This window comes from Plecotus auritus, assembly GCF_963455305.1.
Source record: "Plecotus auritus genome assembly, chromosome: 9".
Classification (NCBI taxonomy): domain Eukaryota; kingdom Metazoa; phylum Chordata; class Mammalia; order Chiroptera; family Vespertilionidae; genus Plecotus; species Plecotus auritus.
The window spans coordinates 5,641,489-5,874,026 of record NC_137783.1 but is presented as its reverse complement, the minus strand read 5'-3'; the positions used below and the strand labels follow the sequence as shown (position 1 = coordinate 5,874,026).

Here is a 232,538-nt window from a genome sequence, read left to right as displayed (position 1 = left end):
TGAGAAGGCATGGTCTGCAATCCAGGAAGAGAGAGCCCTCACCTGAAACCAAACTCTGTGGGAACTTGACCTTTGACTTCTGGCCTCCAGAACACTGCGAGATACATTTCTGCTGTTTAGGCGGCCCAGCCTGTGGTATTATGGCTGCTGGAGCTGACAAATACCGCATCTCTTGTTCTACTTTCTTACAAAGTCAGCACATGCCAAGGATACCCTGAGTAGAAACCAAATGTAGGGGCATCGAGAACGCCTGGAACCTGTTTCCTAAGTAGTAGCGTTGCCACCTCCCCTCCCCTCGGGCTGTTTTCTCCCTCACACCCTAGCATTCCCTGGCCAGAAACATGCACACCTGCGCATGCATGTCTGCACACGCACTGACTCGGTTACTCTGAGACTGCACCTAAATAGCCTGACGTCTTCCTGCCGAGTCGGCAGGCCCACCAGCACCTGACAGCTACTCCGCACCTCCTCTGCCCTGCCACGGCCTCCTGGGTCTTGTCCTCAGCTCGCACCCATGCTGCAGTGTCTCGGATCCTATAAGATCCTCCTTTGCCCTACACCCCTCTCTTCTCTCCCTTTGTTGTAAACTTCCTCCTAAAAGTCAACCCGTCTTTGTCCAGCAGGCCACCTCCAGGCTCTCAAACCCACACCCCACTGAAGCCATCCTCACAGTTATCACTGGCCCTTGATTCAGCCCCCCCCCCCATTTCCACACCCAATCTCCCCTGACTTTCAGTATGGCTGACACACCTGACTCCCTGCAGGAAATGGGGTCTGCCCTGGAGAGCATGCCATTTGCACCCTTGGTCTTCCCCCTCACTGCCCACCCCACTCAGTCTCTTTTTCTGGCTCCTGCTGGCGCCCCACCCCAAGTCCTGGGTCCCTAGGTGATCCTGGTTCCTCCTTTCTTATGCGCACTTCTCACTGGCCAGCTTCGTTGGGCCCTCCCCTGAGACTTTCCCTGGGCGCCTGCCTGGCAGCTCCCCTGGGAAGGGCATGTCAAACCCAGCAGGCAGGAGCAGGTTCCAGATCCGCCCCCTTCCTCCCATACACCCACTAGCTGTCGGTGGGAGCTGTGCCCAGCTCAGGGCCATGGGCCTCTCAAATGCCCTTCCCCCATCAGACTTCCGTGCCCACCACTGCATCCCATAAGCTCCCCTCACATCCCCCATCTCACTATGGAAACACGGGCAGCCTGAGAGCTGGGCCTCTGTAGTCTGATGGAGCCCCCCACGAAGAGACACTCCACATGCATCACATGAACCAGTGACACATGTGACCATCACCATGCCTGGGCTGGAGCTACCTGACTTTCAGAGAGATGTTGAGCGCCGACATCGCCCATGTTAAAAGCCACGTTCACACAGTCCTGGGTAAGGTGGCTTCCTTGTCCAGTATGCCCTCTTCACCTTTGGGATGTTGCCCCGTGTTGGTGTATTACCTTTGCCAAAATAATAACAATAATAGGTTTTGCAAAGCCCTGCTTACCCGGCTGCAGGCGAGGCCTGCCCCCGCTGGCATCTGGACCCAACCCCTCAGTGTGGGAGGGCAGCGGAGGGGAGGTGGAGGCAGCCAGAGCTGTGACACGGATTCCTCGGAAGGAGCCAGCCAGCTCCAGCCCAGCCTGCTCAGCCAGTACTCTCTGGGCTCCCAGGAGGGAGATTGGCCCAAGTCTTTCATTAAACAACAATATGCTGTAAATTGTTTTTAAAGGGACCGCACGTCATTGCTTAGTTTAAGATAGTGACCAATTGCCCTGGCCAGTGTTTCTCAGTGGTTGGAGAGTCGGCCTACATACCAAAGGGTCTCAGGTGTGATTCCCAGTCAGGGGCACATACCTGGGTTGCAGGTTCCTTCCCTGGTCCCCGCTTAGTATTAGGTTATCACTTTGCAGGACCCAACCATGTGTGAGGTGCTTCACAGCAGTCATTCCTAGTCCTCACAGCAGTCGTAGGAGGTATGTGTGTTTTATAGATAAGAAAACCGAGGCTTCAGGATTTAAAAGCTGGCCGACTTTCCACAGCCAGTAGGTACACAGCCAAGAGAGAACCCAGCCAGACTCCAAGCCCGCTGGTTTTCAACAGCACCGTACAGCTTAAACTTCCATCCATGCAGTCATTCATTTACTCATTCATTCATTCTCGAGGAGCCTCTCTGGGCTGTGCACTGTTCTGAACACCAGGGGGGATGGTAAGTGTCCTCAGGAAGCTGAGATTCCAGCAAGAGAACAGGCAAGAAACGCGTGAGGGTCACCGAAACCGGTTTGGCTCAGTGGATAGAGCGTTGGCCTGCAGACTGAAGGGTCCCGGGTTCGATTCTGGTCAAGGGCATGTACCTTGGTTGTGGGCACATCCCTAGTGGGAGGTGTGCAGGAGGCAGCTGATCGATGTCTCTCTCTCATTGATGTTTCTAGCTCTCTATCCCTCTTCCTTCCTCTCTGTAAAATATCAATAAAATATATTTTTTAAAAAAAAGAAACGCGTGAGGGTCACTCTGATGAGGTGGCATTGCGCCCACTTACTGGGCATCCTATCTAATAAAAGAGTAATATGCAAATTGACCATCACTCCAACACACAAGATGGCTGCCCCCATTTGGTCTAAGATGGTTGTCCCCATGTAGACACAATATGGCTGCCACAAGATGGCCAGCAGGGGAGGGCAGTTGGGAGGGACCAGGTCTGCAGGGGAGGGCAGTTGTGGGCAATCAGGCCAGCAGGGCAGGGCAGTTGGGAGGGACCAGGCCTGCAAGGGAGGGTGGTTGGGGGTGATCAAGCCCACAGGGGAGGGCAGTTAGGGGTGACCAGGCCAGCAGAGGAGGGAAGTTGGGGGCAACCGGGCCTGCAGGGAAGGATAGTTGGGGGAGACCAGGCCTGCAGGGGAGGGCAGTGAGGGGTGACCAGGCCTGTGGGGGCGGGCAGTTAGGGGCAAACAGGCTGGCAGGGGAGCAGTTAGGCATCAATCAGGCTGGCAGGGGAGTGGTTAGGGGGTGATCAGGCTGGCAGGCAGAAGCGGTTAGGGGCAATCAGGAAGGCAGGCGAGCAGTTGGGAGCCAGCAGTCCTGGATTGTGAGAGGGATGTCCAACTGCCCGTTTAGGTAGGATCGGGCCTAAACGGGCAGTTGGACACCCCTCGAGGGGTCCCAGATTGGAGAGGATGCAAGCTGGGCTGAGGGACACCCCCCCATGCACGAATTTCGTGCACCGGGCCTCTAGTTTCCTTATAAAAGTCACGTGCTCATCAGAGAACGTTTGAAAACCAGAGGGCAGCACACAGAGCGGGACAAGGAGGAGCAGCCACACATTGTGCCTCCCCACACAAACCACGCCGTGACTATTCTGATGGTACGCCTGTCCAGTGTTGGGCCCTTATACTCAGTCCGCGCTGGGCCCTCTGATCACGTGCTGTCCCCTTCCTGGAAACCTAGCATCATTATGCGAGCGTGTTCTGGAACAACTGAAGACGCTCCCGAAGTGGTCGAATGCCCGGGTAGCAGCCACCCGACAGCTACATTCGCATTCACCTCGCGGGTGACACCCTGGCGCTGTAACTTAGGATGCTCCCAACTTTGCATGAGCAGGTCGATTGATTCAGAAAAGGCATTTGACAAAAATTTAACATCCTTTTTTGTGATTCAAAAAAGACAACACAAACCTCTCCGAAAACTGAAAATAAAGGGAACTTCCTGAATCGGATAACGGGCACCGTGACAGCTTCCCAGCTCACATCACGTTCGGTGCTGACAGACAAAGCGCTCACTCACGAGTCTAGTCGGCACTGAACTGAAAGGTCTGTCTGTACAATCAAGTAAGAAAAAGAAATGAAAGGCATGCAGCTTGGAAAGAAAGAACCAGAACAGCCTTTGGTTTCAAGCAACATGATCATCTGCATAGGAAATCCTAAGGCATCTGCCCGGCTGGTGTGGCTCAGTGGTTGAGGGTTGACCTATGAGTCAGGAGGTCACAGTTGGATTCCCGGTCAGGGCACATGCCCAGGTTGTGGGCTCGATCCTCAGTGTGGGGTGTGCAGGAGGCAGCTGATCGATAAGTCTCTCTCATCATTGATGTTTCTATTTTTCTTTCTCCCTTCCTCTCTGAAATCAATTAAAAAAACCTTTTTAAAAAAGAAAATCCTAAGTAATCTACAGAAAATGCTACTAAATAAGTGAATTTAGCAAGGTCAGGGGATACGGATCAATGTTCAAAGATTAATTATATTGCTATGTATCAAAAATGAACCTTGGACAAAAACATTAAATCATTTCCACTTACTACAGCATAGAAATGAAACTGTGTAGGAATACATGTAACAAATAGGTATAAGACATCTGCAATAAAGACTACAAAACAAGATGGATTGACATTTAAAAGAGCTAAAGAAACGGAGAGGGACATCATGTTGGTGCTCAGTCCACAAGACTCCCACTCTGCTCTCACGGGCCCTCCGAGCTCCTCCCTTTGGGTTGGTCCTTAATCAGCTCCTATAGTTAATCAGCTCCTATAGTTAATCAGATCCATATAGCCCACACAGCCCATAATTATACCCTTTAGGTTTGAGGGCCCCGTCAGGTGGGGCCTCGAACCCTGGACTCCTCTGCCACTTGCACTGTCAGCTTTCCCAATCCTGCCATCCACTGGCTGTGCAGTTAATCAGAGTGATTTCTGGATTCTCTCCGTGACATCTTGGTTGCCTCTGCAATCCGGTGTGTTGTGGGAGCACGTGGGCCTGTCTTTGGGGTGAAGCAATGAACTCCTCTCCGGCAGAAACAGACTGTTGGCAGGGCCCAATTTATTTACATGCAATTATGCAGGCAGGAACTGGTGCATGCCCTGGGATTCAGGTGAGCAGGGGCTGTTCACGGGACACCTGCTGGGGTGACACCCTCTGCTCAGGGACACGTCCCAGCCAGGGGCAAACCCTTCATGTCCAAAGGGCAAGTAGGTTCCAGAATCACTGAGTCCCCAAAAATAACGAAGACAAAGTCAGGAAAGTCCCAGGCGGGAAATCTGTCTCTGAGTTGGCCACGCCCTTTCCAGCTGCCAAAGCTCCCCGTCTCGTGGGCTCGCTCGGAGGGAAAGCGAGAACGCCGCGATTTTCTCCTGATGCCCACAGTGGAAGTGCCAACTCTTGCTCCAACAACCAGCGCTGCTCGTGTTGGCAATCAACCGCCCACGTTTTTCAAGGCTTCTCAACTCAGCTGTAATTTCTATTTTGCAACTTGGTATTAATGAAATCAGCTTTTATAACGATTCATCTCCATCGTCCATTGTTCAAATCTTTGAGACCTCAAACATATCCTGGCATTATTTTTAAAGAAACAAACAAGCCCACAAGTATCTAGGCCCTTGATCAACAGCAGTGTGTGACACGCGGGTCTTTGCTCCCAGGCCACTGTGGAGCGGGTTTGCTTGTTGGTGGGAACCAAACTGGAAGTGCATGTGACACACACAGGGACTCGGTGGCAGTGAGAGGAGTGAACTCAGAATAAATGATCTCACTAAGTTGCAATGGTTCAATGAGAAGATACCCTTCTATGACATTTTTACATTCTTTTGAGCAGTGGCCCGTTCAAAATTAAATCTCACTACTTGGTATATACATTACATATTTCTCTCTATTAGAATTCGTTTTTCAGTGATTTGTTTTGAGCAACTAACTACGGTTTGCTTTGGTGGGCCCACGCTAATCATGTACTGTCAGCGCGTGGTTTCCTTTGTTTTAAGGAAAGTGGTAGAAAGGATGGCGCGTTGCGGTCACTGGATGCTGATGGCCAGTACTCCGAGGGCTGGAAAGAAGCCGGTGGCCCTGGGCTGAGTTTCAGACTTGGCTTTGGCAGTTGAGGGTCGGTTTCTCTGTCCGCTGAGAGCAGTTTCAGCCACCGCTCGGGGGAGGGGAGGCAGACACTGAGAGCAGGATGCTTCCCTGAGACTTTCCACGTGGGAACTGCAAGGAGGGTGACGGAAAGCCACCAGAGAGGAACAGGAAGGCACTGTGTCGTCACGGGTGCGAGGCATGGGCTGGCTGGCTGGGGGAGCGGAGGCACGGCCGGCCTTCCCCCAAGACCAGGAACACCACTTCCATTAGCTGAAAGCAAGCACCAGGGAGCAGGGAGGGCATGAGAGCAGCGGGGAGCTGGTGGCCCCGGCCAGTCACAAGTGGCAGCGGCACTCAGTCTGGTGTCAAGGAGCAAGAGTCACTCACAGCCACGAGCAGAAGCCTTTGCCTGGGGGCAGGGGACTTGGCAGCACACCGGCTCAGCCACGCCCTGCCGGCTCTGATGGATCCTGGGAAGTTCATGCTCATGCAGGACACCTGGCTCTTTCCTCTGTATTTATCTCATCATGTTCTTGGTGGATGGTACCAGTCCGAAAATGTGTCCTGTGTTCAGGCTAAGGTAACTCTGACTATATTTTGAAACTAGCTTTTCTGAGGAAAAGAAGAAAGAGAATGAGAGAAATGAAGAAAGAGAAAGAGAAAAAGGGAAAGAAAAGAAAAGGAGAGAGAGGGGGGAAAGAAAAGAAAGTAAAGAAAAGGGGGGGGGGAGAGGGAAGAAGAACTGGTGATTGCTATGACCTCTGAGATGGTATTTCATACATTTGAGGGCAATTATGAAATTACTACTTGAGCTCCATATACTTGTGGCCAAATGTCATGCTGGCTTCATCCCAGATGTGGGTTATCCTTTTAGATGGAGACACTGGGTCTTACCTTTATTACAAAGGCAAGGTGTTTTAAAACGGCTTTCTGTTTAAAATATTTACTTATTTCTAGCTGGTAATACCTTATTGAAACAGGTTCATTCCTAAAAACAGGAATGTCTCAGGCATAATTCTAATTGAGACCTTCCTCACACCAGCTAGTTTAACTCAGCATTGGTTCACGACTAAGGAAAAGTCAAGTCTAATAAGAAATATCCATAAAAAAACAATTATTTCATTCCTCTTATAGGTATTTATGTGGGTTTTTTTTTTTTTTTTTTTTTTTGTCTCTTCAATGAACCAGAAATATATTGTTAGTCCTATTAAGAGTATTCTGACATTATACGAAGCATTCTTTCATTTGGTAGGAAGTTTTGATTATCCTTTCAATTATAAAGTTAAAACGTGTTAATATCAAAGACAGACCTTTTTATGAATGCAAGAATTCTTCTGTGTATTCAGTGCAATTGCCTTTTTAAAAAATCTCACTCACACTTCTTAAATTATTATTGGGTATTTTAATCTTTTGTACTGTCATTAGGATCATCTACTATCACATATTTAAACTAGTGTGGTTTGTGAATAGAAATGCTACTAATCTACATGTATATTTAACATTTGAAAGCTACTACTTCTAGTTTTCTCCATCTAATGACTTATCAGACATTCTCTTGGATTTTTCAGGCGGGCAATCACATGAACAGGTTTGAGATGGCAATTTTAATGCTATTTAAAGCTAAATTAAGATATGCCAGAGAATGGAAAATAATGACAGTTTTTTTCCTAACCACAAATAGATTTAATTAACTACTATTTGAAGTACAAATCAAGTAAAATATTTACTTCACAACATGACCTGTCATAATTTTTAATTGACATATTTTCAGGAATAAACCATTTCAAGCAAATTTTTATTGATTTGAGAGAGGAAGGGAGAGGGAGAGAGAGATAGAAACATCAACGATGAACGAGAATCATTGATTGGCTGCCTCCTGCATGCCCCACACTGGGGACCAAGGCCACAACCCGGGCATGTGCCCTGACTAGGAACAGAACCTCGACCTCCTGGTTCATAGGTCGATGCTCAACCACTGAGCCAGGCCAGCCGGGCTCAAGCAATTCTTTAAGGGAAAAAGCCCACCGGCAGTCCTGCAGCGTGTGAGGAAGGCTGCAGGAGCCGGCACCTCACTTGCACCATTTCCCCTAGCTTTTGCTTTGCTTGAATCACCCAGTGTCCTTCGGCCGACGCTGACGTAGGCTGGCAGGCGTAAATTGCCCAAAACTTAGCAGCAGAATTGCAGATGGCACAATTTCTCACTCAGCAGCTAGTAGCCTCACCCTTCAGCCTTAAAACGAGTCTAGGATCCGTTTAGTGGGAACAGTTGTGTTAATGAAAAGATTCATGTAAAACTCAAAACCTGCTTAGGAACTGCAGCGTCTGCCTTTTCCAGCCAAAACCCAGGAAACAAACCAGGCACGAGGCCCTGACCTTTCAGGGGAGATATGGAACCAGCACCCCTGAGCCCCATCTAGCACTTTCTCAACTCACCGCCTTGCTTGTCAAGGACGCAGGAGAGGAGGCCACAGCACCACGATGCTAGCCAGATGGGGAGAGCAAACAGTTGGATGTGGAGGGCGGTTTCCCATCTGTGAAGGGGGCATCATAGTGGCTTGGGCCCCCAGGACTGTTCTGAGGACAGTGGTTCCTGGTGGGGCCCTGGTGTGTCCTAGGTGCAGTCCCAGGCTGCGTTCTGCTCTGATAAAAAGGTTGAGAGAGAATCCACAGAGAGAGCAGGGAGGGAGCACTGGAGCTCAGGAAAATGAGGTCCCTGCAAGGGCCTCCGTGTGGTTGGCCCCATCACCACTGAATGGGTTGCAAAAGACCAGAGCTGGATAGAGAAGGGAGGGTCCCAGAATCCCCCTGGCAGACAGAGGGCCTCAGCCTCCTGCCTCCAGCTGTGGGGGGTGAGGAGGAGAGGGAGGCCAGGCCCAGGACCCGGGACCCTATGAGCCATGAGCCTGCAGAAGCTCAGCCATCCTGGCAAGACTCTCAGCCCCTAGTAGTGGATGGCATGAGGGCATCTGGTCAGGCCTGTACAGACCCCAGGTGCCCCCAGGCCCCCAGCTGGCCTTGGGTCTGACCTATTCCTCCTGCTCTAAACTGGACCTTGGCTGTCACTTGCTCCCAGGCGGGCTGGGGAGTCAGGCTCCTTGGCATCTAGGGGCTGCTTGTGACCAGCTCAGTTAGGGGCTGGTTCTCTCCATTATCCTGAGGGACCACCTCACCTGTCGCCTGCACCTGCAGAGCCCAGGGGCCCTCTTCCAGGGCTGGTCAGGTTGGGGTGTGTCCTAAGGGGCACCCTGGACTCTGCTGGGCTCCCTTCTGAACCCTCTAACCCAGGACACTGCCCTCAGGAAAGTGAGCCCTGGGGGTGGAGAGGGACATGGGAGGCACCCAGGGGTAGCCTGACTCTGTGGACTGATGGGAAGACCTGCTGCCCTCCCCTTTGGGGTTCTGGAGGCATGGTACCTCATGCCGCCCCCCACCCTCCGAGGCTGGGTGGCTTCCAGGCCTTTCCCAAGCCACTGCACCTCTCAGCCTCAGTTTCCCCATCTGTGAAGTGGGCCACCATAGTGGATTGGGCCCCCAGGACTGTTCTGAGGACAGCCGGTTCCCGGTGGGGCCCCCGGTGTGAGCTGGGTGCAATCCCAGGCTGAGTTGTACTGTTGTGGTAAAAAGGTTGAGAGAGAAACGGTCAATGCACAGAGAGACCTCAGCGTCTTCATGCTGCGTTCTCCCAGGCACACGGAAAAGAAAGTAACTTGATGGAACCAGCCCAGCATTGACTTGACTTTCAAAATATAAGCATCGTGACGCATTACATAAAAGCCATGCTTTCTGGCTGAGCTGCCCTCCTCCCAGCGCCCGGGCTGATGGTGCAGAGCCAACCGCTTCTGACCTCGGAGAAGCAAACCAGAAGGCCCCGCTCCAGGCTATTTTAGGCACGGACTTAAAAAGTAAAAACAGCTGTAAAGTGAAAAGTTTTAGGAACATGCCATTTCTTGGAGTGATGGAATGGAGAAGCTGGCCATCGGGCCAAGCAGCCGGAATCCTCGGCCGGCAGAACCCACACCCAGGCCTCAGGCAGCTAGTCAGTCTGGCCGGGTATGTACAGGCTGAGTAGGGGTGTCCAGCAGGGCCCCCCCCCCCCGCCATGGGCCTGGGACTCGGAGAGGTGAGGACAGCCCTGTCCTGGTCATCCTAGTCTGCCTGCCCACGTGGTCCCATCTTCCCCCATGACCACCTCTAGGGCCCAGGCCTCGTGGGGACCCGGACACCCTCTCATTCCTCTGCCACCAAACTGCCTGCCTGGAGGTGTCTGGCAGTGGCGAGGACGAAGTGAAATTACCCCACCACAGGCGGAACGTGCCCTGGCTCTCAATCACCCCCACCCAGGCTGCTGATCCAAAGGGTTACCCCGAGGGGTTTATGTCTGAAGACTGAGCTGGGTCCCTCAGAAGGCCACCCCTGATGACAGCCCTTCAATTAGACAGGCTTCTTTCAGCTCCTGCTGACAAGCAGGGCAGGGTGTGGGCCCTTTTATGAGCACCCTGAAAGCTGCCTCTATCTCCCCGTCCCAGGCTCCAGCATGAGGGGAGGGGACTACCCAGGGCCAGGCAGCCATGAAGGGTCCCACACCTGCCTGCCCTCCCACCTGGCCAACAGCTCAGGACCTGCTGTTGCTGCTGGGTTGGGCCCATTCTTATCCCCTCAGCCCCAGGCGGGGAAGGGGCCAGCAGAGGGGTCATGAACTCAGCACCCACCTCACGGTCTGCATCCTGAGCCCCCCCCCCCCCCCCGCCGGGTCTGCAGGGTCCCCAGGCTAGACACCTAGACATAGACCAAGGTCTCTGCCGCCCCCCCTCCCCCGGAGACCTTGGCAAGTGTCCTTAAAACACTACATCACAGGACCCTCCTGACACTGTGTCCACAGCTGGGTCCCCCGGAATGCCAGCCTGATGACAGCCCTTCAGTAAGACTGAGGCTTCTTTCAGCTCCTGCTGACAAGCAGGGCAGGGTGTTCGCAATGCCGAGGGTCCCTCTCTGGTTTCCGAAGGGCTCCTTCAGGTGCAGGACCAAACAGTCGCACTGGACTGGGCTCACTGAGCAGGCAGGGTCCTCGATGGCTCCTCCACCAGCTGGTCACTTGCTCCCAGGCTGGGGACCTTCCTTTCCACCTTAGGCACCAGTTTCCTCCAGTTTGGGCCTGACTATTGGCCTGTGGCCTCCCATGGGGAGTGGACCCTTTGTCAGAGTCCCAACCTCCCCCAACCAGAGCACCCACAGAGTCCTAAATGTCATCTGCTCCAGAGACACAGTGGCCACTGCTGGGTGGACGGCTTCCTGGTCCATCACCTCCTGGCACGTACAGGGCAAGTGGGACGTTAGCACGTGGCTGCCACATGCACGTGGCGTCAGCGGCATGCCACGTCATGGCAGCTCAGAACCCTGGATGGACTTGTTCTTGGCAATGACCGACTGGTGTCCCAGCCCCTCTGATCTGCCACATCATGTCTGTGTGTTCCCCGGGTGTTTTGGGCTCACCCTTCCTGGGGCCTCAGAGCGCACACCTTTATTGGGGTCTGGCTCCGGAAGAGCTGCATCTGGGGGCCACTTGCTCCTTCTCTGAGGACCATCCGAGGTCCATGACGTCATGGGAATGGCTGGAATGGCTCCGGATGACCCAGAGAGGTGCTAGCCTGTGGTTGTTTTCCCCACAGATAGGCGTGGGTGCTTGGAGACCCCTGCACCCTGATGCAGCTCCAGCTCCTGCAGGCCCTGTGGCTGTGCTTTTTCTCCTTGGGTAACAAAAATGACCTGTGGGGAGAGGGTGCAGGGCTGGCTTCCTGGGTGTGGCCTGGGCAATTGCACCGGACACCATGCTCAGAGGCGCCCGTGCTTATCTTGAAATTTCTTAATCATTTTTGAACGAGAGGCCACGTTTCCATTTCGCACCCATGTGGCAGGTTCTCCAGGGGACACTGATGTGCGGGCCAGGAGCACCCGTAGGCACCGTGGGAAGCAGCGGAAGAAGAGGGCATGGTGGGAGGAAGTCAGGCAGAGGGACTCCAGCCCCGGGGCCCCTGGAGGGAGGGATCTGCTTAAGTGATCAGGTTGGGCGCCGACAGCCCCTCCGCCCCGGCCAAGTTCCTTGTTCTTCCTGGGGCTTGGAGAGGGGGGTGCCCCGGAGGAGGGGCTCTGTCCCAGCCTAATAATAACTCCGGTCCCAGCCGCTGGCTATTTTTAGAGTCCCTAACCCAGCACCCACGTGACTCAGCAGGGCCCAGAGCTGGGATGAGAAAGTTGTAGGACAGATGGCTGACATCCAAGCTCCGGAAGCCTGGGCCCAGGGGCAGGGACAGGCCAGGCCAGTGGAGCCCTCCCGCCTTGGGCCTCTGGCCGCCGGCATCCTGGGACAGGGCAGCCTGGGCTCTCTGCCCGCCCAGCTCGCTGCTCGGGGCTCCGCCCCCAAGCCGAGCATGGAAAATCTGATGTCAGAATTCCAGCGTCCACAAAGAATGTGGCCTGACCTTCACCTCCCTGAGCTGCATGGAGGTCCAAGGGGGCTGGCTCAGGTCTCCCCCTCCCTGCAAGCTTCCAGGCCTCCTGAGGGCCATCTCCCTTCTCCCTTCCCCAGGCCCCAATGCAGCCCTGACCCCACTGGTCCTGACAGTCCCTGCCTGGCACTATGAGCCTGAAGATGCCACGCAGTGAGTCCCGGGCGAGTCCTGCCCCCAGCAACCTGTTTGGTGTGTGCAGCCTCCAGGCCATTAATTCCTGGCAGGGTTTCTGGAGCAGGTCGTCAGGGCTTCGGGGTGGGTGGAGGGGTGGGTGGAGCAGGGAGGTGGAGCCCTGTCCCCGATCCCTGTCCCTGGCCGCCTGGGCAGTGAGGAGGGCCCGGATCCCCTCCACTTCCAGGAAGGGGCGGGACGGGCAGTGGATCAGCAAGAGAGCTGTGTACAGGCATGTGTTGCTGTGTGTACATGTGCGTGTGAATGAGGTTGTGTATGCCTGTGCGTGTGTATGGGCATACACACATACATGCACACGTGTTCTGTGATATCCTGGATCATGTGTGTTCACACATGTGCACATGTGTGTGTGCGTGCACACATGCATATGTGGGAGCTTTGGCCCCTTGGGAGTAAACTGCTGTCTTTAGCATTTTCTCAAGTGGAAGCATCCTGAGCCATGTCCCCTCTCCCTACCAGGCACCTTCCTGCCCAGTGGAAGGTTCGGATGGGCCTCCAGCCGGGTCCTGAATGTCCCCAGCTCTCCGTGTGGTTGGAGCTGAGAGGGCAGGAGGAAGACAGCCAGCCAGGCCGGCCCCCAGCAGGCTCGGTGGCTCCGTGGGGAGGGGCATTGGGAGTCCTCCGGAAGCCAGGGGACCCTGCAGTGAGTGGAGACTGACGTGAGTACCTGGAGCTGGGGGTATGGGTGGACTTGGGGAGCAGTCCAAGACCCCAGGATGCTGCTGGAAGGGCCCTGGCCCCCCTTTCCTGGCAGGTCCCCGTGACTGTGGGCAGCCGTCGCCGGGCAAACACGAGAAGCAGACGCAGAAGAGCGAAGCTGCCTGGAGTGCCCTGCCTCCCACACGTCGCACCCCAGTCTGTCGCTGCCCTTCCTCCTCCCCAGCACCCCCCACCAAGTGTGAGTCATTCGGAGAAGCAGCTCGGCGGCGGGGTGCTAACCTTGGATCCACGGCCTCCGGGGTGTCCCTTGCTTGTTTTGTCAGCTTCAAGTGTTAGGATGCTGTTATATTTAGGGAAGAAATTGCTTCCTAAAGATGGATAATAACAGTAAATTATACCTTGTTGATCCTGCACCGTTTTTTCATCCTCAAAACTGAATGTTATGAAGTAGGGAAAATAAAGTGATTTATAAAAGCCATTTTCTAGAATGGAAAGCATTATGCTGTTTTCCATTAACTTCAAAATCACTTAGAAAAAAGGTTTCCATTTAAAATACCTGGCTGGCTGCGCCTGTTCCAGACTTTTCCTTAAACCTCCCACTAAACACCCTTCATGACAGAGAAAATCTTTAAGACAGAGAAACTCTTCAAGACAGAGAAACTCAAAATCCACCACACCTGGGAAGCTGGGCTCACACTCCTCCGCGGGGACCCGGCAGGAATGTCCGCCAGCTGCCAGCCTGGCAGGAATGGATGGGAATTCGATGGCAGCCCCTCTGCTGTCCCTCCACAGCCGAGGGACCTGCCACCCAGGAAGGAGGGGGCCACCTGCCAGCCTTCTCTCTGCTTCCTGGGCGTCGATGCCATCATAAACCCGAGTGGCCCTCTCGGCCATGGGGGCCGCTTTCCGAGGCAGCGGTGCTGTTTCCGAGGGCCCCCTCAAGGCAACATCCCGACCTGCCTGGGGCCAGGAACTTGGTGAGGCCTGAGCGGGAGCGGGGCTTCGTGATGTCTTCCCTGGCCCTTCTGGCCCTGCTCGGCCGTGCACCTGCGAGGCTGCGGGCTCCTGGCGCGGCCTGGGCAGGTGCTCCGGGTGCAGTGGGCCTGCGGTGGTCCCTGGCTGCTCCTGGACCAGTCGCTTCATAGGAACCTCAATGCCTGGGTCCAGCCCCCAGGGCCTGGGGTGTGGCCCGGGTGTGGCCTGGACATCAGGACTTTTAAATCTCCTCCAGGAGTCATCCCACCTGGCCCAGACTGACCCGCGCTGGGCACCTGCTGTGGGAGCATCACGTGTCCCTGGGCCTGGCAAGGACCCTCGCGGGGGCTGGCAGAAATGCTGCAGGAGGCCAGCAGCCCCTGTGCCCTCCGCCCTGGCGTCCGGCTGACAGACAGACAGCCCTGAGTACCGGAAAGCGCTGCTATTACTGGGGCTGCTTTCTGGAAACTTCCCTGTGACTGAGGAATGTGGGGCCAGTGACATTCCTGCCAGAAAAATCGGTAGCCTCGGAACTCTCCTCGATGCCTTTTTAATTTTTAAACAGTGAAGGAATAACCCTGCCCCAACCCCACCCCGTTTAGAGCCGGGGTCCCGATACCCAGAGCCACTCACTCAGATCGAAAGGCTTGTAGAATCATTACCCTTAATACGTGACCTTTTAAGTCAATTACCAGGGAGAAATCTAAAAAAAGATTCCCTTTGTCGTTGACTCATCTTGGCCTAAATATCGTGGGAAGTTTCCATGACTCCTCACATCTGACACACCGAGTGTCCATGACTCGCGCTGACATGGAGACGTGGACACCGGGAGAAGGGACACCAGCCGAGGCTGCGCCCCAGTGAGACCAGAGCTCAGCCTGTGTCCACGTGTAGCCACGGCCCTTCTCAAGGACACGGTCAGGCCGGGGTGGCTGGCGAGGACGCGAGGGGTGGGGAACAGGCTCCCCGTGAACACGTGGTCCTGACGTGGGATCCTGCCTGGGTTCATGGCGGCCTTGAGAAATGTCTCCTGAGAAAACGCTCTTTTTAAAAATATATATATTTTGATTCTTGACTTCAGAGAGGAAGGGAGAGGGACAGAGAGATAGAAACATCCATGATGAGAGAGCATCATTCATCAGCTGCCTCCTGCACATCCCACACGGTGATCGAGTCCACAAACCCAGGCAAGTGCCCTGACCTGGAATTGAACGGTGATCTCCTGCTTCATAGGTCGACGCTCAACCACTGAACCTCAGCAGCCAGGAGAGAAACGCTCTTTCTGTTTTTAAAAGCAGCTTTCTTGAGATATAGTTCACATACCCTACAATTCGCCCATTTCAAGTGGACGACTCGGTCTGGGTTCACAAATACGTGCAACCCCCTCCACAGTCAACTTTGGGAGGTTTTCGTCACTTGAGAAAGGAACCCCTAGCTCTGCCCTTGCCCACTATGCCCTCCTCCACCCAGTGACCACGAATCCACTCTGTCTTTCCGAGCCACCCCTGCCGGGCATGTCCCAGGATCGGAAACAGTCACACAACGTGCAGTTGGACACGCTCTTTGACTTTCTCTCTGGACATGGCTGGCCCCTGTCCACCCAGCTGACTTCCACTCAGAGTCTGCCTCTGATGCCACATGGTGTCAGGACCCCGGCTCAGGGGGTGGGGGCATGCGGGGTTATTCCTTCACTGTTTAAAAATTAAAAAGGCATCGAGAATAATTCCGAGGCTTCCGATGGTTCTGCCAGACAGCGGGCACAGGGCGAGGTGGCTCACCCTACTTTAGTCGGTCCCTGTTCTGCCAGGCCCTGGCCTGGCCTTGGTGTGTGTGTTGGGGGGCCGGGGGGAGGGAGGTGTGGTCGGGGGTGGAGGAGGCTCATGTTCTCAAGGATGCACATGGTGTGGTCCGTGCAGGCTCTCCACTCCTGCAGAGGGACCAAGCTGGCGGCTCTCTCTCGTGTGACCCACAATGTCCGTGGCTGAGCCAGCTCTCTAGTGACCAGGGTGGCCTGCCCAGCGCACTGACAGTGACCGAGTAGAAAATGGACCGAATGCAGGCCCTGGGTGCATGCATGGCTCATAACCACCCCGGGTTGCTCCACTCAGTGTCCTGACCCCTGAGCCACCAGCCTGTGGGCCATCAGCCATGGAGGAGAGACCCTGGATGGGATGCAGCCTCTGGTTTGTGCTGCTTGACTGACAGCCTGCCTCCCGCCACTCTGTCTCTGACATATCCATCTTCCAGGGCTGTGGGCTTTCGATCCTTCCAAGTCCATTGAAGAAGCCAAACCAACCTGTTGGCCCTGCTTCAGGGCATGCCCCCAGCCCGCCACTGCAGGGCGTGTCCCCACTGCAGGGCCTGTCCCCACTGCAGGGCCTGTCCCCACTCGCAGGGCCACTGCACCAGGGACAGGCTGGCGGGGGGTGGGTGACCCCCTCCCTGCCTGGTTGGTGGTGCTGAGCCCACCAAGCATGTGGGGTCCACTCAAGCCTCTGAGGACGGGGGTGGAGGGGTGGGGGGTCCCTGTGCTTGGGGCTTTGGCACGGTGGCCCCTCTGGGCTGGGGTGGAGCTCTCAGGAGGCTTGCCCCCCTTCCCCTGCCCTCTCTTTGGGTCAAAGCAGAGGCTGTCACTTGGATGAAACAACCTTTGGCCCAGCTGGAGCTGTTCATTTCAGGTCTAGAGCCAGCTTCAATGTCCCTGTTCTTTCCTGTGAAGCCTTTCTCAGAATTTCTATGAGGAAGGATTTAAAACCAGCTGTCAGAGAGCCACCGCGAGCCACGACCCAGTTCCTGCCAGAGAGGAGCAGGCGGCCCATTGGGCGGCTGGCCGGCCTCAAGCCAGCCCCACCAGTCTGCCCCCCAGGGTTCCCGAGCTTCCCTCCAGCCCCACCCGTCTGCCCCCCAGGGTTCCCGAGCTTCCCTCCAGCCCCACCCGTCTGCCCCTCAGGGTTCCCGAGCTTCCCTCCGGGACCTTCAGCCTCCAGAGCTGCCGCACTTCCTCGCATGGGCTCCTGGCTTCTCACTGCCTGCTTCCGGCCTGGCCACACAGCTGCCGGGCGTCTTCAGGATTTACAGGTTTGGTTCCAGGAAAATTTCCAGGGTTTTGCTCCCTGAATGGCCACACGTCAGCTCGCTCCCCAAGGTGTCTTGGCGCCGTCTGAGCCCCCAGTCACCCTATGGAGGCAAGACTCTGGGCTCCCCACCACCACTGGGCGGGACGCCCCAGTTGCAACCAAGACATGACCAAGAACATGCCTTCCCGCCCCCCTTCCCCCATGCACAGAGCATCGTTGGGCCGCCACGGAATGGGGAGCCGACAGACACATGCCCACCCTGGGGGGTCGGGGTCCCCAGGGGCAGAGGCATGACACGTGGTATAGAGGAGCAGCGGCGATAAATGCCGAGGCCGTGAGGGTGCTGGACACTCAGGAGGGTGATGTGACCCCGCTGGGGGTCCAGGTGGCCTTTTTGAAGAAGCAACATTTGAGGGGTGACCCGAGAGTGACGAGTCCGCACTGGCGTGGCCGGTCCTCTTTTCCCGGCCTCTGATGGACATGGTCAGTCTCCTGGCCCACAAACCCCGAGAAGTGGCTTCCTTTAGCACCCCCCTTTGAAGGCAACTGCCTGAGGTGAGCAGGGGTGTGGGGAGGGACGCCTCAGTTGTCCAGCTCGGCTCAGGCCACTGGACGCTGGACCCAGGAGGGTACCTGTCAGTTTACTGAGCTGCGCCCACTGCCCCCTGCTGCGTGCCAGGCCCGGAGTGCCGGGGGAGGAGGGGAGGCCGAGACCCCGGGAACCTGGAGCCGCGGAGGTGGGGGGGGCGGGCAGAGTGGAGAGCAGGCAGGGGTGAAGCGGGCTGGCTGATGGGGTCTGGAGTAGCTTGCCGCTCGGAGCCTGGGTTTTCCCGAAGGCCTGAGGACACTGGGACCACATGGTCGGAGGCATGTGCTATGGGCAGGAAGGGCAGGGTGGGATTGCGGGTGGGGCCTGTTAGAGCTCAGGGCAGTGTGGACTGAGACCCTGGGCAGGTGGAGAGAGGGAATAAGGAGCAGGTCGCTGCCAGCATGAGGGTGGGCATTGAGGACTCTCCTTCCTGGCTCAGGTGTCTGGGGGCTGAGGCGTGGGGTAAGGGGCTCCCAGCACCACCAGCTCCTCAGGGGCTGTGAGTGATGACCACCCCAGTCTGCTCTTGGGGCTCTGAGCAGGGCCAGTGGGAGGGCCCATGGGTGGGTGACGGGAGGACTCAGACAGCAGCCCCCACACCCCTCCCGGTGGCTGAGGATTGAAGCTGCCGTGAAGGCTGTCGAGTGCCATGTGGGGGCCTGGCTTTCCGACACGCGGTCGAGCCAGGCGGCTGACAGACGCAAAGGTCGCCGCTGATTATACCTCTCCACCGAAATGCCACACGGGCCCCCCTCCTGCCGCTGTAAATGGCTTATCGATCGCAGTGGGAGCTCCAGGAACGTTGCAGAGATGCCCTCCCTCTGGGAGGTCAGACCCCGACAATGTTAACAGTTTTATATGTACAAATACCTTCAATACATTAACAGCCAAGTGAAAAACAGGAAAAAATATTTGCAACAGATTTCCAAACTATTTAAAAAGACAAAAGTTCCAGTGGGAAAAGGGCAAAGATAGGCTAAAACCATGTAAATAAAAGAAAGCGACTGTCTGAAGTGAAATGCTCAGCTTCTCTGGTCATCAGAGAAAGCAAACAAACACTAGATGTCGTTTATCTCAGACCCACTGCCCAGCCTCCCGCCTCCCTCCCTCAGGCCGCAGTGGGGCACCTCTTAGTCCAGACTGTGCCCTGGGACTGTCCTCTCAGAATCAAAAGGACCCTTGTCACATTTTCCTGAACCAATTTGCAGTGTTCTCTGGGGGCCAGCTTGGCAGCCCAGCCGGCGCAGGTAGGACTGAGAGTTAAACCACAAAACTCAGATGCCCCCCAGCCCCACCCGCAGCCCCTGCTGGTCCCGTTCCCCCACCTGCTGGCCCCATACTCCCTTCCGCCCTTGCCTCTGTGGTCTGCAGGCCCCCCTCCCCCCGACATCCCACGTTTGCTGCCCCTGCTGCCCCCCTCTGCTCCTGCCTCAGGCCTTTGCATGTGCTTTGTGGTCTGCAGCACCCCCCTCACCGACATCCCATGTTTGCTGCCCCTGCTGCCCCCCTCTGCTCCTGCCTCAGGCCTTTGCTCGTGCTTTGCACTCTGCCCAGAACAGGCTCTCACATCCTCCTGCCGCCTCCTTTGAACAATCAGGTCTTAGTCAAAGGTCCCCTCTTCGCTGGGCCCTGCTCCGGTGCCAGCAGCCAGCGTGCGTGGGTGGACTCCTGTCCCCGGCACTCTCGGCCACACTCCTTTCGTCCCTGTCATGCCCGATCTCCCCTGTTCACAGGGCAGGAGCATCAGGTGGCGGGGACTCTGTCTGCTCCCAGGGCAGGCACAGACCTAGCAACAAGGAGTCCTGGGGACACAGCTAAGCGGTCACCATGGTCCCTGTGGCTCTGGACGCATGAGGGACGTGGCATCCAGTTCGCAGATGCTCTGCAGGGCTGATGAACAGCTCTGTCCCTGAGGAAGGCAGGGCCCACTGTGTGCAGGGGAAGCAGACGCGGGGGGCCCTCTGAGTTTCCATGGAGCAGACACTTAGCAAAGGGAACTGTGTGCAGGGCGGGAGGAGGGGCTGGCACTGCCCAGGACAGGGCCTGGCATGGCTCCTCCTGGACGAGCGGCCATAAACACCTTCTGCACAGAGGTGTCCGATTGCCCATGGCTGGGGGCCAAGTGCTCGGCTCTGCCAGGACGTCCCAGGCTGTGACGTGGTTTGCTGACAGCCCCACCTGCCCAGCCACACCCAGCTGCTGCCCAGGAAGCAGGAGGAGGTACCAGCAGGAGCAGCGTGAGGGTCAGCAGACACATGGAGTCCGGCCCCGGGCCCAGAGAGTCCCAGGGTACAGTTCTCTAGATGCCTGCCTTTCTCGCCTCCCTCCTCCCCTTCTCGCCTCCCTCCCTCCTTTCTGGTTCAGCACTGGCCACAAAGAACCTCAGCGTCCTAACCTGGATGGGGTAGAAGGGGGACGTGACCCCCCATGCAGGGCTGGCCAACTCTCAGCCCCCTCCCAGCGGAGGCTCTGTCCCCTCGCTACACCTGTGTCTGGGCCTCGGTCCTGCCCTCCGTCGCTGTCCAGGCATCCCTGCTCCTCCCCCCCCCCCCCCGAGGCCCTCCCAGGGGGTGCTCCCTCTTCTCCCAATCCTGGGGATCCAGACCTCAGCCTGGCTGCCCCCGGGCTGGACCCTCAGGGAAGGGCGCTTCGCCCAGCAAAACCCCTCCCTCCCTTTGGATAAGCCACTGGGATGGTGTGGGCATGTCGGGTCACCTGTGCCCAGGAGGGGCTGTTACCCCATATGAAGACTTGAGGGGCCACCCCGCCCTCCCTGCCCTTCCTCCTGCCTTCCAGCCAGGACGCTGCTTGGGATGGAGCCCCCACCTCTCAGAGCTGTGCCCGTGTGGACTGGGGGCTGGGGCCTGCGTGGCTGCCGCTGGGAGCCGTGCTAATGAGGTTGGGTAATGCCGCCTTTCCCTCCGGGCAGCATTCTGGGCCTTCGGATTTAATTGCAAGTGTATTTCCAGAAGCAGAATCTGGGGCACTGTGATGACAGTGGGTCTGTAGGGAGGGCTGGGCTGTGGGGAGGGGGCCAGGGTCCCTGCCTCTTGACTGCCAGCCTGCTTCTCCAAACCTGGCCCCTGGGCTGCAGTTCTGCGAGGGAACAGGGCCAGCTCAGGCCGGATGCTCCGAGGCTGATGGGTGGGGCAGGTGCACAGACCCCCCACGTGGAAAGCTTGCCTCTCCCAGAGTCACCTCCCAGACCCAGGAGGCAGCTGCCCCTCCTCCCCTCCCGGTCAGCCATCATTCTTCTGGATTGTTCTTTCATTAAGCCAATTACTGGGTGCTGGGGTGACCGTCTTGTCTGCATGGGCCCATGGCCTGCAGTTGAAAGCCTCCCTGTCAGGCTGTCCCCTGCCACATGCCCTGTCACTGTCTGCAGGAGCCCCCAGCTCAGAGGTTGACAGGACACGACCTGGGCCAGTGGTGGCTAAGCGGGGGAGAGTCTCCCTTTGCCCAGGTCCAGGGTGTAGCAGCTCTGTGTCTCCTCCCAGCCGTGACGTCCCAGCTGCAGCCGGGGGCTGACCGGAGGGGTCCAGGAGCTGTCCAAGTTGTGGGAAGGACTGGTCACACGTGTGGGCAGCCACACGGTGAAACTTAACTGTTCATCTCCGGGAGCAACCAATGTTGGGGGACCGGCGGCCTCCCCGCCGAGGCTGATGGCTTCCTGGGTAGCTCAGTTGCTGCTCCTGCAGGCCCACAGGGAGAGTGACCCCCTTTCATGGGGGACCCACTCCAGGTAGACCCAACTCCCCGGCTTTTCCCAGCACGGGGTGGGAGGCAGCCACACTGGGCACCTGGGGAGACCGCTGCCTCTTGGATTTCCAGCCAGAACAGGGTGGGACCTTTTGGGGGTGTCTCCGCCACCCGGGGAAGGTCCTGGAAGGAGGCCAAGCCCCTGACAGCTGGGCCGAGCCCGTGGGCTCCCAGAGAGCGGAGCTGCTAGGTTCATGGCGACACGCTTCCCTTCCTGACTGGTCAGAGGCCTCCCGAGGCCTGGAGGAGGGTGCAGGGCAGGGCTTTCAGGATGCCCATCGGGGGCCCGCACACCCTTGTGCCCCAGCCGGGCGGCCACCGGTGACTTCTTTAGAAAGGATTGATATTTATTCTTTCAAAACCGGCACGCAAGCAACACTGCGGAAAGACCACAGCTCTGACCTCTGCTCACGCAGCGGCCGCTGAGCGGTTTGCACTTCGAGTTAGTCTTGGGGGAACCCTAATCCGTCGGTGTCGGGCACTTCAGAGGACCCTGGCATGGAGCCCAAGAGGGACGCGGAGACCCAGGCCCCAGGCAAGGGCTGGCGAGGGTCGAATCAGGCACACGGAGCAGAACGTGTGGCAAGTGCAAGCCGGGCAGGGCTGGCCAGCCAGGAAGCTCAGCGTGGAGCACGACCTCTGGCCCGGCCAGGTGACCTCTGACCCTGGTGGCGGCACCAGCCCAGCTCAGCCTGTGGGCAGCCTGTCCAGGTGTGCCCGCCCTGGCTGGGTCGATGCCTACCCTGCCTCTGACCTGGCGTGGTGGTGCCAGGATGTTGTCACATCTCACAGGAAAGAATCAAGGCCCAGAGGTCAGTCCCGAGCCCCCAGCTCCTGGCCAACAAGGGCTGAGTCCCAGGCCTGAGTCAGAGCCCTCCTCCAGCCGTGCCGCTGGGCAGGGCCTGGCTTGGCCTGCAGGGCATTCTGGAAGCTTCAGGGTTGGGCAGCTGGCTCCCAGGAAACTCGCCAGAGAAGGAAACCAGACGGGCTTGCTCAGAGCCAGGCCCACGCTGCCTTTCCCGCAAGGGGGCCAGTGTGGGCACCGCTCTCAGAGAAGCAAGAGCCACCATCCCGCTTCCGGGAGTCCTGGCGCCCTGGGCGGGCCTGGGCGGGCCCCCACTGAGAGCCCCTCCCCTCTCCTGTCTCTCCTGCCCTCTGGGGGACAAACCCCAGGCTCACGGACAGGGATTCGGACACAGCATGGGCATGTCTGAAGCAGCGAGGCCCACAGGCCAGGAGCTGGCAGATTCGGGGCCCTTTCTCCTGCTGGGGGGTGGGCCTTCTCTGAGAGCTGTCTGCACCCCGCGGGCAGAGCAGAGGCAGGGAGGCCCTCTGCAATGCGTGAGGGGAAGGGCCTTCCCTGGGCCACCAGGAGGCTCAGGCTCTCCTCAGGCCCCTCCCAGAACCTGGGCCAGCGCCAGGCTTGGACAGAAAAGGGTTTTCTCTGCGGCCAGAAAACATGAGGAGCTGGCCGAGCGCACGGCAGCCCTTCCAGGGAGTGTGGGCGGGCTGGGCGGCCTCCACGCAGGCGCCTCGTCACCCTGCCAGGGTATACACGTGCAGGGGCGCTGTCTTTGCATGAGGGCATCCAACGAGGGGTCTGCTGCCTGGGTCTGACCCACCAAGCCCGAGGGCCCCGGTTTGAGAGCTGCAGGTGGCTCAGAGTCAAGGCCCTGATGGCAGACTTGAGCCAGCGCTGTCACGTAGGACTGGTGACCTGGGGAGTGACTCAGCCCTCTTGGCCTCAGTCTTCCCATCTGTGACCTGGGTGCAATAAAAGTCCCTGCCGGGAGCTTGGCAACCCAGACTCGGCCCTGTGCGTGCCTCCTGGGGATGGGGCACGGGTGCTGGCGATTCTCTGGATCAGCCCTGTACCCCCCGCTTACTTCTTGGGGTGACAGCTGGGTTTGCATTTCCTACCCTGACCACTGGCCACCTCCCTCTTTCCATGGCGGCTCACTGACCACCTGCTCGTGTCTGGGCCAAGCCTTGGGGCTGAGGAGGCCCCTGCCCTCGGGGAGTCCAGAGTCCAGCGGAGGAGAGACCCAGAGGATACAAAGCAGGGCAGTGAGGAAGGCCTGTCTGTTTCGGGGGTGCAGGGAAGGGTGTCCCTGAGGAGGCACATCCACCTGGGCTTCGTGCTGGGCCCTGGCCATGCTGCACACGGTCCTTCTCGGGGTCCCCGCCTGCGAGCGGGTCAGATCCTGAGGTCCGAGCGTCTAGATAGGCCTCTGAGTGCTCTGCCCGCGCTGGCTGGTCCAGCTGCAGCTCTGCCTGTCCCCACCTCCCTTTGCCCTTATGAGGAGGTTCAGAGTAGCCCTAAGCCATGAAAGAGAGGCCCCCACCCCATCTGGGGGTCCTGTTCCCACTCAGCTCCAGTTAGGCACTCTGGGGGCTGCCTCGGATCAGCGTGATGCCCCCCCCGTCGCACCACCACCCCTCAGCCACCACCCTCCCACCCCCTGCAGGCAGGCTCGCCTCCCTCAGACATTTCTGGAAGCTGCTAAGGTCTGTGGGGAGGATAATGGAGGGAAGGGGGGAGGAAGGGGGCAGACGACAGCATGATGCCCCCACCACCACCATGTGGACACCAGCGTCTGGCGGGCTCAAGGGATCAGGAATGTGGGCCTGCCTGGCCTTTCACAGTGGCCAGGGCCGCCCATCAGCAGCCTTCCGGAACCTCGTTCCAGGAGGGGCCTCGGGGCTGCAGAGGCAGGCTGCTTCCTGTCAGGTCGCTCCCATAAACAGCCTTCCTCCGGTGGCCTCATGGGGAGGGCTGCAGGCCGCTGGACAGCATGTCACCAGGGGACCAGGCCTAGATGGAGGCAGCCTTCCCACACCCCTGCCCTGCCTTCCCTCCCCATCTCACACACACACACACACACACACAGCCCTGCCTTCCCTGGCTGAAGGCACCCCCTCCCCCCGGCAGTCTGTCCCACAAACCCCCACCGTCATTTCCCACGGCGGCCAGGCCCGCGAAGCTGCAGACCTGCTCGGGCTGGGATGTGACTGGCTCCCGGGCCCTGTGATTCCCCATCCCTCTGTCTAATTTAGAAACGACTAATGAGTCAGCTCCCCCAGAGAAGCTCTGCCACCTGCCCCGGTTTCAGGCTGTCTCCCGTCCCTCGAGGAGAAGCCGAGGTGACCTGGTTTACTCACCACCCGAGGCAGGTGAGGGGCAGCTGGTCGTGGGACTAGGATGGTGACTGCGCAGGCGGCCCATGGGGTGCCCACAGGGGCCTGGCCCTGCCCTCCCTCCCAGCTGCGCCTCTTCTTTCCCCGGTTCACCAGGGATGGGAGGTGACACACAGACTCTGCCTGGACAAGGAAGTGGCTCTGAGAGGTCCCTCCCAGACCCCCCCTCTGCGGTGCCCTCAGGGCAGCATGGATAGAGAGAGGCCTGGGCCCAGCGGGAAGGGGAGGGAGAGGTCCAGAGGGCTGCGGGGAGGAGGTGAGGCCTGAGCTGGAGAGCATGGGGGCGGGGCTGGAGGAGACACAGGGTCTCAGAGGAGAGTGGCAAGGGGCAGGCAGGGACTGGCTGGTGCTGGCCAGCGAGGGCTCTGGCAGCGACCCTCCTGCCGCCAGGGTCCACTCCCGGTGGGCCCCAGGTTCCAAGGATGTGGATAGGTCGGGACTTGTCCCAGCCCGGCTCCGCCACAAACTCTGGTCAGGTGCAGGCAGGAGAGAAAGGGGTGCTGCCCACACCTATGCCAGTGTGACAGCCCTCTCAGATCCGGTGGGGGTGCCCGGGGTCACCATGTCTGCTCTGTCCACCTCTGCGCACCGGCAAGGCCAGGCCAGACCATCGCTCCCCACACGGGCCCTGCCGCAGGCCCGTCTGACGGCCGGTGGCAGACGCAGACAGCGCCCTGGACCAGCCCCACGGTTGGGTAACCTGCGGCGTAATGGTTTTCCTGAGCCACAGGGCAAACAATCCTTCTGCTCTGTCCCTCACCACGCAGCCGCCAAAGCCTTTGAACCGGCTCCAAACCTACCCTGGCGCCAAAACCGCTGAGCCTGGGACTTCTGCGACGTGGCACCCTGTCCCTGGTCCCCCCTGGGCCGGCCTCACTTCTCAGGGAAGGCCCTGCTGTTGGGGGTGGGGAGGGGCTGAGGAGAAGGGGGCCTGGGAGGGGAGGGGGCAGCAGGGGGAAGAAGAGGGAAGAGAGGAGGCAGAGAGGCAGCTGAGGGGCTGAGTGGGGCTGCAGCCCTACTGGGTGCTCACTGAACTCCCCCTAAGAATGTTCTCACCTGCAAGCAGGTTTGACCCAAATCTTCTTCCCCGGGCCTGCCACCCACCCACCTCACCCCCTGGAGGTGTGATGGCCCCACTGAGGACCCAGGCGCTGCGGGAGGCGGGGCTAACTCTGAGTCCCTGTGACTGGCCCCCATATGCCTTTGGTGAGGAGGGCAGAGACCCCTCGGGGAAGGGAAATAAGGCCTCCAAGCTGTCCACTCCCAGCCCCAGGACCTGTGAGCATATGACTACATGACTAAAGTGAAGTAAGCTCATAAGAGGAATGAGGTTGAAACCAGCCAGTTTTAAGATGGTCTAGGTCAGTGGTCGGCAAACTGCAGCTCACGAGCCACATGCGGCTCACAAGCCGTGGTTTGCCGCTCTGTTGACTAATGAGTTTGCCGGCCACTGACCTAGACTCTCGATTCCAATAATTACAGGCTGTTGTTGTTCCTTGTGATTAAGCCCCTATCCCAGTGGTCGGCAAACTCATTAGTCAACAGAGCGGCAAACCGTGGCTCGCGAGCCACAGTTTGCCGACCACTGCCCTGGAGCCTCTGAAGAAGCTAGCCCCCACCCCCACACACACCTGGGTTAGCCCCAGAGACTGTGGGGCCTCTGACCTCCAGGACTGCAAGAAGCTGAACTGTATTTTTGGAGCCACTAAGCTGTGGTCATTTGTTAGAGTGGCCACAGGAAACTCCGAACACCCTTCCCTGAAGCATGACCCCAGTCCCTGAGCCCACGGTCTCAGCATCTGTGGTCACAGGTGTGGCCAGCACAGCCCCTGGTCCCCGGAGCCCCACCCTCCTGGCCTGTCGAACATCAAACCGTCAGCCTGCGAGGCCTCAGACACCATGTGACCAGGCCTCGCCTTATAGGAGGGGGACTGTCTGCAGTCATGGTCACATGGGGAGCCCTGCTGGGGACAGAGAAACAGAGCGACCGACACCCCTCCCACCCCTGCACTGGGGCCCATTCTGAGTTCAGAGCTGAGAGCCCAGGTCAGGAGGACAAGCCCCCCACTCAGTGTGGAAAGGGCTGATGGTGGGGACCATGATGATGATGATGATGAAGAAGAAGAAGATGGTGATGTGACCATGACAATGGCAGCTCACCTGGACGGGCCATGTGCTGACTTGTCCTCGCAGCCTTCCTGTGAACGGCGTGCTGGTGGCCTAAGCATGCAGAGTTGGGCCCTGAAACGGAGGTACAACCTAAGGAACTCGAGTGATTGGGGAAGACAAACAAACTGCCCTTTGCCAGCGGAAGCCCCCCAGGGGCCTGTCTCTGGGCAGGACACTTGCTTTCTTCTTTACACTCCAGCCTTCTGCAGCAGCACCTCGGGGCTGTGGCCAGGCGGTCTTTGGGATTCCTCGGTGCTGTGGGTTCTGGGGCATTTGTGGGCGGTGTGAGGAAGGCCAGGGTCAGGTGGGGTTCATGGTGTCACCGGAGGTGCTGTGCTGGGTGCCTTCCTGTGCATGGAGGGAGCCCTCTGCTGGTGGAGGTGGGAACTGCAGCAGACTTGGTAGGACAGACCCCCTCTTCCCTGGCCTGCACCAAGTGACCCACTGGAGTTGGGGGAGGATGGCAGGGGGGTGCTGTCTGCCAGGGCCCCCCTCCAGTGCCATTCCTGGGAAGTGAGCAGGATTGGAGCCACATTCCCATCCACCCACCAGGCGCCGAGACCACCACAATGGCCCTTTTCAGAGTTGGTGATGGGTGGGGGTCCCTGGGCTGAGGTTAAGGGTGGACAGAGTCGGTCTCCGTGCTATATGAGGTGAGGAGTTTTTAGCGCTTCTAATAATAGATGGGCCCACAGTGCCCGCTGCAGAGGCCTCCCGTGACTCCCCACTGCCGGAGCAGGCGAGGTATTTTCAGTGCGCGCTTGACGTCTGAGCGTGGCTCAACCGTGGGCCCTTGTGAGTTCACCAGGCCCCAGGCAGGGTGGAACATGCCTACCTGTGGCCCGCGGGCATTTCCTGCTGGACTCGGCTGGGGTGGGGCTCTAACCGGAAGCCCATGGGCTCCTGGGCCCCACGGCTCCCCCAGTGGCAGGCAGGAGGAAGGCGCCCTGACTGAGCTTCCTAGACACACACAGGTGGCCTGGGTTAGAGGCTGCCTCCGAGCTCCCCAGACACCACCTGCAGCGCTGTCTGTAAACACAGCCACATCTGGAGGCCGCCTGGGCCCTCTCCTCCCTGAGGTCCCACACGCCCCTCTGCTGCCCAGCTGGCAAGGGTGCTTTCTGAGGACATGGAAAGAACCCGGCAGAGGGGCCTGGGGCGGGTGAGGGGCGGCACCTCCTGGCCAGGGGCCTCCCTGGCCCACCCCACTTCCAGCTTTGGGGAGGCCGTGTCAGGGATGCCCTGTGTGCTGGGGGTGGGGGGGGCTCAGGCTGTGGCAGGGAAGTGTGTCCCAACGGGAGATGTGCCTGGCTGGGGAACCCAGGTGTCACCTCAGGACTAGCTGCTCAGCGCACCTCTAGCATCAGTGTGGGGAGAGAGCTCCACCTGAGAACTGGAGAGGTTGGGGGTCCCCTGACAGGCCCCACAGGACAGGCCACATTATCAGAGCTCTGAGACCGGGACACGCTGAGAAGGCCGAATCATTCCGCATGTCTGCCAGGGCCCGGGAGGCTGAGCCGGCCCAGCGAGGCCACGGTGAAGAGGCCTGAGTGGGACCCAGGCACAGAGGCCACGCTGGCGTCCTTGCTGCATCTCAGCTCCTTCCATAGTGTTCCTCATCCCTCCCCGGCCCTGGGTTGCACGGGACACCCCGTCTGAAGGTGAATGAGCCCTGGCAGTGAGCCTCGGGGACGCCCTGGGATGGAGCATGCTCACGTTCTTGCTCTGATGGGGTCCTCTGGAAACCAGGGTGATGGCCGACGACTCAGACTGTGCACTACCTTGAGGTGGCCCAAGGCCATGGCAGCCGCTGGGTGAGCCACAGTCTGGGGTCCTTGGGCTCCACCTCCAGGGCTTCCCAGGAAAGCTGGGAATAAGCATGTCCACAGCGCTGGGCCTCAGCCACGCCGCCCCAGCTTGGTGTGTGCCGAGGCCTGGGGCAGGGCCGGCCCCTCAGACTGAGCCAAGGAGCACCCCTCCCGATGGGGTAAGGTCTCCGCAGGGAAGAAGCGACTTGAGCTCCCCCAACCTCCCAGCCCACCCGCACTCTAAAGACCCTCCCCGGACTCTCCGGGGGTGCAGCCTGGCCAGGGGCTGGAGGGAGCCATGATCCCACTTCATCGGCCAGGACCCTGGGCACCCAGCAGCCCTCACCAAGCACACACTCGCCTTTGCGAACCCGATCTTCTTAGCAGGACTGGTTCCTGAGGACCTCCATCCGACGGCCCTGCTGTCAGTGGCAGGGACTTCTCAAAAGACCACCAACCGCCCGGTGAAAGACACCCTCAGCTTCTAGGACTCTCTCCCCTGGACGCCCTGCCTGTTCTTTCCAGCTGCCCTGTCCGAGGTGTCCAGATCCATGCCGCCTCCTGCACAGAAGGACGCTCCTTCAGCCAAGCCTCAGGTCTCAGTGAACTCCAACTTGCCTCCCCTCCAAGCCCCGGGAGCCCAGTCCTTCCCAACTCGGGTGCACAGGCCCGCTCTGTCCCCTGACGCCAGTGAGGGCATGCTGGGGAGCCAGCATTCCGCACCAGAACTTCCCTGAGTCGGGGACCCCATCCCAGGCTCTGGAGGCCAGCTGTGGCCACTGTGCCCTCAGGCCAGGGGACCTCAGGCCAGAGGCAGTAGAGGGAACAGGAGATGTCACAGGGGGCTCAGCCACCAGCCTCTTGTCCCAGCCCGCCGTGTGGAGGGCCTGGCATTTGTCTCGAAACGCTCACCCTGGTCCCTGCCTGGCCTTCCCCACCTGGAGGGCCTCCAACTCCAACTCTGGTTGCTCAGACCCCAAAACAGGCCTGTCCTTTGCCTCCCACACAGCCTGCCCTGCGCTACTTCCCTGGCCTTGATTTAGCAAATGTTTGTGCAGATACATGGATGCTATTCAGTTTTTAAACCCTTACTTAGGACAAGGTAATTGTGTCTGTGTCCCTGGGAAACTCTGGACCTGTCGTATAAGTCCTACCTGGGCCTGTAGACCTTCCCCTGGGGCCCCACCCTGTCAGGTGGCACCGTGGTGACCCTTCAAAGGCATACTTGGGGGCGGGGGATGGGGGGTGCGGATCTGTCTACTTGCCCCAGCCAGAGGCCCTGCCCTCAGAAGTCCCTGTGCGGTTTATGGCTGGGTCTCGCTTACTTGTCCCTAAAGGGGTATAGTGTGAGAGCAGGGACCCAGGTGGCCTTTGCGATGCACACGGGGCTCTGTTGTCTGCAGGACCTGGTACAGCTGGACTGTCCACACACTCTAGGAGGGGCTCATATGCTCCCTGGGTTCAGAAGGGGAAACTGAGGCAAGGGGCCGTACATCATCACTCGGCCCAGGACTAGCTGCTCAGAAGTGGCACAGTGGAGTCTCCCTGGGACCCTCTGGCTCCTGCGCTCCAGGAGGACCATCCACAGGTGGCCCTTGAGCTCTGGGCAGCCACGCCTTGGGGGCCCCAGTCCTGGGGGTGCTGGAAACAGTAAGGGTCTTAGATCAAGCCCAGCCTCCAGAGCAGAGGCCCTGACAAGGCCCCAAGGATGGAGGGTCAGGCCTCAGTCTTGGGGACCAAGCCTAATGGGGCCAGGGAGCTGGTAGAGTGCCTGCAGGGGACTGTGAAAGGTGTGGACCTGGGGACAGCGTGGGTGCCCTGGGGGCAGCATGGGCATGGGTGCAACACGGGTGCCTGGGGGCAGCATGTGCCTGAGAGGCTGTAGCTTGGCTGTGTCTGTCTTCTGCAATGCAGCCAGCAGAGGGCGCCCACACCCCTCCCTGGCTGTGTGAACCACCCAGAGACTGCAGGGCCAGGTGCTGAGGGCTGGGCGGGCAGCAGAGGGCGCCAGAGTGGGCTGGCCTGTCCCGTGCTCTTTCAGCCAGGCTCTGGTGATGGCTCCTAACCTCTTCCAGGGACCAGGCGCTCTGGTGACCACTCTGAGGGCCACCAGGACACTGCTGCTGTCTGGAGAGCCTTCAGGCCCACCTCTCGATGCTGACCCTCTAGGCTCATGGGTTTCTGCCAATGGCTGTAACTCACCATGCCCCCCATGCTGTGACACCAACTCCATGGGGTCCCAGCACACCCTGGGGCAAGACTGGAGCCCTATTTTTCGCAGGCCCCCCCTCCCCTCCTTCTCACACCCCATCCCTGCACCGGCCTTGAGCGAAGCACGCGTCCAGCCCTCCACTGGGCACTGGAGGTCCCTCAGGACCGTCTCCAGGAACAATGTTCCTTCTAGAGGCATTGTGAGCTCCTTTCCCTGGCCTTGTAGGGGCTGGCAGGCAGGTGAGGGGCTCAGAAGTAGGGGTGGGCCTAGGCCCAGGTCCAGGTCCAGTGGCCAATGAGCCCCAAGGCTGGCCTCAGCTGGACATGCTCAGCTCTGCCTCCTGGGCCCTGGCGGCCAGTCAACCTCACAGCCACAGGGGAGGGGGCCGAGGAGGTTCAGGGAAAACGTGGGTAGGGGACGGAAGAGCAGTGGGTCTGCACTCCAGATCCAGGGTGACATGGGGTAACTATCTCAGTGGCACCAGGGTGACCAGCCCTGGTCCCCACTGTCCCTTCACCAAAGACCTTGCCTGGACATCCACAGGATGGCCAAAGTGCCACTCTTGTGGGGGCCACCCCTTCCTGCCCATCAGAATGGGGGCCTCCCTTCACGTGGCCCCTAACGGTCAGAGCCTTCCCCCTGTCCAGGGTCCCCTGGTGGGGGTGGGGGTGCCTCTGGGTACAGGGAGGGACCCGAGGAAGGTACAGGCCATGCCCTCCCCAACGACCCCAGCCAGGTCATGGGGGAGAAGCTGGGCATCGTTTACCCACATCACAGACCTCGGGACACCAAGGTGGACATTGGTTGGGACGGGACAACTGAGGAACAGCCTATGGGGAAGGTCCCTGCGTCAGGTGAGACTCTCCTCCTTGCCTCCTGAACACACCTGCCCCTGCCCCAGCACCCTCCTGGCACCTGGGCAAGGCCAGCCTGCGGCCCACTCACCTGGCTGGGTCAGTACAACTCACACATGATGCTTCGTGGGCAGCACCAAAAATAATGCATTTAGAAAGACTAGTTTAGGGGCTGAGGCACAGCCCAGCTTAGAGAGGATTCGCGCTGTGGGGCTGACAGCCCTCCTGGTCCACGTGTTACACTACAAGTGTGGGGTGTGTCCCATGGTGGAGTCTGTGCCCCGGGCTGCAGTCCCAGCACCCCCACCTTCGCCCTGGCTGATCCCACCTGTCCTCGCCTGCACCCATTTCGCCCCACATCTGGGTCTTCATAGGATTTGGAGCCTCATGGTGCTGCCCCGTCCTGTGTGGGACAGGTCCTCCAGGTAACACTGGGCAGGCGCCCCCCTCACAGGCGCCCACCCGCTCTGCCTTTGGGGGCCTCCCGTGTGCTCTGCGGGACAAGGGAACTCCTGGAGGGCAAGCGGAAGGTTCCCTGGCCGCCATCCCGTCCCTGTGCTCATCTTCATTTCTCCCCAGCTGGAAACTTCGCTTTGTGTTTTCATTGTTCTGTAGTGGGAAGCTTTAATAACAAATACTCCATTTCATTAAAATGTATACTGTTTTTATTTCATTTATTTTTTAAATACATTTTTTATGGATTTCAGAGAGGAAGGGAGAGGGAGAGAGAGATAGAAACATCAATGATGAGAGAGAATCATGGATCTGCTGCCCCCTGCACACCCCGTACCAGGGACTGAGCCCACAGCCCAGGACTGTGCCCTGACCGGGAATTTAACCGTGATCTCCTGGTTTATAGGTCAATGCTCAACCACTATCCCACACCGGCAGGGCAAAATGTATAATTTATGTTTAAAACTGGCAGCGCAAGACAAAGCCACAGTCCCCCAGAAGAGCTCAGGGCTGCGGGGGCCTCTGGGGCAGGGCGGGCGGGCGGGGCCGGCAGAGGGCGCCCCTGCAGGAGCTGGACCTGGGATACCGGCCTGATTCTGCTTCTCAGCAGTTCTTCTTCCTTCCTGTGGTCAAACAGCTCCCACTTCCCAGCACTGAACTTGGCTCTGTGCGCGTCCCTATGGCCAGGGATGCCCTGCCACTCGGCGGGGCTGGCCGCGGCTGGTGCTCGCAGGCTCTCCCTGTGTCTGAGCAGAGGGCTGCACTGTGCTGTATTTTAATTAGGGAATCTGACAGGCAATATGTTTCCTGCCTCTGCTGCGGTGGCCACTAGCCTTCCAGACACAGGGGACAGCTCTTCGGCTCCTGGCCTCCCCAGGGGCTGCAGTCCTGACAGGAGGCCCCTGTGAGTTGCCTGTGAGGAGGGTCCAGGCTGGGGAACACCTCCCTCGGGTCCCAGCCACCAGCCTCCCCCAGCTCCTAGCTGCCCCTCCCCGAGCCCAGAACACCTTGGGGCTTCCCCAGGGCAGGGGCAGGGGCAGACTCTCATCTCCGCATTCCTGAACCCTAAGATCCATCTGTTAGCACAGGCCAGCCAGGGACAGGGCCCCACAGAACCGGCTTTTCCAGCCGCCCCACATCACCGGCCTCGCCCAGGGGTGCGGGGTGAGGGTGGAGGGGGAGGGGGAAGAAGGTGGGGCCCCCAAGGAGAAGAGGTTTCTCCTAGTTGAGGTTCTTGCCTGAGTGTGTAAGGGCCGGAGCCTCAGAATAGGCGCCGGTTACCCTGGTGCCCTGGGTCCCAGATGGTCCGGGAGGAGGGCGTGGGGAGGAGGGAGGACACAGACCACAGGCTCTGTCTCCCCCTGTGCTCCCGCCATGTGCTCCCCAGCTCACAGTAGGCACACTCACTCACTCACTGCATGACCACACACACCCCCTCCCTCTTCCCCACTCCTGCTCCCCACCCACCCAGGCCCTGCCAGCCTCCTCCCTCCCACCCCAGGAGGTAGGGGCCCAGCTCAGTTTCCTCAGCACCCTCTGGGTCCCCCCTGCTGTCCGAGGGCCCCTCGCCCACAGCACTGCCAGACAGCACTCTGCAGACAGGGACCCCCACTGCCCAGTGCCTCGGGCCCCAGGCCAGCTGGCACGCCCAGGAACTGGGCTAACCCGCTGCTCCAAACCCCAAATCCCAAGGAGGAAGGCCTCTCCTCAGCTTCCCTAACAGGACAGGGCTCTGGGTGGTGGGGGCCCCTGTGACTCTCCCCAGGACCTCACCCCACCCACTTGTCCCCTCCCCAGATGCTCCTCAGCCCGTCCTCCCACAGGGGCCTCCCTGCCTGCTGGCTCCTGTGACCACGACTGGCCAGCGCCCAGGACCTGGGAGAGCCGCAGAGGCCTGGCTCATGAAGGCTCTAGCCGCCAGCGTGGGTCCTCCCCTGAACTCAGGCCCCTCCTCCCCTCCTCCCCTCCCCCTGCCTCGGCACGCCCTCCTCCCCCTCCTTCCCCTCCCCTGCCCCCCAGCTCCTCCCTGCACTTCCTCTGCACCCCTCCAGTCTGCCTGTCTCTCTCCCCTGTGAGTCAGCAGGGAGCTCAGGCCACCCCAGCCTGCCAGTCGGGGCCCTCCCCAGGCCTCCTGATTTCCAGAAGGCTCTACATCCCAGGTTTCTCAGCATTTGGCCAAGTGTGGGGCCCTGCCCGCTGCCACCCCCGACCCCTACCCCCCCCCCCCCAGCCAGCCTCCTTCCTGGGGAGGGGGTCAGGACCAAGAAGCCAGAGAGCTGCCCCTGGGGGTCCCACCTCCCCCTGCCTGCCTTGCCCCCAGGCTGACCAGGACCCCGACTTGTGAGTCCATTCCAGTGGGGGCTGGGTGGCAGGAAGGGTGGCAGTGAGAGGAGGTGGGCCCTGCTGAGAGTCCCAGGGCCTTGCCCCTGTGGAACGGAGGGAACGCACGGCTGCCTGGAGCTGTGGGCTGTCTATCCCCTGGAGGCCTGGCCGGGCGGACCAGTCACAGCAGCTTATCTAGGATCTCCACCGGGGGGCCTTTCGGGGGAAGCTGGGACCCTCTGGCCACACCTCCCAGGGCCCATCCTCAGGACTGCCACACCCCACCCTGGGCCCCCCTGGCGGCTCAGTCCGCTCCGGTCCAGCGGCACAGCCTCCCTGCCCCCAGGCCTGCAGAAGCGAGGACCCCTCCCCCACCGCTTGGCCACCAGGCCCAGCTGCCTCCCTCTCTCTCCCCAGGTGGAGGCTCTGCTAGTGAAGTCACCACCTTCCTTATTCATTCTCGTCAGCGTGGGGTTGCCATCTTGTTTGTCTTTATCCAAGGTTACTTAAAGGAGAAAACACGCTTATTTAAAACGTTAACTGTGAGTTCTGCAAGCTGGAGTTCTTTTATTTGCCTCCAAGGCAGACATATTCCCATCAGCAAAGACGTAAGCCTGGACATGGGACCCCACGTGCCTCTCTCTCCAGGACTGACTCGTCCACAGGCTGCCCCTGGCTCCACAGGGAGGGAGGGAGGGAGGGAGGGAGGGAGGGAGGGCTAGGCTTGGGGGTGCTCATTGCCTCCCAGGTTCCCAGGCAAAGTGAGGCTGTGCCTGCCTTGGGCTACCTAGCTCCCCAGGAGAGACAACAGGCTCCACCAAGCAATGCCGGCCCCTCGGCCGGGGCCCCAAGAGGTAGGCAGGCTGGGGGTTGCTGAGCCTCCATGGATGGTCCCAGGACTGGAAAGGGCATGCGCTGAGGATGAGTCTGTCCTTGATGCCTCAGGGAAGCCGGGCACCCCCACGACCCTGCTGGGTCCAGACCCCACCGGAGCCTGTGGCCTCGCCAGAAGCAGGGGCCGGGGGAGGGGCCCCCAGAGCTCCGGGGTCTCCCAGCCGAGCCCTGCACACCCACAGACCACAGAGCAGGTTGGTCCAGGATCCGAGCAGGCCCAGGGGGCAGGTCGCTCCGGTCTCTCCTCGCTGGGTCTCAAGCTTCCCGGCCGTGAGGGGCACCTTATGCCGCCCAGTAGTTTACACACAGGTGGAGGGGAGGTGGAGGAGGGGCCGCTGGGGTCTCCAGTGCAACCGGCACCCCCACCCAGCCACAGTTCAGCCGGTGACCCCGCCGTGACCCAGAGCACTTCATCTCCCAGATCTGCAGGACAAAAGCCAGGAAACGTTTGGATGGGAGCCCGCTCCTCCTCAGCCAGGGGGCCGGGCGTGGTCCCCCACGGGTCACCGAGGCAGTGCTTCACCCGGGTAGGCTGGACAGGGACAGGGAGCCTCACCGGAAGCTGAGGGCAGCGGGCTTCCAGGACACCCCAAGTGGAGGCAGCCTCCACGTCCCGCTGGGAGCCCACTGCGGCCTCACCCTCTGGCCCAGGGCTGCAGGCTGGCCCACCGTTGTTGGCTGTCGGCAGTTTGCAGGAAGGCTCAGGGCCGCTGCCAGGGGTGGGCGGGGAGTGGGGAGCCAGCCTTGCCCACTGACTGACACTGTAGGATTGGTGCTGGGAGGCGAGACCGCCCATGCTAAACTCCCAGGCATGAGGAGACACCCCCACCCCGCCCCCACAAAAACCCCTCACAGACACACGCCACTGGCACATCCCCCACTGCCACACAGGCACAGACAGCGACACACACCTTCCCCCGGGTGTCTCCTGCCCGCGCCAGCTACCGCCCCACCCCACCCCCCACACAGACAGGCTGCTGGCAGCTGGCTGGGGTTTCCTAGGAAACGCCTTCACCATCCTGGCATTGGAGCCTCAGGGGCCTCCGGCATGTGCCGGACAAGCCCCCAGAGCCCGCCTGGAGGGCACAGCCGGATGCAGAGGTGCCTGGTGCGCCTCAGGGGCCAGCCTCAGGGGACGGGACAGGTCAGCCGTGCCCCTTCCTGAGGTGCCTGCTGTCCTGGAGTCAGAGCTGAGAGAGGAGAGGACGAGGGCAGGGCCTGGAGGGCGAGAGAGGCCAGGCCATGCCCTGAAGGTGCAGAGGGAAGCCACGGTTCACGCCTTTCTGGACACTGGCTGCAGGGGTGAAGGCGAGTGCTCCGCCTCGGAGCGCCTGCAGGGCTCCATGCCTGCCACTGCACACTCCTGGCCTCCAGGTGGGCTGTGGGCCCGAGGTCCGAGCCAGTCTACCTTAATCACTCTCTATCGAAGTGCCAGAGAGCAGCGTCTGCAGCAAATTAACCCTCCGAGTCGCTGCCCCCGATGCCCGACATCGTGCTGGACCAAGCCATCTGGGCAGGGGGCTCAGGGCTGCAGAGGGACTTCTGCGTAGAATCCGTGTGGCCCTCTGAGCCTCCCTGCCCCTCGGTGAGATGGGCTGGCCTGGAGACCCTGTGTCCCACTTGGAGGAGGAACTCCGGGAGGGATTGCTGCGGACAGGGTGCCTGCTGTGAGCTGGGGGATCCAGGGGGCAGGGAGGGCATCTGTGGGCCTGGAGGAAGGAGGTCAGAATAAGTGGGGCAGAAAATGGGATGAGTGCACCAGGCCGGGAAGGGGGAGCCAGAGGCTGGGCACATCGCCTGTAGGGGGAGGGGTGTGGGGGGGAGGGAGAGGGTTCCCAGAGGGGCCTGGTCTGGGACAGCCGAGCCAGGCCCAGCCCACACGTGCTCTGCACATTTGTCGGGCACAGCACTGTGCACGCCGCACCAGGGCGCTTGAGGAGTCATGAGCTGCGCTGCCAGTGATGAGGAACATGCTGGCGACACCCTGGACACTGGGACCTGGCCGCTGGCAGCTCTGTCTGCGGCCTCGCCCAGCTCTCAGGGTCACAGGGAGTCACCGGAATGCCAGTCTGGTGCTGTTGTGCGGATGGGCATTAACCCCGCTCACCCGCTTCCTGCCGCTGAGAAGTGCGTTCACTGGCTGCCTGTGCTGTGGAGGGTTCCACAACACCTTTGGTTTGGGAATCCCACTTTCTACTCCTATGGGTACGCTCTTCTGATTCACCAGCTTTCGGCCTGTTTCCTAGAACGGGGGTCCCTACCCAGGGAGTCTGGGAACCTGCACAAGAAACAAGGGCCCCTTTCAGAGAGAAGCTGACCGCTCAGGGCCACGTGGCATTTCCTCCCGCGGGCAGCGCAGGTGGCACACCTCCTGTACCACCGGGGACTTCCCAGACTTCCACTCACCCCGCCTCCAACCACGGGAGTGGGGAGGAGCCCACCATCACCCCTTCACATATCTGCTTCGTGATACCTGGATAATTATTCCGAAATAACTGGTGTCCTTCGCAGCCCCCCGTGGCTTTGCTCACTTAGAACATCAGGGAGCCGGTGTCCGGGGGTGTCAGGGCAGTGAAGCTCAGCCTGCGATGCCGAGGTGGCGGAGACCTGTCATCGCGCATTTGTCGAAACCCACAGAACCGACGACGACAAGCAGGGGGCACCCGATGTAATCTATGGGCGCTAATTAGTGACAACACAGCAGCACGGGCTCACGGACAGCAGCGCACCACCACACAGTGCAGGGTGCACGGGGCACTGTCCACCAGGGAGGGGACCTCTGCGGCCTCCCAGCTCCCCTGCTCTAAAATAGAAAGCCTATTAATTTTTTAGAGTGTATTAATTATTTAAAAAATAGCCCCAGACTGCCACAGGGGCCCTGAAGGACTGCAGGACTTGGGGACAGTGGCCCCGGCTCAGGCCTCACTGCATGGGCGACGGGAGCGGGATGTGCTGGGCCTCTGCAGGCCACCCTACGATGGCCCTCTCAGCTGCTCCATGGGGTGGGGAGGGGCGGCCGGAGTCCTGGAGATGGGAGTGGGGCGGGGGGCGGGGAGGGTGGCAGGGAAGCAAGAGAGGCAGCAGGACCAGCGGCCTGCTCTTCGGACTGGCTGCCCTGTCAGTCAGAGGCACGAGGGCCTCACCCTCCGATTTCTGATCTGAGGTGAGAAGGCCAATCTTGGCATCAGGCAGGGCTAAAAATAAATCGGCCAGGGCTGCCAGGGCGCCTCCTCCGGCGGGCGGGGCGGGGAGGGAGGCCGGCCTTGGTGACAGCGTCACCGTCACCGAGCCAGGGCCCAGCCAGGCCACACAGGCTGGCATGCCTTCCCTCCCCCAAGCCTGTCCCAGGGAGGAGTCTTTCCCACGTGCCCTCGCCCCCAGGGAAGCACACCCACTTCCCACACCATTGTGCTGGGCCCTCTCTGGAGGGGTGGCTGGGTAGGGGAAGGGGCAGAGTGCCCATGGCACCATGGCACCCAGATGTCACCCAGGAAGGGGGCGCACCAGCCCAGGTATGGGGTCTCGCTCACCTCCCAGATCCCGGGATGAATGACGACCGCACAGCCAAGCAGGGTGTGAGCACCATGAAATCAAACTGACAGGAAAACATGATTAATTTGCTGCCTAAAGAAACAGTCACAACGCCTTACACACACACAAAGCGGCCTTCCCTTTTAATTAGAACTGCTGTCTGTCCCAGCACACCCAGGGGTGGGGATGGAGAACTGGCCAGCTCCAGCGGGAGCAGCCAAGACTCGGCTCCATCCAGCCCCTCAAACGGGCTGAGAGGGCTTCAGCGAGGGTAGCCCTGAGAGATGCACCCCATCCTGTGCACCTGAGCTGGGGTGACTGTGGGCACGGCGGAGGACCCAGGCCCAGAGCGGGAGGGCACCCAGCAGGACTAGACAGCATTGGGCCACCAGGGACTCGACAGCCAAGAGACCAGGAGCCTACAGGCCTGAGGGTCATTTCGGGGCCAGGCTTCAGCTGCTGGACCTCAGCTGGGCCTTAGGAGGGGGTGGCCTGGGGCAGGGCCTGAATGTGTCTCCTGCAGGGCCTCGCCCAGCCCTGGAGCTTGGGGTGATGATGCTGAATCCAAGCGCCCTGTACGGGTCTCTGTCCTTGCACCTGAGCTCGGGGGCCCCAGGCTGGGTGGTCAGGAGTAAAAGTGTCCAGGCCAGGGCTGCACGTGACTGACCATCTCCGGGAACCTGAGCTGAGGTCACTCCATTGAAGACGTGTTTCTCCAGGGGGCAATGCCCAGCTTACGAAGGACACCCTGTCTCTCTGCCTCATCCTTCCCCAGACCCAGGTGACACCTCTGGGCCAGCCACTTCTCCCCTCAAGGCGGGTACTGGCACTCGGAGGCCAGGCCACCTGCCCTCATCGGGGCCTTGGCTCTGCTGAGACCCCAAGGCCAGGGCAGAAAGGGGGCTCCCCAGGGAGGGGACCCAGAGGAAACAGGAGATGAGGGTCCCACTGGGAGAAGCCACAGCAGAACTGACCCATTTGCAGAGACGCTGCCCCACTGGGGACATCAGTGCCACCTAGAGGGCCCGAGGGAGCTGAGCCCACTGCCTCCAGGAGCAGCAGGCCTGGGAACAGGTGGCCGTCTCTTGGGGGGCAGACCTCAACATGGGCGGGGTCCCTTCCACAGGGCGGCCCAGCCCGGGGGACACAGGTGTCAGTGGACACAGAGCTCCCTCAATGCTCGAAAACACTGAACAAAGAAACAGCAAAACTCATTTTTTTTTCTTTCTTATTTCTTTTTGGTCTTTAAAGTGACAAAAGGGGGAAAGGAACACACTCTTACAAACAGCAGAGCGACATTTTGTCCTTTCTGCGGTCAAGTCTGTTATCAAAGTGACGGCCCTCATCGCCCCACATACGGGTACCTCCTGGCATCTCGGCGGTGGGGGCCCTGGAGCCTGTGCTGGGCGCCGGGTGGGACCCAAGCTCCGGGTGAGCGGGAAGGAGGAGGGTGGGTGTCCGCCCCTCTAGTGCACAGAGACCCTGCGAGGGCTGGAAGGACCCACACGTGCAATTGGTGTCCTGGAGCCTGCAGGGCGGCCCTGAGCTGACAGCCCTGCCCAGGAGGGGTGAGGCCGCGGGGTGGGTGGGGGGAAACGCAGGCGCGCGAGGGGGACCTGGACTCCCGCTGCTCCACAGCCAGAAAAGCGAACGTCGTCGGAGTCAGGAGAATACATTCAGCGCCAGGACCCGCGGCGCTCCTGCGGTTCTGTCCTTACAGCCAGACACACCTGCTCCTCTCAGGAAGCCCGGCGCCAGGCTGACCACCGCGGGCCTGGCCTGGTGCTGCACGCAGCCGGCCAGAAGGCACGCAGGGCCCCTCGGACGGAATGGGGGGCATGGAGGACACCCCCGAAGTCGGAAGCTCCAGAACGGCCATGCCCTCATCGTCGGTGACCTTGTGAGAAGCAGAAAGGGGCAGAGGTTACCAGGGGCCAAGTACTGGGTACAGGTCCCTTGGGGTCCAAGCACCAGGCCTGAGCGTCTACTGGGCATCTTCTCGGCCTCTCCCCAGCCCCCCTGCTCCCACGGGCCCTCACCATCTCAGAGTCCTGCCTCCCTGGGTGCCCTCAGCCGTCAGGCCACACAGTGCCTGCTGCTCCTGTCCTGGGCAAGGACCCGAGCCCCTCCCACTACCAGGGCCCCTAACTGTCCGAGGGAAGATGCAGGCTGCTGAGGCCTCGAGGGCCCGGACCTCAGGACTCGCCCTAAAGCCCGCAGCCCCCACCACACACACAGGGTGCTGAGGGGACGCTGCTGTTCTAGGTCCTTCCGGCTGCTCACGGCCGGGGTTTGGGGGAGCTAATGGCTGTGCACTTGGCCCGGGTTCATGGCTCAGAAGAACCCCAGTGCGTGACTGTCAGCGGGATTGTGGCCGGCATGTCCTATAGAATCACTCCCCCAAGTCAGGCCCCACCCTCCAGGCTCACCCTCCTGGCCTGGGGAAACTCCCCGGGTGGGGGAGGGGCACACCCGCAAATAGAAAATCCTTTTCCAGGGGACCGTGGGCTTCACCCAGCTTTTCACTGTGTCCCCACCTCCCATCTGACCACTGGCCTCTGGAAGGCCATCCCAGAGCGAGCAGACCTGGCCACAGGGACTACCCCTCCACTCCCCGCCCCCCACGTCCCCTCCTGAAAAGCAGCCTGGCCTTCGGAAAGGGAAAAGCATTCCCCACCCCCACTAGTCAGACGGTGGAGGAGGCATGGCAGGTCTGCAATGCCATGTGTGACCCAGGAGGTGCCTGGAGGGACAGAGAGGCAGGGGCCCAGGAAACAGGAAAGAGGGGGAGGGAGAGGCCAGGCAAGAGCAGCCTGGAGTCCACAGGGTCAGGCTCCAGGAACAGGAGGGGCCACCGATCCCGCTGCCCCGCCCCCCACCCCAGCAGGGGAGGAGTCTCCCGCCCACCCCTGACTGCCACTTCCCCAACACAAGAGGCAGAAGTGATCTGTGCAGGGCCCTGGCCCAGCCCCAAGATGAAGGCACCCGACTGTCCTGAGGCCCCCATGCAGGGCAGACGCCCATCCAGCCCGGTGGAGGGCCCTGGGTGTGAGTGAGAGAGGGTGACAGTGTGTGTGTGCCTGTCGGGGGCGGGATGGCCACTCTACCTGGCCTGTCCCAGTGCCCTGGCCAAGGCCTCAGGTCGGTGAGGAGCCAGGAGACAATCATGAAAGCCCGGCTGGTGTGGCTCAGCAGTGGAGCGTCATCAACCTCGGAACCAGGAGGTCACAGGTGGATTCCTGGTCAGGGCACATGCCAGGGTTGCGGACCCCATCCCCAGTGTGGGGCGTGCAGGAGGCAGCCCATGCATGATTCTCTCATCATTGATGTTTCTATCTCTCTCTCCCTCTCCCTTCCTCTCAGAAATCAATTAAAAGAAAAAGGATTATGAGAGATAACAAAGCAGCCTTAAGCCACTATGCTTTGGAGAAGTTTGTTCGCACGGTGATCACAGACTGAAACAAATACCTCACGTGTCTGCCGACATGAGAGTTCAATTTCTCTTAGAGGGCTGGGGACAAACAAGGGATAAAAACATAAAAACAGCCCTAGCCAGTTTGGCTCAGTGGATAGAGCGTCAGTCTGTGGACCAAAGGGTCCTGGGTTCAGTTCTGGTCAAGGGTATGTACCTTGGTTGCTGGCTCCTCCCCAGCCTAGACCCTGGTCAGGGCTTGTGTGGGAGGCAGCCAATTGACGTGTTTCTCTCACATCAGTGTTTCTGTCTTTCCCTCTCTCTTCCACTCTTCCTAAAAATCAATGGAAAAATATCCTCTGGTGAGGATTAAAACATATATATATATACATATACATATACATATATATATATATACATATATATACATATATATATATATATATACACACACACACACACAAACACATACATACACACTAATAAAAGAGAAAGATGCAAATTGACCTACCTTCGCGATGCCCACTAGCCAATCAGGAGTATGCAAATTAACCCAACAAAGATGGTGGGTTAATTTGCATACACAGGCACTGAGCGGCCGGGGGTGGGATGCTTGCGTCATCACCATGGCGACGACACAGGTGTTCCGCACTATCCCAGCCACTCCAGGCCTCTGGGCAGCGTGGGAAGGCGGAAAGGGGGCTCCGGGCCGGAGCAAAGGCAGTGCCAGCAGCCAGGGGAAGGAAGGCCCATTCTTGCACGAATCTTCGTGCATCAGGCCTCTAGTATATATTTTATATCTATATCTATATCTATATCTATATCTATATCTATATCTATATCTATACCTATATCTATATATATAAAAAGCAGCCACAGACTGAGGCCAGTCAGCTCTGCAGAGAACAGAGCTGAACAGAAGTAAAATATATTCATAATTACCCACATGGATAAGCTGCAATTTTTACTCTCACAGTGAATCTTGACGTAGCCAAACCTTATGCTTGTGTGCACGTGTGGCCAAGGAATACACGTTATAAGATTGCAAAAGTTTCAACTTCCACAGAAGAGTCTGTGAATAATGCCTAAATTGAAAAACCATGAAACAACGGACAGCAGAATAAGTGGATCCTTCGGGAACAAGGAGATAAATTCTCTCACCAGTTACTTTAAAATTTGAGCACATGTGACACTGATGCAAATAAGAATTAAGTGGAAAGAGATTCGTGAGAGAACATCTTGCCCTGCTGTGTGACGTGCAGTAGGAATCCAGGCCTTTCCCCTTCACATCTAATCAGCTCCAGGAGAGATGTGCAGAGAAACCCGAACAGCTTCCCACGCACTCAGCCGCGGCCCCAGGCTCTCCGGCACTGGCCCAGCACAGACGGGCCAGAACCCCAGGTCAGTCCCGTGTGCACCCCGCCCGCCCACCCATGCCTGGTCGGAGGCTCCAGGCACCACCCAGTGCCGAGGCAGGAGTGTAAGCCTAGAGCAGCCCTCCGTGGATGACCACCCAGGCCCCAAGTGGGGGCACACGGGAAGCCTGGGGGAGGAGGGACAAGGCACTAGGACAGGGTGGACAAGGGGGATGGCCCCTCCTTGAACTGTCACTGCCCATCCAGGCCCTAAGTCCACCATCTGGCTCCTGGGGCCCAGGATGACCTTGGGCTCGAGGCAGAGGGGCTGAGGACATTTCCTGCCAAGGTCAGTTGCTCTCAGCTCAGCCGACACGTACCCTCTCTCAGGCCTGGAGGGCAGATGTCTGTGATCCAGGGAAGGCCTGTCTCCAAAAGGCCTGAGGAGGGGATCCCATGAGGCCTGAGGCCTTGCAGGTCGGGGGCCCCACCTCAGCACTCACCCTGACAGCAGGCTGGCAACCTGGAGTGAGGTGCCCTGAGGTGCCCGGCCTCTGATAGCAACAGGTCTCCTTGCTCGCCTAGGCCCAACCACCCACTCTGCCCCAACCACACTCCTGAGCAGGGAGGGGGCTCGGTCCGGAGGCTGGAGCAAACATCGCCCCAACAGGCACCTGAGGGCAGGGTTTCTGCCTGACCCTGCATGGCAGCCCCTTCCTTGGCCAGGGGTCCAGGAGAAACTGCACTGGGTCTGGGAAGTGTGTTCTGGAAGAGAGACCCACCTGGGGGCACCTCAGGGCAGCGGATGAGGGTGATACCACTCCCCACGGATGCAGGGAACTGGATGGAGCCCCACCCATCCTCACCGCCACTGCCTCCACCCTAGGTGGACGAGGCCATGGCCATCACATCTGAGGACAGCAGGTTCCAAGTGACTAAAAGAAAGTCTGCGTGGGTCCTAACCTGTCACGCAAATTCATTCCTGCAAAACCATTTCCCCTCTGCCTTTTCATCTCTCAAATGGGAAAGCAGCTGTGAGAGCACAGTCTGGTCCCCCCAACAGGTGACAAACATCCAGGCAGGAGCCCAGCTGGGGACGACACCCACACTGGGCAGAGGTCTGGGCAGCCCCATCTCCGTGCATCCTCGTGCCGGATGGGGGATCCCCCCCAAACCTCCAGGATGGCCAGGAGCTGCATTTGTGATCTGGAGAGGAGGGGCCACTGGGCATCTGCACAGATCACAATGGGGTCACCGTCAGGGCTGCTGGCACAGGTGGCCCCCCCCCCACGGGAAGCTGCCACTGCCACTTGCCACCCACTTCCCATTGTTTTTTCAGGATCAAAGGCGACCAAGCTTGGCTGCATGAAACACACAGCCCGGGAGATCATTAAACTGCCAAGTCCCCCTCCATCAACAGGGCGGCCTTTGAAGATGTCGTTAAACATCCATCAGCAGAGACCCTCATGGGAAAAATACACATTGGCCAAATCAGCCCCTGGAAGAGGACAGCCTTGTCAGCCCCGCCCTCCCTGCCTGATGCAGCCGGCAGGGCGCTCTGGCGCGGCTGGGCCTCCCCGAGGACACAGTCTTCTTAGAAACCTAGAGACAAACCAGGAATTAGCCTGTGCTTTTCTCTTAACTGATGGGCCAGAAACGTCCCCCAGAATAGGATAGAAACTCTGCCCACTCACTTCCCTCCTACCTCCCTGGCCAGCCCAGGCACCCCGCCCCTTGTAATTACAGGAATTTCTGGGGGACCCTCTCTCTGGGAGAGAAAGTCCCTGTCCCTTGACCACAGCCAGCCTGGGCAGCCCCCGGGGTGCCCCTGCTATCCCTCCCACCCCGCCTGACCTGCAGATGGTGGAAAGGGCTGTGCTGGTGGCAGTTCAGAGAAAAGCTGTTTTTTCAGGGGCTCCCCAGGCCAGGAAGCAACCCAACTGCCCAGTGACACTTTCTCTTCCCCCCCACCCCCATCTGCAGGGGTCCCTCTGACCCCTCCATGACCATGGCCCCAAGGTTCTTCCTTCCCCGACAGTCGCCCTTACAAGGCTCAGTCCAGTCCTGGCAGGAGGCACCTCAACCCCTCATGTCCATGGAGATGGCACCACAACTAGCCTCCACCTGGGCCTGGGGAGCCACACACCTTACACAGCTCCCCACCACCCCCAGCCACCCCCAGGCTCCCAGCGGGGCCCTGCCTCCCATGCGCAGGGCCTGAGGCCCCGCCAGGCCGCCCCGCCCGCGTGTAGCGCTGACAGCCCCTTCCCCCTGTCTGTCCCTGTGGCCCAGCCCACCTCACAGGAGTAGTGCCCCCTCCAGGAGGGGCCCCATGGGCCAAGACCACCACCAGGGCACCCCCGAGGTGAAGCTGGCTGAGGCTGTGCTCCCCTCCCCCACGTCTCTAGCTGGGGCTGGTTGAGAAGATGGGGGTAACAGCAGGGGCTCCCCTGCCCCCACGAGGAGCCTGGGCTGCATGGACGTTGGGTGGGAAGGAGGGCGAGGCCAGCAGTGCACAGGGTCCTGGGATGGTGACCGGCCTGCTTCTCTCAATGCTTAAGACCAGAACTAACAAGGCCCGTTTCCCCAAACCACAGCGTTTCTGAAAGTGGTGACATCAGTGAGGTTTCTGAGCAAAGAAATGAGTAGCCGTGGTCCGAAGTGAGAACCACCAGGCCTCACTAGACAAGCAGAGCAAGGTGCTGGGGCCTGGCTCCCAGCTCCGCTGTCCTCAGGCAGAGGGTGTGTGCAGAGCCCCCAGGGAGCTGCCGAAGGCCCCCCAAACACAACCCTGGGAAATTGAAGGCACAGCCCCTCTCTCCACCCTGCAGAGGGTGGGGTGGCACTACACGGACTGAAATGAGCACAGGCTCAGGCCCGATTCACTGGTCGCCCTGGAAGGGGGTCGGGAACCAACTCAGACCCGCCCTGCCTTTCTGCAAGGCAGCATCTGAAGTTACGGGTAACCAGTGCCCCGCAGCACGGCTAAGCATGGCTGAGGCGGGCAACTTCAAAGAAGATGGGTCCCTAGCAGAGTGCTGCTGCCCCGTGGAAGGGTCCTGACCGAACGCGATGGCGCAGCACAGCACCGCTGACCGCCCCCCCTCCCCCCCCCGCAAGTGCCCTTGGACCTCTGACCCCATCGGGGGTGCAGACAGCAGCTGGGCCAGCGATGAGACTCTGAAGCAGGCAGTGGAGACCAGGAATCGATGAAGACCCCGGCAAAGCGTTCTTCTGTGAGGTCAGGCCCCTCAGCAGCAGGAAGGCCCTGGTGGGCAAGGTCAGCCCAAAGCCCCACCCCCTGGAACCTGGTCCCTAGGAGAGCAACTGCAAACATCCCGGGGAGACTAGCTGGGCGTTGCTGTGCCCCTGCCCCTGCTCCTGTGGCCCCCGCTGCACCCACCGGCCGCCCAGACCTCCCTGAGGCTGGCGGAGGCGGCAGGACGGTGTCGGGAGCCGCAGGTGGGATAGGGCCCGAGCCCCCGCAGCAGGCTCAGAATTACAGGCTTGGGTTTCCTTCTGGAACAAAATAATTACAACCTCCCAGAGGACCTGGGTTCCCTGGAAGCAATGTGGATGTCAGCTGGAATCCGTCTTCAGAAGCAGAAATACATTTGTATTCAGAGTTGGAAGAAAGGGGAGAGCTGGTTTTGGTCACGCCGCTCGAGGAGAAAACACGCCAAAAAAGTCAAAACCTGGAGACAGGAGCTAGGCGCTTCTGTCCTCGTCTGACCAGCAGCACCACATTCACACAGAATCTGTCACAGCCGGTCAGGAGGGACGGCCCCGCAGTAACACCGCCCGGTTCCCGGCTGATGGTTCTGATCTGTATCATCAATTCCCAGCAAAAACGGCCATTATGACGCCCGAGGACCCACATCTGGAGTGCACAGTCAACCTGCAGGGCCCCCGATCCTTCCGGAACAACGGGTCCCTCCCTCAGCACACAACCCGTCCACTTCACCACCACTGACCCCTCCCTGGGCCCAGACGGCTGTCTGTCGAAGAGGCTGGGGACTCTGAGCTGCGCCCCAGCCCCCGACGGAGCTGCGGAGTGGACGGCAGGGCGCAGTAGGTGTGTGTGTCCAGAGACATCAGGTCCAAACTGGAACCAGAATGCCACCTTCGGTGAAGGTGCTGCAGGTGTTAAAGACTCTGCGATGACCAGATTACTCAGGGGGCCTACAAATGCCGTCCCAGGGTCCTTATAGGAGAGAGTTTCAACCCTGCAGAGGAGGAGAGGCCAGGGATTGGGGTGACGTGGCCACCAGCCCAGGAACGCCTGGAGCCCCCCAGGAGCTAGAAGAATGCCGCCCCCCCCCCCCCCAAGCCTCTGCAGGAAGCATGGTCCAGCCGACACATTGATTTGGGGCTTCTGGCCTCCAGAACCATGAGAATTAATTTCTGCTGTTTCTAGACACCCAGCATGTGGTCACTTGTGACTGGCCACAGGAAGGTAAGACAGAGGATGAGGTTAGCCCCAAAGACACCTTTTGCCAGAGAAGTAGAAAATCCAGTGCTCAGAGCTGCCCACCTGAAGGCAGGCCAGGCAGGCTCTACTGTGAGAGCCCCAGAGAGTCCCCTGCCCGCCAGCAGCCCCGACGCTGGGGCAGGAAAGGAAGGAACTGGGCACTGGGTTCCATGGGAGGCTAGATGGCAGCCCTGCGGCCCGCCCAGCTCACACGGAACCTGTAAATTCCCCACTGGCCCGAGGAGCTGGGACCCTGGATGGCATTTCACCTGCCAGTTCAGGGAGGCACCAGGGCTCCCGGCCTTTGCCTCACCCATGGAAGCTCGCCTTCCCCAGGAAAAGGGGTTCCCAGTTTCCCTTTCAAGAGCTGGCCAGAGGGGCTGCCCCCACAAACAGCACTGCTGATGCTTCCAAACAAACTTCCCACCAGGAGGCCACTGTCCCCACGCAGAGAGGGAAACGGAGGCTCAGGGATGACAGCAAGTCAGCCACCTGGTGGGGACCTCCACTCACAGCCTAATCCTCAAACATGGGACCAAAGAGCCAATCCGGCAAAATCACTTTGTGCTTTGGGGCTAAAAGAACCCAGCAGACCAGGCTCCCAGAGCTGTGTTCACTGCTGGGGGGCACGGGCACGGGCACAGCCCCGCAATCCAGAGCCCAGAATGAGCCTCAGAAGAGGCCTGTTTGTGGGCACAGGCCCTCAGCAGGCAAACCTGCCCGGCAAGATTCTTCCTCCTGCTTCCTGACTAGCAGCCAGCCCTGAACCCACTGGGTGGCATTCTCCCAGCATGGGGGCTCCCTGAGCAGGGTCCCAGGGCCGAGAGCTGCACCTGGGCTGATGCTTTGTGGACTCACCGTCCCCTGTAACTGCTCACCACGACCTAGGACCTGAAGGTCACTCTAAGGACTGACCTACTCACCACTCCCTCAGTAACAGCTTGGGCTCACCTCCACGCCGGCCTCCAGGCCAGGCCAAAAGCAGGATGGACCTTGTGTGAGCAAAGGGGTGGGTCAGGGGTGACAAAGAGCACAGAGACAGACAAGATCCTGGGGATGGTCCCCAAGCCAACAGGATGTGGACACAGCCCAGGGATCCCCGCTGAGCCAAGCCACAGCAGGAAGAGTCCTAGGAAGCTGACCTGCAACCTTCCTCCTCAGTCAAGCCTGCCACCCTCCCCATGGGGAGCTCTCACATGAGACCTTCACTGGCTCAGTGTTGCCAGGCTGAGGCCATGCCCACACCCAACAGGAAGGCCCAGAACTGGCGGGAGATGTGCCTGGTTCGGGAGAGGAGAGGTTTGTGCCCAAGCTCCTGAGAGCAATTCAGGGTGGTAATCAGGCCTGATGCAAGAAGCAGGGGGGGAGACAGTGTGGGGACGAGTCCCTCAACATGGCTTCTACCCTGGATCCCCGCTGCACGAGGTGCAGCAGTGAGGTTTGCCAGGTGCCCCACAAACTCCTCCCCCAGCCATACGTTCGCTGGCCCGGCTGAGGCCTGATGGCTCATCACCTGGGAAACTGTGGCATAGACAGGTGGGTGAGCAGGCAGGCCAGGCCAGACAAGGTCATCTGAAGGTCACGAAGACGGAGGAAGAAGTAGAGGACTCCTCTTGTCCTCAGCAGTGCCAGTGGCCCCTGGACACACCCCATCACCCAGGCACCAGCTGGTGGAAGCCATCAGATGGGGACACGCCCAGCATCTCAGGGCCCAAGGGTGGCTCATGGCAGGTGGCCTCAGCCCCTTGGCCATGCATGTCCCGATACCCCACGTGATGACCACAGACATGCCATTGGTGATGCCTCCAACCCCACATGGTGACAGTCCCCAGCTCTAAAGTGCGTGGCCAGAGAGCCTGAAGGGAGAGACGGAGGGTGAGAGCCCACCTGGGGACAGGCCCCGGAGCCATTCCAGAAGCCTGAAGCACCCGGCCACCTGCAGACGGAGGAGAGTCTACCCTGGCACCAGGTGGAGGGGTGGGGCTACATCTGAGGGTAGGCAGCTCGATGACCTTGCTCCTTCCTGCCAAGTGGAGACCCCAGAATGGCACCTGACCTGCGTGGGAGCAGGAGGGAACAGGAAGGCGTGTTCCCTCCGAAAGGTGACAGAAGAGGAACCCCTCCCTGCACTCCCCCAATCAGTCAAAACCATCACCTTAAAAAAATGCACCCCGTTCTGCCAAAGGCTGGCAGAGGAAGGAACCCCTTTATGAGCATTTTGAAAAATAGTCACAAAACACCAATGAGCTCCGTTCTTTGAACAAGCCGCTGCCGGCCGTCTTCTGGGCTCTGCAAAGCTGGGAGACATGGCCAGCATGCAGGCAGGACGGCTTTCCAGACGGCCCCCCTCGGAGCAGTGAGGCAGATGGGGAGGAGACCTCCCCGCCCCCTGCAGGGCCCAGAGCAGAGGGACAGCAACTCAGATGCAAGCTGGGGATGGCCAGGAAGGAGGCCGCCCTCCGCGCACACACTCACCTGGTCAGGGAGCCCCAGTCATGTTTCAAACTGGGTTAAGAGCTCCCTGATCTCCGGGGCCACGTGTCGCGCGGCATTGGCGGCCTCTGTTATAGCTTTCCGATACATCCCCTTCTTCTTACGGTTAAATCTCAGTTTGAAAAATTCAGAGAAAGGGGAGAGTTTGGAAATGGACAAGAATGATGTCGTTGGAGAACCAAACCACGAGACTTTCGCTTCTTGCCAAGAGGGCTCCCCGTCCTCCTTCTGGCTAAGATTGATGTCAAGGACACGTGCTGGCCACCAAGGAAAACCATGAATCTTACCCCACACGATGTCCCCCACGGCCACGGTCCTTCCATCCTCGGTAACGCACTTGGAGATGCTCTGCGTGTGCAGCCTGACTGTCAGGGGCGGAACCGTCTGCCCCGCACGCTTGGACGTGGACGGCACAGACACCCCATCGCCAGAGGAAAGGTCACATGTGTCTGGCGACGTGACTTCTGAGCTGGACGATTTGGACTCGTCCAGGCTGTCGCTGCTCCACAGCGACTCCCGGGCATAGTCTGTTCTGCTCCCAGGGCAGCTGGCGAGAAAGGCCAGGCTATCACGCCCATGTTTACCCTGGGGACACATCTTGAAGTCATCGTCCTCCCCAGAACTTCCTGAAGACAGGTCCGCCAGGGCACCGTGGGCAGAGCCAGAGGCAGGGTGGGCAGGTGAGCTGGCCTGGGCACCTTGCCCACGGCCGTTGAGCTCCTCCACCAGCTCAGCCCTATAGACAGGCTCCTGCTCACCAGCGCCCAGGCGGTGGGGCTTCAGGCGGATCTTGGGGGGCGGCAGGTCGGCACTGGGGGGCACGGGCCGTGTCAGCTTAAGCTTCGGAATGGAGGCGGAGGGCCCGTCAGGTGGCCTGTCCCGAGCCACCTCGGGGTCCGGGGCACCCTGCAGGGCCTGCGGGGGGCAGAAGGGCTCCAGGGAGCCGTGCACGCGGGACGGGATCTCCACCACCTCGCCCTTGCCCTGAGGTGTGCTGTAGGAGATCTTGATGGCCGGGCTCCGTGGGACCCGAGCCTGGTCCTCCTCCCGCCTCTCCCTCTTGCTTCTCCTGGTGGTGGCTGAGGCCGCGGTGTCACCCCCGCCATCGGGGTCCTCGTGTTTGCGGAGCTCCCTGTCTGGGTCGGAGCCACTGCCCAGTCTCCTGCGAGGCCGGGGGGTGGCCGGGGGCACGGGGCCAGCCTCCGGGGGGCTCAGGGTGCTCTTGCACTTCTCACAGAGGACCCGCCGTGGCCGCAGGCAGATGGGGCTCAGGGCCAGCCGGCCAGGGTCACGGTTGCGGGACAGGCGTCTTTTTGTCCTCTTGATTGTCCGGGGGGGCGGCTGTGGCACCCACTGCTGGTAGGTGTTCCTCAGCCAGAGTGGGGGCGGGAAGGGGGCGCCTTCAAAATATGGCGGGAAGGGGGGCAGGCTTCCAGCGGGCAGCGGCGGCACCAGGGGCGGGGGCGGCTCAGGGCAGGAAGGCGGCGGGGGGCCTGTTCCCAGCTGCATTGCCTCTGGGTCCCCCTCTGTGGCAGCTGGGTCCTGGCAGCCATTGACAGGGGTGTCCTCGGCCTGGGGCAGTGGAGTGGATGGGGGCAGGCCGAAGAGGCCGGACCTGGCAGGGGGAGACAGAAAGAACAATCAGGATGGTGATGGGCCCCCCGCCTCACCCCCAGGCTCTGCAGGATTGGGTGCTCACACCTTCACCTGGGACTCCCACCAGTGTGCTGGGGGCCCTCTGCCTCCCGGATGAAGGTGTGAGCTCATGAAGTCACGAGACTAGCATCAAGGCCACTGAATGCCCACATCTCAGTTCCTGGCAACAAGGGGCAATGTGGGATCAAAGCTGGAGATCCCCAGGACCCAGTGCCCGAGGATCTGGGACGTAGCCGGGGCCAGCCTGCGGGGGGCCAGCGTCAGAGCCAGTGGCTCCTTGCTCACAGCCCTCGACTGCTCCCTCTTCTCGCAGGGGGAAGATCCCCAGTCCCAGGGCTCAGCACAGCCATAGGACACTATGATGAGTGTCTGGGGGTGTTGGCCGTAGCTACAGCCTCTGAGGACAGGAGTCAGCCACCAAGCCAGAGCCCTGGACCTGGGAGTGACCCACTCCATCCTGAATGCTGAGGGGCCCAACTGTTTCCAATGCCCTCAGATGAGGGTATCATCCATGCTACCCTTGCCCACAACCATCTGGAAGGACCCCTCCGGCCTGGCACCCGCAGGCCCTTCCATCAGGGTCCCCAGCTCCAGCACAGGAAGCAGCCAGAACCAACAAGGTCACATGACCTGGGAAAGTGGACCCGAGAAGGCAGGAGGCTCACCTCCTACGAGGACCCTCAGCTGAGGCTCCCCGGCAGGGCCAGCCGGGCCTGCTATCTCCCCAGGAGCACTGAGCCAGGCACCTTGAGTAGCTTCAGGGGTTTGCTGTTGAAAGCGGAGTTGTTGGGGGGGGGGCAGTGTGCCTTCTAGAGCACAGGGTCACCCCCAGGCCGGACTGTTCCACCATTCTGGAGGCCTGAGTGCTGTGATGGTCAGGAGTCACATCTGATTCAGAGCTATTTATGGTGCAGCCTGGATACACCTACATTGTTGCAAACAGTGACAAGCAAGCCCCAATAGTCCACACCTCCCTTCCCCGCGAACACACATCACTTTGAAACAAATGTGACTTAAAGGCTGCTTTAGCTAAAAGCTGTTATTGTTAAGCACAAAAATAGACTTTTAGCCAAGTTATAAGTAACCCGGTTTGGAATGTGGCATCTTTACCTTCCGTTCCGAATTTAAGCAGAGAGAAGGAAAGACAAATGACCTTGCTGCTTCCCAATCTACAGATGTTCTCCATTGACTGGTCTCCCAAATCTAGGGGTGCTAAGAGGGGCTGACCATGCATGACGTCACCATCTCCTGCATGTCGGATGGCTCACCCGACCCTCAGACGGGGACATGAACAGGCCAGGAGCAAGGTGCAGGCTACGCCAGAAACATAGAACTCGGAGCCATGACAAGGCCGCGTGAAGCAGGCCAAGTGCGTGACCCCGGGGCTGTCCCCTCCCCCATGGTCCTTACTGTCACAATGCTGAGGACATGAACTTGGAGGACACGTCTGCCCTCTGAACACTGCCCAGTTTGTGTCTAATTCAAGACTACTGCTAAAGCCTGGGAATCAAAACACACTTTTAATTTTCTTATTTTTCCTGTCAATCCAGGGGGTCCATAGTCTGGGGGATCCACAGACCAGGGGTCCACCACATACCTCTGAATTGGAGGGTTGTTCCCAAGGCCTCCCCCAAAGCCCACTTCCTGCCCCCCTTTTACAGGCATTCGGACCATGATCTGGGGTCCGACACCCTCCTCTTCATCGGCATCCTCACTATGCCACTCTCCCAGGCTCCTGTGCTGTCACCCCACTCAGACCCAGCCCACACCCCCTCCTTGGCCTCCACTTCCTACCTGCCCCCAACCCCTTGGCCTGTACCCCACACCATCTGCCTGCGCTGGAGCAGAGCCCTCCTCGGCAGGACCCATGCACAGACTGCGCCCTGGGCCAGCCAGCTCAGGGTGCGAGGCTCCTGGGTGACCTCTCTCCACATACAGACTGCGGAGTGGGGTGTAGGGCAAGTGGCCTCATCTCTCAAGTCCCCACAGCTTCAGTCCAGGGAGGTTTTTGCTGGCCCTTTTCGGTATATGCCCCTCAGGGGGGACCTTGCATGTTTAGGATAGACACAGGGCCCTTGGCCAGAGCCCTCAGTGTGGGCCCCTGGGTGGGCTAGTCTGCACCCACCAGGCGCAGGCCAGAGTGGCAGCCGAACCCTCCCTGCCTGGCTCACCAAATTGGGAAGCAGCTTCCGTGAATGGTGCCCAGGGCCAGGGAACAGATGTGCCCCTGCCCTCCCTGGTGAGTGCGCCCCTCAGCCCAGAGCTGTGGCCGGGGGGTCGGGGGGCGCCTTCCAGACAGCAGTGCAGCCCTGTGGAAGGGCCCCGCTGCCGACAGGGAAGGCCCCGTGACTCTGGCATGACAAGCAGCCATACTTCCTTCCCGGAGCTGCTGCCCTGCCCAGGCCACACCCACCACTGCCTGGTGGGTAAACAGCGGCCGGCCGGTGGGGCAGGATGGCTCAGTCCCTGGCTGCGGATCCCAGAGTGGGTGCCCCGGGCTGCTGGGCTCCAGCTCCCAAACCCTTTCAATAGCCCCATGAGGTGCACGTCTTCACCGCCACCCTCGTTTATGGACAGGGGAGTGAGGCTCAGAGAGGCGAGAGCCAGGCGGGCCTGTGCTCACAGCCCAGCTCTGCTGCCTCCAGGCCCCTCTCTCCCGAAGGACCTCAGCAGCCTGGCCCCAGAAGGAAGACCTTTACTGCACCCTGGGGCACCAGGCATGGCACCACTGTGGGTTAGGGCTCACCCACAGGGCCCGGCCCTTCCCACAGGGCTGTGCCCACACTGTCCTGTGCCCAGGACAGAGGCTCTGGCCAGGCCGGCAGTGCCCCACAGGGAATAGATACCAGGCCTGCTGTAGCATGGGGGCCTCTGGGTCCCCCTCTGTTCAGGAAATCGGGAAAACAGGTTGCGGGGGAAGTCACAGTCTGGACACCAGAGTAGCCCCTTGTCCTGGGCCACACAGGGGAGCCCCTCCCCCAGGGTCACCAGGGACAGCCATAGGACCAGGTGGTCACAGCTGGCCCCAGAGTCCTGGACTAAAAGGTTTAATAACCATCAGCATCATTTCAAGAAAATTCAGCTGACTACATCCTCTCTAAGCCCGAGGACTCCCCCAGCAGCACGAGGCTAGGCCCCAGTCCACACCCCTTGCCACCTGCTGGCATAAGCTCCGGAGATCAGGTCCCCTTGAGTGGCACCTGCCCGTTGGCTGTAGGTCATGCCACCCTATGACACACGGGACACCTCACTCTCCGTCCATCTAGCTCCCCAGGGCAGGGAGGGTGCACGCAGTGTGCTCTGGACCAGGTATCCGTCCAGTGAATTGTCTCGGGAGCAGCCAGCAGTGGCCAAGTCTCCATTGTGGACAGTGGGTGTGCCCAGCATGGAGTGGGTGCTTTCCTGCCCAGAGACTGTTGGCTGGTTGAGCCTCCAGAAGCCTGGGTCCCAACCCCCTAGGGTGGAGTATGGGTCACAAAGGCCTGAACCCCAACCTTCCCAGCAGAGGGCCCAAGAGTCTTGCATGGTAATGGCTCCCTGGGGAAGTTTGAGCAACACCAGCTTGGAGGTCAAGGCTGGAGGCTCTGGGCTGGCCAGGCCGGGCAAGCAGCTGGTCCTCAAACCCATGGTCTGTGAGACCATCCCTTCACCGCTGTGAGCCTCTGCTGTCCTTGGGCCACCCCACTTGAGATCCTCAACTAGAGGTGTACTCCCAAACCACCCATAAAATGCCCACAGCACCCTGCACCCAGCCTGGAGAGTCGGAGCAGGGCAGGTCTGGGCCCCCTGCATCATGACGGTGCCTGCGGAGACGCGGGGAGGACCATTCTCGGTAGTCTGCCTGGGACAGCCCACTTCCTGGCACACAGCAGGTGCACAATGAATGTATGTGAACCCATGAGCTGGCGGGCTCTCTGAGCCACTGGGGCTCTTGGTTAAAATCACACAGCAGCTGGGCAGCAAGTTTCAAACTCAGATGGACGATGGACAGGTGGAGGCGCTCCGCACGCGGCCCACCTCTGCACCTGCTGAGACTCGCCTGGACTGCCCGCTACGCTCCCCTCTGCCAACCTTCAGGGAAGAGAACCAACCTCCCAGGGCCCTACGGGAGGGACCCACCTCCCAAACGCCAACCATTAACACTGGCTGCTGGGCCCCCCTACAGGAGGGAGACCAGGAATTTGTGGGAATGGCCCCATCCCAGGGGATGGCCCCATTCCAGCAGACACTTGGGTTAGCTACTGCACAGGGCCCCCAGGTCTGCACGGGAACCCAGGAAGCTGCCAATACATGGCAGTAGTGAGGGATGCATGCTCATCAGTGCTCACACCCAGCCCTGCCACCGTCACATCCTGACACGGAGAAGGAACTGGCACCAGGGAAGTCAGGTGGGTGCTGTGGACGCTGAGGCCCAAGGTCAGACCCCCACTGTCTGAATCACCCAGGCCAGGGTGTCAGCTGCCTCTGGACCCTGCCCGACAGGAGGCTGTAAACATGAGCGTGCAATCATAATATTACGGGCAGAGAAGTGGAATCAGGTGAACCAGGGAGCTAGCAGAGGAGGCCAGGGTGGGCAGGAGGCAGAGCAGTGGCACTGGTCTAGGACCAAGCCTCGGAGGGCGGAAGGGCCAGGAGGTCAGGTTCACCTTCAGATCCTCCACAAGGACAGGGCGGGGCAGGGGGCAACACAGTCAGAAAGAGTCCCCGCTGAGCAGAGCTGTGTCCACTGAGGCCCAGCTCCTGGTTCTGTGGGCAGCTCTGGTTACAGCCCAACGTGGCTGCAGGAGGGTTGACGCCCACATGTCCTACAGCTGCCAGATCCCAGCAGGGCCTGCTTCCTTCCCAGAGTCAGTGGGGAAGGGGGTGGGGAAGTGTGGATCTACAACCCAAGTTAGCCACAGGCCTCAGGGAGGGTGCCTGCCGCCTCTGCAGACATCCCCAGCTATGAGTCAGGGGGGCCCCCAGAGCCTTCCGTATCCAGTCAGGGAGCCCAGATAATGGGGTGGGGGAACCTTTGCTTCAAGTGCCCCTCTCCAAGGAGGCAAGGCCGTGCAGCCCTGCACAGACCCAGGAGCAGGGACGGGTCCAGGCCTGCAGGCCTGCCCGAGGGAGGAAGTGGTGGCCATCCGTGGCAGGGGACGCCCCAGGGCACAGGCTTGGCAGCTTGCAGGTGGCTAGGCTGCAAGCCCCCAAGTGTCACTTGGTTCCACTGAGCTCTCCGTGGTAGCCAACTCCGAGCAAGACAATAGTCACCGGGAGGCCTTATGTTAAGTCATGTGACTCGTGCATAAATGGCTTCTGGCACATCTAATGAGAGATAATGCCAGCAGGGTGACTGTGGAAGAGTGACGGTCACATCCACCCCACGGGAACAAAACCCGGCTCCACCCAGGGGAAAGTCTGGCATCTGCGAGGACAGCGGCTCCTCGACCCACACTCAAAATAAGGCCCAGCAGGAGTGCCCAGACCTCAGTGCCGGGTGCATGCCTCATCACTTATCTGCCGACAGCTCACCACCATGTGACACTGTATCCAGGAGACTCCCGCAGCAGGAGGCCCTGCAGCACACAGGTGCGCGTCTCCGCAAGGACCTGCCCCAGGCCTGCGGGGGACCCTGCTCCGGAGAAACCGTATCTTCAACTGGTACCTTCCCTCCTGCACCGCAGGGGGCTCCCCTCCCCACCCCCATGGTGTTTTCGAATGCCACCCCTGGACCTGAATGCTGGTCACCCATCTAAACCTCAGCCTCAGTCGCTCTGAGGAGCCTCGGGCGCTGTGACATCACAGGGCAGCACCAGTTGTGAGTAACTGACAGGGCAAGTCCTGCGCATCTGAACCCACTCCCCCCACCCCCAACGGATGACAATTCCCAAAACAGCTGAATTCAACAGTGCGTCTAACAAAGAAAAGTGCGTTAATTATGGCAGGCGCACGGAGTTCCGGCCCGGGCGCGGGGACTCAGCTCCACGCCCCACGCCCCACGCCCAGGCCCCACCCGCCCCCGGCCCGAAAAGTAGCAAGGACTTTGAGAGCCACTTTCGCCCCTGAGTGACAGCGGCCCGAAGCCCGGGCTGGAGAAACCGAAAGCAGGCGCCAGCGCTGCCCTGGACCCGGGTCCGGCTCTGGGCGGAGGGTGGGGAGTCTCGAGGGAATTCCTGGGGTGTCCAGGGCCCGCGCCCCCCGCCGCGCTCACTTTTTCGTGCAGTCCAGCAGGATCCCGGCGAAGCGGCGCTGACCGCAGCTCACAGTGACCAGCAGCGCGCCATTGACGACCTGCTCCACCCGCACGGGCAGCCGGCAGCCGGCGCGCGGCTCCATGCTCCCGCGTCCCGGCCGCCCCGCCTGCCCGCCGCCGCCGCCGCCGGGTCAGCCCGCGCGTGACGCCGCCGGCCGCCTGACGTCACAAAGCCCCGCTCGGCCGGCCACCGCGCGCGGGCCGGGGGCGCGGAGGGCGCGCGGGACACCCACCGGCGCCCCTGTCCCGGAACCCGGCTCCTACAGACGCACGCGGGGCCGAGCTGCCTCCGGAGCTGGGTGGGCGTGAAGACGCACTGCGCAGCTCCCGGGATGGGGCAGGGTTTGCGCCCGGCCCCTGGGTACGCTGGCCGCGAGCGTCCGACGAAAGGGTCCGGGAGCTGGAGCCGAGGGGCGGCGGGGGACGTTCCCCGGCCCTGCTCCAGGGCCCCTCCCCCACCCCTGCCCGGGGCCTTCCGGGGCACCTCCCCTCCCGACCCAGGTCTCCTCCTCTCCTTTCCGCCCCCCAATCCCTGTTCTCCGGTCCCCCGCCTCCGGGTCTGGCGCCCAGTGGCCACCCTGCACTGCGGGGAGGAAGTCCCGGCGGAGCGAGCAGGAAGCCGGTCGGGCGGGCCAAGAAGACGCGGGGCGCCGAAGGGACACCAGCAGGAGCGCCGCAGCGGCCGTCTCTCCCTGGCTCCACGGGGCATTTGGCGACTCCCGCGCCCTAGGCACCCTCCTGGGTTACGACGGGATGTGCCCCGGGCTCTGGGTTCCCTGTGCGCCCGGGGTGGCCCGCACCAGGTTAAGGGAGGGTGATCCAGTCTGCAAGTCTCAGTCGCGACCCTGCCGCCTGGATCGCCCGGAAACTGGGTTCCGTGCTACTCCACCGCGGCCGGAGAGGCCGGAGGGCCACGCGGCCAGTTCACAGTATGAAGGAACATTGCGAGGGAGAAAGGGGCTTCCCAGCGCGCGCAACCTGCCGGCTATGGGGAGTGGGGAGGTGGAGGCGCGGAGCGCACACCGGACCCCTAACTGCGTCCTGCTCCCGCGCGCCTTCCGCCCAGTGAAAGCTCTCGACTTGACCGAGCACTGGCGCTCGGAGCCCAGCCTGTTGCAGTGACCTTGCCCGGAACCCGGCCCGCCCCCTAAGCTGGGCTTGCTGAGCCTGACTGGGCAGCGGAGACTGGCCGGCAGCCGGTTGTCCTGACGACCCGGACGCCGCCCGCCGCCCGCCGCCAGACCCCGCCCCTCCAAGCCCCGCACCAGGCCCCTCCCAGCCCCGCCCTGCGTCATGGCCGCCACCCCTGGCGCCTCCTTGGACCCTAGGGCCACCTGGCTCTGCTCGTGCTCGCCCTCAGGCGACCGTGGGGCGCAGAGCTGTCCTCGAGGAGCCCGGGGCGGAGCCACGGAAGGCGACGGGGACCTCGCAGTGCATCAACGCCCCCAATTGTTCAGGGTTGGAGAATGAGGCCCAAAGAGCATCAGCCCAGCCCTAGGAGAGGTCCTAGCGCCGGTGTGGGAGGAGAGCAGAGGGGCTCAGGTATCTGAGTCCGCCACCTCTCCGTGGTCAGCCAACCCCTCCCTGTGACAGCTCAGCCCCCGGAGGGGCATGACTGCTATCTGCACCCACAGGCCTTTGCAGTCCCCCCTCCCACCTGGGTGGAGCTGACATTGGAGCAAAGAGGCCAGGGAACAGGGACCCCTGCTGGCACTGGAAAGGGAGACTGGCCAGAGGCTGGCCACCAGCTCAGCATAGGTACCCAAGGGCCTCCAGGTGCCTGCTGCACACTGCCCTTCCTGGACACTGGGGGCAGACAGCCCCGTGGACCAGGGAGCCAGGGTTTGAGTCAGCCCCGGGCTGGTGGGGATATCACCGGTAGGGGTGTGATCACCGGTAGGGGTGTGTCAGTGTGTGCACAGGGGAGCTGTGTGTGGATGGGGGTGGGGTGTCAGGAAAGAGTGCCCGGGAGGGGTGATGCTTGAGCAAGCAGACGTCCACCCAGAGGGAGAAGGGGCCCCACATGACAGGCTGGGCAGCTAGACACGGGGCTAAAATGGGGGATGCACAGAAGGGGACCCTCTGAATGGTACCCAGTGTTGTGAGGAATGGGGCTTCCTGGGTAACTCCCAGGTGTTCATGGAGGAGGTAGGTGCAACAGATACATTTGAAGACAGGCTGGAGGGGAGCCTGATGGGACAGTGGGTAAGTGTTGGCGGACACAGAGCTGAGAAGGGGGAGGGCAAGTGAGAAGGGTGCCCCGCCTCAGCCCCATTTGTGTTGTGTACTTTTTAAGTGAACTTGGAAGCCATTTTACAAACCTGTCTCTACAAGGTAGAAACTTTAAAAGGGACAACAGGTAGACTTGAAGTTTAAAGGTGGCTGTTTGGGGCCCCACCTGGCAGACCCGCCCACCCACCTGCTCCCTACTAGCTCCCCACCCTACTCTTGTTTCAAGAAGGGGGTAGGAGCTTCCAGAGCCCCTGATGAAAGTGCTGGTGTTTTTTGCAGGAACCTGGTCAGCTCAGGGGTCCTGACCCACATATGCCCCTTCCTTTCTGACCCAGTACTCCCTCCTCTAGTGTCCCCCCTCAAGGGCCAGCCCTGTGCATGGCGGTGAGTGACAGTGTGCTGGTCCCTGGAAAGAACATTCCCAGAACCTAGAGCCATGGGTGGCTGCCCATTGGGACTACGGAGGGGCTGCAGAGTGACCCCAGGCTGCGGGGAAACAAGGCCAGGAGCCTCTCCCCAGGCCTTTGGACTTCGCTCCTAAAGCCTTTACACCCTGCTGTGGGCTCCATAGCCACCGTCAGGCCTACCTAGCACCTGGCCCTGGGCCTGGCCAGCCCCAAGCACTGGTTAGATGGGCAGGGTGGTGGCATGGAGGGGGACAGACGACCACCCAGAACCACCCCTGGTGCTGCGTTGGGTGACCATGAGCTAGCAGGAGGGGCAGCAGGCGTGCTTTAGGCAGGGGGTGACCTGTGTCCACCTCCCCTCAGGGTCCTGGTCTCTGTGCTGGTCCGTGGAGGGGCTCCAGGACTCACGGCACAGGAGCCTGGCCTCACTGGCCCTGACCCCTCTAGTATTTCAGGAAACCTTCTCCAAGTCCCAGCTCTTGTGGCCCACCTCCTCGCCCCTGCATCCACAGGAGAGCCTGCTGAGCCCTGTCCAGCACTGACCTTTCAACTGGTACATAATTATGCCTTTGTTCTCTCTCATTCTGTCTCACCTACGAGATGAGACTCATGGGAACTTCCCATGGCTAGAATGAAAGCTGCCAGTCACCTGGCCAGGTGGCTGGTGTCTTCCACCCCCATAGCCCCCTCCCTCACATACCTGGGCCTGTTCCCACTTCCTCTTACTGGAGCTCGCCTGGGCTGGCCCAGTGGGCAGGCCATTTGCAGCCCAACCAGGTGCTTCTGAGATGGAACCAAAGCTGCCTGGTCCAAGGGCCAGAGCCATGGGTCAGAGACCATGGATCTACCCAGAGCCAGTACCCAGAGGCCACAGGTATGAGGGCCAAGATGGGCCCTATTGCTTGGACCCAGGCCATCTCACAGCAGGTCTCATGCTGGGAGGGAGAGGACAAGATGAGGCCCTTGAGAACTAGGGCTTGATTAGCATCCATTACCATCTGTTAGCACCCATCCTAGGCCCAGGGCAGAGTGGGATGCATGAGCCAACCAGGCTTCTCTCCCAGACATCACCATCACCACCATCACCACCACCACCACCACCCTCATCACCACCACCATCACCACCACCACCACCATCACCATCATCACCATCACATCACCATCACCACCACCACCATCACCACCACCACCACCACCCTCATCACCACCACCATCACCACCACCACCATCACCACCACCATCACCACCACCACCACCATCACCACCATCACCATCACATCACCATCACCACCACCACCATCACCACCACCACCACCACCCTCATCACCACCACCATCACCACCACCACCACCACCACCACCATCACCATCACATCACCATCACCACCACCACCATCACCACCACCACCACCACCCTCATCACCACCACCATCACCATCACCACCACCACCACCATCACCACCACCACCACCACATCACCATCACCACCACCACCACCACCATCATCATCACCATCACATCACCATCACCACCACCACCATCACCACCACCATTACCATCATCATCACATCACCACCACCACCATCACCACCACCATCACCATCATCATCATATCACCATCACCACCACCAACATTACCATCATCATCACATCATCATCACCACCACCACCACCATCATCACCACCAACATTACCATCATCATCACATCACCATCACCACCACCATCACAGTTCTCCCCTGTAGCTGGTCCAGCAATGGAATCCTCAGACTTGGGGCCATGGTCAGGGCTGGGCTGCGGCGGCAAATGTGCCACATCCCTGTGCAGCACCGCCCCACCGGTATTTCACCTGGGCCCGTGGAATTGCTCAAAGGCCCTGGTAGGTGGCGGTACCTCCTGGAAAGCTTTCCCACCCACCCCATAACGGGTGCCTTTCTGAGTCCCGTGAGTGGGGCGGTGCTCTGCAGTGGCCCTGAATCCCCATCAGGCCCAGATCCAAGAGTCCTGTGTTTGCAGGCATCTGAGCAAGAACATTTTTAGGGTGGGGCATCTCTTTCCCAAATAATTGCTTTAGTTTCAAAACAGTTGATCTGTGGTCCTTATTCTGAGCCAGCTGGCTGCTGCTTAAGTCTCTTCTCTGGGACTAGGAACCCAATTGCAGAGCACCCCAAGCTGTGGCGGGCCATTGAGAAATCCTGGGGGCAGAGTATATTTGTGACACTCCCCTCTAAAAGCTCCTAGGTCTGTCCAGGTCCTCATCTGATCTGGTCTGCAGTCAGCACTGTCCTAGTGTGGGCGAGAGGAGAAATCTCCCCACGTCGATTGAAACTGCTTGGCCAGAAACTGAGCTCTCTCCTCAGAGTCAAAGACAGAGAACCCACAGAGTCTGGGCATGTGGGCCAGGACGCCCGCCCCTGCCCTGCATGGCCTTGGCAGCAGTGGTGTGCCCCAGGCGCCACCTGCAGGAGAATGTGGGTCACAGCACTGAGGCTGAGGGAATGGTGCTGCACTCCTTTACCGCCTAAGCCTGAGGAAGGTCTGGAAGCTTCCATCCTGCACTTTCAGAGCCAGGAGCTCCCTGCAGAGGGACCACGTGGAAGGGCATGTGGGGGAGCCCTCAAGCCCCCTAAGTGGCCTGTCACTTAGCATGGGTAACCGAGGGAGGTGGGGGGAACACTGAAGTCCTTGTCTGTGCACAGGAGGGGAAAGGAGGGGTTGGGAGGCTGGAGGAGTTGACATTTATACCTGTCTGATTAGGAGAAAAGGTAAAGGGACTGTCACTACTAATAGGATGAAAAATACGCAAAACTTGAGGCCAACACGACGAAAATGGAATCACCGCAACTTGAACCAACCAGCAAAACAAACCCACAAATCTGGAGTAAAATCAGGCATGTGTGCCACCACGGGCGCTACCACTGAGTGTTTCTCCAGCTTTTCCTTTTCAATCATCTAACAGTGACTTTTATCTGTACTGTTTCTAGGATTCTTGGAGCAAAGTGATTTTTAAAATAAGTGACTTGACTGGAGCTGGACTCCTGGGAGGGACAGGTGGGGAGCCCCAGAGAGCAGGGGCCGAGGAAGTCCTCCCGCTGAGCTGGGCCCAGGCCTCCTTCCCCAATGCAGTGAGCTCAGAGCAAAACCCTGGGGCAGACGGAATCGATTAGCCTGCGGGAGAGAACACAGCGGCTGATCGGAGGGGAGGCCTGGGCAGCCTTGGGGGGCGGGGGGGGGGAGGAGGGAGGCAGGGGTGTGCCCTGCTCGATTTCAATCTCCTGCAGGGTGAGGGGTCTGCCACCTGGAAGGGTGAAGGTCAAAGGAGACCCCTGCTGGCGGGAGGAGGGCCTCGGGCAGTGGCTTCTACCTGGCAGGATGGGGTGAGCCGGTCCCCCCCACCCCCCCACTCCCCACCCATGGAAATAACCACCTTTGTTACCGTCGCTAGAAATGAAAGCGCTGTGGCTGGTTTAGAGTACTCTTTGCTTTTAATGCAGCTGAAACCTTTCACAGCCTCACAAAAAGCAACTCGGATCCAAAGCAATAGGCTGCCTGCACAGCGAGCCGAGGGGGATGCCGACCCTGAGACCCCAGCGTGCGAGGGCACGGAGGAAGACAGCCCCCGCCGAGCCCACTCCCGGCTGGCGGCGTTCCCGTCACCGCACATAAGACGCTGTCATTAGTATTTGCAGTCATTTTCAGATGCTTAGTATTTCGTGTTGGAAAACATATTCTGAGGCTGTAATGCCGGCAGGCACAGTGGATGGCTCCCAGGGAGGGCCGGGCCCCCGTGGCTCTTGCTCAGTTTCATGACTCCGTCCAGCAGCTTTCTGGCCTTTAGGGGAGGGAGGGGGACAAAGTTAGCCAGGTGGCAGGATGGGGTCAGCCTGTCTCTGTTCAGACACACTGTCCCGTGCAGGGGCAGATGCTGTCCCTTGGGCCCCGGAGCCAGGTCCCCAGAGGCCCCGGTGTCCACACGCAGCTGTCTACGTAACTGCCAATCAAGGAAGGGACAAGGGAGGATCCACTCTCCTGCTCACGTCACCACAGCTGGCACTGTCCCAACTGCGATCCCACCTGAGACTCACACCTGCCCCGGGAGGTGGGGCCGAGACTCAGACATGGGAACAGGACCCAGCATGCTGAGGTGGAGGGAATCCCTGGGCCTGGAACGAGGTGTGGGCTCTCCTCCAAACGCCCTGTCCCCTGCCCATCCGTTGGGCCAGAAGGAGGTGCCCACAGCCCCTCGCCCTGGCCGGCCTGGCCTGATCAGGGCTGGCTGGACCCCACCCATGCACGAATTCATGCACCGGGCCTCTAGTTTTTAAGAAAACCATTTGTTTTCAAATAAAGCCGACAAATACTTACCACCTCCAGGTCCTCTGTGGCCTTCCTCACCTCCTTGAACGGTGCCATGCCTTGAAACGTTTTCCTCCGCTCCTGCATTTGCCGGATGTGCTGCCGCAGCTTCCCCTCCAGGCCCTGCTCCTGGAAGGCCCTGCAGAGCCCAGGCCCGGCCTCAGACTGGGAGAAGGAGCCTTCCTTCCCCTCCAGACCAAAGCAGAGCCTGGGGCTTGCACCCCCCGCCCCCGTGAGGGTGAGGCAGTGAAGGGGATGATGAGCCACCAGAGGCCACCCGCCCCTCCCTCCCGGCGCCAGCTCATAGCCAGGCCTGGGCGACTCTCCCCACCCTTCCCCTCGGCTCCAAGCTGCTGGGACACACACTGTATTTTAAAACCTTCAAGTTAAGATGTTGCACTTTTAGGGCCCTGCACATCATGCCACGTGACAAAGAGCGTGTCTGTTTTCACGTCAGATCCATGGTTGTAATAAATCCTCAATCAGAGAAACATTGAACTAAATGAGGACTTTAAACGTATTTGCTCTGTCAGCATCCGGGCTTTGGGTTCACACCCTTTGATTTCTAACAAAGAAGCACAGAGAGGCAGAAAGAGGCCTGAGACTCTAGTGGGAGGCACGGACTGCTGTGGGGAGGCGCAGTGGGGGCCGAGAAGGCACGCCAGCGAAGGGAGAACATGGGGACCTAAAGAAATGCTGGGGCGCAGCTGCTGCTCCGAGAGGGGAGGGGTCCCTAAGGATGTGCGGACACTGGGAGGGAGATGACAAGCCCAGCGGTCCCTGAGGGTGGGACCCATCCTTCCTGCTGTCGGTGCTACCTGAGCCCCCAGATGCCTGGACCTCTGCCCATGAGATGCTGGTGGGAACCAAGACCGACCTCTGAACCGGGGGTGGGAGGGAGCATCAGCCCCCAGAACCAACCTCGGCTCGTTACTTGCTTGTGGTGACTTCTCTTTGAGCTGTCCCCCTTTCCCAGGCGGAGTCGCTGGCTTTTTCTCATCGTGGATCAGATCTGTGGCAAAGGGAAGCTTGGGTGCCTCCTAGGGAAACAAGGTGTTCTCAGGAGCCCACGGAGACTGCTGTGGGCACAGACAGTCGTCCACGGAGGCCGATCAGTGGCCGTCAGAGAACAGCGGTCCCTGCACTGCGGTCACCACCGGGCCTCGGCCGCCGGCTGGACGTGCTGCTGGCCGGGGTGAAGGGCCGGGCACAGAGCAGGGTGACAGGCGCTGGATATGCACGTGGCCGTGCTTTTAAATCACTAGGTTTCAAACGGGAACGTAACTGACAGAGAGTCCGAAAGCCTGTGCTGTCGGTGACCTGTTGGAGCTCCCCTGCCCCGGCCCTGCTGCACACCTGCCCGTGCTCTGTCCCGGGCAGGCGGGCGTCCCGAAACGCCCCTGGGATGTGGCCCTGCGCCATCGCTGGCTTCAGCGGACAACATGCTGGATTCGGTGTGTGTTTGTTTTTTCGCTAATAGCGCTGTCCCGTCGCCCACTCCCCACTGGAGCAGGTCCACGGTGGAGTGGGTGTGAGTACTTGGAGCGGGGAGGGACACGTGGGGAGTCGCATTCTCTCTCCAGCTTTCCTGTCCCTCAAAGTTTGCCTGTCCGATGGCCGCCCCGCTGTGAGGTGGACAGCAGACAGGGCGCCTTCCCCCAGAATGGGGGCGCAGAGGCAACCTTGCCCTGTGGGGTGCCAACAGGGGACACGCCTCAAACAAAAGAACTGAAGGAACATTGTGCCAAGTTCAAATGTGCACGTGCCTGACCGCTCACGGGAGATAAGCAAGCCAGCACGTCCAGGCCGCGGCTGCCCTGTCCATCAGACCCCAAATGCGACCTGGGAGCCGGCGGCCCCAGCCTTGAAAACGGAGGGCCTGAGGCCACTCAACCACCACTTCTTGGCTTCTAAGGTGACTGACCTCCCTGGAGCTGAGGGGACCACAGACACGGAGACCCAGCAAGACACCTGTGGGCACACTCGACTCCCGACGGTGCAGAGCGCAGACCGCAGGTTCACTGAGGGCCAGCCCAGCCCCACCCCCTGCGCTGGGGCCTGCGGGCCTCAGTCTTCACCTGTGAAAGGGGGATGTTTGCAGCACCCGCGCATCCCAGGCCTGAACAGGAGGAGCACAGGGCACTCAACCGTGCAAGCGGCTGGCAGCGGCTGGCAGCGCCCGACGGCCGCTCTCCTGTCTCACCGCAGCCCCACCTCCCGCCAGCACCGCCTACCAGCGTCCGTCTTGGAGGCCGGAGTTTGCCGAGTTCCCTCTTCCTCTTCCTCATCGTCTGGGCTTGCTCTCGCCACTCCAGCAGGACCCTTCTGTCTCTGGAGGAAAGGCACCATCGTATCAGTAGGTCCTGGTGAAGCGCAGCTGCACAACTTACAAGGACTCTCCTGTCATTTTTAAAGCTCCGCACGAAAGCCCTTCACTTCCAGTCCATCCGTCCAGAGGGCAGACACTGGCCTGACCGGCACAGCACTGGGGGCGGCTTCTGAAATGCTCCCCGGGCAGAGCTGGGCACAGCCGAACTGTCCCAGGGGCAAGCCAGGCCCTCCTCAAGCCCCTGCCAGGTGAAGCATCAGAAGGCCAGGCCGGGGCTGTGGCATCGAGGCCTGCAGGCGCTCACGGTCACCGTAAGATGTGAGAGAGCCGCTGATGAGTCAGCTTCCTCTCAGACACGCGAGTTCCACGTTAGAGAGTGAGCGCGTGTTTTCCCAGTGCCCTCCCCGTGACGGGGCCATGCCCTTGCCAGGCTTCGGCAGGACGGGCTCCACACGGCAAGGGGTTGCCCGCGGCACCCTGGCCCTGCAGTCACACCCGAGGGGAGTCACTGCCCACAGCTCAGAGACGGCTGGGCTGTGCCTCTGGCTTTGGAGATGGGGCGGGACCCATGGGAAGCCTCGCCTGGCCCAGGTCTCCATCTGCCCTTGTGAACTACTTCCTGGGTCTCCCATAGCTTCCGGTGGTCAGCACACCTCCCCAGACCCCTCCTCCCCCAAATCTGGCCTCTGGTCTCCCCTCTCAGCAGATGGCCCCCTGGCCTCTTGCCCCTGCCTGTGTCATGGGCTCTTCCGTCCTCATGGCTCCCCAGGCTCCGCCCACTGCCCCTGTGAGGTCCCGCACGGTGCTTGGTGCTGCCTCGGGATTCAGGTGGCGGTGGGACCAGGTACCTCCTTCCCAGGCTCCCCTGGGGCGTGGTGCTGGTCCTCCTGGCAGCCGTGCCTTCCTGTCAGAGCCTGGGAAGGGCCAGGTGCCCCCCTCTGCACCCCTGCAGAGGCCTCCCCACTAGATCGCCTCCTGCCCCTGCCTGGTGGTTCCCTTGCCCCCAGCTGAGCCCCACTCCCTGGTCCTCCACTCGGCAGTCCTGTGTGGAGCTGTGACTTTGTGACCTCAGGTGCTACCTACCCTCCCAGAAGGTGGGGGTCCATCCTCGTCTCCACCACTTCTCGGGGAACTGGATGGAAGGGACCCCTCCTTGAGAGGCACCGGGTAAAGTCCTTAGGAGCCTCATGTCCTAAGACAACCAGGTCCGCCAGGAGTCTAAGCCACAGGACAGGCCTCCTGCCCTGTCCCCAAGGGGGCCACAGAACGAGCCTCAGGGTTCCAGGCAGAGAAACCAAGAAGAGAGCTTGCATTTGCCCTTGGTGCTTGAGACCTGCCTCTCACAGAGCGTGCAGGGTCCCGGGCACCCGAGTGCTGGTGCCCCCGTGCCACTTCCCTGCCCTGTGCATCGCCATCACGGGCAGAACAAGAGGGGACAGTGGCTGGGGGAGGGAGGGACTCACATGGAAACAAGGGGGCAGAAGAGCTTCCCCAAGGAGTCTAAGGGAGGTGCCGAGGCTGGACTGCAGTTTTAGGAAGTAGAATCGGGGACCAGGCGAAGCGGGGCAGGGGAGGTGGGACCCACCTAGATGCAGAGCAGGGAGGTGCCAGGGGCAGCACAGTGTGTGGGGGCAGGCGCCCTCGGTGGTCAGGAGCAGCCTGTGACATTGGCTCTAGAAGGCTCCTCTCGCGGGGACACAGATGGCCTTGCTCTGCCCGCCAAGCCGCCATGCTCAGTCCTCACCTGGCCCGGAGGTGGACGGCAGGCGGCCCCACCCCTGTAGCCTGGACTCCAGCCAAGGGACACTTTGGGGCACTCTAGGAGGTGGCTGTCCACAGCTGTGGCTGATGACCAGCGTGATCCCAGGAGCAGCCCAGACCACACCCCAAGTCTGAGCTTCTCTGTCATCCCTGCACCAGGGGACAGCCCCGGGGCAGGGACCTCATGTGCCCTGACCAGTTCTGAGGGTCCACTATCGCCCACCTTTCACTGAAGGAAAAGAAACCGACTAGACAGTAGGCCTGGTGGCGGGAGGACAATCGTGCACCCTCAGAACTGGGTCCATGAAAAGTCCGCATCCACCAGGGCCAGAGAGAAGACACACTCACGGGATGGGTTCAGGAGGGTTTATTCATACAGGGCTACTCGCGGGGGAGGGCAGGCAGGTCCCGGGGCAGTGCGGGGACAGTGGGGCTAGCCGCCCAGGCTCTGGCTCCGGGACGAGGGAAGGCGTGGCTGCCGGGTGGAACCCAGGAGTGAGAAGCATGGGGTGGGCCTCTGTGGGGGCCTGGCCAGGCCCAGGTGGCATTCACAGGGAGCGGCAGGTGGAATAAGGTACTGCCCTCCCACTCCCCCTTCTCTCCGACCTCCTCGCTGGGACCCCCCCAGTGACCAAATCCAACCAGGGGGTGAGGGGGTCCCTGGGTGCTGTGGATGAGGCCCATGCTGGCCGGCTCCCAGGGCCCAGAGCACGGGGAAGGCGGGCGGTCAGCAGAGCTGGAGAGAGGGCACGGTGAGCACAGGGGTGGCTGGGGCAGCAGCAGACCCGCGAGGCAAAGGTGAGAGTGAACGGACAAGCTTGTTACTTTTAAATATCGTTCTTTAGAAAAGACCTGTCAGCCAGGTAAGTGACAGGAGAGGAGGGCAGATTAAGGAAGAATAAGAAATTGGAGGTAAGTATAAGAAAGAGGGCAGGCGGCTTGAGGAGGCGGGTGGGGACGGACGTGCAGGGAGAACCTGCCTGGAGACGGCCTGCACTCGGGAAGCAGCACCCGGCTTCCAAACGGGGAGGAACAGCCCGTTCATCAGGAGTGGCCCCCAGGCCCGCCCGGACCCCACGGAGCCCAGCCTCACCTCCTGCGCTGCTCCATCAGCGCCTGCTTCTCCCGCAGCTCCCTGAAGGCCGAGGCCCGCCTCTCCTCCAGCTGCTCTGCTCCTGTCGCCGTCCCTGGCCCCGCCGGGTGCGCTAACGCCAGGCCGGGCAGGGCGTACTTGAAGGAGGGTGGCTTCCTCCTGGAATTACACAAGGTTTTAGCCAACTACCTAACAACACCTTGCGATGAACACACACCTGGAAGATGCGGTAGAAAACACACAACGTAAGAGCAGGGCTTCGGGGCCAGCTGCACCCTGGGCCTGCGTGGAAGGTGCTGCCCTCCACTCCCACCCCCTCAAGCCACCAGGTCACCCCCGGGCTATGGGCTCTGAACCGGCCTCCTCTGAGCAACCTGGATGTGAATGGAAGGAGGGAGGCGGAGGTTTCTAAACAGCAGGCTTGGAGCCGTCCTGCCTGCGAGTGGGTGACTCAGGACTGAGACAGTTGCGAGGTGAGTCCAGGCCGGGCTGCCGCGGAGCCTACACTATGTGCTTCCCACACCTCCGCGGCTGCCATCGGTTAGTAACACTTCAACCGTTTTTATTCTGAAAATGTTCAGCCCTACAGGACAGGTGGAAGGCTAGTGCAATGAACAGCAACACCTTCCCTGGAGACTGAAGATTTTCAGTGTTTTCAATATGCCAACCCCAGCCTTCTCACACACCGTACAGAGACGCACACACAACACACATCACACACACAATGCATGCACATCACACAGCATGCATACACAACACACATCACACATACCCATATAACACATCACATATAACACACATTACATATCTCACGCACATGCAACACACACCATACACCATGAATACACAACACCTATCATGCACATGCAATTCACACACAATACACAGATGAGCACATACCATGCACAGACACACCACACACACACCAGACATGTAACACACACATACACACACACACTCAAACACATAGGATTTGGGCTTTTCTCTTGTGTAACCACCTACGTGGAGCCCATGTAGGGGTGACTTTAACCCAAAGCCAGGCTGGTACTGCTGCCTAACTAGTGAAGGCAGTGCACACACACACATCCCTCATGTTTTAGAAGATAGTTGCAAAGTAGTTTTTCAACTTGGAAAAGACCTGACGACACCCCTTGGCTTAGGAGTCGTACCTGAGGGCGTGTCTGGGGTTGGGGCGCGCTTCGTCCCGGCTGCGCAGCACGGCCCGGAGGTTCGGAGGCAGCTCCATGGCGAGGAGCTGGTTTTGCAGAACCTCCGCCTGCTCCTTCTCCACGATCTCCTGCCGCAGCTTCCAGAAGCGCCTGATCTCCTCCTCACTCGGCCAGTCCTCCCAGGAATCGGCCGATTTCCTGAGATCACTCAGGTCCAGTTTTTCAACAGGCGGGAACCGGTCCTCCATTTCTTTCAACCTGGTCCCCTTTGGCCCCTGAGAATTAGCGGTGTCTCCCTTGGGTGCACATTCTCCGGGTAAGGCCAGCAGGGGATATGGCAGCTGATTTAGGCTCATCGCTAGTAAAATAAAATCCCGACTCAGGTGACTGCGCTGCAGCCCTAGGCCGAGCCTCAAGCGGAGCCCAGGCAGCTCCCTCCGCCCAGGCTCTCACAGTCCCTGCAAACCCATGTAAGTGAAGCTGCTTCCTATGCACATCCTTTGGTGTCTTAATTTCTAATCAACTTTAAGCCCATGTGCCTGCTGCTTTTGTCTGGCGATGCTTTTGTTGACTTTCAGACACTCTGATCTCTAGCTCTAGGTGAATTATCTGGGAGCAAACTGGCCTGAAATGTATTCATCCTCTGACTCTGCAGGGTCCCGCATGAGCCGTTGGAGCCACGGTGTCCCACAGACCCGTGTCGCCTGGCTGCGTGAGGCCTCCATTCCCATGGGCACAGACACTCAGACAGGCTGGGGTTTTCTCTTGTGTAACCACATCCTTCCCAGGCATGTAGACTCACATTTTAAACAGCTCTGACCACTGTAAGCTACTTCCTGTAAGAAGTGAATTCATCTTCAGCTTTTCAAGTCTAATCTTGTTAGCTATTTTATATATATGCTAGAGGCCCAGTGCACGGATTCGTGCACGGGTGGGGTCCCTCAGCGTGGCCTGCGGCCTTTCTCAATCCAGGACCCCTCGGGGGATGTAGCAGTGCCGATCTGATAGGCGGCCAGGGAAGAGCCCCAGCCGGGGCGGGCGCAGCTCCAGTCGTGAGCCCGGCTTCTGGCTGAGCGGCGCTCCTCCTGTGGGAGCACACTGACCACCAGGGGGCAGCTTCTGCATTGAGCGTCTGCCCCCTGGTGGTCAGTGCATGTCATAGTGACCAGTCACCAGTTGTTCAGTTGTAAAGGTTGCTTAGGCTTTTATAGATAGATATAGATATAGATATAGATATAGATATAGATATAGATATAGATATAGATATAGATATAGATATAGATATAGATATAGATATAGATATATAGATATAGATATAGATGATATAGATATAGGGATAGACATAGAGATAGATATAGAGATAGACATAGAGATAGAGACATAGACATAGACATAGATATAGATATATACTAGAGAGAGAAGAGAGAGGGATAAAGAGATAGAAACATTGATGAGACAGGAACATCATCCATCAGCTGCATCCTGCTCGCCCCACACTGGGGATCAAGCCTGCAACCTGGGCCTGTGCCCTGCCTGGGAATCAAACCGGTGACTTCTTGGTTCCTGGGTCGATGCTCAACCGCTGGGCCACACAGGCTGGGTTCTACCTTTTTTTCTTGTCGATTACGTGTCTATTGTATTAAACAGGTACAGACTTCAATGTGAAAACACAAAAACTGCAATGGGGTTGCAGGGTAATAATGAGGACGATGACCCTAAATATTCATTGCTTATGAAAGCATAAAATTCTAGTATTTTGCAAGATCAATGTTTTGCAACTTTTTTCTCTAAGAAAAAGCCGTTCTCTAAACACAACATCCAGGAGGAGAGCTCAGAATGTGAAACAGGTAGAGCCTTTGCTGTCAAGCACTGTTATTACAGCGTGTGCCCCGCACAACTGCATGGGTCTCCGGTGGGACCCGGTGGGCAGCTGAGTGAGATGCGCTGGTGCCACACAGGACATGACACACACATGCATAGGAGAGCACACTCCCAATGCTATATGCTCCTGACCACTACATACATGGGGTTGGTGTTTTTAAAGAAAAGTGGTTTAGCTCTAGCCAGTTTCTCAGTGGTTAGAGCGTCGGCCTATGGACTGAAGGGTCCTGGGTTCGATTCTGGTCCAGGACATGTACCTTGGTTGCAGGCTCAATCCCTGGGTCCTGGTCAGGGTGTGTGCAGGAGGCAACCAATCGATGTGTCTCTCTCACATCAGTGTTTCTCTCTGTCTCTCCCTCTCCCTTCCTCTCTCAACAATTCTCCTCAGGTGAGGAAAAGAAAAAAGAGAGAGGGGGAGAGGGAGAGGGAGAGGGAGAGGGAGAGGGAGAGGGAGAGGGAGAGGGAGAGGGAGAGGGAGAGGGAGAGGGAGAGGGAGAGGGAGAGGGAGAGGGAGAGGGAGAGGGAGCGGAAGAAAGAAAAGGAAGAAAGAAAGAAAGAAAGAAAGAAAGAAAGAAAGAAAGAAAGAAAGAAAGAGAAAGAAAGTCTACAGAATGGGCAATCGTTGTCTAATGGACCGAGCAATTCCTGAAATAGTTACGTGAGGTGCTTGGGGTGAGGACTGTTTCGTTACGTTCATCCCAGTGAACTTTTTTTTTTTTTTTTTTTTTATATATTTTATTGATTTTTCACAGAGAGGAAGGGAGAGAGATAGAGAGTTCGAAACATCGATGAGAGAGAAACATCGATCAGCTGCCTCCTGCACACCTCCCACTGGGGATGTGCCCGCAACCAAGGTACATGCCCTTGACCGGAATCGAACCTGGGACCTTTCAGTCCGCAGGCTGACGCTCTATCCACTGAGCCAAACCGGTTTCGGCCATCCCAGTGAACTTTTACCCAAACCCGCTCCCGACAGGCTCCATCGTGGGCACTGAGGATGCAAGCCCGTGAGCACGGAGCCAGGGAAAGACGGGGCTCTGCTGTCAGCAAGGAGACCGTGTGTGAAGCAGGTGCTGGGAGCGTCCAGCGGGGACACGTGAGGCTCCCGTGTTCCTGGGGACATGATTAAAGAGAGGAGGTGCCCTGGGCCCAGATTTCAAAAAGCACTCGCTTCTGTTTTGAGGCAGTTTGTCCTAATAATTGTCCCACGAACCTTGAGAAGCTGGGTCTCGGCGGGAGGGGAGCTTGGTGGCAGAGCCTTGCAGGAACCTCAGGATGGCGGCCGGGCCCTTCTGCACTATGACCTGAGGCGGGAACTCCAGAGGGCAGTGCCGCAGGTTCAGCGCTCTCAGCGTCGTCACGTTCCCTGGCGGAGAGGAAGAACCATCAGCATGTTACACACACTCCTGTGCAATGGAGACAGGAGATGACAGTTACTTCCGCACATTAGGAAAAAGAGAACCTGTTGAGAATTCTGGGTAAAATTATATGACAGATGTCTGAGATTTGTTTTAAAAAAAAATAACACAAAACCCTGCAGGGGGGATGGATTTCATACATTAAGACCAGTCTAATTATAAAATTAAATAAACCAAGTAAAATAAAATAAACAGAAGCAGCAACAGCAGCCCTCTAGTAAAAATCACCAAAAGCTGCCATAATATCCAAAATGCCTATCTTCAACAATACCAAAAACTACAAGGCATGCGAAGAAAAGCAAAATGTGGCTTGTACTCAGGAAACAAGCAGCCAAGAGAAAGGGTCTCTGAGCAGGCTCCGATGCTGGCGTTAACATACAAAAACATCAAAGCAGTTGTTATAAGCATGTTCAAAGAAATGAAAAAAACATACTTAAATACTTCAAGGAAAGTATAGTAACACGTCTCAACAAATACAGAATGTCAATAAAAATAGAATTGTTAAATAACCAAATAGCAGTTTTAGACTTAAAAATTACAAAGACTGAAATTAAAAATTCACTAGCCTCAAAATGACAAAAGCATATACAAGATGACAAAAGAAACAAGTCAACGTAAAGATGGATAATAAGTGTGCAGGCTGAGGTCCGAGAGAAAAAAGATTAAAACAACAACAACAGAACTCAAGAGACCCATGGAACATCAAGAATGCTAACATACATGTAACAACCATCATAGGAGGAGCAAAAGAGAGGGTTAGAAAAAAGTCTGAGCAAACCATGGCCAACGTAACTCTAATTTGATGATAAACATTAATCTATATGTCGAAGAAGCTTAACAAATCCCAAGTAATATAAACTACAAGGATTCACACTGAGAAACATCACAAACTACTGAAAGACAAAGAAATAATCTTGAAAACAGCCAGAGAAAGACAACTCCGCACCTACAAGGGAACAGCAACAATAAGATCAAGAGCGGACTTCCTGGGGAAAGCAGTGGTGGCCTGAGCACAGGGGAGCAGATGTCCTCAGTGCTGTCAATCAAGGGCTCTGGGTCTGGCAAACTCTCCTTCAAAAATGCAGATGAAGATATTCCAAAACTGATGCAGGTAGAAATATATCATCTGAATCAATCTATAACAATTAAGAAAATGAATTAGTAATTTAAAATCCGCCCCCCCCCCACACACACATGCACATACAATCTCAAGTCTAGTTGCAAATCACTGAACTGAATGGATGAGTTTAACAGCAGATTAGACTAACCAGAAGACCTAGAACTCAAGGCAGGTCAATCCTATATAATAAAAGGCGAATATGCAAATTGTCCCCTTGACCAGGAGTTTGAACCAGGGGGCGGGGCCGGCCAACCGCCCACATCCCCTCCCCCCGGCCAGCCCGGCCCTATTGGCCCCAATCAGGGCAGGCGAGCCAGACCCCACCTGTGCACAAATTCGTGCACCGAGCCTCTAGTGAAAAACAATAGAAAATGGAACACAGAGAGAAAAAAAGAATGGGGGGAGTATTCAAGGCACGTGGGACAGAATCAAAATCTAAACCTGTGTAACTGGAGTCTCAGGAAGAGCGGAAATGATAATGAGAAAGAAGCAACATTCCAGTTAAAAGGCAGAGACCATCAGACTGGACAGAAGAGTGACACCCAACCACACCTGCCTACAGCTGACAACGCAGAGGCTGAAGTCAAAGCTGGGAAGGCGCACGCACGCACGCGGATGGTGGCCAGCAGGAGGCTGAAGTCGAGTGCCGATGAGCACGGGAACACGCATGTGAAAACCACAGGGCTAGCACTCCACACAAACCAGAGCACCAAAAGGAACAAGAGAATGTAAAAATCCTCAATTTTTGTTCAACCAGTAACATCGTATCAAAATATAAAGCAGCAGAAGATGATGGATCTGAAAGGAAAGGTTCCCTCGCTCCTCACACTAGGCTGCGAGTCACTCTTTAGGTGTGGAAATCACGCAGGAGCGCTGACCGCTCTGGGGAGCCCGAGGACAGAGGCGGAGGGGCGTGAACAGCGCGCGGGCCTCCCCTCGGGGCCACGCCTGACGTCCACTGCAGGTTGCAGCAACCTCACTAGCCTGCATTTTAAAACCACCTTCTATGGGTTGTGTGAGTACTTACCCAGCTGCACAGGTAACACTTTGATAGGATTTCTTTCTAAAAGCAAAGTTTTCAAATACCTTTAAAACAAAACAGAACATACGTCATTTAAAAAGCAGAAAGTCGAGGAACCATCCCTAAATGATACCGCGTTTCTTCATTTGTCTTCTCTTTAAGGCGGCAATGCCGCAGACCCACAGCGTGACCACAGGCCCGGTCAACTGTCCCAGCATCGGGGCCGAGCGCTCGCCCGGCACCGCTGACCTCGGGGCCAGGCAATGCCTGGCTGGGGGACTGTCCTGTGCCGGCAGGGTGTTTATAGCAGCATCTAGGCCTGTCCCCACAAGATGCCAGTAAACCACCCCCTACCCCGTGACAGCCACAAAACCTGCAGACATTGCCGGTTGTGCGCGGAGGGGGGCAAATTCTCCTGGCTGAGAACCAGTGTGCGGGCGGTGGGTGCCCCGTGACACATGCCCCACACGGGGGTGCCTGAGGTGTGTGGTGATGCACCCCAGCGTTTCCAGGTGCTCTGGGCAAATGTTTTCCACGGTCAAGAGCGTCGGGAGACTCGTGTTGGGCGGCGTGTCTGCCCTGCTTAGGGAGGTGATTCACACGCTCGTGGCCGGAGAAGCCCCAAAGCAAAGACACCTGGTTTCGGGGCATTTTCTCCCCGTAGTTGACACCTGTTCGCATGACTTGTAAAATTTAGCACAAAAGGGACCACAGGAGCTGACAATTTTCTATTTACCTTCCGGGGAGCGTTGTTACTTGGGCCGCTTTGGGTAGTAGCCCCTTTGTATCTGCTGACACGCAGCAGCCACTGGGACAGCATCTGGGGCTTCCGGAGATGCCGCGACAGAACTGCCGCGGCAAAGGGCCCTCACCTCCCAACACCAGGGACATTCTTGTTGTTGGTTGGTTTGGGGATATACAACCTGGCGGCCACCGACTGACCTGAAAGGGTATCAGGCCTGTTTCCACCCTATATAATAACACATTGAAATATTCGGTGCACACTTTAAATGACACCCCGTGCTGATCCATCATTTCCTTTCACAGACTTCCCCCTGGACATAGGCGTCTATGGGAACCGAGCCGCTCATAGGGGCACCTGGGCTGAGGCCACTCCTCACGCATCCGCTCTGGCCGCGAGCTCACGCCGCCGACCCTGAAGGGGCACGTTCGTTCTGGGTTGTTTTCACTAGGCTGTGTGGGAAGTTTAAGGCTTTCAATAGGCGCACAATCACTTAAAAGTTATAATGAGCGTGTTTCAGGTCTTCCGCAGGCCACTCTGATTTTAATGATGTAGTGGGTTACACATCACACGCACAATTATGTCTTAAACAACAGTAAGCAGCTGGCTTTGACTGGAAAAGCAAAGATTCTGACATTTGAGAACTGTGTGCTTATTTTAGAAGAATAGTGTTTAGGGGAAAGCACTTCATTTTTACCTTTTGAGTAGCAATTACTCTCCGCAAAATTTATGGACAAAAAGCACTAGATTATCCTAAACACAGAAGAGGACCGTGTGAAGAACAGCGCCTCCCCAGGCCGCCTCGGAGGACTGGGGAGGCCACTCGGGTCAGCTGTAAGGGGGGAGGAGGAAGCAGCCAAGACAGCACTCAGCCCCGGCACACAGCCAGCTGCAGACCAGGCTCGGCAATGCACCTGCCTGGCCGGCTCTATGCAGCCAGGGACGTGACTCCCCGCAGGTGATCTGCTCCACAGACCCCCTGACCCCAGGGGCTCCAGGAAGAGGGGTCCTGGCTCTGCCCCCATCCTGATGGAGATGCCAGCTCATCATGACATTCGCTGCTTCCTCGAGGAGCCTGCGAAGGCACCAAGGATCGGAGACATTTTCTCTTACTCTTACAGGTGACAGAATACTCACTTGTGTTTTTTTTAATCCTCACCTAAGGATATTTTCCCATTGATTTTTTTAGAAAGAGGAAGAGAGAGGGAAAGACAGAGAGAAATATCGATGTGAGAGAAACACATCAATTGGTTGCCTCCAGGGCCCAGGCCGGGGAGGAGCCTGCAACCCAGGTACTTGTCCTTGACCAGAATCGAACCTGGGACCCTTTGGTCCACAGGCTGATGCTCTATCCACTGAGCCAAACCGGCTAGGGCAATACTCACTTCTTAAAAACTGCTTTTAAAAATGGTGAGCAACAGCCGAAACCGGTTTGGCTCAGTGGATAGAGTGTCAGCCTGCGGACTGAAGAGTCCTGGGTTCGATTCCGGTCAAGGGCATGTACCTTGGTTGCAGGCACATCCCCAGTGGGAGGTGTGCAGGAGGCAGCTGATCGATGTTTCTCTCTCATCGATGTTTCTGGCTCTCTATCCCTCTCCCTTCCTCTCTGTGAAAAATCAATAAAATATATTTTAAAAAAAAGAAAAAAAAGACAGATCTTAAATTAAATAAATAAATAAATAAAAAATGGTGAGCAATAGCCGGGCGAGTGAAGGGCCCGCTGCAGGCCTGTGCCCCGCTGTTCCAGTGGCCGCCTGGCTTCTGCGCAGTTACTCGTGTCAGAACTGGGGGTGGCCCTCGCACACCTCTCTTCCTCCCACGCCCACATGCAGCCTGAGCCCCACCAGCTCCGGAGCCCGGCGCAGCTCTGCAGGGTCCAGCCTTGCCCGGGCACCGCCTCGTGCATGCACCGCTGCAGGGGCCTCTTAGGTGGCCTCACTGCTGCCACTCCCGCCCCTCCGTACAGTGATCTGAAAGCCAAGTCACATTCCACCCCAATCCACTCAAACCCTCTTTCAAAACGAAATCCAAAACAGCAGCTGTGGCCTACAAGCTTGGCCGGCCACGCTGGCCTCCCTGCGTCCCTCACGTCTCCAAGCACATGCCCGCCCCAGGGCCTTTGCGTGTGCTTCCTCTGCCCAGGTGCGCTGACGCCGAAGGAGGGCCTGAAGTGCTTCTCAGAAGGTTCCAAGGAGTAGGAAGCACTGGGGGGAGGATTGGGTACGGGAGGCAAAGGGGCCAGGAGGGGAGGGGACCTCCTGGTGAGCACGGCTCCCGGATGCTGAGGATGCCAGCTGACGGCCAGCTGCTGGGGAGGGCCCAGGTGAGGAACAGAGGGACACCTGGCACTTGTCCTGAAAGTGGGGGTGCTGGGAATCTCTGGAGTCAGAGCAGGAGAGCACACATTCACTCCTCCAAAATGGGAAGGATTCCTCGTTGTTCGCCAGGAACCAGCACTGACACACATGGTTGTCTTTCCGACCCTTTGGGCGGCTTCACACGACGAGTCAGAGACGGACCCAGACATTACAAACCCCACACGGCCGGTCCAACAAAGGCACTGGCCCCCTCGCCTACTAAGCGTCCTGGGTTACAACAGTCACGTGAATTTGTACACGCGGCCTTCGCACCTCCTGGCCAGCCTCAAAAATACTGTGAAACGATTCTATTCTGAAGTCAAAATTCAACCAGGAGGCGCTGAGCCGCAGCAGAGCAGGCTCTCGGGCATGCTAAAGGGAGGGGGGCTCCGAGGCGGGAGCAGGAGCGCGACTTGCCTGTGAGAGCCAATCCCGGAGGGAAGCGCCTGAATCCGGTTGTGCCGCAGGTCCAGCCAGGTGAGGTGGGGCAGCAGCTGAAAGAAGTCCCGCGGGATTGCGCAGAGCTCATTTCTCTGAAGATGCAATTGCTTCCCAGGAAAGAAGAGACCACGTTTGGTCAACCCACTGAATTTTAAAACGCGATACAGCCTACAAGCGTTTCCGATGAGCTAGTAGCCACCGCCATCACACACATCAGGTTAGAAGGGAAATCGTACCCTTGTACCTTACGTTTAAACAGAAGACACGAGCCGAAACCGGTGTGGCTCAGTGGATAGAGCGTCGGCCTGCGGACTGAAAGGTCCCAGGTTCGATTCCGGTCAAGGGCATGTACCTTGGTTGCGGGCACATCCCCAGTGGGGGGTATGCAGGAGGCAGCTGATCAATGTTTCTCTCTCATCGATGTTTCTAGCTCTCTACCCCTCTCCCTTCCTCTCTGTAAAATATCAATAAAATATATTAAAAAATAAATAAATAAACAGAAGACACGAGACTCAACATGAGAATCGTCAGGACCCGTGCGCCACTGTGGGCGCTGGGAGCGTGTCCTGACCTGAAGACACCCCCATGAGCACAGGCCACCTCTGAAACACCCTTTAACACCACACTCACTCCCAGCGTTTATATCCCTCTTCTCCCACCTGGGCCCACAGCAACTCTGCCCAGTGCGGGAACGGCCCCGTCTGGGCCCAGGGACGCAGCCAAAGGAAATAACGGAAGGACACACACGCTGAGCGGTCTGCTGTGGGTTAACTGTGACCAGCAGCCACACAAGAACAACCGCAGAGCCATCACTGCAGGATTCCCAGTGAAATCAAGTCACCATCATAAGCAGGCACTAGCACGGGAGGCAGGGACAAAGTGCAGAGCACGGGACCTATTAGCTGTGTGACTTGGAACACGTTCCCAAACCTCTCTGTGCTCCGGAGTGCTCACCTGTAACACAGGTCACGTGGCCCACCTCCCAGGGCACACTAGGTGGGCAGGGCTTGGCACACAGCAGTGCCAGGTCAGCCTCGGCCATTGTGACTATGTTGCTGGGCTCCGATGGAACCTTATTCTGGAAGTCACAGGTGATGACACAAGCTAGATCACAAGCAGGCAGGGACTCACCTGGCGAAGGCACTAGGCATACGGTAACATCAGCATGCAACGTCAGCAAAGCGTGGGTGAGCAAGGTTTGCCCTGTTTCAATGTTGACTGGGTTTTTAGGGCTTCTGTGCTTTAAATAAGAGACCGAGACCCAGCTGGCATGGCTCAGTGGTGGAGCGTCGACCCATGAACCAGAAGGTCCCAGTTCGATTCCAGGTCAGGGCACAGGCCCAGGTTATGGGCTCAGTCCCCAGTGTGGGGCATGCAGGAGGCAGCCGATCAATGATTCTCTCTCATCGTTGATGTTTCTATCTCTCTCTCCCTTCCTCTCCGAAATCAATAATACAAATATATAAAATTAGGGACCGAAGGTGCTTTCAGTAGTGGTGTCTAACACAAGCTTTTTGGTGCCCGAGACTTTCTTGAGGAGACAGGACATCAGAATTAGCCCTACGAGGTATTCCCATCGGCTGGTCCCCATGAGCTTCTCATTTGTCTTGAACAGCACACGAAGCCCCAGGTTAACCCTCCTCTCTCTCATTCTAGAATTTCTCTCCTTTAGAGAAGCCGACAAGTAAAAGTCTGGGGTGAGCTGTTCGTTTATGTCTACACGGTCCGTGCACAATACCCCGAGACACGCCCCACTTACTGTAAGGGTGGGAATTTTAAGGATGTCTCCTAAATGTTGAAGACCACTTTGACTCAAGTCTAGAATTGGTGAGGAAGAAAGCATGGCCCCCGGGACACTCTTAGGAATGTCTTTGGCGGGGGCGGCAGGCGGGTTCCCAGCCGGAGCAGCGTCGCTCTCCAGGTCAGCAGTCCCAGGGCCGGTTCCCTCCATCTGTCAGCTGGGAGGAAGCAGTCCTCGGGGCCACCGCTCATCCTCCTGGGTCACCTGGAGCGGGAGGGGACACACCACAATGAGGCACAAGGCCACGTTCCCAGGCGGGACGGGCTAGCGGCCTGGCAGACCTGCGGTGATTTCACCTGCTTACAAAACACTCGCTTTTAATAAGCAATATCATCAGCTTGAATTTAAAATTTAAAATAAATCCCTGGGGTGCAAGAAGGTTCAGATGAAAACGTTCTGCCCCTTACTCTGAACCATGGAGTTCTGAGATACAACTTTCAACTCCAAAACACAGAACAGAAATGGCTATTTCCGGAAGGAACGTTCCAAAGTCTGTAAACCAATGTGTTCCTTCCATAAAATGGGGTGAAGGAACTGCCCCTCCACACCCTCCCAACCCCACCCCCCATCCCTGCCACTGGGCCTTTCTCTGGTTAGTCCTGGTCTGCGTAGGCCTTCAACCTCCTATAAACCTCCCAACAGGGAAAATGTCTGAAAACCAGAGCGAAACACCAGGACCTAACAATGAGCAGGTGGGCTCCAGGTGCCCAGCGCGCCTGCCTCGGTTTCCCCATCAGGCCTGATGGTCCACGCTTGGGGGCGCAGCCTGTACTGGGCACCGCCTTCCATCAGCTGCCCGCCCACCCTCGGGCCCCAGGAGCTCAGAGCTCCCCTCACTCGCACACAGCGCTCATTGCTCCCCGCTCCCTGCGGTGTTCCTCTCGCTCACACACACACCCCTTCTTTCCCTACCTCACCTGGGCACCCCTTCCCCCTCCCTGCGGCGCCCCCCTCCCGCCTCACCTGTGGCGGTCCCCCCACTAACAGGCTGGCGCGCCGAGAGCGCAGGGAGGTGCACCCCAACAATGGAGGCTGCCAGGCACACGCGGTCGCCATGGAGACACGGGCCGCTAGAGGAGGGGCGGGACCCCGCAGGCGCCAAGCCTCGAGGAGGGTGGGTGCGCGTGCGCGCAGGGCAGGGGCCGGCAGCAGCGCTCCTTCGGGTCCCCAGCGCTGGCCGGCCGGCCGCCCGCGACCTCCTCTGCCAGGCGGTCCGTGACACCGACACCCAGAGGGAGGTTGCTGGGCTTCCTGACACCGGGACGCTGTACCAGAGCCAGAGGCATGGTGCGCGAAGGGCACGACCGCGAGGTGGCAGGAGCGAGCTGGGCTTGAGGGCATGGCCCCTGAGGACAGCCGCCTAAACCCGCGGGAAAGGTCGCCTTTCAGGCCCACTGCCCTGCGTCCAGAACTCGAAAGCCCGCCTGTGGTAGACCCGGGTCCTCTAGGGTCACAGGGGGCCACACGACACCTGGCCTGCAGCTCCATCCATGGGTCCAGGGCGTGGTAGGCAGGGGAAGTTGGAGGTAAACTGAGGACGGGTGGCTTGCTGCAAGCTGGACGCCCTGAGCTCTAGCCAGAACCCCACGGTGGATGGGCCACGGGTGCCCTGCAGAAGTGGCACCATTCCTCCTGAACAAGGGGCACCATTCCTCACCCAGCGCAGGCCTCACCCAGGAGTTGGAGAAGCTGAAAGCTGCTCTCCGCCTCGCACCCATGAGGACCGTGAGCAGCTCTGAGTAATGCCGTGAGATGCAGAGCACCGTGCCAGGCAGACCACCAACGTCCATGGCTCATCTCTAAAAAGCCAGGAGGTGGGGTCATCACCCCGATTTTACAGGGGAGATAGAGGAGCAGAGAGGTCACCTGGCCCTGACCTTCTGGTACAAAGACGTTAAGGCTGCTACCTCATGGCTGCCCTCCACCCCCCAATCTCACACAAAATGCCTCCTGTGGCTCAATGAGGAGAGCTGGGGAAGGTGTGTTCCCCCAATCACAGGCCGCCTCACCTTTCAGTAATTTCTAAAAAGCAGAGCACATTCTCTCATTGAAGAGGAAGCAGCAGAGAGAGATGAAGCAGCTTCTTAAGAAACCTCACCTGCAAAGATGGCAAATATCTGCTACACAAAGCAAAGTCAAATATAGTAAATGCTTAATTTTCAGTGTCAAATTAAAGGCTTTCAGACACAAGCTCTTGCTCAAACAGATCATTATTTTCAGGACAATGTCTGACGGATTTTCTTTTTTTTTAAATATATTTTATTGATTTTTTACAGAGAGAAAGGGAGAGGCACAGAGAGTCAGAAACATCGATGAGAGAGAAACATCGATCAGCTGCCTCCTGCACACCCCCGACTGGGGATGTGCCCGCAACCAAGGTACATGCCCTTGACCGGAATCGAACCTGGGACATTTCAGTCCACAGGCCGATGCTGTATCCACTGAGCCAAACCGGTTTCGGCTGTCCGATGGATTTTCATCATCTTGATATTCACATGTAATAGGGTAAAAACCACATATCTTAACACTAGTGTACCTGTTTCCAATTGCTGTTACAACAAGTCACCAAAAACTTCTCACATGCGCCTACCTGGTTTGGTTCAGTGGACAGAGCACCAGCCCTCAGACTGAGGGGTCCTAGGTTTGATTCCGGTCAAGGGCACATACCTTGGTTGTAGGCTCCATCCCAGCCCTGGTTGGGGTGTGTGCTGAAGGCAACCAACTGATGTGTCTCTCTCACATCGATGTTTTTCTCCCTTTCACTCTCTCTAAGAATCAATGGGGAAAATATCCTCGGGTGAGGATGAACAACAACAACAAACTTCCCGCTTGCAACAAACACATTTCTCATCTCGCCATTGGGGAGGCCAGATGGCATCCTGACCTGGTCTCCCTGAGCCAGGTCAAGGTGTGGCGATGTATCAGGGCACCCGGTCAAAGATGTCCACAGCAGCCTCTCTCTCTTCAGCAAGAACTGGGCCGCATGTCAGAGGCCAGGACAAGAGAAAGCCCTGAAATGGACAGACAGTAGCTGCTCACAACCACAAGGATGAATCTTAGAAAGCGGAAGTCTCAGGAGACCTCACACAGCACAAACGTTTTTCATATGAACAAAATTGAGCGCTAAGTTGCAAGTGTGATGAGAAAAATCAAGGGATGGCTTGGCCCATAATCCAGGCTGCGGGCAGGTAAGAGACAAAGAGCATGTGGTAAGTGTTGTGGGCTACACGTGTCCCCCCAGATTCATACGAAGGCTTAACCCCCTCAGAATGTGACCCTCTCTGGAGATAGGGTCTTTACATGAGGTCACACGGGTGGCCCTAATTCAGTAGGACTGGTATTCTATCAGAAGAGGACACCGGGACACAGACACACACAGAGGGACCCCCGTGTGAGGACACAGAGAGTGACAGTCATCGGCACGTCAAGGAGAGAGGCCGCAGGAGAAACCACCTGGCCAGCACCTTGACCTCAGCCTTCCGGCCTCCAGAACTGAGAGAAATAAACGCCTGTTGTTCAAGCACCCCCATTGGTGGTATTTGTCACAGCAGCCCCAGGGAACGAACAGTGGGTGGGAGGACAGGTGGTCCCTCAATCCAGCCTGGGGGAGGCAGGTGCAGGTGCACAGGTAGGGTCAGAGGGTGGGTGCTGGTGAGGTAGGTGGCTGCTTATCGGTGTTACATTTGTCCACTCAGAACATTTACATTTTATATCTGTCACTTGGTGTGCATCGTTACAAGGCAAAGGAGGAGTTCATCTATGAGGGGCAGCACCAGGCATGTGTTGCCCATCTACTGGGGGTCGGAGGCTCCTCACCCCTGCTCCGGTCAGTCCTGGGTCTGGCTGAGTTGTTTATGGGCGTCAAACAGTGTCATTCCCAAGCTTATGGCAATGAGCTCAGCGGTGACTTGCCTCACAGGCCTGCTTCACTCCTCTGTGACATGGGGTGCCATGAGAAGGATGTTGTCACACGGCTGCGAGCTCTGAGTAATGCCGTGAGATGCAGAGCACCGTGCCAGGCAGAGCACCAACGTCCATGGCTCATCTCTATAAAGCCAGCAGGTGGGGTCATCACCCCGATTTTACAGGGGAGACAGAGCAGCAGGGAGGTCACAGCGGCCTGAGACAGCCGCTGGATCTATGGAGGGTCCCCAGGGTGGCTCCGAGTCTCTGGTCACCTGCCTCCTTCCATGCACATCTGACGGGAGCACAAGAAACTGGGGATCCGCCCCCTAAAACAAGACTCTGAAGTAGAGAAACCAGTTCGCCACGGGGATCTTTGTGGAGAACCAGCAGGTTCACAATCTGATGAGAACTGCCCCCTGGCCTGGTACCAACCGGCATGGAGAGGAGGCCTCCAGTCTGTCAGAGAGGCTGCACGAGGTCACCTTGTCTCCATCCCTGCCAGGCCCGCTGAGCCAGCCTCTGGACTCCAGGCCCAGCACCTTTTCCCTGGTGTCAGCTGCCTGTGGGGTGGGGTGCAAGTCCATCTGAGGCCCAGGGCTGGCTGGTTCCTGCAGAGACCCACACCCCTAACCTTGCAAGCCTGGCCGTGCCGCCTCTCCTGGGGAGGTTATGGTGGCAAGTGTGTTGCAGAGTTGCCTTAGCTTCATGGCTTCACAGATAAATCAGGGAGATAGGAAGATGATAAGCCTATTTTTAAAAGAGGATTGAGGACAGCTACAGAAAGCAAGAAGATGCAGAAAATTGGATTGGCCCTGCTTTCTGGAGAATTTGTATAGAAATGCCTCAGAAGTAAGGGCCGGGGAAAGGACCCCTCCCTCCCCCAGTCTCTCCTGCCCACATGGCCTTTGTCCTTGACCAGCCACTGGGCAGATGTCAAGGTTGAACTTTAATGAGAGGCAGCACTGGGTGCTTCTGAGAGGGTAGCAACTGGGGAGGATGGGCTTCTCTGTGTCACAGAAACTGGGAGGGGGCAGAGATGGGCCTGGCCCTCTGAGGTCTGGCTGGCAGAGGTGGCTGGCCCCAGACTCAGAGGTAAGTGTGGGCTGGCAATGGCCACCTCGCCTGCCTGCTCCAGAGCGACATTCTCCCTGGAAAGGTAAAATTATCCTATATAATAAAAGGCTAATATGCAAATTGACCAAATAGTGGAATGACCAGTCACTATGATGTGCACTGACCACCAGGGGGCAGATGCTCAATGCAGGAGCTGCCCCCTGGTGGTCAGTGCACTCCCACAGGGGGAGTGCCGCTCAGCCAGGAGCAGGGCTCACAGCTGGTGAGTGCAGTGGTGGTGGTGGGAGGCCTGCTCCCTTCTTAGGCCTATAGGGAGCAGGCCTAAGCCATCAGTCGGACATCCCCCAAGGGCTCCAGACTGCGAGAGGGCACAGGCCGGGCTGAGGGACCCCCTTCCCCAGTGCAGAAATTTTGCGCACCAGGCCTCTAGTGAAATATAAAGATCGCCAAGTCCCACGATCCTACATGTGTGTGTACTGGCTCATTGCTGGTCTCTTGTCATTGAAACAAGACAGATAAGGTTCCTGATCAGTGTGGGCACCCAGGGGCACTCAGGGACACTGTTGGCCTCAACAGCCCCTCTCCATTCACAGTTGGCCCCCATCTACCCTTAGAGCATCACAGTTGTTTCCAGGGGTGCAAACCTGGTCTGCTCTCAGCTGAGCCACTCCTAACCTGTTCTCTGTCCCCTGCCCACAGGTTGCACCCTATTTCACACTGTCCTGGTTCCCGCCATCCAATCCTTAAGCAACCCTGGACCTGCCCTGGGCCAGCTATAGTCAGAGTTGTGCCCTTTGCCCGCAGGCTGGCTCTCAGGCCCATCGGCTCTGCTCGTTCCTCTTCTTTCCTACTGGAGCCTGCAAAGGGACCCCAGATCTTAGGGCCCAAGGTTTGGGGAGCTGCTCAGTTTCTTTGGAGGAGATTCTATTTCCTGACTGGGGGCAGGTGCCTGGTTTGGCCTTTGGGGCTCTCAGTCAGTGTGCAAATGTCCCCATCAGTCCCTGCAGGTCCCTTCGCTCTGTCTTCTGTTGGGCCTGGTGTCCCTGAGTCAGAAGCCCATGGTCCTTCTATCCAGAGAAGAACTGTCCAGCCCCAACTGCCCTGGGTGTGTGTGTGTGGCGGGGAGGGGCAACCCTGGGGCTCTACTGCTCTGTTCAGCTTTTCCAGCGCCCCCTCCCTGTGTTTAGGCCCCGTTTCCCTTGTAGACCTGCTATGTCCAAGGCCCTGGTCTCTCCAATAGTCACAGTAACTTTTCCGGCCAACCTCTTAATGCAGTAACATATTTTCCCACTAACGTCCCTTCTCTTGTTCCCTAAGGGGCAAGGTTATACTTTTTTATACCTTTTCTGCCCCGTTAGGGGGTCTTGGAGGGAGAGGAGACAGATGGGTGTGGCAGTCTGCCCTGGGGAATCGGAGGCTGCTGTGGGTTCCTGGGATTCTTTTTTTAAAAAAAATTTTTTTTATTAAGGTATTATATGTGTACATATCTTACCATTGTCCCCCCACCCCACTCCCATACATGTCCTTACCCCCCAATGTTTTGCATCCGTTGGTTACTCCTATTGGGTTCCTGGGATTCTGATGCTCACCTCCCTGCGCGTGTTCCTCCTTCAGAGCATTCCTGCCCGGACCGAGTGGGCGGGGTGAAATCTCACAATGGCTCCTCTGTGCAGGCGGGGCTGACTGCCTTCCATTCCCCCCACCACCCCCCCAAGGGGCAGTTCCAGGAGGGAGGCAAGGGCAGAGGCTGTGGGAGCTCAGGAGGCTGCGTCCAATCTGGGGGGCTGGGAACTGGTCTCCAAGCTCCTGAAATGTAACCAGAGACCCAGGCCAGCGCCTCGGCCAGGCCAGGGGACCCGCAGTAGGGGGTGGGTGGGCTTCCCTAGGTGGCTCACATGCGATTTCTCCCTTGTCTTTCATGTCCTCACTGGTGGGCAGGTGGTCCCTCAGTGATGTATGGCCAGCCAGCACTGGCCCCTAAAGTGTGGCCCAGAAATGACATGGGTCGCCTCTGCTCACATTTCTCTGGTCAAGCAGGTGGAGGAGCCACAGTGAACTTCAAAGGCGGGGCGGGAAGGAATGTAACTTTCCATACACTCACAAGGAGCCCTACTCTCGCAACCAGGGGTGAGGCCGAGCAGGTGAGGGGCAGCTAGGGCCGGGCAGCGCCCCGAGTGGCTGAAGGATGTGCCTGGAGGGAGAGGCAGCGCGAGCGGAGAGACCCTCAGGGCCTGGTGACCATGCATCCGCAAGTGGGGCGTAGGCTCTCACGGGGGGGGGGGGCGGGGGGGGCAGAAGGCCCTCCGTCACGGGTAGGAAGGAATGGCCGCTCTGTGGCCTGGCTGGAAGGCAGAACTTAAGGAGACAAAGGCTTCCTAAAGTCAAAGTCAAGCAGCCCACAACAAAACCCGGTTCTTCGGTGACAAAGTGTTAGGCCAGGGCGACAGGGGATCTCACCTTGCTGTGTGATTAGGGCGGAGGCACACAGCGTCAAACCGCGCCCCTCGCCCCTCGCCCCCCCCCCCCCCCAATACGCGGCAAAGGCTGTGGAAAGACCAGCGCTCAGCGCTCAGGCCCCTGTCCCACATGGGTAGAGCCAGGGGACCCTGGCGACTCAGGCACACGATCCCCCGGGGGGTCCTGGGGCGCGAAGCAGCGCCAAGAGCTCTGGTTCAGCACTGAGGCCCTGGCACCTGCGTTGGGAAGCGGACCAGAGACCCAGCCAAGGGGACCCCAAGAGCGCGGGTGCACGTGCTCAGTGCCGAAGCCACCCCCGGGCACGCACGAATGCGTGTTCGAGCCTGTCGCCTGGGGAGGGGCTCCTGCACCAGCCCGGCCGCCGCCCCTCCCCCGTCCAGCTCCCCATCCCTCCCGGGGCGCAGTCTCGCGAGCCACCTGCAACCCCGGGGTGGGATCCGCATCCGGTGCAGCACCGCCGGGCTGCCAATCCCGAACGCGACCCGGCCTCGGTTCCAACGTAGCCGTTTCCCAGCGCCCCATCCCGGGCCCGGCGCGTCCTTGAGAAGCGCAGAGCCGCAGGCTGATGCGTAAGGTTCCCCAGTCCCAGTGGCGGCAATCCTGAGACGGCTTTGTTCACGGAGGCAGCGGGGGTGGGGAAGCTCCGCGGGACCTCAACGGGCGGAGCTGTCCCCGCCCACGACTCCATCCTTTGGAGGCCTCCAGGCTACTCCGAGGGGGACGTGGCCTTTCCTCCCTCGCTATTGTCCTGGCCGTCCAGTCGGTGCCGCGGCACGCACTCCCGGCCCCCCGAAGTGATGGGCGGGTACAAGGCTCCGTGAGCCGTTCCGGCCCCAGTCCCGCCCCGTCTCCGCCCCTGCGCTCGGCTTCACCCGGGCTCCTTCCCGCCGGCCCCGCCCCGGCCCCGCCCCCGCCCCCGCGCGCTCTCAGTCGGCGGAACCGCACGGCCTCCAGGACCCGCCAGTGCCCAGGCTGGGGCGCGCTGTGGCTGCTGCCAGCCGCTCCCACTCCCGCTCCCAGCCCGGCGGGCGGGCCATGCCCCGGGCTCCAGCCGCGTCGCGCACCCAGGTCCGGCGATGAGGAGCGGCGCCGAGCGCAGGGGCAGCTGCGCCTCAGCGCCCCCCGGCTCGCCACCCCCGGGCCGCGCGCGCCCCGCCGGCCCCGACGCGCCCCTGGCCCTGCAGCCGCCCGCCGCTGGCCAGCCTCGAGCGCGGGACGCGGGCGATGCCCGCGCTCAGCCGCGCCCCCTGTTTGCGTGGAGCAAGTGGAAGAAGAGGATGAGCTCGTCCATGTCGGGGGCCCCGGCGCGGAGGCCCGTGTTTGACGACAAGGAGGACGGTGAGTTCGGCCTCACAGCGGAGACTCAGGCAGCTCTGGGGGCAGCGTGGGGACCCCACACGCCCTCGCAGGGGGGCCGTGGCAGTAGGATTTCCTCCCGTCCAGACACTGCGGCCACGGGATGGGAAGGCGTCCCAGGGCTGCTTGGTTTCCGAGGAACCTGGCGGGCTTTGCCTGCGGTGCCCACGCGTGTCCAGGGCCCCGCCTGCGTCCTCCATGTCCAGTGGCGATCGGGCGGCTCCGGGCTTAGGTACGACACGGCCCGTTGTACCAAGAGCTGCACGTTTTCGTTTTCCTGTTAGGGGCTGTGTGCGGCTCGGTTCATTACTCTCACCTGTGCTGTGCCCAGTGTGCAAGGGAGATGCGTCCCCCACAGGTGGCTGGGGTCCCCTGGCCCTCACTCTCCCTCTCTAGGGTGAAGGTACATGCCTCCCCCCGCCCCTGCATGCCCAGCCTTTGCACACAGATGTGCGGTGGAGAGACCTCCCTTTGGGAAACTGGTTTTCTCTCATGTCCTCCTGCAGGTAAAGCTGCCCACCCAGAATGCAGGTGTCTCTTGAGTGACCATAGGGAGATTGGTGCTGGTGGAAGGCAGGTGACAGGCAGCAGGCCATCCAGGCACACTTCCTGGGGTCCTGCTGAGCACCAGGAGCCTTTGACTTAGCACCTGCAGGGCAGGTGGCCGTGTGGTGTCCGCCTTTGGGGCACTGTGGCAATGCACAGGCAACCACACAGCCCTTTTCTACAGATGTCACACATTGAAATGGTACAGTGATGACACATATGATGTTTTCTGACATTTTCCTAAAATAGTTGAAATCTGCATTTTTTTTTTTTTTTTGTCATTTGTAGGCAGCCTGCAGATATGATGGGTCTTTTATAATTTTAGAGCACAGCTCAGCGTGACAGCCCAAGCTATTTATTTCTGATAAATAATTTAAGTCTGATAGGAAATTACAAGAGTCCGACCGCAGGTCAGTGTTGGCGAGTGTGCAGGCCTGTGCTGACCAGGGTCAGCCGGAGTGATGGGGAGCCTGCTCTTGTGCAGGGGTGGGGGCCGGGGCTGGTCTGGCCAGCAGGGGAGGGTCATGGTTGCCTGCACTCCCAGGACGGGCATCCAGGACCAGCCACACTGGCACAGTGTGTGATCTGGGACCTGCTTTCATTTGTTCTGAACTTGGGGACAGCAGCACTCACTGCTGTGGATGTTTTACGTTATATGTTTTTGTTTTTAGCATAAATATTCAAAATAAAGAAAGCCCGGGTGAACTAGAAACTAACCAGGAAGCAGATTTACGCCTAGCTTCCTCCTGCAGGCGGAGAACACGTCTGAGAAATGCATCCCTTTTCAGCATTTGCTGGCGTCAGCCAAGAGCTGGCCACGCTCTCGCGCCTTCGCACCATGCTCTCTGAGGCACAGGTAGAGAGGTTGATGTAGCAGAAAGCACGGCGCTGCCTTCCGCTTGTTAAGGTAGAATTTTTCCACGTGATGAGTGTGTTAAGTTTCAGAATTCATGGATCATTAAAAGGCAAAAAGAGCACAGAATCTCCTTATGATGCTCGCCATCTGATTGGGGAACTATTTAACACGTCCCCCCACCTCCTTATTTGCCCCTGAAAGGATGGCATAGGCACCAGCCCTCTGGGCTTGTGGGAGGTAACTGATGTTGGCTACAGATGCTTGCTTTTTAGGACATCGATCACCTGCTCATCCCTGGGCATGGTGGCCACATCTCCAAACCGAACACCTGAGACCAGGAGGCCACACCTGTCCCTGGGCGGACATCTGGGTGGGCAACCACTCGGTTCCACTTGTATTCCACGATTGCGTGTCACTCTCCGGGCTTCTACGGCTCAGGCGTCACATCTGTGTCTGCAGAGAGACCATGCAGATCACAGCATGAAGGCCATGGGTTTACTTGGATGGAAAGAATAGGGTTTGGAAAGGAGAAAGGACTGTCTTTCAGGGGGGGAGTTGTGCCCCCTGAATCCACCTCTTCTCCAGGTGAGGGTGTGAAGTTACCCATCCCCTCTAGGTAGCTCCCCTGGGGAGCGGACTTCAAGAGGCGACAGGGTGGTGCTGGTGACTCGCATTTACTGGGACTGCATGGTTGCTATGGCAATGTGAAACCTTCTGGTGACTTTTTTTGATTAAAACACCCAATTAGTATATCAAATTTAGTATGCAGAGAAAAAGAAAAAGGAAAATAAGAGGGCAATTTAACGAAGTGCCAGGTAAATGCCAACTAATGAACGTAGTCGTGATGTGAAAAATCTTCGATGTCCTCCACCCCCACCAGTCCTGTGGCGTCTAGCGCCACTGACCTTACCTGGCAGGGGTTGGGGCATGTCCAGGATTCTCTGAGCCTCTTCCTCACCCCAGAACCAAGGACCAACTTCTTCTCTCCCTTCAGCCCCCCTCCTCCCATTCTGCCCCTCTCTGACTTCCAGGTGTCCCCTGGGCTAGAGGGGGTTGCAGCACCTCCTGCTGAGCAGCTGGGGAGCCTGGGGGGCACCCGCCCTTCGCAGCAGTTTTGTGGCTTGTCTCACACCTAACATGGCATGATTGCTGGGAGGGAGTGACTGACCACTGAGGTTTGCCTTCGCCCAGAGAGACGGGAGTGAGAGAACCCTCACCGGCTGCACAGAGCTCAGCCCTGTGAGGGCAGGCGGGCAGGCAGGAGGGCTTTCTGGTTCTCAAGTCACCTTCCAAGAAATTAAAAACAGGACTTTGTGGGTTGTTGTTTTTTTAATTAGAGAAGTATTACAATGTGTACATGTGTAAGGATTTCACACTTCTCTGTTTTTCCCAAAATGGTCCTAAGTAGGAAAACCAAGACATCTGTAAGCCAGCTCCGAGAGAAGGTGTCAGCGTACATCTTCCAGCCTTTTTCCAGGAATGTCCTCACACACCCAGCTGTCCAGAAACACACTGTTTTTCCTTGATACAGAAATGGGCGTGTGCTCCATGTACGGTTTTGTCATCACCTGCCACTTACTTAGCAATACGTTTCGAACGTCGTATCGATCTGCAGCATCACTTGTTGGCTAAATTGATAACAGCAGTTCTCAGTCCTGGCTGTGACCTGGACTCCATGGGCCCCGCTCCCCAAAACTTGGGCTGAATTTGTTGGGTTAGGTGAGGGGGGAGTTCAGACATCAGCACATCTTTGAGCCCCTCCCCTGGTGATTTTGGTGGGCAGTCAGGGCTGTAATCACTGCTTTGTAGCTTTCCTCTCTGTAGACATAATGCTATTTACTTAATTACCTATTGTAGGGCATTTCCATCTTATAAACACCATAAACAACTTAACAGTGAACATGTCTGTATATTTGTCTTTGCACATTTGGCCTTATTTCCTTAGCATAAATTCCTAGGCATGACATTGCCACGTCAGAGGACCGTCCATGTAAAATGGTTTGATACACCTGTCCAGCTCCCTCCGTGAGCCAGCCGCTGTCCTAGGTGCTAGTTTACAGCGGTGACCAAATAGATGTGGCTGCTGCAAGTGCGGGGTAACTGGACAAAGGGGAAGCCAGGAGACCGACAATAGACAAGGAAACATGAATAAATTACTGACTGGAAGGAGGGGCTGGAGCAGAGAGAAAGGGGGGGGCAGGAAGGGAAACCAGTGTTTGCTCCTCGCTGCTCCCACGAAAACACTTTCCCCAAGTCCTCAACCACGGTGGGTGCTGGTGGTGTTTTCATTTTCCGACAATCTAAAAGGTAGAGGTTGCATTAATTCTTTGAGTTTCTTTGATTACCAGTGAGATTAATCACTTTTGCTTTTGTGTTTGGGGGTGTTGGTATTCTTTTCTGAGTTGCTGGCACCCACCCTGACCAGCACTTCCTGGTCAAACTGGTATGTTTGCTGCCCTGTTTCTTCTCACTGTTGCAAATACGCAGATGCTTCTCCGAACGTTTTATCATTTACTCGGTAAGATCGCTAGTTCTCTTTTTTGTGGGTTTTTTTGGTACGGATGTGTTTAATGTTCGTGTGGTCAGATCCATCAGCATCTTCGGTTCCGGCAGTTTCCCGCCCTGGTGTCGCGTTTCTGAAGCCGGTTCCCAGGCACAGGTAGACATCATTCAATTTGGAAGTCTCCACCTGCATTTTCTTCGCGTATGTCTGTGGTTTTACGTTTTCCCTCGCAAATTTCAGTTCAGACAAACATTCAACATAGAATGAGGATGTTTTTGTCCTGCGAGTCCTGCACTTTCCTAAGTTGAGCACATTTGGGCTGTTTCCAAAATGAAAATGAATTCCTCTTGTGTGTTGGTTGCTTGTTTTTGTTGACCTGTGAGTGGGATCCTTCCACCCATCGTGTTTCACCCCGGGTAGTGCTGGATGGAGCAACCCATTCCTTGAACAATCCTCGCCCTGGGTATGGCCACTGTGCCATAGTTCCTGAGTTGTTTTCTGGGGCTTTGTGGGTGATCAGTCATGTCACCTGTGGAGAATGACTCGCTGGCTACGTGCTGGTGCTTCCTTATTCTTGTTGCGCTGCCCAGAGCCCACGTGTGGCTGACCCCACAGTGCTCATGGGGCCGTGGTTCCCAGTGTCGGGCTAGCCCCAGCTTACTAAGTCTTTTTCCAGTAGGGAGTGAGTTTTAACAGGTGCCTTTTTCCTTCCCTCCTGACCCTGAAGAGAGGGACAGGAGGGAGGGTGGCTCTCCTTGTGTGCCAGGCTGTGGGTCTGTGACAGTTCGCCCTCCCCCACAACACAAGGGCCCCGGTGGCCAGAAGCCTGGTGGCTGCAGAGCCTGGGCTCCTATCAGTGGGAGAAACAGTGCAGGGGCCCCTGGGGTGGGGGTGGGGTTTGGGTTCCAGTTGGGGAGGAGGGCACATAGTCCAGCCCACCTTGCACGTTCACTCCTGGCTCCCCGTGGAGTACAGGGTGAGCGGGGGAACCTTTGGGAAGCCATGGAGTCTGGTGCGTTTCTCTCCCCGTGGCTGACGAGGCTGGTCTAGAGTGGACTTGGGACCTACTGTCATACTTCTTTATGTAACAAATGTCAGCTCTGCATGTCCATCCATCTGCTTCTACATTTTAAAATGCTAAAAATACACCAGTTTTCTTTAAAAAATGGAACCACCCAGCCTCCAGCGGAGAAGAGCTGCAAGAATGCCCTGGAGGTCATTCCTGTTCAGGCTTCTCTCTGAGGATGGAGCTCTGAGGTGGTCTGGGGAGGCAGAGCCACAGAGCAGCATTGCTCCTATGAAGCCAGGCCGGCTCCGAGCAGCTCCCCCAACCGCAGTGGGGCCCAGGGGTCGGGTCCGGACACTGCCTTCCCCAGCCGTCCCCAGTGCTGCTGGCCCATGGGCACACTGCAGGAGGGAGGGCTGAGCAGCTATGCAGCAGTGTAGTTGAGTGAGGGCAGAAGCCCACCGGGCCAGGTCCCCTTGTCACCGGCCCTGATGCATGACGGGCGTTGATAGGAGATTTTAAACTTTCTGCCAGTGGTCAGATTGGACCACAACATGGTGGCGGCGTGGTGTAACTCTTTTCGTTTGCTTTTTGTTTCGTTTTGCTCCTGGCTCTTTTCTCGGGCCTAGCCTGTTACCTGTGGAACCAACATGTAACTATAATGTTGTCTCCTGCATCTTCACCGAAGGCTGCACCCCGAACCTCTTCCTTTATTGTAAGCTGAGACTGGGCATCTTTCCTGGCTCCCTCGCCCCAGGCAGGTTGGCGGAAGGCTGTGTGGGCCATACTCCCTTGTGGTTCCCTATGGCTTTGTCCCAGAGCTGGTCTTCCCGCCGGAGACATGGGAGCTCCTGGGCTTGCTGTGGGGTCCTGATGGGGTGCTCTCTGCCACACCAGGCGGGACTCCCCTGGGGAGGCCCCAGGCCAGCTCTTTGGACCTCTCTGGAGCCTGTTGGTGTTTATGTTACAGGCCTGCGCTCTGTGGCTGTGGTCCCGGTTCCCTCGTTGGTAGGAAGCTCAGAGCCGGGGGCCTCCTTCCCGCCCAGGGAGTGGGCATACACAGGCCAGGTGCCCTGAAGGACATGCTGGGCTCCTCTCTGCTCCCCAAACACCAGTTGGTCCAGCGCGCTGAATGATTTTAATGATCGAAATTAGAGACAATTCGGGAGAAGCTGTAATTAATGAAATGATTGTTATTTTTAAAAACTGGGATGCCTGCTTCATCAAAAATGTTTTTCTCACTGTCCTAAAATTTATCATCTTAAAAATGAAGGCATCTGACCGAAGTCAGCATGGCTGAGGACAGAAGTAGACCAGGGGCTCACTGGGGCCTGGTCCGTCCAGCCGTGAGACGGGTCACTTCTCGTCCTCCATTCCCCTGAACATGACACGGGCGCCCATAGTTGGTCTCTGCGTACTGCCAGCCCGTGTTGATCGTGTGAAATCCCCACTTGATGTTATTTAAGTTCCGAAGCCGAGGAGATGGTGTGGGTGGGATTCAGTGTTGCCTCCAATTTATTAAAAATAGGAGCTGAGCACACAGTTTCTCACAGCAACTTAAAAGCTGACTTTAGAAAGGTCTCTTTGCCTTCAGGATTCACATCACGACTCTTCATGCTTGTGTGCACAAGGCGGGACTTGTTACAAAGGAAAGAAATGGCCGGCATGGCGGGGCGCTCGGGCCTGTGAAGTAGAACTTTACCTCTTTCTTGCACATCCCGGTGTGGGTGGGGAGGTCTGCTGTGGCGTTCAGTACCTTTGCTCTGGGCTCTCTGCCTCTCCCCGTGTCTCGCTGCCTGTATCTTCCTGTCAGCTTTCCATGTGTGACTCCGAGCCCATTCTCTCAGCACTGGGATCCTGGTGGCACCGGGATCCTGGTGGCATGGGGCAGGGGCATGGCACCACGCTTTTCAAACCTAGGGCTCGCTGTTAGTTACTTATTGCTGGTAATAAACTACCCCACAAGTCAGTGACTTCACAGTCATTTTCATGATTCTCATGATTCTCTGGGCTGGGAACTGGGACAGGGCCCAACGGGAACAGGTCTCTCTGCTCCATATGACATCTGCAGAGCCAGAACATCATGGCGGCTTCCTCAGTCACCCACCTGGTGCCTTACTCAGAGCTGGAGTGGCCCTGAGGCCTGGAGGCTGGGGAGGACCCACCAGGAAGTACGTCCCAAAGTGGCAGTTCCCGCTGTTGGCTGGTCCCTTAGTTACCTACCCAGCTTCACCAATTACCTCAGGACGTAGCGGCTTAAAACAGCCAACATCACCCCATGGTTTCTGTGTGTCGGTCATTGGGCGGGTCTGGCACAGGTCCCCCATGAGGTTGCAAGTCTGGATGTTGGCCGGGCTGCCGTCATCCGAAGGTCCGACTGGGGCTGGACGACCGACCCGCACCCAAGCCAGGTCCCTCACATGGCTCGCTGCTAGGCCTCAGTTCCTCACCATGGAGCCTCTCTGAGGGCTGCTTGTGTGACCTCCCAACGTGGCAGTGACCTCCCCATGATCCCGTGAGTGTCCAGACCCAGCCTCTGAGTCACACATTGTAACTGCCACCTTATTCTGGGTCAGAAACAAGTCACTATGCCCAGCCTACACGTAAAGGGAGGGAATTAGGCTCCACCCTTTGGTGGGGATGTCGAAGAACCTGTGGACATGGTTTAAGTGACCATAATGGTCCCCCGTAGTCACAGGGCTGCTGCCTGTCCACAGGTCTCTGCTGCGGGAAAGCAGGACTCCGGCGGAGGCATCCATCCGCCTGGGGCTGCCCTGGGGTCATGTCTGCATGGATTCTCCCTAAGTCTTTTCTTTTGGTTCTTTGTATTCTAAGTATCAGAGTCAACATGAGTTTCTAAAACCAAATTTTAGCTCCTCAGGCAGAAAGGATAATTTGTATAGTTGCCACATGACCAGGGGGCAGAGCGGGGCTGGTGGGGGACGGGGGGCGGGGGGGGGGGGAGGGGGGGGTGGCAGATCAAACAGAAGGAAGGGAGATGCAAGGAAAGCGGGGAGGGAAACCCCATGCTGAAGAAAGGGCCTGCCCCAGGCCCCACTGGTGACCAGCTCCTGTCCGGCTGCCGTGGCTCGAAGGCCGTGGCAGGTAAGCTGCAGTTGGCAGTTGGAACCCCGGGGTGGGCCCCCCTGTCAGGTCTGCAAGGTGCTGGGCAACAGGAGCTAAGACAGGAAGTGGGTGGGGCAGCGGTGGGCTGGCAGCTGCAGGACCACAGGTGCTGAGAAGGGACACCGCAGGGCACGCTTCTCCGCGGTGGCTCTTGCAGAGGATGCGTGTGACACTCAGAATTGGTCAGTGAATACATACAAAACGTATGTTACTTTACCGCCATCATTTGGAGCCCTCTGCCCTTTTCCCGGAGCCTCGGCAGTTAGAATGCGCATAAACACAGGCTTGGTGATGAAGAGCATCCCCCAAAGCTGGGCACGGTGCAGCCCCTGTGCTGGGCTCCTGGGGTAGAAGGAGAGAGAGAATTTGGGAGGGACACCATCTCCCGACCATTGCCTCTCCAACAAGGTGACGCCCACTCTCCTGTCCCAGGCTCCTCCTGGCCCCCCAGCTCCCTACCTTAGCCTTCTGGGTGGCCCTGCGGCTTCTTCCTAGGGTCACCGATGCTTATGGGAACTAGAGCGGGAGACAGCTAGCAAATCCTGCATCTGTGTGGCCGCTGGCCATCGCCCAGGCCCAGGAAGAGGCCCTTTCAGCAGCCCCGAGCACTGGGAGAGCTGTCTGAGGTACCGGCTCCGCCTGGGAGCACATCCGGCCAGCAGGCCCAGGTTCTGGCCTCCGGGGCTCACTAGTCCACCAGCTCCCGAGGGTGGGCGGGAGTGAGCCGGGCATTTGTGTCCCGTGGGGTTTGGGGGGGACATCGTGCAGGCATTCGGAAGCTTTTGACTGAGGGCACGCAGTGAATAAACAACACGTTTTATTTACCTGAGAAAGTCCTGCTTGACGCATGGCCCTGTTCCTCTCTCTCCGTGTGCAGCCAAACTCCTCGAAAGCACTTTCTCCTGCTGTTTCCGGTCCTTCCTTACGGGGGACAGGATTTGTCCCCGTGGACCCAAAGCTCTTGGGAGGTCCCTTCCACGTTGCTAAGTCTAATGCCCGGTTCTCAGCCCTCCTCCTCCTTGACCGGTGGCAGACTGGTCACTCTGGGCCCCCTCCTCGGTCCCCTATCTTCCCGTGGCCTCCTCTCCCAACTGACGCTGGAGCCCCTCGGGGCCCTTACTGCCACTTTCTCTTCTCACTACACTCATGCATGGGCGAGCTCAGGCTTCAAATACCATCCATATGCCAACGGCTCCCTAATTTGAATCTCCAGCCAGAGCCTGCCTCCCACATTCCAGACTTTTCTGTCCAGTCTCGGATTGGACACCGCCCCTCGTGTGTCTCATAGATGTTTCAAATCCAGCACATTCAACAGCAAGTTCTGATTCTAACCCCCACCCCAGCTGCTCTGGCCTGAGAGAGACCTAGGCCATCTGCCCACAGCTGTTGGCCAGAACAGTCACACACCCACCCCCTCCTCTGTCCCAGAGGCCAGAGGGGCCACCTGCCAAGCACACGGGCAACCTGGTGGTGCAATGGTTTGGTGAAAGCACTGATGACCACGTGTCCTTCAAGCCTACTTTAAAATTGTGCCTCCCGCCCGGCCAGAGTGGCTCAGTTAATTGAGCATCACCCTGTGCAATGAAAGGTTGCAGGTTCAATTCCGACTCAGGGCACATACTGGGTGTGGGTTTGATCCCCAGTTAGGGTGCATATGGGAGGCAACCGATCAAGGTTTCTCTCTCACATCCATGTTTCTCTCTCTCAGCATATCCTCCGGAGAGCATTAAAAAAAAAAAATAATAATAATAATAAATAAAAAAATAAATAAATAAAATTGCACCCCCCCCACCCTGGTCCCTGCTCCCCAGCCCAGCCTGCTATGCTTTTCCCAGTGGGGGCTCTGTTTTCAGGCAGTGGGACCTTGTCAGTGTGATGTGGGAAGGGGTGCCGTTTGGGGGGCTCTCCCACAGAAGGGCCAGCTTGGGGGAGACCAGTCAGCCAGACCTCAGATAGAGGGACCTCCCAGAGTCCTAACTCTCTTTCAAAAGAATCGGGGCCTTCAGGGCACAGTGCGAGTCTCGCCCCTTCCGCAGTGCTTTCTGTGGGGAGGCAAAGGCCTTGGCACGGGGGGACCAGGAACAGGGCCACCCCACCCCTATGGGCAGCAGGAGCCTGTGGCCATTTGGACGGTCAGACCCTGGCTTCCGTCTGTCCTTGCCGATTGTTCCACCTTCTCTGATGGGCGAGCTGTCTGTTCTGGGCTGTCAGAGTGGGGAGCACAGACTGGATACTCGGAGGGATAGGCCCACAGAGCTGGGCTTGAGGACAGTCAGGAGCAGTGGGGGGCGGGGGAGGCGGGGATGAGGGGGGTAGTGGCGGGGGGCACTGCCCAGGCTGTGGGAGGGAGACTCAGAGGCTGACTGCGTCTTCCTTTAGGCCAAATGTGATGGATGAGTCTCTGCAGCAGCAGGCGCCACTGTCCGGAAAGCCTTTCCCTGAATTAGGTTGGAAACTTGGTATGTGGGCTGGTTATGAAACACATGTCTGACGGGAGCCCAGGAGCTGGCTGATGAGCAGAGGGGTGCCTCGTGTCCAGGGCAGGTGCTGCCCAGAGCAATCACTGTGCGTGAGGCGGCTCTGGGACCTCAGCTGGGTGTGGCTCTGTCTGCAGGACCCCCTGCCCTTCCACACACTGAGCCGGGAGCGGGGGCTGGAGAATGGGGCAGGGGCCACCTCTGACCCAGGCTGGCTCAGCATCCTGACAGCTGGGCGGGCCGTTCCGTGCGGTGGGCTGGCTGTGCCCTGTCGAATGTTAGCAGCATCCCTGGCCTCTATCCACAGATGCCAGGGCACGCTTCTGTGTTTGTGACCATCGTGCCTCGGACATTGCCATACGGCCCCCACTGCTCTAACCTGCGAGAACAGCCACAGCAGGGAAGTGCCATCGAGGTGTGGCCGATGGACCTGGGGGATTCGGTGTTGATTCTGATCGTCTTCAGGAGTCCCCACCTCTGGCATCATGCCTCCTGGGCCAGAACGTCCCAGAGACAGATGGTCCAGTTGTGGCCTCAGCTTGCAGACAAGACCGAAGAGGCTCAGAGAGGCAATGCCTCACATGGGCCTCAGAGCCAGGCCAGGACCAGGCTTCCAGGGGCGGGCGGAGGCCTGTGACCTGCACAGCCTGGCCCCACTTGCCCGTTTTACCAACACCAGGGCACTTGGGGCGCTCCACGGCTGACACCCTAAGGCTATTGAGCTGTCTTGGGGATATGTGGGTCAACCTGAGTGTGTGTGTGAGCACAAGTGTGCGTGCATATGTGTGTGCGAGTACAAGTATGTGCAAACGTGTGTGAGTGTGGGGCACAAGTGTGTATGAAGATGTGTGCACGTGAGCACAGCATGTGCATGAATGTGTGCATATATGAGTGAATGTTGATGTGCATAGGTTGTGGGTGTACTTATGCACATGTATGAATGTGCGAGGGTGAGATTGTGCATGGATGTGTTTATGAGTGCATGTGTGCGTGTGAGTATGGGCGTGTATGTATTTGTGAGGGTATAAGATTGTGTTTGTGTGTAGCTGTGTGTGCACTCACTCACACACAAGTACAAACAAACAGCAGCCGAGACCTGGTCCTCAGTCCAGTGAGGGCCCCTGCTTGCACAGGAGTGCCCTGGGGCGTGCACACCACACCAGACTCCCACGGTGCTGCCCGGGTCGTCCACTCCGCATGGACTGCTTTGCCCGTGGAAGTGCCAAGAGCCGGGGTGGCGCCGACCGCTGCCCCTGATGTCGCTGCTCGCGTCTTTAAGGAGGAGCTGGAATCGTTGGGGCCCCTGCAAGGGAAGCCTTGGATCTTGAGAGAGGCCTGGTGTTTGAGGGGAGGCAAAGCCAACCATGGACCCCATATGTGAGCTCTGCCTCCTGCCCCCTTCTCTGTTGGGAGGACGGGGAGGTGGACTGCCCACTTCCTACTGCCAGCACCCGGCTCATTGGGGCGGGAGGTTAGGAACTGCCACCCTGTGCTCACGGGCGGACACGGAGCCATGTGGCTGTGTCCACCTGTCTGCAGGCAGCGTCTCCAGGGCCTGGTGGCAGGCGTGGTGAGAGCTGTGTGTCGGGGCTGGAGGTGAGATTTATGCAGCTTGCCTTATCACGCTCGTCACTTCCACTCCCAAGGGCAAGGGCCAGGGTGAGGGCGATGGGGGAGGCATCCTGTTCCCAGGGTGCCTGGCCTTGGAGAGCTGAGCCCTGCTCTCTCACTGGGTGACTCATCTTCAGGTCACGAGTGCGGTCCTGGAGTGAGAGCATCACGGGCTGAGAAAGTGGGGGGACAGTGTCACCCAGACCCAGGCAGTCCTGGCTTTGGACCCAGTGGCCTCTCAAGAAACTTTTACACCAACTCCAGTTCCTTTTAATTAAAGAAAACTGCAATGCCCCAGAGAAGACACGTTCGCTCATCTTCCGACGGAGTTAATTGAAAGGTTCAGAAAGTCTCCGTTAATTACCACTTACTCTCTGGCGATTTCCCCGGCTCCAAGTGCAGGACTCTCTGGATTTCAGCTCTTCGTGTTCGACAGTGAGCTCCCGCGGCAGAGGGAATCTTCCTCAGAACGACGCAGAGACACGAGGGCAAAGCCACGTTCTGCTCACCTCTGACTCCACACGGCCTTGCCCATACTACGCGCTCGATAAATGTTTGCTGGATCCAACTAAAGTGAATAGAAAGAGAATGGTCGAGCTGATGTGTGCGAGGGTGGGGCTCAAGGCCAGGAATAGAAATGGTCAATTTTGAAAATCCGTTTTATTGAAGCATAATTTACCTAAAAATAAAACCCTTTCGATGTAAGGATGTGATCCAGTGAGTTTTGATAGTCTGTGGACTATCGCTATCACCCCAGGAAGTCCCCTGCACCCCTTGTGGTGAGTCCAGCTGGGCGCTGGAGCCGGCCTGTAGCTGGGGGAGCCAGGTCTGCAGAGCCCTCATTCCCTCTCAGTTCTTAATGCTGACTTTGGAAAAGGAGTTTTAAATTGTGATGAAGTCCAGTTTTCATTGGTTTCTTCCTTACGGTTCATTCCTTTGGGGTCCTCTCTAGGAAATATTTGCCCAGGTCATGGTCACAAAGGTTTTCTCCTTTGTTTTCTTCTAGAATTTTTGTGGTCTTAGCTGTTACTTTTTGTTTATATTCCATTTCAGGTTGATGTTTGTGTTGATATGAAGTAAGGGTCCAGGTTCTCCTTTCTCTCATTCTCTCTCTTTCTCTCTGTCTTTCTCCCTGTCCCCTTCCTCCCTCCTCCTCCTCCTCCTCTTCTTCCTCCTCCTCCTCCTTCTCTTCCTCTTCCTCCTCCTCCTCCTCTTCCTCCTCCTCCTCCTCCTCTTCCTCCTCCTCCTCCTCCTCCTCCTCCTCCTCTTCCTCCTCCTCCTCCTCCTCCTCCTTCTCCTCCTCTTCCTCCTCCTCCTCCTCCTCTTCCTCCTCCTCCTCCTCGTCCTTCTCCTCCTCCTCCTCCTCCTGTGCGTGGGCATCAGTGTGATCCAGCCCCGCATCCTGAAATAACTGTCCTTCCCCATTGAAAGGCCATAACCGTGGGCCTTTTTCTGGCCGCCTCCAGTTTCATTGATCTATATGTCTGTCTTTACACCAGCCGCACACTGTGTTGAAGACCAGAGCTTTCTAGAAAGTCTTGAAAGCAGATGTGTTGGCCTCCAACGTGGTTTTCCTTTTCAGGTTGTCGTGACTGTTCCAGATGTGTTGCCTTTCCTGTATCCGTTAGCATCCGTCTGTCAGCTCCTAAGAGAAGCTGGCTGATCTAGATTGGGGCTGCACTGAGACTCCTGACCAATTCAGAGAGAACGGACCTCTGACGGTTGGAGTTCCCCAGCCCACGAACATTCCGTGTCATGACATGTATTCTGTCGTGGCATGAAGTCTGCCTTCATTTCTGTCAGCATTTGTTACGGTTGAGGCGTTGCACATTTTCATCTATCCCTGCATATTTCGTGTTTTTTAAATTAATTGTTACCTATTGACTATATCCTAAAACCTTGCTGAACTCACCTATTCCAGTATCTTATTGGTAGATTTCCCAGGGTTTTCTCTGTCACAGTCATGTCACTGCTGAGTAAAGACATTTTTCGTTCTTACCTTTTGCACGTTTACTGCGCCTTCTAGCATCTCCCGCACAATGGTGAGCAGACGTGGAAAAAGCAGACATCCTTGCCTTTTTCCTGGTCTCAGAGAGAGCGTTCAGGATTTCACAGGGAAGTATAACGCCTTCTCTTCCTCGTGTGCCGAGTTTCTTGTTCTTAAATCACTAATGGTTGTTGAAGTTTGTCAAATGCGTTTCCTGCGTCTGTGGGGGTGGTCACAAGCTTTTCCTCGTTTACTCAGCCAATGTGGTCAATTGCATCGATTGACTTCTGGACAGTGTGCCAACCTCGCATTGCTGAGTTCGGTTTCCTCCTACTTCACCCATGATCACACCTGCACTCGTTAGGGACACGGCTGTAGGTTTTCTGGTCTCATAACCTCCGGGTCTGGTGTTGGTATGGGGTCTCTGCTGGCCGCACAGCAGGGCTGGAGGGGGCTGCTTCGCCTCTGTTTTCTGAGAAAGCCTGGGTGAGGTGGGTGTTCTTTCTCCAGAACACGCTTGCTGGGATTCCCGAGGGAGGGCACTGGAGCCTGGAGTTTTTGTGGAAGATTCGAACACATATTCGGTTTCCTTAATAGATATGGGGGCTTCAGGGTTTCCAGTATTCTCATGTTACTGTTGGTTATTTGTCTTTACGGAATGGAATTTGTCCGTTTCATGGAAGTTGTTCAGTTGGTTGATACAACGGGGGTGTTTTCCTGGTAACGTTTGCAGGGAGGCCTCCCTTTTAGAGCAGTATTTTGTGTTTTCTCTCGTTTTCTTGTCTATGATGACAAGGAGAGGATGGTCCAGCTCTCTGGGTTAGTCTGTCTCTTCCTTTCCTTCTGTCTCGCTGCGCCTCCCACACCTTGCCTGCTCCCGGCTGCGCTCACATTGTTCATCTTTTTATGGCGATGAAATGTCCCTCTTTATCGCGGGGAATACTCCTTGCCTTAAGCTCCATTTGATATTCATTTGGCCACTTACCTTTCTTTCAGTTCGTATTTGCGGCATCTATTTGTTTTCACCACATCTGTATCTTTAAATGGGAAGTAGGTCTTTCATAAGTAGCCTATAGTTGAGTGTTGCTTTTTAAAGTCCAGCCTGAAAAAGGTCTGCTTTTTAATTGGATGGTTAATCCATGTACTTGAATGTGCATATTGATGTGTTTGAGTCTGCAATCTTGCTATTCTTTTTATTTCCCATCTGTTGTTTGTTTGTTTGTTTTTAGTTATTTTATGTATTGATTTGGGAGAGAGTAAAGAGAGACAGAGACGGAGAGATTTGTTGTTCCACTTATTTATGCATTTATTGGGTTGATTCTTATATGCGTCCTGTCTGGGAATGGAACCTGCAACCTTGGCATATCAGGATGATGCTCTAACCCAGTGGTCGGCAAACTCATTAGTCAACAGAGCCAAATATCAACAGGACAACGATGGAAATTTCTTTTCAGAGCCAAATTTTTTAAACTTAAACTTCTTCTAACGCCACTTCTTCAAAATAGACTCGCTCAGGCCGTGGTATTTTGTGAAAGAGCCACACTCAAGGGGCCAAAGAGCCGCATGTGGCTTGCGAGCCGCAGTTTGCCGACCACGGCTCTAACCAACTGAGCTACCCGGCCAGGGCGCCATCTGTTAATTGTTTATCATTAATCTCCCCACGTTCGAATGCGAGGGCTTGAGGGGCGGTCTTGCTAACGGTTCACCCCGCGCTGCAGGTCTGTGCTGTACACTGGACTCACCCCGTCTCTGGGACAGGTGGTCCGGCTGCAGCCCTCCCGCTGCTCCCTGCATGGGGATGGCTCTGCAGCCCCGGGGCTGCCCCTTCCGTGTTCTCCAGGTGAGCTGCTGCCTCCTGACCTGCTCCAGCCTGTTTTCTGGCAGCACCTGCCGGGGCCCTGCAGATCCTGCAGGATAGCAGGTGTGTGTGTCGGGGGGAGGGTCCTCAAGCCTGTCTGGTGGAAGTCTCTTTACTGCCGTGTCCCTGTGTCTGCAAGATGCCTCCCTTCAACTGGCCCGTGGAGGCTGAGCTGTGGACACCCCCAGGGCCTCAGCAGCAAGTCCTGGATTTCGGAGAATCTGTGACAGGGAGACCACATTCTGCAGCCACATGGGCAGGGGTGCTGTTCTGTCTCGGCTCCTCTGTCACCTCCGAGCCCCCTTGTCCATTGGCTGTGGTGGGGAAGGTGTGGGGCGGGGCGGGGCCTGGCAGACACAAGGAGCAGTCTGGGAGTGGGCTCCAGCAGAGCGTGGGGAGAGTGGGAGCCATCTGGGGCCGTGGGGAGGGGAGGTGGGCGGCAACAGCTGATGGTTTCACAGTCACCCCGTAGCAGAGCCAGACAGCCCCCTCAGCCTCATCCGTTCACTTCCTCACGCAGCGCCTCCACGAGAGCCCCACGGGTCCCCCTCTTCCCTCCCGTGGCCTCGGCTCTGCTGCAGGCACTGGCCCGCCCGGCTCCTCCAGCGTCTGGAACGACTGCCTGCTCCCATTCCCGCCCCCCCTGCCCCCGATCTGTGAACGCTGTGCCCTTGCCTGCCTCCTCTGCACCCACGGAGCACGGCGGCCCTTCTGGAGGCCAGGTCCTTCCCCGGGGCCCGGAGCCGGCCCGTCAGGACGCCCGCCGGCCCGCCCAGCAGAGCCCGTGCCCTGGGTGAATTCGTGTCCAGGCTGCTGGCTGCAGTTGGTCACAGAGGAAGCCCCCACCCCAGACGCCTGCGCCTGCTCAGTCTCTGCTGTGGAGTCTCAGCGACAGCCTGTTTTCTGGCAGCACCTGCTGTCGGTCTGCTCTGTCCCTTCGAGTTTCCCCTCTGGCTTACCTTTGTCCCTGAGGCCGCTGGCCCGCGGGTCACCCCGCCTGGGTGAAGGGAAGGCCTTCCCCGGGGCTGCGTCCATGGCTAGTCAATGAGCACGGAGCCCTCTGCTGAGACGACCAGGTACCGCCTATCCCAGAGGCCTGCCCCGCCCTGCCCCGCCCTGTGGCGCCCATCTGTGCTGCCCAGGCCTCACCCTTCCTCCCTGGCGGGGTGTCCGTGTTGGCAGTGGTCCCCTGTGGAGGAGCAGAGGACGTGGGGTCCCTGGGCCCAGCGAACCCAGCGCAGGGCCGGCCTCTTCAGATCTCAGCCCCGAGAGGAGTCACAGGGGCTGAAGACGACTCGCCCTCCTCCACTGGACGGGACCAGTGGGTGGTCACGTTGCCCATGCTGGGCCTTGTCCCAGGAGCACCGCTCCTTCCCTGCCCTCTGGTGGCAAATAGGACACTGGGGAAGCACTCCGCGGGCTCCGTGCCCAGAAGAGTGGCGGCTAGGGGCGGGACATGAACGGGTGGCCCCTGGTCCCTCAGGGGAGTGGTGATCAGGATGCTCTGTGCTGCCTTTTCCTGACAGTCGCTGACTTTGTTTCCTTTCGTGGGGACTTGACTGGCGAAGCCTGTGGCCATCAGTTCAATGAGCAGCACAGGCCGGCCGGCAGGTGCAGGCTGGGTAGCTGTCCCTCCTGGGAGGAAACTGCCAGGCAGCTGCTCAGAGAGGGGGGGACCGTGGGCTCTGTTTGGAGGCTGCGGGTCCTGGCGCCTGGGGGAGGTGACATGGGAGCCTTTCTGTCCGGGCTGGTGGCCTGGCTCTGCCTGGGGACACGTGGCCAGGGAGGGGATGGCATGCGTCTGCCTTTTTCTGGAGCTCCGGGGTGGGTGGTTCTGCAAAGCCCAGAGGAGCAGTGAACGTGGCGCCTCCAAGTGGTGCTCCCGGTATTTTGAGTGCAGCCTCAGCTCCTCCTGAGCCCGGCGGGCGCAGTGCTGCATGGTTAGCGCCTCCCCGCCGCCCACGTTGGCAGCACTGTGGGTGTGTGGACGGTGGCTGAGCAGAGCGTGGGCCCAGAGCATGGATCTCCCGTTCAGGGTTGGGGGAGGGGGTGCGGGTGGAGGCGGGAACAGACTTCTCCTGGAAACACGATTCCTCTTGGGCAGGGAGGATGCTCCATCCTCCAGCCCCTGCTCAGAGCTCAGACCACCTCCTGCCTCCCGGGGGCTGAAATACTCACGTAGGAGGAGCCCTGACATCTCAGTGTCTCCCTCGAGGTCTGGGGGTGTCTCTGCTCCCTGAGCCAGTTCTGAAGGGCTTCCAAGGGCCGACAAAAACCATCTCACCAGCTGCAAAGTGGGAACTTCCCGTCTGCAGCCGTCATCTTCCTAGAGCCACGTTCTCAAAGTGACATTTCTGTTTCCTAGACAGTGTTTCCAGGCCTTTCCAGGCTGAGCTCCAGGACCACGTCCTTGGGGGCGACATGAGGATATACATAGTTTTAAAGCCATTCATGCCCAGCCGGTGTGGCTCAGTGGTTGAGCATCAACCTATGAACTAGGAGGACACGGTTCGATTCTCAGTCAGGGCACAAGCCTGGGTTTCGGTCTCGATCCCCAATAGGGGGTGTGCAGGAGGCAGCTGATCCATGATTCTCTCTCATCACTGATGTTTCTATCTTTCTCTCCCACTTCCTTCCTCTCTGAAATCAATAAAAATATATTTAAAAAAACAAAAAAGCCATTCATGGTAAGCTGGAGAAACATTGGTCCAGGCCCATGAAGACAAGAGTTGGAAAATGGGTTTCTTTTACCCAGAGGAGGAGGTCTGGCAATGTAAATTAGGAGCCATGGGCTGTCTATGTTTAGATCTCATTTAACAGGCTTTTTTAAAATAGAAAAGAATAGAAAGTAAACAGAAGCTAACCCATCATCTCACACCCAGTAATCCCTGTTGGCATAAAAAAGGAATGGTGACAAGGTTCCAACGTTAGAACAGTCGGAGCAGCGGACAGTGGAATGTGAGGGCCCATCACACGTGTGTGTGTACCGTGTCTACACATGTGCTTCCCGTGCCGTCTCTTGTCTACACAACAGGGATCTCCATACACAAGTTATTCCTACTTTTACAAGAGCCTCTTTGGGGTATTTTCCTGTTGGCACATAAATCTCTCTGGTATTGAATGTCCACACAATAGTCCATCTTACAGCAGGAAGGGGGCGATGCGACCAGCCCCTCGTCCCGCTAACCTGGGTTGTCTTGGGACTGTTCGGATTTTGAATTACATATGGTGAGCGTCACCTCACGTTGATCTTGATGAATTTTGTGTGTGTATCGATTGTGGAGCTTCCCAGCAGCGGCACCATCGCCCTGCAGAGCAGTGCACCTGACCGCCGACAGCTGGTGCTGACACTCCCAGCGGGCTCGGCCTCACACCTGCCCGGCGCCTCCAGCACAGCGTGGAACAAGCCTTTCACTTTGCAGAGCCACACTGGTGTCTCCTTCTCACGGTGACTGGCAGCTGCACATGGGGAGGGAGGTGGCACAGTGTCACGTCTGATTTACTGTCTCCTGTGACCCGCCCCTGCCTTTTCTATGGAATTGGCTTGCTCGCTAACTTGTATAGGTTTCTTGCAATTAAAGGAAGTGCACCCTCATTTGTTATATTTATTGCAAATTACCTTTTCCCAGTTTGTAGTATTTTGATTTTTTAATTATTTTTTTTCTCTGTGCGAACGTTTTATGCTTTTTATAGGGTCCCATCTACCCTCTGACAGAATCCTTCCTTGGGGGCTTCTGGGGTTTGTTTCCAACTTGGAAAGGCCCCCCTTGTTCCAGAATTACAAATAAATCCACCGTCATCCATTTTTTAAGAACTCTCGTGGATTCATTGTATGTGTGAGAGGCCCAGGAGCCCGCAGGCCAGCGGGCCGCCCCATTCTCTGTGACCCCTCTGCCATCCAGCGGAGGCCGTGGGCGGGAAGCTGGGCTGGTTCTTCAAGCTCCGAGGCCTCCTCAGAAGAAGAAACCCGCTCAGGTCGCAGGAGAGGTCAGACCCCAACGTCCCCAAAGGCCCAGAGCCTGCCTGTGGCCCCAGCGAGCCCCCAGCCTGGCCTCCTCCCTGCACGGGGAATGGCGGGGCTGGCCTTGAGATCTGTGACTGCTGCTGTCTGTGCTCAAGCCTCTGGACGCAGGGTCAGCCCGGCTCCCTCCCCAGCGGCTTCGGGGAGAGCGGGCAGGCCCGGCCACCCTGTCCCTTCATCCCGTGGTTTTGTACCCTGGCCAAGGCGCTCCTCCTGAAAACCACAAACCTGGGCTCCCGCGGGAATGCAGACTTCGGGGCTGCTCAGGCCTCCTGACTTCTATTTTTAGAAACACGAAAGGGAACAGCAGTCTTAGGCTCCACCTCCAGATAAGGCCTCTCCTCAGTTCTATTCATTTTGGCCTAAAAGAGACCCACCCGTTTTCCAGGAGGACAGGTCAGCCTGCAGAGCTGCAGGAGGGAGCCGGCATCTCGGCTGTTACCCTGGAGACGGGCATGTTTGCTCTGCACTGTGGGGATGGGGCCCTGTCTGGGTCGCCCAGGAAACCAAGCCAAGGGTAGGAACACGGCATGCTTTGTGTGTGGCATCCTCAGAGAGCACGCAGAGCCCCATCGAACCTGCTCTGGCTGGAGGTCCCCGTCCCGTGCTGGGCAACACCCAGAGGGCTGAGTGCAGGATGGGGGGTGCCAACACAGGCCTACCCCCAAAGCCTCAGCTTCTTGGCACCTCATGGCTCTCCTTAAAGCTCTCCTTTTTAAATCCTTCCCTGAACATTTTTCCTGCTGTCTTTGTGCAGTTTCCTAGCGGTACCTCTGCCTCCCAGTCTTCTGTGAACTGGAAAAATCAGTGACCAGAGCATCATCCATCAGAGAAACTGTTCAGACCCGAGCGGAGGTCTGAGCGAGGCCTCGGGAGCTGGCCCGAGCTGCAGGGCGGTGTCCTGGCTCCAGTCCCTCCCAGCCTGCTTCCCACCCAGAGCGGGAGGCTGCAGTCCCAGAGAGGCGGGGGGCGACTGTTCCAAAGCTGGGCGTCCCTGCAAATGCTCTTTTCCTGCAGGAAGTCGAACGGCATTGGTTCCTTCCCCATAAGGTGCCGGCGAGGAGGGGAGACTGTGGTTGGGAGCTGGTGTGTCTCTCATGGAAGGCCTCGTTGGAGGGACTTCGGGGGGAAGGGACTGGACTGACGGAGCCCGAGAGGAGAGGCTGCAGGGAGTAGGTGACCCAGAGCCCAGCCATCCAGGGGGAGGCGCGGAGCTCACAACTGCGGGGCGCTGGCCACTGGCCTCACGGTCGGTCGTTGGGTGATGCCATGATATCTGACGGTTGAAGGAAATGTGTCTGAGGAATGGGAGGTGGAAATAGAGGAGGGACATGAGAATCTGCTGTGATTTTGGAGGGAAATCATGCCTGTCATGGGCTTTCACGGTGTTCGGATCCCCATCCACGGTCCCATCCTTTTCATTTGTTCATGGCACCAAGCCCAGACTCTGCGAAGCCAGGACAGGCCACGGCTCCCTCAAAGGGCAGGGAGCGAATCCCCTGTGCCCCTGGCCCCTTTCACACAAGCCCAGTTCACCTCCTCCTTCCCGCTGGGCACCCGGTTTTTCCTGTGGGCTCAGCATCCCACCCGCACCCCAAGGACTGTGTGAACGGATACGGCCCCCCCATGGAGGCCGGCATCGCCCAGCAGGCCTGTAGGTTGTGGACCTGCCCTGATGGCTGTCAGGCTGTTTAGTGACAACAGTTCTTAGGAGGGGAGGGGGCAGCTGTGAGGTGTCGGACTGGGTCCTGTTGTGTTAGGGGCTGGGCTCTCTGGGTTTGGGGGTCGTGGGCTGATTTCCTAGGGTCCCCGTCATGGCTGTCACCTCTGATTTCCTTCCTCTGAGGTGCAGCTGCCCCCTCCCCAAAGCTAGTGTCCGCAGAGACTCGGTGCTGGTCAGCGCTCCTGGACGGAATGGCAGCCTGGGGGCCGGTCCCAGCCTGCGGTGGCCCTGAGGGGACTGGGATGTCTCAGGGCCCTCCCTGCCCCAGTTTGCTTCTTCCCAGGTTTACTGGGCAGACAGGACAGTGCCTGAGCGGTGAGGACTGGGCGAGGCTCCGTGCAGCTGGAGGCAGGGACAGGCCGCTCTGTCGCCAGGCGCCATCAGGTTCCCAGGCCTTGGGCAGATGTCAGCGGAGGTGCGGCCTCCACAGCCTCGGAAGGGTTGGTCAGCGTGCACTTCCTGCAAAGCCAGCAGCTGGGCGCGATGTATTGATCTTTAAATATCGACTTTCCATTAAAAATATATGCAGATCTTTTCCAAGAAAAGGTCCGAAATGAAACCACACGCTCGCTGTGAGGCAGCATTTAAAATAGTGAGTTTTCCTAACGGCCCCGCCTGGCTTCTATTGACTCGAATGCAGGACGGGACTGGGGCAGCTGCCGTGAGTAGCACAGACTGCATCGGCTGTCAGCCGGTCCCCAGGCAGGCAGAGCCCCCACCACGGGCCAGCCCTCTGCCTGGGGCGCTGGGGCCACAGGAGTCATCCCCTCCCCCGAGTCCCAGCCTGGCAGCATCAGAGAACCCAGGGGTGGGCAGGCTCCTTTGGGCTGGGGGGCGGAGGGGAGAGGGCGCAGTGCCGGGTGATGGGGTCTCAGCCCACCAGGTCTCCCACCTCTGCTGTCCTCTGGCCTGTGGTGCCTGATGACCCCTCGGGCTTGGAGACTGATGCCACTCTCTGCAGGGACCCTGGTTCCAGCCTGAACATGCTCCCCATCTTGCAAACATTCGGACTCATCCCACGTTCTCAGCATCTCATAGTCTCGGCAGCTTAGTAACTGAGGCCCAGCGCCCAGTCAGGAATCTGCTGGGAGCGGGAAGCCCAGTCGGCCAGGGGCTGGTGGCGCAGGGGTGGGGCGGTGGGGCTTTCGATCTGCCCTTCACTCTTCACTCATCCGCTCCTCACTCGCTCACAAGCCTGCACTGGGTGTGGGGAGCAGGGGCACTTTGCTGCCCCCTCAGACATCACCGCAGTCACCCCAACGTGGATCTGCCAGGGACTCTCTCCGAGCCTGACCCTCAGAGCACCTTTCAGGACAAGCAGCGACTCTCCTGGTGGAGGCTGCGCTGCGGGGGAGGCCATGGTGGGCACAGGAAGTGTCCCATTGATTTGTCTGGAAGCCTTGGGAGGCGGAGCAGACAGTAGCTGATCTTGGTGAGGCTTCTGTGGATACATAGGACGTCAGTGATGGTGAACACTTGGGTGTGTGGGCCGGCAGCCCCACCTCTGCATGAGGAGACGAGGGGCACGCCCTGGTAGAGGGGCGCGGTGCCAGCTGGGGTCTGGTGCTCTTTATTGGTGAGCTGACACATGGGAGAGACACTGCACTCTCCTTAGCTCAGGAACGGCCTTCATGCCTTGGGGGATAAATCAGTCCGTCAGCCAGAGGCCCAGCAGCCAGCATATGCATGGAGGAGGTGGCGCGTAGCAGGGCAGTGGGGGTGATAAATGGTTGTGAGGCCCCATGCTCCCAGCCTCCACACGTTTTTCCCAAGCACCCTCCCTGCCCCCGCAGCAGCTTGCAGGACTGCCTGAGTGTCTCTCTCTCTCTCTCTCTCTCTCTCTCTCTCACACACACACACACACACGCACACACACACACACACACACACACACACACACACACACACACGGCTCAGTCAACAGCATCCAAAGGCCACATTTCTTCCCACAGCTCAGAAATTGCCAGGATCTCAGTGAAGTGCAAAGGCTGCAGGTGGGATGCGTCTGCCAGACCTGTGGCTGGGCAGTCAGTGCACCCACTCAAACAGACCGTGTGCAGGACTTCCGTGCCCCACCCCTGTGCGTGCACAACGCACACAGATAACAAGTGCACATGCACACGGCCAGAGAGCTGCACCCACGTGTACACAGAGGCGCAGGCACATGCATGCACAGAGAGCCGCACACACACGCACACACAGGCACGGGCACACATGCACACACATAGGCAGATAGCTGCTCCCACGTGTACACACAGGCCCGGGCACACACAGGTGTGATCTGAGGTACACCATTGGGCTCCAGAATAAAAGTGAATCCTGTGCTGTGTAAATTCTCCCATTCTGGTCTGGTTTTAGGGGACCTAAAAGGAGACCAGGGCCTGCACTCGGCACCCTGCTCCTAAAGGGGGTGCATGGCCCCCTTGCGTGGCTGATTTGCTCTGCACAAACTGAGCCCACGGTGCATTCATATTGACCAGAGAAGCCACGTGGGGGAGAAGGGGCCAGGGAAGGCTGGGGTGGGCTGGAAGGCCCGAACTTGTGACGTTCTGTGGGCACAGCTGCTGGGACGGGTGAGCAGAGATCAGCGATTCTGCATTCGCCCGGGCTGGTCCCCAGGCTGAGCACGGGCCGTGCAGAGTGGCTCAGGTCACTGTTGACGGAGCAGTCTCCGAATTAGCCCTCCCACGCGTGCTCCGCCGCTGGCTGGCCTCCCTGTGGCTGCTCCGAGCGGCAGGAACGGGGAGGGCCTTGGCACTGCTGCCTTCACCTCACCAGGCCTCGCTGCCCACTCGCCTCACAGTGATGAGTGGCAGAGACTCAGCTGTGGCTCCTCTCACCTCTTCCCACAGCTCCCCCACTCCTGGCCTCACCCCAGGCCCAGGCTGGCTGAAAGTCCCCCCCCCCCCGCCCTGCTCATAGGGTGTGATGCTCACGTGACACTCTCTTGGAGCCTTTCCAACCTGCTGAGCCCACTCGAACCCCTGTGCCCAGAAGCATGCCTGAGCCCACAGGGCTGTGCCCATGAGCCTTAATTCAGGGGGCGAGGGCGCTCTGCTCCCACCTGCAGCCCAGCTCTCTGGAGGCGCTGGGATTGCTGATGCCACCCCTCCTCCCCCCCCCCCCCCCCCCCCCGCCCCGGGAGCTGCCAGTTCTCCGGAGCCCACTCCCTCTCTCGCTTCCTGGCAGTCCATACCCTCGGGTGAATCCTGCCCTGTTGGATCCATGGCTGGGCTCCCCACATCGACCGGGAGGCACACACACACCCCAAAGGTGGGGCTCACATGAGCAGGGCTCCAGGCAGTGCTAAGGAGGAAGGGGCTCAGAGGCAGAGTGATGTTGGGTCAGGGCCGCTGAGAACAGCCTGGGGGGCGGTGAGCAGGAATGAGGTGGGTGGCACCCAGCAGTGGGGTCTGCAGAGGGAGGGCTGCCCACCTGCATGAAGACACAGAGACCTCCCAGAGACAGCCTGCCCATCATCCAGGGTGCTCTTCCCTGACCAGTCCCCTCCCTGCAACCCCACTTCGGGGTTTAGGGCTCAGCTGCTCCACAGGCCTGTTTCTCCCCCTGCCCGTCAAGGCGGCCCCCTCCACCCAGCTCCCAGTCCTCACTGCTCTCCAGTTCATCTGTGTGCCAGGGGCTGGGTCCAGGGCTGAGGCAGGGGGCGAAGCGGCTCTGTGGTCCTTGAGGTCTGTCCCTGTGGGAGGTGCTGGGGGGAGGCAGCCAGCGGGGGGCCTTGGACAGCAGGACCCCTCTGCCATCCTGCGCTGGGTGACACCCTGCCAGACCAGGAGGAGCTGGGCCTCAGGCTGCCGGAGATGCTGAGCTGACCTGGGCTGGTGCCTTCATCACTAATTTATGAACGTTTCTAGTGCCGCCTGTGGCGGTCATGGTGAAACACCGGAATACAATTCCGGCTGTTTTAGACCAGACAGGATCCGGGATGAACAGTGGTAGTCTGGGAAGTTGCCATTAAATGTGTTTTACGGGCTGAAGCTTTATTGTAAGCAGACGTGGGGGGGGGGGGGTGTCTCTCCCAAGTCCCACGGAGTCCAGCCTGGGATAGGAGGCACCCACACCTGCTGGCCCCAATGCATTCCTGGCATCAGAAGACAGGATTGCTCTGGAACCCAAACCCCAGAGGCCTCAGCTCTGCCTCTTGCCTGGTGCAGGTCTGGGCTGTGTCTGTTTCTCAAAAATGACAGGTGTTGGCCTTGCTCCTGCCCCCCGGGCCGGGCTGTGCTGGGAAGGGGCCGTGGTGTGAGGGCCGGCCTCAGGGCTGCCTGGGGGCCCATGGTTGGGGACACAGGTGAGCAAGCAGGCACGGGTGGGGTGGTGAGCGCTCTGTGGGCACAGGGTGGCCAGGAGGGGAGTGGGTGCAGAAGCGTCCCAGATGGAGGGAACAGCAGGGTCCTGCAGGGCAGGGTGCTGGCCGGGCTGCGATGCCAGCTAAGGACAGAGCCCCCTCCCAGGCTCCTTCCAGCTCAGGTGGCTGCTTGGACCGCCAAGAAGCTGTCCTTTACCTCACCAGGCTGAGCCAGGGCGCCAAGACCCCAGGAGGACTCGGGCACAGATGCCTGTCCATGCGGGCTGCTGCCCGCCCTGACTGGGTGGCAGGTACCTGGCTGGGTCCTCCCGGACCAGTGGGCAGCACACGTCATGCTCAGCCAGGCTCCCTTGGAGGCTGAGGAGTCTAAGGTCAGAGGCCAGAGCCAACACCCTCTTCCCCACTTTGACATTGGACCTTGCCCCAGGGAGGAGGAGAGGAGTCTCAAGACATCCTCAGGGGCCAAGGAACCCCTGGGTCAAGGTCCCTGAGAGGGGATTGAAGTTCAGGAGAACTCCATCCGCTCTTCTGCCTTGAGGGTCCTGAAGTCCTTTACCGAGCCTGTGCCGGACTCTCAGCTCAGTTTTCTCATCTGTAAAGTGGGCGCATTCACCCCTCACTGCATTGCTCTGAGAAGGAAAAGCGATAAGGACATGAGGACTCCTCCGAGGACAGGTGGTGAGCAGGTCAGGGCCCTGGCGTGTCTTTGAGGTGACCATCTGGTGACCTCCCCTCTGTGTGCAGGTGTCCAGTTGACACAGGTGGGCTGGCCTGTGCGCCCCAAGGAGGTGAAGTGGGCCTTGTGGGCCTCTGAGGAGCCCGGGCAGGACCGACCACAAGCTCTGCAGAGGGCAGGCCAGGGCCAGGCGCTGACTCTCTTCCAGAGTTTTCTGGGTCATCAGATGTGACTTGCCACATGTGATTTATTACAGCTTTCTCCCGGGGACAGAGGGGCTGGGTCTCCCGGGGATGCTCTGGGGGCTGGGCCTCTCCTAGGTGACGGGGGAGGCAGGCTGGGAGGGAAAGGTCGGGCGGGTTCGGGTCCAGCCGTGCCCAGGACTTGCCCCGTGGCAGTGGGCAGCTCACCTTCCACAGGCTCTTGCAGACTGTCTGGGGCCCCCACTTCCCAGGCTCTGAAGGCATTAAGACCTGGGGAGGGGGGTCAGCAGCAGGTGGCCCTCCAGGCCTGTCGGGGGAGCCCTCATTGTGTCACGGGTAACAGCAGCGGTGACTCACGACTCCGCAGCAGCTCTATTTTTACCCTCCCCGGCCTGTCTTCCCTCTTGCTTTCCTCGTTGGGGGCAACTTTTTGTCTGTTTTGAGAAAAGCCTGGCTTGTGAGGGGACCGCTCTCTGCTGCACCTCCCTGGGCCTCGAGCTGTCCCGAGCGCTGGCCGCTGAACTTCAAGTGGGATGCAGGGCCGAGGCAGGACAAGTCGTTGCTCTGTTTTTCGGGAAAAAGTGCTCAAACATTACCCACATTTCCCCTGGGTTTTGTGGTACCTGCAACAGCAGCGTTGCGTTGCTGGGCCGACCTTGACCCAGGGGGCCTGTCAACACCCTGCTTCGACCCTTCCCCTCTCCCTCCAGCCCACCTTTACCCTGAGCCTGAGATTTGTGGGACCCACAACACAGCCCATGTAGAGCGAGCGCCATGTGACAGGGCCAGGGCTCCGGTGTGACAACAGGGCTGTCCGCGGCACAGCCTCCAGGAACGGTCTGTGTTAGTCTCCCTGGGCCCGAGTCTGTGGGAGCCTGGGCCCCACTCTGGAAAGAGCTCCCCGGCTTCTCCTGGGGGCTGGCTCTTGGGCTGGGGTGACACACTCCAGAACATGGTTAGATGTCCCCTTGAGGGCTATGTCTGGGCTTTGGACTGAGCACTCAGACAAGTCGTGAGGAGGTGGCTCCAGGATCAGGGCGCTCAGTTCAGGGACCCAGAACCAGACAGCGGCCCTCAGAAGCACGTGGCCTGGGTCTGCGGGGCCGCGCAGTGTGGCAGCCCTGGGGAAAGAGAAGTAAAACGCATCCCTCGGCTGCCTCCACATGACCTATTTTCATAGCAATGCTGTGCTTCCAACTCTGTGAAATAAAAGCCTTCCCGGAAGAGTAAACGTTCCTGAACGGCTGGGTTGAAGTGTTCATCTGCCCCAGGAGGAGCTGTGCTGTGCCCACGAGGCCGTGCGGCAGAGGGTCCGTGGAGGCTGAGCACCGGCTGTGCCATCTCCCGGCAGGCAGGACACCCGGACACACAGACAGGCTTCCTGCTGCTCCGGCTCCTGGCAGAGACCCAGGAGTGTGTGTGGCGGGGAGACTGTTGGGTTCAATCACCGCTTCCTTTCACCTACCCTGCAATTTTGGAGGTGCACCTCCAGCATCACACAGCAGCACACGTCCGTCGCACGTAAGAATTCGGCAGCCTATCATGTCAGCCGCAGTGCAGGGACTCTGTCTCACAGCCTCATTTCTTTGCCCAGATGTCAGCTTCACAAATGACTCCCTGAGACCTTGTAAAAAGTAGCAACCCCCTCCTGGCACCGGGCGCGAGAGCCGTGTGCTGGCTTAGCGTCTGTGCCCACACTCGCGTGTCCCCTCCAGGAGTCCCCGCCCAGGGTCGCTGACAGGCCTCGCCTGTGGTTCCTGCAGCCTCCGACCTTGGCTCGCTCGCGCGCTGGGGCCCAGCCTCCCAAACAGACCTGTGGCCAGAGCCCTCTGTCAAACAGCCAAGGTCAGCCCCAAAAGGCCCAGGAGGAGCAGCCCCTTCCCTGACAGGTTTGGGCGCTGGAGGAAGTCAGGGTTCAGGGGGCTCCTGGTGCCCCCTGCAGGACAGCAGGGCCCAGTGAGGCCGTGGGCCTGTCCGGGATGGTGGAGGGTCAGAGGGCAAGAGGACAGAGGCCCCCAGGACACGGGGGGTGGGGAGTAAAGGGTTTGCTTGTGGGGCTTGGGGCTTAGACCCAAGGCTTTGCATTCATGGGAATGCTCACAATCTGAGGGGGTGGGGGGTAGAGACCTGGGTGGGAAGAGACCCGCAGGGTGGAGACCTGGGGACATAACCAGGTTGGCCTGGACCCTGGGCGGAGCCGGCTCCCTGTCTGGGGGGGCTGAGCGGTCCTGAAGGGGAGAAGCCTGTGCGGTTGAGGAACCCCGTCTCCTGTGTAAGGAGAAGGTGTCTGGTTCTGAACGGAATTGGGAGCCCTGAGAGTACATTTCAACCCCTGTCCACGCCACGGGGAAACCTCGTGGGCGTCTTGCTGTGATTTCCACAGACCCCTTTCTCCAGGAGGGGCCCACTGCCCAGAAAGTCGGCAGAAATAAGAACTCTTGTGGGCCGCCCCTCGGACAGGCGGTGTCCCAGTGATTAATCTTGGGGCTGGGCCAGGCTCCCCGCCAGCACATCCAGCGACCCCTCAGGGCAAACGCCCCCAGGAGACTCAGCAGGAGGGTTAGGCGTCCTGCCTCGGAGTCCCAGGACCTCCTATTTGTGGGTCTTTTTTGGTTGGGAGCAGCCTTCATGGGGGCCACTGGGCACAGAGGTTCATGCCATTCTGTCTGTAGGTGGGGCAGCCCAGCCTTGCCCCACAATGAGCTCTGGAAGAGGGGGCTCTATGGTCCCCCTGGGGCCCACCCCTCTGCCTTGGTTTGAGCCCTCCCCACTTTGCACAGGAGCCTGAGGTCAGCCTCCAGCCAACGCCACGATGACGCCCACGACTGACGGGCTGGGGCCGTCCAGCGGCTTGTGGTGGCACAGGGCCTTCTTTACCATGCACCTCACCTGGCATCGCTCTGTTTTTCCCACAGTGACCTTCGACCACTTCCAGATCCTGCGGGCCATCGGGAAGGGCAGCTTCGGCAAGGTAAGGCGGGGCCTGCGGAGGCCAGCTTGTTGGATGTGGAAGTTGTTGGAAAGTCTTGCTATAAGTAACACGGTGATGAACATCTTCGGAAGAAAGCCTCTTCGTTTCCCAGGATGCTTTCCTAGGCCAGGGGAGGGGAGTTTCACCAAAGGGCTGGATCCAGCAGGTTTGGCAAGAGACACTGATGCCCGTTGAGACATCCGGTCAGTTCCAGACCACCTGCCTTTGGGTGAGGCACCTGGGACCTCCAGTTCCAGAATCTTCCACTTCCCTTGGCTCCCGCTCCTTGAAGACCTGGAAACCGAAGGCTGTGGGGACCCTTAGAAATGGCTCTGGGTTATCTCTCCTTGTGAGGTCTCCCCATGACTCGAATGGGGGGCACAGCGCTGGCTGTGTAGCCCGTGACTTTGTGCATCAATCCTACTTCCGTTGGAGGCCTTTGTCTCTGATCTGATTGAATTTCCTTGGCCACGAGGGAGCCCAGCCCATTTCTCACAGTCCCCACCTCACCCTGATCCTCTCTACCAACCTATCGTGTGAGCAGAGCCAGGGTTGCTGATTGGCATTGCAGGGCAGCACTCCAGGGGACCCAAGAGGTGGGCGGGGACTGCCACCCTGGAAAGGTGGGGATTTAAGAACAGCTCCTCGTGCACAGGGGCTTCCTGGGTGCAGGGCTCTGGCTAAGGGGTCCTCTCCTTCTTTCTTCAACAACTTTCCAAGCCTTCTGCTGCTCTGAGCCCTGGGAAGGTGGCACTGGGGTTGAAGACGGTGACACCCCCTGCCCAGGTCATGGCTGGTGTGGGATGCAGGCATCCGCACAGGCCTGTAGGCCCCCTCCCTGCCGCGCTCTGGGCTGGGTCCTGCCTGCTCTCAGAAGGCGCCTGTGCACAGCACACGTGTCCCTCCAGAAACTTACATCCACTCACTTCAAAGGGGAGCCTGCAGGGGCCGGGATGGGAATCGGGCAGCGTGCTGACGCGCCCTGTGCCTCCAGGTGTGCATCGTGCAGAAGCGAGACACGGAGAAGATGTACGCCATGAAGTACATGAGCAAGCAGCAGTGCATCGAGCGGGACGAGGTCCGTAACGTGTTCCGGGAGCTGGAGATCCTGCAGGAGATCGAGCACATCTTCCTGGTGAACCTCTGGTGAGCCCGCCCCGCACCTCGGAGGAGACACCGCTGCTCCCCGCTCTCCTGACCCTGGGACCCCTGGCACCCCAGCCCCTCCTCACTCTCCCCAGCCACTCACACTCCCCGGCCCCAGGTGTCCACCGCACCTGCGTTCCTGAGGGTCTCCCCGCCTGCAGAAGCCTGGGCTTTCCCACAAAGGAGGCCTGTGACCCACAGAGTTTCTGGGGAAATGCTAGTGGGGGAGAGTTTGGGGGTCTGAGTTTCCTTCACAAAATGGGCCCCAAGACCAGCCCTAAGAGGTGGGGACCTGCAGCCCACAGCAGGTCACCCTCCTTCCTCCCTGGGAGTGCTCCTGAATCCCCCAATCACCTTCTCCTGGTGGGGGGGGGGGTTGTGCCCTCTAATTCACTCACAGGTGGGGTGTGGTTCCCCAGGACCCTGGGCATCTGGGTGCTCACAGGGCTGAAGAGGCGGGACACTGCTCCTGTGGAATGTGGGGGTTGCGGGGTGACCCCCAGCCATGCATGTGCCAGGGCCTCCCCTGTTGCCCACAGGTACTCCTTCCAGGACGAGGAGGACATGTTCATGGTGGTGGACCTGCTGCTGGGCGGGGACCTGCGCTACCACCTGCAGCAGAACGTCCAGTTCTCCGAGGACACCGTGAGGCTGTACATCTGCGAGATGGCGCTGGCCCTCGACTACCTGCGCAGTCAGCACATCATCCACAGGTGTGCGCACACCTGCCGGGACTGGGCAGGACTGGCCGCAGGGACACGCCACCTGCAGGGTGCCACCTGCCGGCAGAACCTGACAGCTCCTTCGTGCTCTGCCCCAAACTTGCCCACAGACCTGCCCCCAGGTGTGGCTCCAAGCCAGCCCCACAGCTGCATATCTGATGTCCACCTGGGGGCAGATCCTACCCCAGCAGCCCCAGCTGGGCCAGGCACACAGAGCCCTTGGATCCCGGGGTCCCCGGGGTCTGGCCACGTTGGGGCAGCCTTCACCTGGTGTGTTTAACTGCAGGATCCCATTTGGCCATCTGCCATATCCCTGGGGAATTCAAACGAATGTTAACAGTAGCTTAAAGCAGATGCAACTAGGGAGATAAAGCTGCAGTCACAGGACAAGAAAGAAAAAACTCACTATGTGGTTTATTATAAAGTCAAACGGCTGTGATTTTAGCATGTCTGCCCGGGGACCCTGTTATCTGGTCACCTTTGGGCCTGCGAAGGCCCCAGTCCACAGTCTGTGCAGCTCGGGACTCTGGGAGAGGGTGAGCCTGGGGAGTCGGGGCCCCCGGGGCCTGCTTCTGTCCTCTAGGGACTTCGGCTCCCTCTGCGTCCACTGCTGGGCTTCTCTCTGCTCTCTGTCCGGTCCAGAAGGTGGGGCTGGAGGCAGCCCCCCAGGAACCAGATGGCTGGTCTGCTCAGCTCTGTCTGAGTGTCACCAGGTGGGGAGGGGGCCTTAGGCCCTCAGTCTTCCCAGGGCCCATCTCAGGCCTCTTGGGCCTCTGCTGGCTGGACGCCCCTCGGGGGAGCCCCAAACCCTGCCAGGGTTACCGGGCAGGAGCAGGAAGGATGTCTCCCCGCTGTCTGCTCTTTCTGCAGAGACGTCAAGCCCGACAACATTCTGCTGGACGAGCAAGGTGAGTGGGGGCTTGAGGCCAGCGAGGGGTGAGTGCCCCTGCCCTCGGCGCATCTCCGGTCCTTTGGACAGCGGTGCTGTCCTCTCTCCTCGCAGGACACGCGCACCTGACCGACTTCAATATCGCCACCATCATAAAGGACGGGGAGAGGGCGACCGCACTTGCTGGGACCAAGCCGTACATGGGTGAGCAAGGCCCCGCACCCACCGGCATCACCGACTCCCATGTAGCCTGTGGTTGGTGGGCAGCTCACTTCTCTACAGTACAGAGCAGCCATGTACAGAACAGCATGTCTGACCCGTTCAGAAGACTAAGTGACACACGAGAGGGTTATGGGTATGACAGTGAGCTAACCTGGCGCGCACGCAGGCTGTGGGACCTGGACTTGAACCAGGTGGTCTGTGGGGAAGGATGACAGCTGAGGGCGCTTCCCGGTCCGCTCCGGTGGCAGCCTGGTTTCAGGCCCCATCTTGGGGGGCCAGCCCTGGGGCCGGGTCAGCGGCTCAGCCTCTCCTTCCCTTTCTGGAAAGCTCCGGAGATCTTCCAGTCTTTCATGAACGGTGGGACCGGCTACTCCTTCGAGGTGGACTGGTGGTCAGTGGGGGTGATGGCCTACGAGCTGCTGCGTGGATGGGTATGGAGCTCCTCAGCCCCAGGCTCAGCCCCAGACCCCAAGCCGGCTGTGACCCCCAGGGGTGGCCCTGGTGCCTTGGAGAGGGAGGAGTCCGCCCCACCCCAGGTGTTCAGGGACATCTGTGCTCCCTTTCTGTCAGCGTCAGTGAGGCCACGCATGCTGGGTGGGCGCACAATGCCTGAGGGAGTGCTGGAGGGGAGTCGCTGGGGTTTCCCGGGCAGATGGTAGGGCCTGTGCACTGGCCTCTGGGCACTGGGCCTGGAACTGTCCTTCCCCATCCCCTGGTGAGGGCTCCGAGGGACGCCACCCCGAGGAAGGCAGCTCCGCCTGGCCCTCCGGGGCCCATCCATCTGGCCTTGGAGAGGACGTGCTTCCTTCAGGCCTGGTCAGCGCCTCTTCTGGCCAGCTCCTCGGAGGAGGGGCGGCCCGGCCCAGTCACCTGCTTCTCCTCCTGGCTATTCCCGGAGGGGCCGTGCTCAGGCTGTGCCCGCACTGGGGTGGGTACTGCCGGGCACTCTGGGTCACGGTGAGGCACCGGCACAGCGCTGCCTCCTCTGCCCAGAGGCCCTACGACATCCACTCCAGCGACGCCATGGAGTCCCTGGTGCAGCTGTTCAGCACCGTGAGTGTCCAGTACGTCCCCTCCTGGTCCAAGGAGATGGTGGCCCTGCTGCGGAAGGTGAGCCGCTCCCAGAGCACAGGCCCACCAGACACACAGGGTGGGGGGGGGGTGGGGAGAGGCGTGGAGCCCTGGTTCGAGGGGGCATCTGGTTCCGGCATGTTTGTCCGGCGGCCTCCCTGTCCGTCGGACTCTGTCCCATGGTAGCCTGGCTGTGACTAATGTAATCCTCCCCAGCTGGTCCCGGGACACTGGTCATCACCCTGTCTCACAGATGCCCAAACTGAGACCCAGGCAGAGAAGTTAGCCGGTGCAGGTCACGCATTGTGCGTGCTAGAGGGAGAGGGTGTGGGACTGGGTGCCCGCCAAGCGGCACTCTGGCCTCCTCTGTCCCTGTGCCTCCTCTTGGAGGCACAGCCAGTGCCTGCTGCCAATGGCCTGGCCACCCCCGGGAGCAAGCACAGAAGACCCCAGGACCCCCTGCACCTCCAAGGCCTGAGCGTGTCTGTAGCAGCCCAGGGCCCTCAGCCTGCAGGGACGTGGGGGGCCATGGTGTTGCCACCAGCGTGCATCCCTCGGGGCAGGGGCTGGGCTGTGGGGCCCCACATGCCTCCTCGGAGAGCCTCACTTTAAAGACCCTGGTGCATCGGGACCAGGGGTGGAGGACGTGCGGGATTGTGAGGCCCCGAGTCCTGGCCTACAGGGTCCTCCTGGACAGACCCTGGCTCCTGCCCAGAGACCTTTGACCCTGGAGTTGTAGCCAGGCAGCTAGAGGCCTCTCTGAGTCCCTAATGGAGCCTCTTAACTTAGATTTCGCCCCACAGAACTCTGCCCATACCTGCCCCGGTGGTTCACAGTGGGACCTTGGCCCCCAGAAGCTCTAGTAGGGAGTGGCGATGATCCCTGCACCAAGCCTCAGGCCTGGTGAAGCCTCCATGGCCACACACACACCCCTTAGGGCAGGGGTCCTCAAACTTTTTAAACAGGGGGCCAGTTCACTGTCCCTCAGACCGTTGGAGGGCCGGACTATAGTTTAAAAAAAAAAACTATGAACAAATTCCTATGCGCACTGCGGGCCCGGGACGAGTCGGCTGCTAAGCAGGACAGGCAGCGGCACCCGGCGGGCCGGATCAATGTCCTTGGCGGGCCGCATGTGGGGGCCGTAGTTTGAGGACCCCTGCCTTAGGGCCTCATGGGGCTGTGATGGCGGTAGTTACTGTCCTCTGCAGTTAGCCAGGCCGAGGCTGCCACCTGCTGGTGAATCTCAGCAGAACCTCCTGCAGACCCCATGTGCCTTCTGCCTCCTTGGGCTCTAGGGGCTAAGCCAGACCCACAGACTGAATTGTCCCCTTGGCCGCATTACTGTGCTGACCAGGATGCTTGCCTGACCCTTGAGACCCTGAGTTTCCCAACCTCAGGCCTTCTGGCAAGACCTGCACAGGTGCCCTGGCCTGGGCAGGCCGCTCCCCCAGGGAGTGCTGGGCCTGGTCCACTGGGCTTCGGGCCGGGCACCATCTGATGTAGGCCTTGTTCCAGCTCCTCACTGTGAACCCCAGGCACCGTGTCTCCAGCCTCCAGGACATGAAGGAGACCCCATCGCTGGCCAATGTGCTGTGGGACGACCTGAGCAAGAAGAAGGTGGAGCCAGGCTTTGTGCCCAATGTAAGCCTGCACGACAGTCCGGACAGAGGTTCCAGGGTGGCTGGCGGCACCCGTGGGTGAGCTCGGCGCCCTGTCCCTCCACAGAAAGGCCGCCTGCACTGCGACCCCACCTTCGAGCTGGAGGAGATGATCCTGGAGTCCAGGCCCCTGCACAAGAAGAAGAAGCGGCTGGCCAAGAACAGGTCCCGGGACAGCAGCAGGGACAGCCCCCAGTCCGTGAGTGCGGGGCCAGGGATGGGGTCCTCTCCGTCATGTTACAGCATCTCCACAGACCCCGGCAAGGATGCACCTCCTGCAAAGTCCTGAGACCTTCCTCCCACCTTTTCCAGCCCAGCCCCATCTTCTGTGCCCAGGTCTGCAGCTTCTCTGAGCCCCTGACTTCCCCTCTGAGCCCCTCTTCCTCCCTGAGCCTCTGACTTCCCATCTGAGCCCCTCTCTTCCTTCCTGAGCCTCTGGCTTCCCCTCTGAGCCCCTCACTTCCTTCTTTGAGTGAAATGAGAACCCACTCCAGGGGCTCTTGCCAGGGAACTAGCCCCAAAGTCTTGGGGGGATGCCCTCACGGCAAGACTCCCCTGTACCAGCGTATGGCCTGTGCCTCACCCCGTCCACAGCCTCCCACCCACGCCCAGCACCTCTCAGCACGGCAGGCCCAGCACCTCCCCCCTCGGGCCATGCTACCCAGAGACTGGTAGGTAGTTCTGAGGCTCAGAGGGGAGGCACAGGCACAGGCACATCCTGAGGGGCGAATACCATCTTTCAAGGCCTCTGCGTGATTGCAGCCCTGCCTGTCTGCAGGCACATGGGGGGGGGGGCTCTTCTCCAGCAGGGGAGGGTCCCTTGTGCCGGTGCAGCAGGGCGCCCACGTGCACCTACTGAGCCGGCCCCGCCCAGGTGTATCCACTGAGCGAAGAGCCTTCCCTCTCAGGGCCTCGGCTTTGATGCAGGAACTTCCGAAGCCTGGTAGTCCGGCCTTCTCTGAAATCCCGCTGCTCTCATAGTGACCTGAGCCTGTCGCTTGCACGTGCATCCCCAGCGCCCAGCAATGGCCAAGCAGGCCCATGTCCATGTGACTACTCCCTCCCCACCTGTCCCCAACGCCAGAGCTGTTTGCAGCCTCCCAACTCACTCCACGCGGCACCAGTGAAGGCTCCTCATTGCTCTGGCCAATGGGGGACCCAACTCAAGGCCTGTGAGGGGAGGGAGCCAAGCCAGGTGTAGTTTCCCACCCAGTCTGGTCACAGGGACACTGCCTTTCATGTCAGCATCCACCTGAGGCAGGAGCTGGGATTCTGTACAGGAAATCCTTCGGTTAGGGGCTAAGAGTCACCTGCGAGTTGCAAACCCCCAGGTGCTCGGCTGCTGGGGGATCGGGGATCGTTCAGGCTTTGGACAAAAGCCAGAGGGGCAGCCATGGGAGGGCAGGCAGGCCAGGTGGAAGAGTTCCCACCTGGGGGGATGTGAGAGGACCTGATGACATCCAGCACTCGTTCTGACTAACAGGAGAACGACTACCTTCAGGACTGCCTTGATGCGATCCAGCAAGACTTTGTGATTTTTAACAGAGAAAAGTGAGTGTGTGTGGAGGGGAGGGAGGGGGTGATGGGGGCAAAGAGGAGTTTGGGAAATGGGACAAGGCTTTCTTGGCCACCCAGGTCTCGAACCCAGGAAACCTGGCCCCATCCTCCTGGGGGGTCTGAGCATTGGCCCCGGGAGGAAGCGGGGGGACCACGTTCAGGCTCATACGGGAGGAGCTCCTCCAGAACTTTTAGTCCTAAACTGGGGCCAATGACCAGAATCTCCTGGGGAGACAGACACTCAGTGGACTTCCCAGACAAGGGCTGGTGGCTCCTGCCTGCACGGCTCCTGCACATCCACTGCCTCCCCTCGGTCAGTCACACTGACTGAGCTAACACTGACTGTGTGTCAGGGACTGTGGGAAAGGGAGGTCATGGCTGGCTGGCAGGGAGATAAACAGGCCACGAATAGCTGTGACACCTCCATAGTGAGGGGATAAAGCCCAATGCTCTGGGCCCAGGGGAAGGAGTGGCAGTGCAAGGCATGGAGGGCTTCCTGGAGGAGGTGGCCCTGAGCTCCAGCCAGGAAGGGGAGCAGGATCGGTCGGTGCTCTGTCCTGCTTCAGTGACCAAGATGACAGCTGGGCACTGGTTTAGGACACTGACCACCCTCCTGGAGGCCAGAGCCAGGGTAAGATGGGGACTTGTCCAAGCTCTTTGAAAACCCTGCTCCAAAATTCCTGACCCCAGAACTTGCACTTAAACGAGGCCTCCTTTCAGCTTCTGGCTGGAAGTGAACTGAGACTCCCCACTCCTGCTGCTCCCAGCCCCAGGGCCCATAGTCAGAGGTGCTGCTGGGCCAAGTGCCCGCAACCCGCCAGGCCTCTGACCCGCACACAGCCACCATCAGCTCCCTGCTGGGCCAGCCTGTCCAGGACATGCCGGACACCTGGTGCAAGCCCGGGGCCCCCGAGCCAGGGACACATTCTGGAGGGCTCAGGCCAGCTGTCCCTGGGCTGCTGGCGAGGCTGCACAAAGCCCCTCCCTGTGCTTCCCCACCAGGCTGAGGAGGAGCCAGGACCCCACAAGGGAGGCCCTGCCTGCTCCCGAGGCTGGGGATGTGGACGGCGAGGCCTTGGCGGATGGTGAGGACGCGAACCCCGCCCTGCCCACGTGCGGCTCCATCTGCCCCTCGGCGGGGAGCAGCTAGGAGCCCGCTGGCCCTGGGAGGTCACTCAGGCTGCACTGGGGACTCAGTGCACCAGAGGGACAGGCCAAGCTCAACGTTCCCCCTGAGCAGCCCGCTGGTCCGAGCACAGACCCAGGCTGGTGGCTCTGCCGTGTCCTGGTCGGTTTGTTTCCACGGGAACAGCCTGACCACTGAGCTGCCATCAGCTCTCTGAGGGACATGGTGACAAGCGGCTGTCAGTGTGGTCGAATGGTGGACAAGGAGTGCGCTGCCACCCGGAGGCTCTGATTATGTGATGGTGGTCCTGGTGGCCTCCCGACCCCTCACTGGCAGGGTCATGGGCTGGGCCGTGTGGCGGACAGGCGCTCTCGTCTCTCACCACCTCTTGACTGTACATAGGCCTGAAGGCCTGGCCTGCCGTCAGCTGCCCCGCCTGAGCTTGCTACCCAGAGCGCGGGAGGGGCCCAGGGTCCAGGGTTCTTGTACATCAAGGGGGCGGGGGGGCTATGGGTGGGAAGACGAGGATGTTTTATAAATACAAACCGTTCCAGCACGTTCTGCGGTGTTTCTGCCTATTTTCACCTCAGGGAAATACAGACTATTCAGTGTTTCCACGTCCTGTGCCTGCCGAGGGGTCGTGCTGGTCAGGGACATTTGTCCAGGAGTCAGGCGGCTCCTGCTGGCCAGAGCCCTCGGCACCCCAGTCCCACTGCTCTGGGGTGGGTGCCCTCCACCCGGGAGCCGTAGAGCTGTGGCAGGGGTGGCGCCTGCTGGGCAATGGCCGGGCTGTGGAAGGACAAGGACCCCGGCCATCCAAAGGCCAGGATTGCAGAGCCCCCACCCCTCCAACACCACCGAGGGTCCCTGACGCTCCCCAGATGGCAGGTGCTCCTGTCACCGAGGCCTCGGATGCATAGGACAGCAAGGCCAGCGTTTACAGCAGGCAGGGGCCTGGAGGTCAAGGCCCACCTTCTGGGAAGGCTGAGGAGCCGGCTGAGCCAGGTGGAGGTGGGCAGGGCAGAGGGGTCCTGCTACCCCACTCGCTGGGGTATAGGATTGCTGTCAGCACAGCTGATGTGCTCAGGTGAGGCTCGGGCCCAGTCACCCCCGGGGAAGCCAGGGTCCAGAGGTGGGCGCCACTGCAGGCTGCCCTGTGGGTGGGACAGACCCCAGAGAAAGTTCGGGTGGAGACCTGTGATGTGAGAGGCAAGAAGGCAGGGGCGGTCTGGGGTTTTGTATAAACATGTAAGTCTATGGGAGCTTCTGAGATTCCAGGGGACAGCAAGCCTGTCCCCCCTGTAGACGGCAGGGAGGCGTGTGTCTGGCCCCATGTCACCCAGCCTCTCCCGGGGAAGGGGGTGTGGGGCAGGGGACGACAGTCTCGGTGGAGCCCCAGGAAGCAGCTGGGAGGCTGCCCTGGCCCAACTCTGCCAGAGGAAGCCCCAGAACTCGGTGGGACCAGGACAGACGGGCTGCCCCAGGCCAGCCTGACCTCCCGGCTCGTCTTCCCCATGACCATGACCATCTGCTGGGGGCGCGGGGGCAATGAGGGGGAGAAAGAAACCCCTTCTGGAAGCATTCCTCACCTGGGCACAGAACTAGAACCGTTTTTATGAGAAAGAGGCTGAGGCGAGGAGACCGGCCCAACCTTCTTCTGGAAGGTTCTGGGCAGCCTAGCCGCAGGGTTTGGATTGGAACCCTGGGCTGCTCTGCCTTGAGGGGGGTGAGGCCCAGGCTGTGTGTCTGTGGTAGGGGCATCACACTTAGGCCTGGCGGCTTGCTGGAGGCATCAGCTCACAGCATGCAGCCCCCCAACCTTCTGTTTGTGGTGTGGGCCCATCTGGTCAGAATGTGGGTGGAGGTCCTCCCAGTCTGCCCCTGACCCTCTGGCTCTCTGGCTGTCCCTGACCCACAGGCCTGGGCTCAGGAGCAGGATCCCAGGCCCCGTTTCCTGAGGGTATCCATCCCCACCCACCACTCAGACCCAGCCCTGCCCCTTCCCAGTGTAGGCTGAGCAGCGTGTCCCTGTGGGTGGTCCTGAGGTCCAGCCTCACAGCTGGCACAATGCCAGGCTAGGGGCCAGCAGGAGGGTCTGGGATGGGGGGGACGAAGGGGGCGGCGCATAACCCACTCACGCGGGGATGGTGCAGGGGCCAGAGAAGTCGGGGCAGCTTCCAACCCAGACGCCTTTAATTGAGCCAGTGCCCATCAGACTGGTGGCAGTGCTGCGGCCGGGCTGGGTGGCATGCAGAGTCCTGGCTACAGTGTCCTCACCGCACGAAACTGCTGCTCTACCGCACTACCGGACGCACAGTTAGCAACAAGACGGGGCATCCTAGCTAAAGGTCCTAACTTTCCCTGGAGATGGGCGACTACGAAGGCGGAGGTTTGGTCCTTGGAAGAGTGTACAACGCGGCTGGGAAGCCACTCGACTGGGACACCACGCTGCGCTCAGCTCCCAGCGGGTCCCTGAAGTCACAGCCCCGGTGGGGCTCAGCTCACGGGCGCTGCTCCTGTGCTGTGACAGGCTGGGCCGGGGACCGGGGGCCGGGGGTAGCATAGGCAGCAGCTCCGCAGGGAGGCAGACGGCAGAGCCGCAGTGATGCACATGGGGAGGAGGGGGCAAACCCCAAACCCCTGGCCTGTGGGTGTTGTAAGGCCTCGGGGGTTCCCACAGCCCTGCCTTCATGAGGCACCTAGCACCCAGCCCAGGCAACCTGAGCTGTCCCTGGCAGTGGCACCTCCCCAGAGTCAGCCCTCATAACAGGGCCTGGGACCCCCAAAAGGAGAGTTTCTGGGGAGAGGAAGGGAAGACCAAGCACCTTTCAAAGTCAGTTCAACAAAGGGAAAGCTAACAGGGAGAATGAGCCCCACGCCACCTGTCTGGGACAGCACCGCTGCTCACACCCTGAGCACTGAGTGAGGTCTAGGACAGCGAGGTGATGTTGGAACGTCCACCAGGGGGCGCCATGATCTTCTGGGCTGTGCGTCGGGCAATGTGGTCATCTGCCTGAGATCCTGCAGAAAGGGCGGGGCGCGGGCGTGGGGAGAGGTCGCAGACACGGCCACATGCAAAGGCCAGGATTGCAGAGCCCCCTAGCCCCCCTCCCCCCGCCACCACCACCACCACCACCACCACCACCACCGAGGGTCCCTGACGCTCCCCAGATGGCAGGTGCTCCTGTCACTGAGGCCTCGGATGCATAGGACAGCAAGGCCAGCCTTTATAGCAGGCAGGGGCCTGGAGGTCAAGGTCCACCCTCTGGGAAGGCTGCCTGGAGCAGAAGCCAGTCCTGCCTCGTCCCTCCAGTGGGTCTCAGGCTGCCCTGCACACAGTCCCGGAGATGGGAGAGGCCTGTCCCTAGCTTTTAAGATGATACAGACTTCAAAGGGGACCTTCCCCTGCCCTACATCCCCAGGAGGTGAGCAGGGATTGCCATCACCTTCCCAAGAGGGAGCACGAGACCAGTCATCAAGGGGCAGGTGAGCCCCACCCAAGGGCTGGAAAGGGAGGGGTCTGGCTCTGGCTCGCAGGGAGAACCTGGGCCCCATGCTTCTGGAAGGCTCTGTCACACAGCATGCTGGGAGGTCCCTGACCAGAGGCATGTCCCTGAAGACCCTTCCTCGTGTGCCTCACACACCACGGCAGGTGGGGGGGCTGCTTGGGCTGGACTCCACCTGGCACTTGGGTCCCGCAGAGGCTGGGCATCCCACACTCGCCCTGGGCTCAGAGTGACAGCCCCAGGGCAGGTCCTGGGGCGGAAGGGGCTTCCAGGTGGGCCTCACACCCCCAGCCCCTCGCAGGGCCATGGTCTTCACCCACAGACACAGGCTCAACTCACCAGACAAGCTGAACCCCGACTGGTGCAAGTTCCGCACGGGGGGCACTGAGATCTTCCCCGGGCAGGACGCGCGGGCCTGGGAGCCACCCCCGGGCTTGGCGGGCACCATCACCTCGTGGACTGGCCCATCGTAGAGGCCTCGGGGCACGCCGTGAATCTCTGCCAGCTGCAGGTCAAGGGAGCCAGGTGTGAGGGGGCTGAGGCACCCCACAGCTGGAGGGCAGGGGCTCCTGCCGAGAGCCTGGCCACTCTACTCTGTTCCGACGTCAGGGTCAGGGTCAGGGAGCAGCTTCCGGGCCCTGACAGCCTGAGTTAGAGCAGACACCACACCCCTCCCCAGGGGACGGCCCCCAGGCAGCTCACTCTCAGTTCAGACATCCTTTGAGTGTGCCTGTGTGCATGCGTGTTCATGTGTGAGCACGTGTGTGCATGCAGCAATCACCTAGGCATGCAGCGTGGAACCTAGGCCGATACCTGGTGCAACCATCAGACGCAGGGTTATGGGAAGAGAAGGTAAAGACAAGGAAAAATGCTCATGACGTCCAAGTTCACAAGAGCCGTTGTGGAAAGCTCACGCCCTACTTTGATCAGCGTGCACATCTACCCACGGAGAAGCCCTGGAGGCCCTGCTTCTGTGTCCACAGTAGGTGCCCTGCATGACTATTTCCCTCTGTCTGGGCTTTGCACAGACGTGGGTCACTTGCGAAATAAACGCTCACAGGGCCACCACTGGAACCCACGCACCCCCGGAGCAGACCTGCTCTGCTGGGCAGAGGGGGGTGAGGGCTGATCCGGAGCAGAAACCTCCCGGGCGCGTGGAAGGTCCGAGAACTCTCGCCTTGCACGCTGGCCCAGGCCTTACCCTGTTGCGCGCCTTGATCCTCTTGTAGACGAAGTCCGGGAACGTCTTCCGAGGAATGAAGCGACCGGCCCCCGGAGTGATGAACAGGTGCCCGTCCTCCAGGACCACCCTGCCCTGACTGATGACCACCGTGGGGGCTCCTCGGCACTCCACGCCTTCAAAAATGTTGTACTCCACATTCTGGGGAGACAGGGCGAGAGTCCAGCACCACCCTCAGGACACCCCTCGGGCTGCCAGCCTCGGGGAGGGCGAGGGGAGTGGGGTGGGGGGCGGGTCTGTGTGCCCGTGCTTGACCTCTGATCGGAGGCAGCCAACTCGGCGGGGCCAGAACCAGCAGGAACTGGCCGCACCTCCTGGGCTTGTCTCTGAGTCTCATTTCTTAGAAGGACAAAGAGCACATGGGTGAGCTAGCCCTAGGTAACTCGCCCTCAAGGTGGGCAGGCACGTGATACTCTGCAGCCATCTCGAGACAGGCGTCCCAGCTAAGGTGGCTGAGTTGCCCCCGATGGCCATCTGGAGCCCCCGGAAGGCTGCCAGGCCCCGACCCCACCCTGACCCTGACTCGGGGACCCGGCTTCGCTCACCAGGTTGTGGCTCTTGGCAGAGATGATTTTCGTGGCCTTGGGGTTCCATATCACCAGGTCAGCGTCGGAGCCCACAGCCACTCGCCCCTTCCTTGGGTAAAAATTGAAGATTTTGGCTGCATTTGTACTGGTCACAGCAACGAACTCGTTCTCGTCCATTTTCCCTGAGGCCTGGGAAGCAAGAAGAGGAGCTGAGAGATCTGGGGCTTCATGGGACCGAGGCCCCGCCCCCCAGGGCAGCGAGCAGCACCCGGCTCACACTCGCAGGGCACATGAATCGGTCCATCTCAGCCAGTGCTCTCCCCCTTCCTGTGCCCAAGGCCTGGTCCCTGGGCTCACTTTGTGGTGAGTAAGTGGAGAAGGCTCCATGTCTGGTGCCCTGAGGGACACGACTGTTTCCCCACGTGGCCAGGAGGCTGGGGAACCAGGGTGGTGAGGGGAGCCAGGTCTGGGCCTCAGTCCAGGGAAGGGCCGGGGTTGGGGGGCGAAGGGGCAGGATGCCCGGCAGAGCTTTCCAAGTGAGGTGGGAGTCTGGGATCGCAGGCCTGCTGGGGAGACCACTAGCACGGCAGAGAATAACACCGTTGGGAAGGGGTCCCACCCGCTCTCAGCTGCCTGCACAGATGTGACATGAGAATTGGAGGGGAGGGCCCTCCGGGGGACCAGAACCGATGTCTGAGGAGCCCTGGGTGAGGGCAGGAGCAAGGACACGCTGGGGCCCACACACTTGACTCGTTCCTCGCAGTGTGTTTCCTGGTTAAGTGCTTCCCACTCTGATGAGCCAGCAGATCCCAAGGCAGCCGGCTCCAGTCGGGTGCACGGCGCCCAGGCCCCGGGACTCACCACGCACTTCTCCCAGACCACCGACATGCGCTCCTCCACACCGTTGGTGCCCTCGGGGATGAGGGTAAAGTTGTCTTTGCCGACGGCCTTCTGGGCAGTGGTGAAGGTGCAGTGGGCACTGCCCGTCACCTGGAGGTCCCCGCTGAGAACAAGCGAGTCAGGGAGCCCAGAGGGGCCTGGCCCTCCTGAACCAGCCAAGGCCGCTCGGCTTTACCCCCACGTGGCCCAGCGCACCCACAGGGCCAGAGGTTATCTGTGAGGGCAGCGCTGGGCAGAGCTGTGCCTCAGTGTGGGGGTGGGGCCGGGGCAGATCAGGGTGGGTGCTCTGGTGTGGCCCAGGGTTTGTGTGGGCGAAGCCTGGAGCTGCCAGCAGGCCGAGGTCGTGCACACAGGCCCACCTGGGGCCACACCGAGCATGTCCTTACCTGGCCAGCAGGGAGGTGAGGTGGTCTGCGGTGGTGGGGTCCGGGTTGATGGGGGGGGAGGTGACGAAGGCCGCGGCCTTTGCCCAGTTCTTGCTCCAGTAATGCGAGCCGTCAGTGCCCAGGCTGGCGGTGAGGGGCTCCCCAAACACGACTACCCCTGCAGTGAGGCCCATGAGAGGCACCCCCGCCTGCATGCCCCCAGAACCCAAGCAGGGTGGAGGCCTGGGCACTGCACTGACCCTGCACAGCTTGTCCCTCTCCTCTGGGGCACCTGGCACCGGGCAGGCAGCGGGTCAGGCCTGCCAGGCACTCTACTGGGCCACAGGCTGGAGTGAGACCCCATCAGCTCGCTGCTCGCCCCCTGCTGGTCTGCACGGACAGGTACACGTTTTTCTCATTTACCCCCTGCCTCCAGCTCAGGATGTGCACCCCAGCTCCTGGATGCACGGAGGTGCCAGCGAACAGTAATGTGGGGCTCCAGGTGGGGTCAGCTGGACAAGGTGCCATTGCACTAAAACCAGGCTCCCTCTCACCCTCACGGCACGTCTCCCTGGGGAACCCTGACCATCCTGGAGCCCCTGGGAAGGGACCAGCCCAAGGTCACAGGGCATGTCCACCATCACACACAGATCCTGTGACTCCACAGGCCCCTCTGTTTGCTTTAAGGCCCCTGGTGAGCAGCTGCTGCTCCCCCACAGGCCACACGGCCCACCCCTGCAGTCCCTGGCATGAGGCCCCCCAATGAGGAGGCCAGGCTGGGCGGCAGGCTGCTTCTCAGTCGTACCTGCCCTACTCTGAGCCTCTGTGAAGCCAGCCAAGTTCCCGGGAGGTGGAGAAGATGGCCCCTGACCCCCCAAACCCTCACCAGCATGGGGGTCCAGGCCCAGGACTCACCCCTGCGCTTGGCTCGGGCCACCACGTCAGCCGCAGCCTTGCTCATCACCTTGGTGACATACAGGGGGCAGTTGGCCTGCTTGGCGATGGTGACAGCACGGTACACGGCCTCGGCCTCCACCTGGGGACAGGGATGCTCAGACAACGGGAGGCCCTGGGGAATCCTGACCATGCTGACCCCCAGAGCCATCCTGGAGCACCTGGGAAGGGACTCGCTCAAGGTCACAGGGCATGTCCACTGTCACACACAGATCCTGGGCACCCCTGGGTGGGTGAGGACCACAGCTTGGGGCTCGGTGCCCAAGATCGGGGTGACCCACATAGTCCCCAGGCCCTGACCATGCCGCCTCTCAGCCTCGAGTACCGGGCTTGGGGTGACCAGTGGTCACAGGGGACATGTGCCTGGTTGGGGGACAGGTAAGGACAGCGTGACTCCGGCCCTGCCCAGGCCATGGACCCAGATCCACCCCCAGAGGAAGGTGGCATCTGGGCACAGTCAGTGCCACGGTGCACACGGTGGGCACAGCGCCTACCTCGTCAGGGTGGCTGAGCACGTGGCCCTCGGGGCCAGTGATGCCGAGCTCCAGCAGCCGCTTCTGCTCCTACAGAAACCAATCGGGTGCCACGTTCTCGCCCAGGTGCGCCAGAACCCCGCGCCGCAGCAGGGCATGCGGGCCACCTCCCAGGGGCAACCACTGGCTGAGGCTGAGGCTGAGTCCGGGCCCCCAGCATCACCAACCACAGAGAACTCAGAGCAGGCGAGGAGTGGCTGCCGCTCCCTCACTATAGATGGGGGAACGGGGCTTGGAGAGGGCAAGGGACTCGCCCAAGGTCACAGGGCTCCTGGCGTCGGGGCCGAGATGATCCCACAGGCTTGCCTGCCAAGCTGGGTGTGCACTGAGGGCTCTGTACAGGCGGGGTGGGCGGACCACCCCCCAGGCCCCAGAGGAGCCCCCCCGAACCTCCCAGGTGCCCCGATGCACCTGCACCTGAGGGGCCACCAAAGGCGTGAGGAGAAAAACATCAAGTGCAGGGCGCAGAGGTCGTGGGCACCCACCTCACAGCCCCTGGGCCGAGGGGAAGGCAGATGGGCTGGACCCCCCCTGGGGTGTGACTGAAGGACAGGCACTGACCCCACATGTGCGCCCACTGGTCAGAAGGAAAACAAAGCCAGCTCCCTGAGGGGCCTCCATCCCTGGGGCCAGGAGGCACGAGCCCCCAGAATCAGTACCCCCAACAAAGCAACATTTTGGGTTGGAAGAACTTTTGATAAGTGTGATGACCATGGAAAAATCTATTGCAGCAAAAAGTTCCCCTCACTCCATGCTTGCTTGACCTTTGACCTGGGCAAACTACTTACTGAATGTGTTTAATATTCCCTCCCTCGGGGTTGGTGGGATTAAGTGCTCACATCCTGGTATCCAGGAGTCACCCTCGCCCTCACCCCTCGCCTCGCCCAGGCAGCCCAGCCCGCACCTCCTCCACGATGTCTCCGTTCTCCGCGTGCACTTGGGCCAGGGCTCCCAGGTCCCGGATGATGCTGAAGATCTCGTACATCTGGGAGGAGAGGAGCACGAGCCGTAAGGGGCCGCGTCTCTCCCGGCAGCTTGCCCCTCCTCTGGGCACCGGCCCCTACCTGGCCGTCGGTGCACTGGCATCTGTCCTTGTACGCCATGAAGACCAGGAAGGAGTTCACACCTGGAGGAGAGGCAGGAAGGGGTGAGACGCTCAGCTGTCAGGGTAATGCCTGCGGGCCTCCCCGCCTCCACCATCTCGAGAGGCACCAGGTGGGATGGTCCCTCTCCATGGCCGTCTCCCCAGCTGGCATGGCAGCCCTTGGGCACCAGGCCCACACACACTTACCGACAAGTAGCGATGAAGGACAGAGTCTGCCAGCACCCCTTACCTGCCTCTCAGGCCCTGGGATCAGGGACCAATGGCTCCCCAGTAGCAAATGCAGATGAAATCCCTCACAAACGCCCCTCTGGGCCCCGTCACCCCTCTCTAACTCCATCTAATTTTTGTCAAATCCACTATGAAACCTTGATATGGTTTTAGCTTCAGGACTTTCAATAAAAAAGCTTAACCCTTGCTCTGGCTGGTATGACTCCGTTGGTTGGACGTCATCCTTTGCACCAAAAGGTGGAAGGTTCGATTCCCTGTCAGGGCACACACCCAGGTTGCGGGTTCATCCCCCGTTGGGGCATCTGCAGGAGGCAGCTGATCGATGCGTATCTCTCTCCCTTTCCCTTCCCCTCTCTCTCTAAAAGAAAAATCAGTAAAAAACTAAAAAATGTAATAAAAAATTAAAAAAACAAACACACTTAACCCTTGATGATGGACTGGCCCATCACCAGCAGGGCAGCATAGAGCACTGAGGGTGTTAACACCTCCTCCTTCTAACCAGGTCTAAACTTGCCAGGAAAACAAACACCACGTTTCCTCCACCCATGGCCACGAGACCAGGGAGCTGCGGTGACAGCTGGGACCACTGTAACGAGGACAGTTATAAGATATGTCCCTCAGACCCGGGAGGCCGAGGAACCCTAGCCTGGATCCTCTGGAAGTAGAACAGACCCTCGAGTGACTCTTGTCCAACTTCCTCCAACTCCTGGCCACCTGCCCTGGGGTCAGACGGATGTAGAGCCCAGCACGGAGGGGCTGGCCTGGGGAGGGGGCTTCCCACCGAGACCAGGGAAGCACAGGCACCTGTCTGCCCACCTGCCAGCCAGCCACCCTCAGCCCTGCGGGCACTCACCCTTGTCCTTGACCAGGGCCTCCAGCTCCTCCCTGATGCTCTCGTGCCAGCGGGGGATGTCCACGTGCAGGGAGTAGTCGCAGCAGGCCCCGGCGTCGGCCCGCTCCCGCCACTGCTCGTAGGCCGCCAGCAGGCTCACACCCACGTCAGGGAACACGTGGTCCACTGTGGGGGCAGTGCAGTCAGCCGAGCCCCCAACACGGGAACTGGAATGACCTCGACCGCCAAGGAGGTCATGTTAACAAGAGATTAGGAACAACACAGGAGATGCCACAGGCACCTTAACAGGGGCTGTCCCTGCTGTAAACCTGCCCATCAGTTCTGTCCAGAGAGGCATCGACCCATTTCCTCAGCCTCCCTCTGAGCCAAGAGACAACCCACCTCGCCCACCGACGCACACATCACAGCTCAAGAGCCTGAGTGGCAGCTAAGGGCCTTACCCTCCAGCACAGGCGCACCTAGAGGTGGGGAAGGGAGGGTGCCGCTGTCCTCGGTGCTGGACCTGGACGCCTGCCCAGAACAGCGGCATAGGGCTGGCTTGCATGAGCCTTCCAGGCGGCACACACCTTCATCAGTGCCACCCATCCCCCCGATCCCCTGGGGAGGCTGGGAGTGCACACACTGCACTGTCACCTGCCAACCTCACATCCAAGGTCCAAACCCTGCTCACAGCCTCCCCTGGGTGAGGGAAGAACTGGGAGTGCGGTGGCCAACAGGAAGGCACCACCCCAGGGGTCCTGGCAGGTGCTGTGCCTCCCTCCAGTACAGCCCTTATGGGGGCTCCTATGCTCCCACAGCTCAGATGGAGACGCCAGGACCCTGCGGGAGTGGCTGCCTGTCCCACCCGGAGGGCCGTGCACAGCTCCAGGCTGGGGCTGGCAGGTGGAGGAAGCAGATGGCGCCTGCAGCATCTCTCCATCCTCTCAGCCACACCTCACAGCCTTGGCATTGGCATGGGCAGGTGATGTCAACCACGGAGGTGTCCTGGCCGGCCGGGCCCACCAGTGACCAGCATGAGCAATGGCCTGAAAAGACCCGTCTTCCGAGTCCATCTAAAAGATGGATGGACCATCGCGGGGTTTTCCACTTCTTGGCTGAGTAAACCAAACCGAGCCATGATTCTGACAGTGGCTGTCACTTGTGAAGTAGCCCACAGTCCTCAGCGCGGCCTTCCCTGGCGGCAGTCACGGAGCGTTCCCCGTGTACCAGGCGCCACAAAGCACCTATGTGCGCGAGCTCGCTTCCTCCTCCTCCTGCCTGACAGATTGGGCAAGTGTGACCTGTAAAAGCCGGCTATTACCTGAGGCCTCACAGCTAGAACATGGTGGAGCCAGGGGCCAACCTGGTCGTGAGAGCCGGCACGGCAGGCCCAGCTGCACTCGGCATTCAAGGCTGCGAGAGGAGGGGCTGGGCCTGCTGTCTCGTCCTGGCTCCTGAGCTTGCCGAGAGCGGGAACACCACACCAGCTGGCACATGGGCTCAGAGGGTTTTGCGAGGACAGCACATGAGCTGCAGCCTGCCAGGACAGTGCTCGTGCCTGGCACAGAGCCAGCTTAGAGAAACGGTACTTCTGGTGGTCGCTGAGAGTAACAGTGCCCTAGCTGGTTAGGCTCAGTGGATAGAGCATCAGCCTGAGGACTAAAGGGTCCCAGGTTTGATTCCAGCCAAGGGCACATGTCGGGTTGCAGGCTCGATCCCCAGTAAGGGGTATGCAGGAGGCAGCCGATCAATGATTCTCTCTCATCATTGATGTTTCTATCTACCTCTCCCTCTCCCTTCCTCTCTAAAATCAATAAAAATATATTTAAAAAAAAAAAGAGAGAGAGAGAGTAAGTTACCCTAACCGGTTTGGCTCAGTGGATAGAGCGTCGGCCTGCGGACTGAAGGGTCCCAGGTTCGATTCCAGTTAAGGGCATGTACCTTGGTTGCGGGCACATCCCCAGTAGGAGGTGTGCAAGAGGCAGCTGATCGATGTTTCTCTCCCATCGATGTTTCTAACTCTCTATCCCTCTTCCTTCCTCTCTGTAACAAATCAATAAAATATATTTTTTTAAAAAAAGAGTAAGTTTTTGTCGTCCTTTTTTCTATAGACTCGGCACCTATTTTTAATTCTTCTTGACACAGGCAGGAGCTTGCTGCAACTCAGGCCTCAGCAGGGTGAGGTTGATGTGCAAACCCACCTGACATTTCAGGTGACACAACCCCTCGCTTGTCCAAAGCATCGGAGTTTTCCAATGTCCCTGGCTTCCCAGGAAATAATGAATAACTGGGCACTCATCCATTGCTGCCACGGACTCCCAGGAGCACCCCAGAGCTGGCCAGGCAGGATGACCAGCATGAGAAACAGACATGACGAGGGAAGGCGCTCCAGGGCTTTGCAGATCAGGATATGATAGAGGAAAAATGGGACTGAGAACAAACCCAGCATGCAAAACGCTTCCTGCAACACACACACACCCGGCCAGAGCACCGAGGTGGGGCACGGACGCTGCCCGACCTGGGGACACTCACATATCATGGTGGTCCCTCCCGCGAGGGCCGCCTTGGTGCCCTGGCAGAAGTCGTCAGCCGGGGTCATGCCCAGGGCAGGCATCTGCAGCCTCGTGTGGACGTCGACACCTCCTGGAAGGACCATCAGGCCGTGGGCATCGATGGTTCGGATGCCCCCAGGGACGATGAGGTTTTCTCCAATTTGTCTGAAAGCAGCAAAGAGAGATGTCGCTGGTTAGAAAGAGCCCAGGTCAGAACGTGCTTGGGCTCCCTGGAGCTGGGACGCGTGAGCTTGGGCTCCTGTCCCTGAGGAAGAGGGCCACACGGCCAAGGCTCCACTGGACTCCGGAGACTGTCAGAGCAGTGAAGTGGCTCAACACAGCTGGCGTGGAGATCTAGCCCCGTATGCACGTCACGGCCCTTGTGGTGTCCACTGAGATGTCCACTTGCCCTTCGCTGACTAGTGGCTGGAGATGCTTGACACGGAAGCAGAGAAGCTAATAGGTGTGGTCAGTACGTATTTATTAAGCACCCACTGTGAGCCCCGAATCGTACCGAGGCTGTGATGGTGCGAGAAACGTGGATGCCACAGCCCTGTTTTCTGAGACCTTATGACTAGACCTTACAGTGAGATTAATCACTCAAGGCCTGGGCCAGGGCTGCTTGGAGGGGATGAGGTTTCGGAAAAGAAAAAACACTGACGTGGATTTCACAAGACCGCCCGCCCTGGATCACGCGCAATCCGTGCACTTTATGGCCTGCAAAGGCACTCTTGGCAGAAACTTACTTTATCAACCCGTCTTCCACATACAAGTCAGCGTAAAAGGACTGGTCATCGTTCACAACCTTCCCACCTTTGATCAGAAGGCGATCACTCTATTGCAAACAAACAAACAAATAAGCAAACAAAATGGATACGTTTTCTCCAAACCGGGTTACCCGACATCGTTCGTACAACCTCTCCCTCTGGATTTACGACTGAAACCTTCGCGCACAACCTGTACACGTAAAACCCAACAGAAAAGCCAGCAGCATCTACCACCCGAAAGAATAGGGCAGAGGCAGCTGCAGTCAGAGGCACCCCCACCCATTCCTTAGGGCCCTGCACCCACCTAGCCCCCTCCTACTCTGCAGAGCCCCCGCCCCCAACACACACACACACAGGCCCTCACTTAGCCTCCCCCTCTGCACCCCACTGGTCGACAGTCTGCTCTCCTCCCAAAGGCAAAAGGATGAACAGGGGAACTGGCTTCTCACTTTGTCAACAAAAAGCCCACATTAGTGAGAGTGAGGGTCGCGATGGAATGGGTTATATTTACATCTTCAAGTTTACCATCCAACTCAATACCCAGCTGGGGACAGAGGTGAGCGAAGTCCCACCATGTCCACGCTGGCCCGGAAGGTCTGCCCCCCTCTTTCTGTCCCTCCGCCTCCCCCCATGGCCTCGGTGAAATCACATGCAAGGCCACCAGGCTGTGACAAACACAAGGAGACAAAGAGGAGGACATGATGGATGATGGGGGAGGAGAGGGCCTGTCTGAGGGGCTGAAGCGGGAGGCCACACAGCCCATGCAAATTGAGTTAATGAGGGAGGGGAGAGGCGGGGTGGCGCTGGGATCCATGGAGGGCCCTCAGCAGGATTTAAGCATGGTAAGGGATGTTTGCAAGAGGTCACGTTGGCTCTGCACAGAACGTAGAACCTGGCGTTTAATGATGGAAACAGGACCGTCGCTTGGGTGGTTTTGAGGTTGTCCAGGTGAGAGGAGGGGCCTTGGACCAGGATGAGAAATGGACCCCAGAAGGGCTGCTGATGGAGAAGCCATGGGGGTGAAAGGCCAGGAAGGCATTGGGGTGACCATAGGTGCTGGTGCTGCCTGGAGGCATCCCACGTGGGTGAGCAAAGTGTCAGGGAGCAAGGCCAGCTCTCCGTGGGTCCGCCCCACAGCACAGAGCTGGGACACGGGCAGGGGCCGATCCAATGCTCGGCAGCCATAAGCCCTTCTAAGCATCCCCCCAAATGCTGGGAGAAGGTGTGGTGTGGTGGCCGCCAGAGGTGATGGTCTGACCTCGGGGAGAATAATGGAGAGCAGAGTGTAGACCGATGCAGATGAGGGTCCGAGTTTGCACCACTTTCCTCAAGGCTCCCTATGACTCGGCCCCATGGGAAAGCCTGCACACTTCATGGGAGGCCCGACCGGGTGCCCACCTGGAGGCCTGGTCAGGGCTCCAGCCAGGGCCTCTGGCCCCTTACACACCATCAGCCTGATGCCAAGAGGACCAGGCCATGGGTGTGGTGGGTGGGAACGCTAGGCGCCTACCATTAAACAACGCATTCCTTAAGAGCCGTATTACTTACTCTCTATTCTTACTGACACCTAAGTGCTTGTACCTAATGGATTAAAGTAAAACCAGCAGCCTCGTCTACAACAGGGCTGACAAACTGCCCCGGCCAGAAGCAGAGCCCTCCTTATACAGCCCAGAGCTAAGGATGATCTTACATTTTAATGGGCTGAAACATACTTTTTAAAAGTCCATGCTTTGGGAAAGTGGTATGAAGTCCACACTTCACCCTCCCCCAGTTAGGAAGAGACTTGTGCTCTGGGTCCCCTCTTATCCCACACCCCACACCCCACACCCAGTTTTCAGGTATTTGGACCTGGACTCTGGGAAATGACTGGGTTTGGAACCAAGCAGATGAGCTGGGCGGCCATGCTCAGGATGGGGGCGGAAGGCCCCCCCTCCTCCATCCCCCATCCCTCCCCACTCCCCTCCTCCTCCTCCCCAGCCAACCAGCCACAGGCAGGAACCTTCCCGCTGGTTGGGGAGGTGAGGGCTCTATCTCAGGAAATGAGACCCCGCCACCCTCCCACTGAGGCCAAGTCCAGAGTTGGGTCCGAAACTCTGAAACTCCTCGAGCCCTAGGGCCCTCGCCGCCACCGTCCAGCTGGGGCCCAGGCGCCTGCCACCCTCCCTCTCTTCCCTCTTCCTCCCTCCCTCTCTCCCTCCCTCCCTCCCTCCCTCCCTCCCTCCCTCCCTCCCTCCCTCCCTCCCTCCCTCCCTCCCTCCCTCCCTCCACGGGCTCCTGGCGCCAGGAGCGGTGGCTTTGTCTCCGGGCAGCCAGGGGTGGAGGTCTGACCTCCCGCACCGCAGCGTGTGGTGTCTGGGGGTCTCTTCTCCCCCAGAGCTGGGGTGCCGCTCGGCAGCTAATGAGCTCGCTTTCCCCGGTGTCTCCGAACCCCGGAACCTTGAGGGGCTCGGGCCGCCAGCGGCTCTGGGCCTAGCGGGGCTGAGTTGCTTTGTCTCGGAACCAGAGCTCGGGCGCAGCGAGGATCTAGGGGGCGGCTGGCCTAGGTGCGCAGGGCCGCATCTCCGCGCCCCAGGCCGGGCCGGCGGCGCCAACAAAGGGCCGCGTCCACCCGCCAACTCCGAAGCCGAATCCGCCGCCTCGCCGCCCGGCCGGGCCTTCGCGGGGACAGAGGCGCGTCTGCGCTTCGGAAAGCGGCCCGGCCCCTCTTCCCCGGGCGCAGAGGAGGTCCTGGGAAGCGGCAGGGCCTGGGCCTGGGCGCCCGGCTCTTGGAGTCCTTGGCCCTCGGCGGCGGCGGCGCGTGAAGGGTCACAGCCCGGACAGGGTGTCGGCCCGGTGCGGGGGCTGGGCCCGGAGCGCAAGGGGCCTGGCCCGGGCGGGAAGGTCCACCCCGGGCCAGGAGGCCAAGCCCTGCCAGGCGGTGGGCAGAGGGCGCGGGGCGGAGCGGGCTCACCGTGATCCGGGGGATGCTCTTCTTGCCTTGGAAGGACATTCTCCTCCTAGAGCGGGTCCGGCTGGGGGTGGCTGGGGGTCCCAGGCAGGGGCCGCTCGCGCCGGGCGGGGGAGGTGCAGAGCCCGGAGTGGGGTGGGGGCGCCGGGTGTCGGAGTCAGAGCCAGCCTGGCCGCGCAGCTCCTGTTCCCGGCCCCGCCCACGGCCAGGCCCCGCCCCGCCCCGCGGCTCATCAAGCCCCGCCCCTGCCGGGCTCAGGTCCCTCCCTCGTGCCCCCCAACTGCACGGCCCCAGTCCCCAGCACTGACCACAGGACCAGCCCGCGCAGGCGCGGACCCGCGGACGCGCTGGGTGCAGAGGGGACAGGATTGCAACAGATGCGGGTCCGTTTGAAGTCTGCCTCAACCCCCCACCCCCCCACCCCCCGCCCAAGGAGGTGGCAGAGATCAGTCAGTGTCTTGCCAGGACAGCCAAGGGCCGGCCGCCAGCTCCCTGGTGACCTGAGGCACCCAAGGCCGCAGGGATGGAACCCAATGTCAAGTTCAGGCCCAGGCACTCCGGGAGCACTCCGTCCAGGAAGTGTCTCTGGCCAAAGCCAAGCTCCTTCGAGGATAACCCGCCCCGGTCGGAGCGCGCTGGGCTATACACTGGCCCAGGATGGGCGGGCGGTGGAGACACCTCCCAGCGAGGCTGCTGCAGGGCCAGCGCACGAAGTTTGGGGGCAGGAGGGGGGGGGGGGCACGTTGGAGAGACACACGGACACAGAAAGACGGAAAGAGACAGCGAGACTGAGAGACACACAGAGAAAGAGACAGCTACCCAGAGCCCAGGACCCACCAGAGTGCGAGAGGCCAAGACCCGGAGGGGCTGGGGTGGAGAGGGAGGGAGGGAAACGCAAACTAGAGAAGGCCAGTCAGGTAGAGAGAGGCCCCGCCTCCAGCCCTCCCGTCCCCTCGGAGGAGCTGAAGGTAATGGGAAGAGGATGCGCTCTGGGCCCACACCCGGGGGCCTCCCAGCGTGGGTATGCGGCCCTAGGAGTCTCGGCCCACGTTCCCTCGCACTGGCCTCGCCGCCCGCGGCCTCTGCCTGCCTCCGGACCATCTCCTCCTGGCTCTCCGGGTCCCTCCGAGTCACCGTGTGGCTCTCTGGCCCCAGGGCTCTGCGGACGCCACCCAGCGCTTCCAGCTGCAGCGTCTTGTTCTCAAAGGCGTCCTCCACGCAGCGGAAGACCCGCCGAACTTGGGGACCGAGGGCTCCGTGAGTTCCCGTAGGCGGCTAGTGGCCCTGGCCGGAGCGGGGAAGGGACAGTGGTCCCAGAGCCTCCTGATGGGGGATGTGGGCGCTGCGTGTGGACTGGGCAGACCTGGGCCTAGTGCTCACCCTACCTCCCACCCCCATCCCACCCCCACCCCCTAATGCGCCCCTACCTGCGGAGCTGACGCTGTCCATACTTGAAGTGCTGAACGCGCGCCCGGGGACCAGTGGAGCTTGACTGCCCGGGCGCGTGTGGGTTCCCACCTCCTGCTTCATCCACTGACCACCGTCTATCAGAACCCCAGCTGTGTTTCCGGCCCCCATGGGGGGATCCTATGCCAGGCAGGGAGGCTCTGATTCCAAATGTTTCCAAGGGGAGGGCGGGGGAATGGGCCCATGGGATTTACTCCTGGCTACTCTCAAAGCCAAGTTCAAGGTGTTGAGGAGAGGGTACTCCCAGCTCGCCCAGGGTCACAGGGCGATGCTGCCACTCTGTGGAGCCCTGCAGCTTGATTTTTAAGTGCGGCCAGCATTTGAAAGCGTACGCTCGGACATGAGAGTCAGTGCAGGACACTGGAGGGCTTGACTGAGTACCTGCAGGGCATAACGTGGGCAGAGCTAAGTCACCTCTCTCCCATCCGCTCACCCCTCCTGGTTTCCATTCCCCAAAGTGACCAATAAAGGGCCCTTTCCTCACCTGTGTGCGATGGTCCACAAATCTGCTGCCAGGTGTTCTTACTGATTCACAGAAATTCTTCCACTTCCCCACATCATCTGAATTTTGAATTTTCTCTCCTGGTTCTCATTTGGTCAATGGCCTCCCGAGTCCATGGCTGACCTCAGCAGGTGCTGCCAGGTGCCTCTGACTTCGGAGCCTGTCTTCCAGGGGATGTTCCATGACTTCAGAGGAGCCTGCAGACGAGATGCCTGCTGCCCCTCCCCAGTGGGCAGGAGGCCCGAGTTCCCTTCTTGGTGTGGAAAGAGATATTATCATTCAGAATGGACACAGAACACAGAAGTGGCTAACATAGCCAAACTTTAATACCTTCTGAGGAGGAGAACATTGCTATTCTAAGATTTATAACAATGTTTATTAAAACTGTACAATAAATTACAAATGAGTAAAAATTCTCTGATATACATCGTAGGAATCACCATACAAAAATATGTGCAAAATGTTGTGGTTGATCGCCATACAAACCTACGTCAGGCCTGTGAATACCGGTTAGCACTGAACAGATCACATGTGTAGAATGTGTTATTGAGGAGTTTTTCAGGGGATGTAAATACTGACTGGCATATTGCCGGGAGGAAACAGGTCCTAAATTCGTTTTTGCATAAATGTACAGTCAAGCTTTTAAAAAATATACAGTAAACAAATATATGATTTGATACATATATTTACAACTTGATTTCCTGAGCCTAAACGTAAGTCCATTACTGTGTTAAAACACACAGCCCACCTTAAGGTTTTGATGATGGCAAAAGCAGGTGAAAGTGACAGTGCCTCAAACCCACTCCCACACACCCTCCTTCCTGACCTCCAGGGCCGTGTAAGGCACGCAGGGTGTCCTGAAGCTTGGGGTTCCACGTGGGCAGAGCACCACAGTCCTTCAGCAGCTGGCACCCCAGACCGAGGTACACACACATCCGTGTCAGCAAGGAAGCTGCGATTCACGTGGGTCTCTGGTCTAGACAAGCGAAGCAGTGCACTGTTCTGGGGTGTGCACACAGTGCTACATGAGAACTGTTACGCTGCATACATGTTGATGTCTTGGTTACACAGTCAGCATTTCTGGCAATGTTTCAGGGTCCCCCCTCTCTTGGTCCACTGCGGAGTGATGCATTTCCACACAGACTTCCCCTTTTGAAGAGCCCACTGGTCTAGAATAAAAGGTATACTCTAGGATTTAGAAAATACACCTTCTTTAAAATACTTGAATGCTTCAGATGCTCTCGGGACCAGCAGGAATCAGTGGCAAATGCTCCTATTTTGCCGTGTGGGCAAAAGCCCAGTCCTGAAATGCTGGCTTTTGTAATGAGATGAAAGCGGGTGCCTCTGACACAGAACTGAAAGCAATGCTATCGAAAGAGAAAAACGGACATTGCGTGTGCTTTCAGAAGACGGCAGGGATGCGAATGTGCTCTGGTGCTTGGAATATTATTTGAAACCGTTTCCCCTCTCATATGTACACATATTTCACATGTAACAACTTTGTATGCATCAGTGCATACGTACATGCTTCTCTCTCCTGAAGAGTGTGCCCTTTTTAAAAGTATAAGCTGTGATTAAGAGTGTCTGGTGTGGGTGGGTTGGCGCATGAAGAACTCCAGATGTATGGACAACATGCAAAGCCATAACAGTCCAAGGAGACAGGGATGTGACTTTGGGTTTCAAATGCGTATCTTTAGATCCTGAATGGCTTCCCACATGACTGCTGCTCCTGTGCTGGTATGCACTGGGGGGACCCCACAAGAGGAGTGCGTGGACTTCTGGGGTGTCCCTGGATGCCTGGGTCACACACTCCCTCACCCTTCGATCTGTTCATCCATAAGTCCTTGGGCATTTTACTAATGCCAGGCTATTGTTGCCATTCGGTTCTGAGCACAACAAATGCTGGTACAGTCATTATGAACTGGCCCAGGTCTTGTCCCAGTGAATACTAAGTAAGCATGACCTTAATGACAGCAAAGGATGCGTCCTTCTCACAGAAGTGCTGAATAGTGCGCTGCCCAGCGGAACCCTGCCCTCCCCTGGGAAGCACATCTGTCTGACCCTGTCAGCGTCTCCCCATTTCAGCCTAGGGAATCGGCTGCCGCTGTCGTCCCCACCGGAGCTGAGCATTTGTTCCGACACAAATGCAAACTGAACCTAACACTTTCAGACAACGCAGCCACCCGCCCTCCGGCCTCTCGGTGATGCGGTTTGCGTTCCTTTTATGCAACACGGTGAGCTCTGTTCTCACCTGGCTGCACAGCTAACTGCCCGGGGTGTCCACTTCTAAGTGCCCCGGAGAGCTAAATTCCTGCGCATGGTGTTCTGGTGGAGCAAGTTTGTGCACGCGCACACAAGCACACATGCGCTCGCGCACACACCCCTTGCAACTTCTTCAGCACGGAGAGCGACAACCTTAGCCATCCAGGGGCGAGGCCCACAGAAGAAGAGCTGGATGTCGGGCTGCATCTCAGTGCTGGGCGGCGTCCCTGGGCCGCGGACCCGAGCCCTCGGTGGGAAGGGAAATCACACTAACCCTGGCTTCCACGTGTGCCGTTTCCTCTGAAAAAGAGCGAAGACAAAAGCTTTATTTTAGCGTGAGTCATCCGAGGCACCCGTGGGGCCACACGCACGGTGGGGAAGGTCTGGGAAAGCGCCAGGGGCCACGGTGCCACATTTGAGCCCCTGCCCAGGAGATGCAAACCAGCGTTCCTGGAGGTCACGGGGCCACAAAGGTGGGTCCGTGTGTCCCACGCATGAAGCCATGTGCAGAAGTGGCCTCAACCTTCCTGCAATGCCTGGGGCAGCTGTCCACGTTCCTACCCCATCTTCATTTCTTCTCATTACTACTTAGAAAGGGGCTGTGTTAGGTAGCAATCCCTCCTTCCCGCCTTTTACATTTGTGATGTCTGGAACAAGTTAGGAAAGGCCTTCTAACAAGGAGGCTGAGCCAGGATCGGCCCCTGGGGCGGCAGGAGTAAGAGCAGGATGAGGGGTCAGAGGCAAAACCCCAGGGTCTCAGATTTTAGAAACTCTACAGGTTTCAAATCCAAGAGAGAACGAGAGGGTTTGTGGGTTTTTGTTTTGGTTTCTTAGCCTAACTTCTAAGTCAGCCGCCAGTCCCCCACGTAGAGCACCCTGGACTGGCAATTGCCCGGTGATGGGGTGGTGTCCTGGTAGGGATGGCCGCCACAATCAAACCTCGCTACATTTAGGAGAGCGTCGTTATGGCATCGTGTCTATATTGACCTGCACTGAGGAAAGGTGACGAAGTACAGGAATAGGCAGATAACCAAAGCCACGAACCGGCTTCATGTCATGGCACCAGAATGAGCAGAGGAGGGACCAGCGGGTGCTGGCAGCCTGGTGTTTTGAAGTGGGCCCCTGGCCCAGCAGGCACGAACCCGTCAGAACCTCATTAAGAGCTGCGGAAGCAGAACGCCCGTCGGTACCACATGCAAACGGACTCATACATATGGATCAGGAAACAACATTCTGGTTTCTGTCAAAATAGAGCCCGAGGAACAGGCCTGCGTCTGTGTTTGTGTTGGGAGTTCCCACTGAGATCAACTGTGGGGGAACAGCGCTGCTGGCACGGGAGATGGGCACCTTCAGGGTCCGAGGGGCCCCCGGAGCAGCGGCCCGTGCGGATGGCGAGCACCACGGAAGGCCCGGCCCGCAGCCTCTCTGGGGTTCCAGAAACCCACATAAGACAAGTAAGCCCGGGTCCCACAGGGTGGGCCGGCTGACGACCGAGTGGGCAAGACACTTACTTGGCCGGGTGAGACCCTTTAGCCTGGACCTTTGCTCTCGGCCCCCAAGCGCCACCCCTACTTCCTGTGTCCCAGACGCCCCGAAATAACCCACACAAATAGGTGGCATCGGCTCCTGGCACAATGGGGAATGGGCTGCAGCAGTCTTCCCACATTATCTGAGACACCGAAGCCAAAGCTTTCCAAACCAAACAGAAACAAATGAGAACCCAAACCTTGTGGGGCCAGGGACTCTTATCCCCAAAGCTCTGATTTGGGGGGAATGTCACAAATGAATACCCGCTCCCAGACCCAGCTTAGCTTCCTCCCTCACAGCATTCCACGGGGCCTTTCACCAATCGGCAGGTAACCCCTGCCCGCCCTGCACCGTGGGCGATGTCCCCTCTCCCCAGCGCCCACGGAGGAGAGCCCAGTGGGGCTCACGCGCACGCTGGGCTGGGCCCTTCATTCCAGGGGGAGCCATGCTCACGCTGTGGCCCGCCCAGGGCTCCTCCTCCTGTTCTGGCAGCAGCTGCCTTGTCAACACGTAATAAAAGCAGCAGCTGCCTTTATGGAGCAGGTCGCAGGTGAGGGCCTGCCCAGGCTCTTGAATGCAGAGTTAGTGGGTTTTATGTGTCAACCTGACGGGGCAGTGGCTGCCCAGACATTTGCCAAACAGGATTCTGGGTGTCGCTGAGGGGTGTCTGGACTAGACTGACATCTGAGTCAGCCGACTACATAAGCAGATTGTCCTCCCGAGAGGGTGGGCCTCACCCAATCAGCTGAGCCTCTGGGTGACTCAGGTTCACTCCCATGTGGGAGCCATTTCTATGAAATTGTGTTCCTGGGGCTGCAAAAACTTCTTCCATTGGCAGTCACTTTACAGAAAGTGACTAATGAGCATCATGGCCTGTTTCCTGGCTTTTTCTCCCAGTTACCTGAGACCCACGGCTTAACCTCAGCTGTGGCTGGCGATTCCAGGACCACAGTGTGCCCCCTCGGTGCTGCCCACCTCTCCCCTGGGGCCTGGGGACACCGGATAGTGGTGTCCTCCAGTCTTGACCGCTCCTCCAGCCAGCATCCCACCTCCCCGGGCATTAAGGGCGCCTGTCCTCCATTCCCATGGCCCCGCACAAGCCCCCAGCCCTGGTTTTCAGGAGGACCATTGCCGTGAGGGGCCGCCAGGGGGTCAGGGTGGGCGCGGTCATCTCCAGGGTGGGTATGGGGTGGGTGCTCATGATGCAGGGGCTGAGGCTGGCACTGAGTGCTTTCTCCGCCTTCCAACCATCTGAGCACATAGGATCCCACCAAGTCCACGTCAGCCCAGGGCTTACCAGGTCAGGGCCACGCCCTCCAGGTAATGGCCAGCAGGGTGTGTAGAAGCCAGGTCAGCCATGTCCCTCCTGCAGAGAAGGCGGCTGATCGCATCTGTGCACCGTGCATATACGTGGACTGCACAGTCCCCCGCCGGTGTGGGTGCAGAATCTAACTGCCCAGGCTGCCAGGCCTCTGCCTGACCACACACACACACACACACACACACACACACACACACACACACACGTCACACAGGCGCACTTTGCCTGCTCCCCACCAGTGCCTGTCCTGTTTCCTATCTGGGTTGCAGGCAGCCAGCAGCTCTCACAGTCCCACGAGGGGATGTCCAGCTGTCTTTTCTGACACTGACCTCTCTGATAATGGCCCCATGGTTGTGCCACTAAAAAGACCCATTATTGCTTCAATCAAGATGGCTGCATTTCCCATCACCAGGCAGCTGCCGCCGGCGGTGAGCTGTGGCCTGAGCTGTGGCCGAGAGACTGGGCTAGACAACAGAGCAGTGAGGGGGAGGGGAAGCCTCCATTTCCCCCTGCGACTCTGCAAATCTCCCAGGGACATTAGAGGAAAGCCTTTGCCGTACCTAAAGCAGAAGGATTCTAAACAAAGAGCGACAGTAACTCGCCTCAGCGCAACATGAACGGGGAAAGCCTTCGTTCACAGTATCTGGGAGGCTGAGCATCGAGTCCGGTTTTGACTCCCAGGTGGACACAAGCCCAGAAGAAGCCCCTGCCCCTCACACTCACAGACTTTACAAGAATGTTCTAGAAGCACTGTTCACAAGAGCAAACCCAAGTGTCCGTCAGAGGGAGGAAAGCCCACGACACATAGACACAATACGGTGAGTCTGGGCGCAGTGATATCAAGTGCAGGAAGCATGGCTGGAAGACACACACAGCACCTTTCCCCTCTTCGTCGAGACTGGAGAGACGATACAAACCACACCTTTAGGACCACGCGTGTCTGCAACAAAGCTCGACAGGGCGCTGCCCCGGGCCCGGGATGGCAGTGACCTCTCAGGGGAGGGCAGCGATGGGCCAGGGTCCTGTGGTTGGAAGTCACTGCGTCCATAGATGTTAGAAAGACAAATCACCGAGTGGCCACACCCAACCCGTGGCGGCCCGAGCCAGGATCAGGACTAGGGCAGTTCTGTGCACCAACACGGCAAAGGTGGAGGAAACTCGGTGACAAGGACCGGCAAGGGGGAGGCGCAGGAGCTGGAGAGGCCTCTCAGGCCAGCAGGGACCCCTCCAGCCAGCTAATTCTGAAAAGCAAGCACAGTGTCTCCCCCGTGGCCCCACACAGTGGGACGTCACACAGCCCGCCACCTGCCATCAGGCAAGCACGTGTCGGACCTCAGCTCTGAAGGCCTCATTCCCACGCAGGCTGGCGCCCGGTCGGACAGAGCCGCCCTGACAGGGCTGGCTGCCCGGGGGAACTTTGCAGGGTGCCCGGCAGGGTCCTGTCAGCATCTGGCATCTGGGGGCTCCCCAACCTCAGCAGGCTCCCCTGTCCCTGCTCTCAAGACAGACAGGCAGTGACTGGGGACGGCTCTCCCTTGAGCTCAGCCGGCCCCCCACAAACAGCCTCAAAGAGCAAGCTGTTCACTCTCAGGTGAAACTCCTATGAGTAAACACACATTTTGTTCCTTTTTTTAAAAAACAATATACGGGATGAAGACAGAACTATTGTTGGGTTATGGTGGAGAACATGGGAGGTATTTTTAGGTTCCTAGTCCGTGCACGCTCGGTGCTCACTAACTGGACGTGTTCTGAATGACAGCAGCTTATCCCTGGATTTCAAGTGACACCAGCACCTCCTCTCTGGGCCGCGGGCTGCCTGCAGGAATCGCCAGGGGCCTAGAGGAGGGGCAGAAATTGGCCTTCAGGGCCTGCCTGCCAGGAGCTGTAAATCTGGGTCTGCTGACACGCAATCCCCTCATCTCCAGCTTCCTGCCCGCGCTGGGCAGACGGGCCCAACCCTCCACCCCCGGTGCAGTGGGGACCATGCATGCCCACTGGCCAGAGCGCTGCCCCTGCCACCCAGTGTGTGGGGACATGGGGTCATGGGGTCAGAGAGGATGCTCCAGGCGGGACTGGCTGACCACAGAGCAGGAAGTGATCCAGCCAAGCAGAAGGGTTTTGTTTAAAAAAACGAGTCCTTCATAAATGGGGGTGAGAGAGGATAAAGCAGGGGGACAACCACGGGCAAAATAGGTGCTTCCACCAAAACTGTGCACCAAATGCAAAGAGCCGGGCTGGCTCCTGGGAGGCCGCGAGTGATGCCCACAGGACAGAAGCCACCGCCACTGTGGAGCCTTTCCGGGGGACCCTGGGCAATCTGTTTCCATACAGGTGTTTGCCCCTGTGATGTACGGTGCCCGCTGCTCCCCCCACGGGTGACCTCTGAGGCCAGGCAGTGACTGTGGACTGTCCTTGCCACGCACTGGTGGTCAGCACTTTCCTGATTACCCCGAGAGGCACCTGAGCTCCGTGTGGGTTTGAGTGCCCTCGTGTGGCCCTCAGGGTGTCTCCGGGCCCCAGGCAGGACCAGGCAGGGAAGCATGTCAAACTCTTGGCCAACGGGCCGCAGGCTTGTTCTAGAGCAGTGGTTCTCAACCTTTCTAATGCCGCGACCCTTTAATACAGTTCCTCATGTTGTGGTGACCCCCAACCATAAAATTATTTTCGTTGCTACTTCATAACTGTAATTTTGCTAATGTTGTGAATCGTAATGTAAATATCTGTGTTTTCCGATGGTCTTAGGTGACCCTGCTAGCGGTTCTCAACCTGTGGGTCGTGACACTGCTAGCAGGGTCGCCTAAGACCATCGGAAAACACAGATATTTACATTACGATTCACAACATTAGCAAAATTACAGTTATGAAGTAGCAACAAAAACAATGTTATGGTTGGGGGTCACCACAACATGAGGAACTGTATTGAAGGGTTGCGGCATTAGTAAGGTTGAGAACCACTGCTCTAGAGGGACCTTGCTAGCCGAGGCTGTGCTGAGCACCCCGGGGGACCAGATATTGCCGGGGCTGGGGCCCCCTATCGGGCTCACCACCTGCCTCTTTAGGGAACATACACGCAGATGTGCTATCTGAGACATGAAGAAGACGTCACAGACCCTTTCCGAATAAGCAGGTGGCAGGCTCAGATCTTCCTCCTCCCAGGTGGGCTCTGCCTCTGCTTCGGCTCAGTGCTCGCTCCCTTTTCTACGAGGACGACGACGGTGCCCACTGTGTGGCACAGGGGCTCTTTGGTAGTCACTGTTGACACCCTACAGACTCGGAAGCCGGTCCTGGCTCGCCCTGCACCAGAGCCTTACCTCACCCCACCTCACTCCTCTGCTGTCCTCCTCCCTCCCAAAGCTCCACCTTATACTGCCTCCTGGCCTGGGGCAGGGAGAAGAGGTGACATGGCCCAGGTGGCTGGGATGCATCTGGGGACACACAGGAAGCCCGCTGAGCTAGAGAGAAGGATGGCTCCACAAGATAATGTAGGAAGCTTTGTCTTTTTTAAGATTCTGGGGGCAGCAAGATGGGGGGGTGCCAGGGCAAGCTAAGATCCAGTGGGGGCTGGAGCAGATGCGGGGGGATGCTTTCACAAGCTCTTCCCTGCAGAGCAGAGATGAGGCCATACTCATAGCTCAGGGACAGTCCCTGGCACGTTCATAGGGGGCTCAGGGAGGCCTTGGCTGGCCTGGGGGGTGTCCTGGGTGTGGGCTGAGGAGGCCCACATGGGGTCAGCTCATGGAGGAGACAGTGAGGAGCCCCCACAGGGACACCCTCTGGGGATCAGACCTGGTCCAGGGGTGGTAATGGGGAGTGAGCCACCCCCACCCGGCCCCACCCACCCATATAGACACAGAGGAGTGTCCCAGCAAACTGACCCACATTTAAAAGAGGCTGCACTGGACTGAGCAGGATCAGATAAGGTGGAATCCTGTGGCCAAACAGAGGTCAGCGCCCCCCCCCCCGGCCCGCCTCCCCTGCTCCGCCAAGGGCCCCAAGCAGACGGGAGGGAAGCGCTATCCCCACGGACGTGTGGCAGTGCCTTACCTGCTCGCCACCTCGGCGTCCGGCTCCCTCCTCACCTTCCCAGGTGCCCTGCCGTCCTTCGCCGGGCACCAGCCCTGGAGTGTGAAGGGCACAGTTCTGGACAGGCAGCTTCAACCCCACTCGGCTCCCTGTGGCCTGCGGGCCTTGGGCGGGTGGCGACCAGCAGCCGGGCCTCCATGGGGTCTGGGCTGCGCTGCTGGAGGTGGCCGCCAGGATCCCTGAGGAGGTCAGAGACCTGTCCAGGGGGCCCGCTATGTCGTCCACCTGCCGTCATCATGCTCAGTCCCACCAGGCTCCCGGCCGAGGCTCAGGGCAGCCTCAGCCTTCACGTCTCCAGTGGTCAGGAGGCCGCAGTGATGGCATGGAGCAGCGTGGCAGCCGCGGCCCCATCTGTGCCCACGGGGCATCAGCCTCAAACAGGGGAGGGCATCGTGACATATCCATCAGGAAGTGCTTGGGACCCCAGTGAGCGAGCCGCAGCGTCAGCGTAGCCCAGCTGTGGCGGCCCAGGGAGACCGCCCTCGGGACGTCCGGAACGCAGGTCACCATCGCGGCCACAGCCTGCACTCTGTCATTTTGTGGGGCAGCTGCGTTTTCTGAGAATCCTCCTCGGAGACCAGCTACTGCAGGAACCAGGAGGGGTGGGTTGCAGGCTTGGGGACACGCCCTTGGCACCTGCGCAGCGGGGGATTCATGTCCCCGGAACGGGGACTGGGGGGCGGGCTGCGTCCCAAGGAGGGACCCCAGGGTCCAGCAGCCAAGACCAAGCTCTTCCAGAGGAGCCCAGTTAGGAAACTAGTTCTCACTCGGGCTCGTCGGGGTGGACAGCCGCCCGCTCAGAGCAGCTCGAGCCCGCCGCTCGGCCGCTTCCTCCACAGGAGGGCGTCCGCACAGACCAGAGCCTCCTGGGTGCGCGGCGATGGCGCAGGCGGTCTCAGTCTGCCACCCAGGCACCCGCTGCTGTCTAGTCCAGCCGGAGGGACGGGGTCCGGCTCCTCCGGGGGCTGCAACAACAGAGACGAGGACACGTCAGGCCGGCGGCTCAGCGACGGGCAGCGGCGGCAGGATGAGGCCCGGGGGCAAGGGCCACCACCCTCCGGGGAAGGTCCTCACGGGCACCCTGTGAAGGGCGGGGCCTCGGACACACACAGACGTGTCCTCTCCTCTTGTCTCGGGAGGAGGCGGTGGTCAGCCTCCACGTGTGGCCCGGGTGTGAAAGCTGCGGGACGGCCCACAGCTTAGTGTGATCAGGGGCGTGAACGAGCCAGCGCGTCAGGGCGGCTGGTCTCTCTGGCCGGGTCTCCAGCGGGACCCAAGCTCGTACCCGCTACCACGGGGAAAGGACAAAAGACCTCACAGTGCTCTGTCAGCGCTCGTGCCCCAGACACAGGAAACAGAGTCGCAAGGCATTTGGGGCGCGCACAGCCCTCCGCTGTGTTGGTGGTGGGTCCTTGCCCTCCTTCTTTGTCAAGAAAGGCAAGCGCCCTGTGCCCTCTGACGATCGCAGGCCCCTCTGAATCCTGGCCCCGGCCAGGGCTGAGGGTCCTGGGCTGCCGGGCACCTCCTGGGCGGGCAGGGGGCAGAGTGGGACCCTCGCCCAGAAACTCCAGGGGTCCTCAAACTTTTTAAACAGGGGGCCAGTTCACTGTCCCTCAGACCGTTGGAGGGCCGGACTATAGTTTAAAAAAAAAACCCTATGAACAAATTCCTATGCGCACTGCGGGCCGGGACGAGTCGGCTGCTAAGCAGGACAGGCAGCGGCACCCGGCGGGTTGGATAAATGTCCTCGACGGGCCGCCTGTGGCCCGCGGGCCGTAGTTTGAGGACCCCTGCTAGGCAATGACATACTCACCACGTCAGGGTGCCCGGGCGAGCTATGACCACAGAATGAAAGCTAAGGAGAAAAATAAGAACAAAAATAGAAACTGAAAAGGAAGGGAGGGCAGAGACATGGAGGGAAAGAGAGAAGAGAGAGGTTGTAGTACTTCTTGCAGGAAACACTGTGGTCGCAGACAGTACAAGACGAGGGTCGGCGGGGTCAGGAGCAATCCTGCCGGCCGGTGTCCAGCAGTTTAAGGATCACGCCTCGGGGGGTGGGGGGACACCCTGGGTCTGAGTGTCGGTGCGGCCACCACACAGACACGCTCTGGGGGACCTAGCCCTGGCCAGAGGCAGGGTTGTGGGGGACAGTCAGGAGGCACATGCCTGGTGCAGCCCTGCCTCTCAGGGGCACAGGTTGGGGTGGTGAAGAGGGGAGCAGATTAGAGGGCGTGTGGGATAGGAGCGCTAGGGGCCAGCCTTGGGCGCAGTGGATTTGCGCACTTACTGGGACGAGACTGTCAGCAGATGGCAGTGAAGTGCCCAGGTTTTGTCCCTGGCGGGAGGAGTGGGCAGCGTGGGGTGAGCAGGGTGGTGCGGGGCGAGCTGTAGGAGGACTGCTATAGGGAGGGGACCCTCTCCCCAGGGAGCACAGAGCCTCTGCTGGCTCTTCGAGGAGGATGCGCAGCCATGGGTGAGGGAGTCCCGTCCAAACACCAGCCTCCTGCCCTCTGGAAGGGACCAGCCGGGGGCGGATCCGACTGGCCTCTGCACTCGGCACGCAGTGGGGAGCCAGCTGCTCTATGAGGTCTGCCCCCCAGGCAGGACGGACCACAAGAACCCATCACTTGTGGTCACTGGCGATCACTGACATGTCCCTAAATTACGGGAAAAGAACTGCCCTAAACTAAGCAAAGCCCCACGGGAAGAGTCAGGTCCTCCCCGGGCCTGCTCTGTGCACCTCGGCCTGGGGAGCGCCAAGTCGCACTAATACCGGGAGTGGATGGGGCACCGGGACCCACACCTCACAGGCCGGGGTCCAGGAAAGGAACCGGACAGTCCTCCCCAGGCCCCAAGCTGTGTGGCCCCAAACTAAACCCGTGTCAGCACGTGAGTTTCCTAAACCTAGAAGCAATTGTGTTAAGGACCAGAAACAAAAGACTCGTCCTGGCCGGCTGGCCTGTCTTTGAGAGGGACATCGCCCTGCAGAAGCTTGGTTTATAGACCAGCGTGCTGGGGGGACTTGGACAAACAGATGCCTCGCCGGCTGTCAGGGAGCCTGGGTCCGGCACACCCTGCCACAGCTGGGGAAACTGAGGCCACGAGAGACGCGAGAGGTCGCACAGCCGGGCCATGGCAGAGGGGGCGCCCCAGGCTCCTGGTCCAGAGCCCCTGTGGCCCTGAAACCCCTTTCTGTCTCCTGTGCCCCGACCCAGCCAGCTTCCAATGACGCCCGGGTGAGTTATTGGTCCTTCTCTCTCAGATGCTCCGGTAACAAAACAAGCCCCAAAATGTGCCTTTATTTTACCTTTTCCTCCAGTTCCTTTATTTGTCTCTTCTGAGCCTCTATTCTTTCTTCTAACTCTTTAATCCTCTGCAACGGCAAAAGGACGGAAGGCTTCGGTTACCAGGCTGCCTGGGAAACCACGTGGCAAGACGTGGTTTCGTTCAGGGACCTGGTGCACAAGCAGCCGCCGAGCCACCGCCGAGCTGGACGTGGGCCCCGCGGGGGTGCTGACGAGGCCCTAGTTTGTGCTGTGAGGGGCCTGGAGCCTCAGCCTGTCCTCCCTGGGGTGTCCAGGACAGGGCGGGTCTACTGGCCCTGACCCCGCAACAGACAACAGCCCGTCCCAGCTCGTGGCTTTGCTTCACTCAACAAGAGGACGGCCCTCCCTCAGCCACGCTCCCCACCCCCCCCCGCATCTCCTGCCCATCAGACTATAAACCATGATGCTAGAAGCCCAAGGAGATGGTAAGGAATCGAGTCACAGTCCTTCCCAGTCGTGGTTACAGTGGAGTGAAGGGTGACGTACGATCTGAAGCCCTCTGATATGCAGTGCTAAGTAGATGCATGTTTGTGCATGCACACAGTACCGGGGCCCTGAGGCAGCAATGCTCTGACCATGGCCACCTGGTGGGGGTGGGGGCCGTAGGCGATGGTCCCACACTGACCACCCTGGGTCCGGGGTGAGGGTTCTGGCAGCTGGCTAATCCTCTGCTTAGACGCTAGCCCCTGGGAGTCACTGTCAGCCTTCCTGACTAGCTCCCCTGCTTCTGCAAGTGCAGGCGTTGCATTTGGGGTGCTCTGAGCAGGGTACACGTCCATGGCCCTTCCAGGTCATGCAGGATGCAGCGGGGAGAGGAGGGGGGTAGGCATGTCTTGCACACCAGGCTGTCTAGAAACGGACTGGCTAGAGGAGACCAGGGGCTGCTCCCCGGCCCACCAGCTGCTGCTCCCCGGATGGCACCTTCACCACGCCCTCACCCAGCAGTCAGGGGTCCCAGGAGAGGGGATGTGGCCCCGGAGACTGGACCGTGTGGCCCCAGAGGCTGGTCTGAAGGAGCAGGTGGCCTGGCAGGAGCATCTGCATGGGTGTGGCTGATAGGGCGTGGTCATGGGTGTGGCTACTGGAGGGCATGTTCATGGCACCATCTCCCCCCCCCCCCGGCTCCCCTGGCTCCCCCGGCTCCCCCCCACCCCCCCGCGCACCTGCTGTGCCAGCTGCAGGAGCTCCATGCGCTCCCGCAGGATCTGGGCGTCCCGCTCGCGCAGCTCGCTCATGACCTGGCGCTTCCACTGCTCCACGGCCACCCTGAGCTTCTCCCGCTCCTCCTCCGACAGCAGCTCGGCCACCTTGGCCCCCGCCTCCTGCTGCAGGGCGTCGAACAGCATGGCCTCCAGCTCCAGGATGTGCTGGGAGGGAGGGGAAAGGTTAGTCCTCGCCCGGTGGGGGCCAGGCACCCCACCCCATCCCTCGGTGTTGCAGCTCTGAGCCACCACACTGAGGGCCCTGGACTGGCTGCAATGGTGCCCTGCCACCGGGCCCAGGAGCACGGCCCTCTGCACGATTCGTGACGTCAGAAAACATGGTTGGCAGATCCGTGAGCCCAGAGTGGGGTGACAGCCCGGGGTGTGGGGTGTGGGCAGGTGTCCCCGAGGAGAGAACAGGGGAGGGAAGGCTTCTTCCTGGGCTCACAACCTTCGCCAGGCCTGGGCTGTGAGTCCCGAGGCAGGAGGTAGAGCAGCGCTCACAGGGCTTCTGTGACTAATGACAGAGGGCGAGTCCTTGACTTCCCGCCGTCCCCGGCTGAGGCGGGGCATCTGAGTCGTCCCCACTGCCGCCTGTGGTGGGGTGAATTGTGTTCCCAAGGAAATTCGTTCCAGTCCCTCTCCACAAGTGGGGGGGCCACTGAGTGGCCACCCCAGCACTCGGGCGCAGACACACACGGGGCACACCCTGTTCAGCATCCTTGAGGAGGCAGGACTGGGCCTCAGGGTCGCCCAGGCCCACCAGCTCGCCTCGCTGGCAGAGCACCACCCAATACTCCGGAGCCCTCGCCAGGCCTGCACCAGCCACCTCAGCTGGTGGGTGGCTTCCCCATGGACCAGGGCAAAGGGTGACTCTTAGGGGCCACGGTCGTCACCACAGATCTCAGGGGAGGGCCTAGAGCCCCACAGACCCCTCGTCCCCTTGAAAGGAATGGGATAAGCAGAGAAGCTGACCAGGTGGAGGGGCAGCCGGCCCCTGGGCCCCAGGTCGGGGCTGATGGGTGAGACTCAGGGCGGGGAAGGACTGAGCTGAGACCACATGGGCTACGGTGGGGACACGGGGACCCTGAGCAGGATAAGTGCCTCAGCCCTCTGCTGCCTTCCAGAAAGCCTGTCATGACCAAGAAGCCACGAGGGACATGCCAGGTGACTCCTGTTCTGACTCACCCCGCTACACACTCCAAGGGCTCAGCCATCGGGTCTGGAGGACTGGGAGAGCTTTTTTCCTCCGGGAGTTTAGAGATACAATCTTTGAAAGAACCACATTCTCAAACTACAGAAGCCTGTCTTCCCATCAAAACGTACCCCTTCAGACACGATGTCTCCTTTTCTTCAGGCTAAATGATCATGAAAATGCCTTTGGGCTTAGCAGACATTTTGAGAAATGGAAAAAAAAGCACCCACTTTTGGGCCTCACATTTTATCGTTCTTGACAGACCCCAGGTAAGCTGTCCCAGCCAGCACACACGCCACATCCCTACCCTTCTTAGAGCAGGAGCTTGGTGAGTGCGTGTCAGGGGAGCGCCAGGTTCTCCGATAAACACAGGTGCGTGTGGGCCTAGAGTTAACACACAGGGACCTGGGAGGGGGATGCGCCTTCCCTCCCTACACACATGAGCAGGAGCCTGGGCCACCTGGGGGCGTCTCTGACCCTCCTGACAACTCCGGGAATGAGAATTAAGGCCCCTATTTACCATGAGGGGCCAAGGGGCTCGGCCTCCCCACTGGTGGAGGGTAGTCCCAGACCCCACGCCGGCTTTTAGCCCATCCTCGGGCACCCCGCTCAGGCCGCCTTGCCGGGGCCCCTGGACCAGCGCATGACCCGCTCTGCTTTTACGGATTCGCACTCCAGGGGGAGACAAAGGCACGTGGACTAGGACGGTCCTGCAGGGAGACATTCATTCCATCCACGGGGTAACTAATGGCCGGAAAGCAGGTGCGGGCTTCGCTCCTGCAGGAAACTTTGGGTTTCTTCGTGGGGACGCTGTTTCCCACCGGCAGGCAGACGTGTGGGTCAGGGAGTGGGGGGCGAACACAGCAGGAATCTCAGTAGAGAGGTGTTACTTAACTGTGTTCAGTTAATTTGCAAAACAATCATTTCAATGGCTTCAATGCTATCACCTCTTTTCAAATGTCCCTTTGATTCTGCTCCTGTGCCCTGGTTCCTGGGGCGAAGCGTTTGATGACAGGCCTGGGCATCCTCGGAGCTCACCGGGCAAGGGGGCGTCAGAGGGACACAGGCAGGGAGTGACCCACTGGTCACACTGGCCCAGGCTCTCCGGGCAGGCCTGAGGCCTGGCCCACACAGGCCCCCGAGACACGGCACTGGCGAGGGAGAACTCCCCCCATTTCCACGTCCCCCGGGGGTCAGCAGCACATGTCTTACCTTGTGAGCCTGGTCCAAGGCCTGCTTCCTGTAGTCCAGCTCCTCGTCCAGGTAGCCCTTCTGTTTACTGAACAGCTCCTGAAACACAAGTGGACCTGTGTCTCGGCCTCAGGGGTCCAGCCTGGTGACGCCTGGATGCGGGCCACATGGCGGGACACCCACCCACCTTCTCACTCTCCAGGTCGACCATCTTCCGCTGCAGGGCTGACTCCATCTCTTCCATCTGCTGGAGCCACTGGACACAAACAGAGCAGGTGGCTGTGACCCTGAGGTGCCATCCCTTCCCCCCACCAGGCAAATAGCCTGCAGAAGGAGGGAGGCAGGCCTGGCCCCGGTGTCCCCCCTACTCTTCCTCCTGGAGGGGAGAGCTTGCCCTCATCGGGAGTTGGGGCTGGGCTGGGCTGGCACCGTGATCTCCCTGAGCTCCATGTGCCCAGGGTACAGGCCAGTGCAGGCTCCAGCCCACAGCCTGCTGGTGTCCAGGGAGTCTGCCCCCAGCCCCTCCCTGGGGACAGGAGGGATGTTAGCTGAGGGCAACGGCAGTACGTGCCCCTGTGAGCTCTGCAAGGAGATGCAGGAGGGGGTTTCTCCCCAGTCCCGGCCCTTGAACCCCTATTCACTGGAGCACCCCTTCCCCTTCTCATTGGAGGCCTGTAGGAGGGTACAGTGGGCAGGCTGGGGCTGTGGGTGGGACCAGGAGCAGACTGGTGGCCCTGGGAGTGGGGGAGCTGGGGTGTGGGGATCCCAAGTGGGCTGGGTGGTCCCCAAAGGAGGGTCTTGGCAGGTCAAACAGAATGCTGATGGTTTTACAGACCCACCACATCTGCAGCCTCTGGGGGGAAACTGAGGCAGAGCGGGCATTGGGGCAATGTCTGGCTGAATCTGTTATTTGCAAACATGCATGGTGGGTGCTTGTTTTAAAACTGATTTCAGAGGAAGGGAGAGGGAGAGAGAGAGAAACATCAATCATGGGAGAGAATCCTTATCGGCTGCCTCCCGCACGCCCCCCACCAGGGATCAAGTCCGCTACCCCAGCGTGTGCCCTTGACCAGGAATTGAACCTGGGACCCTCCAGTCCGCAGGCCGACACTCTATCCAATGAGCCATACCAGCCAGGGCATGGTGGGTGCTTTTTGACCTGTGTGTGCCAGGCCTTCCAAGGCCAATAGGGTTAGCAATCCCCCTACCCTTCCTCCTCCCAGGAGGAGCGTTTTCTCTGAGCTGAGCACGGAGAGGGAGACCTGCTGGGAGCACCCACACAATCACTTACCTTTTCAGCCAAGGTCAGGACTGTCCTGGCTTGTATGACAACCACTTGCTCTTCATTGGTCAGATTCTGCGTCAAAGCAGAATAGACATATAGTCAGAGGCAGGGCCATCGGGGTAGCTGGGATGAATGACAGGTGCATGGTGAGACTGATAGATGGGTGCTCATTGGGACTGAATAACGGGTGCATGGTGGGGCTGAATGAGGGTGCATTGTGGGGCTGAATGGAGGATGGATGGAGGCTGCATAATTGGGCTGGATGGATGGAGGATGAATGGATGGGTGAATGGAGGGGTGCATGGTGGGGCTGAATGAGGGGTGCATGGTGGGGCTGAATGAGGGGTGCATGGTGGGGCTGAATGAGGGGTGCATTGTGGGGCTGAATGGTGGGTGCATTGTGGGGCTGAATGAGGGGTGCATGGTGGGGCTGAATGAGGGTTGCATTGTGGGGCTGAATGAGGGGTGCATGGTGGGGCTGAATGAGGGGTGCATTGTGGGGCTGAATGAGGGGTGCATTGTGGGGCTGAATGAGGGGTGCATTGTGGGGCTGAATGAGGGGTGCATGGTGGGGCTGAATGAGGGGTGCATTGTGGGGCTGAATGAGGGGTGCATGGTGGGGCTGAATGGTGGGTGCACAATGGGGCTGAATGGTGGGTGCATAATTGGGCTGAATGGTGGGTGCAAGGTGGGGCAGAATGGTGGGTGCTTAGTGGGGCTGATTGAACAGATGCAGGGTGGGGGCTGGAGCCACAGCTAAGGCTGCTTTTCCTAAAACACCCTCCCAGGAGTCCGATACCCTGTTTGTGACCCTGTTCACTCTGGGTGCATTCTCCTCTCTGTCCTCTTTGGTCCTCTCACTGCTGGTGGCCATGATGGTCTAATTAGCCCACTGAGGCAGAATGGGATGGGTGGGCAGCATATCAAGCAGGCAGGCAGCAATAAATGTGTCCCCACCTGTCTATGCCCCCATCTTGTGTAAAGTCAGCTCTTTGCATATGCGGCCCTGGATTATTAAAACATCGCTGACAAATGTGGAGCAAAGATCACACACTCGTGGCTGTGAAATGGTCCCCATCCCTGGTGCTTTTGCCTTTTCTCTGCATGTTTTATTCCTATCCCGTTCCAAGGAGCCCACCTGGGTGGTCCCTCCAGGTGGGGAGAGTTTGGTTTTGAGACCAATGAGCATCCTCAGAGGATGTGGGCACATGATGTGGTGAGAGCTGGGCGGTCCGTGACTCCCTCTGCAGTGGGAGCTCCCTAAGGGCAGGGATCTCTTGCCATCCCGATACCTACGCAGGCAGCATGGGGGGGGGGGGTAGTGACCAAATGCTATAGGCACAGAGGCAGGCTCTGTCCATGGGACACACTGCACCCGACCCAGGCGTGGTACTGGGGCTGGGGCCAGTGCCCCGCATCCTTCCTGCCTCCGGGAAACTGGCCAGGCTGCATGTCTGGGTTTTGGTATGTGCTTGTGAGTGAGCAAGTGTGTGGTGTGTGTGTGTGTGTGTGTGTGTGTGTGTATGTGTGTTTGCATGTGTTTCTTTTTCTTCCATGTACTGTGGGAAGTGCACTAGTTTGTCTCAGTGTTCTTTCTTGAGAGCAGTGACCAGGATGGGAAGCCCAAGGGCCTCAGGACAGCTGTGGGCCATGTGTTTGTTAGTGCACCTTGGGGGGAAGTTCTGGGGTGTGAAGTGGGGCTGCCATCCAGTTCAGTCGATCCACCCCTAGGGCAGAGGACTCAACAAGTGTAAGATGATGGATGGAGGCAGGCTGGAGGGTGGACGAACAAAGGATGGAGGATGGGGAATAGATGAATGGAGAATAGAGGATTAAAGGTAGATAGATGGAGGATGGACGATGGAGGATAATGGAGGGTGGAGGATGGATGGATGGATGGAGATGAAGGACAATGGAGGATAGAGGAGGAGCTTTGTGGATGGAGGATAGAGGATGAATGGATGGATGGAAGATAGATGGACAGAGGATGAAGAATGGATAGATGGAGGCTGGCTTGCTAGAGGATGAATGGTTGAGGGATAAATGAATGGAGGATGGATGGAGGCTGCATAATTGGGCTGGATGGATGGAGGATGAATGGATGGGTGAATGGATGGATGAATGGATGAAGATAGATGGATGGTCAGAGGATGGAGGCTGGGATGTAGGTATGGTTACTTTGTCCCTTCACTAATTAGAATTTCTTCTGGGCGTTTGTTGTAGAAATTGGAAATCTGGCCTAAATGAGATGGGATTATTAATGGGTTCTGCCCACCCTCCCAACCAAGAAAGTGAGACTCCCAAGTCTGGGGTGTCTACGGCACCCATCCCAGCAAGGGTTTGGAAGAGTTAAAGACTGAGAGGGATTCAGAAACTGAGAACATGTGGCTAGAAGTATCTCTGCTGAGGAATTGGGTGTGGGCTTCCCACCCTTGCAGAGCGGAGGCTCCAAACCCCCATTTGGGTGCTGGTCGCCACCCACATGGGCACAGGAACAATATGAGAAAGGAACAGAATTTCTCCCAAATGCCTGGCGCCCATCTCAAGCAGCCCTGGCCACGAGGAAGGTGTGGCTGGGCAGGGCAGCCTGTGGCAGGACCACAGAGGACTCACAGGGGCCCCGGACCACGGCATGAGGAGGCATGCACAAGTCAGGAGAGCAACATACACTTACGGCGTTGTCCCCCAAGATGTCCAGCTTCTTCATCAGCTCTGTGACCTGGATGTCCTGGAGGCAAAAACACGAGGGACACGTGGGAGGTGAGCGCCAGCCGGGTGGGGCTGGCGTGGGCACAGTTGGGGCACAGTTGGGGCGGGGGGTTACCGTCACGCCTTCCGCCTCACAGTACGCTTGCAGGGGGCTCTTGCCGTCCACGAAGGGGATGTGGTGGAAGTTGATGGCGGGTGACTTCCTCTCCCTCTCCTAGACAGAGAGCAAGGCTGGGCACGGGCCGCTGGTCCCTCCCGGCTCCTCCCACCATGGAGGCTGTGCTGGGGCAGCCCAGGGAACACAGTAAAGCCACAGAGGCCACCAAATGTGGTCAACACGACATTTGTGTAAATGAAGCTCCGGCTGCAGCGGTGGCTGAAAGCTCAGTGGACTTGCCCGAGAAGATGGCCCCGTCAAGATGCCCACAGGAGCCGGAGCTCCCAGCCCAGGCGGGCCCTCGGGACTAGCTCATGCACCGTGAACCCCAACAGACTGTCGGGACACTTGGGGAGCAGTATCCCCACAGGCCTGACCAGAGCAGTTCCCAAGGACAGTGGCTGGTGCTGCTGTGTCCTCATCCAGGACCAAATGCAAGAGCCCCGGAGACCAAGGGGACCGGCACACACAGAGGGAGCCGCACAGCCTTCCTGCCCCCCAGGGAGGTAGAGGGGGCAACCCTGAGGGGAAACTCCATCTGGACTCAACCTGCTTCCTCCGTGGGCAAGTGGGGACCCTACGCCCCACACCTCAGGTGTGCAGAGAGGCCCGGAAACAGACCATGGGAATGAGGGTTCAGAGAAACAAAGCAAAGATGGGCCTCAGTGTCATACAAGACGGTGGTTGTCCCGCCAGCTAGGGTCATGACCTCCTTGTCGCCAGGTGTCCTAAAGGTGGCCAGGACCCAAAAGGGGCCCTGGAGCTGTGTGCAGGTGCCAGCAGGACGGATACCCACCCGGGTCACTGCCTCCCTGCCTCAGACGTGGACCTCATGTCCCAGCTGCCCTGGCAGGGCGGGCACCTGGTCACTGCCTGGCACCCTCATACAAAGAGATGCACCCTTTCCAACCCAGCCTTTTGGGGCTGTGCATCAGGAAGGCCGAGAGAGGGGCCGGCTCAGCACTCCATCCCACCAGCCCCGCAGGCAACCCCGCTCAGGCATCTCTGCTCATGCCCAGCACCCGACCCACAGCGCACCTCCAGTTCCAGGATCCGGAATTCCAGCAGCTCGTTCTGGTCTTTCACATCCTGGACGTCGTGTTTCAACCGAGCCTCTTGTGTCTCCATCTGTTTAATCTGTAAAAAGAAAAGATGGGCGAGACACTGGAGGTCAAGTGAGGTCAACTCCCTGCCTTCCCCGACGGCTTCTGGCTGTCCCTGGGGATGGGGCCTGGCCTGGGTGCCTGGCCCAGAGCCCAGCCTGCAGGGACCCGCACGCTTCCGTGAGCACCGAGAAATCGCGCTTTTCCTAGGGGATCGGCCAGGCTCCAGGACGGGTCAGGCGCACCTTTTCGACGAGCTCTTGGTTTCTCCGATACAGGGCTTGCTTCTCTCCAATCCACTTCATGTCCTGGAAAGTGAAGTGGACATAGAGGAATAAGTACACTGCAGGGTAAAAGCATAAATCCAACATTTAAATCACAATTCAGCGGAGCAGAGGGTTTGACAGACGGACGCAGCACCCAGCTCCTGAAGCAGCCGCCTCACGACAATTGTCACCCTGCTAATGACAACCCACGACATCCCCCACTTTCTTGGGGGTCCTGGATAGAGACAGGAGGGCACAGCCCTGCTTCGGTTAGACCCATGTGCCCCCCTGTGGACGCACTCACCTGCCCCTCCTCGGCCAGGGCCTTCTCCAGGTCCTCTATCTGTGTCTGCGCTCTCTGCACTTCTGCTTGGAGCTGCTCACGGGTCTGTGGGACAGGAGGAGAGACATCAAATTTTCCCTAAGAGCCAGGACATGCCCGCATGACCTGGTTCAGAGGCGACCCGCGGGTTCAGCTAGCGGGGAAGCGGCCGTTGGCGCTTTGCAAGGATGCTCCATCAGGAAGGACTTCACGCTTACTTGAAGCGAGGCCCTCACTCCATACAGGGATGGTCTGTGATTCGTTTTGAGGGATTGTTAGGGGAAATCCTCCAGGGCAGGGTCAAACGGCCAAGGCGGACTGAGCCTGCTGGGTGCGGGCCAGGGCTGGTCCAGTCCCTGATGACAGTGCGGCTACACTCAGAGGGGCTTTCAAAGCAATCGCCAGCCCAGACCCTGACAGAGCCTTCCCTTCAACATGGCGCCCTCTGCCAGCCCTGGGTTCTCTCCTTTCCTGAGCCTACCCCTTGTTTACAAAACCAGCCGCCTAAATGCCACCCGGGCTTCCAGGGGCCCAGCCACCCTCCTGTGAGTTAATTCCCTCTGAGGTCTAAGCCACAGGGCACTCCTGCTCCCCTGGGAACAGTTTCCAGGGCAAATGGATGAAAGCGTTTGGGGCCAGCTGGGCACAGGGCCTGGGGGGCCCTCAACTCGGGGCCTCTGCTCCCCTAAGGGGCAGCAGGTGGGCGCAGCATCTGAGCTCAGCATGTGTTGGATGAATGAATAATCTCAGCAAATTTCAAAACCTGAGCTCAAATGCTGGCCCTCCCTCACCTCTGTGCTCCGCGAGGGGGCAGCTCCCTGACGCACCGCTGCCAGGTGTGCAAGGAAGGTGACTTCACCGGCAAGGAGCTGCAGGCCCTGTGACCTCCACCAGCCCTGGAGCAAGGCTGGAGGTTCCTCAGCACCCCTGCACCCAGCACGGTTCTGCCAGGCCCCAGCCCAGCTGAGCCAGCGCCGGCTCCCCCAACACTGGTTCCACTGGTCTGGGCACGGGCCACACCGACGGGGGCAGTGAAGGGCCCGGGCGGGAAGGTGGGGTGATGCCTATGTCCCTGCCGCGGCTGGGGTCAAGTGGGGAGGCCCCACTGGAGTGGAAGTCAGTTAGACCTTAACTTCTCGCTCTGCGTCCAGCGTTCCTCCGACCTGCTCCTGCAGCAAGGCGTACGCACGCTGCAGGGCCTGGTACTCCATGGTCAGCTGCCGGAACCGCAGCTCCGTCTCCTCCTTGGCCATGCCCTGGAGCGGCACACAGACACAGTGTTAGCGCCTGGCCTCGACCTGGGGATCCAGGCGGTGAGTCTGAGGCCCTGGGCTGTGGGTGGCCGAGGCCAGGGCCCCGCTGGGCTTCCACCTGGAGAGGGCAGGTGGCTGCTGCTGCCTCCTGGGGCCCTACTGGACCCCGAAGGGATCACTTTTCAATAAACAAGCCAGAGATCTGCGTGGGAGGGCAGCCATGTCTGGAGCAACCAGGCCCAGGAACCCTAACCTGGCCCAGCTCCCCCCACCCCATCCTGTTCCGACGCTGATAGTGGCAAGTGCGCTGCTGTGTCTGAGAGCTCTAAGCAGCTCCCTGGCCGTGGGGCATCCGCCAGACCTACCAGGGGCGGCCCCACCATGGCCTCAGTGCCCCCTGGGCCTGGTCAGGGCAGTGGACCACCGGACACTCCTTGTCCCCTGGCCACCGGGCAGGACCAGTCAGGTTCAGATGGCTGCCTGGATCTGAGGTTGGCATCCTTCCAGAAGAAGGGACTGTCGGGTGGGACACCCTGGCCATGTTTCTATCAGAGAGCTTCGGCTGCCCATGTACATCCCTGGCGTGTGCCCTTGGCAATGGTGCCGAGCCCGGGCTGGGGTTCAGACCTCCCCACATGCAGCCCCTTGAGAGGGCGGGAGCTCTCTTCCCTGCACCTCTGCAGAGGGGGCACTAGACAGGGTGAAGCAGACGGAGCGTGTGCTCAGAGAAAGGGGCGGCCAGCAGCTGGGCAGCAGCAACAGGGGTGTTCCCCATGGCGCAAAACTGTGAACTGTGGCACCTCTGCAGGGAGCAGCGCCCACCCCTGCCCCCGCCTGCCCCGTTACCTCCTCCAGGTCATCGTCTGGGGTGCACGGGGTTTGGTCCGTCCTGTCGGTTTGGTAGGATATGGAAGAGCCGTCAGATTCCAGGGAAGCCTCTTCATCGTATCCGAAGAAGGTCTCCACGACCACCGGCTTTGGTCAAAGGGACAGTGTTAGTTCATACCCAGCCAGGCCGGGCCGCCAGCCCCAGGGGCCTCTGTGCCGCTCCCGCCGGCTCCTCTGCTGCCCGGCTGTGGGCCAGCTGCAGGGCCACACCCCAGCGCACGCCAGCCTCCATCGCGGCTGCCCAGCCTCAGGGCAAGGGGTTACCATGGGGTCCTTCTGGAAGTGGGGCTGGCGAAGGGCCGAGGGGCTGGAGGTCTGTGAGAGGTGGGCCACTTTCATGGTAGGGACTGAGCACGGCCGTGGGGACCAGCTCTGTGGGGCCCAGGGCAGCGGCACTCGGATGCCACCATGCAGGTGACATACACAGGACTAACAGTGAGCACTAGACTGGCGTTCAGCACGTGGCCCCGTGTCTAGTGACTCATTTTCATTGCGTTCTCAAAGCATCGTCCTCGGCAGATTAGAATAAAAGTAAAAACAAGAGCCTTCCCCAGCTCGTGGGAGAGCCCTGCCTGAGGGACACCCCACAGCTCACCTCTGACGTTGGCCACCCAGGCTCCCCTCCCCCCTGGGCCTTGCATGTGCCAGCTCATGGCCGGTCCACTGGCCATCAAGGCTGGAGTGTGGGGTGGCAACCAATGCCCTGTCCTCGGCCCCCAAGCCTGTCCTGCCCACTGATGGCTCCAGACTCACCCGACTGTCCCTCCTCTCAGCTCACGGAGCACCTGGCCCAGGGGAAGAGCGTGAACCTCCCCCAGCCCGTCCATGCCGCTAGAACCTGCTGTCGGCCTCGGCCTCAGAGAGCCCCTAAATACCCGCAAATGACCCTGCACCTCTCACGCCTCCTCTGGGCCTCTCCCAGAGCTCACATGAAGGACACGGCTGATGGTTCAAAACCAAACAAAAAACACACGCGCCTGCAAAAAGCAGGACATGAGTCAGGTCCTTAGGAAATGTCTCCCAGATCCCCTCTACTAAAAATCACAGGTTTATCACAAAGGATTGTGCAGCAGAGAAATTACCCAGGTCTTCGAGGGAGGGGCCTGCGTGGGGCCTGTGGATGGGGGTGGGGTGGGGGCTGCAGCTTGCAGGGCCTCAGGGCCTCAGGGTCCCAGGCAGGCTCCTCCCCCTCCTTATTATTATCATGAGTTCATATCTTCTCTTGGAAATGTTAAAGAAATAAGGCTGGCCCTAGCCGGTTTGGCTCAGTGGATAGAGCGTCGGCCTGCAGACCAAAGGGTCCCGGGTTCGATTCTGGTCAAGGGCATGTTCCTCGGTTGCAGGCTCTGCCCTAGCCTGGGCCCTGGTTGGGGTGTGTGCAGGAAGCAACCAATCAATGTGTCTCTCTCACATCAATATTTCTCTCTGTCTTTCCCTCTCTTTTCCACTCTCTCTAAAAAATCAATATCCTTGGATGAGGATTAAAAAAGGAAAAAGAATTAAGGCTGGATTTTTAAATTTGAAAGTATGAACCGAATTATTTCCTTTGGGTCCTGCTTTGGTTCTACCACAGTAACAATTTTTAGAAATAATAAAGTCATTTGCTTTTCACTTCCAAAGGGAGACATTCATTCCTCGGAGGTGTCTTTTAAAACACATGTTTTATGTGCACCTATGCTGACACCCTCTCACTGACCTTGGGCAGCTTGGCCATCTTCTTCCTCTGCTTCCGAAATCTCAAAAGCTTGTCACGCTCCTGCAGAAACCAGTTGAAGAGATGCTTTTGAGTAATTGCACAGCTCTATCAGTTTCAAATACACTGTCAAGGTTCCGTGTTAGCAAGGTTCCGTGGGTGTAGACAGGCTGGCGTACTGGCCACACTGACATAAACACGCTGAGCCCACGGCCTGCTCGGGGAGCCTGCAGGTGTGGACAGCTCGTCCCCACACCTCGGGCTGGAGGAGTGCCTGGCCTGTTTAGGTGGCTTGGCTCACCACACTCATCGGCCCCCCCAGCTTCTTTTACGGTGGTACTTGGCTGGGGGGCCCACATGGGGGGCAGGGGATTTGAGTGGCAGGAACAGAAATGGGACCAGAGGGAATGGATGAGCCAGCCCCTGCGTCCTCTGAGTAGCTGCCTGCACACGTGGAGCCCACAGATGTGAGCATGGACCCCGTGAATGTGTAAGGAGGCCAGTGACCTGCTGCTCTTGGGGAGCGAGGCTGCATCTTTGTGACCATGACCGAACCAACCAGCTCTAGCCCGTGGGTGCATGCTGGCAGGGCTGGGGAACCACGGTGGGGGGAAGGGCCCCAGAGAGGAGGATCCTCCGACCTCTGGTTGAATAAATGACTCAGTACTGAGCAGATCTGGTGGCCCCCGGACAGGTGGGCATTCTCGGTCACCATGGCAAAGCCTCGGGCAAAGTAGCACTGTGGCCACAAAATCCACCTGGGAGCTGGCACGGCCACTTGTCTGGCCTGGAAGGAGCCATGGGCACAGGGGTCCCGGGAGCAGGGCACCAGAAAGAGCGTGAGGACAGGCAGTGCCGAGTGTACTTACTAGCACGCTCTTCACGTAGCCCGCTGTTTCCAGGGTCTGGAAGAGAGGACATTCGCCTGGAGACTCAGAGAGCAGACCCCAGAGTCCTGCACCCCCCAAACCTCTGCCGCTTCCTGACCGCAGCATGGCCTGGTGCCCCCCCCCCACTCCCCGCCGCACCTGCCCCGGCCCCGATGAGCCTTCCTCCCACCCTCAGCTGACCCACAGCCCCCTGGCCTGCGGAAGCACCCAGGGCCCTCCGTGCAGGGCGAACTGGCCTTTTGAAACTTGTGTTGATTTTTCCCTTTCCTGTTCCCCCATAAGGTCTTATAACTTTGATTTGGGGTCTTAGCCTCCAGAACTGGGAGGGAATCCGTGGCTGTGGTTTTGAGCCCCGGGTTGTGGTCACCATGGCCCTAGCACTGGTGTTGTGGCTCCTGAAACCCCTGGTCCGGAGGGGGCCACCTCCAGTATGGACCGGTGCAGGGACCCAGCCAAGATGAACCCAGGGAGGGGCCAGGAGGACAAACAACCCCCACCTCCTGTGGGGCTCCTCTGGGCAGACCCCCGGGGGCAAGGGGCTCAGGGTGGAACCTCCCGGGGGCAGCGCAGAGAAGGGAGAGGAGCGGGACGGCACCTTGGACAGCTCGTCTATGAGGTTCTGCTGCTCCACAATTTGGAGTTTCAAGAAGTCAATTTCTCTCTCATCTTGACTCTGATCCAGGTCGTTTAAGGAACTGGGTCTTCTTATGATCCCGGCTCTTTGTCTCTGAAAAGCCAACCAGACCACGTCACTCACAAGGGAGGAGCGGGGCAGTCCGACTAGGCGATGGGAAGTCAGGGTCCTCCTGCTCTCTGCTCAGGCCTTGGAGCAGCCCGGCTGTAGAGCCTGGGAAATCGAGGCTGCATCTTAGCACCTGAAACGGGGAGGGCTGTGCAGCCTGGCTCAGAGCCCACGGGGAAAGGTGTGAGCTGTCGTGCCAGTTCACACCCCACGGCCGTTCCCAAAGGCAGAGTGTAAAAAGAGGAGGTTCTGCACAGGGCGGGGTGGAGGGCACTCCTCCCACCTCCCCCCCTTCTCACATCCCTGGTTAAACACTCACTCAGAGCCTCTGGGGCCCTCAGCGGCAGAAGAAACACACCCGACACCAGCTAATCACCCCCCACCCGACACCAGCTAATCACCCCCCACCCGACACCAGCTAATCACCCCCCAACCCGACACCAGCTAGTCACCCCCCACCCGACACCAGCTAATCACCCCCCACCCGACACCAGCTAATCACCCCCCACCCGACACCAGCTAATCACCCCCCAACCCGACACCAGCTAATCACCCCCCAACCCGACACCAGCTAATCACCCCCCAACCCGACACCAGCTAATCACCCCCCAACCCGACACCAGCTAGTCACCCCCCAACCCGACACCAGCTAATCACCCCCCACCCGACACCAGCTAGTCACCCCCCAACCCGACACCAGCTAATCACCCCCCGACCCGACACCAGCTAGTCACCCCCCACCCGACACCAGCTAGTCACCCCCCACCCGACACCAGCTAATCACCCCCCACCTGACACCAGCTAGTCACCCCCCACCCGACACCAGCTAATCACCCCCCACCCGACACCAGCTAATCACCCCCCACCTGCTCAACGGTGGCGGCAGTAGTGGAGCACCCCGCCCCCCTGGTCTGTGGCCTGAGCTCCTACCACCTCTGCTCCAGGTACTCAGAGTTGGAAGGTGGCCTGGGGGTGGGGGATGTGACTGCTCAGCATCTTTCTCCCTGTCACTCCCCAGGCAGGCGACACCCTGCCCTCAAGAGCCCAGACCCTCATCTAAGTTCCTATCTCCACAGGAGACCAGAGGCTGGAGCAAGAGCCAGAGCTCAGCCGCTGGGAACGTGTCAAACCGTGTGGTGAGGTTGTCATGGTTACCCTCCTGCTGGCTGATGGCCAGGGCAGGGCCCCTTACCATTTCTATGTTCTCCTGAGTGACAAATTTTAACTTGTTTTCCATTCGACGCAGCGTGTGAGACAGACTCTCGTTTTTCCGAGTGAGGCGCTTGTTTTTATCCAGCAGAGGCTTATACTGGCTTTCAGCTTCTCTTAAACGCTTTAGCTGGAAGACAAAATTAGTGACAAGCACGATTTTTCTAGGTGTGACAGAGAACCAGCCGGTCACCCTATGGAACCTGCAAGCTGAGCAGAACAAGCTTGGCCAACAGCGAAGGGTTGGAGTCGAATCCAGTAAGAGCTGTGGGACCAGGACCCCCGGGGAGCCTCAGGCAGCTCTCAGCCAGGGACAAGCCGCTCAGAAACCCCAGTGGCGGCAAGAACTGACGGTGATGGCGCCACTGAAGGCTGAGGTCCTCAGATAATGTGAAGAACGGAGGATACTTTTGCCCAATAATACAGAGCAGGGATCAGCCAACCCGTATCTGAGGCCCATATCTGGCCCTGAACCTGGTTTTGTTAACAGCGTTTTATTGGAAACAGCCCAGAGGCCTAGGCACAAGCCCACCCTTGTCACCATCGCTCCTTTCCACGGGGACTTTGGAAGCGGACTGCAGCCCTGAGCCCACGGGACCCAGCCCACCCCGCCCTGCCGTGCTCACCAGCTCATTCCTCTCTTCCGACAGCAAGGCGTTCCGGTCCTCGAGTTTCCGAATGATGGCGCTTAGCTCTGCGATTTTAAGTTGGAAACGCCGGGCATCCTTTTCATCCAACTGCTGTTCCTAAAACAGAAATCAACTGCAAGTAACCGTTCGTCGATGCAGACGGAGAGACCTTCGCAAATCCCAACACAGCGTGGAGACCAGCGCACTTCCACGTCACGACGGCTGGAGACTCCGGGTGGGCGGTGGGCGAGGGACCCTCCTAGGGGCTGGGGCGCAGTGGTGGCAAGCCGTGAGATGGGACAGAATGCAGGAGCAGAAATGTCCAGAAAATGCAAATGTGGAAGGGGAGGGCATGCAAATGCAGGCATCCCGGCCACAGCGAGCCCAGAAGGCATCGGAACCAGCCCACGCGCACGCCTCCATCTCTGCTGTCTGCCCCCCAGGCGGGGTCCGCACCGCAGGCGGGAAGTCGCCTCCCTAGCATTCTAAAGGGAGCGCAGGTAACGACATTGGACTTACAACTCTCAAAAGCTGCTTCCCCAAGATTATGTTTCTGAAAGGTCACTTTGGAACTTCAGGCAAAAATCCGTGACAACATTTTAATGCGGTTTGAGAGCCTCTGGGGCTGGCTCACACAATGAAGCGGGGTCAGGCCAGGGCAGGCGCTGTCTAATTCAGCTCAGCCGTGTATAATAGGATGATCGAATGTCACTTTCTATCCTGAAACGTCACCGTCCTAGGGCTGGCTCAGCTCACACACGGTTTTGTCCTAAAGCAAACGGGTGCCCAAAAGGACGGAGGAATGATTCCTCATTCAGCAGGTGCAGGAGAGGCTAGGGGCAGGCCCAGACGGACCTCCTGGAGGGTCCGTGGAATTCAGACCCTCCCCCCACCCACCACCCTCGACTTCCCAGGACCACCCAAGAGGGCTCTGAATGAGGAGCGGCAATGAGGAGATGAGTGGCGTCATGGCCGGGCAGCTGTTGGCCCTGTGCCATCCTGGCGGGCCAGGGACGAGCAGGAGTGTCCCTGTTACATGGAAAGCGGGTGGGCGGGCAATGGGTGACGCGAATGGCGGAAATCACTGCACAGGGGTCAAATTCAGGATGAGGGGAGCAGGGAGCCGGCCTTCCCGGCAGAAGGCAAAGCCTGTGTGTGGACAGGGAAGCAGCTCAGCCTTGTGTCCCACCAGCCCGGGGCAGGAGCCAGTGCCAGCCAGCACCAGGGACCCTCATCAACCTGGGGGCCCGGTGGCTCAGATGGGCTCCAGCGGGGAGCCCAAAGTTTTGGGGGTCCATGGCAGGGGGACCAGGTGAAGGCAGGGCTACACACTACGTTAGCAAGGAAGGAAGGACAAAGGCTGCCCGCCCTCTCGGCCATGCCAGAGAGCCGAGGGGCCCGGGGCCTGGCTGGCGGGCTGCTGGCACGGTTGGTGTTCCAAGGGTGGGAGGGCTCTGGCTCTGGACACGGGCCGGGGGAGCTTCCTCGCAGGGACACGCAGCCGCACGTGTGCAAGACGGGGAGGTGCTTACAGGGCTTCCCGAGTGGTCTGAGGCGTCTCCTGCACCGCTGGCATAAGGAAGTTCCCGTCTGGGGCTGCCCAGGTGCCGATCAGCCTCTTTGACCTGGGACAGCTGCTCATCTAGAGCCTCTTTTTGGAGCTGCAGTCTCTGAGCATGCCCGGCTTGAATCCCTAACTCTCTCTCCAGCACGAAGACTGCTCTGTCCTTAAATTTTATCTCCTCCATCTACAAGGAGAACAGAACACAATCACACAGGCAGGCAGGATGCAGATCTGTTACCATAGCAACAGGCAGAATGCACAAGCATCAGGAGGGGTCCCCCCCACACACACATGGCAGCCCTCCCCACTCTCCCTGTGCTCAACCTCCTAACAGCTGTGAGGAGCCACCTGCCTCCCAGCCCCTCCTCCTGGCAGCCATAGGTGCGTCTGAGGCCAAAGGTGGGCTGCCCTCAGAGGGGAGGGCAGAACCAACCCCACCACTGCCCACTCCTCAGACACGCAGGCGCGGTGGCATGGGCATTATCACAAATGATGCTAGATTTGCAAGAAGCCTCGGTTTAAAATGTATTTCAAACCACAGAGCGGGATAGGATGTCTCGTTGCTTTGCGTGCTGTTTAAGGTTACAGTAAGCTAATAAATCAGCCATCTGCTGAAGTCAGCTCAGAAACAAAGAGATGAAATGTCTAATTAGCCCAGATCGAAGAATTCATGGGGAAGCGGTGAACTGAATAGAAAAAAAAAAAAGGAAGAAAGAATTCCTTAATTGCTAAATTCCCATTTACTGGAACTCACAGAAATGCAGAGGCAACAGTCAATTATGGAAACAGAGAGGCCAGTGGAGAGAAAACCAGATTAACATGCAGCTATATCCCATGGCCTGACGTTTCCCCTCTGGCAGAGACACTCTGCAAACATCATTTTTCTTTCACCAGGAAACAAGAAAACCACTCTCTGCTCACACATCCCGCTTCAATCAGCTGCTTCAGAGGACGGCTGGACCAGAAGCCACCCTCCCTGAGTCACATAGGTGGTCCAGTTAGATGGTTGCCCAGCGGGGGCTTCGTGATCCTCCCACAAAGGGAAGGGCGGGGTTTGATTTTTTAATGATGGGAAACTCACTTTAAGATCAGAGTGTCTCCCAGGGGGTCCTCCTAAGGCCCCGGGACTCTCGCATGCAATGTCTCCCCTGAAAATTCTCAGCCAAGGGCACGTTCCTACATCTTCTACTCCTGTCATAGTCACCTGCCGCTTACCCACTGGGACACGTTCTGAGAAATGCCTGGTTAGGTGATCTTATTGTCCTGTGAACATCACAGAGGCACATAAAACCCAGATGGTACAGCCTACTGCTCACCTGGGCTACATGGTACAGCCTACTGCTCACCAGGGCTACATGGTACAGCCTACTGCTCACCAGGGCTATATGGTACAGCCTACTGCTCACCAGGGCTACATGGTACAGCCTACTGCTCACGTGGGCTGCATGGTATAGCTTCCTTCTAGATGCCATTCATACCCTCCTTGGTGACACCACCCAAGCTCAAGCAATGCAGTCACAGACGTTGTGATCCTTCCAGAATTACATCAGTGTCTCCTCGGCGTCTTCCTCCATGGCAGCAATTGCTTGGGCACAGGTCCTCCTCAGGGAATAGGCCTGAAAAGCTGCTATAACTCCTCAATCCACTGTTTGATCAAAGAGGGGGTGTTTGGAGGGAGAGGCACCACGTTGATATTGGATGAAAATCACCAGGGAAGGGAGGATGTCCAGGAGCGTTATCAACCATAAGCAAATCTTGAAAGGTATGTTATTCTCCAAACAGTACTTCTGCTGGCGTAGCAATTCAGGAAGGCGTCTTGGAGGAGGAGCCGGGTCCTCCTTAACTTCTCATTGCTCCCATAGGAGACCTGCAGTAAAATGCTTAAAGGCCCTGGGTTCTCACTGTGCCCCATCACAAAGGGTTTTGATCTGTAGCCCATAGCATTACCTCCAAACAAGGTTGCTATCCTGTCCTTAAAGACCTTGAACCCTGGCATCAACCTGGCCTCCTTGTGGGTGAAAGGCCTTTCAGGCATCTGTTTCCAGAATGGGGAGGTTTCATCATATTGACTATATGCTCAGGGAAGTAATTTTATTTCTCCTCAATCAGGTTATCTAGAGTTTCCAACAATTCCTCAGCTGCCTTCACACCAGTAGGCGCAGACTCGCCACTCACTCTCACGTGATGGGATAAGGGATGATTCTTGAATCGTTTAAACCACCCAGAACTAGCAGTAAATTCAACACCGTAGTTGGATCCAGCCTGTTCTTCCAACATCGCAAACAAACTCTTTGCTTTGGCCGCAGTCACCATGGTGCTGAGAGGGATGCACATTTGCATCTGGTCTTCAACTCAGGTCACTAGAAGTTTCTCCATGTCTGATATAGGCCCTTCTAGAATCTTTGTTAGTCTCATTGCTCCGGTTAAACAGATCCTTCAGTTGCCTCCATCACTTTGTTCTTGTTCATGATCATAGCTGTGGTGGAATGGGACATGCCTGACTGGGGAGCAAGAACCATCCTGATTTTCCACCTTCGTGTCCTTAATCCCTTTCATTTTCTTTCCAGGGCCCCCACCTCACCTCACCACCAGGAACTCCCCTGCCTCACCCCCTCACTCCCAGTTATAGGAGGTATACAGAAATGGTAGGGCCCGGCTGGCATGGCTCAGTGGTTGAGCACAACCTATGAACTAGGAGGTAAATCACAGTTTGATTTCCTGTTGAGGCACAAGCCCAGGTTGCAGGCTCAATCCGCAGGGTGGGGTGTGCAGGAGGTAGCCAATCAATGATTCTCTCTCATCATGGATGTTTCTATCTCTCCCTCCCTCTCCCTTCCTCTCTGAAATCAATAAAAATGTATTTTTAAGAAAATTGTTATTAAACTCATTAGTTAATGAGGGGACAAGTAAATGTTGCAGCCAATTCGAATGAGGATTTGATCTAAAGAGAGTTGCGCTGTCTGCCTGGCAAAGACCATTTGCAGTGTCTGAAGCAGAGTCATTTGTCCGTCTGTGGACAGGAATGGCTCCATTGCTAAAGGTTTCCTCCAGGTAAAGGTCTGTCTCTGCAGAGTCTAGATCAAAGACGAAGATCAAAGACGAAGGTCAAAGGTGAAGGTGCACATGGTGTGAGCTCAGACAGCCCTCAAGTATTCTTAGAAAAGGAGACAGAAATCTTCTATTTCTTTTCTTGCTTATTTCAATCTTCCACAGTTTTTTCCTGTAGACCCCACAGTCAATTTGGGGACTCTCCTTTATTTATCATTTTGATGTTCTTTCCCCCCACCATCCCCGGAATCCACCCTGGAGACGCTGGGTCCCCAGGGCCATTTCTGGCCAAATTTTCACTTGAAGCGGAAGGAAAGGAATGGACTTGTTCCATGCCTGCCTGGCTCTGATGTTTTCTGTGAGCTCAGCCAGGTCCCCCTCCCCAGCCAAGGTTATACAGAAGAGTCATGAGCCAAGCAAAGTCCAGTTACTCTTGAAGAACAAAGCCAGAGAACGCTCTTCCAGAAATCAAGACTTACTATAAAGCGAGAATAATTTTAAAATGAGCTCGAAGAAGGGCTGTGATAGAACAAACTAGAAAGCCCGCTCATATAATAACGAGGTGGCCCTGTGGATTGGGGGAAAGGTGGTCTTTTCCATAAGGGCTGCTGGGACAGTTGTGTATCCACATGGAAAACATATAACTGGACCGCCACCTTACAGTGCACACGCACACACACACACACACGTGCGCACACACACATGCATACATACAACCCAGGCATGGCCAACACCTACGCATGAAAGATAATGTTCTAAAAAGATAACACTTCATGGCTCCAGAATAAAAGAATTTCCTAAACAAGACACAATAAGTACCAGCCACATAGAAAATGATCAACAAAGTAGGCCACTTCAGAATGTCAAGTTTTAGATCACAAAACGCCACCACCAAGAACAGAGAAAGCTTACCCAGTGTGAGGAAGGGGCTTGCATTTCCATATGCATTTTAGAATCAGCTTCAGGAAAGCCTGCTGGGATCGACAGGCTTTGTTTACTCCTTATATTAATCTGGGGAGAAATGCCACCTAACAATGCTGAGCTTCCAATCCATGAACATGGAATGTCTATTTATTTGTTCAGTTCACCAGCCCATGAACATGGAATCTCTATCTTTGTTTATTCAGCTCACCAATCCATGAACATGGAATGCCTGTTTGTTTATTCAGCTCACTTTTAGTTTCTCTCAGTCGAGTATTGTTTTCAGAGTTCAAGTCTTAGACATCTTTTGTTAAACTTCTAAATATGTTATTCTCTTTTTATGCCATCATGAATGGAATTTTTAAATATTTAATTTGAATTGTTTGTTGCTACTACATAAAAATACAACTGATGGTTGCATATTGATCTTTTGTCCTAAAACCTTGCTGAATTCATTTAAAAGTTCTCTTGGGGCCTGGCTGGTGTGGCTCAGTGGTTGAGCGTCAACCTATGAACCAAGAAGTTTAGGAACCAAGTTCCATTCCTGGTCAGGGCACATGCCCTGGTTGCAGGCTTGATCCTCAGTGGGGGGCGTGCAGGAGGCAGACAATCAATGATTCTCTCTCATCTTTGATGTTTCTATTTCTCTCTTCCTCTCCCTTCCTCTCCGAAATCAGTGTGTGTGTGTGTGTGTGTGTGTGTGTGTGTGTGTGTGTGTGTGTGTGTGTTTAAAAAAGAGAAAGCTAAGGGGAGGATCTAATGCCTGGGAGGGGACAGGTCACCACCCCAGTAGTTCTCCCGAGGCACTGTCCACACCGTAAATGGTAGTTCCCTCCATTTGGGAGCCCATTTGTTCCCACTGATACCTGGTCAGTGTAATTTAGGAAGGCCTGGAGTTGGGGAGTGGGGGCCAGAGAGGGGCTGAGATGGAGGGATCAGGAAATGAAAGCTTAAGCATGTTTTTGAGAATTTGGAACAAATACCAGGAGAATCTGCTAGAGCTGCCTCTGGGGAGTCTGTGTCAGGGGCGAGGAACCACAGGGACCTGCTGGCTCTGTGTCAGCCTTCAGTTAAGGAGATGAGGCCACCTGTCTCCTACAAACACTGAAGCCAGCAGATGGATTAAAGGGTGGTGTGGGCTGGACAGCGGTGCGGACGTGGCACCAACAGGGCTGGGGGTGGAGCCCGTGGGGGGAGCATGGAAAGGGGACACTCTGGAAAAGGCAAGGTGGAGAACGTTGGGGCCCCCGTGCACACACTGTGGGGGTGGAGGGGCGCGTGTGCCTCACAGTGCTCAGTTTCCCCTCCAGGCCATGGGTCCAGAGGGCTGCAGCCCTTCTGGGAAGTTCAAGGTGACAGCATCGTTTGGAAAACAGAGCCCCAGGGAAGCAGGGGCGGGTGGCCTGGGTGCAGGGCCATGCCATGCCCCATGGATGGGCATCCAGGGTCCTGGGTGTCACCAGCAGAGCCAGCCAGGTCCTGATGAATCGCACACTGGGATGTGGGGCATGCCTCTAACGCTGACCCCCATTTCCCCAAATGACCAAGGAGGTCCCGGCTCCAAGGGGTGAGGAGAACCGGCACAATCCCTCAGGATTCCCGGATATTCTCCGACTCCCCAGCCCTGGGGCTCTGAGAACACTGACTCCACGGGGCCTGCCAGGGGACACGGTCTCTGACCACGGGATGCACAGGTGCCCATGCCTGACCTGCAAGATGGTAACTTCACGCCATCCAGCCTCAGAGCATGCACAGGGCACAGGGACATCAGGATGGCCTCGGGGACATGCCATCCCCCCCTGTCCTCGTGGTCTCACCTCTCTGGGCCCAGTGAGCTGGACAGACTGCAGAGCCCGCCCAGTGATGGAAGAAGTGACTGTGCCAGCAGAGCGCTAGCCCTGCGTGGCTTGCAGCCTAGCCTGCACTCTAAGGAGGGGAGGGAGGCTTTCATGACCATTGCAGGCATCCTGTTCTGGCCCCAAAGAGACACAGGATGTAAAGCTGGTAGGTCAGGGGCAGAGGGAGGACCTCTGCCCGACAGCTGGCCCTTCTGACCTTTCCTCGCATCCTCATGTCCCCAGGACCAATAGTGATGGTGTGAGTGCCTGTGCCCAGAAGCAGGCCCACCCCTGGCCACCACCCCTCCCCGGTCCCCCTGCCTTTGCCCCACCTCCCCTCCCCACCACCTGCAGCCCACGTACCAGCCTGCGGATCTCACGCTCACACTCCTTCTTGATGCGGGAGATCTCCTCCTGGTGCAGGTGGTATACGCTCCGGATCTCCGCGGCCTTGATCTTGTCGGCCTGCATGACCATGGTCAGCGCCTCCTCCACCTGCCGCTTGGCCCCCTTGAGCTCCAAGATCTCCTGCTGCATTTTTACCTTCTCCACCTCAAACCCCTTCTTGGCCTCCTCCTTGGCCTCGGACAGCAGCCCGGTCTTGACCTTTTCGGGGCCGCCGTCGCGCAGGGCGTGCAGCAGCGCCTGCAGCCGCTGGTTCTCGTTGTCCTTGATCTTGATGACGCGCAGCAGCTCGGCCTCATGCTGGCGCAGCAGTGTCTCGCGCACGGCCTGCAGCTCCTTCATCTTCTCCTCGTGCAGCTTGCTCTTCAGCTCCGTGAGCAGGACCGCGTTCTTGTGCTGCTCGTGCTCACGCACCTGCTTCAGCTCCTGGTTCTTCTCTCTCTCCACCCGGCTGACCTGCAAGGCAAGAGCGGGGCTGGGTCGTCCCTGAGCGGCCCCTGCACTGGCCAAAGTCTGGACACTGATTTTACAAAGTTTTGTTTGCAAACTGGGTTGCTGCTTCCACTCGAGAATGTCTCCCTAAAATGCAACTGAGCCCTCGCTGGTTTGGCTCAGTGGATAGAGCGTCAGCCTGTGGAGTGAAGGGTCCCGGGTTCGATTCTGGTCAAGGGCACATGCCCTGCTTTTGGGCTCGGTCCCCAGTAGGGGGCATGCAGGAGGCAGCAGATTAATGATTCTCTCTCATCATTGATGTTTCTATCTCTCTCTCTCCCTCTCCCTTCCTCTCTGAAATCAATTAAAATATCCTATATCATAAAAGCCTAATATGCTAAGTGTCCGGTCATCCAGTCAGCCATTCAACCAATCAAAGCGTAATATGCTAATGATATGCTAAGACCACTCAACTGCTTGCTATGATGTGCACTGGCCACCAGGAGGCAGATGCTCTGACTGGTAGGTTAGCTTGCTGCTGGGGTCTGACCAATTGGGACTGAGCGAGAGGGCCAGACATGCCCTGGAACCCTCTTGTGGTCCCTCTCCGGCTGGCCAACCTCCCATGTCCCTCCCTGGCCCCGATCGTGCACAGGTGGGGTCCCTTGGCCTGGCCTGCACCCTCCCACAATCTGGGACCCTTTGGGGGATGTCAGAGAGCCAGTTTCAGCCCGATCTCGCAGGCCAGGCTGAGGGACCCCCACCGGTGCATTAATTCATGCACCGGGCTTCTAGTATTAAATAAATAAATAAATGAAATGCCACTAAAACAGGACCAAGTGTCATAGGTGGAACTGTCTCTGCACCCACAGGTGTCACAAGAGAACCTGGGCTGGAAGGTCAGGTCCATGGCATCTGCTCTGCGGCTCCACAGGGACAGGCCGGTGAGGAGGTGAAACTATCTCCTCTTAAAGGAACCTGTGTGGGGGTGGGCAGGACATCCTGGGCACAGCATGTGAGGGCAGGGGCACTCCTGCCCTTTGCCCAAATAATATGTGTTGCACTTACCTCCAATGACATTCCTGGCAAATGGGGACACCAAGCTGTCTAGATGACGTCTGATACATAGGCCTTTGGAAAACTCAGATTTTTTACTGAATGTTTTATTTTCATCTAGAAGCTGTGGCTGTGGCTAAAGGACCCCGGCTCCCCTGCCCACTGGCACAAACTCGGTGCGCAGACTCCATATGGCATGAAGGGTGGGTGGAATCCAGGCCTGCCTGGGTCTATGTGAGCCAGACGATGGGAGAAGCCGCCACCCAAGCCACAGCCCTCGCCACCTCTCTCTAGCTCACAGAGGGTGCCACCTGCTTCCTGCAGGACCCTGCAAGGCAGACACCTGACAGACACCTGACACTTAATTTTCAAACAGACACCCCTTCCTGCCCCCCAATATTGCAGTGCCATCCATGGATCTGGAGCCCAGCTTGCCTTCCCTCCTAACAGACGACATAACTTTCTCCTTCATGAAAACTTCGTGGATGGGACTGAGCAGAGAAGGGAAACGATGTGATGTGTATGGGTTTATGGATGGAGAGTGGAGCAGAAAAAAATTCAAAAGAGTTCAAGGTTAGAAGGGGCTTAATCGTGACTCTGATCCAGGCTGTTGGGAGTGACAATGAGGCCACACTGAGGTTACCCTGCCATCCAGTGCCCTGGACTTTGTCACAGGAAAGGTCCCTGCCGGAGTCAGTGTCAGACACACAGGACAGGCCTGGTGAAAAAATGACACGGCACCAAGCACCTCCCTCCCCGCCCATCCAGGCAGCACCCACAATGGCCACCGTGTGGGCCCTCTGCATTTGGGGACAACTCCGCATGCCAGGCCTCCTCATGTCTGTGCCTCCACCCCTGTTCCAGCCAGGCAGCCATTTGGGCCTCCTGGGGACCCTGTGACCTGCTGGCCCAGGGCAGGTGCTGACACGACTTCCCTGACTCCCGAGCGGACTCGAGGTCACCCTGAGCTGCCCCTGGGGCTCCGCCAGTGTGTCCTCCCCAGCACCAATGGCAGCAGCTCCTTTGCCCCCTTTTTGCAGAGCAGGGAACCTGAGGTGGGTGGGTGAGTCCAATAGTAAGGATGCCAGGCTTCGTGGCCCAGGGGGTCCCTGCTCAACTCCGCCACAGACAGCATGAACACTGAAATCTGAACTCCAAATGCGCCTCTCATGCCACAAAGTATCACTCTTCCTGGGACTGAACCAGGAAGTCAGGCAACTCAGAGAAGCAACGGGTCCCAAATAAGCAAGCTGTCCCCTCCATGGCCAGGCCTCCTAGGAGAGACGTGGGGGAGACCTACAGTCTCCAGTCCACAGCCGAGGACCTTTCAAACCCTCCAGGAGAGAATGCCCCCCCTGCAGGGTCTCCTCCTCCTCCCCCCCCAATCCTCTCCCTTCGCAGCCCCCTCTCACAGGCCCATGAGCACTTCCTAGTACCTCCTGGGATTGTGGGAGGAGGGGCAGAATCATGGAGAGAGGAGGGCAGTGTGGGCAGTGGGATGGTGCTGAGTGGGGCATCACCTCTGATCAGTCTCTCACCCTCCCCACCCAGGTCCCCCAGGTCCCTCGTCAGCACAGGTCCCTACAGGCTGCAAGGACCCCCAAGGGCTGGGTTTCTGCGTTTGGTCCCCACACCTGGCCGTTAGAAGCCCAGGCCCGGCTGTTGCCTTCAACTAGCTGAGGGCCACTCTAGACCCGGTATATCTGGGTTCAATGCCACTCTGAACACTCCAGGGGGAAAGGACATTGTCCAGAGGTAGTTCCACCTGACGCGGTCCTGGGCTTGTCCTAGCAGTCAGGGCTGTCCCACGGGGCCGGGGCCTATGTCCCGCTGCCCCGTCCCCAGAGCTGCCTGGAGAGGCTCTGGGGAGCCAGGACCAACTGGGTAGCACTTCTGCAGAGACCTGGCTACACCCCATACCCGCCTCTGGGCTGACCGAGGGGAGGGGAGGGAGGGCGGGGGCGGGGGCTGGGTGTGGCGAGCCCACCTTGCTCTTCTCCTGCTGCAGCTCAATCTGGATGTCCGTGAGCTTGGCCCGCAGCTCCTCGTTGGCCGCCTGCAGCGCGGCAAGGACCTCGGCCTTGTCCCCCTTGGCTCGGCTGCCCATGCCCTTCTTGGACATGGTGAGGGGAGCCCGAGGGGCGCTGGCGGCGGGCGCCTGTCTGGGCTGGGCTGTCCACGCCAAGCTGGGCAGGTGTTGCCTCGCTGTCACTCTGCTACATTTTCTCACTCACCTGCAGGGAAAGCACACCTGGGTGAGCAGCCAGCCTCAGGCCTGAGCTCGAGGCCGGTGGAGGCAGGTGGGGGCCAGGCCAGCCTCTCACCTGCCCTGAGGGTGCTGGCCTGACTACAGGCTGGTCCCAGATGGCAGAGGCCGGGGGCCCTCCATCAGCACCCCTGACAGGGACCCATAGGCAAGAGCCTTTACTCTCCGCCCCTTCGGTTACCTGGCTCCCTGGGGAACTAAGGGAGCATTTCACTGCTGAGCTGTTCAAAGCCTTAGATTTACTGAGAATATTCTCAGATCTATGACCCTGATCTTGGTTTTGAAGAAGAAAATCCTCGTGTGTTGGTCCTGGTTGTCTCACACTTGGGATCCAACAGCAGAGCCAGAGGTCAGAGCGGGCACTCTCGTCTTCACCCCACTGACACGTTTTCTTAGCTAACCTCATTCATATCTCAGTCAGTAGCAGGATTATTTACTAATCGCCACATTACCCATGTATCCTTTCCACAACCCTGCCAGCTCCATTTTCTCTGAACGCCTGGGGAAACTGAGGCACAATGTAATAACCACTGCTTCTTCAAAAAAAAAAAAAGTGTTGGGAACCAGTTTATAGGATGCTATTTCCCTAAAACACAGGAGTTCCTTGTGCAGAGTGATGTCAATGGACACATTATTATTCTTTTTTAAAAATATATATATTTTATTGATTTTTTACAGAGAGGGGGAGGGATAGAGAGTTAGAAACATCGATGAGAGAGAAACATCGATCAGCTGCCTCCTGCACACCCCCTACCGGGGATGTGCCCGCAACCAACGTACATGCCCTTGACCGGAATCGAACCTGAGACCCTTCAGTCCGCAGGCCGACGCTCTATCCACTGAGCCAAACCGGCTAGGGCACATTATGATTCTTTTTAAAAAATATATATTTTATTGATTTCAGAGAGGAAGGAAGAGGGAAAGAGAGATAAAAACATCAATGATGAGAGAGAATCATTGATCGGCTGCCTCCTGCATGCCCCACACTGGGGATCGAGCCCACAACCCAGGCATGTGCCCTGACTGGGAATCGCACCGTGACCTCCTGGTTCATAGGTCGATGCTCAACCACTGAGCCACGCTGGCTGGGCCACATTGTGATCCTTGACTAAGTTGTAAAGAGAAGGCAGCATCCACCCACAGGGTTGGTGGGTCCGTGGTCGGCAAACTGTGGCTCGCGAGCCACATGCGGCTCTTTGGCCCCTTGAGTGTGGCTCTTCCACAAAATACCACGGCCTGGGCGAGTCTATTTTGAAGAAGTGGCGTTAGAAGAAGTTTAAGTTTAAAAAATTGGGCTCTCAAAGAAATTTCAATCATTGTACTGTTGATATTTGGCTCTGTTGACTAATGAGTTTGCCGACCACCGTGGTGGGTGATGAGGACTCGAGCCTTAAACAGGCCTGGTTCTTAAGATGAAGCAAGGCCCTGGCAGTCCCTCCCTCTCCCCAACCCACCAGGAACCGGGAGCCAGCAGGGCCTCCCACTGAGCCGTGGTTGGGTGCGCACCACACCCAGCACTAAGTGCAGTCCCAGCCGATCCCCCACCCCCACCCCCACCCCCACCCCCAAGGCTGCCAGACAAATGCCTGCTTGGCATATGCCACCAAAGAAACACCCCGTTCAGGATGAGCAATGCTGCCCAGAAGAGAGCGGGACAGCGCCCCTCACAGGCAGGAGCTGGGACACAGAGGCACGGAGCATCTCCCTGGGAGAGTCTGCTTCTCCACCGCCAACTCCTGGCCGGTATGAATGCGTCTAAATATAGCAGCGAGTTCAGCAGGAATAACCCTGTGCAGAAAGACCTCAGTCCTTCCTGAAAACAGCCAACGCCTCTGAGCATTCACCAAAGCAGCACACACAGCATCCAACCCTGACGGCCTGTGCTCTCCTCACCCGTTTTCCTGGTGACCCGGGGAAGCGCAGCTGGTCCCAGGCGGCGCAGCTGTGCGGTCGGCTCCGAGGGCTCTGTGACTCAGCAAACCCAGCCTTAGCTTTTCAGATGGAATTCACCACGCTGCGACTGCATCCAGGGGAGGGCCGGCCGCGGCTCCGGCTCAGAGCAGATGCTTGTGGCAGGATCGCCAGCTCCCCGGTGCATGAAAATGCCACACCCAGACGGGCGTCTCAGGAACGCCCAGCTCCTGTCCACTGGGAGGCTGCGTGGATGGCTGCTGGGGGCGGAAGGGAGCCGTCCACTCAGCCCTCGGGTAAAGGCAGCGCCCTAGATGGGGTCCTGGAAGCTGCCCTCCGCTGTGTGCCCCCGAGGGGAAGCCTGACTCGGGCGGGTGGCCACACGCCCAGGTGGACGGACAAGTGAGGACCGCACAGGGCTGACTCCCTGCCCACACGCTTGCCTGGTGTCCGGCCGCTCCAGAGGACCACTCGGGCGGGTCCTCTCCTCCTTAGAGAACCCCCTTGGGGTTCATGCAGCCATGAGGTCAACAGTATGAATGAACCTCCACTTCAATGTAAATGGCGAGGTGACAGAAGGAACTGGTGTCCCTTTAACTCCAAAGAGTGAAAATATACAAACGCATCAGACAAACTGAGGCCAAAACCTCTCGTGCGGTTGGTGAGCCCAGGTGCTCGCCCCGCGGACACCCAGCTGAATTCCATGATAAACCCCGAGACGCACAGGGCAACATGATCAGTGCCTGGGACGTCACGGGTTTGTAGGGTTTCCAGCTGGAGGGCATGGAGCATCCCGCTGGCCTGATTCAATCAGGGAAACAAGACCGCGGGGCAGAGGGCCTGGCCCAGCCCAGAAACTGGGCTGCATTGGAGTCAGAACAACTGGGCGTCTCCCCATGTGGAGAACCCGTGTGAGCCCTCTGAGTGAGGAGCCCGCAGCCACTGGTCCAATGACCGCTTGGCCGTCCCCCTCCCATTTCTAGGGCACGTGAAGCCGTCTGTCCACTATGCTGGTCTCTCCTTAAATCCTGCCCCAGTATCACGCTGTTGGTGGTGCCAGGTCGGAAGTCTTCATATCTGGTAAGGCTCGTCTCTTCCTCCTTGTTCTTCAAGTTTGGCTTTTTTTGACCATTCATGCTTCTACGTCAGCTTGTCCCAGGCCCTGAAAGCTCTGTTTGGACTCTGACTAGAACCGTCATCGGTTCACGGAGAGAAGATGGACATGTCTGGGGTGTTGGGCCCTCTGGCTTTGTCTCCCCTCTGCTCAGGGCTTCCTCTTGTCTCTCAATGAAGTAACATTTTCTCCAAAAGGTTTTACACAACTTTTGACATATTTACTCGGGTGCCTGACCTGTGTGCTCCCATCATGAATGGTATTTTTGTGTGTCCTTGTTGCCTTCTCCTCACCATAACTAGGCGAGAGCTGGGATGTAGGAAAGCCATTGGTTTCTCCATGTTGACCTGTGCCAGCCACCTGCTGAAATCTCCCAGTTCATGCCCACCCTCTCTGGCGAAGGCAGTTTTGTTTCCCCCTTCCCAAATCTTTATACCTCCTATCTTTCCCCCACGCTGCTGTGCTGGGTGGGGCCGCCAGCACCCCGTTAAGTAGAAGCAATGATAATTAGCATCTTTCTCTCATTACTTTCTTGAAGAGAAATCTTATAGCGGGTTCCCCATCAGGGACCAGTTTGCTGCAGGATTCTCATCGATTCCTTTTATCACGAGAGCACTTATCTGTATCCAAATTTGCTAAGTGCACATTTTTTAAAAGTTTGTGAATGGGTGTTGTCATTTATCAACCGCTTTTTCTGGGACTGATAGAAGAACTGTATTGTTCTCTCCTGGTCCCTCCAGAGCCAGCCTGTGCCTGCCCCCACCCCACCCCACCCCGACCCCAGGGCCACGTGCAACCTGACCTTCGACCTGCTCACCAGTCCTCCTGGTTGGGAGGTTCTGATCACCTCATTTCAAGCCTGAGGCTTGGGAGCCATGCAGAGGTGGCTCCTCACAGTGCCCCTAAAATGTTTGCCCTCCCAAGTGAGCAAAAGCAGACGGGAGGTCCAGCATGATGCCGGGTCTTGGTAGAGGCTCCCTGCACCTTCAGCAGGTTTTATCTCCTCCTCTTCCCACCCTGAGGGGCATGAAAATGCAGGGATTCTGGGCTCCACACACACCCCAGAGGGGTTCACAGCTCACACACACCCCAGAGGGGTTCACAGCTCACACACACCCCAGAGGGGTTCACAGCTCACACACACTCCAGAGGGGTTCACAGCTCACACACACTCCAGAGGGGTTCACAGCTCACACACCCCAGAGGGTTCACAGCTCACACACACCCCAGAGGGGTTCACAGCTCACACACAACCCAGAGGGTTCACAACTCACACACACCCCAGAGAGGTTCACAGCTCACACACACTCCAAAGGGGTTCACAACTCACACACACCCCAGAGAGGTTCACAGCTCACACACACTCAGAGGGGTTCACAGCTCACACACACTCAGAGGGGTTCACAGCTCACACACACCCCAGAGGGTTCACAACTCACACACACCCCAGAGGGTTCACAGCTCACACACACCCCAGAGGGGTTCACAGCTCACACACACTCAGAGGGGTTCACAGCTCACACACACCCCAGAGGGGTTCACAGCTCACAGACACCCAGAGGGGTTCACAGCTCACACACACTCAGAGGGGTTCACAGCTCACACAACCCAGAGGGGTTCACAGCTCACACACACCCCAGAGGGGTTCACAGCTCACACACACTCAGAGGGGTTCACAGCTCACACACACTCAGAGGGGTTCACAGCTCACACACACTCAGAGGGGTTCACAGCTCACACCCACTCAGAGGGTTCACAGCTCACACACACTCAGAGGGTTCACAGCTCACACACCCCAGAGGGGTTCACAGCTCACACACACTCAGAGGGGTTCACAGCTCACACACACTCAGAGGGGTTCACAGCTCACACACACTCAGAGGGGTTCACAGCTCACACACACTCAGAGGGGTTCACAGCTCACACACACCCAGAGGGGTTCACAGCTCACACACACTCAGAGGGGTTCACAGCTCACACACACTCAGAGGGTTCACAGCTCACACCCACTCAGAGGGTTCACAGCTCACACCCCCCAGAGGGTTCACAGCTCACACACACTCAGAGGGGTCACAGCTCACACACACCCCAGAGGGTTCACAGCTCACACACACTCAGAGGGGTTCACAGCTCACACACACTCAGAGGGGTTCACAGCTCACACACACTCAGAGGGTTCACAGCTCACACACGCTCCAGAGGGGTTCACAGCTCACACACACTCAGAGGGTTCACAGCTCACACACCCCAGAGGGTTTCACAGCTCACACACCCCAGAGGGGTTCACAGCTCACACACACTCAGAGGGGTTCACAGCTCACACACACTCAGAGGGGTTCACAGCTCACACACACTCAGAGGGGTTCACAGCTCACACACACCCAGAGGGGTTCACAGCTCACACACACCCAGAGGGGTTCACAGCTCACACACACTCAGAGGGTTCACAGCTCACAACACTCAGAGGGGTTCACAGCTCACACACACCCCAGAGGGGTTCACAGCTCACACACACTCAGAGGGGTTCACAGCTCACACACACTCAGAGGGTTCACAGCTCACACACACTCAGAGGGGTTCACAGCTCACACACAACCCAGAGGGTTCACAGCTCACACACCCCAGAGGGGTTCACAGCTCACACACACTCAGAGGGGTTCACAGCTCACACACACTCAGAGGGTTCACAGCTCACACACACTCAGAGGGGTTCACAGCTCACACACACCCCAGAGGGGTTCACAGCTCACACACACTCAGAGGGTTCACAGCTCACACACACTCAGAGGGGTTCACAGCTCACACACACTCAGAGGGTTCACAGCTCACACACACTCAGAGGGTTCACAGCTCACACACACTCAGAGGGGTCACAGCTCACACACACCCCAGAGGGGTTCACAGCTCACACACACCCAGAGGGGTTCACAGCTCCCACACACTCAGAGGGTTCACAGCTCACACACACTCAGAGGGTTCACAGCTCACACCCCCCAGAGGGTTCACAGCTCACACACACTCAGAGGGTTCACAGCTCACACACACTCAGAGGGGTCACAGCTCACACACACCCCAGAGGGTTCACAGCTCACACACACTCAGAGGGGTTCACAGCTCACACACACTCAGAGGGTTCACAGCTCACACACACTCAGAGGGTTCACAGCTCACACACACTCAGAGGGTTCACAGCTCACACACACTCAGAGGGGTTCACAGCTCACACACACCCCAGAGGGGTTCACAGCTCACACACACTCAGAGGGTTCACAGCTCACACACACTCAGAGGGTTCACAGCTCACACACACTCAGAGGGTTCACAGCTCACACACACTCAGAGGGTTCACAGCTCACACCCCCCAGAGGGGTTCACAGCTCACACACACTCAGAGGGTTCACAGCTCACACACACTCAGAGGGGTCACAGCTCACACACACCCCAGAGGGGTTCACAGCTCACACACACCCAGAGGGGTTCACAGCTCACACACACCCAGAGGGTTCACAGCTCACACACACTCAGAGGGTTCACAGCTCACACACACTCAGAGGGGTTCACAGCTCACACACACCCCAGAGGGGTTCACAGCTCACACACACTCAGAGGGGTTCACAGCTCACACACACTCAGAGGGTTCACAGCTCACACACACCCCAGAGGGGTTCACAGCTCACACACACTCAGAGGGTTCACAGCTCACACACACTCAGAGGGGTCACAGCTCACACACACCCCAGAGGGGTTCACAGCTCACACACACCCAGAGGGGTTCACAGCTCACACACACTCAGAGGGTTCACAGCTCACACACACTCAGAGGGGTCACAGCTCACACACACCCCAGAGGGGTTCACAGCTCACACACACCCAGAGGGGTTCACAGCTCACACACACCCAGAGGGTTCACAGCTCACACACACTCAGAGGGTTCACAGCTCACACACACTCAGAGGGGTTCACAGCTCACACACACTCAGAGGGTTCACAGCTCACACACACTCAGAGGGTTCACAGCTCACACACACTCAGAGGGTTCACAGCTCACACACACTCAGAGGGTTCACAGCTCACACACACTCAGAGGGGTTCACAGCTCACACACACCCCAGAGGGGTTCACAGCTCACACACACTCAGAGGGGTTCACAGCTCACACACACTCAGAGGGGTTCACAGCTCACACACACTCAGAGGGTTCACAGCTCACACACACCCCAGAGGGGTTCACAGCTCACACACACTCAGAGGGTTCACAGCTCACACACACTCAGAGGGGTCACAGCTCACACACACCCAGAGGGGTTCACAGCTCACACACACTCAGAGGGTTCACAGCTCACACACACTCAGAGGGTTCACAGCTCACACACACTCAGAGGGGTCACAGCTCACACACACCCCAGAGGGGTTCACAGCTCACACACACCCAGAGGGGTTCACAGCTCACACACACCCAGAGGGTTCACAGCTCACACACACTCAGAGGGTTCACAGCTCACACACACTCAGAGGGGTCACAGCTCACACACACCCCAGAGGGGTTCACAGCTCACACACACTCAGAGGGTTCACAGCTCACACACACTCAGAGGGGTTCACAGCTCACACACACCCCAGAGGGGTTCACAGCTCACACACACTCAGAGGGTTCACAGCTCACACACACTCAGAGGGTTCACAGCTCACACACACCCCAGAGGGGTTCACAGCTCACACACACTCAGAGGGTTCACAGCTCACACACACTCAGAGGGTTCACAGCTCACACACACTCAGAGGGGTCACAGCTCACACACACCCCAGAGGGGTTCACAGCTCACACACACCCAGAGGGGTTCACAGCTCACACACACCCAGAGGGTTCACAGCTCACACACACTCAGAGGGTTCACAGCTCACACACACTCAGAGGGGTTCACAGCTCACACACACCCCAGAGGGGTTCACAGCTCACACACACTCAGAGGGGTTCACAGCTCACACACACCCAGAGGGGTTCACAGCTCACACACACTCAGAGGGGTCACAGCTCACACACACCCCAGAGGGGTTCACAGCTCACACACACCCAGAGGGGTTCACAGCTCACACACACCCAGAGGGTTCACAGCTCACACACACTCAGAGGGTTCACAGCTCACACACACTCAGAGGGGTCACAGCTCACACACACCCCAGAGGGGTTCACAGCTCACACACACTCAGAGGGTTCACAGCTCACACACACTCAGAGGGGTTCACAGCTCACACACACCCCAGAGGGGTTCACAGCTCACACACACTCAGAGGGTTCACAGCTCACACACACTCAGAGGGTTCACAGCTCACACACACTCAGAGGGTTCACAGCTCACACCCCCCAGAGGGGTTCACAGCTCACACACACTCAGAGGGTTCACAGCTCACACACACTCAGAGGGGTCACAGCTCACACACACCCCAGAGGGGTTCACAGCTCACACACACCCAGAGGGGTTCACAGCTCACACACACCCAGAGGGTTCACAGCTCACACACACTCAGAGGGTTCACAGCTCACACACACTCAGAGGGGTCACAGCTCACACACACCCCAGAGGGGTTCACAGCTCACACACACCCAGAGGGGTTCACAGCTCACACACACCCAGAGGGTTCACAGCTCACACACACTCAGAGGGTTCACAGCTCACACACACCCCAGAGGGGTTCACAGCTCACACACACCCCAGAGGGGTTCACAGCTCACACACACTCAGAGGGGTTCACAGCTCACACACACTCAGAGGGTTCACAGCTCACACACACCCCAGAGGGGTTCACAGCTCACACACACTCAGAGGGTTCACAGCTCACACACACTCAGAGGGGTCACAGCTCACACACACCCCAGAGGGGTTCACAGCTCACACACACCCAGAGGGGTTCACAGCTCACACACACTCAGAGGGTTCACAGCTCACACACACTCAGAGGGGTCACAGCTCACACACACCCCAGAGGGGTTCACAGCTCACACACACCCAGAGGGGTTCACAGCTCACACACACCCAGAGGGTTCACAGCTCACACACACTCAGAGGGTTCACAGCTCACACACACTCAGAGGGGTCACAGCTCACACACACCCCAGAGGGGTTCACAGCTCACACACACTCAGAGGGTTCACAGCTCACACACACTCAGAGGGGTTCACAGCTCACACACACCCCAGAGGGGTTCACAGCTCACACACACTCAGAGGGTTCACAGCTCACACACACTCAGAGGGTTCACAGCTCACACACACTCAGAGGGTTCACAGCTCACACCCCCCAGAGGGGTTCACAGCTCACACACACTCAGAGGGTTCACAGCTCACACACACTCAGAGGGGTCACAGCTCACACACACCCCAGAGGGGTTCACAGCTCACACACACCCAGAGGTGTTCACAGCTCACACACACCCAGAGGGTTCACAGCTCACACACACTCAGAGGGTTCACAGCTCACACACACTCAGAGGGGTTCACAGCTCACACACACCCCAGAGGGGTTCACAGCTCACACACACTCAGAGGGGTTCACAGCTCACACACACCCAGAGGGGTTCACAGCTCACACACACTCAGAGGGGTCACAGCTCACACACACCCCAGAGGGGTTCACAGCTCACACACACCCAGAGGGGTTCACAGCTCACACACACCCAGAGGGTTCACAGCTCACACACACTCAGAGGGTTCACAGCTCACACACACTCAGAGGGGTCACAGCTCACACACACCCCAGAGGGGTTCACAGCTCACACACACTCAGAGGGTTCACAGCTCACACACACTCAGAGGGGTTCACAGCTCACACACACCCCAGAGGGGTTCACAGCTCACACACACTCAGAGGGTTCACAGCTCACACACACTCAGAGGGTTCACAGCTCACACACACTCAGAGGGTTCACAGCTCACACCCCCCAGAGGGGTTCACAGCTCACACACACTCAGAGGGTTCACAGCTCACACACACTCAGAGGGGTCACAGCTCACACACACCCCAGAGGGGTTCACAGCTCACACACACCCAGAGGGGTTCACAGCTCACACACACCCAGAGGGTTCACAGCTCACACACACTCAGAGGGTTCACAGCTCACACACACTCAGAGGGGTTCACAGCTCACACACACCCCAGAGGGGTTCACAGCTCACACACACTCAGAGGGGTTCACAGCTCACACACACTCAGAGGGTTCACAGCTCACACACACCCCAGAGGGGTTCACAGCTCACACACACTCAGAGGGTTCACAGCTCACACACACACACTCAGAGGGTTCACAGCTCACACCCCCCAGAGGGGTTCACAGCTCACACACACTCAGAGGGTTCACAGCTCACACACACTCAGAGGGGTCACAGCTCACACACACCCCAGAGGGGTTCACAGCTCACACACACCCAGAGGGGTTCACAGCTCACACACACTCAGAGGGTTCACAGCTCACACACACTCAGAGGTGTTCACAGCTCACACACACCCCAGAGGGGTTCACAGCTCACACACACTCAGAGGGGTTCACAGCTCACACACACTCAGAGGGGTTCACAGCTCACACACAACCCAGAGGGTTCACAGCTCACACCCACTCAGAGGGTTCACAGCTCACACCCACTCAGAGGGTTCACAGCTCACACCCACTCAGAGGGGTTCACAGCTCACACACACTCAGAGGGTTCACAGCTCACACATACTCAGAGGGGTTCACAGCTCACACACACCCAGAGGGGTTCACAGCTCACACACACCCAGAGGGTTCACAGCTCACACACACTCAGAGGGTTCACAGCTCACACACACTCAGAGGGTTCACAGCTCACACACGCTCCAGAGGTGTTTACAGCTCACACCCCCCAGAGGGTTCACAGCTCACACACACTCAGAGGGGTTCACAGCTCTGGGTTCCTGCTTCCTTTTCTCACACCCTGACTGCCCCCCCACCCCCTCCCCCTGTAAACGGAGCTGGAGAGGGTGCCTCTGCTGGTGCACCCAGCACTCCCAGGCTGCGTGAAGGAGAAAGCGGCTCGATAACCTTGGTTGGCCAGCTCGCCAGCAATGCCACTTAACGGTTGAAGCAGCAGCTCTACCCTGACACAAAAAAGCTAAAAAAAAGTCAACTTCCCACTCCCCTCTGATTCTCCGAGGTGCAGTCCTCTTTCTCCTTGAGCTCTGCACTCCTGTGGGTCAGCAGGGCCAGGACGTGGGGTGGCGGCCGAGGTGCCTGGGAACCGGCTGCAGGGCCCCCGCTCTGAGCCGCAGTCCGACCGCCCACCTGCCTCTGTCCTGAACAAACTCGAGGCTTCCACATCCGTCCAGAGGCCACTGTTGCAGCTGAGGACCAGCCACCTCCGTGCAGTCCTTGAGGGGAGACATCTGGGGGTGTCCTCCAGGCCCGAGGAGGCGGCCCGCAGAGCCACCGGAGGTGGCAGGAGCAGCAGGGCCAGAACCGCGGGCCTTCCTCCCCGCAAGGACCCCTTGATGGTCCCGTGTAGCCATAGTTGCCTCGTAAAAGCCATCTTTCCTTAGATACACATGGACATTGGTGTTTTCAAGGTCCCTCCTGACTTAGACAGGTCCATCATTGCACCTTCATCCTCAATGAAATGGCCTCCCTCCAGAAGGGAAAGGTTTTGGGGCAAATCTCAGCTCATATGGGAGACTTCAAATACACACTCCTACGTGTGGGGACAATGTCTCCTGGGAGGCAGAGCAGACACCTGACGATGCTTCATTGTGAAGATGGGAGACCTCCCCGCTCTGTTTCACGGGACCCTACGGAGGAAAGCTCACCTGGAAGCTCAGGTGTTTGAACTCAGCATCCCGCAGGCCCCCCCCTGGCCGGGAAGAGCCCTGATCGAGGTCCTCTCCTTGGACGCCCCTTGAGCTCCTGGCACCGTGCGCGCCCCAGTGCACAGTGTGTACACGGCACCATTGTGCCCAGCGCTCATTAGCGCATTTAACCCAGAGCCCCTGCAGAGAATACGCCGCATTCATGCTGGGCAGTTGTCCCAGGCTAGAACAGAGATAACGTCCCTTTCATGGGGGTAAAAACATAGGACACAGCTGCCCTTGTCCCAGCCCAGGGGCCCTACAGGCCTGCTGTTTGAGAGAGGAAGAGACAAGTGCCTGTGAGGGGACAGAAGGCTCGACAGGCTCAGGCTGGGTAGCTGAGTTGGTTAGAGCATCATCCTGATTGCAGGTTCGATCTCTGATCAGGGCACATACAAGAATCAACCAATGAATGCATGTACAAGTGAAACCACAAAACGATGTTTCTCGCCCTAACCCGTTTGGCTCAGTGTATAGAGCGTCGGCCTGCGGACTGAAGGGTCCCGGGTTCGATTCCGGTCAAGGGCATGTACCTGGGTTGCAGGCACATCCCCAGTAGGAGGTGTGCAGGAGGCAGCTGATCGATGTTTCTCTCTCATCGATGTTTCTAACTCTCTATCCCTCTCCCTTCCTCTCTGTAAAAAAAATCAATAAAATATATATTTAAAAAACAAAAACAAAACGATGTTTCTCTCTCCCTCTCCCTCTCTCAAATCAATTTTTTTAATTGATTTTTTTTTTTTTTTTTGAGAGAGAGAGAGAGGAAGGGAGAGGGATAGAAACATCAACGATAGAGAAACATCATTGATCGGCTGCCTCCTACACGCCTCCTACTGGGGATTGTGCCACAAACCCAGGCATGTGGCCTGACTGGGAATCACACTAGCGACCTCTTGGTTCCTGGGTCGATGCTCAACCACTGAGCCACACCAGCTGGGCGCAAATCAATTTTTAAAAAAAGGTACTCCACAGAACACACGCAGCAGTCATCAGGGTGAGTAAATGCCACCTTGCTGTGCCAGGGGCCGGGCACCCGTAGGAACGCCCTGTACCTGGTCTCACTCCGACCTGACACATCCAGCGAGGCGGTGTCCATCAGGAGGGCAGTGGACGCACCGTCAGACACGCAGAAGATGGGTGGTGGGCCCCCCACCGCCCCAGTTTCCCTCGAGGGCCCAGGAAAGGCCAGCCGGGTCAGCAAGCAGGGTCCTGAGAACTACCCCCTTCGCTGGGCAGCACTGGCCCTGCTGAGCTGGGCGAGGTCTGTCCCGAACATCCTGCAAAGCCTGGGGTCCTGGGTGCACCGCTTCTGGGACAGCACTGGGCTCCCTTCACCCCAACAGCCGGGAGGGGACGGTCGCTTTTCCACAGGAAGGGCACCAGCGGGCCTGCACCGCCTGTCCAAGCCTCCGCTCACCCTCCGCCCTCTGTGCCCGTGCAGGCCGCAGCCTTCAGACCAGCACTGCCCGCTCCCCGGAAGGCAGCACGCTGGGTGGGCCCGTGGCAAATGCTCCGAATGCCCCAGCCACACGCACCTGTGCCAGGTGGGGCAGACCTGCCAACACTCAGGCTCTGGCCAATGGCGGTGCCAAGCACAGCCCGAATCCATTTGCATAAAGGCTTTCGCTTCTTGCTCCAAAGTACACAGTGCTGTATCCCGGATCCAACAGAGCCCGCTGCGGAAGAGGGGCAGCCACCTGCACTTATCTGACATCGGGAGACCCCGAGGAGACCGGAAACAGACCACAACGTAGGAAGCATGGGTCAGAGCTACACGTGGAAGGTTCTCTCATAGGTGGTCGACTAGGTCACCAGACAGTGGTCCTGCCTGGGCCACACCCCCTCCACCGGCCCTCCCTCCATTCCTTCCGGCTCAGCAAGGTCTCTCCTCCCACAAGGAAGCCTTCCGGAGCCCGGAACCTGTACCCAGCCCCTCCATGATGCCCTTGTGGCCTCAGGCTGCGGAGCCCACCTGCCCAGCGAGGCCACAGGCTCCTGGGATGAGGCCCAGGCCAGACACAGGTGGCATAAGGTAGGCACAGACTCTCCCCAAGTCAGAGAGTTTTCAGCCACTGCAAAGCCCTGGAGTGGGCTGTCCCGGGCAGCTGTCCAAAACATCTGCTCTTGAGCTACATGGGTGGTGACCAGCCTCCGGGCACTGGCATGGCCTCTAATGCCAGCCACGCCATGACCCCAGGTGAGTCCTCTGAGAGCCACACCCACAGAGAGGAGCACGCCAGGCCAGGAGGAAAGCAGTCAGCGGAACCTTGTCTCTGCTTTTGAAGAACAGGCCTCTGTCCTCTCCCGGCTTTTTGTGCCCTCACCTCTCTGTCATCCCTGGGACAGAGAGCGCCAGCATGCATGACTCAGTCAGCATGCGGGAGCAGAGCCTAGGAGGTGTGCTAGGATGCACCTGAGCTCCGTGGAGGCGCCGGGTCAGGAAGAACGCACGTCCCCAGCTCCTCCCGAAGTGCCATCAGCCCCTTTCCGTATGAGGACTATCGGGGGACTGTCCTGGGGATGGTCAGGGCAGCAGACATTGTGTTTCTCTGCACAAAACGGGGGAGGAGGCAATGGCCCCAGTCGTGATGAAACGAGTCAGCGGTGGACAAAGACAAGCGTCAGGGATGTTAGAAACCACCTGCGGGGTCGCCTACCACGCAGGCCCTGCCTCCTGTTAGAAACGCTCTGCCAGGGTCGCCTCCGACTGGCAGCAGCCTCGTTTTCTCCAGGAGAAACCTGGCTCAGAGGGGACATGAGTAGCCCAGGCCCCACTGTCCAGCAGGACAAGGCCACACTGGACTCCAACTTCTCAACTCTCTAGCCAAACTTCTGGGGAGACAGACACTAGCTGACCACAAGCCAGCGACGCTGGCCAAGGACCTACAGGCAAGGGCATCGCCCGTCCCCAGTCACGGCACTGAACTGCAAACTCGGGCTCGAATTCTGTGCATGCCCTGTGGACAGTGAAAGGGACAGAGGTGGTGGCAATTCCACCCGCAGGTATTTGAACAAGACTTGAGGGGAGAAAAGGTGGGAGGGCTGGATGCCCAAGGGGAGAAGGGCCGTGATGGGGTCCCTCCCACAGGGGTCTGATGCGTCAGCTGGACCACAGAAGGCTGCAGATCCTGTTAGGACAGAGGATGAGGGAGCAGCTCATTAGCCTCCCACCAACCAAGTTCCCAAGTTCACACAGAATTTTAAAATGGAAAATAAAAATAAAGTGAGATCAGGCTTTAATTAAAACTTTGGCTCATGGCAATTCACATGGCGCCAGGGAGGGCTGGTGGCACCCGCTCTGGCCCCACAGTGGGTCAGCTTTCGGATGACCAGTGCTCTCCTTGGTCCTCACCTACTCTGATTTCATCGCTGCCTACAGGCTTTTGGGCAAAGCCAGCTTTGCTTTAATTTCTTCCCAAATGTTGACTGAAAGAAGACATTGAATTGAAATCGATTCATACCATTTCTCAAATGAATTGTTCTGAGGGTTATTATCACAACAAGCTTCCTGGCCCGTGTGGCTCAGTGTTGAGCATTGACCTATGAACCAGGAAGTCATAGATTGATTCCTGGTCAGAGCACATGTCCAGTTTTTGGGCTCCACCCCTAGTAGAGGGTGTGCAGGAAGCAGCTGATCAATGATTCTTTCTCATCATTGATGTTCCTCTCTCTCTCTCTCTTTCTCTCTGAAATCCATTAAAAAAAAAAAAAAAAGACAAGCTCCCACAAGCCACCTGGTGTCTAAGAGGAACATGGTGTCACTCCGCACGACATTGTAGGGGACTTTTTTGTCACTAATGAACCACGCCCATTGGAGAAAGAATTTTCTTTCAACCTCCCAGTTAAGAGTCCAGCTCCTGGAGAAATAAAACAAACATAGTAGACACAGGAGTCCACAGAATTCTGCCCGAATGAGCCCCGAAAGCAGCCAGTAGCATCCTGTGCACCCAGAGGAGCCAGCTGCTTTCCTTGGGCACCTGGGGGAGCCCAGCCACCCTCCCCGCCCAAGCCCTGGGGGCCTGGAGAAGCGCCTGTAGTGAAGAGCAGTCACCCCCATTCCTGCTGAACAGCCTTTGGGTGCTGTCCATGGTGCTGCACCCATATTGATTCTATTCATGATTTCAGATCCCAGACCACGCCTTCCACTGGAACCAGGTGGTGACCCCGCCTTCATCTACACTGCCAGCCAGCCCTGCTCTCCCTGACTCATGACCTAGCTTGGGGCACCAGCCATGCAGGGACTGGCCCATCTGTTGGGCTGTTTGGTGGTGGCTCTGGTCTAGACTCCTGCAGACCCCACCTGCCGCAGCCCCACCTGCCAACACCTCACCCACTCCCGTATCTGCCAACCAGCCCTAACCTCTGACAGGTCCTGCCATGTTGGTCTGCACCCCTGCAGGGGAGTGGAACAAGGGAAAGAACTGGGAGCTGGGTTTAAAGTGTCCCCAGCTAGGGGCCCCCGCTGTCACGCAGGAGCAAACGTGACTCTCTCTCTTATTCATCGAGGTCCCCGAGGAACCCCACCAACGTTCAAGGCCTGTGACTGACATGCTCCCTCCTCACAGCTGGCACGCAAGCCCCAGACCTGTGCCTGTGGGCGCTCCTGAGAGAAGTGCTGGGGGCAGCCCAGCCGAGCTCTGTTCTCCTGCTATGATCTGGATTGCCTGCGACTTTCCCACAAGGGACCCCAACCTAGAAAACCTCTGATTAGAAACTGCAAGCTGGCAGAATCCCTGTTCAGGATACAAAAGATGCCATACAAAGGCTTTGTACAATACAGCGCAGACGCAGGAGAGAAAACCACACACCTGGGACGCCCTGAACAGCAGAAAGGCCAAGCGTGCAGCCACACTAAGAAAGAAGTGATCTCAAAGCTTGTCGGTGAGAAGGGCTGTTGGCAGGAAAAGCCAAATGAAGCTGGTGTGAGTGGCTCTTCGAGTCCTGGTTTGGTTAACCATTTCTAATATCATAACGTCCAACGTGAGGAACCATCAAACCAGAGAGAAGAAGGCAGGCAGACAGCTGGTCATCTTGGCTGGATGCCGCCCAGCACCAGGAGGGGTGGGACTCCCCTCCCTGTGGTGCACAGACATGATGCTGACCTAAGAGGCCTCCTCCAGGCAGCCGGTGAGTGTGGAGGGGTGGCCTGGGCCACCCTGCTGGGGGAGGGGGTTCAGAGCTGAGGACACAGGCCTAGTGTAAGACCCAGGCCCAGAGGAGACCCTTGGGACCCTGAATGACAACTGAAAGACAAGGGTCTTACAACGACTTTTCAGCTTGGACAAGGCCCTTCCCATCTCTAGCCAGTTCTGCCCTCAGGCTGATACCGACGTACCTTAACACAGGTGGGGAAATCAGAGCAGTGCCCGGCATAGAGCAGGTGCCATGAAATGGGGGACTTTTTGCCCGCCTGGTGTGGCTCAGTGGCTGAGCCAGGAGGCCACGGTTCAATTCCCGGTCAGGGCACATGCCTGGTTGTGGGCTCCATCCCCAGTAGTGGGCATGCAGGAGGCAGCCAATCAATGGTTCTCTCTCATCATTGATGTTTCTACCCCTCTCTCCCTCTCCCTTCCTATCTCTGAAATCAATAAAAACATATTTAAAAAAAAAAGAAATGGGTGACTTTTTATCACCACTCTCCTCTTTCTCATCTTTTCTTTTTTTTTGTAATAACTGTTTATTGTTATGCACTGTCACAATGTCCTAGATCTTGCAAATATCCTGAAAGCAAACTTGTACTGAGCAGGGCCCTGGAACTTGTTGACCATGATGCCACCAACTGCCACCAGGGACGGTAGCCCCTGTAGGTGGCTCCGGGGGCGCCCGGCCTGGGAGAGGATGGCTGCAGGGTCGTGCTGTGGCTCTGGGCACCTGAACTGCACCAACCACGGACCATCTGTCGGCTGCCTCTCTCCCCTTCTGTGCCTGGTTCCCAGCAGGTGGCATCAGTATGGATGATAAACGCCAGTCATGTCTCAACACAACGTCCTGAAACAATAAATGTGTACAGGATGCAGCCGTTTGCCTGGAAATCTGATTTTAAATAGAAATTAAGGCCCTGGCCGAGTAGCTAAATTGGTTAGAGCGCTGGCCTGCTACACCAAGTTGGCGAGTTCGATCCCCAGTCAGGGCGCACACAGGAATCAACAAATAAATGCATGAACAAGTGGAACAAAAAATTGATGCTTCTGTCTCTCTCTCCTCTTTCTCTAAAATCAACCAACAAACATTTTTTAAAATGAAATTATAGCTTTACCAGCCCCCAACTGAAATGCACTAGTACAAAAATTCCTTTTTTCCAACCATGTGAATTTTGGGAGAGAGTGGACCAGTCCAGGTCAGGAGTGAGATGCAGGCTGTTTACTCTCTTCCCAGTTAGCGGCCAGGACCCCAGGCAGATGCCCTGTCGATACAGACACAGAGCAGCCCCCATCCCAGACCGCCGGCTCCTGAGAGCCATCACCTGCCTTCCCCGTTGACAAATCCTGGAAACACTCTAGGAGGGAAGTTCCGTTCTTTAGTGAAGCACACGGGGAGGTTGGCAGGGCTCTGCATCCTCAGGCTCTGCGTCCTCGCCATTGATGTGGGGAGGAAATATTGCAGGCCCTTGCCAAAGCGAGTCTTAATTCAGGGGCACAACTCAGCTTTCAGAAAAACAGGCAAAGGGCTGGGAGGGTCCTGTGCTCCCATGCTCCATCCCTCTGCTCCACCCTCCCCCAGGCCGCCTCAGTAGGGCCTCCCAGGGCTGCCCAGCAGCTGCCCCTGGGTGCAGCCTGGGCAAAGGGGCATTTCCTCAAGTCAGAGCCTGGATGCCGTCACCACCCACCACCGTGGTCCTTGGATTGCGGACGGCATGCCACAGCGGGCACCTTTCAGGCTTCCCTCCCAGCAGGAAGGGAGTGTAGATCTGAAGCCCACAGGCAGAGCAAGAAGGAATTGCTAAAATCCCCGGCCCCTCCCCAGAGGCACGGGCAAAGGCACAGCAGGCAGGTTTCTGCTGGGAAAGCTGACCCCAATGGAACCCTCCTTCTGTGGCTTCCAGTGGGTGTCAGCTTCCCACAGCCACTCTGCCACCCCGGAAACCGGAAAGCCTGAGATTACAAAACTGGACACCAAAATATAAAAATAAAATCCCCGCAGGGGCCGCGCCTTCCTGAGCGCGGCTCAGCCGGCGACACACAAACGCCCGAGTTTGCGGCCTCCAGGGCAAGGCGCGAGCACCTGCGCCACCTGGGCCGCGTCCCCACGGGGCCTGTGCGCCCACGGCCGCACAGGGGTTCCCGGGGAAAGGGTGTGGGAGAGACGGGGCCGAGGGGGCCTGGAGAGGCTGAGACACACCCGCCCCCAGACGCCCTGGCAGGCAAGACGCACCCTGCCGCCGCCGCCGGGCCAGCCCGGACCACCCCCGGGCCACCCCGGACCACTTTAGGCCACCTCCGCGCCACCCCTGGCCCATCTCCTGGCCCAATCCTGGCCCACCTCCTGGCCACTCCTGAGCATCTCCAGGCCACCCCAAGCCATCCCGCAGCGCAGAGCTCCGGAGCCCCTGGGCGCATGGTGCCAGGCGTGGGAAGCGCAGAGGCCCGCCCAGATTGCGGCGGCGCGCGGGACCGGGGACCGGGGACCGGGGTGGCTGGTGGCTGCTCACCGAGGCTCCCCGCGGGCGGGCGGCGTAGTCTGAAGGTCCCGCTCGGCCATTGCAGTGGCGCTGCAGAGGGCGGGGGGCGCGCGTCACCGCGGGCGGGCGCCCCAAACCTAGGCCCTCCCCCGACACTCCCTGCCGCCCGGCTGCGCGGCTCCGCGACACCCCAACCCCACCTCTTCCTTTGCTGCTCATCGTATCCTCTAAGGCGCAGGTCTGCAGTCGGTTAAAATCGGAGAACGCCGTGGCTGAAAATAACCTGGCTGCTGCGCAGAGCGCGGCGGGCGGGGAGAGCCAGGCAACCGGGCAATGCCCACACCGATGGCACCCGGAGCCGCCGGGTGCGGGTTTACCAGGGACGAACTCTCGCTCATGGTAGGAATTACTCACCCACGTTTCACGCTGGATGTCGGCGGCTCTGAAGCAGCCCCTGAGCTGCACGTGTGTTTCAACCATTAACTCTTGGCTTCCTGTCTCCAAACGCTGCCTTCCTCCGCCCTCGGGGAGGGATGCTTCGGCGGGCCTGCGTGGAGCAAGTCACAGGGCTGCTCCGGAACCAGATCCAGGGATCCACCTTTGAGCCCTGGCCTCTGGCGGGGACCCCAGCCCACCACTGCTGGGTGCTCCCCCCACCCCCGAGAGCTGAGGGAGGAGTTAAATGAGTTAATTTAGTAAATGTGGCACGCAGGAAGGGTCCCTGTGGTTTTATGGAAACCTGTACACAGGGTAAAATGTCCCCTCCTGGAATGCATTATTCCCTGGAAACCAAGACTTATAACCCAGCCGATGCCAAAGTTCTGGGCACAGAGAGTAAATAGTCCTGCAAGCAGACCCTGCAGTGTGATAGTGAGGGGTGCCTTCTCCACTGTTATCCCCTGATCCTGGACCAGGGCCTTCTGGGCACAGGAAAGCCAGTACCATTTATTGATTGCTGGTTAAGAAGGTATCTGATCGCACAGAAACAGCCTCAACTGGCACCCTGGCACCTTTTTTTTAAAAAAAAAAAATGATTTCAGAGAAGAAGGGAGAGGGAGATAGAAACATCAATGATGAGAGAGAATCATTCATTGATTGGCTGCCTCCTGCACGTCCCCAACTGGGGATCAAGCCCACAACCCGGGGACGTGCCCTTGACTGGAATCGAACCCAGGACCTTTCAGTCCACAGGCTGATGCTTTATCCACTGAGCCAAACCGGCTAGGGCACCCTGGGCACCTTTAAATAGGCCACCCGGCTTTCCCTGCCCGTGAGAATGGACGCGGGGTAGGGTTGTAAATCCCATGGCGTCTGTGGTTCCTTGGTCAGAGGCGGCCGTGGTGGGTTAATGTCAAGTGAAGACACTCTCAGTGAGTCTCCGATGGGGCTCCTGGTGGAAGCCAGTGGGCAGGGAAGGAAACCTACAGCAAGGAAGAGCGTCTACTCCAATGACGTCTGGTGGGATCAATTTGCTACCACATGGCCAGCTGGTCCCCAGGGTGCAGTACCTCAGTGCAGTCCCACGTTGGTCTCAGCTGCTGAAAGACTCGGCAGCGGCAGTAGCCAGGCCGGCCTTGGTCGGGAGGTCAGTGTTGTTAGAGATGACACGCGGCCTCCACCCACTTCCCACGCTGCCAGCCGCCACTTTCGTGAGCTTTCCGTGCAAAAGCCCGAATGACTGGGGAAGGCGGCTGGCGGCCCCTGCAGCCTGGGCACCTTCTGCCCAGACGGTCAAGGCCTCTGCAGTGGGAGCACTTGGCGAGTGTGAACACAGAACCAACGTTTTCAAACCTGGGCCCAGTCCCGGTCTGTCCACTCCACCTTCTTCCCCTAGACCTCCTACCCCCAAACCCGTGCCTTGGAAGTCCTATCATCAATATAGACAAAGATCGTCAGCCCGTACCAGGGGTCCTCAAACTTTTTAAACAGGGGGCCAGTTCACTGTCCCTCAGACCATTGGAGGGCCGGACTATAGGTTAAAAAAAAAACTATGAACAAATTCCTATGCGCACTGGGGGACTGGGACGAGTCGGCTGCTAAGCAGGACAGGCAGTGGCATCCAGCGGGCCGGATAAATTGTGGCCATAGTTTGAGGACCCCTGCGAAGGGTCCCGGGTTCGATTCTAGTCAAGAGCACGTACCTCTGTTGCAGGCTCAATCCCGGCCCTGGTCCGGTGCATGCCGGAGGCGACCAATTGATGCGTCTCTTTCATATTGATGTTTCTTTCTGTGTGTCTCTCCCCCTCCCGTCCACTCTCTCTAAAAATCAATGGGAAAATATCCTCAGATGAGAATTTACAACAACAACAAAATACCGGAGTAAGTTGCAGACAGTACATGTCACCCTTGAGCACTGCACATGCACATCATCCCCGGAGCTCAATACTTTTTCTAGCTTCATTCTTGGGGGCGAGGAGATCAAGGTAGAGTCAAGGAAGGCTCAGATCTTCGTGTACCAAACAGTGGGCTTTGCCACTGGGGTTCGCTCATGTAGCCCAAACCCCCATCAAGACACAGAACACGACCACATCCCCAGAGCGCTCAATGCCCTTTCTGAGTCAATTGTGTGCCGCACTCCCAGGCCAACCGTTCCTATGGTATTTCCCACCGCAGATTCATTCAGCCCGGAAGCTCATTTAATGGAATCACACAGTGTGCTGGTTGGGGTAAGCCTTCCACACTATCATGTGTATTAGTTGTTTCCTTGGATTTACTGCTGGATATTAGTGCGCTATATAAACTTTCCACGGCTGCCTGGCCCGTGTGGCTCAGTGGTTGAGCATCCATCTATGAACCAGGAGGTCACGATTCATTTCCCAGTCAGGGCACATGCCCGGGTTACGGGCTCCATCCCCAGTGTGGGGCGTGCAGGAGGCAGTTGATCAATGATTCTCTCTCATCGTTGATGTTTTTATCTCCCTCTCCCTTCCTCTCTGAAATAAAAATATATTTTTAAAAAACTTTCCACGGCTTGTTTCTAAATTCTCCCGTTGAGGGCTACCTAGGCTCTTTCCAATTTGGGTCTATCATGGCCATCAACGTTCTCGCACACAGCTTTCTATTTGGGGCACTTTCCGGTTTCTGCATCTGGGACAGCAGGGGGCGGTGGCGAGCTAGTCACTGGAGCCCTGATCTTGGAGAGAGGAAGTGTCCCTACATCACCCGCAGACCTGAGGACAGCCCTTGAACCACATATGAATGAATGGGACAGAAGGGCGATGAGTGGATCATCACTCAGGCCCGACATGTGACCGGTTCCTCAACAGCCAAGAGGCCACACAGGAGGCCTGGGGACAGGAAGAGGCAGAGAAGAGACGGTCAAAGGTCCTCTCAGAACTCAGCCTCCCCTGCGCTGCCAAGAGACTCCTGGGGACATCTCCCTTCGGCTCTGACATGGAGGTCACCTGCGTATTGTCACGCTTCGGCTCTATGACATGGCTGTTGCTGATGTGCCCTGTGAAGGAAGTCCTCAAGAGTCGCTATCTGAGCCACCAGCACTGCTACTTTGTGCTCCTGTGACCTCTGCACGTCTCACACGTCTCACACCCGGTCTCGCTGGGGGCATCGTGTCCTGCTGTGCCCTCGTCACTCCCTAGGGACATGTCACATGCGAGGAGACCTTTGGGGATCCCTTCACCAAGAAAAGCAGAGTTAATCCGAGGGAGCGAGACACAGAAGGACTGATTGTGACGCAAAATCACGGAGCAGCTTCCAGAATCGCTGGGAACTGTGTTTAAAACGCGGAGTCCTGCCCTGGCCGGTGTGGCTCAGTTAGTTGAGTGTCCTCCTGGGCACTGAAGGGTCACCAGTGCACATGGAAGGAAGCCAATTGACGTCTCTCTCTCTCTCACATTGATGCTTCTCTCTCTCTCTCTCTCAAATCAATAAAAACATATTTTAAAAAATTAAAACATCCCCGTCCCCCAGAACCCACAGTCTAGGGTGGGACCTTGGATCAACCACTGGTTTGGAAACTGCTGGTGGAAAGGAAGCTCTCAGATTAAAACACAAAGGAAGCCCTGGCTGGTTTGGTTCAGTGGTTAGAGTGTTGGCCCAGGGACCAAAGGGTCACAGGTTCAGTTCCCAGTGAAGGGGATGTACCTCGGTTGTGCTCTCACATCGATGTTTCTCTCTCTCCCACTCCTCCCTCCTTTTCCTCTCTCCCTACCCTCTTCCTTCCACTTTCTCTGGGAACCAACACAAAAAAATATCCTCGGGTGAGGATCAAAACACAAAGGAAGCTGCCTAGGAAGAGTCTTATGTTTACTAATTACCTTACAATCATTTACTCTTTTTAAAAAATGTATCTTTATTGTGGAAAGTATGACAGGTGTCCCCCTTTTTTCCTCCAATGACACCTCCTCCCCCCTTAAACCATTTAATGTTAAATGTCCTTGGTTAGGGAAGATAGGATTTTGCAGTTTACTAGATGGCTGTTAAGTATCTGCCTCAGTTTCCCCATTCCACTTGTCCTGGCTTACTACCACCCGCACCTGCTACCTGCAGTTCCTTCCCTCCTCCCCCGCCCCACTCCTGCCCCTGCTGGAGCCTGCCTGGCTGCTCTCAGGGCAGCCGCAGAGCCGGCTGCAGGAGGCCAGGGCCTGGGAGCCATCAGGAGCGAGCGCAGGTCATTGGAGAACCAGCTCAGCCCTTTCCAGGGCCTCCCCAGCCCCCACAGTCTCTCCCAAGGGCCCCAGTAATGCCTGGGCACAGGAGCCCAGCTGCTCTTGGAGCCACTGAGCTGCTGGTCCAGACCCGCTTCCCTGCGCCCCGCCCTCTCCCCCAGCCAGCCGGCCGGGCCACCACGTGACCAGTCGCATGACGGTGTTTGCTCAGCGTGTGTTCCCATTACCCGGGCTGGTGAGAACACACAGGCCGTTCTCCTCCAAGAGCAGCTGAGCTGTTGCTTCACATAGAAGGGCAAACAAACGCGGCCCCGGGGGCGCCCCGGCTGCCGGGACGGGCCGGTCCAGGAGCCGCTTCCTGTGGTGGACATCGCAGGCACGCGCAGGGCCGGCGGGCGGTCAGACACCCTGTCCCCTGGAGAGGATCCTGCGCCTTCACCCGAGGGGGCACGGACCCGACAAGCCGGAAGCCGTGCAGGCCCTTTGTTGACAATTCGAGCTGTTTCATCATGCGACTAAAAATAGCCCGGCCTAGTACGGACGTGGCTGGGAATTCGTGGAAAAGTTCCCGTTTGTCTGGAAGAGAAAGGGAAACAGAACAGCACGATCGGTCTGCAGGGGGGCCCAGCCCGCAGGCCGGCCTGGGGCCGGGACTGAGAGTCCCCGGGAAGGTGGAAAAACAGTTCCTCCGCGTGCTGTCCCCCTCGCAGCTGTTGGACAGTATCCAGAGGCGTCGTGGTCATTTGAATAATGTCCCCACCACTCACACAGCCGTGCGGGTCACCAGGGAAACAAAACAGCCGGATTATTCCTTTCCCTATTCCAATAATTACTGGCTGTTGTTCCTTGTGATTAAGCCCCTAGGGCAATGGGGGGAGGGGGAGGCGGCGGAAGCCACGCAGACTTTTCTAGTCACTTTGGATCAGAGAAGATGTCCTTTTGCGCACAGGTCTCTGTAATTATTGTGCCCTGGCCAGGGTAACCAACCATCCTACTCCAACTCGGTGCTGCTCCAAGGAAAGCTGCGTGTGACGGAGGGGCTGGCTGCCTGGCTCCCTGCATGGCTCCCCTGCCCAGACACAGCCCTGACCTCCAGGGGCCGTTCAGGGGAAGGTCTTAGCCGCCCATGCACCACTGGGTGGGAGGTGATCCACAGCGCCTGTCCCCTTGGGCTGCCTCTGCCGGGCCTTGGAGGCTCTGGAAATGCTGGGCCTCTCCCACCTGCCGTCCCGTCTGGCACTGTGACTGTGGCCACTGCTGCCCACTCAGACCAATACCTCCCACCTGCCCTTTGCTCTCCCAGTTGACTCCAGGCAGATCCTAGACAACCCCAGGCCACTCCCTGTCCCCCAGCTAAGCATCTTTTCCTATGTTCACAGGCCATGTGAGTTTTGTGTTTGTTCTTTGTCCACTTAGCACTGGGCTGTTTGTGGTTCACTGAGTCCTGTTGGACTTTCACACCTTCGCATGCTAAGCCTTGGCCTGTCCCGTGGATGGCAGGTAACTCCTGCCAGTCTGAGTCACGCAATGCACTTAAGTAAAAGGTACCCTGTGCTTGTAAGAAAAGACCAGCCTACCTGCCCCGTGGCTGTGAGGGTGAGATGGGAGCATACGTGCCAGGGCTCAGAACTTTGTGGCGCACGACAAGGTAACAGGTCTGGCTCTCCTGATGCTCACCTTTCCCCTTAACATGTCAAAACACAAATTCAACCGAGTACATTTGGAGATCGAATTGGCTTTACAATTCACCCATAAACCAGGCAGCAACCCATCCAACACTCCCAGGGGCTGCACAAAAAGGAAGGTTTTTATTTATTTACTTTTAAATTTTTATCTATTGATTTGAGAGAAAGCGAGAGCAACTTTGTTTTGTTGTTCTACTTATTTACATCGACTACACTAGCCAGGTTCAGTGGTTTCTCTTTAAGAGTAAACGTGTGGGGAGGGGGGGGGGCGGGGGAGGGCATGTAGAGAGTTCTACCTGGGGAGGGAAAACCAGGTTGTGAAAGGAATATTTTCACTTAAACATTTCTGGGTAATGGCCTGTAGAGACTCAGAGGGCTTATAAAATTTACACACTTCGATGAGCTTAGCAGGTTGCAGTGTGAGACAACACACAAAAATCAATTATGTTTCTAAATACCAGCAATGAACAACCCAATGAAATACAACAATGATGGTAATTACAGTAACATTGAAATATGAATATTTAGGGCTACATCTGACAAAAATGTGCAAGCCCTCCACCCTGAACTACAGACCCTGCTGAGAGCGCACCCAGCTAATGGAGAAGCACCCCGTGTCTGGGCTGGAAGACTAGGTGTTGGCACCTTCCCTAGCACAGGAGCCTGAGAGGGCTGTGGAGGGGAGCGGTGTGGCGGGGACACTTTCTGTGAGTGCCACCTGTGTCTGTGGGGCAGCTGCTCCCTGTGTTTTCTGCTGTACCACCCGACACTGCTAGGACAAGGGTGGTGTCTCATTGAATCGATGAGAATGAAAAGTGAGGGCCCCACAGAAGGAAAGACCAGCGCCTCCAGCTCCAGAGAGAAAGCTGAGTGAGTGCCCCTCTCAGGAGCAGCCTTATCCAGACTGGAAACGGCGGGCCACATGCTCACCTCACTAACGCAGGGAGGGCCTGCCTGCCTGGCAGCCTTGCCAACTCAAGAGACCTCAAGTAACCACAAAGGATGGTCCTCAATGAAAACCTTTCATTACAAAGCAGGCTATGGTGGGTAGGCGCGTCCTAGGACGGTATCTTCCCTGGCAAAGATCAACTTTGATTTTTCACTGAGCCTGTTTTTGTCTAAGATAACATACCTGTGTTATGTCAGGGTAACTTGTAACTTCCCTTTTTTCTGGACCCCCTCAGGGCAAAACCACAAATTCCCTCATTGTTATTGTTATAGTGTTTTGAGTTGTGGGCTGTTAACTAACCTGTACCCATGTAAGTAAAGGAAGCATGCTTCTATCATTTCACTTTTTATCCAATCCCAGAGGTTTCCTCGCTTTGCTTTCTCCCACCTCCCTAATCTATCACCAATGGATTTCATGTAACCTTCTGATAGGAATTTGTAAAACTAAGTGAAAAGCCTTTGGAGCAATGTCTCAATGCCTTGAAATTCTGATTCCTAGCAATTGTCAACAGTTTGGCTCAAGTAAACTCACAAAAACTCTTTTCAGGTTTGAATGTTTCTTAGTTAACAAAACGGAGACTTCACATGAGGACAGCAGAGGCTGTGTCATCAGAGCTGCAGTAGCGCGGGCCCAACTGTCGCTGGGTCCAGCAGAGATCCAAAAGCAGGCAGGGGAGTGGGAGACTTCATGGTAGAAAGAGCGGCTCCAGTGCGCCCTGATGGAGGCTGGGGTTCCACAGAGCCTGGAGCAGGGAACGCTGATTGATCAGGGAGCATTCTGGCTTTCTCTGGTGGGTCTGGAGCTTTTGGTGGGTCCTGAGCTGGCAGCTGAGACAGAAATGGGGAAGTCCATTGGGGCTGATTGTTACAGGGGTTGTTGTGGGGCTTCCAGTTGCTAGGAGACACGTGTCACCGTAAGAAACTTTCACACCTGAGAGTTTTTGTGAGTTTATTTGAGCCAAACTGTCAACAACTGCAGGGAAGCAAAATTAACGAGTTGGCATGAAAGTCCAGAGAATGGCAGTTTTGCACCTTATTTATACATTACAAATGAAGGGAAAAGGCGTAAGCGGGTGACCTGAAATCCACTGGGGATAGATTAGGGAGATGGGAGAAAGCAAAGCAGGTGGGTACTCTCTGGGAATGGTAAGTAAGATGATAGACACATCCATCTTTTACATCGGTGGGTGCAGGATACTTAACAGTGAAACGGTCCGGGGGCTGCCTGCCACTACTTGAGCCAGTTAAGCAGAGACGGCGTTGAGTCATAGGTGAGCGTTGATTCCAATACTGCCGGCAGCGTGGGAGAGCAGCAGGTAGAAGGACAAAGATTACTTGGGAAAGTAGGAATTCCAGGCATGGGAAAGCAGGCAAGGTATAATCATTACAGGTGGCAAATTATGCGGGCGGGGGCGGGGATGGCAGAGGGGGGTGCCTTGGGGACCAGATTGCAGGCAATAGGGGCTGGGGGTTGTAAAGAGCAGGTGCCTTCAGGATTAGACTGTTTCTGCCAAGAGGTTGTAAATCTTTCCATAATGACAGGCAGTTTTCGGGACAGGAGAATGGAATGCACTCTGATGTCCCAGGGCGTCAACTTCCAGCCAGGTTAGAATGTGCTTTCTTTAATCAGAACAAAACAATAATGGTTAACAGAGCATGAATAATATTTCTTTTAACTGTGGACGAAAGGGGCCACATGCTAACCTGACCAGCTCAGGGGAGGCCTGCATGGCGGTCTTGCAAACTCAGAGACCTAAAATAACCACAAAGGATGGTCTGAAATTAAACTTTAACTAAAGGCAGTTATGGTGGGTAGTTATATCCTAGGCCGGTATCTTCACTGACAAGGTCAACCTTTACCTTAACTGAGCCTATCTGTCTTTTTGCATCTATGATAACATACCCTTTGAAATGTCTGGGTAACTTGTAACTTCCCTTTTTCTGGACCCCTTGGGGCACAACCTAATGTGCTGGGCGCCAGGACAGATACCACAAATTCCTTCATTATCATGTTAATTGTTTCTGCACCCACCTAAGTATGTGTCCATCATTTTACTTTTTATCCAATCCCAGGGGTTTTCCCACTTTGCTTTATCCCACCTCCTTAATCTATCACCAATGGATTTCATGTAACCCACCTACGTCCCTTTCCTTTGATGGCAATGTATAAATACAGATGTAACCCGCCATTCTCCGGAGCATTATCTCAATTCATTGAGGTTCTGCTTTCGGGCATATGTTGACAGTTTGACTCAAATAAACTCACAAAAATACTTTATAGGTTTCAATGGTGTTTTTAACGTTAATTAATAGCTAGTCCCCAATATTATATTTCTGGCCCTAATAATAGACACATACATCTTTTACAATTAACATGATAACAATGAGAGGATTTATGGTTTCTGCCCTGTGCCCTGAGGGGTCTGGAAAAAGGGGAGTTACCCTACCATTCCAAAGGTCTGCTTTGTTAAATGCAAAAGACAATAGGCAGCCTCCGTTAAGGCCAAGATTGACTTTTGTCAGGGAAGATTCTAGCCTAGGACCTGCCATAAACTGCTTTTAGTTAAACAGTTTTAATTTAAGACCGTCCTTTGTGGTTACTTTAGGTTTCTGAGTTTGCAAAGCCACCAGGCAAGCCTTCCCTGAGCTTGTCACCAGCACGTGGCCCCTTTAGTCCACACAGTTTCTGCAAGTCTGACTTAGAGCAGGCAGCCTCCTGGCTGGTCACTGCAGGTGAGGGGCTGGCCTCCCGGAGCTGGTGGCCACGGGGCGTGTCGCATTTGTCTTTACATATGGCCTAGCCTGGTTTGGTTCCACACGCCGGCCACCAGCAGGCCCCTGGTCCATCTCGATTTCTCCTTCCCTTCATTGCCTATGATGCTTCAGGGAGACCAGTAAACGCTCAGGCAACATTACAGACGGCCCTAAGGGCCTCAGTGTCCTCGTCGCCTTGTGCTCTTACACTTCGCATAGGTCCACCTGTAGGACTGATGCTCACCACCCGTTCCATCTGCCATTGGACCAAGTGGGACCCGGTCCCGCGAACGGCGCCCCGCCCCCAGCGGAATAGCCCCGCCCCGCTTTGGGCCCGCCTCTCACTCTAGGAGACCCCCGCCCCGCCCCACCCCTGCGTACAGAGCCCGGATCTTCAGACCCCGCCCAACGAACTCGTGTCCCGTTGCTAACATCCCAACCGCGCAAGCGCGCTCCAAACCTCAGACGACGCCTCAGACCCAACCCGCGCACGCGCCGCACGCGCCGCACGCGCCCCGCGCGCCCCCCGCCCTCGCGCACACGCAGGCCTCTCCCCTTGGCCAATGGGCGACGCCGTCGCTTATCCGCCGCTTATCTGCCTTGCGTCTGGCGGCGCGCGTCAGTCAGTCGGGGTCTCAGGCTGACGTTGCTTGGCCTCCTGTTCCCCGAGTTCGTGTTCCGGCTCCCGCAGTCCTCTTCTGAGCGCCTGACACTCACCAACCCCGGGCCCGGCCCCAGCCCAACCCGCCGGCCGCAGCGCCCTCCCTCCGGCGCCATGTCGCAGAGCGGGACTCCCGGACTGCAGGAGGAGAGCCTGCAGGGTGAGCCGCCGGGGCTGGGGGTCGGGGAGGCTGCAGTAGGGAGGCCTCCCCGGGACGGGAGCGGGAGCCGAGGCTGCGCCTGTGGGGCGGGGCGCGCCGTCCCCTTCGGGGTGGGTGGTCTGCGCAGCGGGCTCGGGGCCGCTCACAAAGGCGGGGGTCCGGGGACGCCAGGCTGGGTCTCCCGGACGTGGGATGGCCCCATTTGCTCCGCCCGCGGGGGTAGCTCTCTGGTGGGGGGTCTGGACACGGATTGGATTCCACCACCAAGCCTAAATTCTGCAGCGAAGGGCAAGTGGAGATGCCACGGCTCCTTAAAGACCGTGTTCCAGTTCGTATCGTGTAGTTCAGACCAGTGCTGGCTGTAGCGAGGTTCAGCGCAATTGCCTGGGCTTGGGCTGTGAACCTCGAGCGGCAGTGCTACCCTAGTGGCCGTTAGGGCTCGCTGGGGGAGAAGGAAAGACGCCGGCAGGCACCAGCCGACTGGCTGCTCTTCTCAGGGTACGAGGTAGACAGCGTTTAAAAAAATGGTAGAGGCGTGCGAACAGGCTTTTTCAAGTTCATGTCCCACTGGCACTGGAAAGTCATTCCAAAACAAAGCTCAGCATTGATTTGTGGCTTCAAAAAAGCAGCAGGAGGACCGGTTCCGGCAGCTCGGCGTTGAGCCGGTGCAGAGCTTAGGAGCACCTCGCCTGGTGCCCCGCGCTTGCTGGTATAGGTCCCCGCGCTCAGGGCCGCGTTGCTTCCTTGCGCAGCTGAGTGGTGGCAGCCTGGAGGTCCGCCCCTTGGGCCTGGCTCCTTCGGGCCCATCCAGCGATCCGGGGGCCGGGGAGTGGGAGGAAGGGTTCGGTGGCTGTCGACCTTCGTGTTCTCAGAAGCAAGAGTTTACTAAGCAAAATGAGCATGTAAATAAGCTTTAGGAGGACTGTTCAAACCTTCCAGAATGAATATTAAAATCGTTAATTATTCAGATAATAGTGAGCTTATTTAATTAGCCCAATACATTGTATATAACATATATTTAAAAACTACACCTACATTTAAAAAATTCTGTAATGGTAAATTTTGAAGTTGCCTAATTATTTTGTTTGAACTAGATTAAGGGATTAAATCTTCACACAAGACTCAATGGGTGTTTTATAAAGCATAAACCCTTTCTTGCCTTACAACCATCCCTTTTTTAATTATCAAACTGCTTACTTGCTAACCGTTTTCCTTACTGGTTCAGATTTAGTTTGGAAGGTTCCGAGTCCTCCCGAGGGGCTCAGGTCTCCCTCCCCTGATGGACACCGAACTGCTGAGTCACTGGCAATGCAAAACGCCAGCTCACGAATTAAAAGATTGGTTTTTCTGTTTTGCTTATTCTATAAAAAGGCGGTTACACAGGGAGTGGAAACTCATGGTAAGGGCTCTTTGGGCCATTTGCTCCTGTGTACGTGCGGCAGGGCACACGCCACACGCCACTCTCCCGCCTGTGGGAGGAGCACCGGGGAAGGGCAGCTGCCCTGGAAATGTGAACCGAGGATTCCTGGCCTGTCCTCTGCTCTGATTTGGTTCCCTCTTGTTTACATCTGACGAGGACTGAGTAGCCAAACCCACAACAGCAGCGCTTGCCTCTTTCCTTGTATTGGCCAGGACCAAATGTTTCCCCCCTTCACCTTCTGGCGCATTCCAGTTAGAACTGTTGTTTTGCAAGGTGTTCACATGCCTTTTTGTCAGTAGATACACAACTGCTAAACAGCAGGAAGATTGTCTTATGTTTATACGGGGGGGGGGGGGGCGGGGGGGGGAGGAGGGGAGGTGCTTGGCTTCCTTCCCAGGAGGCCCCTCTTCGCATGAGTGCATCCTTCAAGAGGGTACCAGCCTTCTCTGGGAGACAGCCCCACCTCTTCATAGGTGCTCACCACCAACAAAAGTGTATGAAGAGAGAACTAGTGATTTATTCGAGGGGACTTAGTACCATGCAGTTTGAGAGCATAAAGGGGTTTCAGACATCTCAGTCCCAGCCCAATTACTACATTTCACGGATGGTCACAATCATCAAGCCCAGTGGGCAAGTGACAACATTTAAGGAGAAATCAGATGCTTTATGTTCAGAATCACTTTACTTCACTTTTTGGGTAATCACCTTTCAGTCAGGTCTTGTTCCCACCTCTCCCAGGGAAGACGCCCTCTGTGGTGGTCTAGGGTGGTTGTCCCCCTCCTTCCCCTTAGCTGCTCTGCCCAGGCTTTCCCTCTGGGCGCCAGGCCTTCTCCAAACTCCCTCTGTTCTGACACTGATCTCACTGTCTTATAGAAAGCTATTTGGATACTTGTCATTCCCTCTAGCGGCGCCTGTCATTTTCAATGCTGCCTCTCATTGTAGCCTTTTCAAAATACTGTATTTGCTGGGGTCCTGCCCCAGCACTGCCCATCAGAATTTGCGGAGTGCAGTGGGTTGGCCTCTGGGAACAGTGGAAACGCACCACAGGTGATTCTCTTTAGGCACTGGTGGGACCTGCTACCTGGGGCTAGAGTGTGGGGTGGCCTTGTGGGGCTCCATTCCCTCCCGTCTGTCCAGAAAGGGCTGGAGCTGGTGGACACTTAATCTCGTCAGCCTTGTTCAGAGGTTGGCTTGCTGTGTCGTTATGGTAAAATGCAAGCAGGTGTGGCTGGGCAGCTAGGAATGAGGGCTTGCCTTGATCAGCAGCAGCACCTGTTTCTTCCCAGGCCTCATTATGAGGCCAGTTATTCGGTAGATTTTTTTGACTCTGAGGAAATTTTCTAAGGTCATGAAGCAACTGTAACCCTATCTTTCTTGCAAGATGTAAGCCCGTTCATATCATACTTGCTCTTAATTTTCCAGTTGTTTAAAGTCAGTAATACAACTTGCCCTTCACTAAATCATTCCTTGGATTATACATCTTTCAGACCCAAAGCTTTTGCTGCATACAGTCCAGAATGGGATTTTTACTTTCTCAAGGATGCTTAGGACTTTTTATGAGATGATTCTAAAAAGCATATATTTGTCTCCATGGAGCCCTGAGTTGGCCCTTGAAGTATAAAAAAATATATGGACACCTGAAACTAATATATACCTGAAACTTGTATGTTATATGTCAATTATACCTCATTTAAAATTTTTTATTTAGTGTTCTCTCTTTTTACTGGCACAGAGCTCTAAACCCTTAGGGGTTCTTGAATGATAGGATTGTCTTTGCTATTGGTCAGCCGCCCCTTCTGTAGGGAGCCCCTGTGGAACACAGGAGTCTGCTCTTGAGGTGACCATGAGGCCCTGGGTAGCCTCAGGATGCAGGTGGAAAGACCAACTCAGTGATCAGAGGGTGGAATCCAGGAGGGGAGGGACTGGAGATTGGGTTATGCTGATCCTCACCCGAGGATATTTTTCCCATTGATTTTTAGAGAGGGGAAGGAAGGGGGAGAGACAGAGGGAGAGAAACATCCATGTGAGAGAGACATCAATTGTTTGCCTCACGCACGGGGCCAGGGATTGAGCCTGCAACCAAGGCACATGGCTTTGACGGTAATCAAACCCAGGACCCTTCAGTCCCAGGGCCCATGCTCTGTCCACTGTGCCAAACTGGCTAGGGCTAAATTTTGGGTTATGAAACCTTTGAGCTGGGAGGGTGGTGCACAGGGAGAGGCCTCTTGGCGTCTCCTCCAGTTGGCTGCTCCTGAGTTGTGTCCTTTCTAGTAAATGGGTGAATGTCAGTAAAGTTCTGGGAGTTGTTCTGGTGAGAGTGTGTGTGTGGAGGGTGGGTATGGTAGGAACCTAGAATTCGTGGTCTGCCAGGCAGGAGTGTGGGGGGCCTGGCATCCCCTACTGCTGGTGTCTGATGTGGGGGCAGTCCCATGGGACTAAGCCTTTAACTTGTGGGACCAGACCCCAAATGCCCGTAGTGGCGGCATTGACTTGAACTGTTACAGCCAGTTGGTATTGGAGAATTGGTTATTGGTGTGGAAACCCCCACACATGTATCAGAGGTGGTATCAAAAGACTGTTTACATCAGATACCACAGTGAGCTGATCTAGTACATTAAGCCAGGCCCAGAATCCGACTAACCTGTTGAACCTAAGAAAATGGAACTGTGCCCAGCACAGGGCCTGTGGTACTGTTCCATGCCACCGGGCCAGAGCTGGCGTGCTAGTTGGCTGAGTATCACCTTGAGTCCCAGGGGAGGAAGGAGAGCTTGAGTGTTTACAATGATGCGTGGGGTTGCGGTGCATCAGAACACTCGGAAGATGGTCGGCAGCCTTGATGAAGACACAGTGAGTCTCTGGAAATGATGTTGTCGGGAAGTCTCTGAAGTCACTGTACTGCTCAGAGCAGAGGCCGAGTGGCCTGCTCCAAGACAGACCCTGGCCGCCTGCTGTGTTCATGACCAGCAACGAGAGAGGCTAGCGAAGACGGTGCGTTAATTTGAAAATCTGAGTGATCGTTTTGTTAGTGCAGCGGGAGGCTGGTGCCCTGATAGGCCCTTTTCTAATATGATGGAGGCTGTTGAGGGTTAGTGGGCTTTCAGAAGGAGGCGCCGCTCAGTGTGGGAAAGTCATGAGTGGCTGGGGTGCAGCCCTGTGCTTTAGGACCAGCTGCTCAGTCCCCGCACCTTTGGGAGGTGATTATTATAATATAATTAGTTTGCTGAGTTTCCCTAGAACATGGATTTTTCAGTCTTCTGTTCGCTCTGCCTTCCCTCTGTCCCTACTCTACCTGTCCGTGTGCCACCACGGTGATCTAGGAACACACAGACTTAGGGCACAAAACAGAGAACTGTCCTGGCCTGTGCTCTTCCCGGCTCCCTGAGCAGAGGGCGAAACAGAGGCCGCCTTGTCAGTGAATGGAAAAACTTAGCGGGTCAGATCACACACAGATTACTTCAGGTTCACTGAACCCAAATCTGAATGTCAGAACAGCGCAGCTTCTAGAAAATAATACAGTAGACTACCTACAAGACCTCAGATTAGAAGGTCGAAAATCTGACTGAATTAAAATCAAGAGTTTATGTTCATTAGAAGTTGCGGAGTGAAAAGACAAACAGTGCAAGCTACTTGCAACACATTCAAGTTGGAGAAAGGCTGTTATCTTGAATACTGAACTGCTACAGACAGAAAGAGGGAAAACTCGGTAGAAAAGAGAGTTTTGAACAGCTAATTAAAAAGATGCTACCCAAATGGCCAGTAAGCATGGAAACATGTTCAACTTTGTTGCAAATCAGAGAAATGCAAATTAATCCACACAGGACACTCCCCTCTCCCAGTGACTGAGTGTAAAGACAGTGAGGCTGGGTCTGAATGGCCGCTGAGCAGGCTGGGACAGCCACATCGGCTCTGCTGGTAGAGCATGATGGTTCTGGTTATGGTGAACACGTTGCCACCTTTCAGCCCAGCAATCCCACGCCTGGGTGTGTCTCCAGCAGAGACAAGAGCACATGGACACCACGAAGTCTAGAGGAATGTTTATGGACGTGTCATTCAGAGCTGCCCACACTGGACACAAGCCCCATGTGTCACAGCGTGGCTAGGTGATGGTGTGGCCATGCAGTGGGGTTCTGGATGCAGCAACCACAGGAGGAAGCCACGCACACTTGGTGGCCCCTCAAGGGCAAACCCCAGGAGTTGTTCTTGGGTCCTGGCCCTCCCAGCCTCTGCCTTCACACGGCGGCTGTCCTAGCTGCAGCCGAGTGGGACCCTCCTGGCAGCACTTGCAGGACAGCTCGCTTTGTCCAGGGCCCTCGCCTGTCCTCTTGCGGGACGTGCCAAAATTGTTTCCATCTTTCAGCTCTCCCCCCTGTCAAGCCCCCAACACACACACAGGCAAAACCAAGAGCTCCCCATGCCTCACTCGCCCTTCACGCCCCCTTGTGTACACTGACCTGTCATCCGGGTGCACAGCCCTGAGCACTGTTGGGCGCCTCTCACCACATGCGCCGGCTCAGCTGGGTGGAGGGCGTTCATCCAGTTCACGCCAAACCCCGGGCTTCGGGAGATGCAGCTTCGCTGGAAGTAGTGGCTTCACTCGCGGGCTCTGTGCTGCGGGCGAGAGTGGCTTTTGTGTTGTGTTTTAGTAATCACATGGCAGTTCTCTGAATCTGTGAAACCTGTCTGGGTAGAACCCATTTGTTCGGGATTTTCATGTCAATTTTTAGTTCAAGTTAGAAATGCTGAGCTCACTCCGAGAGGACTCAGCCAGGTGACTCGGGGGGATGGCTTGCTCTGCTTAGTCAAGTTCAGTCAGAAATCACCTGTGTTGTGTCCAGGGTGTATTCCTCTGGCTCCTGATGTAAATAAAGACGGAGCAGTAAGTATAATACTTGGGCCCTTAGGGTGAGAATGTGCCGCTGGTGTGTGGGAATCTTGAAAAGAGGTAGTTTAAACCTTACCATTTAAAACTCAAGCTTTTGTTGGCACCCTTTTTCTTCTGAAAGTTGAGTGCAGAAAGCTCTCTGGTCATTTGGATTCTGCTGCTGCAGACACACGTCCCGGCTCCTCAGGAGGATGAGGTGGGACCAGCTGCTGTGCTGCAAGAGCTGGGGATGGGTGTGGCTCGAGCCATCCTTGAGGGTCCCTGCTCCTCTGTGGGCTGGTTGTCACGGGTAGAAATTCTAACTCTGTCCTTGTTTTGTCCTCACAGGCTCCTGGGTGGAACTGCACTTCAGCAGTAACGGGAACGGCGGCAGCGTGCCAGCCTCAGTTTCTATTTATAATGGTGACATGGAGAAAATCCTGCTGGATGCCCAGCATGAGTCTGGACGGAGCAGCTCCAAGAGTTCTCACTGTGACAGGTGGGTGCAGACACATCATGTCACAGTGCTGCTGTACTAGGAGCGAGCAGGCTCGCCTGTGGTGCCCATCCCCTTAGACAGCGGCCCCTTGTCCTCTGGTGGAAGGAGGGACCACGATGCAGCAAGGGGCAGACACTGTCCTGTCCCCTCCCCTGCTTCTGCCCCCTCGCCTCCAATAGCTTTGTCATGAGCAGCTGTCCTCAGCACGGCCAGTGACTGGGGCAGCATGGCTGAGTCTGAGATCAAAGGCCAGGTGCTCACCAGGATTGTGTAAGACCACTCAGCTAGTGGGTGATGAAGCCACCACCCTCAGGCTATCCCGTGTCCCCCTGGGACTGGCTGGTGGACCCTTGTTGAGCTCAGCTGGAAGGTGGGAGATGGGTCTGGCCCTGGCCTTGTGCCAGTGGAAGGGAAGCTGCTCCTCACTGACCATCCCCCGTCTGCAGGGCTTTGCCTCTGATGCAGAAAATGCTAACATGTCCTGTTTTTCCCACGCGCATTCACATCATTTCCTAGCCCACCTCGCTCACAGACTCCACAGGACACGAACCGAGCATCTGAGACAGACAGCCATAGCATCGGAGAAAAGAACAGCTCTCAGGTAGGCCGGGGTGGCTGCGTATGTGATCTGCTCCTGTGGTCAGTCGGCAGTGGGACCGAGTAGAGAAATGTCTGGCTTTGAGGGTGTTTCTTGCCTTTTTTTGGGAATGTGTGGGGTGAGGGCATCTCTACACATGGGCTCACACTGAGTTGACTAGTTATGGGCTTAGGTAGGACAGGGTGGGGCCCTCTATCCCATATACCTGTGTCCTGGAGAGGGCGTGAGTGGCCTGTGGGAAGGGTATGTGGGGTCGTTAGTGGGTAGCCACGGTCTTCTTGCCTGTAGATTGGGCTATGAATGGGTTTTAATGTCTATGGGAGAGCTGGCATTCTCTACAAGCCACTCAGGGCAGCTCTACCATTGTGGTCGAAATGCTGGTGGCCTTCCTCATCAGGCTTTCCAGTTGCTTCCAGAAACTGTCCTCAGGCCATGCTAACTGGTGGGTGCCTGGGTGGTTTAGTTAGGAGCTAACCAGGCTGGTCATTTCAGCCCGAGGTCCCTGTTCGAGCATGTCAGGCACTGAGCTTTGCTGTGAGAGTGAGTGCAGGGTGGTGGCCCTAGCAGATGTGCGTCAGTGGCAAAGGCCAGCCCTCCTTCGCTCAGCTTGGCACACAGGAAACGCCTCTCCCAGGATGGTCTGTCTCCTCAGAAGGACAGGGGGAACCCTTATTCCCCAGGCTCTGTCTGGCACCAGAGGCTCCCAGGACCCACAGAAGTTCTTGCCCCAGACACTGGGATCCACTCCCAGCTGGGGTGCCCCGATGTCTGTTTGGCTTTGCATTCTGGAGCAATTCTAAAACATTAAGTGGTTTTTGTTTGTTTTTTTTTTGGATTCTTAAAACGAATTTTATGCTCACAGAATTTTTAAAATGCAAAAGCACCTATAATCCTACGTGTTAAAGTCCCCTTTCGTTAGTGTATTGTTACACGATTTTACCAAGGTAGCTGGATCCCAGTCTAGGAGTTTGCCTTTCCCTGCCATTTCACGCGAGAGCAGCTTTCTCTCAACACCGTTTGCTCCAGTGTTCGCAGTTTTCATTTCCTCCTGTGTGCCAGCTCGCCGTCAGCGTCTTTGTGGCGCCTCTGTCCTCGCTTCATGTTGCTTCCTTGGGACAGTATTTGCTGCTCTTACTGCCACTAGATCTCATAGTTGGGGCTTTGGCCACAGTGTCTGTCTGTCTGTAAAGGGGGAAGAGCGTGAGATGCAGCCCCACAGCCCACCCTCCGCCCACGGACCCGGCTCTGAGATCAGCCTCTGGTCTGATGCTGGGCGGGGGGCGGTGGTTCCTTTGTTTTTAACATTAACTTTCTCTTAGTCTGAAGAAGATTACATTGAGAGGAGGAAAGAAGTTGAAAGCATCCTAAAGAAAAATTCAGACTGGATATGGGACTGGTCAAGCCGGCCGGAAAACATCCCCCCTAAGTGAGTATTTTGAGCATCATGAACTAGCTTTGAGGTGGAGCCTGCCAGCGAGCTCACAACTCTTCCCTCTGCAGGGAGTTCCTGTTCAGGCACCCGAAGCGCACGGCCACTCTCAGCATGAGGAACACAAGCGTCATGAAGAAGGGGGGTGTCTTTTCAGCTGAGTTTCTCAAAGTCTTCCTTCCGTCTCTGCTGCTCTCACACCTGTTGGCCATTGGGTTGGGGTGAGTGATCCTGCCTGGACAGTTCTAGGTCTCAGTGACTTCCTTTTAAGCAGTTTACTAAAATAATAGGCCATAAGTCACAGCTTATGTAACTATGTAAGCAAACATGTCCATGTGATCATTGTCTGGGTCAGGAAACAAACATGACCGTGACCCTGGGAGCCCCGCCCCCTACCCCGCAGGCCAGCCTGGCACTGACGCTGCCAGTACAGGCGAGGGCACGTAAGCGGGACTCGTGCTGGCTGCCTCAGCCGTGCTGTGTGCAGGCGCAGGTGACCGGCCCTGCCTCAGGGCCCGCTGTGTGCACACTCTGCACACCCCTTTCTGCTGCAGAGAGGTGCTGTCACTTGCGACTCCTACAGTCCCCTCAGCAGGGACACGAGGCTCTCATTCTCTGGCTTCTTGCACTATGGATGCAGAAAACACACAAGTTCAGCTACAGATCCTAAGGACCTTTGACCCAGACAGCGCTGAGGCACTGGGCATGAATCTGGGGAGCCGGGGCTGCTCTTCTCTGTGGCTCACCCCAGCCTGCATGGGGTGGTGGCCTCACTTGTCCTGCTGGGCGACGGTGCTCTATGGCTGCAGCTCACTGGACAGACTGGGCGGGCAAGACAGCTTCTGATGTAGGCTGGTGCCACCTGGCGTGAGGGCTCGAGCCTGAGGCAAAGGGAGACCACAGTTTTGCCTATGAGAACGGCTTCCCGGGTGGGCTCCTCGATGTTTGTGTGTCCAGATTTATTGTGTCCAATGCTTTTCAGGTCACACTCGCCTGGGTGTGTATGTGCAGTGATTTCTGGAGCTTTATCCAGAACTAGCACCTCAGGTTCTGAGGGGGCAGGGCCGTCAGGGTAGTGTCTGCAGCCAGCTCCCACCTGATAGCTGCCCTGCATCCTTCCTTCCAAAATTAACTCGACCCCCTGGGGCTCCCCTCTTCAGTCACCTCCATTTTTGTCCCTCTTTCCTGGAGTCACACCCTCGTCTGCCATGGCCTCTGAGGTTGGTAGTCAGTACCATGTGCAATGACTGTCCAGCAGGCTGTTGCATCCCTGGACTATAGTGTGCTCATGCAGGTTGGGGAGTCCCTCCTTCGTGGGGGTGTTGAGGGCATGAGGTGACTGTAGAATGCACAGTGGTGGGAACACTAGGTAACCATGCAGCCAGTCTGAGCTAACATGGGGACAGCGGGGCTCACAGCTGCCCGGCTGTGGAGTCCTGGGCTCACGCTCACCTCTTACTTTTCTGCTCAGGATCTACATCGGGCGGCGTCTGACCACCTCCACCAGCACCTTCTGATGAGGAATCGGAATCGGCTTTTCACAAGGGAGCGGGATTCATACTGGAGCTTGCGACATGCTCACTGAGGCCCACTGAGGCGCTGTCCTGGGCCTTGGTGGCTGGCCACTGTGTTGATTTGTTCTGTAAATGCTGGGTGCCTGATTTAGTGAGATGAAGAATAGACACTGAAACCACGCTAACCTAGAACCAGCCGTACCTGTGGGATCAATCAATGAGCATGTCACACTAATACTACTGGAATAATGTGGTGGTAACTTTTCTGTGATATTATAAATATGAGTATAAATAATTTTACCATGCTAGTCATGATGTAGTATTTTAATAAAATTATCTGTAACCTTAATTCAGTTAAAACTCTCCCTACTTTGAAAGAATGAATAACATTATTAAAGTGACTCCATAAATGGTTTATCCCAAATAAACATGTGGCCTTACATCCACACGGCTGTAGGGCACCCTGGACGTGGCTGCAGGTGTCTGTGAAGACCACTCTTCACTGTTAGCTGTTGAGCTGTGTGTGATAGGGCCAGGGCACAGGCCGGGCCCTGTGCAGTGCAGACACTGGCCTGCGTGCTGGGGCAGGGCGGTGACTAGTGACCACAGAGATGATGCACCTAGGACACCTGCTAAAGCACCTTCCTTGTCCCCACTCGGGATCGCTGCGTTTAGGCTCATTTGTGTTCATTTTTTTGCGTGCTCTGAGATTCAGCTTCATTTTAAGTAAATCAGTGTCTACTTTAAAAGACTGGAAATAGAAAATAAATTTTTGCCAAATCCTTCAGAGATTACTGTATTTGTATATAGTTTAAAAGGAAAACTATGAACGCTTGAGGGTTCAACCAGGCATAGTCCCGTTGTCTGATTAGTTTCTCTTCAGCATGGTTTTTTCAAGGCTGCCTCTGGTATGCTGTTTATGCTGTTGTGTATTTCACTTTTCCATATTAAATGCAGTTGTGTTAAAATAAATGTAAAAATTTCATTTTAAAAAATCTTTGTTTATATTGAGATGATTCACAGCCCTCTCATTGGCAGATAGCTGGCTGAATGGCACTGGAATACTCTGGCATGTACCCTCTAAAAACAGTCTCTGAGGTCTCATTCAGTCAGCAAGTGTGTGTCTTTGCTGGGAAACAGGGATGGGCTTCTCTGTGTCATGACATTGGCGTTGCACTCAGCATGTCTGGGAAAGGTCAGTGTCCATAGAATTTAACCTCTTAAAGAGCTAGTGACCCCTCCCCCCCCCCCCCCCGCCATTGCCATCTGAACCATCTGTCAGGCACTTGGGCCCTTGACAGGCAGGTGCTCTTGTCCCTATCGCTGATGGCATCACTAAGCTCTTGGTGAAGGGCTGAGAATGTTTCCATAACGAGGCGGAGACGAGGTTTTCTAGAGGCTTTTCCCATCACACGACATTGTTGTTCTAGTGGACAGTTTCCTTAAAGTGTATATGTATGTGTATTTTTGTTTTTTTCAGGGTAATAGTATTATAATTAAGCTTTTGCAAATAGACCTTTCTACTATTAATACAAATAATACTTAGTCATTGAATAACAAGTAAACAATACACAATCAAAACAGTCTTGGATTAAAATAAATTAAAACATGCCTGGCTGGTGTGGCTCAGTGGTTGAGCACTGACCTATGAATTAGGTCACAGTTCGCTTCCCAGTCAGGACACATGTTCGGGTTGTGGGCTTGGTCCCCAGTGGGGGGGCATGTAGGAGGAAGCTGATCGAGGATTCTCATTGTTGATTTCTCCCTCTTCCTTCCTCTGAAATAAATTAAAAAAGGGGGGAGCCCTGGCTGATTTGGTTCTTTGGATAGGGCCTCTTCTTGCGTACTGAAGGGTCCCAGGTTTGATTCCCGGTCAGGGCACGTTCCTGGGTTGTGGGCTCAATCCCCAGTGGGGGGCGTGCAGGAAGCAGCTGATCAATAATTCTCTCATTATTGATGTTTCTATCTCTCCCTCTCCTTTCCTCTCTGAAATCAGTAAAAATATTAAAAAAGGGGGGTGTAGAGGGGTCAATGAACTGATAGTGATTTCTAAGCTGTTGTCAAGAACATCTATGTCCCCAGTAGACAGGAAATGAGTCAGTGGCAGGCCAGTCTTCTGACGGTCAGTCTTGCAGGGGAGGTACTGTCTCCCGCACACTTGGCTGCTTGGGAGGAAGTACTGCTGGACTGCTCAGACTGGCCGCTGCATCCTGTCCTTGGACTCACCCACCCACCGTGTGGTGAGGGGCAGAGGCCTACCTGGGAAGGGTGGGACAGCCATCAGGGTGGTTCATCTTTGAAGAGGACCCTATGCTATCAGGTGAGCTGCCCCAGTTGTCACCACTGGAAAGGAGATGAACCCACTGAGTCCTAAGTGCAGACTGGTGAACAAATTAAGAGTTTGAGAAAGGAGAATAGAAGATGTAATATGCTATCGTTTATGCAAAAAGCCAAAGAAAAGGTACACATCTCATTGTGCAAAAAGGAATATGGTGAGAATATGCCAGAGATGGGGATTGGCTAGAGGGGTGGGTGGGACAGGGCAGAGCAGGAGATGGGAAGGTATGAGGAGGAACCATACCTTGTGTGTAAATGACTCAGACCCATAGCGATGCTTCACTTACTGCCAAAGTCCAATAGAGACAAGGGAACCTGATGAATGAAGCCATGCTGAAGGGGTGGGGCAGGAGGGTGGGGCCCAAACACTGGGTCACAATGGGCTGGGCACTGTAAGGTCAGGTCCAGTGGATACAGCAGCGCAGGTCTTGCTGGTAAATCTAGTTTCTGAAAGGGATGAATGGGCCTCTGAGGCTGCTTTGTTGTGTGCTT

At 58.0% G+C, this 232,538-nt stretch overlaps 6 protein-coding genes and 1 long non-coding RNA gene across 21 annotated transcripts; 3 read left to right on the top strand and 4 right to left on the bottom strand.

The window, feature by feature from the left end:
• Positions 1–12,255: 12,255 nt before the first annotated feature.
• LOC308257693 lies at positions 12,256–13,662 on the top strand. The gene is made up of 3 exons (XR_013961628.1): positions 12,256–12,469; positions 12,971–13,170; positions 13,266–13,662. It is a non-coding gene; the product is annotated as an uncharacterized lncRNA (long non-coding RNA).
• A 26,590-nt stretch (positions 13,663–40,252) lies between these two features.
• On the bottom strand, positions 40,253–58,811 carry PWWP2B (PWWP domain containing 2B). Of its 2 annotated transcripts, none has more exons than XM_080641250.1 (3): positions 58,593–58,811; positions 50,726–52,358; positions 40,253–40,909 (listed from the first exon to the last, which is right to left on the bottom strand). In XM_080641250.1, the coding sequence occupies exons 1-2, from the start codon at positions 58,715–58,717 to the stop codon at positions 50,744–50,746; spliced, it is 1,740 nt and encodes a 579-aa protein (XP_080497376.1). In that variant the 5' UTR covers positions 58,718–58,811; the 3' UTR covers positions 40,253–40,909; positions 50,726–50,743. The 2 variants fall into 2 exon arrangements, with proteins under 2 accessions (XP_080497376.1, XP_080497377.1); XM_080641251.1 differs by having other exon boundaries at positions 51,031–52,358.
• Positions 58,812–64,802: 5,991 nt separating this feature from the next.
• LRRC27 (leucine rich repeat containing 27) lies at positions 64,803–83,773 on the bottom strand. The gene is made up of 11 exons (XM_080688499.1): positions 83,724–83,773; positions 82,719–82,964; positions 80,936–81,066; positions 77,426–77,484; positions 75,074–75,226; positions 71,980–72,337; positions 70,811–70,969; positions 67,862–67,958; positions 66,549–66,667; positions 65,637–65,766; positions 64,803–65,103 (listed from the first exon to the last, which is right to left on the bottom strand). The coding sequence occupies exons 2-11, from the start codon at positions 82,908–82,910 to the stop codon at positions 64,975–64,977; spliced, it is 1,527 nt and encodes a 508-aa protein (XP_080544625.1). The 5' UTR covers positions 82,911–82,964; positions 83,724–83,773; the 3' UTR covers positions 64,803–64,974.
• A 7,325-nt stretch (positions 83,774–91,098) lies between these two features.
• STK32C (serine/threonine kinase 32C) lies at positions 91,099–130,411 on the top strand. The gene is made up of 12 exons (XM_080643243.1): positions 91,099–91,556; positions 121,410–121,465; positions 122,460–122,611; positions 123,151–123,324; positions 124,204–124,241; positions 124,337–124,426; positions 124,772–124,875; positions 125,438–125,554; positions 127,031–127,156; positions 127,241–127,372; positions 128,657–128,724; positions 129,733–130,411. The coding sequence occupies exons 1-12, from the start codon at positions 91,295–91,297 to the stop codon at positions 129,878–129,880; spliced, it is 1,467 nt and encodes a 488-aa protein (XP_080499369.1). The 5' UTR covers positions 91,099–91,294; the 3' UTR covers positions 129,881–130,411.
• Positions 130,412–131,999: 1,588 nt separating this feature from the next.
• DPYSL4 (dihydropyrimidinase like 4) lies at positions 132,000–146,513 on the bottom strand. The gene is made up of 14 exons (XM_080640469.1): positions 146,316–146,513; positions 143,345–143,433; positions 142,579–142,763; positions 140,068–140,232; positions 138,946–139,007; positions 138,786–138,866; positions 137,843–137,911; positions 137,310–137,430; positions 136,416–136,572; positions 135,991–136,132; positions 135,148–135,318; positions 134,564–134,743; positions 133,702–133,867; positions 132,000–132,877 (listed from the first exon to the last, which is right to left on the bottom strand). The coding sequence occupies exons 1-14, from the start codon at positions 146,352–146,354 to the stop codon at positions 132,786–132,788; spliced, it is 1,719 nt and encodes a 572-aa protein (XP_080496595.1). The 5' UTR covers positions 146,355–146,513; the 3' UTR covers positions 132,000–132,785.
• Positions 146,514–148,585: 2,072 nt separating this feature from the next.
• On the bottom strand, positions 148,586–209,073 carry JAKMIP3 (Janus kinase and microtubule interacting protein 3). Of its 14 annotated transcripts, XM_080641515.1 has the most exons (24): positions 208,586–208,719; positions 188,786–189,032; positions 185,269–185,766; positions 179,067–179,282; positions 177,532–177,651; positions 176,889–177,035; positions 175,550–175,681; positions 174,934–174,969; positions 174,068–174,127; positions 172,330–172,458; positions 171,358–171,486; positions 170,213–170,296; positions 169,888–169,950; positions 169,578–169,676; positions 168,498–168,596; positions 168,342–168,401; positions 165,680–165,745; positions 164,576–164,644; positions 164,410–164,487; positions 161,964–162,167; positions 160,782–160,847; positions 159,288–159,329; positions 157,436–158,439; positions 148,586–150,843 (listed from the first exon to the last, which is right to left on the bottom strand). In XM_080641515.1, exons 2-23 carry the CDS (start codon positions 188,918–188,920, stop codon positions 158,272–158,274), a joined length of 2,700 nt encoding a protein of 899 aa, XP_080497641.1. In that variant the 5' UTR covers positions 188,921–189,032; positions 208,586–208,719; the 3' UTR covers positions 148,586–150,843; positions 157,436–158,271. The 14 variants fall into 14 exon arrangements, with proteins under 14 accessions (XP_080497641.1, XP_080497642.1, XP_080497644.1 ...); XM_080641516.1 differs by lacking the exons at positions 148,586–150,843; positions 208,586–208,719 and adding an exon at positions 208,970–209,073 and having other exon boundaries at positions 158,299–158,439; positions 159,288–159,360; XM_080641518.1 differs by lacking the exons at positions 148,586–150,843; positions 208,586–208,719 and adding an exon at positions 208,756–208,815 and having other exon boundaries at positions 158,299–158,439; positions 159,288–159,360.
• A 9,877-nt stretch (positions 209,074–218,950) lies between these two features.
• BNIP3 (BCL2 interacting protein 3) lies at positions 218,951–230,496 on the top strand. The gene is made up of 6 exons (XM_080642082.1): positions 218,951–219,388; positions 226,018–226,168; positions 226,685–226,769; positions 228,086–228,192; positions 228,267–228,416; positions 229,667–230,496. Exons 1-6 carry the CDS (start codon positions 219,343–219,345, stop codon positions 229,710–229,712), a joined length of 585 nt encoding a protein of 194 aa, XP_080498208.1. The 5' UTR covers positions 218,951–219,342; the 3' UTR covers positions 229,713–230,496.
• The last annotated feature ends 2,042 nt before the right edge of the window (positions 230,497–232,538 follow it).

Bases quoted from the DNA above. Each gene is read 5' to 3' on its own strand.
- JAKMIP3 (XM_080641515.1), bottom strand. From the start codon at position 188,920: ATGTCCAAGAAGGGCATGGGCAGCCGAGCCAAGGGGGACAAGGCCGAG. The intron at 174,128-174,933 runs GTAAGTACACTC...TGGTTTCTGCAG, and splicing joins GCTACGTGAAGAGCGTGCTA to GAGCGTGACAAGCTTTTGAG. The intron at 165,746-168,341 runs GTATGTTGCTCT...GCTTTGACGCAG, and splicing joins TGGGGGACAACGCCGTAAGT to AATCTGACCAATGAAGAGCA.
- STK32C (XM_080643243.1), top strand. From the start codon at position 91,295: ATGAGGAGCGGCGCCGAGCGCAGGGGCAGCTGCGCCTCAGCGCCCCCC. The intron at 121,466-122,459 runs GTAAGGCGGGGC...CTGTGCCTCCAG, and splicing joins GGAAGGGCAGCTTCGGCAAG to GTGTGCATCGTGCAGAAGCG. The intron at 127,157-127,240 runs GTAAGCCTGCAC...GTCCCTCCACAG, and splicing joins AGCCAGGCTTTGTGCCCAAT to AAAGGCCGCCTGCACTGCGA.
- DPYSL4 (XM_080640469.1), bottom strand. From the start codon at position 146,354: ATGTCCTTCCAAGGCAAGAAGAGCATCCCCCGGATCACG. The intron at 137,912-138,785 runs GTGCGGGCTGGG...TGGTTTCTGTAG, and splicing joins ACGGAGACATCGTGGAGGAG to GAGCAGAAGCGGCTGCTGGA. The intron at 133,868-134,563 runs GTAAGGCCTGGG...CTTGACCTGCAG, and splicing joins GGATCAAGGCGCGCAACAGG to CTGGCAGAGATTCACGGCGT.
- BNIP3 (XM_080642082.1), top strand. From the start codon at position 219,343: ATGTCGCAGAGCGGGACTCCCGGACTGCAGGAGGAGAGCCTGCAGG. The intron at 228,193-228,266 runs GTGAGTATTTTG...TTCCCTCTGCAG, and splicing joins CCGGAAAACATCCCCCCTAA to GGAGTTCCTGTTCAGGCACC. The intron at 228,417-229,666 runs GTGAGTGATCCT...TTTTCTGCTCAG, and splicing joins CTGTTGGCCATTGGGTTGGG to GATCTACATCGGGCGGCGTC.
- LRRC27 (XM_080688499.1), bottom strand. From the start codon at position 82,910: ATGGAGGGAACCGGCCCTGGGACTGCTGACCTGGAGAGCGACGCTGCT. The intron at 67,959-70,810 runs GTGAGGCTGGGC...CCTTTCCTCCAG, and splicing joins CTGATGGAGCAGCGCAGGAG to AGACAGAAGGGTCCTGCTGG. The intron at 65,104-65,636 runs GTAAGTATTTGT...CCTCCCCTAAAG, and splicing joins CCACAGAGGACCTGGAGGTG to GCCAGAAAGCTGCTGGACGG.
- PWWP2B (XM_080641250.1), bottom strand. From the start codon at position 58,717: ATGGAGCCGCGCGCCGGCTGCCGGCTGCCCGTGCGGGTGGAGCAGGTC. The intron at 52,359-58,592 runs GTGAGCGCGGCG...TCCCCCTGCCAG, and splicing joins CTGCTGGACTGCACGAAAAA to GTCCGGCCTCTTCGGCCTGC.